This window comes from Talpa occidentalis, unplaced genomic scaffold (assembly GCF_014898055.3).
Source record: "Talpa occidentalis isolate TD23 unplaced genomic scaffold, MPIMG_talOcc4v2.1 talOcc4.8, whole genome shotgun sequence".
Lineage (NCBI taxonomy): Eukaryota > Metazoa > Chordata > Mammalia > Eulipotyphla > Talpidae > Talpa > Talpa occidentalis.
Window position 1 is genome coordinate 9,482,392 of NW_023605194.1, and position 288,358 is coordinate 9,770,749.

The 288,358-nt window shown below is 44.1% G+C and overlaps 1 protein-coding gene and 3 long non-coding RNA genes across 9 annotated transcripts; 3 read left to right on the plus strand and 1 right to left on the minus strand.

Annotated features, from left to right (window-relative positions):
• The first annotated feature begins 35,351 nt into the window (after positions 1-35,351).
• On the plus strand, positions 35,352-238,314 carry GFRA1 (GDNF family receptor alpha 1). Of its 6 annotated transcripts, none has more exons than XM_037496780.2 (11): positions 35,352-35,552; positions 37,426-37,719; positions 38,608-38,901; positions 40,150-40,233; positions 97,097-97,114; positions 180,986-181,322; positions 206,463-206,572; positions 209,391-209,525; positions 213,284-213,465; positions 237,062-237,115; positions 238,115-238,314. In XM_037496780.2, the coding sequence occupies exons 2-11, from the start codon at positions 37,680-37,682 to the stop codon at positions 238,265-238,267; spliced, it is 1,407 nt and encodes a 468-aa protein (XP_037352677.1). In that variant the 5' UTR covers positions 35,352-35,552; positions 37,426-37,679; the 3' UTR covers positions 238,268-238,314. The 6 variants fall into 6 exon arrangements, with proteins under 6 accessions (XP_037352677.1, XP_054546472.1, XP_054546474.1 ...); XM_054690497.1 differs by lacking the exon at positions 35,352-35,552 and adding an exon at positions 37,101-37,309; XM_054690499.1 differs by lacking the exon at positions 35,352-35,552 and adding an exon at positions 37,101-37,309 and having other exon boundaries at positions 97,100-97,114.
• On the plus strand, positions 54,605-82,294 carry LOC129145044 (uncharacterized). Its single transcript, XR_008550050.1, has 3 exons — positions 54,605-55,417; positions 58,262-58,370; positions 81,568-82,294. It is a non-coding gene; the product is annotated as an uncharacterized LOC129145044 (long non-coding RNA).
• On the plus strand, positions 156,587-158,068 carry LOC119234027 (uncharacterized). The gene is made up of 3 exons (XR_005122520.2): positions 156,587-156,725; positions 157,047-157,217; positions 157,931-158,068. It is a non-coding gene; the product is annotated as an uncharacterized LOC119234027 (long non-coding RNA).
• On the minus strand, positions 193,421-195,090 carry LOC119234028 (uncharacterized). Its single transcript, XR_005122521.1, has 3 exons — positions 194,783-195,090; positions 194,316-194,476; positions 193,421-193,648 (listed from the first exon to the last, which is right to left on the minus strand). It is a non-coding gene; the product is annotated as an uncharacterized LOC119234028 (long non-coding RNA).
• Positions 238,315-288,358: the final 50,044 nt, after the last annotated feature.

A 288,358-nucleotide genomic window follows, 5' to 3' on the forward strand; every position in this document is an offset into this window, starting at 1 on the left:
GTGCCCTAACAGTGGCGGGATGACTTCAGGGCAACGCCATGAGCAATGACCACAGACGTCATCTGGGTGTCCAAATAAGTGTTCATTAAAGACCAGCTGTGCCTTGGGTTCTGCTGAGCCATGAACAAGATGAATGAGCACTCTGCACTGGAGTTGCCTGCAGGGGCAACAAGAAACGAAGCCCACACTTTCACTCATTCAATACACACCTAGTAGAAGTGGATGGAAAACTGAACAGTGTGGGCACAGAACTGCCATAGACAATGTGGACAGTACATCCATGCTTTCACCTCCTCCCTCAGGTGACATCTGACATCTGGAGAATGGAGAGGAAGCTGGTGACATTGTTGCACACATGAGGTTGGTGAAATGGTCAGGTCCTGTCCATAAGGGGCCCTGAAGACACTGAAAGGAGCTCAGATTTTATTCAAAATGCAGCAGAAAGTCATACAAGGGTTCTGGAAGGCAGAGCATGGATTTTAAGATTAAGAAGATGCCCAGTAGACAATGTCCCCTTGATGGAGGAGTGCCTTTAACCACCATAGATTGGGATAGTGTGGGTTGAAGACAGCATCCAAGGCCCAGTTTGCCTAATAATCCACTATGTGATCTTGAGCAAGTCTCTTTGCCTTTATTTCATTTATTTTCAAATGGGAATGAAAGAGGCAGAGTCAAAGAAAATAAAAATAGGAAAAGGGAAAGAAAATAAAAACTCAGTATTACAGACGGGAAGTTCAGATAACAAATTGAAAAAGTTAACAACTAAGAAATTTAGTTTAAAGCAACAACAACAACAACAAAAACCTTGATCAAGTTTTATATAAATGTGTGCACAATAGAAATTCACTGGTACACTATTCCGACTGTAAATATATTGAAACAATCCCACCCTGGTTAGTAAATAACCATGACCCCAGCCCTGCAGTGCCAGCTCCCACCACCAGTTGCCCCACCTCCATGGCCACACAGATCTCCAATGAACTGGCAACTAAACAGTTAACTCCTGGCTTAGGAAAGGGCCTCAAAACATCTGCTCATAGTTCTGATTTCTTAGCGCCTGAGCCTAGAGGTATTTTTGTCTTACATGGTGATAATAAATCCTGCAAACTTAGTAGCTTAAAACAATACAAGTTTGTTATCTCACAGTTTTGGAGATCATTAGCCCCAAATCGGTCTTACTGGGCTAAAATCAAGCTCAACAGTCCTTCAGGAGGTTCTAGGGGACCATTTCCTGCCTTTTCCAGTTTATAAAAGTTGCTTGCATCACTGGGCGTCTGGCCTCTTCCTTTATCTTCAAGCCAGAAATGTAGTATTCTCAAATTCCTCTCCTCTCACTTCCTTATCTCTTTCTTATAATGACCATTGCAATTCGGCTGGGTCTATATGGGTAAGTCAAGATTATCTCAGCTTCTCAAGATCTTTTACTCAATCATATCTTCAAAGTCTCTTTTGCCATGCAAGGTGATATTGTCACAGATTCAGGAGTTAGCATGTAAATAACACTGAGGGCATTATTTTGTCTACCATGGTGTTTAGATAGTTTTGGTTTTTTTTTCTAGGATTTATTTTTTTATGCACACAATTGCTGGGGCACAAGCCAGAGATGCAGGAGGTGAAAGGATTCACCAGAGATGGAGTGAGGAACAGAACAGGCCGATTGAATGAAATACACTGATGAGGGGAGCAGTGGACGAGACAGGAGAGGTCTGCTGCGCAATGTGGGTAGCTCCCTGGTGGGCCAGGGATCAACTCGTGCTGTAGAGGCTTCAGATTGCTTCATAGTGCAGTGCTTAAGCCCTTGCGCCACCAGGGAGGCCCCTGTTTAGATACTTTAAACATCACACCTGGGTGTACAATAAGCTACTTAGGATCCTCATAAAAGGAAACACACTGCATCCCTGTCAAAAGATGAGCTATGAGTGCAAATAATCCGAGTTATGTAGAAAAAGCTTAAATAGGCCCACATCTCAAGAACTTTCTGCAATACAGAAGACTTAATTTTTCCCTTTGATATATTAGTTACCAGTAACAAGTAAAGCAAATAGTTAAGGGAAGAAAGAGTTAAAGCAATACAGAAAGAAGTGCCCACATCTCCTGGAAGGACTCAGGAGAGGAAGGACAGATGGACAGATCCCAGGAAGACAAGAAGAGACTCCAGATCAGACATCAAGGTGGTACTGCTTCATGCCTAACATTTCCAGGGTCAATTATTTCCGGATCTGGGGTCATGAGCTACAAAGGAAGTGAAAACAACTATTTGCATTTCCTCTGTGACTTAATGCTCATGGAACTATTTGGGATTAGTTAGATGAGATTTGAAGAAAATTCTAAGATGGGTATGGGGCAAGTATAATTTTATCTGCTTTTGAAAGTCAGGACCTATTCTGATGGGTCTTTGTACAGCCAAGTGCCTTGTATGCAATGCAAGTAAATATCTGAGATAACATTCAGGAGGCTCGACACAATGCTCACCCCTCGAGGGTGAGCCTGTTGAGCTTTCCCACCCACCACTGCAACAGTCCCCAGCTCCTGGAACCCTGCCAGGATGACAGGTGCCCAGTAACTCTGCGTTGACTGAATAGAGAAAAAATGAATATGGACAAAATTTTAAACAATATATTTTGGTGTTAACAACAAACATTTAAATGTTCCTTCCTATTACTAGAAAATACTGGAAATTAATACTCAGTTCAGTGTACTTACATTTTGATATATTATATCCATGCAAAGGGATCAAATGAACGCAAAGGTTTATATGCCCTTCTATAAATAAGGCTGCCAGATTTAGCAAATAAAAATACAGGATGCGCAGTTAAATTTGAATGTCAGATAAACTATGAGTCATTTTGTGTGTCCCGAATATTGCATGACAACCAAGGTAGAAAGTCATGTGGTACTGTATTTTATATGGATTATAACTTTGTAAAGATGTTATGCTTGTAATAATGGTATTATTGAAGAAGAAAATGGGAGTGCTTTTACTACCTTGTGTTCAAAAGGGGGGTAGGGAACAGTGAAAACCATCTCTGCACTGTACTGTTTTAAAAGCATGCATTTCTCTGAGCCAGCGACCATGGCGAAGGACTGAAATTCAGCTTCTCATAAATTCTGCAGAGCTACGAGGGAGCAGTAATCAGCAAGGATAAAATCTGAAGGGAAGGTCAGTGAGGCAGGTAGGGGCTGCTGCATGCATATTACCTAAAGCACACCCAGCTCCGCTGAGCCAGGCCAGGAAAGGGACAGAGAGGAACGGAAGACTCGCCCCATGCCAGGCTCCTTTGATTGCCTTTAGGAAAAAGTCCTCCCACCCCCAACAGCTACTTTTATTTTTTATGTGTATTGTGCTTGTTTAGTCCATGAGCTCGAACTGAGCATGTTATTTGTACTTAGTGGTCTGTCTTCATAATGCCCTGTTGCTGGCGAAGTAAATCACTATTTTTCTTAGAAAGGGCATGATGTGGTTGTGTTCATTTATGCCTGATCTGAAGAATCTCTCTTGATGCTTTTTTTTCCACTAGGCATTTAGATGCTACCTGACTGTTAGGCCTGAAAATACCAGATGGAGCTTGGGAGCAGAACAGACATTGTTGTCATAGAAACGAGATGCTATCCCAGTTCTATGCAGCTGCCATCTTTTTTTTTTTCTTTCACTGTGAAGAGGTCTGATAGGAACAAGTAGTGATAAAATAGAGAGATTCCTCCCACACTCCCCCCCCCCATACATACACGGATTCTTCCACCTTGGAAAATAGAGTTGCATTTCAAATGTTGCATAGATAATCCTTAATATGCCCCTCAGTTTACCAGAACCTGAAACTATGGAAAAATGATTTGATTTCCAGGTCCTTTCATCAATCATAACTGGGAAGCCCGTGGTTTTGACATCACATTCTTCCCCTAAATGCAGTGATGCACTATCCCGCAATGAGACAACATCCTCTGTAGCCAGGGTTTTGACATTCCTGGAAGTGCAACCTAAGTGCTTGTGATCATCTGCGATAGCTGTACTCAGCAGGAGAAGGGGGGGTGACCGCTCCTGGCTCTTTGGGTTCCCCAGGGTGGCCAGCAGGATGCTGAGCACATAGCAGGGGTGTGATGAAGTCTTGTGGCTGGATGTCCAACTAGAGGGAGGCCTGCATCCCTCAGTGATACCCTTTCACCTGGGGGCAGCCCTGGCATCCTCTAGGGAGTATGACTGTGGGGTCAGTGCTCGACACAGATGGGGAAAGGGGACAGCAGTATTTTCTGGAAGCAAGATTGCTCCTGTGTTCCTCCACAGTTGGGGAAAGAATTAAATCTTAGGGTCTTCAAGTCCTGGTTTTAAGAGGTTTGAAGAGTTGTACTTAGCAACTAAGGACTATTGAAATTGAGATGATGAAGGGCAATGTTTCCTCTAGCAGTTTCCTGTGGCTCCTGTCAAAATGACCACCACTCCTGAGTTAAAGCAACACAAATTTATCCTTTTACAGTTCAAAAAGTTACAAGTCCAACATCTGTTTCACTGGACTAACATAAAGACGTCAGCAGAGCTTGTTCTTTCTGGAAGTTCTAAGAAGGAAGCCCTTAACTTGCCTTTTCCCATTCCTAGCCCTTGGACTCTTGGTTCCTTCTTTCATTTTCAAACCCAGAAATCCAGCACCTGGTCTCTGATGTCATTCTACCTTTTTCTCCTATAGTCCAATCACCCTCTGCCTTCCTCTTAAAAGGACACTGGTGTCACATGTACAGCCCACCCAGATCATCCAGCTTAATCTTCTCTTTTCAATAATCCTCCTTTAGTCACAACTATGCCTCCCTATCACCTCATAAGGCCACATTCACAGGTTCCAGGCAGTAGGACCTGGCCTGGTATCTCTGGGGGCTATTATTCAGTCTACTGCAGCTCCTAATCCAGGATGGTCATCACATTACTTGGAAAGCTTTTCAAAACCAGAGACTCCCAGGGCCTATACTAGAGCGATCCTATCAAAATTTTCTAAGGTGAGAACCCAAATAACTCTTTATAATATTCAGGTGATTCTGCCTCTAACTTTCTTAAAGATCTTCAGGCTCTTTCCCAGACAGGTACAGCAAAGACTTAGTATCCCCATGGTGGGGTTCTCAGGGTCACGTTCAAGGTCAGTGAGTATGTAGGAGAGGTTAGTGAGTGCACTTGTTTGGAAGCACAGGCGGTCCCAGCATCCTCAGATCCCCTGCCACTTCCACAGGACAGCTCTGGCAACTGACTGTGTCACATGAACCGGACCTAGCAATTCTTCCATTCAACAGGGAAAATATCAAAATTGCTTGCTAACACCTCCCTAGACCTTTAACCGTAGGAATTTTATATCTTGCTATCTGGGATCGCTGTTGTTTTCTTTTCCTCACAGAATTTCCCACTTACCCTCTCAGAACATTTTCTTCCTTCATTGATGTTTCCATGTTGTTCTCAGAGCTCTTAAAGTTGCCTATTTTGCCTGCTTCAAGAAAAATGGCTGTGGCAGAGGAAAAAACCCATTCAGGATCTTTAGAACAACTGTAAATATTTCATCGTTTCTTACTAAACATACATTATTTACTCTGGAATGTAAATATTTTATGGTCTGCAACTGGCAATTTTGGAATATATTGGTATGTTTGGAGAATTGAGGTTCAGATAAAATCCTGCACTGTACGCCTGGCTCATATTTAACTTACACAACTCTTTAAAACATGTTTAACTCTAGGAATTAAGGGAGTAATAGAATCTATTTTTCAAAAGGGCCTTGAGGACCAAATTCAGAACCTGAGACAACACATTTGCAAGGAAGGAGAAAGGACTTCCCTGCACCACAGTTGACAGCTTAATCTTGTCGCCTGAGCCCCACTAGGTCTAATTGAGCCGGTGGAGAGTAGGAGCAGACAGGCCCACAACCAGCTCACTAGAATGTTCATAATCTGGCTGGAGTGGAATCTGAGAGGCAAAGTTTTACCACCTGTAAGAAGGCAGCAAATCTGCCCCAGCTCTGGGGTAAGAAGTGGACTCTGTGCACAGGACAAGAATCTACTCACTTAATAAAATGGCTGCATGTTAGAGCATTTAAGCCAGATTTTCAAATATAAACCTATAATGTTGGGAGATTTTTTTTTTTTTTAATTCCAGTGACTCTCCCAATATAGAGGTCAGAGGAGCTGCCATCATTCTAAATTACAGCCCATTTCAAGGTTGGCAGTGATCCAGGAGGTTGCATTATTCCAAATTGCCTGTCAAAAAAACTGTCAAAACACTGCCATTATCAAAAAGTAGTCCTTTTAAATAATTTTCTCACTCCTTTCCCAAAATTTTACTGGTATTGAGCCTTAATATCATAGCTTATAGGCATAGTAAGTGAAAACCTTTCCAATGAGAAATGGTAAATAAATACACACACACACACACACACACACACTAAGGAAACACCACCATACAAAATTTCTAGGCAGAAAATTGAGTCGTTTGCACATTCTGTATCCCTCAAAACAATAGCCATTGCTAAACTACATGAAGTGATAATCAAAGTGGGCAGAAATTGTGCGTTGTGATGGTGAGTCTTCTGCCCCCACATAGAAATAATTCTAAAGTTAGTTGTAGACTCCATATCTGCATATTTTTCCTTTCCTTCTGTGCCATTTTTCTAATAGGAAAGCTGCTTCTTGTGATTATTGATGTCTTTTCATTTCATGAATATGGAAATTGACACCAGGACAACTGCTTGATTTATCCAACTCTTCATGACAAATCTAGATCTGAACACTATCCTCTCTTTCATTCACTTTCCACTTCTCCTTTTGACTTGGAAACCATCTCCTTTATCTTCTCTTCTTGATTTTATACCTGGCCCTACATACTTTCCCTATTTGGATTAGAAAAAACTACCCTGAAACCTGCATTCTCTTGGCTGTAGACCTTGCTGTCAAAACTTCAATTCTAGTGAAGAATTTCAGCAGCAACTCTTCTGTTTAAGACCATTTATCTTTCAGTGTAGGATGACAAAATATTTTAGAGAGACTGCTCTTATTTTGAGTCATTACAATTCAGACAACAAATTAGGAAATCAACAGGATAATTCAGTCCTACAATCACTTTGACAGTCATATTTGTCAACAACTAGTTTTCAAAAGAAATGCAACTCAAGGGAAATAGATAACTCCCAAATTCAGACAAAGAGATACACAAAAATATTTCTTTAAACTATCAGTGGTGTTTTATAGAGAAAATTTAATGTGCAGGTGAATTCTTTTAACAGAAAGACAATGCTTTGAACAAATGCAGCATAAAGATATTTCAAAATAGATCTGCAGCTGCTGAGGATGCCAGTAATATACGCAATGGTGCTTGATCTCATTAACAAGCAGCTCAAACTCTTCAAGTACCATAAAATACGAATCATCATCAGCACATTCTCAGGAGCAGTATATCTGTCTGACCTGACTTCTGCTCTGCAGTTAACAATTTTGTTTTAATCCATAAAAAAAGAAATTCCCATCATCTCTAAATTGTACAAATGGGTTCCCAAAAGAGCACACTTAAGAATAGTTTTCCTGGTCTACAGCAATCTTTAGGACTTGGGGAATGTTCTTTTTAAAACCACTGACAAGCTATAATGAACTCATTACCAACAAAGATAGCTTCAAGACCTTCTAGGGGAAATTAGTGCAATCTGCTCCCTGCCCCCAACACACACACACCAAAAAAGAGCATTTTGTTGAGTATTTTTGGTGCTTTATCATCCTGTTATTAAAAATTTACCATTCTGGGTCTCCCTGGTGGCGCAGGCAGTTGAGCGCTGCACTGTAAGGCTGTCCGCAGCCTCTGCAGCGCAGGTTCGATCCCGGCCGACAAGATTCCCACATGGTGAGGCAGACCTCTCCTGTCTCGCCCACTGCTCCCCTCAGCAGTGTATTTTGTCAGTCTGCCTGTTCTGTTCCCTGCTCTGTCTCTGGTGAATCCTCTTGCCCTCCCACGCATCTGGCCTGTGCCCTAGTTCTTGTATAAATAAATAAATCTTTAAAAAAAATTACCATTCTGTTACTGAAATTTTATCAGCTAAAATACCAGATTTGAGAAAAATTACATAAGAAAGTGTTTCCCAAAATGCCTGAAGGAAACTCTAATATTCCTCAAGAATTTCAGAAGCTTTCTTTAAAAAACAATGATTCTAGCAACAACAAATGTTGGCGAGGGTGTGGAGAAAAAGGAACTCTTCTGCACTGTTGGTGGGAGTGCAAACTGGTCCAACCACTGTGGAGAGCTGTGTGGAGATTTCTGGACCTACTAAACATAGAGCTTCCATAGGATCCAGCAATTCCACTCCTAGGTATTTACCCAAAGGACACAGAAACATCAATTCCAAAGAACACCTGCACCCCTATGTTTATAGCAGCACTGTTTACAATAGCTAAGCTTTGGAAACAACCCAAATGCCCAAAAATAGATGACTGGATCAAGAAGATGTGGTACATATATACCATGGAATATTACTCAGCATTCAAAAAAGATAAACACATGCCATTTGCAGCAACATGGATGGCGCTGGAAGGGATCATGCTCAGCGAAATAAGCCAAAAAGAAAAAGAAAAATACCGGATGGTCTCACTCATAGCAGGAATCTAGAAAACTTAAATAAGGGACCAGGAAAATGAATAACTATAAGAAAGTGAAAATCAAAATCAACAAAAAACTATGAACCAGAGACACTTTTAGGGGGGCAGGGGCAGGAGGGGAGGGATTGGGGTCAGAATGGGGGGGCTGCAATTGTATGGGGAATATAAAAATAAAATTTATTATTTAAAAAAAAAAACAATGATTCTATATGCATATATTTTGGGAAACTTCCTCCCCTACTTTCCTTAGAAACTCACAGTGGACAGTAGTTGATTAAATGTTCTAAGCACCCTACAAAGAGACCTAATTTATGTAGTTTAATGAAAGTTTCCCAAATATATTTGGCCATGACCTTTCATGAAACATACCTTTCAAATATAATTTATGATTCAAAGGCTGATATGTATTTCTGGGTAGGCAGCCTTGCTCACAGGCTACTCAGCTGCCCTGTGGCCAGGAGTTCTAGAAGCTCTGATCCTGGTTTAGGCCAGCATTTTGCTAATGTGCTGGTCACCAGGGAGATGGGGACATGAAGGTATGTTCTGAACAGAGGAAATCACCATTGACCATTTTATTGCTAAATACAAGTTCCCCTGGTGATTTTAAAAAATAGAACATTTATTAGGCACTTATGACATGTAGAGACCTTATTCTCAGAATTTGTACTTTAAGTTAATATAACACACATGAACAAGCTTATATATATTTTTTTCTTTCCAGATAAGAAAAGTGAGACACAAGAAGATTAAGTCACTTGTCTGGATTACAACTAGTAAACTGTATTCAAATTTAAGTCATCTGGTTCCAGAACCCTGCTCTTAATACATGCGTGTGTGCACCTGCACATTCACTAGTTTTTACAAATGTGTAGGCGGACTTATCTGTTCCATGCAGCATGGGAATAAAAATAGGTACAAAACAAATAACCCATTGATATCTCACTTTCGGGGCAATAACTACCTTGGAAATGATGTATTATGTCACCCTGTTCCCACACAAGACTACATCCATCTAAGAAGAAGTGAGAGCTGTAATTCTCTTTAAATCAATTGATTTTGAGTTACTAATAATGGTGATCCTCAGAACCATTTTGTGGGTGAAGTAGGACAATTTTTAACATTGTCTCTACTTATACATCAAGAAACTGAGGTTCCAATTTGCTCAAATGTGCAAGTGATTGAGTGGTTCAAGACTCTAAAGCTCCTACATTTGGTTGATTTTTTTCCTGAACAGAGAAACTTTAAAACACATAGCTCCTTTGTCCAATTAAAAGCAGTTCTCTCAAGTGTATACCTTTCGAAGGAAGATGAGCAGTCAATTGGACAGCTTTTGTCATCCTAATGTCACTTGAAAAGCTGACCTCGGAGGCTGGTATTTCATTATGGATAGGAATCATGGTCTTTACTCATTCTGCAAAGTCATATTTATTTGATTTTGCAACACAAGTTTATGATTTTTCTGTTAAATACTTTTACTGAAATTTTATTATGAATGCAAACCACAGTATGGTCCATTCCTGTTCTCCCAACTTCATGTTGCTCTTTTTCTAACTTGTATGTCCTGTTTGTACTTAATCATCCTTTGGAATGACAGATGACCACAAGGAGCCGTATCTTGTAACTCTTCAGCTGTTTCAATAAATCACAGAGAGCCGACACGTCCCTTTGGTGTACATATCCAGCTCAAAGTGAACTTAAATGGTAGGTATGTGAGCAAAGACATGAGAAATTCTTCCCACAAAACACACAGCCCTGAGCACTCTCCTCCACATATTTATTTTCAATTTGATACCCACAATCAGTCATGTTTTACTCCTTGTGTATTAAATGAGATGAATTGTAATGGTTGAAAGCAGTTAACTGCAAAAGTAAGCTACAAAAAGGTCTATTTACAATGCAGCCAACTCTAAAATGTTGCCACATCTTCTGTCCACACAAATTCATATTTTAGCTCCTTTATAAGAAATCAATTTCCAGTCAAGAGTCCAATCGGAAAATATATTTTAAAGACATGCAGTACTGAATGATATACCTACTTCTTATGTGAAACATAAAGGGAATGTTTGCACTGATTTTTGTACCAGAGTCCCTTTCGCTCTTACCCGCCCTGCTCAGGCTTCCTTCTGTGTCATAAAGAGAATATAGGGGAACCAAATAAGGGACCAAGAGAAAAAAAATAACAATAAAAAAAGACAAAAAAAAAACAAAAACAAAAATAAAGAGACAACTCTAAATCAGAGACATCCTGCTGGGGAGGGGTAGGGAGAGAGATGAAAGCGAGGGCGTAAAGAACACAAGGGACTGTGGTGATGGTGGACAGGTGAATGGGTGATGGAAATTTGATGGGGCCTATACCTGCGAAAAGAAAGTGAACATTGTAAAAAAAAAAAAAAGGAACAATGATGTCAAATATATAGAAAATAAAAAATTAATTAATTAATTAAATTTTTTAACAAAGAGAATATGCAGCGCTTGCCAAAGATGAAATGCTAGCAGATTCTATGATTTAATGCCTGAGTGGAGATGTGTGGCTTTTGAAGTGTATTTTCAGATGCGGAGGAAGTTCTGCCATTTTTGTTATGGTCTTTTGGACCCAATATCAACACCATATTAAGATCTCCAGTTTCTCCTTCTAGAATCAAGCTCTTGGTGTCCTAAATGACCAAGGTTTTCAGGGAAGGGAGTTCAAAGCTCTACTCTCATCTCTTTGAAAACAGCAAGAGGATAAACAATGTGGAGGGTGGTCCCCTGGATGTCTGGTAACATCCAGTCAAGGTCACTGTCATGATTGCATTGCCCAAATAGTGTCAATATCACGTCCTGGTGAACAGACCAGCAGGCATGAGGTAGAGGCCGATTTGAATCTTGATGAAATGTCTGCTTTTATGGTCAGTACCAATTCTGGGATAATTTGTTGTAATTCCATTGCTCTGATGATTTTAAGTTAATTCTGTGTACCAAGTAATGTGCAAAACATTTTTGCATGGATTGTCCATTTCAGTTTCCAAAATAACACTCTGTTAGATACTGACATTATTCCCACTTTAATACTGAGGTCTAGAGAAGTTACAAAACTAGTCCAAAGTCATATAGTTAATATGGTGATTCTTCTGGGCCTCCCCGGTGGCGCAGCAGGTTGAGCACTGCACTGTGAGTCTGTCCACAGCCTCTGCAGCGCGGGTTCAATTCCCGGCCCCCAGGGAGAAACCCACATGGCTTGGCAGACCTCTCCTGTCTCACCTGCTGCTCCCTCAACAATGTGTTTCAGTCCATCTGCCTTTTCTGCTCCCCACTCTCTCTCTCTGGTGAATTCTCTCACCCTCCCGCGCCTCTGACCTGTACCCCCATTCTTGTATAAATAAATAAATCTTTAAAAAAAATAATGGTGATTCTGAAATGCAAGCTGAGGTCCCTTCAGTTCTTGTTCAATGGTGATGCATTTTTGTGGGTTTTAGGCCAGAATGTTTTTCCTCTTATTTCTGTGTATATTTCTAGCAAAATCTTACTTTCATGTTAAGTTCATAATCTCTTTTCTTGCAAGGCAAAAATTTAATGCTATTTAATCTTCAAAGGATGTGTTGAATGCTAAGAAGCTACCCAGTCAATCGGTACAATGGGATATTGGAGTAGAGATTTGGAAATCAGTTCCTGGAATTGCACTTTATTTTGATTTTGATTTTGGTAAATTATTGAAAAATTACTTGAATAATTATCATGCTACCACTATCTGTTAATCTCTCATAAGGCATGAGATGCATATACATCCATAATCTTTGCTCAGTGGATTTGTTCTCTGAAGTGAAACCATCCCCCTACACCCTCAAAAAATAGAGGAAGGGAGAATGGAGCAGGAGAAGTCAGGTTTCCGGTTTTCTTTCTAATGAAGTCTGGTTTCCCCCAGTTGAATTCAGGTGCTCTGTTTTTTTTTCTGTTCTGTCTAAAAAATAATTTTTCCATCACTTAACATTGCGTGGTCTCTGGAATCAAGATTTTTTTCCCTCTTACAAAAATGCAGCAATGGTCAAATTTCCACGGCAGGGAGAAAAGGAAAGATTGAGCCCATTTTCTCAATAATTGCTTCAATCCTCCCCCTCGTGCTAGCCCTGGAAACTTGGCCAGCGACTATTAAAGAGATGTTGGATTGATTTCCCCCTCCTTCCTCTTACTGTTTCCTCTGCCTGAAATGCTGTTCTCCTCCTGCTCAGTTATCACACTCCCTTTCATTCTGCAGATCAGATGTCACCTCCCCTGGGAACCTCCACTGACATCCCTCTCTCCCCACTTCCCTGATTACTGTTCATTCCCTCCATCCCCAGAAAAATTAGTCACCTCTTCCTCTTGGCTCCTTAGCACTTTATTACACTATTCTTGTGGAGTAAATCACAATTATTATGGTTAGCTATTTGCTTTTCTATGTTCCCCTAAAAGCTGCGAATTTTCTGAAAGCAGGAATTTTTTTTAAAAACTCACCAATATGCTTGTTATAAGAGAGGTGCTCAGTATATCTTCATTTGACCGGGTTTGCACCAGAAATGCAGAAACTGCACCTTCCTCAAATTCTAGGGAAGAGAATTTATTCCCTGTCAATGTCTCCCCTCATTTCCTGTATTTAATGCAGGCTCCACCACTCCAGGGCCTGACACTACATCCATATTTTGAAATTGGGGTGCCCATTTTTGCATACTTTTTTGCACATTATTGCACAGATTTTGGGTGAGGATATATCCAATGCCACAGCATGGGGAAGAAAGGAACCTTCCTCCCTCACTCAGCACCCAGTAAGAGAATTAACCCCATGTTGGCCTTCAACTGGCTTTATGGGTCTCACCTGGTGAGAAAACTGAGATCAGGGGAAATCATATAAAACACAAAATCCTGATACTTCACAGTAGATTCAATAGTTGAGGTAGAATCTGTTTCTTATTTGTGTGTGACAGAATGCTTCCTTTTGGGAACTGGTCCCTTCACCCTGAATGCACATGTAACTTTTGGGGTTGTTCATCAAGATATAATCCACTTCCCATGGAGCTAGGCACACACTAGACTCACTAGAATACTCCATGTCACTGGGCACATGAATGAGCAGGGCTTGGAGGTGGGGGTTATCTAAGCTTGGCCAATTGCTGTCTTTTTTCAAATTTTGATGTGGGTTGGGAGGGGCTTAAGGGAAGAGAAGAAAATAGAAGAAAATAGAAGGAGAAACAAAATTAGAGCAGAGATTATTGCCTTGTGAAGTCACTGTGAATGCCAATGAACTTGACCTTAAGGAAGCCCTCAAGAAGTGACAGAATTCAGAAAGAAAAAGAAAAATACCGGATGGTCTCACTCATGGCAGGAATTTAGAAAACCTAAATAAGAGACCAGGAAAATGACTAATCAATGCAAAGTAATAATCAAAATCAACAAGCAACTATAGACCAGAGACACACTACAGAGGGGGGGATTAGAGAGGGGTAGGGAGAGGAAGAACTAGAGTCAAAATAAGGGGGAGTGCAATTGTATGGGGAATATAACCAAAATGAAAATGCATACATTGTGCAAAGATGAAAAATGATGTAAGAATTATATAAAATAAAATACTAAAAAAAAAAAAGAAGTGACAGAATTTAGGAGTATGTGTAGACAGAGGGAAGGTAGTACTTATTATTTTTTTTTTAAGATTTATTTATTTATTTATACAAGCACTGGCGTACAGTCAGAAGTGCGAGAGGGTGAGAGAATTCACCAGAGCCAGAGCGGGGAGCAGAGCAGGCAGAAGGACCGAAGTACACTGCTGAGGGGAGCAGCGGGCGGCAGGAGAGGTCTGCGCGCCATGTGGGACCCTCCTCCGGTGGCCGGGGAGCAGCCGGGGATCGAACCGGCGCTGCAGAGGACGCAGGCAGCTTCGCAATCCCGCTACGCCACCGGGGAGGACCAGAGGGAAGGTAGTACTTACTGACACAAGACATCCAAAAGTGTGCTCTGGGTACAGATATAAAACCACTACAAGGATTTTTTTAAATTAGTTTCCCCTAACTTGAGAACTTGGAGAAAATATGTTTCAGGTCACACCTATTCCCTGCAGCCCTGTAAGTGAACCTCTACAGGGTCATAGCCGGTGGGAGAATGGATCCAGTACAGAGGAAGAAGCACAACTGAGAGATGGAAAGAGACAGACAACTCCTGATTACATCATCTGAAACCTGGATTCAGCCTTACCTGAACTCTCCCATAACATGCAACAATAAAGTATCTTTTTTCCTTAAGTGAATTGGACTGATTTCTGCCCTTTGCAATTGAAAGGGTTCTGACCAAAAGATTTTCTAATACACAAATCTGTTTCCCATTTCAAAGACATGGGACAAGAATTCCAAGTATAAGTAAAAAATGCAGGACCATTGACTCAGTTTTGATGCTGGACATGACTGTTACTTTGGGAAGATGTTATCTAATGGTGATTTTAAAAGGAGTGAGCAAGTTAAGAGAAAGCTGATTCAAACTCTTTTAGAACCCACGTCTCACCTATACATCAGAAGTTAGTGTCTGATAAAATGTCTTGCCTATATAAATACATTCTGGGTCCTTCAAGAGTGATTGCTTTGGCCTGGGAGGATTTCCATTAAGGGATGTCACTGCCCATGGATTCTGCCCAAATGTGCACTCTCCTAACATAAAATGAGTTAATATTCTTACAGACCATCGTAATACTCCGTAAACTATAATAAAGGAGCTTGGTAAGAAAGGTTTGAAGTTAATGAGATGCTTCTTAGTTTGCATTGTTTTCCTATAGCCTAAAACCAAAACAGAACCCCAAACCTTAATAATTTAAAGTGACCATTGACTAGTCACATAGTCCTCACATTTTCAATTTTCCTGTAATATATCATGTCTCGACTGAAGTGGACTATTATAGCTGCCTGAAAAAGTATTGTTTGATGTCTGTAAGCGCAGTCAGCAATCAATAATTTGAAATTTGTACCATTTGTACCTTTAAGTCCTGGCACATCATTTTTATTTCATTCAATCTGCTTACTGTTGAAGAAAAAGGATTTTGAACCACTGCCACAGAGCACATTTATGTGTGAAACAAGGTTCATTTATATGGTGGGAAGTATATCATTTTGACATTTATTTGCAATATTAATTGTATATATTGATTCCATTTTTTCAGAAATTGTAAATTTATTATAAATACTACCACAGATGACCTTATTTTGGTGAGAATATGTTCCTGCAGGACTTGAAAATATTTTGGAGTCAAGACATGGATTTTTAAATTCAGAAAGACAACATATGCTGTAATATTAAATTAAAATTCCATAACCAGTTGCTAGCTCAAGGACAAACTCAAGCAGGAAATGCATTTTTTTTTTTTTAGAAAGTGTTGTCTCTTAGCTATTAGATTAGGAATGAGTGACCTTTCACGATCAGTTCTTTCTTACTTGTCTTTGTAATTCATTTCTCTTGTTTGCTCTTAACCCTAATAGAAATAGTGTAGAAAGTTATCTTTACCCATTTCAGAAATGTGAACAGTGTTCTCAGTTCATATTTCTAAGAGCAGTCTATCTCAAAATCCTTCTCTGACTTCTGCACAGAAATACACAAGGAATGCAGTTAGGATTCGAAATAGGTGAGTAATGACCCTTTTCAGAAACTCCTGAGATCAGTACACCCGGGAAAAGAAGTCAATGCTTGCTGTCTCCATCCCTTTTCACAAAAATCTTGGGAGCATCTTTGGAAAGATGCTTCTGTCTCCTCACGCGGGAGGAGACAATCTCAGGCTGACACAGGGAATGTGGGACTTAAACAGAGCAGGCAAGCTTGTCCTGAAGGGTGCTGTCCGTGCGAGAAGAGCACTCTCCAGAGAGGGTACCCTCTTTCTGGGAGAGGGAATAATCCAGATTCCATCCTTTTCTTACTCGGCATTATAAGTCAGCTGCTTAATGTTGCAGCTACAATAAACAGTATATCAAGTGATTTGCACGCTTAATGAGCCCCTACGCAGGAGGACATGATGAACACCGCCAAGAGGGGAGGAAAATGAATGCTGTGACACTGACCACTAAGAGGACTCTAATACAGTGGGATAAAAAGTGAATGCATGTAACAATAAGACCATGTAGAAAGAGGTAAGTGCCTGCAGCGATGTACAGATAAGTGTTATAAATATTTACAACATGAAAAGATTATCTCTGCCTGGAGAATTTGAGAAGACTTTATAAAATGAGGGCATTTGAGTGAAATCTTGAAGCATGGGTAAAAAGAGATGGATGGAAGAACATCAGGCAAAGAGAATACGAGAAGCAAAAGGTGGGAAAATAGTGCATTCTGGATACATTGCCCAGTATGTATGGCATATCAAATATATAGAGAGCAAAGTAGAGGATAAGACTAGAAAAGCAGACTGGAGTCATACTACAGGAGGGCAAGTCTTAAATCACAAAAGCAGAATTGGACTCTGCTCTGCAGGCACTAGGCAGTCTCAGTGGTCTTAGGCTGCAGAGCCAGGGTCCAGTTAGAGGGTACGAAGGCCATCACAACACCATTCCTCTTGTCAGTGAGCACTGGGGCAGGCTGAAGGGAGATGTCCAGGAAGAAGGTAGTAATGGCTGCTTGAGGTGAGGGCAGTTGGGTTGGAAAGAAGGGAGCAATTAAAGAGGCAAGACAGAGGTAAAAACCATCCGGTCTCAGCAATTGCCTAGGGGCGGGTACAAGAGAGGAGAGGAAGCGTTGAGCTTGGGGAAGGAGAGCATGGTGGGAGGTGATGGATTCAAGACATGTTGACTTCAAGTTTCCTGTGTGAGATTTAGGGGAGTTCAGCAGACAGCAGGAAATGTGGTTGGGAGAGAGGATGGAGCTAAGAGAAAGATTTGAGAGTCAGCCACGGAGAGGTGAGGGCTGAAGTCCTGAGAATGGATGAGATCACCAAGGAAAACCATATGGCAGTGGAGAGGGAGCAGGACAGAGGAAGCTGAAAATGGAGGGGGAGAAAAGTACTTTGGAAGACTGGTGAGTGTGAGAGAAATGCTCTATAGTAATGAGGATTCATAGCATAAAAGGCTATTCTTTGGAGCTGAAAGAGACCTTAGAGATTAGCTGGTCCAATCTTTTCATTTGACAGGAAGCAGAGGCTTAAAAGGTTAAATTGCAGGCGGCTAACTGCTGTACTCTGGGCTGCGCTTCACCCACACTGAGCAGTAGGTAAAGCACCTTTCCCTGTCCCCCCATCTCCTGTCTCAGACAACATCATTTACAATAGCATATCATTAATTTTGTCTTTCAATTTTAAAACTGAAATGAGTTTTGAGTATTTGCCATAACACCAGACTTGGGCTTGGGGATATGTATTTGGGGTGTGTTAAGCTCTTTTTCAGACACACGCTAGAGTGTCCTGGATAAGGACTTGGGGCCAGACTTCACAGATCGCCACAACTTCCTAGTGGTACAACTTTAAACAAACTACTTAAACCTTCCAAGTCTCCATGTCCTGTCTGTGAATGGGATAATAACAGTTCTTGCCTCGTTGCTAATAAATGTAGAACACTTAGAATGGTACTTAGCATCTCCGGGGTGCTATATAAACATTAACCATCATTTGATGAAGTACTGCTCTAAGTTAGGGTCACTGTATAATTTATTGTCTAAACCGGGATGCTTTTGAGCAATGCAAGGTAGAGTCATATGGGAGGCTGAGAAAAAAGAATAAGCAATGTTGCTTTCTTTTATGGAAAGCTCTCTATTTTATTAATCATGGATTTTTTGCATTAATTTAGATTTTTTAATATTGCCTTAAAATAGTTATCTCAATTTCTTGAGTTTTTGGCACCACTTAAATTTTGTATCCTAGTTATCGTTCCACTGTTGAGGATGATACACAGAATTTTTAATAATGATACAGGGACAGTGAGCCTAAATCAGTATTTTCCTTAGCATAAAGGGAGCTAACAATAGTGGTTGTAGCAGTTACTGGTATTTGATGACAAATAATTATATAACACCTAAGTTGGTAGGTATTACTGTAGTTGAACAGTATGAAGTTGTTCGTAGTCTATAATGTGTGACCTACTAAAATAGTAATCTTATATGGTTCAACCTTTTCTATTATTATGATAACTAGAATATTAAATTGAGCTATATTAAAGTGTCACTAGGGAGATCAAAAATGATCTAGTATTTGCAATTGATATAGCTCAACCTAAGAAAGATCGTATACCATTGGTAATATTGAATTAATCCACGGGGCTGGGCAATTAGCAATTGTTATATTGGGTAATCACTCCACATGGGCAACTGCTTGCTTTATGAATTAGAAAGCTCTTCCTAATTATATGCCATAGAATTATCTGCATAGTATCATTACATTCATCCACTCCATTCCACTCACATGGATGGAGCTTCCGCAATGTGCCTGGTATGAAGAGTTAACTAAAAGGACTAGATCCCCAGCATAGTGTAGATTTTCTCCATAACACAGTCTGGAGACGGAGGTTTTACTCTTTTAGAAGCTAGAGATGACTGTAATCACTGTACATGGTCATCTCCCTGTGTTGACCATTCCCAAGTTCTAAAAAAATGCACTTATTTTTAAAAGAACCAGTGAAGTTATCAGGATTGATGTATGAGGCAGTATCAGATGGTAAAGGGAAACTGTTGCATTTCCAATTTTATTCCCAATCCCTAAGATACAGCCCAGAACAAGCTGAAAGGAAGCCTGCACACTTGATTTTGATTTGCTGACATACACTGTGAACCCCTCTGTCCAGACTCCCTAAGTCATTCCCATGAGAAGACAGGATTTAAAAATGTATGTGCATTATACTCTCCGGAAACAATGTGGTTTAAGTTACAGTGTGTCAGCCAGCATGACCTTTCCTTTTTGCATTTGGAGAGAACTGGAGAGATTAATAAATTCTTTCCTCTGTCTTACCAAGTCCTCTCTGGACTGCTTAGATTCTGCCCTCAATGTGCTAATTCAGCCTCTCTTAGTTTGTAAAGAATTTGACTTCAAGGGAAATTTACCTACAAGCAGATGTTTTGGTTAAACATGGGTGAGAAAACTGGAAGTCTTGGGCAGGAGAGTAAAATGCCTAGGAAGTCAGTTACCAAAAAATCGATAGAAATAAATAGATTCATGGTTTTTCTTGAACTTCCATTAAAACCAGTGAAGCAGTAACTGGGATATGATTAACTCTCATAAATAGTGAATGAGAGATAAGCAAGCTTTATGTGCATTTCAACATAACCTTGATTGCAAGAATCACCCCCCAAAAAAAATAAAACTTCAAATAAATATGAAAAAATATTTTAGAAAAGGTTATTCCAGAAGATGTTTCAAAGTTACTTAAGGTAATATTTGGCGGCTCTGTCTGTTTCACTAATTTTGTTTCAACTGTATTTTGTGTTTGGGGTGTGTGAGAGATCTCTCAGCAAAGCTCTGCCCTTTTAACAAATACCAAGTGTGCAAAACAGTATTGTTAACTGTAGGCACCAAGTTGCACATTAGCTCTCCAGAATTTGACACAGGCCTGGTCATTACCATTCTGCTCTCTGTGTCTATGACTTTGACAGTTATATTCCACATAAAAGTGAGATCAGACAGTACTTGTTTTTCTGTACCCAACTTATATCATGCAGATCCACCCATTTTGTTTCAAATGACAGGAATTCTTTCTTTTTCAGAGCTGAATAATATTCCATCGAATATGACACAATTGTGTAAGCCTCATTCTTGCTCTGGAATAGAGGGGAAAGAGTCTTTCAAACTTCACGTTAAAATTTCCTCTCTTTCCTTTCCTTCTGCATCCTCTTGTCCTCAACCCCTTTCTCTCTCCCTACTCCTTCCCTGTATAACCTGGATCATGGTCAGACTAAGCCCTAGATTCCTTGATGAACAACTTATAAAATATGCTTGTTTGCTCTCTGGGGTTCACTAACTCACTGAGCACAGCCTGGGCTGGACAAGGGCTTCCTCTTCTCTTAGTCTGAGGTTAGTCTGGTTTGCCTTTCCAGAAAGGACTAGTGCCACTCAGAGCCCCTCTTTTCTTTAGAAACAAAAAAAGCAAACTTTTTATTTGTAGCCTTTTGTTTTCATCATTGTTTTGCTGCCTACCATCTCTATATAGAAGTGTGCTAATTTTAAGCAAATGGTAAGCCAGTTTTGCTTCTTTCCAAGTTGCTGTTCTGTGAATCATAATCATTTATTTATTCATTCACTCACTAAAAATTTTAGTGGATCCCTAGCTTATTAAGGAAATGCCCAGCACATAATATATTACAAATTGTTCAGTGCTGTGAATTACTGATTGCTGATGCTGAGAGCTATTCAAAGATGATTAAGAAATAGTTTCTACTTTCAGGAAACTTGCAATCTGATAAAGTAAAATAGTATCTATATGCAACAACCTGTCACACAAGGTAGATTGTAACAAATACCCAAGATAAATGACTGATGTATCCAGAAAAAAAACATTCTCCTGAATTTTTTGAGATGCCTGTGGCCTAAAGCCTTACTCTCTAACTGAAGCATTAAAAAAAAAAATAAGTCCCAGCAGGCATTTTTTTTCATATCAGATCTTCTTAAACTCATTTAGCTATGAAAGACTTCCTCTACCTTCCTTCTCAAAGAACCACAGCTTTTTAGTCAATAGGTCAAGATAACCCTTATATAGCATTGATGAACTCTGATGAATATGAGAGTCAGTCTCAAATATAGAAACCAAAAAGGGGAAAAAAATCAATGCTACATTTCATCAGTAACAAAAGGATGTAATGATTGAAATATAGCATGCCTCAAAAATTCCAAAACCATGTCCAGTGATAGTTTCCTCACATTAGGGGCAAAAAATGTAATGTCATCAAGCTCAGTTACCTACAGATAGGTATTTAAGTATGAAATGATTCTTTGACATTTCCAGGGATCAGCATGTGGGAAAATTATTAATAGTGATAAGAGATACATGTAGATTTAGCGAAACAATTAACAAAGTTAAATATACCAACAATCTCCTGTAACTTTCCAGTACAGTTCCTGCGTCAAGGTAAATGAATAGATGAACGAGCATATGATATTTCTTATACCTAGCAAGGTGCTTGGCATGCAGAATGCACTTAACTCATATTTACTAAAGGAATAATCTGTTAATAAATCTGGTTTTAGGTATTCAGCTAAGTTATCACCCATTTATGGTCATCAGGACTGTGAATCTTCTCACAGTGATTCTAGCATCTTAGCATTTCAGGGGAAGGTCAGAATTCACACGTCCAGGTTCCCAGGGTCACTACTGTTACTTCCGTATTTCAGGTACTATAATCACTGGAAATGCAAGAGTATTTTGTTTATTTCTCAAGAGACAGAATAAGGTTCATCTAAAAAAAAAAAGCTAATACAGTTTTTAAATGAATCACAATAAGGAAAAAACTACAAAGGATTTACTTTAGTAGGTTTATAATGAAAAGACTGAGTTACTATCTTAACATTTTAAGTCAATTGAGTAAATTACTTATTATTTAGACTAAGCAGTTCAAGCCCCCCCTCACCCCCAGTTAACACTTTTCTAAATGCCTGGACAACTATTTAGTGATTTTTATGAATGCAAAAATGTTTTGACTATTAGAATTTAACCATAATTCAAAAAATAAAAAATTATCAAAATGTCATTTGGTTTTATGTAATAAGTGCTTTTTAAAAAAGATTTATTTATTTATGCATACAAGAGCTGGGGTACAGGCCAGAGGTGTGGGGAGGTGAGAGGATTCACCAGAGACAGAATGGGGAGCAGAACAAGCAGATTGACCGAAGGACACTGCTGAGGGCAGCAGTGGGCGAGTCAGGAGAGGTCTGCTGCGCCATGTGGGTAATTCCCTGGCCAGGGATCGAACTTGTGCTGCAGAGGCTGAGGACAGCTTCATGGGTTGAGTCTTAACCCCTTGCGCCACCAGGGAGGCCCCCATAGTAAGTGTTTTAAGGGCGATCACACAGTCTTTTCACCCTCTTTAAAGGTGTTTTTAGGGCCTCCTTGGTGGCACAAGGGGTTAAGACGCCACCTATGAAGCTTTCCGCAGCCTCTACAGCACAATTTCAATCCCTGGCTGGCCAGGGAGCAACCCACATGGCGCAGCAGACTTCTCCTGACTCGCCCATTGCTCCCCTCAGCAGTGTACTTGGGTCAATCTGCCTATTCTATTCCCCACTCTGTCTCTGGTGAATCCTCTTACCACCCACTCCTCTGGCCTATACCCCAGCTCTTGTATGCATAATAAATGTATGCAAAAATAAATAAATCTTGTATGCATAAATAAATAAATCTTAAATACATAAATAAATAAAGGTGGTTTTAGAAGACTGGATGGAAGACTATAACTACTCAAGTTTAGATCAGGAGTTATAGACCAGATGCCTACAAGCTCCAAGTAGGTAAAAGAATAGTGTTCAGCAAATTGACTTGAGATCATGCAACAGGGAGTGGTGGGGACTGTGGTGAACAGAACCTGTACATGTCACATAAAGGAGGTGCTATACTTAGCACTTGCCTATTGGTGCTATCTGGTTACTTAGGCCCAGAGCAGCCAGATCTTTTGAGTTTTCAGAAGATGGACATATGGATTTTCATCTGAAATGTCCCAATTTGTGAAATTTTCCTATTTATTTAAAGATTTTTTAAAGCTCTGTGCAAACCAAATAAAACCCATTTGTCCATGAGCCATCCTGATTCATCCCAAAGCTTAGGGCAACTCAGGTGCCCAGGAGAGTCTGTCTTTGTAAAAAAAAAAAATGGAGTGGAACTGGTCCATTTTGATTGAACTCACTGTCTTCTGGCTTTGGGAGCCCATCTAGATCAAACCAGTCAAGACAAATAAGGACAAGAACAGTGACAGAATTCTTGTCAAGAATGCAGGGGTGTGGAAGCCCAGCTAGCAGGCGTGGGTGCTCACAGCAGTGCAGGAATTGTTAAGACAAATGGTGAGTCACTAATGGAGGGCGATATTGTTTGCTTTTACTTAATTGTTTGCCAGTAGGTTCCTGGTGAATTGCTCCCTGCCTTTGTAGGCAGTGCAGAGGATACTGTCCCTCCGTGGACAGAATCCTTTCTAACAGCTAGGGGGCTCTAGCAGTCCACCTTTCACACAAAAATGGGTTTGTTACAACTCTCAAATCTGAAAATGGATATCGCTCATTGTCCTCCCTAAATATAAGTAGATGATATTATCTAAACATTATTTAATCCCTGTCCCAAATTACTGATATTCTCCATCAAATTTTTTTCACTCTCCCAGTTTTCCTTATCAAAAAAATGTCTTTCTATATGTAATTAAGCTTCTTGGTGTTATGCTGAAAGTACTTTTCTAAATATCTCAATCAGAAAGTAAATTTCTACTGACATGGTAAATTACTGAAATGTCTGATAATCATATCGAGCATTGAGGTTGGCATATTTAACTCAATTTTTATCTAGTGCATCTAGGAGAAAAGTCTACATCAGCACTGATAGATAACAAGAAAAATAAACTTTCACTTGACAAAAAATATATAATTTGACCATTTTAGAACCAAAACAATTTCTCAGCTTTTAAGGATCCCCAACAAAAGATTTAAGTGGAGCATCTGAAGTTTTATCTGCTCATCTCTCCTGCTATTTTTTCTGACATTTCCACTATCAAGACTCTTAAATGTAATAATTTAGTCTTAATTCCCAGTTTCTCTTTCTTGTGCCCTCCGTTCTGCTCTAGGACATGTTTTAAAAGCACTTAGAGGCACTTAATGGACAGATTTAGCAAAATCTTCATCCTGTTTCCACAGCCAGTCGCATACAAAAGCCTGAATAAACTCTTTCCTCCTTCTGCCTTCATCCCCTAAAAATATTGATTGTGGTCAAGGGGGAGGCAGAGTAAGATTTCTCTTGTGTGAAAGCTATACAGAAAAAAAAAAAAATATTTTTGAATTGGTTCTTTTCAGATGCTAAATGTCCACTTCCTCTTTCTTATCAGCCACTTTAGTGTAGTACTGCAAATAACAGTACTTAAACAAGTACCTACACATATTTTCGGTTTCCTAAATGTCTCCACCATTGCTGTTTCCCAAATACACTGACTTCAGGAAAATAGAAATGCATTCTGTTCCAAACCCTTCTTTCCAATTTGCAAGCCCAAGAGAGTTTAAGGGAAATGCAATCCACATGTTTCTGGCCATTTCTACTGAAATACATTCATTTAAAGAGTTCTTTTTTTTTTCTTTATGTGAGTGATTTGATATCTATGAAGCTTTTAAAATAAATCTTGGTGCACTTTTTTTTTTTTTTAAAAAGAGGAAGTTTCTTAGGATAAGATGAAGTTATATAACCTTTTACCTACAATGTGCCTTTGGCCTCAGATAAAGTCACCTTGGCAGGACTGCTTTCTAAAGTCACTTCTAAAGTATCATATCACCTTGTCCCTCCTCCATTTTTATCATTTCCTTCTTGACAGTGTTTCAGATTCTTTTTATAACCTAAATCAGTCATTCACCCAACCTCTATTTCAAAGGACCTGTACTAGGTCTTGGGAATGCACCAGAACACTGCAGTCATATACCCTGCCCACACAGAGTTTACACTCTAGAGGACAAGAATGATAGTGAATGAGGAATTGCAAGTCTAATGAGAGAACACCCCAGGATAGCAGACTAGGCTTCTGAGAGGAGTCATCCTGTAAACCAAGACTTTCAGTTAAGAGCCAGGCTACAAGACCAGCAAAGCTCTGAGATGGAGCAGGAAGCTCAGATGGCTGAAGACTAGGAAAGTGAGGAACACGGGTGCAAGATGAGACTGGGGCAGCTCACACAGATCCTTGTTTCCCTTTCTGCCTCTTATAATCCCCAATCATGGTCACTAAAAGGCACAAAACAGAAGGTTCCTAACTGACACTCCCCCAGACCAGCTCTCTGAGTTTTCCTCCTGAGGGCCAGCAGCCAGGAAATTGAGGCTCAGAGGACAAAGGCAACTCCTCTAAAATCCCTCGTGTTTATATCTTTTCCAAATATTTATATATGTTCATATATGCACAGCAGGTCCTTGAGTGATGCCGTTCTACTCAACGTTGACCAGACTGCTTGTTCCTCATCATCATTATAATGAGACAATGTGGATGGAACAGATGTTATTTGAGGACCCGTTTCATTATGTGTCATTTCACTTAAGGTTAGAGTGTCCAAGCATCTATTTATGGTGTTGAGTGAGGACTCACAGGAGACAAATAGGTGAATAGCGCACGTGTGTGTGTACATATATATATATATATATATATATATATATATATATGTTTTATTGTTTTTAAGGGAAAACCTATCTCCTACCATTTCTGGTTTAGACTTTGAAATAACCTCTTTAGTCTCCCTGCCTCTGGCCTATTCTCATGTAAGTCTCCAAACTGTTGTCTGGTTTAATAATGTTACTTCCAGGTAAGAAATCCCTGAGAAGTCCTAGAAGAATCTCTGATAGATCTGCTTGCCCAGAGTGCATAATCCAGAACAGTTTCTGGCCCCAATCTACCTGAGCAGACTTACTTACCATCGGCCTGTCCTCCTTCGCACATTCTCTCCTCCCAGCATCCTGCTCTGTCATCATTTCCTTTCTTCTCCCAATCTCTGCTACAAAACCCTGGTTTCCCATGATTTTAGGCCCTCAGCTAATTAAATATATTGGGATATGACAATGAGGTTTATTTGGGTTGAATCATGCTTCCCCCATTCATATATTGAAGCCCTAGCTGCCAAAACCTCAGAATGCGACTATTTGGAAATAAGGTCTTTACAGAGGTAATCAAGTTAAAATGAGGTCATTAGGGTGGGCTCTAATCCAGTATGATTAGTGTGCTTATGAAAGGGAAATTCAGCCCCAACGCACACACACACACTCACACACAGGATCTTGTGAACATCAAGACAGAGATTGTAATGATGTATTTACAAGCCACAGAATACCAGACACTGGCACCATGGGGCAGATTCTAACTCTCAACCCAAAGGGAACTAAACCTGTGGTCAGCTTGATCTTGGACTTTGGGACTCCAGAATTGTGAAAAAAAGAATTTCTGTTTTTTAATCTTTCATGTTTGTGGCACTTGGCTATGGCAACCTTAGGAAACAAATGCAAAGTTAAACAGCTTATTTCAGTGCAGATTTTTCAGTTTTTAATATGTTAATGCATCCTCCAAATCTCCAGGAAGGGTTAGAGTATCCAGAACCTATTTGATAACAAAATTTTCTCCCCCTTGCATTGCATGGAGATTGGTGTTCTGATGAACACACTTTTGGGGGATACTGAAATAGGATTACTTAGGATTCCCAACTTAGCTAAGGTGTTAAGGTGGAGAACATGCAATGAATGAATGAGTGAACAAACTCGCCATAAGTCGTGAATAACTAACAACCACTTAACATTCCTAGAACATTCTTCTCCACAAAGTGAATCTATACTTGGCAGACTTTTAGGTTCTGTGGACAAGTGTGAAGAATTGCCATTGGTGAGAGAGTAAGCTCTTGGGGTGACAAGATGGTTAATTCTTTTATCTGTAAGTTATCAATTTGACCTAGGACCAGTTTTCTAATTGGCAAGACCCAATGCAAAGTGAATATGTTGAATCCCCTGTTCATAAATTTAAAAAAATTTCAAAACAGTGACAGCAGAGCATTAAACCTAGCTCAAGACACTTGTAAGCATGCATCCCTGATTGAAGGTATAGGTCTTATACTTATGAAGTCCCTTCTTTCTTGACTGAGCCAACACAATCCTTTACAATCTTGCATTACTGTCTGTCAGTTCATAAATAGCATTTAGACTATTCCTGTGTTGGAGGTCCCTAAGACCACCCAGAATTGATGGTTCTCTAGGAAGCCTAAAAAGACTAATATTTAAGTTATACTCTTGGTGATGGTTTTTTATAGTGAAATTAGATAAAACAAGAGCAGAAAGGGGAAAGATCCATGGAGCAAATTCCAGAGGAAACCAAGCCCGAGATTCTTCCAGAAGAACCACACAGGATATGCCTAGTTCCTCCAGCAATGAATTGTGACAACACATGCAGTGACAATGAGGGACACTCATCAGGGACATGGAATCCAACGTTTCTATCAGCTGCTGGTCCTATAGTCACCTTCCTAGCTCAGGCCAGATTTTAGCCTGCCAGAAGGAAAGTGAATGCTTGACATAAACATATTATCCTCACAAATTGCTTAGGCATGACACGTCATTCTTAACAGGAAATGATGAAAATCCTCTTGAAATTAAAGTTCCCAGACGCCAGTCAATGGTCAGCCTTTCGAGGAGTCCTACCTATGGTCACCAGCTTCGGGTCTGCTGTGTCAAATCTTCACTGCAGAATTCTAAAGGTGAGTTTCTAAATTTCACATTTTGCTAATGAGTATTTACACCAACAGGAAATAGTGAATTCAGACATGAGTCAATTTCCCAGAACTCTTCCCGCCCACTCATGCTGAGTGGAAGCACTTGCAATGAATTTCTGTGGCTGATGTGTGATAAATTTAAGTTGAATTCTCTAATAAGCCTATAAAAGATGATAGACAATAAGTGTCAGGTATTTTGTGAAGAAGCTTTCCATCTCTGCTTCTACAATTTACTTGAGCATGAGATGAAAATGAGAGTTCCTTTTACCTGTTTTAGAAACATTACGTTCCAGCATGTTGGAGATGGCTGAGGTTCTCCCTTGCACAAGTCCAAGCCTGCTTAGTATCCAGAAATGAGTTTCTTTTGGGGGCACTCAATCCTCATTCACTGCAGAGCACCTTGTTATGAGGAATAGCAGCCCTTTCTCCTTCCAGCTAAGGAGACCTAAACTCTCCATACTAAAGTGAAATGGACCAAGCCACTTCTGAGTTAACCTTCCAAGGATATTAAATTTTGACAAGGGACAATAATAATATCAAAATTCTCCAAATTATCTACATTTTTATTTATCCAGATTGTGTTTGATCTTGATTGATTCACGGGAGGTTACTACCTTAGTATACAATCAATGGAGCAATTAGACATTCACCAATCACTTTCAAATAAAAATTAATATCTAACATTTGGCAAGCTAATGTTATAGGGGATATAGAATATTAAAATGTGGGGTTTGCCTTTCAGAATATCATGAATCTTGGAGAGACAGTGTATGGGAAGTAGCTTGCGCTGAGACCTTGGCTCCTTGTCTAGGAAACTGGGGAGCATTGGACAAGTCACTAGACAGCTCTGACCTTCAGTTTCCTCATCTGCTCAATGAGAAAAATATCTCCATCCAGAATAGCTATAAGAATCAAATAATGTAATTGAATTCATGTGGAAGTGGTTGATAAACTATAAATTGTGTGTGTGTGTGTGTATTTAAAGAATAAGTGGAAGTGACTGCGCTTAAGAAAACCAGCACGTTTAATAAATGGTGGCAATAACCCAGCCCATTATGGGGAGCAGTTACTGTCATCGCCTGCATCTCTGATGACACAATTAACTTAATTAACACATACCTCTCTGGCGAGTCTGCTGAAATAACACTTTTCCTTTCATATGGCCCAGCCTTGCCAGCAAGGCATCTCCAAGTCATGCATCTTCCAAGAAGGGAGGCCAGAGTGTTAAATGGCTTTGAACTGGCATACAAAAAACAAAACCCAGAATTCCAGGATATTCACATTGTTAACAGGTCAAATTACATAGAGACGTATCAGAGACTTCACCAGTATCCCACAGAATAGGGCAGTGGCCAATGCAGTAGGGTGAATTGGCTATGACCCCATAAGGAAGCTGGTCTCACCAACTCCAGAATGACTTCCAGGATGGCATGCTGTTCTGCATGAGGAGGAGACTATGGCCTTTGTTCTGTCATGAGAGTCACAAGGGTTTTGACAAATGGGTCTGGTTCTACATGAGGAGAAAATCTGAAGTGGGGCCACTTGGTCTTCTATTAAGCTTGAGTGCTGCTCAGGGCTGGAAGGGGATACTTGGGATTAAGGGAGAGCCACCTCTATTCTGGAGATCTTTCACTTCACCCCAGCTCTTCAGAGTGGTTGTAAATCTCTCCAGAATGTTCTTTGTATGCTGTTACCCTCTCTTCTCTCTTTCCAATTCAGTTCAAGCCCAAGAATCCAGTTCATTCTCTATCTCTCCGCTTACCTCTTCTGACTCTGGGTGGCATTATTTTCATTTCCATTCATGCTAACAATTCATCCCATAACCTTTTACAATATTATTTTATTTTTTAGATATGTAACTCATCAATGCGATTATATTTTCCTTCAGAGCCTACATTCTGTATTACTCAAAGCAACCTAGCAGAGGGCTAGTTTATGATAAACTCTCAGTAAATAATTGTTAGTTTAATTTATTTTCCTTTCTTTCTCTTCTTTCACTGGAACTTGGATGGCCTAATTCCACAAGATTGACTATATGTATTGGAGACCTAATGCAATAGTGACAAACAAGAGAAGCTTGGCTCTCCTTTGATAGTTTGGGGGTGGAAGATCCAAGATGGGCAGATAGCTTGCTCCAGGAGCTCCTCCTGTGACTCAGGTCCCATCATTCTTGTCCCTCTGCCATCTCCAGTTGTTAGTCTCACCTGCCCCGTTGACTGTCACACACCAAGCAGCACAATGAAAGACAACAGAGTAAGGGAGCTCCTCGGAGATTCTTGACATCGTAACTGTCGTATCTTAATCATCAGATCCTGGAAACATGACCACAAAGGCTAGGGCCTCTGAGTGACCAGATGTCCAAACGAAAATTAAAGTATCAGTTCTATAAAGCAATGGTTTTCAAAGTTCTTAACCATGATTTACAATAAGAAATGCATTCTACATGACAATCCAACACAGGCAGCCTACACATACAGAAATTAGAAGATTTTTCAAGCAACACTTAACCCTTACTTTGTGTAATGCATTTTCATTTTTATAAAATGAAAGTTGTTTATGACTAACGAATGGAGCATATTTTGCAATTTGAAAGTCGTTATTATAGAAAGATGAGAGAAGAGACCTTGGGGGGTAGTGCATATAATTTACCTGCATTCTTTGTGGTGTCTATCATATTACTAGCAACTGGATACATACAAGAAAAAAAATACATCAGCCAAATAAATCAGTCCATGAATTAATCAAACAGTCAATGAAACCTTAAAGGATACAGGTGAAATCTCTACTAACATCTGAGATGAAAATAATTTGAAGGCTGGGGAGGACTTTTCATCAAGAGATCCTCTGAGGATGCAGAGAGAAGAAATCTGCTTTCTTTTCTGTGGGCTATATATAGACAGAACACACACACAAATATTCATCCCATTGATCTGTCTGTATTTTAAGCTTAACAGATAATTTAGATCAAAACCAAATTGATCTCATTTTAATTCTTTGTCATGGCCTCCAATTTATGAACTATGTCAAGGGCAACCTCATATATTCATTGCAATACTGTATCTTCTAGACTGTCCGAAATTACTTTTGTGCTAAAGTAATCTATATAACAGATTTGTCATTCCTTCTATATACTTCAAATTTGAGGAAAACCTCATATTGTGTGATGTGTTTTCCTTGACAGTTTCAACTGAATTTGTCAGATTTTTGACAGGAGAAAATCAAACCAACATCTCTAAGAGCATTACATTGTATTTGTTTGCAGAGAAACAGTTTTGGATGAGTCTGAAATGACTTTTAAATGATGTCACATCATTTAAAATAGGCCCTAAATCCTTTGTGCTACAAGCACCGTTGGCTTAATTAGCTCTGGTGGGGTTTCATCACTAATTGAAAGCTAATTGTGTTAGTGGGCTCATACTCCAGCGCTTTGAGAGATTTGGGTTTTGGTAAACAGTGCATTGTCATGGCATTTATTGCAATTGCTGTATAGGGGCATGACTAAGACAGGCTGTGTGACAGAGTCTTTCACTATTGGAGCCAGGGCCTCCGAGCGAGCTGCTCTCACCCAAGTTTGGGGTCCCCTTTGCTACTTCCCTGCTTCATCACTGCTGGGAGAGGCCCCAGCCCACCACTTCAGACCTACCGAGCGTCAACAGAAATCAGAAGTTTTTACTATCTTAAAGGCCTGCTAAAAGGCTTTTGAAGAAATGAGTCAGTGTTTTCAGTCTTGTTTTCATTCCATGTCCCAAAGCTCATCCTGATCGGCATCTGTGTTTGCTGCCTCCAGAGAGAGAGAGAGGCTAATTACTGGACAAAGCTGGGGATTAAGCTTCCCTCTGCCCTTATGAAGGAAAAGTCCCTCTGGAATGGGGGTTTAGGGCTTATTAGGAGAGTGGTGGAGAGAAAAGGTGTTTCCACTGTATAACCCTTCCCCGTCCTCTCTGGTTATAGGACTAAAATGTACAGGGCTTTTAATCCAGCACCTTTGGCAATAGCTAGAAAAACCTTCCAAGTCCCCTGAAGATAGGGCATCTTTTGCCATATATTCAAGCAATAAGACATGACAGGCACTTTATTTCATCGGGTCTGTACACCTTGAATGCATTTTGTGGCATAAGGCCAAAGTACAAATGACTTCAACTCTCATGGAATGCAATATTCTTTCACAAATGCATTAAGATCCTTGCACTGGCTTATTAGTACTAAGACATGAAAATTACTTGAAAACTAAGGAGGAAGAGAGGTTTCTTAAAGATAGGTTCCTAGGGGTCACCACCTTGACAGCCAATAAGAAGCTTCCATTTGCTAATAATGTTCAAAAGACACCTCTTAATATAGTCAGACTGGAGAAGGTTCTGAAATCTGAGTGTAGCTAACTCTTCCTGTATTGCCAAAGGGCAGATGTTGGAGAGTGGCATTGCAAGGTGAGATGCATGTCAGCTTATAGGTCCCCTACCCCCTGCCTTCCGGGTATGGATAATTATAATTTTCTCATTTTCCTGAAAGATTGCCCATGACTTGTATGTTTATAAAAGAAGTTTTAATACTTATAGGTCAATTTGGTTTTGAAAAACCTGCCTTTGAGGGAAGGCTCCTTAGTAGTTGTAACCTGGATTTTCTCAAACTTCTCTCCCAGAGAGACACACATTTCTAGATAATTAGAGAACTTCAGGTGGGAATGTTACTTTGCCTCTGGCTTTTATGCCTTAAAATATGACCTAAGGCAACCTACCATTTATCAGAAATGAAATATGTCATATGTTACTATTAAAGTGAACCAGAAAAAGAGCATTCTATTACAATAATGGGTTTTGTTTAAAAAAAAAAAGTAAATGTCAAATCCCCAAAGGAATAATACATATGTGATACTATTATTGGAATAGCAATACCAGTAATTGCATGAGGGACTTCTATCTAGTATTGTTCATACAGTGAAGAAATTTTATGTAAACCTTTCAGTAGAATTATTCTGTTAGAGAAAAATGAGAAACAGCATCATTATTTGTGCAATCAATGTACATTTATGGGGGGGGTGACAGCATGTCAGCTATCATTCTAAATGCTGGAATGCAAAGAAAGAAAAAGAAAGACTAGAACATCTTTCTGCATTCAAGGAACTCACATTCCAGTTGAAGACAGAGATCTAGCAACCAAGTACATTGCGATGTCACAACAGTTAAAAATTCTAACAACCAGGAGAGTGCTTTGCAGAGAACATTTCATTCTGGCAAGAGAGTCTGCTATCCTTAGTGGCCTTTTAGAATTGATCTGGAACTTAAAATAGCAGGATGAAGAGCATGTTAGGCAGATGGAACAGCATGGGCAAAGGTGTAGCCGTAGTAAAAAATGACACATTCAAAGTTTTGTGTAGCTACAGAGGTCAGCCTTTCAAACTGTCTCATGTCAAATACTTGGACCAGTTTGAGTTGAAGAAAATTAAGGGATTTTCAAACAATATAATTTTATAAAATGAATGTATTTTACATTATACTCTATAGGGCCAAAGCAATGAGACTAGGAGACACAATACTGCGTGGAATAAAAGTGTCATTCTCATCATGACTCATCTGTGAACTCAGGAAAATACACTTACATCAAGAAATGCAGGAAAATTGCTCACTTCACATGCTTATGGGTGGATTGAACCTAATTTTGCAGCATTAACGCAAAATTTCTCCGAGAAAACATGTCACCAAGGATGGCAGGAACCTTTATAATTGTTAATAATATTTGTTGCTGCGATGTCACCTTTCATCCTGAGATCAGTGCTGTGCACATGGGAACAGATAAGCTCCAGAGAAACAGAGATAATACAAATATAGTAAGTCAACCGCATTTCTATCTTCCACATTCCAAGGTCTTTTCAGCTCAGTAGCTGAAAAGGTGTATTTTTCTCACCTGTAGAAGTTGGTGGATATGGTTATAAAGCAGTGATTTTTTAAAAAGATTTATTTTTATATATTTATGCATACAAGAATGAGGGTGTAGGCCACAGGTCTTGGGGGGCCGGGGGGAGAATATTCACCGAAGACAGAGTGGGGAGCAGAACAGGCAAATCTACTGAAATACACCGCCGAGAGGATCAGTGGGTGAGACAGGAGAGGTCTGCTGCACCATGTGGGTAGCTCCCTGGCTGGGGGAATTGAACTCATGCTGCAGTGGATGCTGATAGCTTGATAGTGCTGAGACTTAACCCCTTGCACCACCAGGGAGGCATAGTGTTCCTAGGGAGATGAGCTTTTGGACACATCCATCCCCTTTCCTTGGTTTCTTTGCTGATTTCATTCTGAGGACACACCAGCAATGACTGAGAATCTTCATGGATTCTTCAACTTCCTCAAGAGATTAACATGCCATTGTCACCATCATCATCACAACAACAACAACAACAGCTACTAACACTTATAATACACTCACTTTGTACCTGCACTATATTATTCTTCTAAGAATTTGATCTATTCCCAAGGTTAATTCCACACCAATATTATAGGGTAGCTCTGTGCAATAGAACTTTCTGTGATGATCTATGTGTTCCAAGTTTCTGCCATCCAATACCGTAGCTACTGGCCACAGAAGGCTAGTGAGCATTTGCATTGTAGCTAGTGCTATTGAGGATATGCATTTTAAAAATATATTTATGGTTAAAATTTATCAAAATAGCCACATGACTACTGACTTTGGAAACTAAATATTTTAAAATAAGTCCAATAGTCTTCATGTGGAGAACTTTTTATTCCAGCCTTCAGGTAAACATTTAATTCATATGTTGGCCCTTTGCATTAAAACCACCTCCCCAGGGCTACTGTGTCTTGTGTGTGACAATATGTGAATAAAATTACATGTGAGTAAAAAAAGCGATTAGAAGACTAATGACATCTATGTAACTTAGATGTTACCCTTGCTAGAAAAAGCGACATAAGTAGCCCTTGGTTTGAACCATCTGTAGCCAAAAAGTAACATATGTTTGCTTTGTTTACTCAACAACCAAGTGTAAACTGATACACCGAACAAGAAATCCCTGTATGGTATGAGATTCTGTATGTGTGTGTGTGTGTGTGTGTGTGTGTGTGTTGGGGGGTGTGTGGCCTGATGAGGGCGTCAATCTCTTCCCTGCCCCCTGAGGAACATGTGCACAAGCGCCGATTGGTGGGGTGTCCTCGGGCTGGGGGCGCACACAGAGGCAGAGACGCTTCCAACAATGACCCGCTGGCGAGCGAGCCCCCGCCACAGCCCACGGCGCGCCTGGCTGGTGTGTAGTTGAATGCAAAGCTACCCCCCGCCCCCCAACTCTCCTTTCTCCGCCTCTTCTCCCCGCCCTTCCACCGGGTCTCAAACTTCAACCCATACCGTGCCCTTTTCAATTAACCCCCCTCGATCAAAATGAGCATTTCTTTTCTTTGCTCAGCAGCCCATTGTCTGGTGTGATAGATTTGCAGATTTGACAGCTGGGCTCACTCAGACTTGATGCAAACTCCCTTTCTCTGAGAACGAACTTGGACATCTGCAAAGATCCCGAACACTGAGCTGCAGGACAGCAGCTGCTCCCCGGCCCCCGAGGCTGTTCCCCGGCCCTTCTCTGGCCGGAGCGTGGACTTCGGTGCGGTGCTGGGGCGTCCCCGGCTGTCGGGAAGGGCGCGCGCGTCCCAGCGGCGCAGGGCTCCATCCCGCGCCCCTGCGAACGCGTGGTCCCAGGGATGGGGTGGGGGGCAGTGCATGCGCTGGGCTTTTCAAATTATTGTTTTACAATTCACTCGAAACAGCCAAGATGGAGGTCAGCGGATCATTTCCTAAAACCAGATCTGACGCGTTAAAAATGCAGCGGGCCTGAGGCAGCTTTTGTCTGCTGGGCGACCTGGAGGAAAGAGGCAGAGACCGCGCGAGCCAGTGCGGGCCGCGGGCGCCGGCGGGGGGAGGGCGGGCTCCTCCCGCGATCGCGGCTCTGGGGACCTGGGTCTGAGTGTGTCTTTCACGCGCTAAGTCTTAAGTCACAGCCGCGAGAGGCGTGGGGAAAACTTTGTGTTGGGAAGAAGGTTACGATTGCAGTAGAACGGAAGAGAGAATCCTTGTGCATTGTGTCCTTTTGTGTTTGTGAGTGTGTGTGCGTGCATGCGTGCGTGTGTGTGTGTGTGTGTGTGAGAGAGAGAGAGAGAGAGAGAGAGAGCGAGAGAGAGAGGAGCGAGGCGAGAGCGCGCGCTCCGGGGCGCTAGCGGCGGTCCTCTGCATAGCGCTCCGCGTCCTGCGCGCGCGTGCGGGGTCCGGCCCCGGGTCCCACAGCCCACGAGCGGGCTCCTCTGCGGCGCCGGTGCGGGAGAGCATCCGAAGGGACCGGTGGGAACAGGAGCAGGCGGAGGGTCCTGTGGCTAAAGCCGGCCTTGGAACGCGCTCCCCTCGCGCAGCTTCCAGTACCCATTAGCATCCCTCTACCCGGCATCCAAGCCGGGGACTCTGCTGGGAAATCGTCCGGGCCCAACCCGGTCCTCCCATCTCTCCAAGGTTACCGCATCTTTCTTCCTAGGGCACAGAAGGGAGCCCAGAAAGGGAAGGAGGAGGCGGGGCACCCCAAAGAATAAAACAAACAAATAAACTGGCTCCATTCTGGAGCTGGGCATAGTCGGTCGAGTCCAGGTTGGTGGCGTTTGGAGACAGTTTTCTCGTCCTGTCCTTTTGGAAACCCAGGGCGGCTTTCCCGCTGCCTCTTCCCCTCGTGCACGCACCCCTCAACTTTGGGGCCCGGGGGCGCAAGGCGTGCGGGGCTGCACCTGCCCAGGCGCGCGGGGGCTGCGGGCCGGAGCGCTCGCCCGAGGCGGCGGCGTGGACGCGCCGAGTCGCGGCCCCGGTGTGTGTGCGCCGCGCGGCGCCGACGCCGGGGAGGGCGCGGAGGACCTGCGGCGACTAGGGGCGCCCCAGGCGGGTTTCGGCCCCAGCCTTGGCAACGGTCCCCCTCGCTCGGTTGCACTGGAAAGGGGTCGGGCAGCGAGGGAGGGAGCCGGCGACGCGGGACGGCGATTGGCGGCTCGCGCGGGGAGGGCCGGCGGCCGGGCGGGCGAGCCGGGCGAGGAGGGGCGGCGAACTTGCAGCCGCGAGAAGGGGCTCTCCCCGCGCCCGGGCTGGCGTGAGCGCCGCCGCCGAGCGCTTGGGCTCCGGGCAGCGCCAGGTCCCTCGCAGCCCTCGGAAAGTAATGTTATTTATTCGCCTGCATTCAGCCTCTTGGGCTGGATCCCATAGACGCCCCGTTGGACTTTGGGCGCCCGCGTCTGACCTCTCCAGCCCCTATCTTTCCGGTGCAGGCGGCTCCCCGGAATACACGCATATGCACCCCTCGCGCCCCCGCCCCGCGCTCGCACCGGAGTAGGGGTGGGTCCTCCGCCGGGCGCTGAAAAGTCCCCCCAGGCTGGAGCAGGGGAGGGGAGAGGGGCGGGGGACGCTCCCGCGCTCTCGGCTCTCGTTTCAAAGCGCAATCTTCCTTCCAGGTTGGGTCGGACCTGAACCCCTAAAAGCGGAACCTCCTCCCGCCCTCGCGCCAGCCGCGCGTCAGGAGCTGAGTCGCCGGCGGAGGTGGCGGTGGACGGGCCGGGAGTTTCCTCTCGCCCTGGATGGAGCTGAACTTTGGGCGCCCGGAGCAGCGCGGCCGTCCGGGGATCGCTGCGTGCTGAGCTCCCTCGGCGAGACCCAGCGGCGGCCCGGGATTTTTTTGGGGGGGCGGGACCAACCGCGCGCCGGCACCATGTTCCTGGCGACCCTGTACTTCGCCCTGCCGCTCCTGGGTAAGTCGAGGCCGCCGCTAGCTTTTTTCTCTGAGTCTTTGTAAGGGGCGCTTGCGGCAGCCCTACCCGCCCCCCACACCCGCAAATTGCGGCGCGGGTGCCTTGTGCGCGAAAGGGCGAAGTTTCGTTTTGGGGAAGGGGCTGTGGAGTCCTCGACACCCCGGGCTGGGAGGCGGTGACGGCGCGGCGCTCGCCCGCAGCTTTCCTGCTGGGCTTTTATTTTCTGTGGTTTCTAATGAGCCAGCCTGGCTGGGCATGAAGGGATCCGAGCAATCCAGCCTCAGACTCAGCGCTCCTTGCGCGTCCCGGGGAGGAGGCGGAGGCCCGGCGGGCAGGTGGGGTGTGGACCAGCACTGGGTCGGGAGAGTAAACTTCGAAGGGAAAACTTCCCCCACACCCCCGTCCCCCAAGAGCGTCTGGGTGCTCCCCGCCCGGCGAGCCTCGGACCGAGGAGCTGCTGCGCCGCGCAAAGCCTGCCGCACTATTTGGAAAGCTCCCCTCGGGCTTCGGGCAGGCTGGGGGGATGGCGAGATTGGAACTGGGGGGCGTGGGAGGGCGGCTGCGGAGGCCGAGCAGCGGTTTCAGTCGGGCGGCCCCAGCCGCTGGGACCCGCGCGCACTACGGGTTGCGCCGGCTGCCCGGCAAAGCGCAAAAAGCCCTCCAGCGTCTCCGGTCTAAGGGGACTGGGGATGGGAGGCAGAGGACTGGGGGAGCTGGGCGGCTGTAGGTCCAGGGCGCGAGCTGCATCCCAGGCCTGGGTGGGGGGCGGGGGCGCGGGTCCGGCCCCTGCGCCGGGCGCCCCAGCAGCCTGACCAAGCCTTCCCCTCCGCGGGCAGGGGAACCGGGGCGTCTTTGCAACTGCGCTCACGCGCCTGCCTCCACCCGCAGACGTGCTCCTGTCCGCCGAGGTGATCGGCGGGGACCGCCTGGACTGTGTGAAAGCCAGCGATCAGTGCCAGAAGGAGCAGAGCTGCAGCACCAAGTACCGCACGCTGAGGCAGTGCGTGGCGGGCAAGGAGACCAACTTCAGCCTGACGTCCGGCCTGGAGGCCAAGGACGAGTGCCGCAGCGCCATGGAGGCCCTCAAGCAGAAGTCGCTCTACAACTGCCGCTGCAAGAGGGGCATGAAGAAGGAGAAGAACTGCCTGCGCATCTACTGGAGCATGTACCAGAGCCTGCAGGGTACGCGCCTGGCCGTCGCCCCCCTCCTGCCCCCAGCCCTCCTGAAGGCAGCCGGCCCCTGGGCCCCGGGTCTGGCTGACCTCATCCTCCACTCACTTCTCCCCAGCTGCAGAAAGAAGACCTTTCATTGGCCCCCAGGGACAGCAGCAGCTGGTGTTTGCTGCTTCCCAAGCAAGCATTGTTGGGGCCTGTTTGTTAGAAAACCCACGAGGGGTTGGGGGACACCCCCAGGACCCGGCTGACCTCTCTGAAACTTGGTCAGAGCCACAGACTAGAAACCCATTAAAAGTCCCACCTGAGACCCTCGACTTCCCTCCCGAGGAGAGCCTGCCTGAGGCTTTAGCTCACTTCACAGACTAATGCTACAAAGACTTGCTCTTCGCCTTGCCTGGAGTTTACCCTTTTCTTCTTCCCTTCTAGTTATTCTGAGTTAAGCTAAAGAATTAAGTATGAAAGGTCCAGTAGAATCCGTTGTGTCTCCCCCTCCCCTCAACACACAACCTGATCAAAGGCACATGTGTGGAAAACCATTTGTCATCTTCTCCATTAGCTGAGTCGTGAACCAGATGGTGTGGTTCAACCTTGGTTAACACAGTAGTGGCTCACAGAGAGAAAGGCCCACTTGTCACAGCCATCCTTTCCAGAGGGAATTTTTCGGTCTGTGCTCCAGAGGTAGCTCGTGTTGGTAAATCTAACACAACATCAGCACATTCATTCTGACGAGCTGAGACTTAACGCTGAAAATTTGTAATACACAGATTTGACCTCTCAGCTGCCACTTCCTCCAGAACCTATTAAAGAAAACCTCTTTCAGAGACTTGACTGTTTCATAGCCAGGGGTACCTGCTTTTTGACTGCATGCCGTGTTTTGGGAGCAAAGAAAACAGGGCCCTCTTTGGGACCACCTTTCTACCATTGGCTCCTGGAGGCAAGCTGGGTTTGTGACGTCACTGGCTCCTTCCTCTCTGATTTCATTCCTTTGCAAAGAGTGGGAGAGTTTTCTGGCAAGAGCAGGCTGGGTTGCTCTCCAATGTTTTCATGGCACTCTGGAGAGCAAGGACAACAACGGCAGGAATGAAAAGAAATAACCACAGCCAAATAGAGGCATTTGAGATCTTTGAAAGTTTCAGCATCTTTTTTTTTTTTGTTACACAATCATACCATAATTAGAATTCAGATTCAGTAACAAAAACTGCCTGAAACGTGTCTATTTTCCATATCTGAGCCTAATCTTTCTGTTGTTTTCAGGAAATGATCTGCTGGAAGATTCCCCCTATGAACCAGTTAACAGCAGATTATCTGATATATTTCGGGTGGTCCCTTTCATACCAGGTAAGCAGATTTATACTTCCACTCTGGTGCCTTTGCCTGCTTGAAATCTCTTGGCTTGCCTTCTCTTGGGCTCTCAAATAGTGTATAAGTAGATAGTTGAATGGCACAGTGTTTCTGGGAAGTTAGCAAGAGGAGGATGATAATGAAGAGGCAAAATGCCTAGAGATGATTGTGTGACTTGAAAGTAATTCTAAATGAAGTAATGTGGCGTGGTGGTTTGGAAGAGGCTGGAGGGAGGTGACTGAGTCGAATTTTGTTTTGCATGAAAATGATTGGCCAACTCTTGCAAAGGGAGTGCCACTTCTGTCTGTAGGTGGCAATCGAATCCCCTTCTTGCTGTATACCTCCTGCATAGCATCTCTGAAACCGGATCTGTTCAGATGATGCCACATACTTTACAAGACATCTGAAGATCATCTTCAATGGATGAAGAATTTTGGATAGACTCACTTGTCTCCTTTTGAGTTAACAATTCTTTAGTTTCTTTAGTTTCTCCTGAACAAGTATATGCACATATAAGAGAATCCCTAACTGCCTCCGTGGCCCTATAAAAAGTAATCTTGCTTATCCAAAGTTTATTTTGTCTTGCTTAGCAATTCTACGTTTGGTTTGGACGTGAACTTGGTTTTAAAATGAAGTTTTTCATAACATCTGCATTTAGACCACCTCATCTATAATGAGCAAGGCAGTAATTTCTCTTAATGACATACAGATTCCAGACTGACCTTGTCTTTATTTGTTTACAGTTCAAACATTTTCTCAAGTACATAGAGTCATCACAAATGACATGTTCTTGGTGGTTAAACACAGTGGTCAGTGTTGAATTGGACATGATAGTTTGTTACTGGCGAGAGTGTTCTAGTGTTCCAAATATTTTGTTTTCCTGTAGAAAGCCACAGAGCCAAGGGAATATGGACTGCTATTATGTGAGGTTGGATTAGACATCCATCCATTGGGTACCTACAACCTTTTAGCCATTTTGGCAGTGAGCCAGACAGATGTCGTCCTACCCTCATGAATCTTAGAGACAGTCAGCAATTGACATTTATTAAGCCCTTCTTATAAGCCACACACTGTGTTAAGAGCTTCACATCATTAATTTATATAATCCTCATCAAGTGCTGCTTCGGTATTATTGTTTCCATTTTAGAGATGAGGCAATTGAGGCAGTGTGGAATTGAGAAGCCAGCCTAGGAATCACCAAGCTCCTAACTGATGGAACCAGAATTTAAACCCATGTTGGACTGAGTCTAAGCTTTTGGAGCATCTGCCTCTTGGTGCTGAGAGTGTGGTCCTTAGACCAGCAGCCTTAACATCATCAGGGAGTTGGGACAGAGATCTCAGGCCTCATCTGCTGAATCTGAGTTTGCAGTTTAAGAAAAGCCATGGACTGGGTGCTTCATAGGCACAGGGAGGTGGAGAAGCATTCCTGTTTGTTCAGAGGAAGTGTGTGTGTGTGTGTGCGCATGCATGCGTGTGTGTGTGTTTCAGAGGCATCCATATATTATCCTGAATAATGTCCATAATTTCTACCCCCAGTCCCTACCAGTGCACTCTCTCCCCTTGCACAGGCAGGTCAGTGGCTCAGGCAGTGAAGGAGAGGTGCACAAGGAAGAGTGTGTGACCCTCTGGGCTCTCAAGGGAACAGGTCTGTAGAACTAAGGTGGGAGTGGCACATGCGATACCGGTAGTGAACCTGGATTTCCTAGTGCCTTTGAAGGGCAGTGGCCCTTACCTGCTGCCTCTCCCACAGGACTCTTACTCCTCAGTTTAAAGGATATACACCTCCCATGGACAGTGGGCACAAGAAAGTGGGGTTTTCATTTCAGGACCTCTGTGAGCTCCAGGACGTAAGCAGGCTCCTTTTCCCTTCTGCATCTCCCTTTCCTTGGCATAATGAGTCTGTTGGAGTAAATAACCTCCAGTCTCAAGAGTCCAGAATTCTCCAGGAGGTTGAAGCCATGCTGGAATTCCCCCACATAGGGACTTCTTCTTAGGACCCCTTCTTGTTGATTTTGCTCTGGCTTTTATGATAGCTATTAATCACAGCCCACCCACGGACAGGGCGTATTTACGTGTCTGTCTTTCCCACTGGAAAGTTAGGGCCTTGCTCATCTTGTTGGGTGTCTGCTGAGTGCGACACCCATGCTACTGTCCTTTCTTGGGTCACTGTGTCAGAATGGCTTGGTCATTCTTGGATACCACTGGTCGGTCCAAATTTCTTGACCAGTGTGGGAAGTTCTGCACGGGCCAAGTCCCCCTCCTTCATTTTTTGGTTGCCTCTGTCAGCCAGGTTTCTTTTCATAGTGAGCATGAGCCCGAGTTTATGAGCCCCGTCCTGCTCAGAACCCAGAAGTCAGAATGAATTACTTAGAGTGAGGAAGGCCTTGTCTGGATCTCCATCTTATATCTCAAGAGAATTGAATTTAGGTTCCAGCACTAATGAGCTTTGACCTCTGACAGCGCCTGTATGCCTTAAGTGGATACAGCAAAGCCAAATGGAGCCTTGAGAGGTTTTAAGTCATTGAATAATGCATATTATCCAGGTTGGCATTTGGAGCGTGGGGAAAGACAGAGGAGCAGGATGATAAATGTTGCTTTTCATGGGTTGAATCTGAGTTTCTAGAACATTTTCCGCCTTGAAAGCCTCTGAGGAAACCAGGACAACTGGGCCTCTGCCTTTTATAGATAAGGTAGCAATCAGAGTTTCCATATTTGGATTTCTCTGCCCAGTGTTTATCCACATACATTAAGTGTGAGCTGAATCCTTTCACGAACAAGACATGTTTGACATGCTGTACTTCCATGTTCTTTGGCCTCCTCAAACTGGGGCCATCTTTGTCATTGTTTATTTGATCACCGGTGAGCTATGATCCATAGCCTGGCTGCTGGCACAAGGAAGAAGAAAAATAAGGTAGGATCTAAAAATGGTCATCTCTGACCTGAAGCCTGAGCTGCAGAGGGGAAATCAGGAAGCCTCACCCGGGAGAACTGTGGTGGGGTTTGGAGGGCTTGCTCCTGTGGAAACTCAGTAGTGAAATCTTTGGTCTGTGAGGTACTTTGAAGGCCTGATAAGGTGTTTTTTCCTGTGGGTTGATGCCAGTGTGGATTTTAGGGGGCCTGAAACGTTAAGAATGTGGCAGTGAGCTGGAGGACTCAAAGGAAAAGAGTGAACCAGTGCAAAAGGGTGTCAGAGGAGAGGAGAGAAATAGCAGGGCACCCTGGGGTGGGAAGGCAGAGCTGTGTGGGTGCTGGGGGCCCAGAGGAAGCAGCCACCACGGGGTGCTCACCCCTCCTCTCCCAGCCACAGGGCTGCTCTTTAACCTCCATTCCACCTCACCCTTTCTTCCTCACAGAAGTTGACAAGTGGCAAGAAGTGATTTGAAATAGTGATTTGAAAGGAAGACAAACCTGTTGGTGATGTTTTCGGACTCTCCCGGAGAACAAAGCAGTGAGAGAGTTTGAAAGTGCAGTAGGTTTGAGGTTGGAGGATCTGAGAATGGACAGAGCCTCTCCAGGAAACAGGGCCCTGAGGTCTGACAGGATTGACCCAGAGGTTGCATTTTGTGGAGAAGAGTTAAGAGATGCCAGGCCTTCCTCAAATTTTTTTTTTTTAAGATTTATTTATTTATTTATACAAGCACTGGGTACAGTCAGAAGCACGGGAGGGTGAGAGAATTCACCAGAGCCAGAGCGGGGAGCAGAACAGGCAGACTGACGAAATACACTGCTGAGGGGAGCAGCGGGCGGCAGGAGAGGTCTGCGCGCCATGTGGGACCCTCGCCCGGCAGCTGGGGATCGAACTGGCACTGCAGAGGCTGCGGGCAGCTTTGCAGCCCAGCGCTCAACCGCTGCGCCACCAGGGGAGGCCCCTTCCTCGAATTTAATCAAAGTCAGTGGCTTTGGAGAAAAAGAATCAAGTGGGAAGATTGTGGGGGATGACTAAAGTCAGAATTTGAACAACCTAAATCTGATGTGGTAACAGGCACGCTCCTGCTTGCGCACCCGTTCCTGAGTTCTCAGAGTGACTTCCACCTGCCAAGGAAGCCATGGGGTCCCGTGCTGGGTCCCCCCCATATCAGGGAATGGTTTGCTTCAGGATGAGGTGCCCCTAAATCCCTTCTGAATCTAGCCCTTTTTTCTCAGTGATGCTGTCAATAATTAGCCATGTTTCACTTTTCTGTTTTAACGTCTTCTCATATTTAGGTCACTATTACAAAAAAGAAACTTTTCTTAAAAAATTGTACATGTTGAATAAGAGCTTTATAAGGTCACCCTCTGTCTTGTCAAATCATGACAAGAGAAAAGGGCTTGTAAATGCCAGCTAGGGGTGTCGGTAGCCCCTTGCTTTCCACTCTGCCGTTTGCAAGAGCTCTCTAATTGTGTTGGCTCCTCTGTATTTGAATGCCCTGTTGCTTCCTTGGTATCATTCTGGCACATATGGTAAACTCCCTGGCAGGCCATTTGCCCCCACTGTCCTTCTGCCCCCTCAACTCCTCTCCACTCAAGCTTGTTGAGCTAAACCAGGTGTTTCATGCAGATTCTTTGTTGCATGTTTGCACCTGGCTTTGCCTCTCTTTGGGAAGTTTCTATTCTTCAAGGCCAAGATCAGATTTCCTCTCCAAGGGCCATGCTGGAATTCCCCCAGATAGGCACTTCCACTTAGGACTCCTTCATGCTGTGTTTTGCTCTTGTTTTTATAATAGCTGTTAATCACAGCCCACAGACAGGATTTATTTATGTGTCTGTCTTTCCCACTAGAAATTAGGAACTTGCTCATTTTGTTGGGTGTCTGCACGCCACAGGCATCCTTCCTGGTGCTAAGCAGGGTCCTGTTAACCAGAGGTGGTTGGATACAGAGGAGGATCTTAAAGACCTCACCCAACCCTTTGCTTACACAGAATTGAAGCTCAGAGAGGGGATGTGGTTTGGCTGGGTCATACTGTTTGGAGGTAGCCTCAGGGACCTTGCCAGATCATGGCACTGCCTTAAGGGGGGTGGGGACAGACAGGAGAGGTCTGCTCGCCATGTGGGAATCTCCCTGGCCAGCCAGGAATTGAACCGGCACTGCAGAGGCTGTGGACAGCTTCACAGCGCTGCGCTCAATCCGCTGCGCCACTGGGGAGGCCCCCAAATCTGTGTTTCTAACTGAGATCTGCACCACTCTATCCGGATGTATCTCAGTTGCTTCAAATGGTGCATCCAAACCAGATGTCAGTATCTTTCCCTGTTCTCTTCCTGAGTCTCTTAGAGAATGTATTTTTCCAGTAATCTAAGTTATACACTTCGGGGGTCATCTCTGTCTCCTCTGCCAAGCTCAGTCCTTCAGCTGGACCCATTGCTAGATACCTGCAGGTCTTTGAATGATTCTCTCCTATTCCTTTAACATGTCCATCTCATTTCACACTTGAACTTTGCACTGGTCTTCTAGCTGACTCCCTGTTTCTCCCAATCCAAGCTGGCCTTTTCATAGCCAGGTCTTATCTTAGCACATTGGTACTTACAGGATGGACCTTGCTTCATCCAGCCTCCATACGAGATCTCCTACCAATCAACCTTTTATCTTTTGGCCAGGTGCTGACTCACCTATGCTCTGGCAGCTTCGTGCCCTGCCCCCATCTTTTACACCAGTGAAAGAATGTGCTCTGGAGTCCCCCAGCCTGGATGCATCCTCTCTTTGGCACTCACTTTATCTTGAGTAGATGGTTTGAGCTCACTGTGCCTCAGGCTCCTTGGATGAAATGGGATGATGATAATGCCTTCCTTCCAGGAATTTGCAATGTAAAGAAGCTAGGTGTAAAATACCTAGCACAGTGCCCGAAATTTACTTGGCCTCAATAAATACCAGTTATTTTTAATCTGCACCCAGGCCATGTTAGTGCTTGACTTACTCCTGAATCCAGACTGGGACTGTTTTCATCAGACGGTATCCTCTGATCATGGAACAGTGACTCCATGTCTTGACAGGGTCACAATCCTGAGCCTTCACAGGAAAACTAATCATAAACTACCTTAGACAAGAAATAAAAAATATATCCTCTGTGTAAAGGGCCCTGGAGGCAAGTCCTACCTCTTAATAAGTCAGTGTGAGCCTGAACTCGCCTTTAGGGAAGGTCTTCCTGATTCCTGCCCTTAACCCCCCCTGCTCTTGGGGGCTCCCCTATCCTTATGTTCTTTGACCAGAGGTGAGTTTGCTGCAGCTGGTAATCACCCAGGCTGGGAGCTCTTCCTGTGCTTAAGGATTCCTGTGATCAGCCTTTCCTTCTCAGCTTGACTGATTCCCATTCTTCTAACCTCTCCCCATAAATCTTCTTTCCAACGCCCCTCATAGCAGGAAGAATGACTGGTCCCCGAGAAGGGCATGCCTGAAACCTGGGAGATGCTTCCGACTCCCCAGGCTCTGCTAAATACACTTACATTTCACTTTCACAGACCACTACTTTTGGTCTTTATTCTTTCCCTGTCTGGCCCCTCAACAATCCATTTTCATAGTAAAACAATAAGAAATTACAAACAGGTGTAAAAGGAAAATACATTTTAAATGGTCCATAATCCCAACAACCAACAATAACCTCTGTAGACAAGTTGGTAGGAGCTTTTTAAGATCTTTGTTGTTGTTGTTAAATGTGAGTAGGTATACATATGTGTATATACACATCCATGTGCATGTATTTATGCATATATTGTATATTTAGGGGGGTATAGGGGCATAAAAGGGGGTCATGTATTTATGCATATATTGTATATTTAGGGGGTATAGGGGGCATAAAAGGGGGTCATAGGGTACACATACTTTCTTATTTGTTTTCCTGATGTCCTGTGGAGTCTGTGTCTTCTTATGTCACCAACTAGTTTCCAAAGGCAGATTTTATTACTTTGAGGAACTGTTGACCTCAAGAAGTTTCGTGAATAAAACAAGAGGTCATTTCAGTACCCAGATACTTATGGCAAAGACCTGAATACTGCAGCGAAGGCTGTGGAGGTAGAGACTGTCAAATATTTTGCATAGAGTTACTGTAGGTCCTCTCCGTGGAAGAGGGGAGATAAAACATCAGTGAGTGACAGGTAATTGCATGAACTGAAGATTGTTACAAGGTGCAAAATTATTTATAGCCAATATGTCTGTCCCCATTCCTTCTCCTTAGTCCTCTGAAGTATTTCTTTATGCCATCTCTTAATTTTTCTGCTGTCGAAGCTTGTTCTTTACAAAGGATGCACTCTTTGCTACTCCCTCCACTCCCCATTTTGTTGTTCTCTGAGATACAGTACCGAATTCTCCAGAGAAAACATCAAAGTGGGATTGTCTGTCAAAAAACACTGGCCCAGGAGTCAGGAGACTGGTGTTCTTCTAGCTTTACCACCTTACCAGCGGGGTGACCTTGGGCAAGTGTCTGCCTTTCCTGAGAGCCATCTGTTCCTTCCATAAAACACAGGCAGTGGACTAGAATGATCTATAATGTATTTTCCTTCCTTCTCTGCTTTTTTTTTTTAAAGATTTATTTATTTATACAAGCACTGGGGTACCGGCCAGAGGTGCGGGAGGGTGAGAGAATTCACCAGAGACAGAACAGGGAACAGAACAGGCAGAAGGACTGAAAAACACTGCTGAGGGGAGCAGCGGGCGAGACAGGAGAGGTCTGCCGTGCCATGTGGGTATCTCCCTGGCTGGCCGGGAATCGAACCGGTGAGGCAGAGGCTGTGGACAGCTTCACTGTGCTGCGCTCCACCGTCTGTGCCACCGGGGAGGCCCTTCCTTCCTTCTCTGTATATTTAATCTTGTATTATCCTGGACTTACTATTTTTCTTTTGAGCTTGTTTTTCATACCAAAGAATATATGTTTTTTCATTTTAATTATATTTAAACAAAGCATGAGTTATTCAGTATACACCTACTTTGAACTGGAGTATATTTAACACATCTTATTTGGATACATGGAAGAAGACAAGACAGAAAAGAGAAGGAAGGCAGTGGAGAAAACAGGAAAGATGGGGAAATGAGAGACGGAAAGGAAAAAGGAAGCCAGAATTGAGTTCAGGAGACAAAATGCCTATCATAATATCATATTTAAATAAATTGAATAACAGAAAGTGCCAAGTTTGTTTTACTGAAGGGTAAATAAAAATCCCTGGAGTGTAGGTGCAGTAGGACTTTTGGAGGTCATTCTAGTCCAATCCCCTTATTTTACTGATAAGAGAACAGAGTGTTCCATAAATTTCTAGGACAGTAGAACATAAATTGTCTAGGAGAGCGATGACAAGTAAAATTAGGTGTGTGTTTGTTTTTAGATTGATATTGGAAACTCTCCATAGCCTGGCATTTCCCCACCTTGTTTGAATTGTCCTTCACCTGCTCAGGTCTGGGCCCCCTTTCTGATGCCACACTCAGTGTCTGCGCAGCTGGGGTGAGAACTGCAGCCGCAGACTTTCAGTAAAGGGGTGTTTGTCCAGGGTTTCAGAATGGCTTTTGGGACAAGGGCTAATGGGCCTCTGGCCACAGGGATCAATGGCCAGAACATTGATTTTCCCATCTTTTGGGCCCTTTCAGAGTTGTCGGCAAGGAAAAACGAGGAATTATTTGTTGCTTTAAGCCCTCGGATTATTAAAAAAAATCCTTCATCTGAAATTTTTGGTTAAAGAAGCTAACTACTTCCAGTAATTTAGAGACTTAACTAGCTGGGTCAGTGATGAAAACGAATGGGTAATTTGCATAAGGGGCTAATTTATTATGTCCCCTGGGCATCTCTTTCCTCTCTCTTTTCATTCTAATTAATGTTCTAAGAGGCTCTATCGCCATATCAGAAATGAGGGGTGAAAGCAGCTATTGTTAACCATTATTCTTATGATTTTTATCTTCTGTGATCTTTTAATCATTTTCCTTTCATATCCAGGGACTTACACAGTCAGAGCTGGGGAGTGTGTGGAGAGGAATTTTAGGGGTGTGCTTTTTTCTGCTTTCTTTCTTCAAATAGTGGGTTGTAAAGATAAAAATGACTCAGGATAGCTCTCCCATTACAGAGGGGTTTGCAGAACATAGAGTAGAATGGGGCTAAGGGCCAGGTTGCTTCTGAATTCTAGTCCTGCAAATCCATCTATTGAAACATGTAGGTTCCCAGAGATACAGAAAGATTTGTGTCTCCCTCCCCTGCTCGTACGTGTGTATTTAAAATGTGTGTATGTAAGTATGGATGTCTACATTATGAAGCTTTTTGCCTCCGAAGAATCTTCCTTGACGTGTTTCAGTTGATTCTGGCTGTGACAAAGGCAGCTGTGTGTGAGAGAGTGTGACACAGCTGAGGAAAGGCAAGAGAACAAGCAATTTCTTCGAAAATCAATTGCAATTTACTCCTACTAAATTGGCCCAAGGTCCGCCCCGTCTAAGCATTAGCATATGACAGACTTTTAATCATTTGGTCAAATGGCCTATTTTTGGTCAAACCACAGTTCCCTCTGGGACTCTGCCAGTCCATCCCAGAGCTCTGTAATCTCCAAACCTGTACTCTGTTTAAAGGGGAGGAATTGTGGGGAGAGAAGTACCTGTGGGAAGCCCCTGCTGAGCGCCCTGCATAGCCGGTGCATGGTATTTTTTCCTGCTTGACTCCACTAGCTAAAAGCTGGGTATTATCTCCAAAATTCTGAGGACCCCTACACTCAGAGAGGCTGAGTAACTTTCTCAGGACCCGACAACCAGTAAAAGGAAAAGTTCCGGTTTGGATTCTGTTCCTGCTGTGCTGTTTCTGTGACCTGATGAATTCTAAGCACAGGCCTGGATCCTCTATTAAGGAGGAGAGACCTACTCCTTTCTTCTTTCCCTCCTTAATTCCCAGTTTTGTCCCATCTTTCGCCTCAAGACACTGTTTAACAAAGCGCTTTTAAAGTTGAACTATAAGCCAGTATCTGTTACTTTACTATTTAGCTCTGCATTCTGGTGGGTTCTTAATTGACAACTGAAATCCAGAACATGCATGCTATTAAAACCATTCCTGCGGAACTGCAGAAATATTAACCAAAGAAGCAATTTCTGGATTATATCTTTTTCATTTCAGTGTGAGATGGAAGGCTTCTAAAGTAGAGCAGAATGCCGAGGGCCATTCTTTGGTCTTGTTGTCATATAAATAGCATTATACAGTGGTGAAGAGAGGCACACACAGTGTAGTCCCACTTTAAGGTGACCTGATACGCTATTCATTTGTTTACCACCGCGCTGGTCCCGCTTTCCTTTGAGCCCTCTAAATGGACTGAGGAGCACCATGTCAACTGTTATTTCTGTTGCCCTTTGCACAGTATCATTTTGTGTACAGTTAATAATGTATGAAAATCAGTATTGATTGCCTTCTTTGTAGGAATAGGCCAGCAGGTTTCTTAAAGTCCATGTTTATGAAATGTTTCATTGATCCCAGTTACTATCAGTTTCAAATAACCTCTTGATGAAGAAGATATGAGATCAGTGGGTTCTGGAGAGTCCTTGTGGAGGCCATTCTGTTCTCTCTCATGTGCGAAGGGATGGCAAGTGGCATTTGAAAGGGAAAAGGAGTGACCCAGCAGAAACTCGAAACAGACTCCCAACTGGAAATGATTATCCCGTCCCCCATGAGACTTCTAGAGAAATAAAAATAATAATCACAACAGTGTGAGAGGCTGAGTAGCTGTTTTCCATGCAGTAACTCACATGAACTTTGCTCAGTGGTAGGTGCTCTGAACCTCACAGGATGGATAAGGAAACTGAGGCCCAAGTAACAATCTCAGGTGCACACAACTAAGAATGGGTGGAACACAATTTCATCCGGGATATCTGGCTCCTGAAGCCATGCTATAGCCTCCATTTGCACGTACACCACAGAAGAGAGAGCCCCTGAAAGTGAAGTACAGAAACAGTGTGAAGGATTGTTAAATGCTTTGTACTGAGTGGTGTGTGTGTGTATGAGTATGATACGTACACATATAACATGCACCATAGTTTATATATAATACATATAACACACATAGTAAGTCCTCACTTAACATTGCCTACAGTTCTTGGAAACCAAGACTTCAAGCAAAACAATGCATAACAAAACCAATTTTACCATAGTTTAATTGGTATGAATAAGAGTTAAGTTCAGAGAGCATATCTGTGGTCACGAATGTAACACCAAACTTCTAAATAGACACCAGTGGGCCCCAAAAAACTTCAACAGCAATTTTTACAGATATTCAACAGTAATTTCTATTCATTCATTCATTCATTTAAATCTCCTCATTCCAATTCAGGGCTAGGGAGGTTGGAACCTCTCCTAGCAGCTGGCCAGGATGCTAGGCAGGACCCCACCCTGGACTGCTAGGCAGGACCCCACCCAGGACCCCCACCCTGGACACTTTTCTGCCCCAGCACACAGGGCACATCACACACCCACACTGTCTTAGACTGGGACCTTGAGACACATCATTGAACCTCATGTGCACATTTTTGGGATGTGGGAGGAAACTGGAGTTGAGAAGTTATGAGGAGAATAGGCAACTTCACCCAGACAGTGGCCCCAGCCAGGAAATGATTGTTTTCTCCTCGATGTTATAATGAAATGCTGTTGAATGAAGACACATTATTCGATGACCTGCTGCATATTCACTTATCTTAGAATGAAGAGAAAAATTGTTCAGGTTCTGTGATATCTGTCACTGTTCAGTATTTCAATGTGATGGGGTGACATTCCTGCTAGATTCATTCATGAGGTATTGAGAACTTACTATGAGCTTAGTGAGAGACCTCGGTAATTCAGAGATAAATAGGACTGCCATTGTCTTCTAAAAATTCTCTTTTTTCTGTTTGAGGGATAAGTTTAAACAAAACAAATTATGATGTAAAGTGGTAAGTGAATGGGTAGAACTCTGTAAAAGGTTCAGATATAGTCCCAAAGAGGGAATAATTTGGTGTTATTGGAGATAGAGTTGCTGGGTCAGAGAGGATTGCTGTAGGTGATTTTGATCTGGGTTTTGAGGAATGGTTAGGAGTTTGGAAAGTAGGATGGTTGGGAGGTCATACTATGTAGAAGCAACAGTATGAAGAAGGCATTGGGTGTCCAGAGTGCTAGTAATAAGCTTTTGCTGTGCTGGAGCAGTAGGCATGGGTAGTGATGGGAGGGGAGCTGGAAAGAGGTATGTTTGCCACACTCAGTGGCTTGCCTTTTGTCTTAGCAGAACCAGGGAAGGTTGATGGCTAATTTTACCCCTATATTACTGGAATTTTTAGGTTGAATCATATGAAATTGCCATTTTTGTACATCAACATGGTAGCATAGCAGACATTTCTTTTTTTATTTAAATATTTATTTTATTTGTTTATGCATACAAGAGCTGGGGTATAGGCCACAGGTGCAGGGAGGCAGTGGTGAGAGGATTCACCAGAGACAGAGTGGGGAGCAGAACAGGTGGGTTGACTGAAATACACTGCTGAGGGGAGTAGTGGGTGAGACAGGAGAGGTCTGCTGCGCCATGTGGGTAGCTCCCTGGCTGGAGATCGAACTTGTGCTACAGTTGTTGCAGACAGCTTGATAGTGCTGAGACTTAACCCCTTGCACCACCAGAGAGGCCCAGAATAGCAGAAATTTCACACAGCTCAACTCAATACAGTTGTGTGTTGTAAAAGCAGACCTAAAGCCCTGGATTCTTCTAGACTGGAGAATGACATCGGGCCTGATGTGAGTGAATAACACCTCATCACAGCAGGTGCCTTCTGGGGAAGTCAAATGTGAGGCCAAGTGCACATGCTGTTAGCCTAAACCCTGTGGACACAGAACAGGTGAAAGTCAAGTTCAAGCTTCTTTTTCCCAGACTTACCATTTCCTGGGAGGGATGACCTTGTCCAGCCTCTGTGTGGACCTTTGAAATCCTGAAGGGCAGTGCCTGTTTGCAGAACTCAATGGATAGACTCGTTTCCGCATTTATTTTTTATATACTGTTTCATTTGCTTTTCTCTTCAGTCCTCTGTCTCCATTGGCTGTTTTCTGCACCAAATTCTCCACTTGCTTCAGGACATTTCACAAGAGCTTCTGAATAAAAACTCAAAGAATCTAAATGCAGGGAGTTGTCTTAATTGAAAGAGATGCTTGCTCACCCCAGGGCCTGCCCGGTGAGAGAAGGATGGGGAGGGAGGGGGGCTGGGACTGCAGCCAGTAATTACCACAGTTCATGGAGCTGATTCCTAAGAAGTTCCAGAACCCTCTCTGTGTGTCCTTTCTTGAGCCCCGGGTGTGCTGATGACATTGTTTTAACGACATGGGTAGGGTAGGAGTGGGAAGAGGTGCATCTGCCCTTTTTGGCGGCAGCTGATCTTGGGTAGCACTTCATTGAGAACCACCAGGCCGACCAGCTGCATTCATTCCAGAGATTGGGGTGAGGCAGGGGAGGGGCAGGGGATGCGGTACTGATGGTCCCAGAAAATTATGAGATGCAGAATAGTTGTGGTAACGATCAAATGTCTTGGAGCTAAGCACACCCAGATTCCAGCACTTACTGGCTGTGGGACCGTGGGTATGTGGTCAGTGTTCCGCGTCCGTCTGCTGTCAATGGGAATGATAATGGAATCCCATTCATTGGGTTACTGGAGGTACCATTTAGAAAGAGCACTTGAAAGTGCTTAGTGAATGGTGGGTGAGTGACAGCTAGTCCCTTTTTTTCTTGCACTCCAACTCCCTTCAGCTCCCTCCCTTCTTTTGCCCCTTATTAGCATGAAACCAGACTAACAACTTATTTTAGGGGATGTAGCTCTCTTTTGCTCTTAAAAGAGACCCCAATGATCATACCTGACTTGACAGTCACCAGTTCAGTTCAATTCCAGGACACCGACTATCCACTCTAACATACCAGTAACTCGCATTCTTTGAGGACTTCCTGCCTGCCTGGCGCCGTGTTAGTTCCTGGGAGATGGTGGAGAACCAGAAAGTGCAGGATGCAGCAGAGAGCCATGGAGCGAAGGGCAGAAGTGGGTAGCTAGGCTCCAGGAAAGGAAGCCCCGAAAGGAGGAGGCAGAGGCTGGGGTGGGAGAGTCGTGTGTGTGCAGGGATGTGGCTTCCAGGTCAGCCAGGTGCGTTGGTGGGGCAAGAAAAGCTGTCCACCTGGTCTGGTACGTTCGTATTGGGCTTGCCAGCTCTGTGTTAATCGGAATTGAGTGTGGTGAAACCGTAGTGTTTTTTCCCCTCTCTGATTATTCTCAAGAATGTTTAAAAATGTAATGTTTGCAAACAAAGTAGAAACAGTCGAAGCATTGTTTTCTATTAGCAGTAGAAGGTTCACTGACGATGGGTATTTTTTCATTCTTGTCTTCCAAATTGTAATTTTAAAAGATGAGGCATTTCATATTCAAGAGTTTCCTTTGTCTGAAATAAATTATTCATTTCTATCCAGTTTCGGAAACAATGAACATAATACTTAATGCATCACAATTAAGCGGGTGTAGCTTCATATAAAATGATGTTCTGTGCATTTTGGTGGCAAACTGCGCTGTGGATCCTATATCTTGCCGACATTTGTTCCTCACAAGCGAAACATAACGAAGTAGAGACTCAAATGTGTTTTATTTCCTCTCGCGATGGAGGAGGGGTCCTTTAGACTCAAGCAGCCTTGGTTTTGACATTCCACAGCTGTTGGGGCTGTGTCACTCTGCAGAGAGGTCAGGTGACGGTCAGAATTCGTGAGCACAGCCCATTCATCTCAGCCCCGGGTCTGGGTTTGAGGTCCCTCTAGAATCTTCTCTCAGAAGCACATTGCATGGAAAGGACATCTTTCAGGTTGGGCGGCAGCTGCTTCTTGAAAGTTGGCTGTTGGTCAGATAGGCCTTTTTCAAAGAGTGGCTTTTGGAAAATCCTCCTTATGAGAAGGTTCCTCCTCAGGAAACCAGGTAGGGCCAGCAGTTCACAGGAAGCCTCTTTGAGGTTTAGCTCAAAAGGTTGGTCCTCAGGAATAAGATTTGGGCACCTCAGATGGCCAGCTCTGAGGTCAGCATCAGATCTGATGTGACAGCCAGGGGGATTATGAAGTCCCTGCTGGATGCCTGCAGTGGGATGTAAGAGGCCTTTGTAGGTCATTTCCTTTAATCCTCAGAAGAGCCCCAGTGTTGGTGAGGAGTGGAGGTGGCAAGTATTATTCACATTTTACATAAGAGAAAAAGCCGGAGAAATCCAGCGAGGTGCCTAAGGGCATACAGCTGCTGGAGGTGAGCCTGAACTTGAGCCAAATTAGCCCAACCCCAAAGGCCTGGCTCCTCCCACACTCTTCTGCTTGTTGCCCCTTTGGTGTTTGGTCAAGAGCCAAGGGAGCAAGATGCGAACTGGAGTCTTAGCTACCCCTAGTTGAAGTATTATTTTGTATTTCAACAGGAAAAAAAAATACATCTTTCAAATGGTAGTAGGACTTCGGAAAGAGGACCTGGACTTGGCTGGAAGTTTTCCCAGGTGCTTCCCTGCCCAGGATGCTGGTTTAGTTTGTTGAGTGTCTACCATGGTTGACTCGACAGTGTAACCAGACATGCCACTGTCTTGGGCTCTGCTTCCACCTGTGTATAGGCGCTGCCCCCTGGAATTTTGCTGAGTCCTTGGCTCTAACCAAATGGGGTTCAGAAGACCTCTGGAGTCTGCACTGTCAATGAGAGGAGTCGTCTTTTAGAATACAGCCATCTAGCTACCTTCTGGATAGTTCCAACTAGATAACCCCGGCCATAACTCAAACATGTTCCACTTTGAACTACCTTCTGGTTTAAACCTAGACCAAGAGGCAAATTAGAATCTCAGAGATTTATGTTTTAACCTTTGGGGAGCAGCACTGTTGTAGTGGAAAGAATGTGGATTAAAGGTTGTGCCTTGACTTCTTCATTTCATAACACAGGCAAGTTACTTAACTGCTTAAACTCTCAGTTTCCTGATATGTCAAGTGTGGATAACATCGAGGCCTGAGTTGTGAGATGTGTTTAAGTGTATGGAGGGGCCACAACATAATTGAAGTTCTTATTTTTTTTAAGATTATTTTTAGAATTTATTTATGCATACTAGAACTGGGGTACAGGCCAGAGGTGCCAGGAGATAAAAGGATTCACCAGAGACAGTGGGGAGCAGAACAGGTGGATTGACTGAAATGCACCACTGAGGGGAGCAGCAGGTGAGATAGGAGAGGTCTGCTGCGCCATGTGGGTAGCTCCCTGGCCGAGGATCAAACTCAGGCCGCAGTGCCTGAAGACAGATTCATAGTGCTGAGGTTTTAACTCTTGCACCACCAGGGAGACCCTGAAGTTCTTATTTAAAGAAATAAGAACTTACTCATTGGCTTCAAGACCTTCCATCACGGGGAGGGTGGATGTGGTGGTCTGCATGCTTTACCTTTCAGCTTTCTCCGTGGCTTCCTGGCTGCTTTCTGCAGACCCTTCCTCACGTTTGTAGATGCATCTTGACAGGCACAACTTCTGATCCTCTGGTTTGACTGTAAAAAGTGCCGTCTGTGTGTCTCTCTTGTCTCTCTGCTGCCTGATGTGGCTGAATTTCCCCAGACATTTTGCAGCCTGGCAGCACTGACACAGCCGCACCTGAGTGGCAGGTCAGCCATTGACTTGCTCCTCCACACTCTAGCCCTTCATTAGGAGTCAGTGCAGGGTACTAAGACAGACCTCCCAGAAAGGGCTCTTCTGCAGGTGTGGTGTCCGCTTGCCTCGTGAACGCGCCTCGTGGATGGAGGGCAGGGCGTGCTTGGGGCCACAGGCGGTTGAGTGTCCTGAGTTGAACGCAGAGTTTTCCCATCATGAGCAGAACAAACTTTTTTTTTTTTTTAATAGAGGCATGTTTTTATTTATTTGTTTTTTTTTTGTTTGTTTGTTTATACATGCACTGGGTACAGTCAGAAGCGCGGGAGGGTGAGAGAATTCACCAGAGCCAGAGCGGGGAGCAGAGCAGGCAGAAGGACCGAAGCACACTGCTGAGGGGAGCAGCGGGCGGCAGGAGAGGTCTGCGCGCCATGTGGGACCCTCCTCCAGTGGCTGGGAAGCAGCCGGGGATCGAACCGGCGCCGCAGAGGCTCTGCGTGCAGCTTCGCAACCCAGCACTCAACCGCTGCGCCACCAGGGAGGCCCACAGAACAAACTTTTTAAAGAAACTCTCGACGCGGGCCAGAGATGTCTGGCAAATGTTTACCCTGGATGTAAAACACTAAGTTAAATGTTGTTTAGAAAACCCAAAAATAGAAAAATTTACACTCAGGGTTTTAGATATGATAATTCTAAGGGAAAAAAAAAATCAGCCTATGTTTGTTTTCCATTTCCTCTGAGCTGATTTTTATAACATGAGTGAAAAAGCAGTCGCCTCCCTGGCCTCCCATCCCTGTGCCTCCCCCCTTGTTCAGCCAGCCCCCATCCCTGTCTGCTCTCAGGAGCTCCAAGAGTATATAAAAGGGGCATATAAAGCCCCATTGGAGAGACGTTGGTGTTTTGCTCTGTAAGCCGTGACTATGGACCTGGAACCCACGTCTCCTGCCCCTCCTCATGAGAGTCTACACTGGTTGGGGTGCTGGTTGGGCAGGTTTTGCCTTCCCACCTGCTCCTAGGAGTTAAGGCCACTTACTGACTGAGGTGTTTAAGCTCCTAGAGGACTGATACCAGGGCTTGAGAAATTCTTTACATGGACCAGACACCTAGGTTTGAGTCCTGTGGAGAAGGTGTATCATTTTCTGACATTTTGCCCCACCTCTCCCCCAGATGTGCTGTCTTGGTTGAAAATTCTTGTTCTACAGCAAAATGATTCCCCAGAAACTTGCTGGTTCTGACCTTCATGTGCTCTTTGGTGCTTTGTCAAGATCTTTGTTCACTGACAATTATTTATTACTAAGCCAATCTTTTGCAGGTTGGACACTGGCTAGATCTTGGGGACATGGGCATGGACAGGAGAACTGAGGCCCATAAACTGATGATGTTTACAGTCTAATAGAGGAGACATGAGTTAAAACAAGTGATTTTAAGAACTTATTTTTTAAAATTAAATTTTTGAGGTAATGTTGTTTTCTGATACTGTGTATGATTTAGGGTACAGGTCTACACCTCTTCAGTGTGTGTTATCATACCATGCCCACCACCAGTGCACCCATAATCTTCCACTGCAGTCTGTCAAGTGCCCTCCCAGCAGAGTTCTGAGGTAAGCTGCTTATATAGGCCGGAGGGGAAGAGCTAGACCCAATTTATGCAAATGAGGTATTCAGTCAGTGTGGCTCTGGTTGGTGGAAAGTTTGTCAAGCAGCGATTGGTGGGCATAGCTTGTGGGCTTGGATTTGTTCCTTTCCTGCTGTGGAGGCATCTGTGGTCCTTGGGGCATGCCTGGACCCAGATCCTCAACAGCCTCTCAGCTCTGGCTGTTACCCAGACGTGGAATGGCACCATGCTTGTATTTATTTTATTTATCACCAAGATCATAACCACCTGACCTCTGGCTCTCAGAGCTGCCCTTTGTGTTGAGCTGTCATCTCCAGGGTCGACGCGAGTGACATTTCCCTGCAGCTTCAAGCTCTTCCCTCATGGTCATAAGAGGGCCTCAGCACTTTCAGACCTTATAGCCTCTCACACACCCTCCCTAGCTAGGTACATGGTGATGCAAAGGCAAACACAGTCTAGATTAGCCTTGCGTGCCCTGATGGAGCTTATTGCCTAGCAGGAGAGACAGACACAAATCCTTAGAAATTTCCAAGTGTGAAAAATACTTTTGCTGAGAGGCAAGTAGTGTGTTTTATATAAGAGCCTGCAATGAGGCTCAGACTTGGTCTGGGAGGGCAGAACATTCCAGGCAGAGAAAGGCCCTTGTGGTGTGAGGGAGCAAGCAAGGAAGAAGGCCGGCTGAGATGAGCCTGGAGAAGTCATCTCAGGCTGGTTGGCTCTCAGCAGGGGAGGAGCAGGCTGCACACTCAGCCTGTGGCCTAAACATCGGAATGCACCGTGGCGGGAACTGCAAGGTCTGCATGGTTTTCTCAGCCCATTGTCGTCATTGTCACATTTGAGAAGGACCAACTACACCCATCTGGGGAGAGAAGCCCTGGGAGCACAGAAGCTGGCTTACGAGGGATTTCATTCACAGGCCTGTCAGACCATATTCTTTTAGGCCAGCCTCAGTGTTTCCAGCCTCGATTTCCTCAGCTGTGAACTGGGGTCATGTTTATGTCTGCCTTGGGAACGTGAGAGGTTCAGTGGCAGGTTTGCATGAAATGACATGTGGAAAAATGCTTTGCAAGCTCCACAGTTCAAAACCTTAGGTGGTTTTGATTTTTCTTCAATTGTAGTAAGATAGAGGGACTCAGGGCAGTTTGAAACAATGAGTTTTAGAACATTGGAGCCAGAAGGAACCTGAGGGGTCTTTTGATTAACCAGTGAAAGTGAATCTCACTGGTAGATGTGAATTATTGAGGCTGACCACCAGCTGGGGTTTGAGGTCTTCTCAAGGTCAGCCACCTCTCCTCCCCTGTGAGCAGTGCATCCCTGTAGACACTTCATGACTCCTGAGCATGGAACAGCTGCTGTTCTCCCCACCCGCAGATGCAAGGCTGGTGTGGTGTAGGTGGAACTCAGGTCTGGAGACATTAGGTGATTTCTCTCCTCTCACAGCCAGTGAGAGACAATGTCCAAGGATTTCCCTGGTCACCTACTTTATCCTGGTTTCCCCCATGCCCCACCTGAGCCACATTCATTCTAGAACTGTCAAGCCACTGATCTGTCTGATTCAGCCTTTGGAACACACTATTGGCACCCCAGTTTGCCTCATGTCTTTCTCACAAGGGACTATTATAGATCAAGTTGATGTCTACTTAGAGCATCATTGAGTGATTGATTGATTCTTCATGTATTTCTGATTGCCTCCTCTGAGCCAGATGTTGTTCTGTATGTTGAAGACACAGTGAAGAAGACACCAGTGAAAGCCCCTGCCTTCAAGAAACCTGTATTCTGGCTGGGAAGAGACAACTAATAAGGAATATATTGATTGAAGCAAAGAGAGGGGGTGGAAGTGGGGAATAATTGGGTTGTGCACAATATTTTTTAGATATAATTGACCTGGAACATTATATTAGTTTCAGGTGTACAGAACAGAGATTTGATATTTATATATATTGAGCATGATCACCATAATAAGTCTAGTTAACACCCATCACCAGTCATAGTACAAACTTTTTTCTTGTGATGAAAACTTTCAAGATCTATATTATTAACTTTCATACAGACAGTACACTTGTTAACCACTTGCATGCTGCACAACAGGTCCTCACAACTTTCAGTTGATGTCTGGGAGTTTGAACACTCTTAGATACAGGAAGCCATTTCTGCTGAGTCTTTTCACCAAAAGTCACTGCAATATCTGGAGAAGAGCCTTGGAATTGAGGCAACAGATATCGCCCAAGTCTGTGGCAGTGGTGGGTATATGGTGGGTCTGGAAACAGGGTGATGACTGGGGATGCAGTGGAGTGAGTGAGGGTAGGATCGCTGGCAAGACCTGGTCGCAAGTATGCAGGGCCTTCTGGATCACAGTAAGGACACTGGGTTTTGTTTCAGGTGTGATGAGAAGCTCTTGGAGGAACTTAGTGGGTTTTGAACAGAACTGTCACGATCTTATTTATGTTTTCGAAAAACTTCTTGACTGTAAATGTGTAAGAAGAGAAGCAGAAAATCCAGATAAAAGACTGCTGTAGCATAAATCCAGAATGGATGGGTATTTGCTCTGGGCTAGTGATAAGACACTTGTGATTCGCTGAATACAGAGATGTCCTGGTGGCTTAAGTGAGAGGGTGAGAAAGAGGAGTCAGGGGTTACTTTCTAGGCAGTTTTGGTGTTAAATGTCTGGGAGAATGATGGTGCCATTTTCTGCATCTACTGAGATGGGAAGAAGAGGGGGTGAGTCATGTCTGCTTTGGGAGATGAGGATTTAGAGTTCCTTTTGGACAAGTAAACCATAAAATGTCATTTGCTCTTCTGAGAAGGTGGCTCCTCTCTGCCCCTCCAGAACCCAGTGTTCACGGAGCTGTATTCATTCTGTCCATATTTTATGCTTTGGCACATATGTATTTCCATGAACAATATTCTACCGTGGATGGGCATTTAGGTTAATTTCTTGTCTTTGAAATTATTAATAATGCTGCAGTTATGTTATTACTCTGGCCTCTCTGTACACATGTGGGGATAATTTATACTTAGAAATGTAACTGCTAAGTTATGGGCCATGTACATTTTTGGGGTAACTGCTTTATTGGTATATAATTCATATGCTATATGGGGGACTCACATTTTCCCCTAATTTTTAAGTCTTCCCAAACTACCTTTTGTGCTTATTTAGTCAGTACATATTTCATTTACTAGCATATTTAACCAGTTTCTTTACTAATCCCTCTGGGTTGAGTGTCTTTTTTTGTTGCTGCATTTTTTTTTAAAAGATTTATTTAAAAGATTTATTTATTTATTTATGCAAGAACCAGGGTACAGGCCAGATGTGTGGGAGGGTGAGAGGATTTACCGGAGACAGAGCGGGGAACAAAACAGGCAAACTGATGAAATACACTGATGAGAGGAGCAGCGGGCGTGACAGGAGAGGTCTGCTGCACCATGTGGGACCCTCACCGGCCAGCTGGGATTGAACCAGCGCTGTAGAGGCAGCGGACAGCTTCACAGCGAGGTGCTCAACCGCCTGCGCCACCAGAGGAGGCCCTGTTGCTGCATATTTTTTGTTAATTTTCTCTATGCATACTAGTCAGTGCTTTTTTTTTTTTCAGTTTTCTTTTTCTAAGTCATAGACTATAATTTTTATTTTTTTAAAGATTTATTTATGCATACAAGAACTGGCGTACAGGCCAGAGGTGTGGGGGTGAGAGGATTCACCAGACAGAGTGGGGAACAGAACAGGCAGATGTACTGAAATACACTGCTGAGGGGAGCAGCAAGCAAGTCAGGAGAGGTCTGCTGTGCCATGTGGGTAGCTTCTTGGCTGGAGTTCAAACTTGTGCTGCAGTGTCTGCAGATAGCTTCATAGGTTGCATCTTAACCCCTTGCACCACCAGGGAGGCCCCTAGACTATATTTTTTAGACGTTATAATGCTATACAAAAATTGAGCAGGATAGGACAGAGAATTCCATATATTCCCCCCTCTCCTCCCCCCTACAGTTTTTCCTATTATTAAAAGTTTGCATTAGTGTGGCATACTTGTTACAATTAATGAGCCAATATTGACACATTATTATTATCTGAGTCCATAGTTTACATTAAACAATTCCCTCCCTCTGTTATATTGCTCTGTAGTTTGACTAATGTGTAATGTATCCACCAGAGCAGTATCCATAGACTGGTTTCACTCTAAAAATCCCTTGTGTTCCACCTGTTAGACTCACCCCTTCTAAACTTTGGCTACCCCAGATCTTTTCCCCCTAGTCACCAAAGATTTGCCTTTTGCAAAATGTCTTCTGGTATGGAGCTTCCAGCCTTTCAGACTGAGTTCTTTTATGGAACAATTGCTTTTAATGTTTCCTCAAGTCTTTGTGATAACATTCCATTGTCAGGAAGTACTCCAGTTTGTTTATCCATTCAGCTATTAAAGGACTCCTTCCTCCAGTTTTGGTTGCTTTCCCATTTTGAAGCTTAGGGATAAAGTGGCTGTGAACATTTGTGTTCAGATTATCTGCGTGGATACAAGTTTTCAATTTGTTTGAGTAAATACCTAGGAGTGCAATTGCCAGTTTGTATTTTAGTTCTCTGTTGAGTTATTTTTTAAAACCATGGGGCTGTTCTAAAATGACTGTATTATTTGGAGTCCCTGCGTATAATGTGTGAGCATGGCTGTCGCTCTGCATCCTCATCAGCATTTGGTATTGTCAGATTTTTGGATTTTAGCCATTCTAATAGGTATATACTGGTATCTCATGGTTGTTATTTTGATTTGTAATTCCCTAATGTCCTATGATGCTGAACATCTTTTCATATGCTTATTTGCCATCTGTGTATCTTCTTGGGTGAGATGTCTATTTGGATGTTTTATTCATTTTTAAAAATTGGGCTGTTTGTTTTCTTATTGTTGCATTTTAAAAGTCCACTGTATTTGGGACATAAATGCTTTATCAGATATGCATTTCACTGAATTTTTTTGCGTTGTAAATGTCTTTATTCTTCAGTCTTAAAGAATTTACCTGGATATAATATTCTAGTTTGGCAATTACTTTCAGCAGTTTTACAGTATGTCCCCACTGCCAGGGACGTTTGTTATTCCTGATATCAAGCCTGCCTAGTTATTGCTTTGAACTTTTTTGTATTTTCCCTTCCTAGTAATGGCCTCACATTTGCCTGTTAGATTTTGTTCACTTATTTCACTAACATTTTGTTAATGATTTCATTTCTAATTTCTCCTCTTTGGCATTAGGTATGATATTTTCCTGTCTGAACAGAAAAATTCATGATTATCTCTTGTAATACTTCTCTCAGTTCTCTTCCTTCTGAATGTCCATAAGCTAGATTTCCTTGCCTTTCCTCCATTTCTCAGAACTTTGGATTCAAATTTTCTATTTTTTCAAAAAATATAAGGTATGCTCTGTCCCAGGTCTTCAGGCCCTGTCTTCCTAGTCATTCATTCTCTCTTCTGTGTTTTATTAAATCCATCTTGCCCTTCTATTCAGGGTTTCCTTTAGTCAATCTTTTTTTGGTTTTCTTGGGTGGAAGGACTGGGGTGTAGACCAGAGGTGCAGGGAGGGGGGGCTAGAAGATTCACTAGAGACAGAGTGGGGAACGGAACAGGCGGATCTACTGAAATACACTGCTGAGGGGAGCAGCGGGTGAGACAGGAGAGGTCTGCTGCACCATGTGGGTTGCTCCCTGGCCGGGATCAAGTCAGGATACAGTAGTGATAGTCCTGAGACTTAACCCATAGGCCACCAGGGAGGCCTCTTATAGTCAGCTTTTGTTGACTTATTTTTTGCTTACAAAGCTATCTAATTTCTGAGTCCAGCTTCTCACTTCTGTATGTGTCTGTGGTCATTCATGTGCTACCGTATTTCTCATACCATGATGATACCAAATTAACCCCCTTCTACCCTTTCCTCTCACTTCCCTACCCCCTTACTCTCTGATAAACACCATATTTTTCACAGTGGTGAAGAACTATTTTTGTTGTATCTTGCCATTTTGTCTTCTTTGATTATTTATATTCCACAAGATGATTGAGACCATCTGGTGATTGTCTTTTTCTTTCTGACTTATTTTACTTAGCACTAGGACCCCAAGATTCATTCATATTGTCTCAAAAAGACAAGATTTCATCATTTTTTAAAATATTTATTTATTTATGCATACAAGAGCTGAGTACAGGCCAGAGATGCGGGGGGTGAGAGGATGATTCACCAGAGACAGAGTGGGGAGCAGAACAGGCAGACTGACTGAAATACACTGCTGAGAGGAGCAGCGGGCAAGACAGGAGAGGTCTGCTGCACCATGTGGGTTGCTCCCTGGCCAGCTGGGGATCGAACTCAGGCTGCAGAGGCTTTCGATTGCTTAATAGTGTGGTGCTTAATCCCTTGCACCACCAGGGAGGCCCTAAGATTTCATCATTTTTAATAGCTAAGTAGTATTCCATTCAGTATATATGCCACCTATTGAGTTTTTAATTTTAATAGCTTTATCTTTTCATTTGTGGAATCTCTCTATTTTAATCTTTCATTATGGAATCTTTCTATTTTAATCTTTTATTCTTTTTTAACAAGATGCTTTCTTCACTTGATTCTTAACCAAAAGGCTGAGAAGCAATCAACAAGATGCTTTCTTATGGATCCTGCTTTTTCCTCTGTCTTGTTGATCATATATTTAAAGGTTCCATTCACATTAGTCTGTTTTCTCATCCGCCTTTTTATTTTGCACCCTCAAATTCTATCATGACTATTTATGTTATATATTTTAAATTTTCAATTACAAATTTTTCTTTAGTAACTATGACTTTTCCTAGTAGGCCTGCAATAAGGCTTCTAGACAAATGTAACTCAACATAGACTGAAGTCAATTCTGAAGTGTTGGAGCCTATTTTGAAAATCCAACTATAAACCAATATTGTTCCTTTTAAACATCCCCTAAAAAAATCAGTTAAGCACATAATGACAATGTGTCCCCCTGAAACCATATACAATAAAACTTCTTTAAGAATGTTGTTATTTGCTTCTTTCATTATTTGCAGAGAGAGAGATGTACGCATGAAAACAGACTTTTTAATTATGAAGAACTCCTTCAAAAACTGCCTGCTTTTTGCTTCAGAAACCACATACAAGACCATAGGGTCTCCTGGTAATCTGTAGTTGCTTGGCTGGGCTTTACAGCTTTTAATGTGTTATGGTAATTTTTAAGTAAATTCCTTGTCTGGGAATCAACACACCACACATGAAGAATGCTCTTGGGACTTCACACTCTTTCAAGAGTCTTGTGAAAGTCACATTTTTTTGCATCTTTGAGCGGAGGTACTGTGTGCCTCTTTTAAAGACCTGGACTTTCTGGGCAAAGATGCGAGGGCATCTTTGAATGTTCTTCAAGATGACTGAGAGCTTGAATGACCTGATGCCAGGCCCAGATGGTTCTAAATGTGCAGCCCAGGTGGAAAATTACTGCCTTTTAGGCATATATCTAGTTCTTCAGCTTTTTCCCTTTCTTTCATATGTTTTGAATTGCTGTTAGATGCATTTAGTATCTTATTTTTCCCCCCTTATTTGGGGATTTGTATATTCACATCAGTTGAGGTTACCATACTGACCAGAAATGAGAAGCATCAAATTTTAGCCAGTGTGCTGAGATAAAAGGACTCAACAGAGGTTTCAAAGGCCTCCCTGCTTATTGAATTCTTCCTGCAATTTTTAATTTCTCTGCAAAAGATAATTCTTTTTCTGGTGCCCTCCCCCCTTCATTTCTTTCAGCATGCGTGCTTATCACATATCTTTAATTAAAATGAATTTATAGTTTGGAGCTGAATTTGACTTAGTGGCATTCTCTGCTTCTCCTTTGTGATACAAATATTTCAAAGTATTTTGTAGTTGAAGAATATGTTCCAAAATACGTTAAATTTGGGTGGCATAAAATAAATGATGGAATAGTTTTTTGGGGGGGCAGTAGAAGGGGACAATGGAAAGGAGAGAGGTAGCTTTTCCTGGTTGACTTAATGATGTAATCAATGCAAATATAATTTCCAGAACAAAAAGGGGGTGATTTTTGAAAGGACTTGTCATCATTGAAAGATCTGTTTTATGGATACAAAATAATGAAAGAAGCAAGGAAGTTTTAAGGACAAGTTTTATTGTATATAGATTATTTACATGAATGGTTATTGAGGGTGGAGCTTAAAAAGAATGATGTTTGTTTACAGTCAGATTTTCAAAATAGGCTTCCAGAACTTCAGATTTGACTCTGGTCTATGCTGAGTTACATTTGCACATAATTATAAACATAGACATTTGGGTCCCTAAGTATACATCTGCAAATTATTGTACTTCCAATTGCCAATGCACAGGATGGCTCTTAGACTATGTCTAAATAAGAACAGTGGAGAAATGAAGCACTTATTTGGATAATTCAAACTAAAAACCAAGAATCCCCCATATTATAGCTTCAGTTTTTTGGATATTTCAACAGAGGGGATGCTTTTATTAAAATCGTCTGGTAATTGCAGCAGTTTTCCACTTCACTTTATAAGTGTAAACACAGCTGTTGTGTGATTGATATATTTTTTTTTAAGTCCCTTTTGGAAATCATCATTTTCCAATCACAACTCTTGCAGAGGAGTTGTGTACTCGAGCCCACTTTTCAGATCCTTGGCCGTTCCTCACGGCCTTCTAGTCAAAATGGCTGGGCAGCAAGTCGGTCTTCCTCATCCTATTTGAAGAAACTTCTTTCTGCATCTAGTGGTATTTCTAAGCAGCTTCTAGAGAAAATCAACTGTAGACTAGCCACTACTAGCAGACTGCACATTAAAACACTTTCATCTTCACCTGTGTCTGACAATCACAAATAACACAGTGATATTCCCACATTTAGAAAAATATCCAATTTGACCATCTTATCAGTTCCAGATGGTACCTGCTTCTGATGAGCTTCTGTTTACTGCCAAAGTGGAACTTCAGCCAACGCGTTTTAATTCCATTCGGAAACTCATCTGCATCATGTGGCAATATGTATTAACACCCATTGAGCTGCTGCTTGGATCAGCTGAGGACGCCAAGGTGGGGAAGGGAGATGACACAGAGACACTCAGCTGGAGACTTCGGAGCCTTCCCAGATGCATTTTTGCATCTGAATGAGGGCAGTAGAAGAACTGAGAAATTGTGTGGCTCAGAGTTGTTTAGACAGATTCAGTTCTCCAAGGGCTCTCTGTTTTCTCAGTCTCTTCCAGGCAATTTGAAATACACACAAGCTAGATAGTTGGATGAAAGCATGGAGACCGTGAACCTCTTGATGGCAGGTTCTTGGAAATGTGCGAATTGGTTTTTCCCTCCACTGCTGGTTTTAAAAGTGCTCTAAGTTCCTCTAGCAAAAGACACTCTGTCACTTCAATATTTGAGAGCAGTGTTTTGCAAAACTACTTGCTTTAGAAATGCAATGTGTTATGAAATTATAAGTGATCCATTATGTGAAAATAGGTGCCGCTTAAGGGCTTGTTTTCAAGCCTGGAATGCCATTTAATTAATCTATTTAGCACTTCACTTGGTGGTTGAGAGCCTCATGTCTGGTTTGGTTTCAGATCCCAACTCCACAAGTTTTAGCAAGATAGTCCTAACATCTGTCAGCCTCCATTTCATTATCTGTAAAATGGGTTGATTTTTATTGTGCCCACTTTATAGGATCATCTTCAAGATTAAAAGCTTAGTGTCATTAAAAGCGTAGTGTGTGTCTGTTTATTCCTCATGGGCTGATTGCAGAGGAACCTCAAATTTGATCTCTCCTCTTTAGCAGCAGCTCAGAGACTGGCGGATTAGAAGAGCAGGTGATGTTACCTGCCCCACTCTGGTGAATGGAGGGTAGACAGCAACACCATTGGGCTCTGTAGGCATATCCTTTCTAGCAGCTTCCCACTTATGTGAAGGTTTCCCTGTTGTTCTGCCCAGGTATTGTGCTAACTGGCCGTGAAGGGCAAAAGTTCAAAGTCAGTCATGCACTCCTTAGGTGCTTTGATTTTTGAGAGGTGGGAGGATTTGACTCCTGGAAGAGAAACCCATCTCTAGAAAATGCCTCTTTGTAAATGTGATTCTGTTACTGTTTGTGAGAAAGAAAAACAGTCATTGGGTGCCAACCATTCAGTCTCAATTTTTGCTGGGCTGGGTATCATCTGAGCACAAGAAGGGGGCTGCAGGGATTAAGGGGGGTAACTGAGCCAGTGGCTGGGAGGAAACGGGGAGCAATTAGGTCACATGATGGGAGTAAAAGGCTAGGTCAGCGGTGGCATAACAGTGGGATTTTTCTCCTGAAGATTTAAGATTATGGCAGCCTCTCCCTAAAACTAAAGTCAGGTGGGGTTTCTTGGTCATTTGATGAACCAAATGCAGAATTTGAGAATGCAGTGGTTTTCCCATTTATTTTAGTGCACTACAGAGAGATCAGACAAACACCTGCTGTAGGTGGCCTTTCAGCCTCGACCAAGTGCTGTGATTTCCTGGATCCAGCGAGGCTTTAAGGGACGTGGTATCTTAACCTTTGAGTATGGTGACCCTCAACTTATGAAGAACCTTTCCAACAGAATTCTGGTTTTTAACACTGTTAGGATTGCTTTAGTTTTGCTGAAATGTAACTTGAAATTTTTTGATAAATTCTAGGAGACTTGACTATCAGCTAAAGGTTTTATTGTTAGATTTAAGGGAATAAGTATGAATTATCTTTTAACAAAGACCAATAACCTTCTTCTGTTGAAGATGCTTGTCTAACTCAAGATAAATAATAATTTTAATTATTACTGTGGCATGGGAAACCACTTTTTAAAAAGGATTTCATTCAAAATGTATGACAGACTAAATTAGTATTTAGGAAGTACTGAAAGGAATTCATTGTTGAGTTACGTTTTTATCTTACAGCCTATCTGGCTCGCTTTCTTTAATTGAATGTTATTATTTTGGACCTCATAATATTTGCTGTGGGTAAAATAACAATAACTCATTAGATCCACTGCCTCTGCATGAGATCAATAACAAAATTTCCATTATTTATTTTCCCAAAAGACCTTTAGACACTGCACTTCTAGCATGGTATAAAGGGAAGGGATTTTATAATGATTTAGTTTAAAAAGATTTTCACCTCTGATATATATCTGGCACAGCCCCACTAGAATTACACTGTGATAATAATAATTATAAAACAAAAATGTCAAAGAAATTGTTCCATCGTGATTTGCATTTTGACTATCCACGAAACCTGAGAAACACAGGCTTTCAAAGCATTAGTGTTTAGACACAGGCTTTGTTTGAACAGAATTTTTCAGCCTGATATGTTAGAAAGAACCATATAATATAAACATTTTGAATGAAAACCCACAAATGAAGATGAACTCATTTGTTGATTGATTGGCTAGATGATTTCTCTCTTTGCTTCTAGACTCCTTGGTAAAATACATTTTCCTTTTTGCTTGTAATACAGAAGAATATGGCTCATGATTTTCCTGCTTTTGAGATTTCTATCCCATGTTTCAGTATGAACAGTTGGGAAAAAAAAGAAAGACAAATGCATAAACTTTGAAAGTCTCTTACTTTAGGGGAAATACAAATGCTAATTTTATAGCTAGCTTAGCTAGCCTTAAACAGAGGCAAAAATTATAGATTTTTAAATTTTGCAATTGCAGCCTTTAAAGGGAATGGCTATTTATTTTGTATGTCAATAGTGTAGAAGGTGGAGGAAGAGATTTAAATATCCCACTCAGAAAATTCTGTAATGTCTTATAGATTTTAGATTAAATGGATAAGATTAGAATAATCATAGAGAACATTATTCCTTCATTGAGCAGATTACAACCAATTAGATTGTAATTCTGAGCCCTTGTTAAATAAATATCTCTTATTATCACACACGACAGCAAAGTGTCAGAGGAAAGATGGGTGTGTGTTTCCCAGTGTAGTTACTCACTTTCCAGAAATTCCATGTTTGTGGAATCCAGACAGAGCATGTGGCAGATAATGAACACCTTCACCTTCTGAGTGATTTCAAGTTCCAAAGCTTTCTTCTGAGGACTGAAGGTTGAATGCAGGTGGCGAAGTGTGTAGTGTTTTTCTAACACTTACAAGTCAGAGGAAGTAAACCATTCTGATACCTTGTGAGGTCACAGGGAGGTTACCTTCCAGCCAGCATTCCCCAGACCCTGAAATGTTGAGACACAGCTTTCCTGTGGGGGAGGCTGCACCTTGCCAGCAGCTGCTTATGAAAGAGCCTGTGAAGAGATCAGCTGTGTTTGAATGCATTTGATACTGCCTATAATTCCGGTGTCAGATTTATTGGACGGCTGAACCTAATGTAAAACAGTGTCCAAACGGGGCTACGCATGTCAGTTTTCTGGCACATTTGGAGAGGAAGGTTTTCAGGTTGTTGACGTGGAAGAGGAAAACCGACTGCAAAGCCTGGGAGTGAGGACGGGACACTGGTGGTTGTGATCTGCACTGATGCGCAGACGTGTTGCTGTATCACTTGGTGATTCAGGCGCAGGTTGTTGCCGATCTGGTGGGTTCTTGTGTTCAAGCGATTGAGGAATAATCACCGGCATACCGGACTGAAGATTAGCAAGCTCAGGTTTATTGCAAGAGAGACTCCTGACAGGAGAGGGTCCAAGGGAGGAGCCAGGTGCTAGGGTGCTGATTTCCTTTTTATAGGGCTTCTGGGGACTCTCCACCACTCTCAAAAGGTCCTGGGGTGTTTTTTCTACTTTGGGGTACTTTTCCACTGCCCTACTTTGCCTCATCTTCCCCTTCAGACACACAGAAGGGTGAAGTGACTACAAGAACTCTTTCCCACACCTCTACTGTGCCTGCCAGCTCTGCGGCTGTCGGCCTTTGCCTACTATCTGATGCCCCCCCCCCCAGGGTGTTCCTGGGAAATCTCCTCCATTCCTTTGTGACCCTCTTGAGAAGACCTTTGGGGCTTCAGGCTGGCAGAGGTGAAGCTTGCATCCATTCCAGGAAGTTTTTTCTCCAGGGCTTGCTTAGCAGCAAATGAATGTGCTAGATCAGGCAGGACTCAGGAATGATTGAAAACCTTTTTGTTCTATCAGCTTGATATATGGACATGGGTGCAGCCCTCTAGAGAGAGAGAAGGCAGCAGTAATAGCAGTAAAAAATGGAAACTGAACAAAATTGTTCCTATTTCTATATGTATATTTTCTCATTGGCTTGTTGGTTCATTAATCTGTTTGCTAAGTACTTATTGAATATCTGCTATAGAGCAGGCTTTGTGCCAGGTAGCAAACTGTAGATTGCTTAAGAGCTTGGACTTCAATCTAACTAACTTCAGCTTGAGCCGTTCCTCTGCCATATACCACCTGTGTGACTTTGCACAAGTCACTTAACCTCTTTGAGACTCAGTTTTCTCATCTGTAAAATATAATACAAAAACACTGTTTGTGGTCATCAGTAGTTGTGGTTCAACCACAGAGTGGAATACTATACAACTGTAAAAAAGTATCAGCTAAGTCTGGATAGTTAAGACACTAGTGATAGTTATGTGTGAAAGGAACTTGGCTTACTGAGGAGACTTTTCACTGTATCTTTTTTTATGCTTTTATATTTTTGAACTGTATAAATACATTACCTTTTGTAAAATGATAATAAAGCTTTGCCAGTTTGTTGTGATAATTCAAAACAATAATACACTTGAAGTTCTTATCCTGGCTCAAAAAAAAAAAAAAAAAAAAGCTTGGCTCAAAATAAACACAGCACACACTGTTGTGGGGTTAGTATTGAAACAAAGTTGCATATAAGAAGTAAACTTTTCCTGTTCAGAGGCCAAGACATATCCTCAGGGAGTATAACCAATGTTGTTGTGAGGAGAGGGGGTGGTGAGGTTTACCATGTTCTGGAAGCACAGTTTTGTTTTTATTGGGGGGGGGGCGCTGGGAGAGACAGGGAATCTTGGAAAGGTAATGACTTTTCATTTTTCGTCATCATCATTTTCATACCTTCATTTTTCCTCTTTCAGCTTCTTTTGTGATTAAATGTGTTATTTAATCCTAAAAGTTGCTCCTTTGCTCATGGACTACACATCATGTATGTTTAATTTGTGTATATGCTCAGTATTTATTCAGTAGTTTTCATCAGTTGCCTGCTTTTAATATTTTTTTTTTTTATCTGGGTCTGTTTTTTTCAGATCACTTGCCTCCTGGAAGGCAGGGACCGTATTAATTTATCTTGCTTTCTGCATAGTCATTTATTTCTACTTGGTAATTTTTATAAATACGAAACATTATGCACATTTCTCCTTTTGCATCTGAAAAGGCCCTGGCAACCATATCTTGGGGGAAAGGAGACATTTCGCTTCAGGCCCCTTTTTTGGCTGAAAGGAAATTGTTGTTCTCAATTTTGTGGTTCCTGGCAAAAGCATTAACTTCAGGGCCCACTGGAAGTGATTTGTTGTAGGCATGGCAGGGAATGCTGACCCCAGGGATGTGGGGCAGGTCCCCAGAGGGACTAAGGGCTGGGATGGATAACCTTGAAGGGCATAAGGGGCACCCACGTTCATGTGTAACCTGCCAAGGCAAAGGTAGGTACTATCAGAACACAGGTGTCTTTGTTTTCCTTTTCCATGGACTTCTCTGCTTTGACCTTATGGACAGGAATGATAGTGGTTTCTTAGTCAGCTTGCTCCCATAAAGAAATACCATAGTCTGGAGGCTGGAAGTTCAAAGCTCAAGGGCCAACAAGGAAGACTCTGAGTCCTCTCCTTTTGGCTTGTGGGTGGCTGTCATCTTGGGTGTGCTCACGTGATCTTTTCTTTGTGTGAGCTAAGGGAGGGAGAAAGTGTGCACGCACAGCTTCCTGGTGTTTCCTCTTATGAGAACACTCATTCCATCACGAGGGACCTTACCTAAACCCGGCACCACCTATTTCACTCTATTTCCAAATACCACTTTTTTTTTGAGGGGGTTGAGGTTTAGGGAATCAGCATAAGGAATTTTGGGGCAATACAGACATTCAGTCCATGACAAGTGGGATGGATGTTGGTCCCCCTTTGGGGACTCCCACTCCCATCCAGAGTGGGCGCCACTGGATGGGTCTGTTCTCTTGGTTTGGATTAGGGTTCCAGGTGCTGGGAGGTTGTAGGGGGTGTTCCTTTACGCTCAGAGGTTCAGTGGCCTTTTCTACAGATCTAGCAAGATCTGTGGCTGCTCAACCAGAGGTTGCCAATAACATTCTACTCCTTGTTAGGGGAAAAAAGAATATGCACTCTGAGACTCATTTCTTATAAAAAGGAACTTGTGGCTCAGATAAAGAACCTTTAATTTAGCAGCCCAGGGATATTCTGGGTAACTTAAGTTTTTCAGATAAACTGGCCATTATAGCTACGTGTCTTTTCCCTCTAACTTGGGAAATGAGCTCCAAGGGTATGCTTTGGCTTGGTTGTCTTCTCAGTAAGAGCTACAGATGACCTCACTCAGTGGGTCTGGAGCTCAAATACTGAGATTACCTCTGAGATACTGGATACTCTTCTAGGTTAGTGATATAGGTCCTTCTGTTAGGGAGAAAGGATGTCCTGCACAAACTCCATTCAGCCTTTGTGGATGCCACCCCCACTTCATCAAGACACTGGGAACTACAAATCCCATGATCCCCAAAGGGAGGTTGCAAGGACCTAAGGGCGGAGTCAAGCAGCCATTTTGCTCTGGCTTGTGAATGTAACCAGCCATGTTAGTGGGGTTGCTCACTTTCTCTTGGCTCATGCTGTTGGCCAGGCAGGTTTGGTCTCTGCGGATCATTTGGGATACCAGGTCAGTGGAACGGGTAGGACACATTAAAGAATTTATCTCTCTCTCTTCTCCCTGAGTTGTTCATTTCTTCATTTCCCTCTCCCTTGTAAATAAACCTTTTGTTAACCTTTTGCATGTGCCTGCATTTTAAGTCCCCTTTAAGCACACTGGTGAGGACCAACAGTCAGTAATCCATATTATATTGGGTTTGCCCTGTAATACTTCCACCACCCCAGGCCTCCAGGGACCCTGAGTATAATAGTTTATATATGTATATATGTGATATTAATTACATTGCAGGATGCCTGTGTATATGAGTGACATGAAGAGACCAAATGTATTGTCCATGACCGCTGAGTGATCTCATGCAGGGCATGACTGTGTCTGTAGGCTTACCTCTATGAAGAGGTAGCTATATTGGACCAAATGAATGGACCTCCCTTCTGTGGAGTCTCTTTTGCTGTGTACCCTAAGTTTAAGCTGTACTCCTGAGAGTCCAGAAACACCCATGTCAGATGAAAAAGGCTCACTGAATTTGAAAATGCCAGCCTCTGTTTCTCCAAACCAGATGCTGTCTGTCTCTAAGCTTGTCCCTTTGTTTCACTGGGCCCCACATGCTGTTAGAACTAGGTGTCACCGTAATCAGATGAGAATTGGGTAGGTTCCTATAGCTAGATGTTCTTTCTGGGGTGCCAGATGTCCTCTGGAGGACATAAAGGCACCTTGATCAGGCATTTTCTTGGAAAGGTCACCAAGAAGAGTGACAGAGGTCAATGGAACCCTGTTCAGGGTTAGTGCAAAAAGTACAGTTCTACTTTCTCTCAAACAGAAGGGAGACTCAGAGACAGAGGCTGAGGAAGCAAAACCAAAGGTGCCATACTCAAAGATGAATCAATATACTGTTTCCCTTTCCCATCACCCACAGTAAGAAGCACCAATTACAGTAAATGACAGCCTTTCCTCCCAATCCATGTTCAGTATAGTCTAGGGAAAATAATTCTTTTTTCCCCTTTAATGTAAAATGATCCTTTAGCCATAATTTGTGTTGGCGGGGGGGAGGTGAAAAATATTTGTTACTAGGCAATGTATTTAGAGCATTTCATTTTCAAAGAGGAAGCCAGCTGGGCAGGGCAGATGCCCTGAAAGGAGGAAGCTGCTGATAGCTTGGGAGTTCCTGGTGGGTGCTGGCTCCAGGTGACCCAGGGAGCTGGCTGTGTCTGGAGTAGGGACATTGTCACCAGAGAGAGCTGTGAGCCATGGGCGTGTACACAGAGGTCAGCATCTGTGTGGCCCTAGCTAAGCTGCCGCGGTATCTGCTCAGGGTGTCTCATGCTCTTTGGCAAAATGATGAACTGGATTGCCCTGAGCTTTTGGGAGTGAGTCCTGGAAACTCCCTGAAGCAGGAATCCTTCTACTTTAGTATGTCTACACACTACAGGTGTACGCAGGGAGCTTACAAACTCAATTCAAAATGATTACACCTTTAAAATAATAATAAGAAAAAATACCTGAATGGCTTCCTAGAATCCTGATTTGGGCCTGAACTTCAAATAACTTGTTCTTCAAACTGACTCTATTTAATTAAAGGTCAGAGATCTCTGTGGACTCCAAAAGATGGGAAACGCATGAAAAGTCAACTTTCCAGCAGTTCTCTCTGAATTGGCTTTTCAAAGCTGGAACTCAGAGCGGTGGCACCCTTTTCTTGGAGGTTATGGGAGATTGTGGTTTGGGGTCTTGGGTTTGGAGATTGTCCCTAACCCTCCTGATTGCTTTTTAACACCTTCGCTGAATTTAATGATTAAAATGTGTTCCACTTCAGAAAACTTCAGAACAAGCTGTAAAAAGTAATTTGCAATTCTTCCTTTCTCCATATCTATGTCGAATGTGGTGTTTAATTACTCTATAATAGCTTTTTGTTCTGGTGATTTGTTACAAAAATAGACAAGTCCATTATCATCATTAAACACCAGGATTAGTATTTTTTTTAAAATTAGGAATCATTTAAATATCTTAAAAGGTTTGAGGAAAAATGACAGAGAACTTTTCTTTGAGATATGAAATTTGAAACACAATGCTTTGATATTTACAATAAATGGATTCATTCAAATAGTGTATATTTAAAGAGAAGTCAAGGCACTAAAATACTCATCTCTTTAAATCACCCAACAGCTATTTAAGACAAGATCTTGGAGCACTGCCAAATTACACTCTGTAATGTATATTCCCTGGGAGGATGAAATCGCTGGTGTTTTTGCTCACATTATTTCTGAATAGGATGGAATATGTTTAATTTTTAACCTGTTTATTTTAACAGGTTCCTGAGCCCAACATTGGTTTTGTATAGATTAACATAAAAGGAGACAGCTCTCCTGCCTGATCCACCCACCAGTTTGAATGTTCAGATTGTTAAGTTTTTGAGGAAGAAATAGTTAGGTTTGCCTTCTCCTTTATTTCCCCTTGGGCTATCCTGTTCATTCTGGGGTCCTGATTCTGTTACAGGACAACCCCTGGGTGTATCTTGGAAGCCATGCTGGGCGCCAAGGTGTTACAGGGCAACCTCGATATAAAATGAGTTGCCTGACTGTGGGTCCTCACCTGCATGCTTAAACGGAACTTAAACTTCAGGCACACACAAAAGATTAACAAAAGGTTTATTTACAAGGGAAAGGGAAATGAGGAAATGAACAACTCAGGGAGAAAAGAGGGAGATAAATTCTTAAAAGCATCCTACCCATTCTGCTGACCTGGAATCCCAAATGACCCACCAAGACCAAATGCTGCCTGGCCAAGAGCAGGATCCAAGAGAACTGCCCCCACTCACCTGGCCAGTTAAATACCCAAACAGAGAAAATGGCTGCTTAACTCCGCCCTCAGGTCCTCGCAACTCTCCCTTTGGGGATCATGGGATTTGTAGTTCCCAGTGTCTTGATGGAGCATGGGTGGCATCCACAAAGGCTGTATGGAGTTTGCTCAGGACATCCTTTCCCCCTAACAATTTGACCCCGATGAGCTGTGGATGAGCCACATTTGAAGGACATCTTTCTGAAATGGTTGTGTTCGCAGAAGGCAGTTCAATTGATTGGTCTTAAAGAAACTTGTGTGCCCAGGTCTTGATTTAGGTGTTGTGGAAATGTGAAGTCACGCTTGTCACACAGCATTAGTTTTTATATCATAGTTAGAAATTAAATTTATGGGTATCTTCCAACAGATTATTTTTCTTTGCTAAGCAGGTGAGTTGGGAAAAAGTTGGCTGCTGTTTTTAGTTAAGATAAAGCCCTGGAATTTGGAAGGGGAAAAGGTGAATAACGTTTTTATGACAGAAATGCATTACTTAATCAAAGTAGGTTTAGAATAAGAAATCTTTACCTTGATTTACCTAACATATATACATTAAAAAATACCTTTCATAAATTGTATCATTTGAATCCACACTGAGATACAGGTGGTCTTGGATATGATAGGAAGACACATGTGCTGTGGTGTCTACAAATAGGTAATATCAATCATGACATTTTAGTGGTTTTAAGCAATTATTGAGTTTGACCTCATTAAAAACATGAGGGATCTGAAACTTAGGAAATTTCTATCACCTAACTGGTGTCCCAGATCGAGCTGGTGAAAAAGTGGGTGGAAATACAGATTCTCTGTCAGACCCCAGTGACTCTTGGAAAAACCTTGGGGGCAGATTTTGGGGCTGCTTGATCACATCTTAGAGATGCACTTGCCATTCCAAAGTCTGATACTGCTTTCAGGAGTCCCCTTAAAGTTCAGCTGTGTATGTTTTACTTCCTTGCTCACAACTCAGAAGTCTTCATGGTTCCCCACAGAATGAATTTAAAAATAGGTATATATAATATATTAAAAATAGTTGATAAATCCTTATTTTTCTTCAAAACACATTCTAAGTCTTTTTCGCTTTGTGATCTAGCCCCGTCCTGCCTGTTCAGCTTCTCCTCTGGTCTCCTCCCCTGAGAACACCAAGATGCACACTTACCCAGAGATGTTCTGTATTTCCACACACACCCAACTTCCATCTCGTCTGTTCTGAGTGTACCTCCTCTCTGAACCTTACTGAGTTAATTGCTGCAGTTGCTGCCTACTTTCATAGCACTTTACTTGCTCATAACTTTGATCATATACTTGTTCTCTTTCTGTGCTGTAATCTGTGTGGAATGCATGCCTAGATTCCTTAATAAAGGCTGGTAGAGGCTCTATTTATATGCATGGTCTCTGTCTAGTAGTTGCTCAACAAAAAATATTTCTAAAGTTGAAACTAGTCTTACTGATATCATCAAGAGTTTTCCCTGGACTGACTAAAAAACAAGATTTCTACTGAGAATTGATATGTAAGTCCTTTAATCTGTGTCCTCACTGTACCAATTTTCTGGAAACTCATGGGGAGCAGATCTCTTCCATCTTAGGAGATCATGCCATATAGTGAGAAGAACTTGGACTTTGATCTCAGAGAAACCTAATTTTGAATTCAATTCATTCATTTGTATCATTGTGATCTTGAACAAGTCAGTTTCCTTATCTCTAAAGTGGGAGAATAATACTTTTCTTTCAGGGATGCTATAAGGATTAAGTCAGAAAATATGTATTAAGTGCTCGGAAATAAAGTAGGCACACAGGAAATGGTGGTTCTTAGGATCATCTTGATGTGTCAGGAATCCCTTTGGTTCAATGTTATGCTTTATTTATTTATTTTTTCTCTAAGTTTTTTTTTTTTTTAGATTTATTTACTTATGTATTTATTTATTTATACAAGCACTGAGTACAGTCAGAAGTGTGGAAGGGTGAGAGAATTCACCAGAGCCAGAGCAGGGAGCAGAGCAGGCAGAAGGACCGAAGTACACTGCTGAGGGGAGCAGCGGGCGGCAGGAGAGGTCTGTGCGCCACGTGGGACCCTCCTCCAGTGGCCGGGGAGCAGCTGGGGATCGAACCAGCGCTGCAGAGGCTGCGGGCAGCTTCCCAACTCAACACTCAACCGCTGCGCCACTGGGGAGGCCCTCGATGTTATGCTTTAGACAGGTTTATAGGTCCTCACTCAATCTATTTGCAGCTTGATGTTGCCCTTTGGATTGATGATATTAAATACTGACTGAGACCTCCAGAAAACTGTCAGATGGGTGAGTGACTCTGCTTATGAATGGATGGTTTGGGAAAGAAGAACATGGCCAAAAGAAGTTCCTAGGGAATTCTGGGTCAAAGACACAGTTGGGGCTTGGTTTTAGATCTCCAGAGGAGTCTAGGTTAAGAACTGTCTCCCAAGGGGTGTGAGGTAGGGATATAGGACACTGTATTGTTGCACATGGATTTCCCTCCAACACATAGATTTGCATCAGAAAGAACTGATTAAGATTAACAATCTTCTTGTCCCCTAGAAAAAAAGAATAAGGAGGAAGTTGATCTGTCCATCTATCCCGCCTGCCATCATGAGAGCCAGCTGTTTTAGGCACTGATGTATTTGCTTACTTTGTGTACATATGGGGTGAGGGGCTATCCTACAGCTGATTGTCTATGTAGAGGCTTCATGGATCTGTACTTTAAGCTAGGAGAGGAGCCACCTCCTCATCTTCAGGAGTTACTCTAAGTAGCCGTCCTTATTGAAAACATTGTGCAGCAACTTAGGAGGCTGGGGAGCGTCATTGTCTTAGGAACAAGACACTGAGTTCACTGCCCTTCTGTTGTCCTATTTCCTTCCATATGGGACCATCGTATCTGTCTGACCCTATTGTTTGTCCTCGATGGATCAGAACTGAGGATTCTGTAGGCCCATGAGGGGCCCATGGTATCAATTTAGAGTATTGACTCCTTTATAACTAATGTGCTTTGATGCAATTTTGCAATTTGTACTGGCAATTCCACCTTAGACTACGAAATAGAAATACTTGAGCTTTCTTTGAGACAAAATTGACTAGTTGGCTAATCAGCTGTTTTGACTCTGTCATCACTGCCCTGGTCACTTGGTCCCATTGCCTGATGACCCTTTGTTTATCTATTACCAGTATATTCATTTTCCATTGCTGCTTTAACAGATTACCTTACATGTAGTGGCTTAACCAACACCAGTGGATTATCTGGCAGTTCTATAGGTCATAAGTCCAGTATTTCAGTTTCATTGGGCTAAAATGGGTGGCAGCAGGGCTGTGACCTTTCTGGTGTGTCTCAGCGAGAATCCATTTCCTTGCCTTTTCCAACTTCTAAAGGTCACCTGCATTTCTTGGCTCCTGGACCCTTTCCTCCATCTTTAAAATAGTAACATAGCATCTCTTTGACCCTTGCTCTGACCAGACATCTCTCTAGGAAAATGTTCTCCACATTTGGGGATTCATGTAATTGGCTTGGACCCACCAGATAATTCAGAACATCTCCCCAGGTCAAGGTCCATAATTTAATGACATTGGCAAATTCCTTTTTGCTATGTAAGACAACATAGTCACAGGTTCCAGGAACTAGGACATGGCATTTGGGGGGTTGGGGGGGCATTATTCTGCCCACTCACTGTAGCTTGAGAGAGAGGGCTGGTACGCTGCTCCCTTCTTTGGAATTTTCCAGGCCTCCTAGGTGTCCTCAGCTGGAGATGATTGAGATACCTTTAAACTTCTTTCCCAAAGGCTTCCAGACTTTTGTTGGTCTGCAATGCCATTTTCATCATAATTCCCTTAACTTTCCCAATCATACCACCCAGGGCTTTCTAAGCCAGTCAATTGCATGCTGACTACCTGTCCTGGGAGGTAATGGGAGTAGTGGGAGGAGAGTGGAAAATGAGGGCTTTGATTACCCAAGCCCTGATGAAACTTTTCTGGAAATAGCCACGTCACAGCCAGTTCTTAGGAAAGTCTAAGTCCAAGTACATTTTGTAACAACGGCTGAAATTTGAAGACATCTCAAGCCACAAACCAGCTCCAGAAATGAGCTTTATTCTTTGCAGCACACTTTGCCCCAAACACAGGCCCTTCAGTATCAGTTGATAGGTACTCGCCGAGGGGCACTGCAGAGGGCAGAGATTGTGGCACGTTCTTCTTGGCATATCCTCTCTGCCCGGCACGACATGTGACCTGCCCTTTGTGCTAGGTGCAGCGAGGTACATGGTGTGCTCTCCTGTGGAGCTGCGGAAGAGACGGGCCTGATGTGACAGGGCAGGGAGCTGAGTGCCCAGATCCTTATTTCTACTCATTGCTTGCCCAGGAGCAATTAAGGACCTGAGATAGTTTGTCTCTGCTTCCATAATGCACAGAACGGAGGCAATTAAGCCTATGAAACTGTTCTATTTCACTATTTCAGTTTACTAGAGATTCAAACAAATGTAGGGGAGAAATTTAAGAATATCTCATTTGAGGAGGCAGCATTCTAATTCATATATATATATATATATATATATATATATATTCTTTTTTTAATCACCCCTGCCTTCTATTCCCACAGCACTCATCAGGGACTAGTATTTATGGAAGGAAAGAAAGATGACACACTAGCCCCATGCTTTTTAAGGGCATTAGCTGTGGACTCGGACAGACCCAAGGTTGAATTTTATGGCCCTGGACACATGGATCCACCAGGGGAAAGAGAAGCAAAAAGCTCCCCCTAAGCAATTTGGGGTTCATAAGTAGGGATGCAGGGGAAACCCTCACAGATGACATACAAAGCCCCCTTCTGGATGAAAGCCTACTGAGAAGAAGTTTTGTTTCTGGGAAAACTGGTCTGTCATCTCCATTTGATCTTTAATTATTTTCAAAAGGCAACTCCTTTCATCATGAGCCCTCCAGAGTTCAGTCAAAGTTTTCTGGGCCTGCCTTATTTGGGAAACATTTGTGCTTTGTGAAGATTCAGACACGCCAATATTTAAGAGGCCGTGCCGGGGATCATCATCTCCAGTCCAAGGAACCAGTTGGCAGAGACCAGCAAACAAGGAACCTTTTGTGCCTCCATAATTGAAGAGCAGCAGGCATTTTATAACTGCTGAGTGGACTTCAAAGTTAATTACCATTGAGAACTCTGAATAAAATAATCCTATGCAACACTGGGGAATCAGGAATGTTTCAGGCATTTATTTATATTAAAGAACTGAAACTTGCACTATCCAGTAAAAATATAAGGGGAGCCACAGAGGTCATTGAAAATTTTCTAGAACTATGTTCACAACACTGAAAAACATGGGTGAAATGAATTTGAATGATACATTCAGTTTCACCCAGAATACCAGTTCAGTGTGTTATTAAATAAAAATAATTATTAATGAGCTATTTTCTTTGGGTGTTGACTGAGTCATTGAAATCCAGTGTCCATTTTACACTGGAGCACATCCCAACTTGGACATGCTGTGGTCACATGCTCCGTAGCCACACGTGGCTAGGTTTTGACTGAAGCAGCAAGAGCCATCCCTGGAGAAGAGAGGTGCTGTCCTTTATCTGTGCATCGCTTTCTCTGCGCCTACCAAGGTAGAGGCTGACATTCCCAATCATAAGGACTCCTTTTTCTCCCCATCAGGCAGCTTTATTGAGATATAAGTCACACACCCTGCAATTCACCCATTTAAAGTGTCCAGGTAGGTGAGTTTAGTATATTCACAGAATTGTGCATTCATCTGATCATCACTTTTGAAATGTTTTCTTTATCTTAAAAAGAACCTTAACTCTTCTTATACCACCATCCTCTCAGCCCCTCCAGCCCTAGGCCACCATTCATCTATTTTCTGTCTCTGTATTTGTCTGTTTTGGACATTACGTATGAATGAAACCACACAGTATGTGGTCTCTTGGGGCTGGCTTCCCTTATGGACCAGAAACTTTCTAGGTTCAACCCATACTGTAGCATTTTTAGTACTTCATTTCTTTTTATTGCAGAATAATACCCACTGTATGGATACACCATGTTTTATTTATCCACTCACCAGTTGACAAACATATGGATCATTTCTATTTGAGGGCTATTGTGAATAATGCTGCTGTCAGCATTTATGTATAAGTTTTTGTATGGAAAAGTGTTTTCCTTTCTTTTGAGTATACATCTTGAAGTGGAATTGCCAGATCATATGTTCAACTCCATATTTAACCATTTGAAGATCTGCTAGACTCTTTGCTGAATAGTGGCCACAGCGTTTTACATCCCCACCAGCAGTTTACAAGGGTTTCCATTTCTTCAGATCTTTGCCAACACTTCTTAGTATCTATCTTTTTGATTATAGCCATAGTAGTGTGTGAAATTGTATCTCGTTGTGTTTTACTTTCCTTTGGAGAAATGTCTGTTGAGTTTCTTGCCCATTTTAAGATTGAGTTGTTTATCTTTTTATTATTGAGTTGTAATAGTTCTTTATGTAACACAGGCACAAGTGCCTTATCAGATAGATGAGTTGCAGTTATTTTCTATAATTCTGTGGGTTGACTTCACTTTCTTAAAACACAAAAGATTTAATTTTGATTTTGTCTAGTTTGTCTGTTTTCTCTTTTCTTGCTTGTGCTTTTGATGTCATAGTTAAGAAACTATTGCTTAATCCAAAATCTTGATGATTTATATGCCTGATTTTGCAAAGAATTTTTATAATTGATGCTTTGATCCATTTTGAGTTAATTTTTATGTATGGTATGAGATAAGGGTATGATTTAATCTTTTGCTTGTGAATATCCATTTGCCCCAACACTTTTAGTTGAAAAGATTATTACTTTTTTCCCCCACTGAATAGTGTTGTCAAAATTCAATAGATCGTAGCTCTGAGGTTTATTTCTGGACTCTTAATTCCATTCCATAGAGCTATGTATCTGGTTTTTATACCTTTACCTTACTTTCTTGATTACTATAGCTTTGCAGTAAGTTATGAAATCAGAAAGTGTGAGTCCTTCAACTATATTGAACAATCCTTCAAGATTGTTTTGTCTCTTTGGGATCCCTTGAGATTCCATGTAAAACTTAGCATAAGCTTGCCCATTTCTGCAAGGGAAATTGGAATTTTGATAGTTTTGTGTTGAATCTGTAGATCCTTTTGGGGATTCTTGCCATTTTTAATACTATTAAGTCTTTCAATTCATGAATAGGAGCCTTATCCCAATTTAGTGCTTTTTCTACTACTCTTCCTCAGAGACATCATTGCTACTATGTGAAATTTTGCAAAAGGACCTTGCAAAGGTCCTTTACCTGATAATTCTGAGAACAGAGATTGTTAGACCTACAGGGAAAATGAACAGAATAGTTAAAGCACCTCTGAGGAGCTAGAAGAATCAGATATGTGGGAAATTTATTCAGAATTGGTATTTAAAATGCACAATCTTAAAAAAAACTTCAGTGATGCTTAGGTGTAGAATATTTAGTACAAGATGTATCTTTTCTACTGTACATAACTAACATCCAGTTCCGGGAACTCATGTTCTCAATGTTTTATTATGACACATTTCAAACACAAGTTGAAAGAATATCAAAATACCCACCGACTAGATTCTTTAATTTGAATTCAGTATTTGTTTATGTATTTTACTTATGGTGAAATGTACTGATCTGAAATGTACCATTTGTGAGTTTTGACAAATCCATATACTTGTGCAACCTAAACTCTTACCATGATATAGAATATTGCCATCTCCCCAGAGTTTCCTGATTTCCCATTTTAGTCAGATACAACCTCTTCTTCCTAGCCCCTTAGAGGCAACTAATGGTCTCTTTCTTTTCCACTATAGGTTAATTTGCCTATTACAGAATTTTATATAAATGAAACCACACAGTATGTACTCTTGTATAATGCTTCTTTCACGCAGCGTAAAATTTATGAGATTCATTTATGTTGTTGTATATATTACTATTTTTTTGTTCCTTCATATTACTGTTGAGTATAACATTTCTCTGTGTTATACCTATAGGCAGAATGGCTAGATCATGGTATAGGTATATGTTTAATTTTGTAAGGAGTTGTTAGATCTTTGCCCAAAGTAGTTCCATTTTGTGCTACCACTAACAATGGATGAGAGTTAGAGTTACTGTTCATTCTTGTCAACATTTGGTGTTGTGCATCTTTTTTATTTTGGCCATTGTGGTGAGTTATACATTTATTACTGTGATTTGAATTTGAATTTCCCTAAGACTAGTTAAGACTAGAAAAATTAGACACTTTCTATATCCTTATTGGTCATTTATGTATCTCCCTTTGTGAAGTATCTGTTAAATGTTTTGCCAATTTTAAGAGTTGGATTGTTTATCTTTTTATTAATGAGTTGAAGTTCTTTTCCTACTGTGAATATCAGACCATCATTAGATAGAACTTTTGTAAATATTGTCTCTCAAAAATAGCTTATTGATTCATATTTCTAAGAGTGTTCTTCATTAAGCAGAAATTTTTCATTTTGATGATTTTTTTTCTCTTCTTTCTATTGCTTTGTTTGTTTCAGAAATCTTTACCTACTTCTAAGTTATGAGGGTATTTTTTTTCTCTAAAAGTATTCTCCTTTTAGCTGTAGGTTCGTGACATATATGAATTAATTTTTCTGTATGGTACGAGGTAGGAGTCCTAGTTTGTTTTTCTCTTTATGGATGTTCTAGTACCATACAATGAAGAGCCTTAGATTGCATTAGTTAATTTGTCAAAAGTCAAGTTGATTGTAAAATTCAAGTTCCTGGGTTCTCTAGTCTGCTTTATTTATCTATTTATCTGTCCTAATGCCAATAGCAGTTTTGATTAACGTAGTTTTGAAGTTCAGTAATGTCAGTCCTTCAACTTTGCTCTTCTTTTTAAACATAGCTCTGGCTATTCTAGAGTCTTGTATTCTTTATAAAACTTTGAAATTGGATTATCATTTCCTGTGCAATCTGGGAGTATGTTGAATCTATAGATCAGTTTGGGAGTAACCAATCTCTTAACAATATTGAGTCCTTCAGTCTGTGAATATGGTGCCCATCTCTCTTTGTGTATCTCTTCTTTGATTTCCCACTGACTCACTTCTCCTGTTGCTCTGTATCTGTCATTTCTACCCTTTGAGTGTTACAGGGCAGTTGTGATGAGAGTGTGCGCTATTACAATCGATTGCCAGTGGGATCTTTGGCAAATTAACTTACTGGTAAATTAAGATGATAATGATATTTGCTGCATAAAGTTTTGGTGAACATTAGATGAAATAGTCAAGTAAGCTTGTTAAAAGGAGGATTTAGTGAATGTTGGTTATGTTTAGGGCTGCCCTTTACATCCAGCTCAGGATGTACCTGGTTCACGAAGCCTGCTCAGAGCCCCATACTTGAATCTTCTCTCTTTGTCTCTGTAGAATTCATGTAGAATTTTTTACCTTTGCTTTGGCTACTCCTTGATTGTAAGGACCTTCCTGCAATTCTTACCTTCCCTTGGTTCCATTCATTCATTGTTCCTGAAAGTGTATCAGCTCCAGTGGACACTAAAATTATCAGGAAATTTGCATGTGTGTGGTTTTTTCTGAGTGTGATCCCATCCATCATCTTGTTTTTTTCCTCTAAGAAGGAATTAAGGCAGGTTTTATTCTCAATTACTGATGAGGAAGCTGAGGTATCCCAAGTGAGACCAAGCCACTATCCATAACCAGCTACAACTAGAGTCCAGCTCTCTGGACTTGAAGAAATAACCTTGATGCTTCAGGAAAATACATATATACAAAACAGGACTAAAATTTCTTATGCTCTGGAAGACAACACAATCCCCCTTTTCAGGGCAAGCCAGCCACAAAATCCTTCATGAAATTATGTTCAGATTTCATGACTCTGTTGAGCCAGTGAATAATATCATACAAGTTTAAAAGAATCTTAAGTGGCCAAATGAACTTACACTTCTTTTTTCAGAACGATACTCAGGTACGATCTGTGGGGCGCACTCATTGCTTGTTGACTCATCTTCCCATGGATGAAAATGTGTGGCTGGAAAGTGTCTGCAGCTCTGGATATCTGTGCCGCTTGGCTCTCTGAGCCTGGCCTCATTGTCCGAGAGCCGAGCCCAACTCGAGGTCCTGCAGTGACAGCTGTGACGTGGGGTGCAGGAGAGAGAGGAGCCAGCTGGCTACCAAGCTTGGGAGTGGATAACTTTAAAAAGATGTGCTTTCCCTCCAGGAAGACCTTTGCTCTAAAATATTCACGAAGTACCTATAGTTCATGTTTAATTATTATCTCTCAGCAACCTGTGAAAAATACTAGCCCTTCCCTGATATAGAGTGTGGGTAAACTTCGAGGATAATACTTGTGATAAACATTGATCCTGCTTCCAAAGGAACAAATCTGACTAGAGAGAGTGAATGCTCATTGGTAAAAATGTTATCCCCTGTCAGTTCCTTCTGTTGCTTTACTTCATGCTGGAGACTGGGGTTCTGAAGGCTAGGGCCTGGGAAGTTGGGGCCTGGGGCCCTGAAAAGCTGGGGGACTGGGGAGCTGGAGGGCAGGGGAGTAGACTCAGGCAGATGTCATTGGACTGCTCTGATCATTCGGTTGCTGAATTCAGGCAAGTACATTTTATTCATCCCAAATGAGCATAGTTGCCAGAATGTCAGAGAATTTTGTTGATCTTAATGATACCCTGAAACTTAATTTCTCACAAGTTCCTCTTTATGTTACCTGCTTTTACCAAGTGTCAGCCACAGTGTTAAGTCTTAATAAGCTTAGTAGCCTCCAATTCTTACAACTCACAGAGGATCAGTCAGAGATGCTGACTGAGCCTGAGGCCATCCAGAGCCAGGAAGACAGCCTGGGTGCTCTGACCTCAGGTTCCCAGCTCGTGTGTCTCTGCACCTTGTCACCTCATCTTCTGCCCCTTCCCCTCCCCCTGCTTCTCTGCCTCTGGGTCAGTCACGTGCCCTGGATTTATTATTCTCCCACTCCCTGGAATTCTTATCTTTTCATCTCGATCTGCGCCCTTTCTCCATGTTCTTATCCTTTCTTTAGCCATTGCCAGAAATCTGTTGCGATTGTTGCGTATTTATTTTAAAAGGGAATCTTAAAAAGTTTTTTAAAAGTCAAGGTACATTTAGCTGGTTTCTGCAGTTATATCCCATATCCACAGATAATAAAGATAAAAAGTGTTTTTGGAGTTCTAGGAAAATGGAGATTATGACATTGAACAAGTGAACTCTCTGGGGGGGTTTGGAAGGAGTGAGGTGTCTCTGCTTGTTCTTCTTCCACACCTCTGTCAACTGAACTGTCACTGAGAGACAGGCTGGCCTAGTGCCTGCCAGTTTGGGCTCTGAACCCCAGACCCTTTTCTTCCCTGTGACCTTTGGCAACTTTGTTAACCCCTTTGGGCCTCTGTTTCCTTACCTGTAATATGGTAACAAGAGCTACCTTTTAGGGTGATTCAGAGGATGAAGGCAATTGATGTAAAGTATGTAAATAGTCCTTGATATAGATAGAAAGCTCTGTAAACATTCTAGTTATTATTAATGTTGAAATGTACCTGTCCTGCTCTAATAGTCTGCCTTGGGCTTGGGGATGTGAACAGACACAGGATCCTGTTACCACGAAGTTTTAAGCTCAGTTGAAGAGAAGGAGAGAAATTTACAAGTGCACAGAGAACAGGTAATGCGGGGGCACATAGCATCCTAATGAAAGACCCTGGTGATGTTCATTATAGAATGTAGAACTGTGAGGGAGTGCAGAGATTTTCTCATCAAACCCTTTTTGGAACCCAGGGTGCTTACATGATTTGTGCCTGTTTATTCTGGGGGCTTTGGGGAAGGTGGGGGCAGGCCATAACCTATACCCCTGGAAATGAAGGTCAGGCCAGAGCATGTCACATCAAGCCTTCTCCTTAAAGACGTGGGCCAATTTGCTGAAACATATTTACTCTTAAAGCATTCTAATCAGCAATGCTTGATGTTGGGGGCAGCTTCTCTGAACTCAGACCTTAATTGTCTTTGGCTCCTGGGCATTCTCCTGATAGTAATTTGTGCCAAGCCATCAGAATAATGATGATGGCCATTGTCTTATGTTTACTTTAATGATGTCCATCCCGGTAATGATCACCTGGCAAGGAGAGGTTTGTTCCGCTGGATATTTGTAAATATCTAGTTTGAATTTAGGAGACTGGGTAACCAATCCTATTAAAACCGGATCTCGCAGAACTGCTGGAGGAATAGATATGTGAAAAAAACAATCAGTTGGCTTGGAAATGAAGATGAAAGAGCATCTTTCAGGAAGTCTGTGTTGGGGGGGTGCACATAGAAATTGATTTGAGAAGGCACTGTAACCTTAAAGGTTTCAGCTGCTTCATAATTTATCTGTAATGGGAAAAATACTCTACCACCGAGACAATATCTGGAGATAAATTTGAAATCACCAGCCGTATTATGGATATGTTTGTGGATGTATACGAATGGCAGGGAATGAAGGTTTTTTTGTCTGTGGATGTAATTTAGTGTGAACAAGATGAGGAATAAGCTACATGCAGTAGAAGCCCATTTGCTGTAATGTGTGTAATTTTAAACTTAACACCAACATGTTTTAGAACTGGGAGGGACCTTAGAAATTATCTTATCTAGTAGAAATCAGACTGCAGATGGAGGAACTGAATCTCGGAGATGAATGGCTATATAGGCCTGCAGTGTAAACTTAAATCTTGATATTTAGACAGTTGGGTTTGGACATGTTTAGGAACATGAGAGCTGCCATCCATGGGCTCACTTTTATTATATTTCCCAATGGCACTGTTGACCAAAGTTGTAGCTGAGTTCTTCAGAAAGATGGACCAACTCCTTAGCCCTGTGCACATGTGGATGTCTCATGAAAATATTTTCTGACTCTCAATTAATAATTACATAAGTTTGGGGAAATCCAAACATTGTTATTTGTCAGCATCCTCTTTTGTTTGAGCTGTTCAGGTGGCTTCTTGTGATTCCTCACTTAGCTGATTTAAAAGAATTCAGAGAAATCATGTGTGCTGTTCTTTTCAAAGAAAAACACTGGTTGCTAGAGGGATTGAGTTTAATATAGCTTCATATCATAGAGGTTTTAATAATGCAGTCTAAAGTATTTGTACATGAATTCATTAAGCCCAGATTAGTCTTATTATAATTACTCAAGAAGTAATTCAATTTAAGAGAAAACATTTTAAATGGATATAAAATACACTGTTAGCTGGGAAGCCATACTGTTCTACTTTATCAGCTCCATAAAGTACTAGCAGATTTGAACATAACTTTCACAGTATACAGAATGCAATCGTAAAAAGTATTATTCCTAAATCTATTTTTTTATGTTCTTTCAGTAGTTAAGAGCTTTATCCCTCCCTGCTAGGAATGAGATATACTTGGGATAGAATGTCATAAAAATGTTAGGGACTTACTGGCTTGCCTACCTTGCACTGCCTTCTCAAGTCAGTAGGAATGATGGGGCATAGGCATGTGGCCTAAGATAGCCCCACATTGGCAACATGTTCCCGAGAAAATGTAGCTGGAAGATGCTTAGAGCTTTTCAAAATTTTTTTCTTACTTACAAATAAAAGGCATTAGTTTGACTGTCACATATCTTCTTAGATATGACAATGACAGGCAAAGTGTGGGACTTCATTTCTCACATGGTTAGAGGTGAGGGAGGTTGGGAACAAGGAAAAGCATAGAACTTTCCTGGGTCTGAGTCCAAAACAAGACAGAGAAGGAAAAAGAGAGCGATACACCAGGCCTTTCAGCATTAAAAATAGGTTAGTTTTTGGCACAGAGAGCTAGAGACTGAGGAGGGGGGCCTTCCGGTTAGTCGTTAATAACCAAGACTCACTGGGCTCCTCTGCTCAGTCGGAGTCGCCTATGTGCCTTGGAGAAGCTGGAGTGTGGCCCTGTGGCCACCTGGCTGCCTGAGCTATCTGGCTGTGGAGACACAGAAAACTAATCACAGTCTCCGGTGGTGCCGTGGAGGCCAAATGGGCTCTGGTCGTGCCCTGGACTCTGGCTATGCTCCAGGAGAGCCCAGACCTGCACCGGACAGGAAGGGGCTCTGTGTAAGTGATTTGTTGTGTTCAAACTTTAATTTGTTTAGTAAAGCAACAGAACCCTTTTCTCAGGCAAATTCTTCTCAGAACCTCACAGAGTGGGTTTAACTATGAATCGCTACCCCTTTTGAGCTCTAGGCCCCCAGGGAGTGTGGGGCCAGGCAGGACTGGGTAAACCCCTTAAGTAGTGAGCCCCTTACGTAGTGATCTTGAAAAATGGTGACAGGCCCCATGGAGGCCAGCAATGTCAGAGGAGTAAGTGGCACCAAAAATAAAGGTCAAGTCCTGGGCTTTTGGACCTTTTGTGTTCTAATCACAATCCCTGAGATCATTGGTATTGGCAAATAGAATGTCATTGGATTTCCAATGTCAAAGATTAAAAAAAATTCATTACTTCACAAGGTAATATTTGAGAATTGTATTGTTTTTTAATAGTATGTAGTTACATGATGGCAAAAAGAAATTTTGACAATCATTCTATTTCCATAGAACTTCCTCTCGTGATACTTGTGCAGTGCTATATGAGCCACAGAGGTCTTTCAAAAGGTAGACAGTTCATAAGTATTTGTTGACTAATATCACTGCTATTCATAGAAGTCTTTGGAGTACTAGTAATTGTACATTCTTATCCATATTATCTGATTTAATATCCAGAGAAATTCATAAAGTAGCAAAAAAAATACATATTTGGTTGTCTTCATGAATCCTGAAAGGTAAGTTTTATTATCTTCATTTTACAAATGAAGAAATTGAGACTCAGAGTGGTTAAATAGCTAGCTCTCCTTGGCTAGGAGGATGGATCAGCGAGGATTTGAACCTAGTCATTTGTCTGCCAGGTCTGTGTGCTCTAAGCTGATTTAATTATCCAACATGATCATCATGCTATCCTTGTGATGGGGAAAATTCCTATTCTTACCCAACCTGATACATAGATGAGAATATAGGCTACACGAGATTTCACCCCAGGTTTACACCTGGTGAGAGGCTAGGACCCCATCTTTGGTCATTGCGACCCAGTGGCCACAGTCATGTAGTGACTGCCACTGGGTCATATGTGGGAGAGAAGCAGTTCACCCTGTCCCCTGGGGGAGCCATCTTTTGGACCTAGGCTTTATCACTTAAAAGCAGAACTCCTGCGGAGTGCTGGCAGTCAGAATGGAAAACATGGGTGGGCTTCATGCTTTGGTATAGAAAAGAAAGCATTCACTTCATTCCCAGAGATTTGCATAAGTATACAGACTGAATTTGAGTTTCTCTTCATATGCATGTTCAGAATTTGCTGGTTTTGAAATTTGACAAGGGAGTAACTCAACTGATCTTGGACTTGACTCTAGTTAATGGTGAACTTGACCCCATTCAGGAAAGCAGCATTCATTCCAACTGCTCCTTACATCCCTCTCTTTGCTCCTGCATAGTTGGGTCCGAGTAAAATTTACAGTGCTTTCCTGTAAAAGCACTTGTACTTGAAAGAGAATTTTCTTTCAGTAGCTCAAACCACAGGAGGACTCACAAGACAGCTGTCTCCCCAGGTGAGACTTCTTAAATGGGAGTTAAGTGCATGCATTTTCAAGAAACTAAACTCCCCTCATATATAATTTAACCTAGAAAAGAAAGCAAAATTGAGAGAGTCGTATGATTCCATTGTTTGAGAACTGGTAACTTTGCCTCCCCCGTCTTGTGGAAGTTGGACATGCTTTCACTATTTGGCATATCTTTAGTGCTTGGGGTGTGGTTAAGTGTGATATTGTAATAACAGTGAGGGTTTCTCTAACCATAGTTATGGATTGTGGATTGAAATAGTAAATTATCCCGAGCCGACTGAATGGGCAATAAGACTGCCATCCAGTTCTCCTCATAAAATAAAGCCATAGATACATAAAGGGACACTGACTCACTTAACCCGAGCAGCTCTGTGCACTGCTAATTATTAACCCCGGCAAAGAGAGGGGTTCGCCCAGATTGTCGTTAAATCATTTTTAATGGCGGTAAACACTAGCCATGTGGATGAGGAGCTCTCAAGAAAGTTTTTAATCAGCCACATTTAGGAATCGCTGGCCTAATTGCCATAATTTATTAATAATAATAAATATTCTCATGGCTCTGCCCCTTAAAGATCCAGGGGTGCAATCTCTCAGCTGTGTAAGAGGAGAATACTCCTTGATGTTCATTGCTAGTGGAAGAAACTGGACATTGAGGCTAAGAAAGTCTGAGTTTCTTCTTTCTTCTTTTCTTTTTCCTTCATCTGAGTCACCAGCTTATACATGCCTTTTCATCTATCTATAGGAGCAGCATGGCTCGGGGTGGGGGTAGGGCGGGAGAACAAGCTTTCTTTGTTCATGTGAATCATTGGGGTTGAGGTTTTCTCCCTTGGGGAGTGGGTATGAGCAGAGCTTTGTCTGAAGAAGTTCATTTCCTCTGCACCAGTGTCCCTGGCGTCCTTGGGGCTCAACCTACCCTTGGCTAGGGTGAGGATGGGCAACTCCCAACTCTTTATTGAGGTGTTTTCTAGGTCCTGGGAGAGCAGGAAAGATGGCCCCTGTCTTACTCTCAATGACTCCCCAACAGCTGATGGGAAACGTTTGTTTAAATTCTGTCCCACATCTTCCCAAGGCTGCGGAGTGGGTATTAAATTATCCCCAGGTCCTCAAAGAGGAAATTCAAGTTCAGAGAGTGCAATAAGTGATTGACTCCCAAATAATTTTTAGTGGTTGCTTAGACTAAAAGGAGACTATCACACCCAAATTTGAGGCCTTTGGATCTTTCTAAATGACTAATCTCTCTAATTTAACAGAGGATGGTGGACATGGAGTGTAGATGCTAAGGAGATTTCAATGACTGATTTCATCCGAGGCTCACAGTTTGTGTGTGTGTTGAGTGTTTCTAAAATGTAACCGAACAGCACAGAATCTCCCTTTTCTCACTTATTTTCCATCCTTTTGTTCATGAATTAGTTGAGCCCTAGCCTGGATGGGTGTTTCAGTATAGAGAGGTGGAATTTTAAAGGTGTACCCAAGCCATTATTATACAGAGCAGAAGAGCTAAATAATGCTAAGGATGGAGTGATTTATCTCACAGCCTACAAAAGACAGAAATTTAGAGTGTAAATTACAAGATAACTCATGGGTAAAATTGTTGCAATATTTATACTAGTGTTTATTAAAATTTACATTCAAATAAAAAGGTGCAAAATGCAAATGAAGCCGAACAGGGTTTTTAAAAAAAATCTAAAATTGCATCTGTAAAAATCAAGAGTTTTGTGGAATAGAAGATATGAATAGTGCTCTATGTAAATTTGTCTGCAAAAGCCTGAAATATACAATGGGATTGGAAGGAATAAAGTCACTAAGTCACTGCCTGAACTTCCTTCCACTTGGCCCACTGATTCTTTCCAGTGATTCAAATCAGTTCTAAATTTCGAAGAAAGTGCTCACTATCAAAAACCCTGGAGAGGAGGTTGAGGATTCTGGACGGATGTCCAGCCTGGATCATTATTTGAAAGACTAATCTTATTTCACTGATGTTTTCAAGGTTGGAAAATTTTGTCTGAATTCATTAGAGGAGAATGATAAATCTCTAATTTGTACTTTGATAATAGTAGGGATGAGATTTTGTGCTTCATTAAGGTTAAATGAATCTCATGTAGTCCTGACTTCCAAGTATGACCTTGAGAAAAATCTTTTAACTTCTCATGGACTCAGTTTCCTCATCTGCAAAATGACGAGGTTGAACCTGATGAATGCTAAGACCGACCAGCTCCTCTCCTTCCCTCTGGTGTGGGAGCACACCCTGGCGGGCAATCAGGACCCACAAAGGTGATTAAGGCACATAACTCTTGTGCTCAGGAGCTCATGGCCTACATAAATAACTAATTATAATATGAGCTATAATTGCAACTTGCACAAATTACTGGAAGAGCACAGAGGCGGAAACAGCAAATTCCCTCTGTGTGGGGAAAACTGTGAGGAACTTCACAGTGGCCGTGACATTTCAAAGCCAAGGAGGGGGTTCTTCCAGGTGTGCAGGCTGATCAGAGGGTGGGTGGCTTGGATTGTGCTTTCCACTAGCAAGATCATGTAAATGTGGTCTGTTCGGGGAGCTGGATGTGGTCCTTCTCAAGGTAAGTGTTTCCTCTGCTCTAGTCATGGGACCTGGGCTTTTGGTGACCTGGTAGGAACTGATGTTTCAGTTGATAACTGACAAGTTTTGTTGACGATAGAGCTCTTACGTAGTTATTAAGGCGCAAATAACTTAAGTTTTAAAATTCAGTTTATAAAGGTAAGACATGTTCATTGTTAAAAATTAAAATATTACAGAATACATCCATAAGATTAAAAAAATGACCCCAGATCCCATTACATAAAGATAAGTATTTCTCTGATCATCATCACACCTCTGCCTTCATGTTGCCAGAGAGGTGCACGTGACTGGGCATATATGTTTCATGTTACTGTCTTGATTTTTTCATTCAAAAGTAATCAAAGTCTGTAAATACCCATTTTAAATGGCTGCACCACCATCCATTGTCAGGAACATTTTACTTTTGGTTTAATTACCTTTTGACGAACAAACAAGCAAGTTTCATTGTTTTGCCATTATACCTAATGCTATGATGAACTTCTTCGTAGACTTCTTTTGTACCTTCGGCTATTTCATTAGATTACATTTTTGGAGGTGGTATTGTTAGATCAAGGAATGCATATTGAACATTTCCATACATACTGTGATACTATCTTCTACAAGATTTGTACCTGTTTATAATCCTATCAGCAGGGACTGGCTCACATTGAGGTGGTGCTGGAGTGTATCTGCCTGCCAGTGCTGTCATAGTACTGAAGGAAAAAGTATGAGCAGGCAAGAATACTTTGGGGATTGTTGGGAACAATGGAAGGGCTGAGCTAAGTGCACCTAAGACAAATCAGAAATCACCTGGGTAAATACACCTATGTTCATCAAGAGATAGGTACAGCAGTATCAGTATTTCTGATTGGCAAACACTGAAAGTAACCCAAATGTTCATGAGCACTAGAAGATATAAAGTGTGATATAATCACATGGTGGAATACTATACAGTGGTGAAAATGGATGGTCAACTGGTTGACTACATGTTATAGCATGGACAATGTCCCTGACCTGCTGGGCAACAAGGCAGACAGAAAAAAGTCATATCAGTCCACTTACATAAAGTTCAGAAATAAGGAAAACCAAATGTAAGGTGTTACAAGTCATGTTAGAAGCTACTCTTTGTGAGATGTTAGTTAGTGACTGCTTGTTTATGTTTTTGCTCATTGTATATTTTCCACAAATAGATGTAGTGCTTGGCATACAGGCAACTGTATGGCCTCACACATACTTGTTGAAAACATTTTTTCACCTTTTAACAGATTTTGATCTAGGATTTAATATGAAGACATGGTATCATTAGTTGTGAGCTGTAATGTAGAACATTCACACCAATGTTTCATTTGTCTATTTCAGTATGGAACCACCTTGTTTGTCCTCTCTCTGTGTGTTGTTGCTTTTGTTATTTTAAGCTAGTCTAGCAGGTTAGTAGTGGCTAAGAAGAAGGTGTCTGGAAGCAGACTTGGTTCAATCCTGAGATCATGCCTTGCTCCTCTGTGTGACCTCTCTGACCTTCCCCAGCCTCAGTTTCCCCATTTCTACAATGAAGATAATATCTTACAGAGCTGTTATGAGAGTAATCTTTTCAAATGTTGCATGTTTTGAATATTTCCTTGATGCTGGGTTCTGTTCTAAGCCCTTAAAACATAGGGCATAATTTGTTTAATCTTTCTAGTATGCTATCTATTTGTGGTTTAGGGAACTGTAAGCCACAGAGTTCATAAGTGTGGAGCCAGGATTTAAACCCAGGCAGCTTCATTCCAGAGCCGAGCTCTTAACCACTGCCTCCCAGTGAAAGGAAGTATTGTGTGAAGAGCGCTTAGCAGAGTCAGCATGTTAGCTGTGCTTATCATCCCTGTCATTCTCAGCATCATTATTAATACATTGTTCTCTTTTCTCTCTCCCCTGCTCTCTCTTTTTCCTCCCTCCCAGCAGATGTCTTCCAGCAAGGTAAGCACACTGCCCCCTGCCTGCTTTTCCATTGGCTGTATTCTTTGGAGCTCATGATCATGGGCCTTTGAGACTCTGTGAGCCTTCAGAGGGCCCCATGAAGACAGAGGCCCAAGGTGCCATCAGCCTCACTGGGTCTCTTCTGTCCAGCCTCTGTTTTCTTCCTCTCGATTGTGTTTGGAGCTTGGATGGGCATTGGACATCGGGGAGTGGCCATGACTGAGACCCTTTCATCGGGCAGGGATGCGGTGGGATTTGTGAGCCTGGTGGGGAGCAGGTGAGAGGTGGAGTATTAGGTGGAAGCCCTTGACCCTCAGGGCTCCTGTATCAGGGTCAGCTGCTGCTACTTGGTCACAGCGTCATGGAGCAGCTCCATGTAGGGGGTCTCTTTGCCAAGCAAACACATTGCTGTCTTGGAGGTATGGGTAAGATCATGGCCTCTCTCTTTCAACCCAAGTATCTCTCGCACACTCCTCCCCAGTAGCTGGATCTGCCACTGAGACAGGGCCAGGCGAGCGTGTGTGATGTCATCCCTGTTTTACCAGCCCAGGTCATGTTTCCCCAGTTGCTGGAGATGGAAAGGCTAATCCCAGACCGCATCTTTGGCACGAGTTCTAGTCCCTGTTTGGCATGCACAACCACTGTGCTCCTGGCTGCTCGCGGGCATGGCCTGGCTGAACTTGCTGGATGCCCCTTCGGCGGGAGCAGCCACACTGTTTTGCTCCCTTTGTTTTAATCATAGTCTGAAACTCACCAGGTAGAGGGGGTAGGGCAAAACCGTTTGAATTCAAGCTGGGAAGTAGGTTTGTGGCACACATCTGCTGCATCGTTCTTGAATCCAAGCCTGGCTTAGAATAAAAGAGACTGGTTTAAAAATACATCCAGGCATCCCATAAATAGCCTCCAAATAATCTTACAGGCGCGATATGTTCACAGTGATTATTTCACCCCAAAAGTGGAGTGCACGTTACAGAAAATGTCTGCTCTCTGAAGGAGCGCACTTCTGAGTAACAAAGAAGGGACTGTTGTGTTGTCTTTTAAGAGTCTGGAGTCATAGACCTACTTTTATAAATAATTCATAAGTCCCAACAAGCTATAAGTAATAAGTTCCATTTGGCTAGAGACTAAGAGATGAGCAAAATTGAAGAGGTGCCGTGATCGTTCGTGTAATAAAAGTGCTGCTGTCAAGGCCCCTTGCTGCTGAGGCTTCTTCCTTGACAAATTGGGGGTTCAATGGGCTGCTCTGGGATGAGAACAGTGTTTCAGTTCTTTGATCTAGAATGCAAGCACCTTCTAATGCATTCCTCTTTTTGAGACACAAATGCTTGAGTTTGGAAAGTCTTTCTGGAGTCTGCGATCTGAGGTCCCTGGAACAGCAGGAGAGAAAAGGCTTGTATCCGATCTGGCTTTTCTTTGCACCAGCCAGAGTGTGCCTGGTTGTTGTAGTCGATATAAAAATGGCTTATCAGACTGCCTATGTCAAGTTTGCCTCCTTTTTTAATCAGTCATGCCATTCGATGGATGGGATTTGCCTGTCAGTAGCAATGATATGCAGAGCAAAAGTTATAATCATCTGCAAATCACTGGCTATCGAGATTTAATAGCATCTTCCAGAGACGGAAGCTGCAAGCTACCCAGTGCCCTGCGTGATGGTGGGCGGCAGCTCCTTTATAAGATATTACTAGGATTGCAAATGGAGAGAACTGAACTTGTTTTTGTGAATTATTTACAGGGCTATGGCCAGCTAGGACCATTTCATACAGAGAGACTAGCTCTGGAATAATGGCAAAGAACTCACCAGCTGGACCCCCTCCTTCCCTTTGCTTCTGGCTATTCTGCCCGTGAAATTAATGCTCAGCAAAATGTTCAGTGGTGATGGTCACATCAGACCTAGATGACAGGTTCTGTGTGTCCCAAATAGAACCTAAGGCATGACTTCACCAGATCTTCCGTGGTTGAAACTCCATCCCTGAATTGTGTCATTAACTTGACACCCGGGACCGTGGACTGTGCTGGCAGGAAACCATGAGTAAAGCTTGTGGCTTCAGATGGTGGACGGCACTGGTTCACTCTGGGGCCATTCTGGGTGGCTTTGGCCTTTTGACCATGCCAAGGGCATCCAGGCCCTGCTGGCTTTGGTTTGGCTGAGGAGTCGAGTGCCATTAGGGAGATGCCACTTCGCAAATGTTTGCCCCTGCCTGGAAGAGAATGGACCTCTGTGCCTGGAGGAGGACCCTGGTGCTCGGGCTGCTGTGCAGTGCAGTGGGCAGAAAAGGGAACGGGTTTGCCAAGCTGGCAGCATCACACTTTCTCAGAGGAAACCCAGGTTGTGTCCTCGGGGTGGAGTTATCTTTATTTCACTCCAGATCAGTCTTGATACAGCAGGTGACAGCGCAGTGGCCACAACCATGCCATCCCTTCTGTATCCATATGTGTGCACTTGGGGGTGTTTCTACCTTGCTCCCATGCCATTTTATAGCTTTTTTGGGTTCTTTCATCTGTGAATGTCGCCTACTGTGGTGCTCACACCCCAGAGCATGAGGCATGCCAGGGCCCAGAGGGCCCACAACTGGGCTCTCTGTGGTGGGAGGACCAGGGCCTCCAGGCCACATGTTCAGAGAGCCTTTAGGACCCCTGCTCCCCACTGCCTGCGGAGCTCATGTGTCACTGCACGTCACTCAGAAATTCCAGAGTGTCACAGAATTGCTTTTCACGTCAAATGCACTAGGAAATGCTGCGTGTCTGCCGTGTTTAGAATCTTGAGATTTTGAGCACTTTTCTTCCCGCGGTTTAATAATGGAGTCAGGACCACGCACACACACATGCACGCACGCACATGCACATCTCAGTGGGAGTTACTGAAGCACCTTTGATTGCTCATCCATTGGCTCCACCTTGATTCTGAAATCAAACAAATTAAGAGGGCGGCTGGGAATCCGCTCTGAGTTCACCGCGGGTGTTTGAAAGCCTAAGGGGGCACAGTCTGGAGTCCACTGGGGAGTTAGTTCTCTGCTGCATGCTGTGAACTGGAGCCCTCACTCAGCAGCTTTCCCTCCTCCTCGCTTCTCACCTGAACTCTTGCTGTTACAGCTTTTTCTTCCAGCAATTTTGATCCCTCTCAGACATGGGGCCCTTGCTGTTTTGTAGTTGGGCACTGTCGAGGCCCCTTTTCTCACGGAACTCACAGTCTAGTTTGGGGAACACCAGCTGCCAAGTCTGCACATCAATGACTAAGGCAAATCCCGGGAGGGACCGTGCAGTGGACTTAGCATAGGTGGAGGTGCTGCTGGCTGGGACGGCCACCTAGGATGGGGTGACTGGAGAGTGACAGGAAGGACAGCTTCTCGGAGCATCTGGGGGAACACAGAGGGCACTTGCAAGGGAGAAGCCCATGAGGCCAGAACATGCCATCCTTCTAGAATCAGAAGCTGCTGGTGTGGCTGGAGGCCAAGAGCAAAGGAGAGTTGTGTGAAATGAGCAAGGAGAGGAGGGCAGGATGTCTGCAGTGGTTTTCAGTAGAAGATGGATATGGTCTTAGTTCAAATTTGCCACACTGGTTGCTATGACATGCACTAGGGCAGTGTGTGGGACATTCAACCCAGTGCCAAGCTGGGCGTGGAGCAGACACAGGCTGGCCTGAGATAGGGCCCAGCCCGCAGGCCCTTCGAGCTGACCTCATGGGTCTCTGCCCCATTCCCCGAGAACTCCCCTCGCCCAAGGGAGTAGGGAGCCTCCGTAGGGATTCCTGAGCCTGTGGCTTGTGACCCCTCTCCTTAAGGCTGGCAAATTAGGCTTCTAAAGGTCATTATCAAAATATTCCTATCTGTATCTTAAGGTTAAAAAGCTACTTTTCTCTGACATATATACAAGTGTATCATGTGTTACTGGGGCCTCCCTGGTGGCGCAGGGGTTAAAGTCTCAGCACTATCAAGTTATCGCCAGTTACTGCAGCATAAGTTCAATTCCTGGCCAGGGAGCTGTCCCACATGATGCAGCAGACTTCTCCTGTCTAGCCCGCTGCTCTCCTCAGCAGTGTATTTCAGTAGATTGACCTGTTCTGCTCCCCCGTCTGTCTCTGGTGAATCTTCTCACTCCTTGCACCTCTGGCCTACACCCCAGTTCTTGTATGCATAAATAAATAAAACATAAATCTTTAAAAAATAATAATATACAACAAGCACAAACTAAATAAATATGCTATTTATATATAAATAGATGATGATACATCCTACATGTGTATGGTCAGAAGACCTCCCTTTGGTTCCCAGCAGGCTTACTGCCTTTGTGGAGGAGCTGGGACTGAGTTGCTTTGCTCTGTAGCCTCAGTTTTTCCATCTGTAAAATGAGAGAGCTAGGAAGATCCCTCACCCAACTCAACTTCCTGCTGATTCTTTATCCTGAGAAATTATGAGTGGATTTGAGTCTATAGCCTACAGAAATATCCCATGCTACAGATTCCCACTATTGTCTAGAGAACTTGGGTGAAATGGAGGCTTCCTGAGCATTTCTGTTAAATGAATTGTGGTTGGAACCTGCTCGTGGGGCCATTTTGAAACATCAGCTCTTCACCACACGGATTAATACTGGAATTCACATGGACGGCTTTGCTTTAACTAATTTGAAGAGAACGATAAATCATACTTTGGTTTCTAGCAGCTCAGCCAAGCCTACTAATTGTTGGGGTGGGCTTGTGGTGACAGGGACCGCTGCCATTTATAATGTGCTTGACTTGAGCATTTCTGCGTTTTTCACACTTATTGGTCCAACTGCTGGGGCTGGATCTCAGGTTTTCCCAACCACTCCAGAAGACCATCTATTATCCAGCTCTGATCTTTTAGCCATGAATTATGGTCCCCAGGATAATGCTGTATGATGAAGTATTGTTTTCTTTATGAGTGTAGGGTTTGGGTGAATAAATTAAATCTGTTGTTATCATTTCCATGTAAAACTTGCAAGTTGCCATATGGTTACTTGGTAAGTGAGAAAAAATGCATTAAATTTTTTATGGTCAAAAGTGGTTGGTTCCCTGGTCACACTCCCTATGAGCTAATACTGACTGTGTATCAGTAGTGTAATCTGAGGCATGTAGGAAGTGCATCCATCTTTTTAGCACAGACTGAGCAACATTACCATTCAATTTTACGTAAATTCACTGTGTGTGTGTGTGTGTGTGTGTGTGTGATGTATTAGGAGAATGATAACTATATTTAAATAATCACATTCCCCATGAGCTGCCCAGGGCGGCCTTATTCCTGCCAGGTGACCTTGGGGGAAGACTTGGCCTTGCAGGAGCTTAGTGCTGCATCCACTCCAGTCCCAGGCCCTGAGTTTGGGGTGAGTTTTCAGAGCCTCTCCTCCCAGCAAACTTGTGTTTCCAAATTGCCAGATCAGTAAAATCCCCCAACTTTCAGATTCTTCTGTTGATAGGCTGCTAAACAGAATAACGTGTCTTTTTAAAATTTCATTTTAGTGCAAAATATTGCTACAACTAATGTCAGCGTTTGTGTGCTGACACCGAATCTCATTGAATGTACCCTCATATTTTACAAAGGAGAAAACTCCATTTTACAGAGGTGGAAACTGGGGCACAGAATGGAGTCAACCTGCCATGGGTGCATAACTAGTGCATTTTGATAGAGCCAGGATTTTTAAATTGGGAGACTTTATAGGACAGTTCAGATTTTCAGAAAGATGGTGAAGTTGCACACAAATTCCCTTATACACACCCCTACTATTAACATGTTGCATGAGTATAGTACATTGGTTACAATTAGTGACCCACTATTGATACATTATTATTAACCTAAGTTCATAGTTTATTTGGATTCCCTGAGTTTTCACCTAGTGTCTTTCCTGCTCTGGCCTTCCACCCAGGACACCACATCCCATTTAGTTGTTATGTCTCCTTGGTCTCCTCTTGGCTGTGACAGCTTCTGAGCCTTTCTTGCTTTTGATGACCTTGACCATTTTGAGGAGGGCTGGTATTTGGGGGAATATTTTGTAAGATGCTTCTCTCTTGGAATTTGACTGTGATTTTTTTTTTCATGGTTACCCTGGGGTTGAGTTTTGGGGAAGATCACCGAACTCAAGCATGATTTGCCTCACATCTTATCAAAGGTAGCTATTGGCAACCTGATCTGTGACTATTGATGTTGACTTTTGTCAGTTGGCTAAAGTATCATTTGTCAAATCCTCCCACCATAGAGTTCCTTTTCCTCCTCTTTTCCATAGTGTGCTCTTTGGAAGGAAATCTATGCCAGCTTACTCTTTAGACGTGGTAGTTATTATCCCCTTCATGGAGGGGAATGTCAGTGGAAGTCATTCTTCTGCACAGGAGATTTGGCTCTTATTTCTTAGTTACTAACTTACTCAGTTGTTTAAATCAATATGGACACATGGATATTCATTTATGCCTGGAAATTTAGTGCAGTTCAGTTGTATTTATTTTCTCGTGACCACAGTGAGATCTTTCTGACTTAGCTCTTTCTTTCTCCATTTTGAGAGCTCCCAGTACTTTCTGACACCATAAGATGCCCCAGGATCGATCATCTCTTGATTTTCCCACCCTATAACCAGATGTTGCCCAAAGGAGGCATTTCTTTTTGTTGGGTGGTATTAGAAACCAAGATTTGGGTGGTTGGTGTGCTTGTTGCTACCAGGGAGTCATTTCTTTTAAGACCTCTCAGCTGAGAGTGTAAATAAACATATGTGTGTATAAAAACCTGTGTAGATGCCTGTCTAGAATCATTTTACATGTAACCAGGTGTGTCTGCATTAACATGAGCATTAAGTTCTTACTGACCCCTCTGGCTCCCAGGCGTTATGACATAGTTCATTCCAGCCCCCTCCTGCTTACCGGCACTTTTCCATTCCTACGGTAGTGACATCTGAGCTGGGATTTTGAGCCTGAGCAGTGTGACTTCAGGTCCCTTTACTTGCTCTTCTGACTCCTACAGAAGGGCTTTCATCTACCCAGTGGGGCATAGTCACAGATCCTTGACCTTCCTGGCCCACATGTGGCCAAGTTCAGAGCCATGAGTTTATTTGGGACCTGACTGTACCTATTTTAGGCAGCTCAGGCTGCTGTAACAAAATACTATAAATTGGTGATGGAGTGGGGGAGACTCAAACAACAAACATTGATTTCTCACAGTTCTGGAGACTGGAAGCCTAAGATCAAAGCTGCAGGCAGATTGAGTATCTGATGTTGGGGGGGGGGGCATCTTTCTGGTCTGTAGACAATTGCCTCAGTCTGTGTCCTCACATGGCCAAAGGGGAGAACCTTTAAACCTTCTGGGGTCCCTTTTATAACAGCACTAATGCCATTCCTGAGGACTCTGCTCTTATGACCTAATCACCTCCCACCTTCTAATACCATCACATGAGGAATTAGGGCTTCAACACATGAATTTGTGGGGTGGGGGAGGCATAGACATTCAGACTGTGGAAATGCCCCTCAGCTTCGCACCAGATCCAGCTTGTTCTCAAGACTCCTCAGCCAGCTGGGCCTCCACCAGCTCGAGGTGGTTTTGCCTCATACACAGCAGAGACTGATTGTTTAGTATCTGTATTGAAGGCATTGCATTTTCTTCCAGAGCCTGGGCTAGCCAGTAATGAAAGAAGTTATGTGCTTATAATATTCCTACTGTTCAATGATGAGAGCCCCATGTACCCCTTTAGATTGATTACTGCTCACAGAGGGGAAAGACAGGCCCGTCCTTTAAGTTGATCCTGTGGACAGGTGATGAGGCTTTGAGAGGTACCACTTGGGCAGGAAGGTACCTGGGGCTTTGAGTTTATCTGTTTGAACTGGCACGCACTTGCCAATTCCCCCCACTTCCTCTCTCTGCCACCTCTTCCCAATGTGGGTGTGGACTGTGCATTATCCAGGGGATGTTCTGACTTGGGTGTCACCAGATATCTATGTTCATCAGCTGGCTGGCTGGAGTGCCTGTGGACACAGGCGGTGCCCACTTGCCAATATCACCTGCCACTTCTGGTGCAACTGGTCCCCTCCAGTCCAGCAGTCAGGAATGGGGGCGCCTCGTCCCCATGCTCTCAAAAGCACCTGTTGTTTTTGGTGCTTGATTTACTGGAAGCCAGAGAACATTACAATTGGAGTTGATTTATTCAAATTTTTTGTTTGTAGCTGAAGCACTCTTTCGGGAAGCATTTTGCAAGTTGATAGAAACTTGTTCTTTATACTTGTCAGTGTGTGTGTGATGTGTTCCCTGGTGAATGACTGAATGTGGGTGCTCATGGACAAGCAGCTTCCTAGAGGGGACCCTAGATCAGACTTCCTCCTGCTCTCATTTCCTGGACCCTTCCGCCTTTGTTCCTCTTCACTCAGCAGATTGTTCCTTATTCTTCAAAATGTTTCTCCACGCCTCTGTGCTTTTGTTTTTATTGATTGCTCCTTTGGAGCACTTTCGTCTCATTTTAACAACCTTGGCCCATTCTGCATCTCGTCCTCAGGAAAGTACCCAGGTTCCGCCATCATGGTGGGTGGCCCAGGGCTGGGTGTTGCGGGTCTTCAGCTGGATGCTGATGCCTCCTGTGTGTGTGAGGACCCATTTTCACATGGTCTGCTAATGTCTTATTAGTGCGCTATTCATACCCATTATGATATTTGACCTTGAAATCACTTAGAAGATGCCACCTAGCTCCCGTCCTAAATATGCCCCTGTTCATGCTGATTCTTTCAAACCTCAGCCTGAATCCTCTCTGCTAGGTCATCCTTACCCACTCTGCCTCATCAGGCAGGGACTTCTGCTGTCCTGGAGTTGCTCAGCGCCTCCTGTCCCTCTCTCAGCCCTTCTCTCCCTTACAGTGATGGTTGTGGCACCTGTCTCCACTACCTGGCTGAGCTAGAGGGAAAGGATTTGTCTTTTATTTTGAATTTAATGCCAAATGTCATGCTTAGCACACAGTAGGTGCTCAATAGATGTTTGAGGAATGAAAATGGGAACACAATAGAAGACTGAACAACTGGCATTTTGTGTGTGGCCGTGTGTGTGTGTGTGTGTGTGTGTGTGTGCGCGTGTGTGCACATACGTGCACATCCACTCTCTTCACTGTTGGACAGTCTAGACTTTTTAATAAAGTCGAGGCCAGAAGATAGTCATATTGACAGTCAAGCCAAATCATTTCCTCTCTTTGAGTCCAAAAATCTCCATTTTTTTCCTTTTTGTGGGATAATGCATTTCAACCTAGAATGAACTGGCAAATATTTATCTACTCTGGTTTGTGTAGAGTACAATGAGCAGGGGCATGGCAGATGAGCAGGCACCTTGCAAGCTTGCAGACTCCTACCTTGCAAGAACTGACAGTGTTGCCTGTGATTCGAGGCTGGTCAGTCTGTGACAGGTGGCCCTGTCCACTCCCGATCCTGGAGGAAGTACAGTGGTAGGGGTTTTGGAAAAGGGGCAAGGCTGCTGGAAAAGCAGTGCTGGAGATGGTTTTGAAGGAACAGAGGTTTGAATGGGCAGGACAAGCGCATACCCATGGGGGTAAGGGGAGGGCGGTCTGAATAGGGGTGGAGACAGAGACAATCATGATAGTGTATTTATGGGCTGTTGAGAGGGCAGTGAACCCAACAGGCTTTGTGTCAGGGTTGAATGGGCCAGTGATGGGGTCTTCTCAACCTGTTTACTGCCCAAATCATTTTTGTTTTCTTTGCCCCCTATGAATCCCAGATGACTGACAAGATTTTGTCTATCAAATGAATAGTATTGGTTATTTGATTTCCCCATTTTTTATTACTCATGTTATTACTCCCTTTGCTACTCAAGGATGACCAATCAGCCAATCAGTGTTCCTGATCAGCACAGTGAGTATTACATCCTAGAGTTGATGAAATTCCAGTTCATTTAAAAAAATCATCAACAACAATAACTTGATAATTTTATAGCTTGAACAATGCTTTTCATATTTTAAAATCCAGGCAGCAGTTTCAGCTCATTCTGCAAAACCCAAGAAAGATCTTGTTTTTTGAGCAGAGAAATTGCATGGACTACACACAGGATATAACCATCTGTGTTGTATGTTGGAAGATGAAAGAGAGAGATGCCTTTACGTAGTTACTTCAAATGTGCCAGACACATCATAAAGTGCTCTGCATATATTAAGTCTCTTCTTCCTAACAGTAAACCTGTGAGTTCACATACTCCTTTTTCTCCATTTTTCTTCCCATTTTTTTATATGCTGACATAGAACCAGAAGCTTACTTAGTTTTACTTTGAAGAAGGCCTCCCAGCTAGTGAAGGAGGAGTCTTGAGTTCAGATCCAAGCCATTGAACTTGCTCAGAATTCTCAATGGCCATATCACTCATTTCTCTTGGAGTGACCAGACTGGGTTGGGTTCTCAATGGGTCAGAGTAGTGCAGTTATTAGGCAGGAGGTCCCATCCAAACCCCTGACAAATTAAAGTATATGTTCAGCAATAAGACTTCCGTATGCAAGTCTTCAGAGTAGTTTTATTGATGATAACACAGCCCTGGAGCTAGCACAGGTGTCCATACTATGTGGTATAAAATACTATTCAAACATAAAAATGATCAAAATGTTGATATAACAACAGGGTTGAACCTCAAAACTATAATGTTGAGTAAAAGAAACTTCACTGAAAATGAGCATTCTGGATGCTTCCATTTAAATAAAATTCTTAAAATTAATTTGTGATAGACAAAACTCAGAATATTGGTTTTCCTCTGGTGAAATGGGAATAGAAGCAAGTGGGATAGTGGTAATGGTCTGTCTAGATAGGACTTCCCTGTGCAGGTGTATGTATTTGTCAGAACTCAGACACTGTACACTTAAAAACTGTACACTGCACTATATGTAAATCTTAAATTAAAAAGAAAAAAAAATGCAAATAAATACTGAACTCTGGTTAATGATGTACCCACTGAAGTATTTAAGAGCATTTATAAGGCTGTCTGTAATTTACTTTGAGATGCATCCATAAAACCAAATAGATGTGTTGAGGGATGAAATGAGGTATGGCTAGATGGATAAATATGTGCTGAAACAAGTGTAGTATGATGTTAATGGTTCATGTCGGTGTGGTTCTATGCTATTCCTTATAAAATACTTTCAACTTTGCTATATGTTTAAAAACTTCCTAAGGAAATCTTGAGAAGAAAGAGAGAAATCCAGTTGAATCTTTCATGCGACTGGAGATCAGGTGACTCAGTGCCCATAGATGCACAGGTCAGTTAGAGTTTGCTCAGCCCTGGAGGTGGAGGCAGGGCCTGGGGCCTGGCTGCAGGGCCTGGGGTCTGGCTGCAGGGCCTGGGGTCTGGCTGCAGGGCCTAGGGTCTGGCTGCAGGTGGAGGCAGGGCCCGGAGTCTGGCTGCAGGAGGTTCCCAGTGAGACGTGGGTGGTGAGCAGGTTCTGCACGCTCTGCTGGTTTCCTAGAGTTACTGTGGCAAAGTGCCACCAACAGGTGAAAATGCAATGGAAATATATTCTCCGATGATTTTGGAGGCTAGGATTCTGAAGTCAGGGTGTTCATGGGGCCTTGCTCTCTCTGAAGGCATTGTGGGAATGCCCTTCCTTGCCTCTTCCAGATCCTGGAGGCTCCCAGCAATCCTTGGCACCCCTTGTTTGGCAGCCGCTGGCTCTAGTCGTCCCCTTACTGTCATGCGGTGTCTGTGAGTCTCCTCCTGGCCTTCCGAGGACAACCGTCAGTGGATTTGTGGCCTCATCTTAATGACATCTGCAAAGTCTGTTTCTAAACAGGATCATATGATGAGGTTCAGTTTGGACTTGAATTTTGGGGAAATACTATTCAACCTTTACAGGTGACCAGCCAATCTGGGAGGCCAAAATGAGGAGGAAACTTGATAGGTAGGACTAGGGCAGGAAGGAGAGTAAGGGGCTGCAAACTAGGCAGGAAATCTGAGGAGAGGAGAGAAGGCCATGGATTAAATTTGACAAGAGAAAGAAAGAAGGACTCTGGAGAGAAGATAACAAAGCAAGAAGGCTTTCAAGGAAAGGGCCAGGCCTCAGCCACAGGCCTCTCTATCTGCTTATCTCCGAATAGCTTAAGGAATTAAAATGTAAATCTTGGAAATTAAATCCATGGGTATAGTGTAAACAGAGAGACTTTTGCAGAACAGACAAAGCTGTTCTTTTTCCTTGTTAAACAGCCGTGGTGGGAAACCCTGACCGTATGCACAGGTTTTTATTTGAAATGGATTAAGATTCATGATGAGTGAATCTCTGAAGGATTGGAGGTGCAGTTCTCATAAACCCTCAAAAGTTCAACTCCTTATCTGAGGCTTATCCAAACCTGAGGAAACCTTTGAGGCCAGAGTGGAGGTTAGGGACCTCCAGCATCTAAGTTAATATCCTGCATCAGGAAACCACCTGCACTGGGGTGAGGGGAAGGGGAGGGGGCTGAGTGGGTGAGAGAGGCCTATGATTTAGGAACTGAGGCCTGCTGTGGTTTGGGGCTTTCTGGGAGCTTGGACCACCTAGTCTCTTTGGTGGAGGCATTGCAAGTTCAGCCATTTGTGTCCTTTCGGAGAAAGAGGAAGTATGGGCTAGTTACTATGTTTTCAGATCTTTTACCACATTTGGTTCTCACACCAACTTATGTGATGTGGCTGCCTGGAGCAGAGCTGGTCTGGAAGCTCCCTCTATTGTCACCCCGACCTCAGCTTGCTCTGTCACTTTCTCAGAACTCCACTGGACTCCTTGATCCCTAGACTGAGCTCATTGGTGTATCAGGGCTCCAGAACCTTCCTCGTGTAGTTGGTAAACCTTTGTTGGACAATCACCTCCTCAGAGATGTCTCTATGACCATCCTTGTAAAGTTTTTACTCAGAGATTGTCTCCCATTTCCTGAATTAATTTCTTGGTAGAATTGGTTGTAAATGAGGGGATGAGTTGAAGAGTGTGCCCCCCAAATTCATATCTCCTGGAAACTCAGAACATGACCTTTTTTTGGAAACATGTTAAGGATCTTGAGATTAAGTCATCTTGGATTTAGGGTGGGCTCAAATTTCTTAATTGTCCCTGCTAAAAGAGGGGAGGGTACAGAGTGATACTGAAAGACACAGAAAGAAGAGGCAGAGATTGGAATGGCTTTATTCATTCGGGGCTTACTTTTCCTTGCCCATCTGTTTGGCTAAAATGAGTGCACAGGCCTTGCTGTGCTACGCCTCCCTACCTCCCAGTGTCTAGAACAGTGCCAGACACATCATAAATGCTCAAGAAGTGTTTGTCAAATCAGTGGACTTAAGAGAATTACTGTCTTGATCACCCTTTATGAAACTGATACTAAGAAAAGTTTATTAACCTGCCCAGAGTAACACATTGGAAGAGACAGAATTCAAACTCAAGCTTTCTCCTCTTGAAATTCAAGTTTATTATATAACATCACAGCACTTTTGCTGTTGCTTTGAAAAAATTATCTTTAATGTCTTTATTATAGGTTTTCTGATTTCTCTAGTTGATGTCTTGATTGTATGGCGATGAACCTGACTTTTCAAAGTGAGTTCAAGGTGATTCAAAATTCATTTTGTTAAATAAAGTGAGCAAATCATTAGGTGTGACACTGCCAAGCAAGTCAGAAATTTCAGCTTTTATGGTTTGGTTTTCCCAAGTACAAGTTTCTTGTGGGTCAGATCCATCATCTTCTCTCCAGCACCTTACTTAATGGATATGTGGAAGGATGTATGACTGCTGGCTGGCTGGATGACTTACAGCTTTACAATGAGGGTAATTCTGGAAAAGAACTTATTTTGAATTTGGAAAAAAAGTATTTTAGGGCCTCCCCTGGTGACGCAGGTGGTTGAGTGCAGTGCTATGAAGCTGTCCACAGCCTCTGCAGCGCCGGTTCAATCCCTGCCGGCCGGCGAGAATCCCACATGGCATAGCAGACCTCTCCTGTCTTGCCCGCTGCTCCCCTCAGCAGTGTATTTCGTCAGTCTGCTGTTCTGTTCCCCGCTCTGTCTCTGGTGAAATCGCTTACCCTCCTGCGCCTCTGGCCTGCATACCCTGGTTCTTGCATAAATCAATCAATCAATCAATCAATCTTAAAAAAAGCCCGTAGCTTTTTTTTTTTTTAAAAGTATTTTCTATGTAGCCATTGTGAAAGTACATATTAACATTCTATTCGTTAAAGTAGGCTCTTGACATTATGTGTTTGAATGGATCAATAGTATATGAAATCTTTTTTTTTATGTTTTTCAAAATCACTAAAGTATGGTTGTTCTAAAATCTGGAAAAAGTATAAAAATGAAGCAGAATTTCATGTCATAGTAGACTGGCATTTGGAAGGCATAGAGCCTTTTTGGGTACAATAACTAACTGCTGTGTGATAGCAGTGAATTTTCTCATCTGTAGAATGAGGGGATTAGACATCATCTTGAAGACTCTTCATGTATAGTCTGTTTATTATTCTGTGAAATGAAATCTCCCTATTGCTTTTGTGTTGATGCTCTAAACTATTTTCTATTGTGTTTTTCCATACATTTGTGTCTGTCCTTAATTTAATTTGAAAATTCTCCTCCATCATTGCATTTTCAATAGCATGGTTAGTTGAGGGTGGATTTGCAGTTAACTTCACTCTGGACCAAGTGTAGATAGATCATCCTGAGACTCCCATCATTTTGAAAACAGCTCAGGACTGTGTAATTTCCATGAATTTGCTCTTTGTTTGAAATAGTGATATGTGGGTTTCCTAAAAGTCAATCAGAATTTTGGGGGGAGATTTAAAAGCTTTATTTGAAAGATTTCTCAGCCAAGTGTGCTGATCCATGCCCTTCTTTGTGTCTGGTGGGGAGTCCCAAAAGGAAGGAGCTCAACTGGCAAAACACCTCTCCTTGAAAAAAAAAAAATCTCTTTTTGCCCCTTTCTCTCTCCTCTTCTTCTATTCTTTTAGACTTTAACGATGATGTAGACAGAATAATAACCTCCAAAAGACGTTGGCATCCTAAACCCTGAGAGTTGCAAATATGTTGCATAGGGGAAAAGATTTTGCAGGTGTAAAATAAGGATCTTGATAGGAGGAGATGATCCTGCATTGTCTGGTTGGGTTTACTCCAATTGCAAAAATCCCTTGTAAGAGGAATGTGGATGGTTCAGAATCAGAGAAGGAGATGTGAAATCAAAAGAAATAAGAAGGGAGAAATGTGAAGATGCTGTGCTCTTGGCCTTGGAGATGGAGGAAGGGGCCATAGACAAGAAATGCAGCAGAAGACAAGAAAAGGATCCTCTCTTAGATGATCTCCAACACAGTCCCACTAATACCTAGATTTTAGGATTTCTGATCCTTAACACTGTAAGATAATAAAATTGTATTGTTTCAAACTATTAAGTTTGTAATAATTTGTTACAGCAGCGATAAAAAATAAACACAAATATGGATAACTTTACTGTTAGATTAAACATGCTAAGGGAAGGTGGCTACTTGAGCAAGATGATTCCATATTCTTTCACCTAGTTAACATTTATGCAGCATTCATTATGTTTCAGGCACTATGTGAGGCACAAAGTAGGTGTGCTAGATTAAAGTAAATACTCAAACATAGATCTAGTCCTTAAGGAGATTATAGTTTTATAAGGAGGGTAAGTATAAGAATAAAGCCATGGGTTCATATATGAATGGTGGGCCAGCCAAGCACCTGCTTAGGATACCCATCTCTCAAGACTTAAAACTTCATCAAATATAGCTTAGAAAAACTGTACATACAGTTATCTAAAAGAGAATGACCTGTGTGTGGAACAAATAGTTTCATAAGTAGTTTCAGATAAGAATTGGAACCCGCTTCCTTGGTGAGTCTTAGGTTTCATGGGATAGGATTTGCAAATTTGGGCCTGAGCTGAATTGCTAGGAACTTAGCAAGGAAATCTGAGTGCTCCACCTGACATGGCTCTCATTTTGCCCTCTATGTGAATGTTGAGCAACTATTTGAAGACCATTAGTTTAAAGGGAAAAGAATTAGCAGGATACCTGGTATGCCAAGTATCTCAGTCTGACTGTGAAAGTATTACTGAAAAGATAGAAAAGTCAGTAGGCAATTTACGGTAGGGAAGGAGTTCTGAAAGACACTTCAAGAGTCTCAATGGGAGGAGATGTTTTGTAAACTTGACCATGAAGGAAAAGAAAATTTTTTAGAGTAGGAGTTGACAAATTATGGCCTGACAGCTGGCTGCTTATTTTTGTAAATAAAGTCTTGTTGGATCACAGCCATGCCCATTCATTTATGACTGTTTTGCACTATAGTGGCAGAATATGTTTTCCACAAAGGTTGTACAGTCTGCAAACTGACATCATTTGCTATTTCCATGAGTTTGCTGAGCTCTCCTTTCCTATGTCTCCATAACAGGTATTTGGTCAGAAGCCAAAATGAATCAGAAATCTCAGAAATGGTTCTCTCGGTCTGTTTAGGGAATTTAGATGCACATATGGATGGAATGATGAAATGTGTCTCCTTAGGTGTTCCTAAATGTTGAAGTGTCTTTTTAATTCAGTGATATAGTAAACAATTACTATTTTATTGAGCTAACATTGGCTTATAATATTCTGTAAATTTCAGGTTATAACATTTTAATTTGACATCCATATATACTGCATAATGATCACACCCCAAAATCTAATTTCTATCCATCACTATACATTTGACCCCCTTTACCTGTTTATCTTAATGTCCTGGTAAACATTAGTCTATTTTTTATATTTAAGAATCCGTTTTTGTTTAGTTTGTTCATTTGCTCGGTTTCTTTACATTCCAAAAATGATTGAAATTATTCAGTATTATCTTTTTTCCAACTGATTTGTGTCACTTAACATAATCCTTTCAGGGCCCATCCATGATATTGCAAATGGCAAAATTTCATCTTTTTTGGTAACCAGTAATCCTGTATTACATTGTGATCTTTTTTATCCATACTTTCTCTCCATGAATGCTTAGTGTTTAACCATGTCTTGGCTATTATAAATAGTGCTTCAGTGACACAGGACTCAAATCTTCTCAGATGGAAATTAGTATTTTTATATTCTTTGGCTAAGTATACAGAGGTAGAATAATTAGGTCATATGGTATTTCTGTTCTCGAATGTTTTAAAGACTATCCATAATGTTTTCTATAATGGGCACACTAATTTATATTCTCACCAACCATGTACAGGTATTCTTTTTTCTCCATGTCCTTGCCAACACTTGTTGCTTCATGTTTTTTTGAGAATAACCATTTTTGTAGGTATGAGGGAATATTTCATTATAATTTTGCATTTACGTAATAATAAATGATAATGGACATCTTTTTCATGCGCCTGTTCTTCTTTGGAGAAATGTCTATGCAGATCCTCTGCCCACTCTTTAATTGGGTTTTGTTGTTGAGTTGGGTGAGTTCTTTCTATATTTCGGATATTAATCTCTTGATAGAGGTATGATTTTCATCCCACTCAGTAGTTTGCCCTTATTTGGATGGTTTCTTTCACTGTGCAGAAGTTATCTAGTTTGATATCGTCTCATTTGTTTATTTTTGCTTTTGCATCTCTTGCTGGCAAACAGTTATTGATGCCCTGTTATATATGTGAGATCAGTGGGTTAAGGGTTGATCATCCTAAAAAAAGAAGGAAAAGTTTCTCAGTGGTTTTGTGTTTTAATTATTGAGCATTGGTAATCCATGGATACAGGATAATTCTCTATCAACCAGAATACTTAATTATTTAGAAACCCGGTCCTTGATCCAGTTAAGTATTGTGTGCTTAGTTAGATATCGACAAGAGCTATACCAGAAATTTTAATTAACCTTTCAAACTCTTTTTCGATTTCCTCAGGATAAATTAGAGCATAGAGTGTCTACTGGGTTCATCTGCAGTGAAGGGGAGTTTAACGTTGACCCAGAAAGGTGAGCTGGGTCAGGAATGATTCATTGGAAATGGCTTTGTTTTCTTGAGTTTCTGGTGGGAAAGCATTTATGTGATTATTTTTAGGAATTCTATTCTTATTTGTCTGTCAGCTTTGGCAACATCGATTTCCCTAACAGACCCAATTTGTATATAGTAAAAGAAGTTCACAGAAATATTTAGAAACTACTTTCTGCATATATAGCGAGTTGAGAACAAATCATTAGTAACTTGCTGGCCATCCTAAGACTTCTCATTTAATGAGCTTCTTTTTTATAGGTTGTGTGACCCTGGTTGGCTTTGGGACAGGGTGGTCATGGGTCAGTGGGGGCGGGGGTGTGACGAGGCTATGTGGAAACAGGTCCAAACACAAGATTACCCAGTCTGGGCTTGGCTGAGAGACTGTCTGACCCCTCTGCCGGTCTTCTCAAGGGGCAGACCCCAGAATTTCCTCAATAAAAGCAGGATTTGTGTCTCTTAGGAGACTGTTCTTCTCTGCTGACTACATTAGAAAATACTAAACAGATGCGATTGATGGTGAGGGATTGGTTACGTTTCCTTGTACTTGGGGCTTGATGAAACCGTTTATCTGTTTATCCTCAATGTGCAAGTCTTTTTTTTTTTTCCTACTTTATCTTACCAAAATGTGTTTGGCTTTATTTTCCTTTGAATGGTAAAGAGTATGTTAATAGATTTTTAAAGAATCAACACAAAAACCCCAAAGTCTTAAAAATCCTTTCTGTTCCCTTCCCCTTCCCAAACTTTAATAGCCCCTGGAGTGGGTGTGGAGGTGGCAGGAGGCTTTTGTGCTTTCCAAACCTGCTGTTTGAACAATTGGCTGTTATGACTGCAGCAACATAATTGCTCTTAAAATGTCTTGAATAATAAAAAAAAAAAATCTATTTTTATTTTATAATCTTAAGGCTCCTTGGCTTCCATTTTCCCAGGCCATTTTAGTAACTTCTGAAAATTAGCCTGATGAATATGGTTTCCCAGCTTGATCAAATAACAGCTCTGTCCTAGGGGTTGGCTTGTGTCTGTATGGAAGGGAGTTGGGGAGAGATGGAGGGAGTGAGGTTGTAAAAAGGGTGTAGGGATTTAATTCCTGGATGGCAGCTCTTTCTGCCTTCTCTTGACCACTTAAAAGGCAGCATATAGAGATCCAACCTGCAGTCGAGTCTCCCCTGGGACTGCCTCTGTTTCTCCACAGTGGGCTGAGACGGAAGGGGCGGCATCTTTTATTTCTTGGTTATTTTTGGTGCACATAACTTCTTGCTGGGCTGGCCAGTTTGGCTCTTTAGCATCATGGCGGACCACAGGCACACTCGAGTTTTCTGTTTTTTCTGAACCTTGTTTTCAGAGGATGCATTCAGGCTGAGGCAGATGGATAAGTGCTTGTGAGCTTTGAGAGGGGACTCTGTTGGGGTGAGGTACGCTAAGTGGCAACTTCTTCCCATTCTGAGATTCTAGTTTGACTCCTTATGGATTCAACCTCAGAACAAAGCCAGGTCTGTGTGTGCCTTGGACTATTCATTCACCCTCTTCCTCAACCACATGTCACATCTGATCAGGTGTTGATCTTGTGGGGGCTTCTGGAGAGAACCATCTCAGCTGAGTTTTCAAGTGCTAGTGGTGGTGCCGAGGGTAGGTCATAGAATGCCAGGCTCCCACCATCTGGGGATCCAGGAGAGGGGCACGAGCAGGGGTCTACAGCCCCTTTACGAGGGTGAGAGACCCCAAGACACCCAGTCTGCAAGCCCAGACTTCTGATCCCTGGGAAGAAGGAGGATTTATTTGTTTGCATTAAGATGGATATCTCGGCCTCCGGGAATGATGAATGAGGATGCCTAGTCAAAGCAAGGACATTTTATATCCGTGCAGGCAAAAAGCCCCAAGCCACTCATGAGGAACAAAGGAAAGAATTCATTTCCTCCACTCAACCTGGATAACTAGCATTAGGGTTATCCAAGTAACTCCTTAACCTCCTGTGAACTGTAAACTAGGATTTGTTCACACTGCCCTAGCCACTGACATACATGCCATTATTTTCTTTTAAATGCTTTACTTCACTTTAAACTGTTTTCAGGTATTTGGAGACTTAAGGAGACAGTCTAGTAAAACCTTGTAATTTTCCCTGGCAATGTGTAAGTCACCCCTTCTTGTAGGGTGGAAAGGTATAGTTAACATTAAGTCAGACCGTAGGAAGCTGCCGAGTTTGGAACGTCAGTACCTCACGATGTGGCTGCTGAAAGGTTTATTGCCTTTTGCCAAAAGAAGCCATTCTGATTTCGTTTTTGAAAGTTGAATTGAAAACTCAGAATATACTTTCTTTATAATTATGCTTCTTATTTGGCAACATATGGTGAAAATTTATACGGCCTATCAATGTAAAAGAACAGAACTGAGGCTCCAGGCTTTTATGGTGATTACATCTACCTGTATGGGGGCTTTATGTGCTTACAATTTGAATCATTTATAGATGCACACTCAACAGAGTTCTAGCATAACTAGTACTGGGGGGTTTTTTGCTGACTAAATGATAGGCAAAGCAATTTTCAACAAATGTCTCCCAGTAGGCTGTCATCACAGAAGCCTTGTAATATTGCTTTTTAACCTTAGCATTGGCAGCTATCCAGAAATTATTGCATTGATACCAAACTGCCTTGCACCAGGCAGTTGCCCTTTTCTCCATGGGAACCCAGTGAACTCTCGAGTAGGTGCCTGCTCCCCCCTTGAGCTGCCTTGTTTTTATTTCAGGGAGATCTTTTACCTGTGCTTGTTCAGCTGTAGGTAGCCAGGCACACTGGAAGTTTAAAAATACAGCAGAACAGCTCTCTCGGTTGTGTTATGTCTTTAATGCATTCAATTAACATTCAGAGTTTTGTTGCCAAATAAATGGCATATGGGTGGCACAAAGCAAAGGAAAGGGAAGGCCAGACTTTGTGGGTTGTGTGTGTGTGTTTGTGTGTGTTTTCCTTAGGTAAAGACAGTTCCAGGGGCCTCCCTGGTGGTGCAAGGGGCTGAGCACAGCACTCTGGGGCTGTCTGCAGCCTCTGCAGCATGAATTTGATCTCCAGATGGCCAGGGAGCTACCCACATGGTGCAGCAGACCTCTCCTGACTCGCCCGCTACTCCCCTCAGCAGTGTATTTTGGTCGGTCTGCCTGTTCTGTTCCCTATGCTGTGGGTCCTCTCACCCTTCCGTGCCTCTGGCTGTACCCCAGTTCCTGTATGCATAAATAAATAAATCTTAAAAAAAAAAGAAAGAAAAGACAACTCCAGCTTCCTCCTTCCTTTCCTTTCTCTGCAGATCCTCTTTCTCTTTCAGAAGCTTTGGGGAACTGGTAAATCATGAGTGTGTAGGGGAGAAGGATTTGTTGAGACTTCTGGGGCAGGACTGAAGGAAAGGGGTCCTGCAGTTTCCTGCTGGGTAAACTCACAGAGGTGGGTTCCTGTGGCAGCATCCTTCAGATCTCTGTGAGAACCTTAGCTCCTGGGCTGCACTGTCCTAGGAGCTCTGCAGGAGGCTGTGGACCCAGCTTCCTCCCATCTCCTGGCTGAGGAGCAATGCCTCCCATGGACATCATTTCCTGGAGGAGCACTGCTCTTCTTGAGATCCAGCCAGAGGGAGCATTGCTCGTCTCTTCCCATCTAGGTCAAGAGGAGCAGACCAGTGACTACAGTTGACCCTTGAACACCGTTGGGGTTAGAGGCCCAACCCTCTCCCGCCCCAGCCAAACATCTGCTGGTAAATTATAGTCGCCACTCTGTATCTCAGGTTCTGCTCCTGCAGCTTGAACTAAGCAGCATCTGGTTGTTGAATTGGCAAACAGGGGACCATGGGTGGAAAAATAACCACATAGAAACAAACCTGCAGCCGTTGAGGCCCTTGGCTGTGTTGCTCAAGTGTCAACTGTTTTTGCTTCTAAAAGTTTGATTGCAGACAATTCATCAAGTTGTGCGTGCACCTGCTCTTCGTCATTGAGGGCACAAAGCACTTCACGGAGATGAAATTCAGTCACCACCACATTGCACGAATGGCTTGTCCCGCTAGCGAGAGCCTGCTGTTGAGCTCTGGGTCTGACTCCTGGGGCTTCCCAGCGGTATCTGCACCACTGTTCTGGGCGCCCTCCCGGCTCTGGGTCCCTCTCTGCCTTGGCTGGGGCTCTCCTCCAGCCTGAAATACCTCCCTGGGGGGGCATTTGTCTTCTCATAGAGAGCTTTACCCATCTTCACCTTCATCAGGGGAAAAGACCTTAAAAAAACCTCTGGCCTAATACATTTGCCTTGACCTTCTAAAATGATGAGTGCTATAAGTGGAGAAATAGATAACTATTATATATCCATGGTACATAGAGAATTCTGTCTTGGGCTTGGAGAGACACAGTGTACTGTATAAAATTAGAAATGTAAATGGTAATAGAAAATCAAAGTGTTGAATGAAATTGTGGAAGTCAGTAGTTTTCAACCTACCTTCCTTATTTTCATCTCCTCCGAGATGTTTTATTCAGTGAGTATAAAAGAATGAAAGAATTTCAGAACCTGTTTATGTAATGATTCTGCTGGGATCGGCACTTAAACAGAATTAAACTTAAGATCGTTAATGTAGGTAGCTGCAAAGGTAAATGTCGCCCCCAAGGATAATACTTGCTTGGAGAGTAACTGGACCGTGTGGGGGAGGGGAGGGGCATGCAGGAAGGAGACAAGGGTGCGGTGCTGGAAGGCAGACGGGAAGACAGACACAAACATAAATGCACCAAAGCGCGTTCTGGTGCTGAGGGCTCTATTCCTTTGGCAAAGGAGATTTTTCTTTTTTTTTTTTCTTTTTAAGATTTATTTTATTTATTTATTTATTTATCCATCCATCCATCCATCCATCCATCCATCCATAGATACAAGCACTGGGTACAGTCAGAAGCGCGGGAGGGTGAGAGAATTCACCAGAGCCAGAGCGGAGAGCAGAGCAGGCAGAAGGACCGAGGTACACTGCTGAGGGGGTCTGCGCGCCACGTGGGACCTTCCTCTGGTGGCCGGGGAGCAGCCGGGGATCGAACCGGCGCCACAGAGGCTGTGGGGAGCTTCACAACCCAGCGGTCAACCGCTGCGCCACCGGGGAGGCCCTTGGCAAAGGCGATTTTTCATGAAGGATTTGTTACAGGGCAGGGAGAGGGGCAGCCCAAACTCCACAAACGTGCCTATTTTATATAGGGTTCTGCCCTCCGCCACATCAACACAAAGCATGAGACTTTAATGGGAAGGAACTTTAATACAATTAGGAAACAATACAGGAAAGGCAAAGAGTCTAGTTTCTAAATGAAGCACCCAAAGTTACCCATCCCCTCGTGGGTAAAAGTCCATCCAAATGGGATTGGCCCAGAGCAAGGCCCCAAAGCCTGCCCCAAGTCTAAAGCACCTTCCAGTGGGGACCCACAGAAAAGGGTCACAAACAACCGGACAAGCCCGGAAGGAAAAGAGCAAAATCAACATCAAGGTAAAAGCTGCCATTGTCACGTCCCCACGGGTCTCACCCACATCTGTGTCACCCAGTCCACGACCAAGAGGCAAGTGCAGTTTCTTCACGTGTCTCTTGGCCCCATGCGCCTCCTCCAGGTCTCCTTCTGGCTCCATCCTGCTTCCTTCCTCCGTCTTCTCTGCATCCTCTTCTCTTCCTGCTCAGCTCCACCCTCCCTTGTCAGAGAACCTGGAACCTCCCCCTTTCCTGGGGACCACCCTGTTACAGATTCATTAACTGGTCTAGGAGGCATGTTCAGGTAAATTAAAAATGCCCAAACTGCCCACCATCTCTAAAAAAAGTGGGGTAATATATGTATTCAGCTGACCATGTAAGTCATTTTTAAGTGGACAATTCCATGCCATTAAGTATATTCACACTGTTGTGCAACTATCACTGTAACAGGGTGGTCCCCAGGAAAGGGGGAGGTTCCCTGCCCCACCCAAGGGAGGGTGGAGCTGAGCAGGAAGAGGAGAAGCTGCAAAAGAGACTGAGGAAGGAAGCAGGATGGAGCCAGGAGACCTGGAGGAGGCGCGTGGAGCCTAGAGACACGTGAAGAAGCTGCGCTTGTCTTTTGGTCGTGGACTGGGTGACACAGATGTGGGTGAGACCCATGGGGAGGTGACCATGGCAGCTTTTATCTTGATGTTGATTTTGCTCTTTTCCTTCCGGGCTTGTCCGGTTGTTTGTGACCCTTTTCTGTGGGTCCCCACTGGAAGATGCTTTAGACTTGTGGCAGGCTTTGGGGCCTTGTTCTGGGCCAATCCCATTTGGATGGACTTTTACCCACGAGGGGACGGGTAACTTTGGGTGCTTCATTTAGAAACTAGACTCTTACCTGTATTGTTTCCTAGTTTTATTAAAGTTCCTTCCCATTAAAGTCTCCTATGTTTTGTGTTGATGTGGCGGATGGCAGAACCCATTTAGAATAGGCAGGTTTGCGGGGTTTGGGCTGCCCCTCTCCCTGCCCTATAACATCACCACTGTCCATCTCTAGAATTTTCTAATCATCCTGAACTGAAACTATACCCACGCAACGATGACTTTTCTTTCTTCTCCTCCCTGGTCCTTGGTGAACCACCCTTCTAGTTTTTGTCTGCAAATTTGGCTATTTTAGGTTGCATGTACAGAAAGAATCATCCTTCTCTGCCCAGCTTCTTCCCTGTCGCCTTATGGAGACTGGCTTACATGGCCAGTACCTTTGTGGCAGGGAAGCCAGTGTTCATTCTTTTGAATCTCAGCCCCCATGGGCACCTCTGTTGGCAGAGACCCCACCCAAACTGTCCTATCTGAAGTGATCCCTTTCCCCCTTCTAAGTTCCTGTATTCTACCTGTCACCCTCTTCTCTTTTATCTGTGTATAATTACATGTAAATTTTGAATTTATTTCTTGCTGCTTATAAGATTAAGAGGGATTAGAAATTAGATTTATAGCTGGAGATACAGTGCTTAGCACATAGTAAGTGCTCAGTAAACACTGGGATAGAGAGGACATCTCTGTCTCTGGGCTTGGCCAACAATTGTCATGCCTTCATGTGTGTGGCTGTGTTGAGTCCTTCAGAAATAAATGCTAACTCGATGCTGCCATTCTTATTAGAGTCTGTACTGTCTTCACATAGACCTTTCTCGGCAAAGGTTTGGATTTCAGATTCCCCCCCACCCCCCTTTATAACCTGACAGTGTTCTAGACTGCTTTGCTCTAGTCCCTCTGTCTCAGTGTGCTCAGAGAAGGTAAACAGATTTTAACATCATCCCAGATAAAACACAATTAAAAGCTAAAATCTTCTGCAGAAAGTCAATCCTTGTGTTGAGATAAAATGCCTTCTGGATGAGCTCCTTCATTGAATTATCCAAGCCACTAACTCTTAGATTATCATGTTAATTAGACTTTATTAACATTAAAAATAAGATAGCTGTCTTCAGGTCTGGAAGACAAGAAATTAACTTCTTGAATAAGGCCGAGGGCTTAGAGGGGCCTCCCTGAGGTCAGAGTCCAGCTTACTCATTGTGTGAAGGAGAAAATTGCCGGAAGGAAGGTCACATTAGGGATCCCTAAATTCTCTGGAGATGCTGGCCACACAGGCCTGGACCCCAGGTCTCTGGCCATCAGACCATTCATTTTATGAATGAAAAAATAATCAACACATATAGCATACCCCCAGAAGATTTGCATGCACAAAAGGTCATCTTTGTCCTAGAATACTTGGTTTTTAAAAAAATGTTCCCTAATTATTAACTAATACAACTATCACAACCATCTTTTGTTTATTCCTGGTTGCCTTTAAAACCCCATCTCCCATTCAAATGTAAGGCTTTGATCATTTAAACAGCACAGTATACTGAAGACACCTGTGAAAAACCTCATGCGACAACTTCACCAAATTTTGACATTAAAGTTCCTGAGAACACTACTGGTTCTTGAGAAAAAGACCAAGAAGTGACCCTGTGAGAACAGATAGATCACCTTACAGCTTTCGGGGTACAGCTTGAGGCAGTGGACGTTAGCTTACGCCCTGTGAGGGGAAAAAGCACTTAAATTTGCTTAAGACTCACGGGGCTTGAGAAATGAATTGCAGTGAAAATTGTTGTGCTTCTTTGGGGAAGAAAGTCATATTTCTGATAATACAGTAGTTTCATTTGCCAGGAAAATCTCATTTCTTTTATGTTCTATTCACCTGAAATGCAAATAGGAGTTTGCTTGCGATTAATTAAGCAGATGATAGATGGCACTTAAAATGAGCATTCAGCATTTCCAGTCTGTGTACAGAGTACAGAGATAATTGGATAGGAAACAATATGGCATTTAAATGTTAAATGTGGGTTATTTTTAAAAAGAGCCTTTCCCCTTTGACTTACATAGATAAAGAGAGATTGGCCTCTCAGAATTGTGGGGTGTCTCAGACACACGGGCAAGCCAATCAACGGTGCTGCACACCCTCATTTGTAAATACCCCGCTCATTTGGCTGTTGGCAAGACCTCGCCTCTGGTGCATCAGTAATGAGGAGCTGCCACCACTCCTGTGTGAAGTAATGTGGCTTTTTTCTCTTGTCACTTAGTTCCGCAGGGGGTGGAGGGGGTGTCACTTTTCATCACTGCTAAGCTACAGACCTATTTGCAAAGAGGGAAGGTGGCCCAGGACTGTTTTAAGGGCACCAGAAGCTTCCCTCTTGCCCAGGCCTGGGCCTGCAGCCACCCATGGTGAGGCGGGGCCCTCTCAGACCTGGGGAGTCAATTCTGGGTCCTCAGCTGAGCTACTTATTTAGCCACAGAAGAGCTGCTCCAGGCTGATCCTGAGTTCCCAGGTCCGGGAGGAAATGGCCCTTGGCCTTCCTCCCTCAATCTCAGCCCCTTCCCCACATAAAGGAAAATAAAATGAAAAGGGTCAAATCTGCAATTTTCCTCGAGGTACATGGAGTCCAGCCTCCATATCAACTTGGGGAATCTGCTCTCGGAAGTTGTGGCGAGCACAGTAATAGGTACAGCAGCATTAATGGGACAGGGGCCTTTGTTGTCCTGCTGGTGCTCAGCCCACTCTGAGATGGGAATGTGTGTGCAGGTGATTTTTTTTCATTTTTCTTTATATATATATATATATATATATAATATATATATATAATTATATATATATATTACATCATGGTTCGTTTTTATTTTATTTTTAAGATTTATTTATTTATTTATACAAGCACCGGGTACAGTCAGAAGCGCGGGAGGGTGAGAATTCAGCAGAGCCAGAGCGGGGAACAGAGCAGGCAGACTGAGGAAGTACACTGCTGAGGGGAGCAGCAGGCGAGGTCTGCGCGCCATGTGGGACCCTCGCCCAGTGGCTGGGGATCGAACCGGAGCTGCAGGGGCTGAGGGCAGCTTTGCAACCCAGCGCTCAACCGCTGTGCCACTGGGGAGGCCCCATGGTTCATTTTTAAACAATGTTTGCTCCCTACCCTCCCCACCCCGCTCAGGTGTAGTCCCCATAGAATTTCCTTCACCAATCCACCCACCCCTGCACCATCGCCACAGTCCCCTGTGCTCCTCCCTCCTCCCCTGCAGGATGTCTCTGGCTTATAATTGTCTGTTTGTTTTTGTTTTGTTGTGTTGTGTTTTGTATGGTAATTTTTTCCCCTGATGTCTTTTAAAGAAAATCTTCCCTAAAGAGATGAGTGAGGGAGCAGGGGAGATAGGCCAGAGAGGAAGGAGTCAGTGTGAATTCAGAGGGAGCTCTGTTGGGACTTGCAGACCCCTGGGGACAGGGTGTAGGCCCCCCAGGCTATCGCTTTGGTCCTGATCCAGGGCTTGAAGCCCCAGCTGCCTGCAGCCTGGAGCCCCAGTGATTGCAGGCTGCCTCACCTGGACCTCCTGCTTTGAGACTCTTCCCCAGCCTCCAAGCAGTGCAGGGAGGCTGCAGTGGGGCTGCCCTCTCTGCTGTGACCTCCTCGGAGAGGCCTTCCAGCTGAAGCAGGAGCAGCCCACCAGGGAGCCCAGTGGCCTGCCCTCTCCTCTTGGAGCTCAGCATCTGGGAGAATCTTGGCCTCCACCATTGGCCAGGAGCCACCTCAGTACTGCTGGGAGCTTGGTTTGGGACAGTAGCCGGGAGCTGCAAGTCCGGCCAGGCCTAGGGAAGGCGCACATGTTGCTTCTCCAGGGAAATGCTGTCATTTGACCTCAGCTTGGTGCGCGAGGCATTTCTGCACACAGGGAGAGCAGATGAATGCTGGTGTGTGAACCTGGAGAGAGATGTCATCCATCTGCCTCCAAACCCTGCCGACCCCGCCTGAACAGGGACTACCCACAGCCACCTGCGGGCTTGTCAGGTATGTAGCCTGGGGAGTCCATGAGCTGGTTATTGGAGGGTTAGGAAAACTGCTTGTGGGGGCCCATGGCATACAGTATAGGAAGGATGAAGGGTGGGCACTGCATTGGGATATGTTCCATGCAGCCTCAGGAAGCACTCTCAGCTGCCAGCAGGTGTGCTCCCAAGCTCTGGCCAAGGCAGTGACCTTCCGTCTAGTAAATTTCCCAAGGGAGGGAGTGGGTGATGCAGAGAGCATTTTCCCAGGTATCTCCCGGGTCCTGATAGTGAACTTGGTACATGTCTCTGGGGAGGCTGAGGAGGAGCAAACACTCTCCCAGCCTTCAGGTAGCTTGAGCAGAATTGGGGACCCAAAGACAGGCAGTGATGCTCCGATAGGGGGCCCTGGTATGCTATTCACCACAGAGGAACTGACACCAGAATGCTATGTCAGGGAGCATCAGCTTCTGTTGAGCTCTCTGAGGAAGACTCCATGAGGTGGACAGAGAGTAGGTGACTGAGCAAGAGGAATGGAGGGTGGTTCTCAACTTGCAAGAGCCCTGGATTATTCTTGGAGAGGAGGGATCTGGGAAAAGGAACAACCTGGTGCTTCCCTCATGCCCTTATCTCTTGGCCAGATATCAACACTTTGCCTTCCATGCATTGGGCTCTGCCTGCTTGGTGCAGGAATTGGGACAAAGGAGCATGATTTTAGACCAACCAATGAACACATTCACCATCTTGACCTTGAGAAAATTAGCCTCTCAGAGCCCAGATCTCTCAGGGATGGATGTGATAGAGAGCAGTCCTGGGGACAGTCACATGACATGTGCATTTAAAGAGGTCAGTGGACACAGGCACCTGCACTCAGTGACTGTGAGATGTTAGGGTTGGGTTGGACCAACTGGATGCTCTCTGAATGGGGAATAACCTCCCAATGTGAGGGATGTCCTTGTACTCCAGGCCTTATCTGAGGGGATCAGCCTTGAGCCACAGGTCCGGTAGGCAAAAATTCCTTGCTTATCTCTCTGGAGAAAGTTTGTGAGAAGGTTTTGAAATGGTGAAAGAAAAGGAAATTGAACTTGTAGGGATAGAATGTGTTTCCCCTTCAGTACTCAAGACTTGGAAGAAGTCGGGAAGGTAAAGACAAAAAAGAGGGCAAATGTACTGTCCAGCTGGACATCTGGGAATGCAATCAGGTGACCTTGATTCCAAAAGATAAATTTCCCAGTTGGGTCATCACAAAGGAATGGCTGCTTTTGGCTGGACATGCGGGAAAGCGAGGGTGTCTTCCTGGATGGCTCAGTTTCTCAGACTTGAAAGTGAACATCATTATGATATCTCTGGACCCCGGCTTTGCTTGCTGCCTGCTGCCCCCATCAGCTCTGACAAGGGGATAATGGCAGGGCCTTTGCATTTCTTTTGTGATACTTGGCAATGGGATGAGTAGGGTTCTGAGCAGGGTTAACCGAGACAAGAGGCAAATGGTGATTTGTTGCCTCAGCTTCATCTCCAGTTCTGAGGATAGGGAACAGCTTGATCTGTGTTGGAACCAGCTTCAATGTCTAGGGGCTTCCCCAGTGCGGCTCACGGAATGTTACTGGCCACTGAATCAAGATTGGCTTGATTCAGCAACCTTTGGATGTGTTTGTTTAATTTGGCATGGCTTCCTGGGGCTGGGGGCAAGAAAGCACTTACAGACAAAGCCATGTCAGTCCAAACTCTGCCACTTAAAGCTTGTTTGCTCTTTAGCTAAACATGTAAGACACACTTTCTTTTTACACTTCCAAAATAAAATACAGAGCCAGCAAAAAAGTTATTGCTGGTTTGTTATTAATATCTTTTGATCAGTGAGTCATCCGCCTTGATTTATGGGATACTATTGCATTGACAGAAGGACAACTCCTATTTTTGGTTTATCTAGGTTTCCCCCCATCATTCCCATCTCTGTCCTCTGCCCTGCTTCAATCTCCACTCACATCTGTTTAATCTGTGTTCACAAATACAGTTTGTGTTTAATATGTGTATCCTTGAGCAAGTTTTTTTTTTAATGGGTTATATTGGTTTGCAACACTGTGTTTCACTTACATAGTTAGCTAATCCCCTTGACAACTCTATATGCCACACTGTACTCATCATTCAATATGTAGTCAGCTACCATCCACCACCAACCTATCAGCTTCCTCTAGCCAGTGCCTCTGGCTTCACTTCTCTCTGGCAGCCACTATTCTGTGTCTGAGTCTGTTTTTTGTTCATTTGCTGTTTCTTTATCTGCCACATATAAGTAAAATCTTACAGTGTTTGTCTTTCTCCTTCTGACTTATTTTACATAGCATAATCCCCTCAAGGTCCAGCCATCATGTTGTTGAAAATGGAAATATTTCATTATTTTTTAGAGCTGAGTAGTATTCCATTATGTATATGCTCCCATACAAATGAGATCGTATTATAAGCTTGTTCAGTTTCTTTCCATTCCCACACAAGACTTTTAATGATGACCTTATGATTGTGTATCATACCTTCTGGTTCATACCTTCTACTAAAGGAATTTTTAAAAATTTATTTATGCATGCATGCAAGAACTAGGGTGTAAGCCAGAGGTGTGGGGGGGGCGGTGTGTGGGCGGTGAGAGGATTCATCAGAGACAGAGTAGGGAGCAGAACAGGCAGATCTAATGAAATACACTGCTGAAGGGAGCAGCGGGCGAGGCTGGAGAGGTCTGCTGCGCCATGTGGGTTGCTCCCTGGCCAGCCAGGAACTGAATTCATGCTGCGGTGGCTTGTGATAGCTTGATAGCACTGTCTTTAACCCTTGTGCCACCAGGGAGGCCCTGAAGGAATTTTCTAATAAAGTCTTGGGACAAAGGAAAAAGGCACCAATAATGCGGTGAGGTGTCGTATAACTGTCTAGCACCAGGACATATGTTCAGGTCCATAACAGAGCCAGGCCTTACTCCCAGCTTCTGGCCCAGTGTCTTTTCCACCTCTATGCCAGCAATCTTGGTTTTCTTGTGTCCTTTGGTGATAAGCCTTCATCCTGTCCTTGAGCAGAGGCCGGGCTCCGGACCTTTGGCTTCTCCTACATGGCACTTTCCACACCCTGTTACTCTGTACATATGGTTTTGCTCACAGACTATTTTGATCTGTCTCCTGCTTTTTTTGAATCAACAAGAGACAGCAGTGCCTCCCACACACTAGAGCAAAGGGAAGATCATGAGTGCGTTATTATTCTTATAGGCTTAAGAATAATAGCCTCTTTGTTCTCACAAATGGAGTCCAATGGGCTTATTTCAGTTCATTATTATCATCCACCTCAAGAGCTTCATCAAAATCAGCTCTTTACTAGAAAACATATTATTTATGGATGACAGTACTGTGTGATGATTTAGAAGGAGGAGAAATTATGGACTTCTGAACCCAAAGTCCTTCCTTGCTAAAATTGTGGACCTGTAAGTGGTCTAAAAACTATTCAGAAATGAAACAGAGATCTCAGAAAAGGGTGATTTTTGAAAAGAGAACTGCAGATGTGCTTTCCAAAGAGTCTAGAAGAACATTATTTGGAGGGGTTGATGAGGGGGCCGTGGGAGTCCGGAAGGAACATTGCCTCCCACTGGAACAAAAAAGGAAGCTCTTATCTCAGAATTCAAAACCCAAACAGTGTGCTTAGAGAGAGACAACAGAAGAAGAAGACAGAAGGAGCTGAAAAATAACTATGGAGAGACCAGTGATTGGCCAGTTTTGGGTATAGAAGCTCCAAAGTAAAGATGAGATAGTTTTGTTGGGAGAAAAAGTTAGGAAGTAGGTGACAAAATTTGTAGTGCTTGAGTGTTGAATGAAAGTTGATACATAACTTTAATTATATCATTCTGTTATTTGTTACTCTATTATTACCGCCCTTTTTATTTAGCAACTGAATGATGAGAGAGAGTTGATATTGATGAAGACCTTCAAGCCAGAATATTCATCATGGGACCCAACTTTCTTGGAATATGTGTCAAGGAGCGTAGATTCACAAAAGAAAATTTCATATTTGTGAGGACAGTATAAGTATTTGGCTTTTATTTATGTTCTCACACGCTACACAAATAGGTTTTCTGTCCAGTGTGCTGGAATTTATGCCGCAGAGTCTTATTACAATATTGTAAATTGAACTATGTATGAATTTTCCTTTGGAAATACCATTATTTTTCCTGACTGTTCACCTCAGCCAGGCACTTTTAAAACCTTTGAGTCAAAACGGTGTAGTCTGAATTAATTATGTATTTGTTTGGAAGGAAATATTTGCTGACTGGCATGGATTGGAATAATGATTATTAAGGAATCTAATTCATTTAACAAATTGTGGATTGCCAGAGGTATAAGATTCACAGTGTAGGAAAGAAAATGTCTCCTTTGCAAGGTCGACTTGGTGAGTGACCTACGATCTGTGTCTCATTTCTTGGGGACAGTGTGTAGGGCTCATCTCTGGGCTGACACCCCCTGGGCCTTCAGAACTGTACCCTTTCTGTACTCATAATATGCGCGCCTTTATATGCAGTGTCTACTGGCTCCAAACCTTGCTGGTTCTTCACAGCCTCAGAGGGGGACAGGTCACCTCCAGCTGCCACTAGAGGCAGCCCTGAGTGCCCCGCACACCATCCGTCTTCCTTCCCCAGACTGTCTCCCCACGCTCCAGACAGTTTACTCCAGGTCTGCAATATGTGCATCCCTGCTTCTCTTTCTGACATCCCCCTGCCTCACTTCCTCTCAAAAGTCTACCCATTGTTCCAAGGCCAAGGTCAGACCATTATCTCAGACTATGGACCTATGGAGCTGGCTTTGTCTTCCGTCTCCAGCCCAGCTGTGCTGTCTTTGTGAGAAAGGCAGTGCAGTGTGATAGTGAAGAGCCTCGGTTAAATCCTGACTCTGCCACTTACCAGTCAGCTGACCACTAGCTGCCTCAGCTTCCTCTTTGGTAAAATGGTGATGAAAGTACTTACCTCACAGGGTTTTCATCATGAGTTAATTATTACATGTCAAGTCCTCACATACTCTAGGTTCCATGGTTTATATCAAATAAAATCCTGAGAATATAACCTTTTGGTACTGAGAGTGTAATTGCTTAGCCATGGGCTTATACATGACCTTCTCATCTGGACTGGAAGCTGCTTGGGGCTGGCCAAACCCCATGTTCCCGTGCAACCCTCTACATCTAACTCTCTGCCATAGCAGGGGAGGATAAGATGGAGAGCTGGGCCCTGGCTGGGGGTCGGGGCCCCGCCTCCTGCAGACAGGTGTCCTTCATCTACATTATGGAGCATTCTGGGGTCTCCTGGACTGCAAGGATGGACCCAGATTCTTCTCTTAGTGTCCCAGAAAGAAAAACCCTTTCGGGAAGGAGCCTAACAGAATGGGAGGGAAAGTCCTCAGTCTGCAGCAGGGCTGGGGTGATGAACCCCTATTTGCATCTCCATTCCTTCATCCCACTCACCCCCTTGGTTTGAGCACATTTGCCATCACTAGCACGAGTGCGTCCCGGGGTGGGAATTAATCACTGCCCTTTTCTGGGTAGCCGCTGCACACGTCTGCTTCCTCCTACGGAATTCTTAGAGCGGTTACTCATCCGATGAGAATCTGTCTCCTGCGCCCAATTTTAAAACCCTGCTTGGGTTGTGTCCCTAAACTGCCGAATTAGGTTCTTGAAGTGGTGTACTTACTTGAGTACCTGCTTTGTAAGATACAGAAAAGTGGAAACTCAACCCGGTCTTAAGAAGCCAGACATCTGACTAAATGACAATGGAATAATAATAAGCTCAATAATTCATTAGTGAATGTGCGAGACGGTACCAACAGCAGATAGTCTAGGAGTTTAGGGGAGGGGAAGTCCCTCCTACCCTACACCTTTCCAGGGAAGGGTTTCTGGCACAGCCGAGAGCCCTGCACTTACAGTTTGGATTTACTTGAAAATATCATGATCTACTCATTGGGAAGAAACCAAGCCACCCCCAAATCGGTGTGCAATCAACCTCAGGTTGCAGGCCAAACTGCTTCTCAAAGTGTACCTTTCAGAAGTCTAATGTGCATCTTTATAAAGAAATAGCAAAGTGCATATATTTTTTTTTTTTTTTATAGAGGCATGTTTTTATTTATTTATTTATTATATTTGTTTGTTTTGTTTATACATGCACTGGGCACAGTCAGAAGCGCGGGAGGGTGAGAGAATTCACCAGAGCCAGAGCGGGGAGCAGAGCAGGCAGAAGGGCTGAAATACACTGCTGAGGGGAGCAGCGGGTGGCAGGAGAGGTCTGCGCACCATGTGGGATCCTCCTTCGGTGGCCGGGGAGCAGCCGGGGATCGAACCGGCGCCGCAGAGGCCGCGGGCAGCTTCGCAACCCAGCGCTCAACCGCTGCGCCACCGGGGAGGCCCCAAAGTGCATATTTTTAATGAGGCAGAGTGTGGGAACCCCCCATTAGTGGGGAGGCAGCCTGGGTGGGTCTGGGTGGCCAGGGCCTCCTGCCTTTGGCTGCAGCCAGCCTGGGCGTCATGGCTGATTCCCTCTCAGCTGAGGTGCTGGGACATTTGGCTTTGTCTTCGGGATGCCCGACATGCAGGCTTCGCATTTACTGGCAGTAGGAAGAGTAGAGGTGTTCTAGGATAATTTAGTGATATCACTCAGATATCCAGGAAGTCGTTTTATTGTTTCTTGTTCAACTGATTTATTTTCCCAGCTAAATCACCATGTTCTTGGCCGGGCTTATGTTCCTCCAGAGATGGGAGTAGATGCTGCATCTCTTTCCCTCCCCATGCTTGCTCTCATCACCCACCTCCCATTCTGACAATTATCAGCTCAGGCCCAGACCAGCTCCCAAGCTCCAGAACCTTATTCCTGATGTTTCTCCCTCCACCTCCTTATCTTCGTCATGGCTCTCACCCCGGTCTGCCCCCTTCTATGCTTCCTAGTGCCACCTTGGCCCCTCCAGGCCTGAGGTCAGTTAGTTTTCTCCTCCAGTCCCTCCTCTGCTCAGCACATGGACCTCCACTGGGGCCTAGGACTCCACCTTCTGGGTCCTTCTCAAATCCTTTCCCTCAGGTCCATCCCTGCACCTTCTCTCGAATTCCATTTCCATTCTGGCATGGTCCCTCTTAGTCCAGGTCCTCATGGTTTTGCCTGGGCCATTGCACAGCCTCCTGATGGGCCACTCTCTCTGCTCTTCATGCTGTCACTAGGGTCACCCTCCTAATACATGGGTGTGCTCAGTAATTGTCTACTTGAAGGATCCTGCATGACCCTTGTGGCTGGAGGCCCCCCTTTCTTACCAGAGCCTGTGATGCTCTTCTTAGTGAGACCCCCATCCTTCTTTCTGGTCTCCTCTTCCCTGGACTTTCCCTTCCCCTGGATGAGTCAGATGTGTTACATATCTGGCTTTGTTGGCTTTGTTGGGTGTCCATTGGTCGCTGTCCACCATGATTTCCTGGTGAATGATAGTTCATCCTCAAGACACAGCTCAGTGTCCCTTCTCTGACAGTGAATGACAATGTCCTTGTCTGTTGTTCTGTTGGTGGGAGTTAACTTCCTGAGAGCTGCCATGGAATCTTTGTAACTGTAGTTCCTGGTCCTCCACATTATTGGTTATGAGGATGGATGGAAAGAAAGGAAGTAAAAAAGAAGGGAGAGATGGCGGGAGGAATTGCATTTGGAATGCTAACCATTCTCCATGGAGACACTCTGTCTTACCTCCCTGATGCTTCATGCTGTCATACTTTTGGTCTCTCTTTATGGGGGAAACAGTGTATAGCACTAGACAGGTGTCAGGGGTACAGGTGCTCACCTCCGTTGTATCTGTTACACCACACCTACCACCAAGTGTTCATTCACCACCTACCACTGATCCCCTCACCTTTCTCTGGCCACCATTTTGTTTTCCCATCTAAGGCTTTGTTTTAGTTTTATTTGATTGCTTTCTTCCCTTTATAGTCTACAAATGTGTGAAATCATATATTTTATTTGTTTCCTGCTCAAAATCTATCCAGGCACCGTGGCACATAGTAGGATCTTAGTAAATATTTGCAGACCATCCTATGTTTGTGGAAAATGTGCTTTAAGATTCACCGGATGTCTATAAAAAAAACAGGCAACTGGTTGATATTGTCTGCTTATAAATTAAAGATTTTGTTTGTCATCTTTGAAAAACAAATAGTACATGTGCTGGGTTATTTGTGGTGGAAACAGTCTGCCTGCATCAGACTTTAGTGTTTTTTTTTTTTCAAATCCCTTTAGGAAAATGCTAAACGAAGGTCATTTGGTAGCCAGCTGGGAAGGCCATCTCACGTGCGCGCAGGCCTGCTTTTTGACTTAATGCTGAGACCCGGCAAAGTTGAAATGGGCAGGTCCCTTTGGAAAATAAGGCAATGAACATAAAAAGAGAAAAACCAAGATGACTTTCATTTTCCCCTGATTTTGAAAACCAGTGTAACTGAATTGTTCCTGTGTGTTACCACATTGACCGCTATGTTTTGTAACTGTGGTGCAGTCCCGTGGTGAGGGATGAGGGTACATGTGTCCCCGTGGTAGGACAATGGCAGAACAAAGGGTGGAGGGGGCCTGCACCAACTACCTTGAGTATTTTCCTGAAGCTTCTGTTGTAGCACACAAAGCCAAACCAGCAAGGAAATGTTGGATGAGGTTTCCAAGTGAGGACTGCAAGGATCCTAAAGCCAACCAGCATTCGCCTTGTCCTTTAATGATCTATGCATGATAATCTAAAATTACATTTTTTTTTCTCTTCTTCTGTCCTTGGCTGAAAGCAGCCTGCTGGGCTCCTCTTGCTCAGGCTTTCTGATAAATGTCAAGCCATCGTTTGGAGCTGGCATGTAGTTAGACAGCAAAGAAGTCACATATTTCCTCCATGTCGTCCTCTTTCCCAAGGATATGGCTGCACGTTGAGGATAAAGCCCAGTGTGCATTTTGCATAAGGCACAGAACAAACGCTATTAACCTGGAGGAAACCTGACATTTCTGCAGACTGCCGCAGTGTTGGTATTTTATTTGCTTCCCTTGGGACCTGACCGTATCCTGCCTCTTCCCTGCAGCATGCTCAGGTGAAGCTTGAATGCCGTGGGCAGGTTTTCAAACAGGTTGCGGAAGAAAGAGATTTCATTTGGAGTCCTAGGATAGAGGGATCGGGGCGCACCTGCCACCTTAAATTGATTAGGACAGTGTATTTGCAGGCCGGACCCACAGTTGGGGCTTTCTCATCAGTTATGGGAAATGGTTGTGCAAGCCTTTTGGAAAAAAAATACAATAAATCCATAGCTCTCTCTGAGTCATTTATATATTATATTTTGCTTTCAACATCGAGAGAAAAATCATGTTTCAAAGCTTATTAAAATGTTACCCATATAGATAGTTTTAAAAGATAATTTATATTAGCACTGGTGCATAACCTTTTAAATTAATAATTCAGAACTGTGACTAGAGGTTTCAGTAGTCTCTAGTAGTATATTATCCATCTGTTCCACCGAGAAATTAGCACTTATGGACAAAGGTATAAAATTGAAAAATCTACCCCATTTGGTAGTCTGTTCTCAGTTACGAGAACCTTTTCCAATGAAAGCCTATTAGTGTGAGAATTCTGATTTCTAGAATCAAATCTATTTTAGCTCATTATGGAGTTTTATAAAGAGAGGCCTCGGCTGCCTGACAACACGTTGAAGTCTTAAAAGTAGGCAGACTATTGATTTTTAGCAAGAGTTTTACTGGCCTAGACACTGAAGAATGATTCTCATGACTAAAATTTATAGGTTATTAAGGAGAAGAACGTGGGGAGAGGACTCGTTGGAAGCTTCACGAAATTAGCTTCTTTTGTTCGTGAGACTTCACTTAGCTGTGCTTTCCTGGGATACAGATGCAGCTGAGTCTGAAAGGGGCTGTTGGTGACATGGAGATTCATATAGATGAGGTACATACTGGAATCGTAGTTTAGCACGTGAGGACACAATCACTTTCTGGAAGTTTTCAAAGAAAAGGTTAAATGATTTTTTTTTGTTGGTGGATTTTCATTTCATTTCATTTTTTTTTTTTTTTGCATATAAAAACTGGGGTAGGCCAGAGGTATGGGGTGCTGAGAGGATTCACCAGATATAGAGTGGGGAGTAGAACAGGCGGATCCACTGAAATACACTGCCGAGCGGAGCAGCGAGCCAGACAGGAGAGTCAGTTCCCTCGCAGGGGATTGAACTCAGGCTGTAGTAGTGATAGCACTGAGACTTAACCCTTATGCCATCAAAGAGGTCTCCATTTTTTTAAAAGTAACCTAATTCATGGATAAGATCAGAGTTGGCAGGTTTGGCCACTGACTCAGTTTTTTCACCTGAAAAAAATTCTGTTTAGCCCCAGAAGAACAGACACGTTATAGCAAACTTGCTCTATTTCAGGCGGGTATTTAATGCAATGTTTTGTTATTAAAAAAATCAGATTTTATGCCTCAGTTTAGAAGAGGAGCCTTTCTGAATCCCTTGGGGGTGCATTCTAGCTTGTGGCTTGCTTGGGAATGGGCAGACTTATTGCAAAGACAGCTGTGTGAGAACAGTAGGTAGACTCTTCATCATACGAGGATCAAGATATAAAATAGGCCTCATGTCAGAGACAGCACAGTAAAGAGAAATCACTGCACCAGGGAGATTAGAAGGCAGGCATTTCATCTCAGTTCCATTGATGAGCTAATATGATACCTGACTCTCTGATCCTCAGTTTCTTCATCTGTAAAATGGGAGACCTGCTAATTATGCCTCCAATAGACACAACCTCAGAACTGCAATCAACCCTCTTCTCTAAGGGAATTAGGGGCTGCGTGAGCTCAGACACTAGGCAAAGCACTCTCCCCACACATCTGTCCCCAGGAATGCAGGTTTGTGAGGGCTGCTTGGTGGAGGGTGAAGTTGAGGATAAAGATGAGGTCATATTGGCCATAAGGCAGTGCTTTTTAACGTGCATAAATGTAAGTGATGGTGTAACAATTTCTAATTTTCAGTGTAAATATTTGTATTGCATAGCAGACACATAGAATATACCCCACAGATGCTTGTTATGTGAGTACATGAATTTTTACATCAAAATTGATATTGACTCCCTCAAAGTAAACCCTGCAAGGTGGCTACAGTGCATTAAGGATGTTTCCATGTCAGTATTGTGTCCTCACTCCCCTGGTGACTGTGACAGCTAAACAAGGGGGCGCTTGCCTTCTCAGTGGTCTTTTCTTAGCTGATTTCCTCACGGCTTCCAGAGAAATCTTCAAGTGCACATCTAAGCAAATGGGTCTGCTTTCTCCAGCATGATGTTTGAAACCCTCCGGTAGTGACCACCCAGCCCTATAAGATGCTGTCCTCACCCCTTGGCCTGGGTCCTACAACTCCTTATTTCCCCTGACAACTCTCAGCCTTCTCCCCACATGCACCCTTCCCTCTAGGCCAGCTGGAAACAACTTGAATTTTCCCAAATTGCCAGCCCCTTTGTGGCCTCCTGCCTTCGAGCCTACTCTTCTTCTACCCAGCAGCCCGCCCTAAAACTGTTTTCCTTCAAGGTGGAACTCAAGTGCCACTTCCTCTGAAATCCTTTGTGTCCCGCCTGCTACCTATGTCTAGGGCTCCTCCAGTCTCCCCCTGGCAGCAGGAGTAGGTGGTGCTGTAGTGTTCGGTCTCTGTGTCTGCCTTCCTTCTCTGGACACACTGAGATGACTATCACTCCCTCATCTGACCTGCCACTTCTGGTGTGGCGACTGTCAGGAGCGAGGGTTTAGGGGCAACACGGTCTGTTAAGATTCATGAGTAATCTGGATGGTTCTGTTCTTCCAGCAGAACTCTGAAGCTTTTATAAGGATGCAGACTGGCTCAGGGACCTTTTTCCCTGGTGCCTCTTCCAAGGGGCTCTCAGGCTAAGGGAAGGCAAGGCAGAAGCCTTGAAGGCATCCTCAGGAGAAGGAAGGAATTCAAAATGGAGCTGTTGGGGGTTCTGAGTAGACACAGGAGAAGAAAAGAGGAGAAAATAGCAAACTGGGACAGGAAATGGTTCTTTGTGGGCTAATCTGAGTGTTGGTTCCTTGTACCTGTCCCTGCCCCTGTCAACACAGACCCTGCAGAGGACTCTTTTTTTTTAATTTAATAAGATGCTATTGATTATAATACTACATATATTTCTGGGGTGCAGCTTCACCTTTCCATGTGTAGAAGCCTCACCACTCCCCTATCTCCAGAGTTGTACAGTCCTCACCACCAGCGGGTTGGGAGCTTCTATGTGTCTCCCCCAACCCTGTTTCTGGAGGTCTCCTTTTTATTGGTGAGCAGGGAAGAGGCAGAAAGTTCCAGAACCTCAGAAGCGGTGTGAGATGTCATGTGAAATGGATAAGCCTTGGTCCAAGTGGCAGGGATGTTCAGGGAGAGCCACCTTGACACGAGCTTCTGTCTCAGCGTCTGTTGACAGCCACTGTCCCTCCAGCTGTGTGTGTGCGACTCCGGGAACCTAATAAATCTGCTGATTTAATTATACTAAATTACTTCATCAGAGAACTTTTTTATGCTACAAATTATTACTTTAATAAACCAGAGAGAATAAGGAAAAAATTTCTTGAATATCTTTGCCAAATCAGTCTAGGCATCCATTTTCAATTTAATAACTAATAGCAGAGGAGATTGAAATAGATGTTATTACAGATTTTTACAAGGCAAAATATATTTATGCAGGATCAGAAGGTTAATTAAAATTATAGTTGGGTCTTGTGATTACCCGGCCACTCTTTTTCTTCTGCACTGTTGCTCTGAGTTTAGAGTCTGTCTGATAAAAACGCTTAAACTGGAATCCTCATTTAAAACAGAATGATACTCAGTATTATTTCTGAGCCTGATCTCATGTACCTACGTCGGAAATAAATGCATAATTAACCCTTTTTCATGATAAATTAACATTCATTTTCCTAGGATTAGTAGGAAATAGCATAATACAGGGCAGGGTTTGTGTTCATTCCAGTAGTCCCGGGGGACCTCTAACACTCTTAAAGGATTAGTGAGTCCTGTGATTCATTGTGTGTCTTTGTACATGGAAATAGGATGCAGCCCCTACTGTCAGAGAGACAGTGAGGCTTTCCTGATTGACAGCTCTTACAATTAAACGTAGAAAGATTAGCCTGCGAATAATGTGAGGATGACTCCGGAGCTCTGGCCAGGGTGTGTTAGCAAAAGCAAGTGTCCTGTGACTATTTAAAATTTAGAATTAATTCTTCCAGGACTTTCAGACAGAAGGATACAGCAGCTGTTGAAACCAAGGTCCCCAGAGAACAAGATAAGCTTTCAGGGGAAGCTCTTTGTCTGGTGCCTTCTCGTCCTGGAGACTCTTGAGGTTTGCTTGCTTATCTGAGCCTAGTTTAATCAACTGATAGGCTTAAATTTACATAAACAGTACAGTGTGTTTCATTTGATTTATTGAGATCATGTTGGTAAAAGCAGGGCCTATTGGAGAACAGAATTCTGCGTCTCCTTGAGCTTCTAACTCTAAATTCCCCAAGCCCGGAGAATATGGATAATTTATCATCAGATATGCATTGGAGCAACCAGGAGCCCTGGGGTAGGGAGCCTGCATTTTAAATGTGTAAGGGCAGGGGGTGGGGAGAGGCGAGGGGGTGAAGGAGACTTCTGCTAGCGCAGGCAATCACAAACAAGGTACAGGTTTCCTTGGATTTGGTCTAAACGATAAGAGTTTAGTAGGGTGAATGCCTCCGCACATGGATCCCCCCATCTGTTGAGTTGCCGGAGTGCACAGGTCATTTTTCAGGTATTTAAGTGAATCAGCTCAATGAAGAACTTGTACGTAAAGGAAGAGACTAGTGAGAAGTGTAGCCCAGAGAGTTCTGTGAGTGCTCCCACTCCCCCAGGGCCACACACTTAGTAGATGCTGAAAACAATAGTCGAGGATTCTCCTGGCTTTGTCCTCAGTACTTTGTCCTTGGAATCCATAGCATGATGTGCTCAGTGAAACTTCATGAATGACCATGGTGAGCTTGTCCTCCTAACATTAAAGTGAGCTGACCAGGGGCCTTGGATAAGCAGGTGATCAGATCAGCTTTGGGGGAAGGAGTTTCCTCTTTCACGTCATAAAGCTTAGATCCAGGTGAGTCTTGGGAAGGGGAAAGAAGGAAAGTCAATGGAACCTGGCGCATCTCAGCGCTGCTGGGTGAGTTTGAGTTTGTTTCTGCTCTGGACTGAGTCCTGTGTCCTGGAGTTGGAGGTGAGGTGAGGGTGACACATGCAGGGAGTGGGTGCCCAGCGACCGGGGGAAAGAGAAGGCTGGCCAGGGAGCTGGGAAGGGCCCCAGCCACTGGCACCTGCCCTGTGAAGTTGCCGTATGTCCCAGCGGCAGGTACACCTCACTGTCCCATCTGGAACCCACTTAGGATTTTGTTTTCCAAAGGAAGCTGTTGAAGTGCTCTGAAGTACTGAGCGATTGTTTACATAGCGGGGTTTATTTTTGAAAGAAAATCTGGTATGCATGTAAGCTGCATGCTGGTTGTGGATGGCTTCAAGAAACAGTTGGATCAAATAAAAGTAATGATGAATAAAACAACCCTAGCAGCAGCCAATACACACGAAAGATTCAGCACCAGCCCACAGCCTCTGTTTGACAGGGACGGGAGGCCCTCTGGGGACTTTGAGAGAACCCCTTCATCACCCCCACCCCTGCAGATCTGCCTGCCCACCATGGACACGAAGGTGCGGGAGCTTTGTCTTCTGCAGGCTAGTCCCAGTGCCTGCCCCTCAGTGCCTGGTGAGCAGGCAGGGCAAGCCAGAGCTGAAGGTATCCCAACAGCAGGCAGACAGAGGAGGAAGCAGCACTCCAGGGGGCAGGCCTAGCTCTAAGGCCACAGATAAACTCCCCAAGCATATTGGCCCAAGGTGACACAGTGAGGGAACTGATGAGCATGCTCCAGAAACCCTTGTCTTCTGACCCTATGGAAAACTCCAGGAGCTGTTTTTTCCTTGTCTTGTCCTCAGTCCTCTCTTGAGACCTGTGTAAATGGTAGCCTGGAAGGGGGTGCACCCAGGATCTGATTGACAATCACACTTACCTGTCTGAACTAAAAAAAAAAAAAAAAATCCATGCAAGTTTTGAGCGTTAATTCTCAAAAAAGAATTAAGAATTTCATGAATCTGGGGGAAAAAAAAAGAATTTCATGAATCCGGACTGAATTTTGCATCTCACCCAAAGGTGAGCTCTTGTGGGTATTTAGGAGCAGTGTTTCTATCAGGGTTATGGACACAAAGCACTCCTCAGAGTGTGGCCTGGTCACACTCTGGTAAAAATGCAGTCTTGGACATACCTCCCCCAACTGCTGCAGCTTACTGAGGACTGAACATGGGCATCTCCATCTTAAACATGCTCTCTGGCTGCATCTGCGCGGTAAGGACTGGGTGGTTGGCTCAACAGGGGTAACAGATGAGAGTCTAACAAAGGAAGTGGCAAGAGAAAAAAATGACTTTGTTATGACTAATTTTGAAAATGAACACATTCAGCATTCAGCTGGCATTACGTCCTAGGCACTGGGCCAAATCAGAGAGGTTTTAAGAGGATTGAGACAATGTCTGTCTGCAACAAGTGGAGGGGCCTGGCCGGGGACAGGTGATGGGGATAGAGATAACCATAAAACAGAAAGGTGGAGAGGGCTGTGAGAGAGGAGGCTTTGCGGCTGCTTGTGGGGAGGAAGCAGGAGGTTGCAAAGGGCAGTCCTCGCAGAGCTGGATGGCAATGATGGACAGGAGTCCAGCAGCTGGAGACAATGGGGAGGACAAGCTCAAGACCAAGGAATTTCTCGGTCAAAGCATTGATGTGGGGAAGGCTTGACAAGTAGTTGGCAAACTAGGAATACTTAGAGAGGTTGCTGTCAGGGAGCGAAAGGTTCAGGAAGAAGTAGACACTTACTGGTCTTCTGCTATTTGAAGATGAAAGAAAAAAATGTCTTAGAAAGCACTGTTGGATTTTCATGGAGGAAATTATTGGGATCCTTCAAAGGAGGAAATTCCATGGTAGTTAATGGCTGAAGTCAGAGTTTAAGAAACGGGAGGAACTGTGGGTGAAGGAAGTGGGGGTCTCTGCTGGACACCACTGTACAGCAGTGAAGTTGGCAGTTGATGGCAATTTGAGGATCTGAGAGAAGGTGTTTTTAGAAGGAGATCTGAACGTTGTGTGCACAGAAAAGGACTTTATGGAGAGATTCATTGAAGATGTAAGAGCGAAGGGACAGAGCCCCACAGAGTAAGCAGAGATCTGAGAGCAATGAGGTAGTGGGGGTGGGTAGCCACAGGGTCTCCTCCCCTCCTCCACACCCCTGCACCCCACCCCAGGCTATGTGGGATGAGTGACATGTGTGACAGGGAAAAAGAGAAACAAAGAGGTAGATAAAGATGGAGAGATGAGACCGAGACAAAGACCGAAGCAATAATTAGAAATCTCACATGTGCGCAATAATCCAGCAGACTTACCCTGGTTAGACGTGACTTCCAGGACCAAGGAAAATGCAGTTAAGGCCGTGGTTGGAGAGCCCTGAATCACCACGGGAGGGGGCAGAAAATTCAATTTCATGGGAGTTGAAGTGTAGGGGAGAAAGGATGCCAGAGAAGCCCAGAGTGAAGACTTGCGGGGGGCTTGGAGGCCTGCTGGCCCCCGGCACCCCTGCCTGCCATGTACCAGGTTGCTGCTCTACCTGTAAAAGCTCAATAAAAGCCTGAGAAAGCCACCGAGGGCTCCAGGATGCTCCTTTATCCCCATCTGCATAGGATCATTGAACCAGCTCTGTCCCTTCCTGGCTCTACATGTAGCCTGGCCCTGTGACTGAGGAAGAGTTTCTCTTTGGGGATATCCTTCACATCATATAAGGAGAAATGGGCCAAGCGTTTCAGGAGTATTTAAAGCCCTTTCACATGACCCCTGATAGGAGAAGGATGGTTGAGTGATAAAAACAAAATATTGCCACACAGAGTCTCTGAGTGTCGCTCTTGGGAGTGTTCCTGAGGCACCTGCGACGGCCAGGAGGTGTTGAAGGCAGGGCCGTCCGCTTGACATAGAACCTCTGAGGAGACTCACCACAGACTCGGAGATTTCAAGACAGAAGCAGTGAGAAACCCAGCGTTTCCAGAGAAGACAGAATCTGAGGAGCAGTTATAAAATTCAATAACATGCTCTTAAGAACTGACTCTCCCTCACAAGGTAGAATGAGAAAGTCTAATATTGGAAAGCGTGCTGGTTACATCTCATAAAACCAGCAGGTTTTATAAGAAACATACTAAAATTTCCCAAGAAATTTTTTGGGTGAGGAACACAATGCCTGCAGGCCTTTTAAATGACATTTCCAAGGGTGGTCTTGGGAGGAAAATGAGGGGCAGTTTCGGAGGATTCCTCTTCCCCTCTGCTAAACCCAGAAATTGGGTTGCTGCTGTTTCAAGTGAAGTAAAGATCTTATTTTTCAAGTGCAAATCGTATTTGACTCTAATAGTATGAATTCTGTCAAGTAGTCCATAGAATAAATTTGCACACAGTTTAACATAACACAAGTACATTAAATAGGATTTGGCATTAAAAGACCTAACACCGAATGGGAATCTGAAAATAAATGCCCACATTCTCCCCAGAAGACTGTTCACCCTGAGGCCTTGGGCATTAATTTAACTGAATGAGGAAGCCACTGGGGCAGCTGTCGGGAGCTTATTTGATTTGTGAATAAACAATGCCTTCATTTTAAATGCTGTTCGCTTTTACCCAAACCAAAGCAGGACGGAGAGCACAAAAGAGACTAATTGGTTATACAAAAAAATACTGAAAAACAAAACAATCTGAGATTTTTTTGGCTCAGCATTAGATTTTTTTTGGGGGGGGGGTGAATGGAAAATGCAGAACTCGAGCGATGCTGCTAATTTTGAAGCCCAGGGAAAGGCACTCAGTTCCAGGTTGCGTCTTGTGGTTAATGGATTCAGAGAATTCAGTCCAGTGAAGAGGAGCCAGGATGAGGGACACCTATTGTCAGCCTGAATTAGCCACATTCTGTCCTGGCCAGCAGACGGCTGTGACCAAAAGGGCCGGGAAGGGTGGCTGTCCTTTGTTCCCTGCCTCAGGCTGATCAGGCAGCCAGGTACACCTGAGTGTGTGCTGGGCTGCACACCTCTCCACCAGGAAGCAAGGTGACAAGTGAAGAGCATCACCAAGGTGTTTGTGGGAACCTGCAGGGACGTCTGTGGCCAGGGCTTGCACATGCTGTCCATGGCCAGGTGGCATTTGACACCTGACGTCTCCTGGGTGCTGGAGAGACAGATGAAACTCAAAGCCACAGACCACTGGGGTTTACTTGAGTTCCAAGCCTGGGTCGGGTGGGCAACATGCTGAGAGGCCTGTGACTTGCTGAGGGGCTCCTATGGACCTCCATCCCCTGTGGTCACGATATACCATACATATCCCCCACTGAAAAGGCAGTGGGGCCTGTGAGTTTGGGTTCTGTAGCTCTGCCCAGGCTCTCTGACACTTGGGAAGCGAGGCAGCCTAGCCTTGCTCCCACATTAGGCGGGAGGCCTAATGTGAAGGGGACAGCATGTTTCCCAGGAGCAAGGGGCTTGTCATCTTTATTTATGAATCCACATGGACTTCAAGGTGCAGCTTGGAGTTTGCACTTAGCAACTGACGACTCAGGATGAAATGGGCCTTGACGATACCATAGACATGCTAGAAATCATCTTCCAACAACGTTCTCGACGTGTTGCTAACAGATAGGCTTGTCTGTGGTGCTGGGCTGCACTCGGGCCCCTGGTGTCCTCAGGAAGTGCTGGCCTGCAGAGCCTCAGCAAACACTGGGTTGTAGCCAGGGCAGTTTGTGGACAGACATGAGGAAGAAAACGTTAGCATGAGTGCCTTCACCTTTCTTCCCCAAACCACGTGCATTAATGGAGCCTGGGGTTGCACCTTACTCATAGATTTTTATGGTATTTTCTTTCCTAAGGAGCCAGCAAGTAACTGGAGGTGCCTGGTGACCTTCTTTATGAGCAAATTCCTCTTATGGGTCATTACATTGATTTTCCTCCTCCGGGCCTGTGGAGATTAAGAGCAGGGTGCTTGGCCTTTCCCACATGGTGGACGGAGGGTGGCCTGCCAGGAGCAGCACATGACATTAGCGTGGTCAGCAGCCTGTGAGCGTGACGATGAGGAGGTGGCTGCTGGAAGGGAGATCCGGGTCCCGAATCTGTCTTTGTGAATCGAGCCATCCACCAGGACACGCACAGCCCTGGCCAGGAAATCTTTTCTAAGTCAAGGTCTTTATCATTTACCCACCACAGACTCCCCCCTGAAAGTGATTTGTTATAGTCACAAGGTTTGTGCAACTGTCACAGCACAGGGTTCTGTGAAAAGTAGAATCATCGTCTTTTTCACAAATCTGTTTTGATTGTTGAAAGTTTTCAGCATGGGACTTTTGCTTTCCTGTGAGGTTTTTCCATTAAAGGAAATGGCATGTGAGTGTGTGTGCCCATGAACACGCATGTGTGCAGGTATATGCACAGATTCTTCAGAGCCTCTGCAGGCCTTTGGAGTGGACCGTGAGGCCTGACCACAGCAAGAAGGAAGCAGCCACAGCTGCGCTTGGAAAGCCATCCCAGGAAGCCACCAGGGCCCCCTCAGCCACCTCCCGACTTGAGATGGACTCCAGTGGCCCGGAGTCCCGAGACCGGAGTTGATGCTGCTCCTGCAGCCTCTTGAATCTGCAGTCTCTTTCTACTTAGCCCTGGGTCTCTGCTCTTCTCTGACTTGAACCCTGTGCTCAGATCCGTGATGTGGGACAGACCTGGTCTCATTGCATGGGGCCAGGTCCCACGACTGCTGGCTTTCCCAGTCTTGGCAACTTTGGATTCTGCACATGACAAAATCAGGAAATACAGTTCTGCTCAGGAACCTGGAGCTTGAGAAGGAACTGGAAAGCAGGAAACAACCTGGAAAACGCATACTTTACTAACCGGGAGTTACTATATGAAGTTGTGGCTTCAGGTACACTGTACATTTTAAAAATTACTTTACATGTTACTTCTTGTTTGACCCTGCTGAAGATTGGACTGCAATTATTTTTGGCATGAAGTGGTAAAATTTCACATAGGATATGCATATTCAGGCATAGCTGTAACCAACTTCCAAGGGGTGTGTGTGTGTGTGTGTGTGTGTGTGTGTGTGTGTGTGTGTGAGAGAGAGAGAGAGAGAGAGAGAGAGAGAGAGAGAGAGAGATTGACCTTTATTCTAATAGGTTTGAGGTACTATTGGTTTACAATGCTGTATATGATTTAGGGGACTAAATCCTCAGATGTATGTCACCATGCCCACCACCAAAGTAACCAAAGTCCTTTACCATGGACCACTGGGCTCCCTCCCCACTTTTCCCTGTTCCCACCCTCCTTCCCCTTCTAGCAGCTTCTATTCAGCAGTCATATTTCTAGGGGTTTTGGCTTAGTTTTGTCTGGTCCTTTGTTTCGTTCCTCTGTAGTCCACCTGTGATTGAAATCACCCTGTAGTGTCTTTCCAACTTACTTGATTTAGCATAATCCCTTCCATTTTCATCCAGGTGCTCACAAATGTAGGAGTTGTGTTGTGTTTTTTTTTTTAATAGCTGTGTGGTATTCCATCATGCATGTAAACTGTTTCTTAATGCACCCTATCCTTGGGCACTTAGGTTATTTCCATAATATGACAAAAGTAAATAGTGCTGCAGTGAACATAGGAGAGTATATATCCCTTCAAATTAGGGTTTTTGATTTCTTTGGGTGGATACCTAGGAGTAGAATTGCTGTGTCCTATGGTATGTCTATTTTAAATATTTTGAGGAACCTCCACACTGATTTTCATAGGGGTTGGATCAATCTACAGTCCTACCAGCAATGTACAGAGGGTTTTTTTCTCTGCATGCTCACATTTTTTGATATGGGCCATCCTCATGGGAGTGAGGTAGTATCTTATCTCATTGTGGTTTTGATTTGTAATTCCCTGATGCTAAGTGAGGTTGATTTTTTTTTCCTGTGCTGTTGACCATCTGTATGTCTTCTTTAGAGAAGTGTCTATTTAATTTGTCTGCCCATTTTTTTTTGGACTGGATTCTTTGTTTTCTTTTTATTCAGTTGTATGAGTTCTTTTTAGATCTTGGATATCAGCTCCTTGTCAGATATATGATGTGTGAATATTTTCTCCAATTCAGTAGGGTGTCTTTTTTTTAAAGATTTATTTTATATGTACAAGAACTGGGGTACAAGCCAGATGTGTGAGAAGGTGAGAGGATTCACCAGAGACAGAGTGGGGAACAGAACAGGCAGACTGACGAAATACACTGCTGAGGGGAGCAGAGGGTGAGACTGGAGAGGTCTGCTCGCCATGTGGGTTGCTCGGAGGCCAGCGGGGATCGAACTGGCACTGCAGAGGCTGCGGACAGCTTCACGGTGCTGCACTCAACTGCCTGCACCACCAGGAAGGCCCTCTTTTTTTTTTTTTTTTAATGATAGTTTCTTTTCTGTGCAGAAGCTTTTTAGTTTGATGTAGTCCCACTTACTTATTTTTGCTTTTGGTTTCTTTGCCGTTGGATTTGAGTCTTCAAAGACATCACTGAAGCCCATGTTGTGGAGTGTTTTACCTATGTTTTCTTCTATATATTTTATGGTTTCCAGTCTTTAAGCCACTTTGAGTTAATTTTTGTGTACAGTATGAGAGAGCAGTCTAGTTTCATTTTTCTGCATGTGGCTGTCCAGTTTTCCCAACACTATTTGTTGAAGAGAATTTCCTTTCTCCATTGTATACTCTTAGCTCCTTTGTCATAGTTTAACCATCATATAAGTGTGGGTTTATTTCTGGGCTTTCAGTTCTATTCTTTGTGTCTGTTTTTATTCCAATACCATACTATCTTGATTACTATAGATTTGTAATAGAGTTTAAAATCTGGGAGTGTGATAGATCCATTCATCTTTTGTCAAGATTGCTTTGACTATTTGGGTCCCTTCCTATACAAATTTTGGTGATATTTACTCTGTTTCTTTCAAAAATTCCTTTGTTTGTTTTGTTTTTTAATTCATGAGCGTAGAATATCTTTCCATTTCCTTATGTCTTTAGTTTCTTTTAACGTTGCCTTATAGTTTTCAATGCATATCTTACCTCTTTTGTTAGGTTTATTCCAAGGTATTATATTTTTTATACTGCTGTAAATGGGATTGTTTTCTTGATTTCTTCACAACTTCCATCTTGACATAAGAAGTTTTGCTTTTTTTTTTTGAAATTATGATGTGTTTTCTATTTTTTTTAAAGATTTATTTATTTATTTAAACAAGCACTGGGTACAATCAGAAGCGTGGGAGGGTGAAAGAATTCACCAGAGCCAGAGTAGGAAGGAGAACAAGCAGACTGACGAAGTACACTGCTGAGAGGAGCAGCGGGCGCGGCAGGAGAGGTCTGCCACGCCATGTGGGACCCTCGCCAGTGGCCGGGTATCGAACCGGCGCTGCAGAGGCTGCAGGCACCTTCACAGACCATTGCTCAACCGCTGTGCCACCGGGGAGGCCCTATGATGTGTTTTCTCAATTAATTCTTGTAGATGGTAGGGCTCATCATCAGTGAGAATCTACATGTTTGAGAGTTAGAAGATAAAGGTCTTGGATTCAGAACCAGCAGGAAAAACAACATACCCAAGGTAGTCAGGCAGGGATGGAAGCATCAGACTGGAGGACTGAGCTTCAGAGAAGGAAATCCTCAAGTTTCGGAAGGTCATGTATAGTATGCGTCCCTTTTGAAACATTCCCAGATTGTGCTTAAAGGTATGCATTCCATCTCGCTCTCATCCAGTCAGTTTCAAGGATGGCACTTAGATTGGCACTCATCTTTTATTTCCCAATTGGTAAGCTCTTAAGCTTATCCCAAGTTCCACCTCCCAAGCCCCTCCTCCAGGCTTGAAACCATCCTGTCTCTCTGGTTACCTGTGCCCAGAATTCTCCTAAGAACAGGACACGAGTCCTGGTTTCTACTCTAGCATGGATTTCCTATGAAGAGGTGAGCAGTAAATTAAGATCCTGTAATGAAAGAATTAATAATTCATTGTTGTTATTGACAGGTGTCCTCCCTTCCAAGTAGTTCAGGAACCCACGCTGGCTTGTGTAGAATTGAATGTGGCATGTGAGTGGATATTCGGATCTATTCATGGCTGTGTGCCTGGTGGTCCCTGCCACTTGGGGGTTGTCTAAATGCATGATTTGTTAAAGGCAATACATCCTTTTGTGAAACTTATATTGCCCATTAATTGGTCATTGATCTCCAGCCCATTTAGGACTGTTATCCTTACAGATAATTGTATGGCTTTGTCATGTTGTATAATGCTGGATCTTAGTTTATTGCTTGTGGATTATGGTTTCATCCCAGACACTTGAATGATGTCTAATGATTTCTTACTGACATTCATCCAGCAAATATTCCTTGAGCATCTACTGTGAGTGAGATGAAATGCCAGGCACGTGACACACAGAGTGATGTTTGCTGCCTTCCAGGCATTTTCTGACGGTTGCAGGAATAAGACATATACCCAAAAAACTATTATGGGTAAGAGCTAAGCTCCCTTCTTCTATACTGTGAGTGGGAATGTAAAATGGCTACAATAGTTGTGGAGAGTAATTTGACAAATATCTTTTAAAATTAAATATTTCTTTCCCTTCAACCCTACAATTCTCTTTTTAGGAATACAGTGTACAAATAGTGGCCCATAAAGACATAAATTCCAGAATATTTACTGCAGCTTTATTTGTAGCAACATAGGATGAAAGCCAAATTCCAAACCCAAAAGTCTTTTATGTCTACCTATAGGGGACCAGGAAGTAGGTGACCGTTCTTAAGAGGTACTAGAGTGAAGGCGACCTCAGGGATGAGGCAGTTCCATGCGTTGGCCAGGAAAGGTGTCCTTGATAGACTGATCAATGAGAAACGGTAAATATCACATGATTCTGTTTCTGTGAAGAAAAAGTTCTGTATATTTGAATCCCTATAGTTCATTTATTGGTGAGAGGTAGTTATTAATTTATGTGATTTGTACATTACACATTATTGGGGGTCTTCACTTTTGGTTCAGTGGATTGATGGGAGAGAAGCTCTGGTGTGAGGAAGGAGGGGGACAATGTGTGTGACCCTCCATGTGGGGTCACCTGTGGCCTTCTGGGCGGTTGGCTCTTGGTGGCAAATGTCTTACTGCCTCCCCTGGCAGAGAGAGTGTGCCTGAGAGGAATTCTGCATGAACCCAACCCAGGGACAGTCCTTGCTTAATGGGAATTGCTAGTCCGCCAGGACTAGTTAGTGGGAGAAACCCAGAGCTCAGGGGTCTCCTGTAAACCCGCCCCTGCCCCCCACCCCCCAGTTTACCCAGTAAGGAAATGAAAACTCTGTTCTGATTGCTGTGCTTGTGTAAAGGGGACTATCAGTGCAAATGAGAGATGCATCCCTGGAGAGTTCAGGTGAGGAGCTGAACTGAAACCATCCTTGGTTCACTCTTTCCTGCACCAGACCGTTATCAGTTGTAAATGGCACCTTTAATATAACTTTTTTTTAAATATTTATTTGTTTATACAAGCAGTTGTGTACAGGCTAGAGGTGTGGGGTGAGAGGATTCACCAGAGACAGCAAGAAACAGCAGGCAGACGGGCCGAAATACACTGCTGAGGGGAGCAGCGGGCAAGTCAGGAGAGGTCTGCCGCGCCAGGTGGGAATCTCCCTGACCGGCTGGGAATCGAACCGGTGCTGCAGAGGCTGCGGACAGCTTCACAGTACTGCGTTCAACCCTCTGCGCCACTGGGGAGGCCCTTTAATATAGCTTATTAGCGAGGAACGCCCACTTAGCAGGATAGACAGACATAGAACAGCTGCTGGGACAAGTGCTGTCCTTGAAGCGTGTGGCAAGGCCCAGGGAGGAGCCTCATGGCAGGCCAGAACAGGGAAGGCTTTTTCCTCAAGGATAAGTGGGAAGTCACCTGGAGGACAACGAGGCCCCCAAGGTCTGGGTGAGCAGAATTCTGGGGAGAGCTAGTGTCCTGCTCCTCTGGGTGCTCCCCAGGTGGCCAGTTCAGAAAGCTGCAGGAAACAGCATGTCCAGCCTGGACGTTTGGTACCTAATCTAGTAGCTCTTGAGTTTGGACCCTCTGAGGTCACTGTTTGGAAACCCATGTGGGGAGCAATTTGCATTCAAGTCAGCCAGCTACATTTGCTCAACAAAACACCTTCAATTGTTCAAAGTCCCACTGAGTGTTGTCCACTCACAAATGGCGCCCAGTGAGCCCACGCCAGAGGGAATGTTTGGATTAATCTTTCCTCTCACGGGTTCATGTTTGAAAACACCCTTTCCCTCAGGTCCCACCTCATGATTCCACCTGGAAGAGCAACACAGGTTGCATTTGAGTCCATTGTCATTGATGGCTGGAAGACAGTTCTGCTGCTAAACTGCGCAGAACCGTCACCAGCAGTTGAGAGAAGCTGGTTCTAATTAGCGGGCTTGGCAACATTAAATTCATAAATGAGGGCAGCCCGCGCAACACGTTGGAATAGGAGATAATGAACCCTCCCCCTAGTTTGGAAACACAATGGATACAACTCAAATTAAGGAACAAAAGGGAGACAGTGTAAAGCCTGCGATGAAATAGCATCTCTAATTGGGTTTTCCTTCCACAATAGCACAGATTAAATGCAGAGTATCAACTTAACCTTTCCATTTGCCGCCTTTGTCAGCCAAAAACAGATGGTTAACATGATTTATATTTTTGTTCTTATTTTGTTCTTAGCCATTTAATTGGAATCAGATTATCAAACTGTTTTGTAAACAACCTGGAATGGAGGTACTTATTTTATCCCAGAATTTAAATAAATAAAGAACAGGTAGGAATGGAATCATCTTCCATTGAATCAGAAGAACACAACCAGGGAGATATCGGGGGTGAGGCAGATGGTGGGGACCCTACAGCTGTGCTCCACACACAGGCCACCACACTGATCTCTGAAAGGTCTGCAGAATCATGTAAATATTATTTGTACTCTGAATGAAACATGCAAAATAAAATTCTGGGTAAATTCTTCATAAAACTGAAGACACGTCATTTAAACCCATAACTTAATTTGAAATGATTCCTAATGACCTGTAATTTCCTCCTTTTGAAATGGTCCATCACATTAATCAGATTGATGTAGTGGTGATAGATTATTCTCATTAAAAGGAATAGTCTTTTGTTGTCCTTGCCAATCTGCCATCTAGACTCACCAACCAGGAGTAGCTCAGAAGGCTGACTCCATTCTCTGTTTTGAGTGACCCTCTTTGTCTGACTTGTTTTGATGGGGGGGTCCCTGTGTTGCTTCCTTCTGTGTCTAATGAGACCCTTCTGTGACTGGAAATAATATCTCCTTTGGTACCTGTTTCAGGTAAAACTGAGTTGCTTGGGCTGCTCAGGCTTGTGTGGGATGGTAGGCTTCTTTGTTTTCTAGAATTTTCTTTCAGCAGCTGTTCTGACAGAATGCTTCTCCCTTTCCAACCAGCCAGATTCATAAGCCAGAGTTGGTCTTTACAACCATCTATTTTTTACCAAGTCCATAAACCTCTATGGCTCTGGCATGCCTCTGGCTCCACTATGCATCTAGCATAATGATTTGGTGGCACAAAAGCTGGGTTGTTTACACCCTGACAGTCAAACCTTCCATTTTTCATGAAGTGCCAGAAGAATAGTGCTTTTTCTCATTTTCCTCAACACATTGCTTTTCAGAGCTTGGCCTTTTTTTATTGGGCTTCCCTGAACCTAGGCACACCGAAAGGATAGGGGTTGTTCAGCAGAGCAGTGAATTGGGGTGAAATATAAACTCGTATTTCTTATATTTTATTCCATTAATGTTTTATCAGTTTCTGAGCCCTGGAAGAAAGGTTTTGTTCTCGCTGGGTCTTTTCATGCTGTTTCCAGGTGACTCGAAGCAAATCACTCTTGTCTTGGGGCTGCCTGTCAGCACCCCGTGAGTGAAGGCAGGTGACAAGTGGGGTCTGTGACTTGCCTCTTCCCTCCCTTTACTGGTGATGGAAGTTCTAGAGGGAAGATGTGTCGCTGCATGCAGTAGCCCTGCCAATTGTTCAAGGCGGTGTGGACACCAGAACCCGAACTCCAACCATTCTGCTCTGCTAGTCAGTCATCGGTCTGTCACCTTGGGCATATTCCTTCACCTGTTTTCAATTGATTTCTTTATTTTCACTGTGGGAATAATAACATATATCCGATAAAACTGCCATGAAGATTAAATGACAAAGTTCTTGACACATAAGAGTTCTGAGAAACTACTAGCTATGATATTACTTTGAAATGGGGCTGAAAATGACAAATATTTTCAGTTTTACTGTAACTGACCTATTCCTAAAAATCAGGGACATAGACAGTTAATTGGGGCCTCCCTGGTGGCGCAGTGGTTGAATGCAGTGCTGTGAAGCTGTCCACAGCCTCTGCAGCACGGGTTCAAATCCTGGCCGGCCAGGGAGAGTCCCACATGGCGCAGCAGACCTCTCCTGACTCGCCCGCTGCTCCCCTCAGCAGTGTATTTTGGTCAGTCTGCCTGTTTTGCTCTCCGCTCTGTCTCTGGTGAATTCTCTCACCCTCCTGTGCCTCTGGCCTACACCCCAGCTCTTGTATAAATAAAAATAAAAAGTCTTTTAAAAATGTTTTAAAAAAATAAAACGGGGCTGAAAATGAGAAATATTTTCAGTTTTACTGTAACTGACCTATTCCTACCTACTCTAAAATTCAGGGACATAGATAGTTAATTGTGTTACTCAGGATGATCCTTCTTTCTGAAGCACTGGCAGGATTAGTTTGAAGAGGGCCTCGCCTGTGCTCACTAGTCTCTACTGACTGGTCAGCCGCAGCCCAGGAGCGAGGCCCGGGACTTTAAGTCTGGCAGTCCACTCCAGCAGGTGCTTTCTCCTTACCTGCTGCAGCCTGGGACCTGGAGATAGTCAGTGCTCTGTAGATGCTTGTGATGAAGGCGTTAGGAATTATTGTTTTTAGAGTTAGCTTTTTGTTCAAGTAAACAGAACAGTGAAAAAATAAAAAATACTCACCTGGAAGCAATTTTACAAAGCACCACCCAAAGCAGAAATGGGGCATTGCCAAGATCCAGAAGTTCCCTCCACATCCCTCCCAGCCACTCTTCCCACAAGGTGGCTGCCTCCTGTCATCAGGCATTCATTTGCCTGTTGGTGGTTTACATAAAAGGAGGATGTAACTGTACTTTTATAGAGTGGCTTCTTTTCCTCACATCATTATGTTCATAAGATTCATCCCTGTGGTGGGGGATAATTTGTTTTCTTTGCTGTATAGTATTCCGTCATATAGTGACATCACAGTTTACCTGCCCTACAGTTGTTAGACATCTGGTGGTCATAACAATGAAAAATCCTTTATGTCTTGTTGTGTAAACGTGTGTTATTTGTTGAGTAAAATTCCTGGGTTGTAAGAGAATGTGTGAATTCAGAGTTAGTTCTACCAGACAGTTTTATATTTCCAAGGTAGTTGTAACAATGAACAGTCCTACCAGCAGACTTTAAGAAGTGGAAATTTTCTTATTCTCAGTCATGTGTGTTTCAAGTTTTGCCCATTCACTGTAGCTATCTTAGTGGGTGAGGGGGCAGTAGTATATCCTCATGGTTTGATTTTCATGTCCTTTATGAAATGGTGTTGAGCAGCTTTCCATGTTGTGGTTGGCCACGTAAGTGTTCTCTTTCCTGCAATGCACATTTGAATGCTTTGCCCATTCTGCTACTAGGTTGTCTGCCTTTTTGTGATTGACTTGTAAAGTGCTTCTAAAATCTGGATACAAATCCTTTGTAATATAAATGTATTGCAAACATCTCCTCCCACACAGTGGCTTGCCTTTCATTTTTTCAGTGGTATCATTTGAGGAACAGAAGTTTGTTTATTGAATGTAGTCCAACTTACAGTTTTTCCTTATGCTAAGTGCTCTTTGTGTTTTAAGAAATCTTTGCCTATTCCAGGTCATGAATATATTTTCCTTTGTTTATTATTTACTTTCACAGTTAGTAGAGTCACTACTTTTTAAAGTGCTCTCTCAAATAAATGGAGAGCTAGCTAAAATGATATCTCGAGGTGTGGAGGTTTCCAAAGCAGCAGAAACACCCAGCCTGGCAGGAACTTGGGGCTGTATGGGAGAATGTATATGGCAAAGCCCTTTTGTGCTGCCAGAGGCCTGACTTGACCATGTAGCCACAGGAGATTGCCCACTTTTCCATTGGAAGTGACCCAGTCCTCATCTGTCCTAACCTGCTCCTGCTCTAGGAATTCCAGAAAGATTAGAAAGGCAAAGAGCATGTGACATGGTAATGTGGGGGCTCTGGGAAAAGCTTCATCCACTCTTGGGCACCCCCTCCCCCGCCTGTTTCACCCTTGTCTCTATCTTCAGAGAACGTTTTTATCCAACTTCTAAAACTGCTCTCCTGGCCCAGGAACTTCATAGATTACTGGCTTTGTAATGGGAAAAACTCACTCACCTGTTCTGTTTCTTGATCTGTAAAACTAGGACAATAAAGATCACTCAGTACTGATTCCTTGTATGGATGGACAGATGGGTGCATGGATGGATGCATGGATGGATGGATGGTTGGTTGATTGTGTGATGATTGAAAGAAGACTCGTTTTATAAAGTCCTCAGTCCAGTGTTGACACACAGTGTAGTGCTCAGTAAAAGCACTTGTCTCTCCTCTCTTCCTCACAAACTACAATTACTTGCTTTGATGAATAATGAAATGTTACCAGCTTAGTGAATCTAATGCAGCAGATATTAAAATAAGTCTAAATTATGTTAAGAAATTTGCAGTGCAGCTTTGCCTGGTGATCATGGTAGCATGTGTGTGGTTTTGAAATATCACCTAAATCAATAGCGAATGAATGAATGAATGAATGAATGAATGAATGAATAAATAAATGGCATTACCCTACATGTTTAAATGGGGCACACCTGACTGCTGCTGGGAGGGTAGGCTGTTAGAAAGGTGTCTTTGGGTGAACATTATTTTTTAATATTTTATTTTATACAATTCTTATATCATTTTTCATTTTTGCACAATGTATGCATTTTCATTTTGGTAATGTTCCCCATACAATTACACCCCCCCTTATTTTGACCCTAATCCTTCCTCTCCTAGCCCCCCGCCAACACCGGTAGTGTGTCTCTGGTTTATAGATGTTTGTTGATTTTGATTTTTTCCTTCTTATAGTTATTCTTTCTCCTGGTCCCTTATTTAAGTTTTCTAAATTCCTGCTATGAGTGGGACCATCCAATGTTTTTCTTTTTCTTTCTGGCTTATTTCGCTGAGCATGAGTGGGTGAACATTTTTAAGTACCATTTGTAAAGAGAAAGCTGTGTGATTGTATAGTTCGGGGTTCTGAGTTATTGCAATAGCTTCCCACTGGTTTTCTGGCTGCCTCTCTGGTCCTTCTTACACCACCTCTCTGTACCCAACACACATGGATCAGATGATGTCAGTGATTTCCCTTTGCACTTGGAATAACATCCAAACTCCTTTCCAGTCTTATCCATCTGCATATAGTCTGACCCTTGCCTCATTTCCTTCTACACCCACTTCTCACTCTGGGCTCCAGACACAGTATCTCCTCCCTACCCCAGCGCTTGACCCAGCACTCACCTTTCTGGAAACCTTCCATGACTTCTGTCCCTAAGATTGCATGGTAGAGTTAAAATCTCATCTTACCAAGATATTCTTCCTCCATAGTACAAATCTTGTTTATTTATTTGTTTGCTTGCCTTGCTTCTCTCCCCCACTGTGTTCACTTCTGGAACACAGTAGATGCTCAGGAACCAATTAAATGAATGAATGACCATTGTTATCAGCCTCTCCCCATCCAAGACACCAGCCTACTAGATTTCCATCATTTTGATTATATCCTCCTGCCCTCTTCTGTCCATGACCACCAGGCGATGCCTTCTGCTTCATTCCATGTCACTCACAAATTCCAGATGGGCTCACTTCCTTCATCTCTCCAGGGGAGCTTGCAGCCTCTTACCTCCCTAGTAGATCTATTGTCCCCATTCATGTCACTCCTTAAATCCCATTTATCTAGTGAGGGAAGTCACTTCTCCAGTCCCTTATGGATGATCATCAGCTGTCTCCCCTAAACCTCCCAAGAAAAGAGTCAGTGGTTATGACATAATGGGGACCCTCCTTGTTTGGCCTTGTAGCAGGTATGTGTAAGGGGGTGTTCCTGGTATCACCACCAGGGACTTCCTTATGTCATCAGTTCAGTAACATAAGTTACCAAGGCTCCCTTCTGGCATGTACCCCCGTCATTATTCTCTGCATTGGGGTTAACAGAGACCAACTCAGCTTGCTTAGTTCATAGAAGAGGGTAAGAATTCAGTCTTAGGGAAATGCAGGAGCAGAAAACTCACCTGGTGCTATAAGGGACTTTGCCTTGATAATCATTCTCAGTCCACTTAGAGCACCAGTACCCATTTCTGGGAGACAGTATTCGATTGACCCAGGTTGTTACCTATTTAAAGAGATGTGCCGCAGGTAGGGGTGGGGGAACTGCAAGGGGGAAACTTTGAATGTCCAAACAGTTCTTCAGGAGGTGTGCTATGCAGACATCTGGGAGACCTACTTGTCTGCTATCCAGACATCTGGGGGATGTTTCTGTGTCTGAGGTGTTTCTGTGTCCCTTGTCTAGGAGATCACATGTCATGTGGGAAACACTAGCAGGAAAGGCGGGCTAGCCCTGATCTGGGAAGCTTCCTGAAGGAAGTGCAGTATGGCCTAAGTTTGTCTTCAGTGAAGAGCAGCTGAGGAGGTCAGAGGAAGCTGGGGCACCAGGATGGAAGGAGAAGCCATGTGGACTCTGGTACTGCTACCTGGAGGCTTGGGAAACCGAGGGCCAGAGTGATGGGGGTTGGGGGGGGGTAACAGGTGACAGGGAGGAATGGCCAGGTCTTCAGGGATGCAGTGACCCAGAGATGAAGCACCTTCTTGAATTCAAATCCCACACCTTCCAGTTAGCCCCTCTGGGTCTCCAAATTTCTTGGTTTTTAAAATGAGACAGAATAAGAGAATGCGTGTAGTGTTTTGTCAGTACCGTGTTGGGCACATAGTAACCCCACAGTAAATATTAACTAATGTACATAAATCTCTAGAAAGCTGTAACTGCATCTGCCTCAAGGGAGGTCATTCTGGAAACCCTTGGGACATGTTAAGAAGGGGGGTTTCTTGGCCCCGTGGGGCGTGATTTCAAGCCTTCTAGGGAGGGGGTTTGTTTTTAATAATGAAGAATAGCTTGATAAGTAATAAACCATGCTTACATCCTACTCAGCCTGAGGAATTAAGGGACTGATTCTTATCTTTATATTATTAGAGAGATACATAAGAGGAAAAGTCCAAAATCAGTTTCTTCTGGGACGTCCGCAATTACCATGTTGGGATATACAACATCAGGATGGCCTGAGTCCATTAGGTGGATAGGCAGGCGAATCTACCTGGACCGATTTGAAATGGTTGGAAGTTGTTAAGCAGTAATGATGTGCCAAAGAAGGAATACATTTTCTCCTTCTCAAATTATAGGTGTTTCCTGCAGCGGGGAACGTGTTTTCTGCCGCCAACGTGGAGGGAGCAGTTTGTGTGCACACAGCTTAATACCCCTTCAGCTATGCATTCCCTTTGATCCCGAGCTTATTAAAAAATGCAAATCTAAATTGTATCTTATTAATGTGATCCTTTGTGTTAAAGCTGTGGGGGGTTAAAAATCCCAGTTTCTCTAACATATTTGGATTTTTAACGTGCAAAGTGCGACGAAAGCTTGAATTTCCGCAGGCCATATTTTCTAATCAACTGTTATGAAAGACTTTTTATTGTGCTGCTATTTCTTGCTTCTTGGAATTCAAGGAGATAAAGAGTAATGACTTCAGTGTTATACCCCAGGTATTCTCAAGCATGATGAGAGCCTTCTTAATTTGCTCCGGCTTGTCCAACCTGACAGTGGACCTGTCTTCCAGGAACATTCTGGAAGCCTGTTTTAGGGGTGTGCATACTGTTGGGGAAAGCCGATGTGGATACTCTGCTGGCGATGCCCTGGCTGGTGGGGAGCTGGTGACGGTACCAAGTCTGTCCTTTGTCCAAAGGTGCAGGCGAACCTGATGCCCATTGTGTTCTTGTTATTATGTTGTTATGGCTTCCCTGTAAAAAGCAACACATCTGAAGGTTAATTTAAATCAAGTTTAAAATTGGCCCCATGAGAACTCCGATACATTTTTCTCACTGTATCTTTTCTTCTTCTTCAAATCCTCATCTTCTCCTCCTCCCCAGCTTTCCTCAAGCCCTGGTGTAAGCTGCAACCTCGTGCTTAATGATTCCTCTCCTTGAGATACAATCCAGTTATTTTTCACCAAGAGTCATCATCCAGAAATGATCATTTTGTATTTATTAGGCTGTCAGGGAGGCAAACCCACCCATTATGTCGTCATGTTCCATGCCATTTCCTTACAGTGTGGATGAGAAAAAAGCATCCCAGCTGATGGTGAATACAAGGACGTTATTCAAGGATCTGCTTTTGATATCCATGCTTTCTGAGACTCTAGCATCAACTTTAAATGAGCGCTTACTGTATGCACCTCCAGCGAGAATCTTTCTGAGCATTTCTGGTGACAGTGGAAACTTGGCCTGGTGGAAGCAGTCAGTGAAATGGTCAATGATAAAATGAAAACCAGACACTGTTGAGTGCTTGTGTGTACTAGGAACAGTCTCTCATGTAATCACCAGGCTAATCCTTTGAAGTTCATACTACTTTTACTATATTCTCATTTAAGAGATGAAGATGTGAAGGCATAGAGGTACGGTACTTGCCAAACTCTGATTGTCGGGGTCTGATTTGAGGTTCTGTGCCCCTCACCTCTGCTTGCCACTTGTTTCCCTGCTGCTGTGTGGCGTCAGGCCGCTTGCTGCTGTCTCTGATCTTTACATTGAATACTGGGCTAGATTATCTGGTAGGTCACATTTGGCCCTAAAGTTTTATAATTCTTGGGTGATTCTCTTAAAAGTGTTCCAAGAGTAAGCCAGAAGACAAAAGGAGTAAGCCAGAAGACAAAAGCCATTTTCAAAACATCCTCCCGCCCTCCATGCACTCACACACATAATTTTCTCTATTATCATTCTGATGAAAGCACAGTGGAAAGAATCCCAACTGTTCCAGCCTATAATATTCTTTATTTTAGGCAAAAATTGTTACAACTCATATTCCAGACAAGGCTCCATGTGGCTTTTTGACACCTCCTCTGTGTCCCCAGGAAGCGGATATCGGGGGAGGAATATTTGTAGGTGGGGAGAGTGGAAGGTCTATTTTTAACGTGAGACCTTTTACAGTGTTGCTTCCTCCTCTGTTGTCTCCAGTTCTAGGAAATGAGATTTCACTCCTGCTCATTCACTGACATGGCATCGTGGTTCATAAAGGAAATTTTCTCTTGGTTGCTGTTGAAGTGTTTTACAAAAAGAAGTTTGATGTGCTCTGCGAGGGGATGGCAGGTGGCGGCTTTCTGTGTCATTCTCTGACATGTGCCAGCTGATGTGAAGTGACATGTGGTGACAGAGTCTTGCACGGCGCTAGTGACTCTTTTGTCTTGATGAAACAGGTAGCCCTTCCTGTGGGGAGTCAGGAGTGGAGCCTAAGATGGCTTTTCTGAAAAAAGCATGTATATCCAGTGGTTTTTTTTTTGATGCTTGGTGGTGCCATGTGAACTGCCAGACCCCAACAGCAGTACACGTGAGCTTGGTCTTAGGTGACGTGACGGGCAGCCGCCCCACCTCCGGCAGCTGCCCTTCCCCCCAGGACCCAGAAGCTCCATCCCAGCCGTCCCCGCGGGATTCTCCTCCAGCTGTTCCCGGGAGACTTGTGGATGCAAGCAGCTCAGCGTGTTCTCTGTCTCTGTCTCTTAATGAAACATTTCAAATATATAAACAAATGCAAACAATAATATAAATGTACATACAAGTACCCACCAAGCCGGTTTTAGCAAATCTTAACATTTTGCCTTATTTACATTTACATATTTGTTCTCTCTTTCTCTCTGTCTTACACACACACACATTTTACACACACAAACACACACACACGCACGCACCTCTTTGTCCTCTTCAGATTGCCAGGACTGGATTTACTGTGAAGCTCATACAATTTAAGATGCTGCCCCTTCTTCCACTCTCCCCAAGGGAGGTCCTACCAATGTGTTTACATGATTCTGTGTTTTTATAAAAAATTGTAAAATTTCCCAAAGTGAGAGATTTTGGTTGCATTGGGCGAAAAGCACTGTCTCTTTCCACTTGGCCTTGCCAGCATCCCATGCCCCCTTCTGTGGCCAGCATGGACTGACGGCCTCAGTTACTTGAGTATCTGGCTAAGGGTAAGTGACATTGGGAATATGTTCAGGCTGGGCTTAGCCCTGTATACTTATGTGGGTCTCTCTTAATTCAGTGTGTTTCTTAAGTGATTCCTGGACGTCCCAGTGGAAGAATGTCCCTGATTTCCATTTCCACTCATGGGCAACGGAACCGGAAGGCACAGGGCCAGAGCTCATAGAGCAGAAAGAATGTATTTCAGGAGGACCCACATGTGGTGCTCATAAGGAGTAGAGGAGAAACAAAGTTTGAGATGCATAGCCAGAAGCTAGCCCATGAAAAAGTGTCAAAACATTAGACATGTCAAATTCCAAGTAAGTGATTCTATTCTTACCCACCTGCTCAAATTAGAACAGCTCTCCTATCAGGAATATACTTGATAATGTAGCACAAACAGCAATAGACCTGTCTTATTTTTCTCTTCAAAATGTACTATTCATTTTCTTAAAGAGAGCCTCTTAATTTATATTTGTATGACCCTGCAAAACCCAGGTTCCATTCAGATATTGGATTCTGTTCTTCTCTTGATGTGATGTTTATCATTCCCTTGCATATTTCTTTTAACCTTCACTAGATATATAAATAGAGCTAAATATACTATATTAATGGTGGTAGTGCATACACACATTTGTCTTCTAGTTTTTCATTCTTTATTTTTTGAATATAAATGGACTGTTTTGGTCACTTCTTAGGGCCAGTATCTGTAAGAACGCTGTATGTACAAAATTAAATTTTTTTTTCTCCTGTTAATCTGTCTTGTGTCAATTTGATTATTAAATCAGCCAAAGAACCCAGAGAAAATTCCCCCTCTGCAGCATTACCATCATACCCATCCATCCCAGAATTATTTATATTTTGCAAAACTGAAAGTCTGTGTCTATTAAACAAAACTCACTGTGGGGGTTTCCAGATGCAGGGGTGAGGGGACACTGTGGACAATAGGTTTCTATGCTTGATATAAATGTTTCTATTTAGTACATTTACTCTAACAATTTGCCTTCTTTTCAAACATTGTTTTGAGATTTATCCATCTTATTACATAGAGATCTTGTTTCTTTCTATTGCCATTTATAGTGTTTCATTGTATGAATATATCACAATTCATTGGTCCTGTCTTATGTCAATAGGAATGTGTTGTAATTGTGACTAATTGGAAGTACATTATGTACATTATGTACAGTGAAAACCTGGCACTTACTCATATGTAGCAATGATCCTCAAACTTTTTTCATGGTCCTCAAACTCTTGCTCATATAGTCCCCAAAGTTGGGAAAACTACCTCCTCATACATTTTAAAACAGACAACTAAATTACTTTAGCGGACGTTTATGTAGTTGAAAGAATTTAATTTGCATAATATTGTAATGTGGACATTTAAAGACAAAGCTAGTGATCATTTTTTTCAAAGAATCCAGTGAAATTAAATTAGTGTAATGATAGGACTCTCATGCACATCCTTTTAAATAATATACCAAGATTTTCCTTCTGAGTTGGAGAGTTCACATAATTGTCTTTGCCCTTTGAACTTGAAATTCCATTGTTTCCCATCCTCAGAATCCTATCTCAATGCAATATGTTGTTATGAATGATGGTGTTTTATTGATCATCTCATATTTCTTTCATATTGATTCATAGGAGGTCTGTGTGATTTCTGGATACCATTCTTCTGTCATTCTGTGAGCATAAATATCTTGTCCTCGTCTGTGGCTTATCTTTGTACTTTGTGCTTGGAATTTTTGGTTGTACTGAGTTTTTCATTTTAATGTTGTAAATTTACTAGCCTTTCCTTGATGGTTTGGGGGTATATGTGTGGTTTAAAAATTTATTTCCAATCTTAAAGTCATGAAACTGTTCTCTGATGTTTTCTTCTAAAAGTTTTAAAGTTTTGTTTTTCACATCAAATTCTTTTATCCATCCAGAATTCGTGTTTGTGAATGGATACCTTAGAAATACAATTCTGTCTTCTTCCAAGGGAATACCCGGTTGTTTAAAGGACTGTTTTGCATAGTTCTGCCTTTGCCAACTGATGGTTACCACCAAATTTCCATCTATATTTAGCTCTATTTTCTTCCTTGAGTGTACTTGTTCCTTGAGTTTTCCGAAAGCTTAGGTGACATCTTCTCATCCTCACAGGTAAGCAACACATTTACACCATGCCATTTGTTTAATTAATATGTACAGTTTAATTACTACTCACTAACTTGAACCTAAGGTGAATGGAGAAGGATAAAATGTATATGGCTTAACCTGATAGCGATCATTATAAATGGTAGTGTAAACACTATGAATGAATAAGCTGTGATAGAATTATTAAACAGCACTTGTTATAGCTAAAGTTATTATTGGCTTGTACTTTTGGATGTAGAAAAATTGATCTCATCATGGACTTAGCTTTTTAGGGAGTCCTTTTCTTTCTGCTATACTTTATTCCTCAAAATGTGGTCTAGTAGAATTTCATAGAAAGCATGTAAAAATGCAGATTTTTGGGCCCCACTGCAGATCCACTGAACCAGAGTGGAAATGGGATATAAGTTCTCCTGAAGGTTTTTTATGCTCAAAAAAGTAAGAATCCCTGGTGTAATGAAATGTTTTCAGAGTCCCTATTCAAATGTTTGGCCAAACAGAGCAGTGATGTCAGGCCAGCCACCCCTCTCTTAACACAGCCAACAGACTTGAAGGTCATAACTCATTGGCTCAGGGAGAACATTGCCTGGGATTAGGGTCTGGAGTCTCGTGTTCGAGTCCTCTTTGCAAGCACAGATAACAGAGTTTGACCTCCTCCTGCACGTGCCTCAGTTCTTTGTACTTTAATTTCCTCATCTGTGGTTCCTTCTGCTTGTTGAACAGGTATAGTTAAATTGGCCATGTTCGTTGTAGGACTGAGAAAATTAAACTAGGACTAGGAGCCCTGCCAGCTGCTCTCTTTTTCTCTTTCCATAAATCTAAATAACATGCAGGTAGCAGTTGCAATGTATGGCTATTTTGTCATCAGCTCAGTGCAAAGTGACTCTTGTAAGAATTTGGCTCAGGGTCTCAGCATGGAAGCTACCAGCACTGCCATTTGTAGATTGTCTTGGCCACTCAAACAGTTGCTTACAAAGATTGTCTGCAGGCCCCTGGACCTAGCATGCTCTAAAGACCACCAAAGGAGGTTATCCAAACCTACCTCCTTCATAGACTCATCAGGCCTTCTAGGCATTAAAGAAAAATGGAAAAAGTACTGACAGTCCCTGTTTGTTTGAGAAGTGCTTTGCCCAGCGGTCTAAAATCCAGCCTCACTGAAATAAGCCAGAAAGAAAAATACCAGATTATTTCACTTTTGGGAGGACTGTAGAGGATCCAAATAAGGGATCAGGGAAAAAAAAAGTAATTATAATAAATATCAAAATCAACAGGCAACTATAAACCAGAGACTTTCTACAGGTGGGGAGAGGGGAGAAGGATCAGGTGTGGGAAGAGCAGGTGTGGGAAGAGCATAAGGGACTATGGTGATGGTGCAAGGGTGAATTGGTGGTGGGGATTTCACAGGGACTATAACCAAGAAGAGAAAGCATACATTGTACAAAAATGAAGAATGACGTAAAAAATATAAAAAATATAAAAAATTAAATAATTTTTAAAAAATTAAATAAAATCCAGTCTCAGGAACTGGTTCATTGCACATCTCCGCAATACTCCAGCTTTTTCTTCTTTGCACTAATTCAATTCAAATGAGTATACACTTGGAGGTATATGAACTGTGCAACTGGTTTCCAGCAGGGATAAAGCTGGGATCATTACCACCTCCATTCTGAATGGCACAATCTTTTTTTTTTTTTCAATCTGCTGGGCAGCGGCAGCAATTAAAGTTCCCAAAGTATGAAATGTTTTCTTCAAGTAAGGCATTAAAAATATCGGCCTGTCAGAAGGGGAAGTGGACCTGTGCTTTACTGCGGCTATTCCTCAGCCGTACCGGGGCGTGAAGTGGGGAACAGCATTCATTTCGTGCAGTGAAAAAATAAGGCCAACTCTGGCTTTAATCTTTATTATGAGTCCAGTCCTGTTGGAATGTAATGAGTGGATGCACCCAATTTAGCTTAAAGTAACAGATCTATATAGAGTTGTTAATTTGTAGATAAATATGGGTTTTCTAGTATTGATGTTTCTGATCCACACAAAGTGGTTATATTAATACTGAAACATTATTAATCGATAGTTTGCTCTTTAAAAATACATCAGTAGGACTACCCAATTACCTTTAAGTATATTTCAAAGGGCACAAAGCATTCTGACGTATACTCAAAGTCCATTAGAAACCACCAGACATATTAATTAAAATTTCTAGTTACAGTGAACTTTAGTGTAGATAAAAATTTCTGGCTGTCTGAAATGTTGAAACTTGCAAATCCATTTGGGGGCACAGGAAGGTTCTGGGGGAGTTTTGCCATAAGGAAACCTGTGGACATCAGCATTTTACTTGACTCCAGCAACTAGAGGGCTTTTGCTCAGGACTGAGTTAGCAGGTGCAGAAGAATTTGCTCCTGTGTATGTGATGAAGGGAAGGAGGCTTCTGCTTGAAAGGAAGCATTATGAAATGCAGTGGTTTTCAGGTAGTGCAGGTAAAAACCTCGCTGGAGATTAAAAACAGAACAAGTCATTAAAATGTGTGTATCCCAGCTCCGTCTTGTCCTGCTCCATGGCCAGGCATCCTTGAACTTGATCAATCAGTGTGGCAAATACCCTCAAGGACTAGCCCTCACTGCATGGTGCCTGCCCCTTCAGAAGCCGTTCTTGATAACAGAAGGCTCTGAATTTTTGCCAAGAGGTGAATAATGTTTTGTTTTGTCATCTAGTGAGAGAAATAAGCTTTCCTTTCAAATTCTGATTCTCACTGTTAACAGCCCAGCCAAACCTCTTGTCCAAGAAGATCCACTTAACCAAACTATTTACCAGACTGGCACCCGGAACTCACAGAAGGTCCAGGAACTCAATAAAAAGGCAGAGACAGAGGGCCAAGACAAGTGACTGTCCCCCCACCCCCGCCCCCATGCATCTGTGCTCCTGGCTGCTTATCACAGACAGAGAGAGAGAGTCAGGGATAAGCTCTTATGGTCTGGAATGTGATTTATACTGTAGGATAAAATCTCACTGAAGGGAAACCCCATGGCCAAGAGGAAACATACCTGGGAGCCACATTTGAACATCATTACCCGCATGGCCCCATTTGGGGATAGACATTCTCTCCACCCCCTTGGCGTCTGTCCCTGGGACACTATCCACATGAGCCATCCGCTGTGAGCAGAGTGAGGTGTAACTGATTGTCATTCAATGCGAGTGGAATCTTTAGGTGCACATTAGTTACCGTTTTAGACATGTTAGCCTCAAGTGGAAGCAGTCAATTATAGACCAGAGGTTTTATGGCTACATTATTACCATCACACGATTAGGTTTTCAGCATCCTCTTTGATCGATCTGTACCAGGACATTGATGGATGGCTCTGTTCTTCAAATGTCAAATATGTGGGGCTTCTATCCTTTATGTATTTACTGACACACTAATCTCCTGTGGATCCTCTCCTCCTCTGTGTGCTGAGCTTTAGTACATGACTGTGATCCTTTTCCTTAGAAGACTGTGGGGGGCTTACAACCACATTTACGATTTCCTTTCTGTGCCCTGTGCAATGCAGGAGCAGCCCTGAGTTATTGGTACTTTAAAGAAGTCTTCACCACACCAGGAGGACTTGTTACCTTTAAGACATACATTTAGGGCCTCCCTGGTGGCGCAGCGGTTGAGCGCTGGGTTGTGAAGCTGCCCGCAGCCTCTGCGGCACCAGTTCGATCCCCGGCTGCTCCCCGGCCACCAGAGGAGGGTCCCACATGGCGCGCAGACCTCTCCTGCCGCCCGCTGCTCCCCTCAGCAGTGTACTTCGGTCCTTCTGCCTGCTCTGCTCCCCGCTCTGGCTCTGGTGAATTCTCTCACCCTCCCACGCTTCTGACTGTACCCAGTGCTTGTATAAATAAATTCAATATAAATAAATAAATCTTTTAAAAAATAATTAAAAAAAAAGACATACATTTAGACAGTTGCTTTTCTTCCTTCCTTCCTTCTGTCCATCCTTCCTCACCCCCTCGCTCTCCCTCCCTCCCTCCCCCGCCCCTCTTCCCTTCCTTCCTTTCTTGACATGCGCCATGTAGTCGGGGTTCCAGGTTAGACTTCCCAACCTATGCTATTCGACTTACCTTTCTTAAAGCTACAATTAATTTTTGCTTTTTGAACAGTTGTGTTCCTGAGCCAAGGTTCTGCACAGCATAAATCACCACTACAAATATCAGTACATATGATCCTGCTTATAATATTGAATGGGATTTCTCATGTGAAATCCTTGAAGGGCTCACAGAAGACCCCGAGGATGGAGCTTCTTGCAGTAAAAACTGCTGGCTCATAAATCTAGCACTGACCATCATCTGTCCCATGTAATCCATCAAATAGAAGGTGAAAAAGCCTGTTTCCTCACTAAATAGCCAACTGGACTTCTGTTTTTTTTTGTTCAAGAACTTCTAGAAGGATGCATGGTCTGGGAATGCCAGTTTTTTTGCTGAATTGTCAGTCCTGTTTCTACCTTCATGCTTTTACCCTTAGAAATAACTTCTACTCTGGTTTGTACATTAGAAACTTTCTTAGTTCTGTTGGGCTTGTTCATTAACCCGCGCCACAGAGGGGAGCCTGTCCAGTCGTTCTCGGTAATGGAGGCAGCTCTCTATGCTTCAGAATGAATTCTCAGGAGTAGTTCGTGACTCATTTCTAAGGCCAAAGGGCAGAAATTTAATATCTATCTTTGACAATCACGTGGTCAGAAGGCTAAGTTACAGCGATAGGAGGTCTGACTTTGTATGGTTCTTCCTATGTCTCAATGCAGGACTTTCTGTAGCATAGGGCCTCTTCCATTAGTGCTTGGGGGACCCAGATCAGTCTCATTTCTGTTGTCCCTGAATGCCCCTAAAGGAAGGGTGACCCATGTCCCCCTGGCATGTCCAGGGATGCCAGGGGCAGCATAAGCAGCTGGCCAGCAGGTCAGCATTGTGCTAAGTGTCGTTTTCCTTTCTCCGGACACAAAGCTGATGGAATCATCTTGATCCTGGTATGCCCACCCAGCTTAAGCCTCTCCCAGGGTTCAATGTAACTATCCAAGCGGCCATTTCTCACAAAAGCCAGCTAGTCCAAGTCCAAATCTCTATCGCAAAAGGCACAATTCAAAGTTGGAAGGAATTTGGAGGTGGAACACATGCATTTGCCTAAGCTATAACTGGTTTTTACTAAACAAATAACTGGGTGGAAATATCAGACTTTAGGAGCTGGGGTGGCCCTCATTTAGCCCTGGATTCTTCATATATGTGTGTATCAGGGACACAGCAATGTTATAGCTGACATAGTTGTATGAGAAACTGAAGAAAGACACATTCTAGAAGATTCTAGAAGCTACTTCAGTGTTTCACCTGCCTCGGCCTGCCTCAGCAGACTCACAGTATCTGTGGACAGGAGCCAGGTGGAGAGGTGGCTTCGTGCCCACGGAATACCACGTGGATATGCAGATTTCCTCTGTGATTCCTGCGGGAGATAGCGCCGCAGGCAGGATCAGCTGCAGAGACACAGTGGAGGGCCTGACTAAGGAATTTTAATGTCAAAATTCCAGGGTTTAAACTTTATCCTTGAGCTCACTGGTGGGGTCTTTCATATGGGGATCTAACAAGAGTTATACTGGCATTCTGAAAGGTAAATGTGTGCATGCATTGGGAACCAATTTACAGCTAGAAGTGAAATGAGCAGGAACATTTGCCAACACACCATTCAAATAAAACACGGGTTCACTGAGGCATGCAGATGGGCATACTCACCCCGCTTGGTTCTGCTGTCTGCTTCCTCTGCTGCTCATGGGAGGCCCTGGGGAATCAGTGGGAGGCCTCTGCCTTTGCCCACTTGGAAGCATCTGTGCTGGGACCACTTGGTAATTCCAGATTAGACTTCATTCTGAAGGATAGTGAGAATATGGGCAAAGAAAGCTCTTCATCAACACAATCTTCATGGAGTGAGGCCGAATGAACTGCATTCCTAAAAATATGGCCAGAACCAACTGGAAAGCCAGGAATTCCTAGAAAAGTACATGGGGGTTCACATAGGTGGGTCATGAAAAGGGATGATTTAAGATCAACAGGTTCCAAATCCCATCATCAAAAGAATTGAGGAACTTTGGACAGATTCTCAAAAGGTAGGACTGGACCCATCTTCTGTTTGCTTTTGAGGTTTATTCTGTAGGGTCTTCTGATGTACCCCATAGGCTTGGTCACTGCTTAAAGGAACCAGTTTTCAAACACTTAAAATCTGTTTGCATAAAAGAGAAATAATGTGCCAATCTTCATTAAAATAGGTTTCCGAAGACCCCTTAACCAAGCAAAATAATATTAACCCAACTTGAAATGGAATAGCTTTTTGAATGAAGCAAAGCATCACTTAAAATTTATATATACAGATGTACACATGCACACGCGCGCGCACACACACGAATCGCATTTGCAGATCTAACAAATGAAGATGGGCATGGGCATTCTCTTTCCCACAGTCTTCTGAAAGACTTCACTTAACCCTAGATGTTCTGCCCAGCCTGGTGGCTTTGTCGCCCTGAAATTGGCCTCGGCTCTGGTTACTATCTTTTGAGAATGCACAGCCTGTAAATGCAAAGCCCTGCCGTTATTATTCTTGCAGCTTTTGTTTATCTTCCCAAAAGAAACAATTGAGTTGTAGCAAATGAGTGATGGTGGCAAGGTGGTGGTGCAGGGAAAGCCACTGCAGGTGGAGCGGCTTAATGGGGTATTAATTGGAAAGCAGGTGAAGGCAAATAGGTAGCACAGCAGGTATGTAAATAGGCTCGTGGGAGGAAAGGCATGGAATTTTATGCTCTTTAACTAAAAATAAAGACCTGATATTTAGCTTATCTTTGCTGAAATCCTGCACTATGAGGGCCCTGACAACTGCCAGCATCATCAATGATTCATTATTATCTCAGCATCATCCAGGCTACTTAATAGGATCTTCAGCCTCTTCATTTTTCATTGTTTCGGTTGATTCTTTGGCTTCAGAATGCATATTTTACCTCGCTTTGTGTACTTGAGGGGCCAGACCAGTTTTTGTGGGTTGTGTAGTAGAAGTGACAGTCAGTCGGGTCTCTAGCCTGCCTCCTTGGCATGCTTTTGCTCCATCTCATTGGGGAACTGTTCTGGCTAGCTGTGGATAATGATCTTATCAAACATGATACAGGCAAAAAAGAACATTGTCTGGGCCTCCCCGCTGGCCTGGGGGTTAAGTCTCAGCACCATTACCACTGCGGCCTGAGTTTCATTCCCATCCAGGGAGATGACCCACATGGCACAGCAGACAGACCTCTCCTGTCTCCCCGCTGCTCCCCTCAGCAGTGTATTTCAGTAGATCTGCCTGTTCTACTCCCCACTCTGTCTCTGATGAATCCTCTCACCCCCTGCACCTCTGGGCTACACCCCAGTTCTTCTATGCAAAAAAAAAAAAAACCCAAAGTGAAAAAGAACATTGTCCTTCAAAGGACTATTCCAGCGCTGTCATTGGCTCGAAATCTTTTCATTAAGCCACTTCACTAGTTATTTTCAGAGCCTATTAGTAAGTTACCATATGATAATTTTTTTTACATATATTCATCACTTATTTTCTACCCTTAAGCCTTACCCATCACCCCCTATTTCATTACTACATCTAGTGCTAAGTGCCATTTGGCTTTTAAAATCCATCCCCCCATGCAGAGTTTTGTTGCTGCTCAGGGTTTTCCACAGAACATGCTTCAGGCTCCTAGGGAAGAGTTCCATGAAATGTCTGGCATGCTGGCAGCCTCCTTGGGGTAAGGATCCAGCTTCTCAAAGTGACAACTATGCTTAGTGCCCACTTAGATATTTCTAAATTGAGACATGCTAGTTAAAAGTTCAGGCACACTATTTTAAGAGTGCCTTTTTGTTTCATAAAAATTCAAAGAAATATTAAAAACAAACCACCCCTTGTCTCCCTTCTAATTAGCTCTCCCTGTAGCGATATGGTGGAAAACTGAGAGGGAACTTGGATTCCTTGTTACTTGGTTGGCCATATTTGTTGTTTTCTCTGGGATGAAACAGACTTGTTTGACTTTTATTGGCGAAATGGCTAAATAGCAGTGGAGCTTGCATAGGCTAAGTATTAGTGGAGTTACAGTTTGTACCCCATGAAATTAGTTAGCTTTACATTATCATGCAGATCTTTTCCTGTCATTGAAGTACTCATTAATTTTACTGCTAATGAGATGTTAGCAATTAAATACCTTTAATTAATGAAAATCAGACAAAAGCAAGCACTGCTCTGTCTTCATAAAGATAGGGAAGATGTGTGTGGATGTCCTTGTGACTTTTGTCTATAAAAGGATCACAGAATCTGAGCTACCTGGGATCAAGTGTTCTGGTCCAGAGAAAGCCATTAAAAGATTCAACTTTTAGAAAATTAAAGAAGTCGGCATTTGGAGATGTTACAAAGATTATCTGAGATTGGAAAAAAAAATTCTCATAACTGAGAGCCAGTCCTACGTGTAATAGCAAATTTCACGGTTGAAGATGCAACAGGATTGAGTACAATTAATAGTTCTGAAGCAGAGTCGTTGAGTTCTGGGGTAGGCCCCGAACACATAATTAGATTATTAAAAATGGCCTGTCTTAGGCCGACTATTACTAAATTGAAATCCAATTACGGCTTTATGATTTTGCTGGAAAATATTTAGCTGTCTTGCTTGAGTCCTCATAGAAGTTCATTTCCTCTTTGCATCAGTGTTTGCACATGTCATGATACATTTTCTAAACAAATCTGACCTCAATTATCTCAGAATCAATCTTACATTAGATAAAATATATTTTAATGAGTGTTTTTATGTCTGATATCATCATTGTGCCTCTGCATACTTGAGGAATTAAAAGATAGCGATAGAAGACTTTGTAAAATATCTTTTTAATGAGAGGCCTGCATATTTTAGAAATAACTAAATTGTGCCATCTTAATACACAGAAAGGCATTATGCTCAACTCTGCCTGAGTGTGCTGCTAGACAAACTTGCTTTGGTTTTCAGTAATTGGCATTGGAACTGTAATAAAGCAGTTGTTTGCAAAGAGATGGACTCAGAAATTTCATGCACTCCTGCAGTGTGGATTTAAATGCTAAGTTAAATATTTATGAACCCGAGATTTTTATAATTGATCATTGTATGATTTATACACAGTAATTATAATTAGGTTGAAAGAGATTTTAAGAAGCCAGTTTCCTGGTAGCCAGGGCCATTAAATAATGCTAAGCTGCCAAAACAAAAATGAGATGGGAATCCAGCCACCAAGTGTGAGCGCCTGTCCTGTAGCCTGCGTATGGCGAGGCACCCACCTCCCCAGGCTTCTCACCTGCTGCATCACCCCTGCGTCCCCTGCTGTCATTTTTCATGCCTGTGTTTCAAACCAAGTTGAACATAAACAAGCAGGAAACTTCAGAGATCCAGTGTATAACAAAAGGAAAAGGTGGAGGAGGTTGGAAAGGTTAATTAAAAATGTAATGATCCCATTTGCTGAGACAGCACAATTCATCATTCTGCAGCAGCAGAAAGCACGCAGCTTGCACACCATGGAGGCAACTAATTTTTTAAGGTATGGATGTGTGTGTACATTGCAGAAATGTAAGCTCTAACGGGTGAGCTTGGGCTGAGCCCTTGGCTTGTGCTTGACATGACGCACTGTCTTCACCACCCAGATGAGTTGATTCCAAATTTACAGGTCTTCAGAGTCACTCAGTGTCTGCAGACCCCAGAGAAAACTTGGGAATGACTTGAGGCTTAATGTAGTTGTGTAAGAGAGGAAAAAACAGGAGTAGGAGAAAATTCATCATTGTGTAATACAATATGTCTGAAAAGGTGTATGAATGACAAAATGGGCTTCAAAGAGGCCACATGCATGCTTTAAATGTAATTTTTAGCACCCCAGCTGGAAAAGGCCAAGCTCTTGAAAGGATCGATTACAGGGGTCACAGCCTGTATGAGCAGATATGCCATCTGATCCGTGTGAATATCAGGAGACCAGACTGCAAATGTGAGTTTCCAGAAAAGCCTGTTCTACCCTGTAAAGCTCTTGGAACCTCTGCCCATTTCTTATTCGCTGGGCTACCACATGAAAGGGAGACCATTAGAAGATCAGTAGTTATGTTAGCCTGCTCGTTAATTAAGTCAGAAGGAAAGGGGAAACCAGTGGTGAATTCAGATCTGCAGCCCCAAAGAAAAAGGCAGAACACCCGCAACCAGCAGGCACTGGTAAACAGTGTTCTCACTCTGTCTTGTGAACCTTCTGCTTAATAAATCACATCTCAGTGCAAGCTGTGCAGATTTTAATATATGTACTATTTTATTCCATCTCATAATCTATAGAAATGGATTTCGAGTTGCTTGCATCTGTGTTTCATCCTGAATCGTTTCAACTGGTTAGCTGGCCCTGGCATTTGCCAATAACAGGGCATTTTCTAAGTGTAAATAATGAGGGCCTGTGAACATGGCGATAGCCTCTTTGATTTGGGACAGTGTGATTTGGGATAAGGCAGTTCCTTGCTCCAGAGGAACATAGAATAGGAAAGCTTCTTCCAGTACATAATTCATCCCTGACACCTCCACGTCTCGTGTGTTGGAGGGACCTTTTGCATTTCCTCTACCTGTAGGTCAGCTGTGAATTCACTGGTCCATGGGCTGTTTGGAGCAGCGGAACAACTGGAGGGGTCAGAGCCTTTAAGAGCATAGAGCTTTTCACGATGTTTTCCATTCTGTCCCTGATCATCGTGTTCTATCCTAAATATTTGACTTTGTATTCAGAAAAGGGACTTTAAATTAGAGCCATCAAATCAAAGAACCTTGAGACTTGAAGGGACCTTACATAGGTCATCTCACACAAGGGGAAACAGATCCCACCTCTTCCAATTCCTAAAAAAAGCTGACTTGTATAGACATACAAATATTTGCACCACTTGGGAACCCCTGGCTCCCAATTCCTTGCTCCTTCAGCAATATTTGACCCCTTTTATGCCATGGTCTGGGAGGTGACCCTGTGGTCACTACAGATATCCCTTTCTTGCCTCTCAAAGTAGGAAAAAAATCATATTAGATGTGACCATAGCCAGAGAGGCTTGGAAAAATGAGAGAAAGCCATACAAAATCTGCAAAGTAACAACATGGTTATGTCTAACTTTGAAAGGAGACGCCGGTTAAATGGCATTCCTCGTGATGTAGTGCTGGGTGGGTGCTGGAGAGAAGCTAATTAGCCAGAACATCCCCCACACACATGCCCTCCCCCAAGAAAAGAGGATTTCTAGTAAACAGCCTGCATTCTGAGTATACTTCCCATTCAGACAGCATCCCAGACATTCTACTAAGTTAAAGAATGAATAACAGCAGATGGAGGGAGAGATTAGGGGTGGAGGGAAGCGGGGGGAAGCAACATTTTAATGCTGGGCTCTAAAATGAGCTGTGGAGAGGATGGCACTCGGAGTTATGGGAAAGCTGTTCAGAGCCTTCCCGTGGAGGCAAGGAGACATGTGTGCCCAGGACATAAAACACAGGCGCCTGCCTGCCCCTCGGGCAGGCTGAGTTGACAGAGAATTGGGCATTGGGTGAGACTCATGGATCTAAATCGAATCATCCTGCCCATTCCCCTCTCTGCCCTTAAGTCACTGAGGTAGTGTTTTTGTGCACTGAGGGATCCATTTTGTAGATGCGGGGCCTTGATCTTTGCCAGAGTGGAAACTTGGTCCTAATTTACATGTCCTGGGATTTCAGGAGTGTTCACGTTCTGGCAGCAGGAGATCCTGCAGCAGGGAGTTGGAGGTGAATTTGTGGAGAGGAAGGAAGGTGACAGGTGGGGCTCAGAGTCTTTTTCCATATTGTAGGTGTGAACCCTTTTATTTGAAAGAATAGGGTATAGATGAATGTATTCCCCCCAGTATTTTATTTGATCATTTTCAAACACGCAGAAAAGTGGGAAAAATGGCAGCAACTTCCATCTAGACTTCATCATTAAATTTAAACGTAGTTGCTCGTCAGTAGCCATAGAACCATCTTTCTGTCCATCTGTCAGTTCATCTAAGTTCAAAATCACTGTCTTTCCCCCCGGTGCTTCAGCTTACATAGCATTAACCAATTTTCAATATTTGTTTATTTTTTTCCTTTTGAGCTAAGATTCATATGTGCATAAAACCTAAATGCACATAAAGCCTAACTCAGACTTCTAGCAAGCTAGAGAAAAGGACCATCAAGCCAGAAAATTCCCTCTTGCCCATTCCCAACCAATCCTGACTTCCATCCGCTAGAAGCAGCCATGTTTTTTTCTTTTTTCCATCATAAATTTGGTTTGCCTATTCCAGAAGTTCACCTGCACAGAATCATACAGTGTGTACATCCTTGTGGAAACCTTCCTTCCCCTCAGCATAGTGTCTTGAGATTCATAATATTATATGTTTCAGTAGCTCGTTTGTTTTTATTTCTGGGTGATAGTCCCTCATGTGCCTAGATATCAGCTGATGGATCCATGAGCTGTTCCAGGTTTTGGTTATTGTCAATGCAGTATGATGCTATTCTTGTACAAGTCTTTTTGTGTTCTCATTGCTCTTGGATAAATACCTACAAGTGAAATTTCTGCATCATAAAATAGGCTCATGCTTCATTTTTTTAAAAAGCTGCCCAACATTTTCCCAAAGCGGGTGAACCATTTTACACTCCTGCCAACAATGTATGAGATTCCAGGGCATCTACATCTTGGACAACATTTGGTGTTACCAGACTTTATTTTTACCCACTGTGGTGGGTGCATCGTATATCTCATTGTAGTTTTAATTTGCACTTCTCTGACAACCAATGGTATTGAACAATTTTGATGGGCTTATCATCCATACATACATCTTTGTTCGACAATTGTGTCTGTCCAGATGTCTGGTCTATTTTTTAATTGGATTGTTTCCTTTTAGGGGTGTTCTAGGCTTTTTAGATACAGCTTAGAGACTGGTCCTTTCTCAGACAGACAATTTTCAGCATTTTCTTCTAGTCAGTAGTTTGTTCATTGTCCTAACAATGACTTTTGATGAAATCTAACTTAACCTTTTTTGCGTTTATAGTGATTACTATCTGTGATCCTCTCTAAAAATCTTCACCTACATCTAAGATTATCTTTTGTTTTCTTCTGAAAGTTTTATTTTTTAGCTGTTAATGTTTAAGTCCTTAATCCATCTTGTATTAATTTTTATGTTATGATATAGAGGTAGAGGGATTATTGTTGACTTTTTAAAAAAATTGATTTTCAGTTATTCTAGTGGAAAAATCTTCCTTTGTTCATTGTTTTTATTGACTTTGTCAAAAATCAAGTGTAGATTATGGGTGTATTCTTGAGTTCTGTCTTCTGTTCCATTGTTGAATTTGTCTATAACTGGTCCTGATAATTTTATAGTAGATCTTGAAATCATTGTGATGTTCTTCAATTTTGTTGTTCTTGTTCAAGTTGCTTTGGCTATACTATGTCCTTTGCATTCCCATGTAAATTTTAGAGTCTGTATGTCAATTTCAAATCATATTAATATTTGGGGATAACTGATCTTTATTAAGTTCTCTCATCCATGAGCATGATATATTTTCCCATTTATTTATTTAATTTTCTCAGAAATGTGTTTTTAATTTTCATTGTAGAGGGGTTTTTTTGCATGCCTTTTGTTAAATTTTAACAAGTGAATTTTGTTTTTAAGTTTTGTCTTCCAATTTTTTTTTGCTGGTTGCTTATAAAAATGTAACTGACTTTTATACTAACTGACAAATTAACTTCAAAGTTCTAGTGGTTGTTTTGTAGATGCTTCAAGATTTTCTAAATCATCTACAAATAGAGATGTCTTCATTTTTAGCAGCTATGTACCTTTTATTTCTTTTCATTTTCTTATTGCAATGGCTAGGACTTCCAGTAAAATGTGAACTCTAGGTGATAAGAATGGACATTCTTCCTTTGTTTCTGATTCTAGGGGGAGATGGTCACTATTTCAACTATTAAATATGATTTTTAGATGATTTTGATCAGATTAAGCAGGTTCTCTTCATAAATTGCTGAGCATTTTTTCTTGAGAATGGAGTGTTGAGATTGGGTGACTGCTTTTTCTTTGTGTATTAAACTAATCATATGAAATCTTTCTTTCTGTTAATGTAGTGAATTACATTGATTTTTAATTATTAAACTAACCTTGCATCCTGAGATGAACCTTAGTTGGTGATGGCATATTTTTCTTATAACATACTGCTAAATATTTTTTGAATCTATAGTTGTAAGAATACTGGTCTGTAATTTCCTTCTTTTGCCTTCATCAGGTTTAGATATTTGGGGAATGCTGGCCTCATATATCAAGCTGGAAAGAGTCATGAGAATGAGATCAGAAACAAAAAGAAAGTTACACATTGTCCTGTAAGCTGGAATCAATTAATAGACTTTTGCCTTGCTGAATGTGCCAGGGTTGTGCACTGGGGATTTGTCACAGACTCTGAAATTATGTTAAGGAGATGGTGGTCTCTCAGGGTTATATATTGATGAAACACAATCAGCTGAAAATGAGGCTGAGTCACACCCATTGATAAATGGAGTGAACTTGAGCAATTGCTTGGACATAAAATCGTCTACCCTATTCAAATTTTGTACAATTTTCTTAGAAATTTGGTTTTTCCTTTTGGATAACATTAAGAAGAAAATATTAATTAGTAGTTTATATAGTTTTTAACAACATTTAAAATGAAGCTACCGTTATTTGTAACAAAGCAGACATACACTAGGCCAATTTTTTGGGTCAGTTTTGAGATGTAATTGACATACAACACCTTACAGGCTTAAGGTGTGATCAAATAGCAACTTGACATTCATATATTGACAAATGATTACTAAAATAAGTTTAGTTAATGTCCATCTCCATATAGAGATAAAAAATAAATTTTTCCTTGTGATAAGTTAGAACCTTTAGGATTTACTCTCTTAGCAACTTTCAAATAGATCATCCAACAGTGCTTGATTTTTATTTTATTGCTTCTCTCATACCCAAAAAATGATTGCTACGATCCCATACCAAGGAACTTTTTCCAGGCTAATTTTTAAAAACACCTTAAAGTAGTTTGAAAACTGCTTTCAGAGAGAAATATCATGTATTGTGTTTTATTATTTTTATTATAACTTGATTTGAAATTATAAAACTGTAAGCTCTAATTTTTTGTTTTTATGCAACTACCAGAACAACTTAGCCATGCATATTAAGTATGAACAAAACTTTGCAAACAATGAAATACAACTAAGTGGCACAACTTAACAATGAAATACAATTTAATATAAAGGATGATATTTGATACTGTTTTGCTAAAGCATAACTGACACTTACAATCAGAACATACTATTCTGTTACAACACGAGTTCCTTTGAGGGACAGGACTGTACAGCCAATGCCACATGAGGGCTTAATTTTTCTGCCATCTCTCTCCATTTGAACTTCTAGGAGCTGTTTGTTACATTGGTGATTCTATTTTTTTTTAAGACTTATCTATTTATGCATACAAGAACTGGGGTACAGGCCAGAGGTGTGGGGAGTGAGAGGATTCACCAGAGACAGAGTGAGGAATAGAACAGGCAGATCTACTAAAGTACACTGCTGAGGGGAGCAGCAGGATACAGAAGAGGTCTGCTGCGCCATGTGGGTAGCTCCCTGGTCGGGGATCGAACTCATGCTGCAGTGGCTGCAGATAGCATTATAGGTTACGTCTTCCCCTTGTGCCACCAGGGAGGCCTGCATTGGCCATACCATTTAAGGATTAAGTCTACCTCTTTGTCTTTGTTCTTTTATTTTTGGCCAGAGAGCATGATGTATCCTTCAACACCAAATTAAATGTCAAGGCAGGTAGTAAAATTGTGTACCCATATCCAGCCTTATGGGGCCTGCTCCAGATGATTCAGAATATGGTCATATTAATTTATTTTAGATTATCATTAAAAATGCATAAGTTAGAAATCTCCTAGAGAGTGCTACACCTTCAAGAATATAAATCACTGCCCCTCAGCACCACATTAAAAGTCTCAGAGGAGAAGGCTCTGAGGGTCCTGTCAGGCTCATGGTGAATATTTTGCTCCTTGAGACCTGAGAACCTTGAATATGGAAACACAGGGGCTGACTCGGGGAGGAGATGCATGCTGGAGAATCTGCAGCAGGTGTAGGTATGCAGCCAGCAGGGATGTGTGTGTTGCTGCTGGCTTCTTGCACCACTCCTCCAAGAAGCCTGAATGTCATATTTATTGCCTTAGGCGTGAAATTGCTGGATTCACATGTTAGGCAAAAACTTGAACTTGGGGCACAGCAAGATGCCAGGATATCGTTTTGTGATTTCAGGTTTTCTCATGTTCGGTTGTCCTAAATCAAGGCACAAATCAGTAGAACAGGGAGCTGGTCATTTTAGGAGATGTGGACTTGTTTTTGTGCACCCTTACTTATTTAATTTTTATTTTAATTGTAATAAGAACATTTAATGGAGGACCTGTCCTCAACAGATTTTAAGTCTGCAGTGGTTTTGTTAGCCACAGGTGATGTCTCAAGGCTGATCCTTAGATCTTCATCTTGTGTAGCTGAAACTTGAACCCCTTGGTTAACAGTGGCCCGTTGGCCTCTCTGCCTAGCTTCCTGCAGCTGCCACTCAACTCACTGCTTCTGTGAGTTTGACTGTTTTATATACTTCATATATGTGGAATCAGGCAGTATTTGTCCTTCTGCAACTGGCTTATTTTGCTCAGTAGTGTCCTCCAGCTGCGTGCAGATTGCCATACATGCAGGATTTCTTACTTTCTTCTTGTGCCTTTTATACTAAATCACTGGCCTTTCAGTCCCACCTGGACACTTTCTCCTCCCTTGTCAATTCTATAGCCTCTTGTAATTCTCCAGATGTCTTCATGGCCCCCACAGACGGGAGTGGGGGGGAGACTCAAAGAGAATGGAAAGAGAGTTCCAGAACCTAAGGAGGGCAGTTCCTGAGCAGGAACTTGCTGGAGTTCTGGGATTGAACCCCACATTTGTGTGGGGCTTCTTGGCTGTGTCTCTGGAAGGTCACGACTATACCTTATGTATCAGTTTTCCATGGACCACCCTTATGAGTTGGCCATGGAAGGTTTTTCCCTTCCTTGTGGAAATGCCTGTGTCGTGGGGACTGAGCTTAATTTCCCTGTCCATTCCTCTTTTAACTCTGCCCATTAGGCTTGGCCCTGGCCAGCCTGGCCAGCCCCACCCCTGCCCCATGGGCCCTGCCTCTACCATACTCTATCCCTGAAATGAAACCCTCAGTTTCTTCGACAGCATGAACTCAGAGGCCTCTGGCAGAGGCAACATATGCTTTGTGAGATTCCTAAGGCCTGTCATTTGTAAGCCCATTGAAATTCCATCCAAAATACTTGCTGAATTTTTCCAATCTGCCACCTCAATATTCATAGATCCTACATTTCGTATGTCGTAAGTTAAGTGGTAATTGAGGTTTACAAAATTTTATGTAATGTATTCTGGTTTTCTTCCAATGGCCTGTGAGCTAGAACTTAAATACAGCTTCGTTGTAGTTGCTTCTTCCTGTTTAGAGAGCCTGGCATAATATTTTGTCTTCTGGGCTCAAATAACCATGTAATTACTCTGTAATCATATAGTAATTAGCATGTGCTATATGCATTTATTACATAATTATATTCCTGGAGGACTGCATGGCAATTATACTTACATTCAGCATATCATTTTATATACTGTATAATGAACAAGTATATAATTTGTTACTTTTTTTCTTTTATCCTAATTTCAGTTTACCAACCAGGAGCTGAAGACTTATTCTCCTTGTTTATTTGGAGTCAGGGCAGGTGCTTGAGCTCCTTTGGCCTCACTCAATACCTCCTAATTATACATCTCAGAGAATGCTAGGCATTTGTGTGCTGCCATGGGTCCCAATATTGGCACTCCTGATACTTTCTCCTTGTCATGAACTCATTAAGTTATTAGCTTCAAAACAGAGTGGATCAGAGCACCCAGCATGGCCAGGTAAACGGCCACGTCTCAGTTATTAAGGGGTGAGTGAGCAGCCCGGGCGCCAGGCACATGATCATGCCTGCCTTTCTCTTTTGCAGTGGAGCACATCCCCAAGGGCAACAACTGCCTCGATGCCGCCAAGGCCTGCAACCTGGACGACACCTGCAAGAAGTACCGGTCGGCCTACATCACCCCCTGCACCACCAGCATGTCCAATGAGGTCTGCAACCGGCGCAAGTGCCACAAGGCCCTGCGGCAGTTCTTCGACAAGGTCCCTGCCAAGCACAGCTACGGGATGCTCTTCTGCTCCTGCCGGGACATCGCCTGCACCGAGCGGCGGCGCCAGACCATCGTGCCCGTGTGCTCCTACGAGGAGCGGGAGAAGCCCAACTGCCTGAACTTGCAGGACTCCTGCAAGACGAATTACATCTGCAGGTCAGTGCTGGCAGCGGGGATTCTTGGGGTGGCGGGGAACCTTTGCAGCTGCTTGGCTCTCTGTGTCTGGGAGCACAGAAGGGTGGCTGCTGGAATGTATTGGCCAGAGACTGACCTTTGCACCTAACACATGGTTCTTCAGAAACCAGTCAGGTTTTTGTGATGGCAGAAGGTCCCTGTCTTTAACCTGTGGGGTGGGGAGCTTGCTGGAATGAGGTAACAGTCTGTGCATAGCTGGCACACAGGGTCACCTGAGGTCAGAGGAGCTCCAAGGCACCTGCTCACTTTGCCAGCCCTGGGTCCTGCCAGGGGTACAAGGGTATAAATCAGGGGAGGCATGGACAGGAGACATACGAAGGATTTTGAGCATCGAGGGCAGAAAACCGGCCAGAGGGGCTGAATTGTGTCCAACCCTGAAGAGAACTTCTGAGACCCTGGCCATTCATTCAGTCACCAGCGTGATGCAGGCATGGGCCTTCCCGCCTCTGCCTCTCAGCCGCCAGCAGAAACCCTGCCGAGTCTGGGCCTCATTGTTGAAAGCATTCATTTCCTTGTCCTTTTTGGTTATGCATTTTATTTTAATGTTTGGAGGACTCCTTGAATACATTCTCTGTTTCAAAAAACAGAACAGTACAGAAGTGGCAGAGAGAAAGAGAAGTCCCCCTCCGCTCTGCTACTGCTCAGCAATAACATGATGTGTGTCCTTCTAGAACCTTAGGGTTGGGTGAATTCACTTGCTGATGGAAGTGAGGAAATTGGGACAAACAGAGCCTGAGTGTTGGTGGCTGTGGCAGCGCTGGTGCTGCCGTCAGGGGAGCAGAGTCGGCCGTAGGTTCCCTGCTGCGGGAGGAAGAATGTGGATGACACAGGGCCAGGCAAGGAAAGCTCGTGTCTCAGGAGGCATCAGGGGCAGATTTCTCCAGGACGCTTGCCTTCGCCTGTTCCGCTGAGACCCCCTCAGTCTGTGATGAAGAGGACCGGCCTCCGCACAGCTGAGGCCAGGGGAGACCCATCAACCAGGGATCTGCAGGCAGCTGAGGAGCAGGACATGCAAGAAACTCCAGGAGCATCACTTGGGGTGCAGGATGGAAGGAAGCAGATCCCAAAGACCCCTCCTTTGGAGACCCCTGGATCCGAAACCCCAATCCTGGGCCCCTTTAGTCTGAGCAGCAGGCATTGCTGTGAGAGTCTTCGAAAGGGGAGGTTCCAGGTTTCCTGCCCCCCCGCCCCAGCCCAAGGAAGGGTGGAGCTGAGCAGGGAGGGGAAGCTGGAAAAAGACTGGAAAAATGGGAGAGGACTCGTAGGACTCGGGAGGAGACCTGGAGGAGGCAAGTGGAGCAGAAAGACATGCGAAGACGCCACACTTGCTTCTTGGCCCTGGACTTGTGCCAGGGACTTGGGGCACATGAGAGAGGCATTTAGACAAGACATGGGTGAGACACCCGTGAGGAGGCTGACAATGGCAGCCTTTATTTTGATTTGTATTTTCATTTTACTCCTTCGCTTCCAGACTTGCCCGGCCCCTTCGGCCTCTTTCCTATGGGTCCCCACCTAAAGGGGCCTTAGACTTGGGCAGGCTTTCAGGCCTCAGTGGCCCTGCTTCAGGCCAACCCTGTTGGGTGGGCACTTACTCACAAGGACGTGGGTCACTTTGGCTGCTTCATTTGGAAACTGTTCTTTCTCTTCTCTCTATTGCACAATAATTCTCTGTTGCACACTGATTGTATTCAAGTTCTATTCTATTGAGGGTTTTACACACCAAGAGTATATATTGTTTTTATGCAGTGGATGGCAGAATCCATTTAGACCAGGCAGATTTGGGGATCTTAGGGTGCTCCTCACACTGCATGCTAACATTCCTGCCTTAGAGGCAGGCAGCTGCAGCTCCTCTCTGTCACTGCAGCCAGATGCTATTCTGTTCACTGGTGGGTCCACATGAAGACACCTGGAGATGGGGTGCTGCAGGGGAGGATGGCTCAGTGGGAGTCCTTTGAGCAGTGGCAGGAGGTGGGAGAGGGCACGAGGAAGGCGCCTTTTCTTCCTTTCCTCACAAGGTTCATCTTGCACACCAGGTCCAGGACGTTCGGACACCAGCCAATAACAACCCACCCTGAGTGGTTCATTTACATTACCTGACCTGTTCTTCTAAAATAGGAACCCATGGAGAGTTGGTGTGAATTAATTAAATCAGATTGCTTTCTTGCTAAGCTGTAGAGAGAAATAGCTGGGGGGGAGGTGGCAGCAGCAACCTGCAGATACCAGGATGGGTTGGGTGCTGTCTGGGGCTCAGGTTGACCTGGTCCGAAGGTGCCAGAGACTGTGTTCAGACAGCCCCAATAGCAGGCTCTGCTGATGGACCTGAAATGGACAAAGGGCAGCAGGATGCCCTTGCCTGATGATGTGTCTGGTCACCCCAAAGTTGGGGCGTTGTGGACACCAGCTTTTGTGCATGGGCTGAAGGAGCTTCAGGGCGGCCTGTCCTGCTGCCACATTCCTGCTGGGGGTGAGCTGCCCAGGAGTCCAGGCCCTAGACTCTGCAGGGGTCCTGCCAAGTGAACTGAATTTGTCTCAGGTGACTACCAGGTTTTATCCCCTGTCTTGAATAGTTTCTGGAAAGGTGAATCAGTGACTCCCCTGGTGCCACCCCTTGTTACTTAGCTCATAATTTCTTTCCAGAGCAGGACTTACTCCTCATGATCCCCCCTCCTTGTCAGACATGGTAAATGTAATTGAAGCTGCTAGGTAGACAGTAGTGTTTGCCTTCATCGGATTTTATTAATCTTGTCTTCAATTCTATGTTTTCAATTTCATCCCATCTCTGCCCTTGTAGTTCCTGCTGTGCAGCATCCCAGCTGGGACCTTGGGTTTCCAGGTACAAGGTACAGGTGCCCCAACCTGCACCCATTGAGAGAGGAAGAGGGAGGCACCCTTCCTGGGATGACTCAAGGCCTAATTTGAATATCCCCAAAGGGAGGAGACAGCAAGAGGGAAAATCACTTCCTAAAAACCATCTTCTTCGAAAGCTCACACTTGCAAATGCTGTGTTTCCATCTCACAGTCAGCTGCTATCAAAGAGCTGCTCAAGCTCATTATAACTTCCCTGCACTCAACAGCCTCTGAGCGAGCGCACAGGTTTCCTCCCCCAGGGTCCCGCAGCGCCTCTGCAGAACTGTCTCATGCCTCGTGCTTCCAGCAGAGGAGATGCAACCTTAGCGTTTCCTTTTGACTTTGTTTTACTTCTCGGGAAGCTGACAGGTTCCTGTCCTCTTGGGGTGGCTGGGGAGAGACGAGAGCCTCCAAGCTGGTTTACATGAGAACGAATGTGAGGTGTTATGAGGAGGGGGAGTTGAGATTTAAAAGCCTAGCGTTCCTTCCCTGAAGCAAACTGTCTCCCTTGCCAGTTGGCCCCTGGTTGCTTTCCTTCCTGCCCGAAGGATGTCAGGACTGGGTTTCCTTTTATTCCTGATGCAAGTTGAAAGATAGAAACCATTTCAACTTGTGCTTTATTTACCTCCTTTCCTCCAAATTCTGATATCCAAAATAAGCTCAGCACATGGCACTGGTTTGGGATGCTACGGATGTGTTCGTATCTTAGCTTACCTTCCTAATTAGTCACTGTGATACCTCCATTATACTTTATTACCAAGAGATCTAGTGTCTTCTTCATGAACATCAGCTGTCCTGTTTTTCTGCTCTCACTGCCAAGGGAAGAGGGAGAATAAGGTCCCTGAGCAGCCCACCTATCTTGTGGCTTTACCTCCTGCCACATGGTGCCACTGCTGAGAACAGCCCTGAGCATGCTTGGTGGTTGGGTGGCTGAGTCCTTCTTGGTCATTCTGTGCATGTCACAGAGGTGCTGCAAGCATCGGGGACCCCAAAGTGACAACTCTCAGTCATACTCTTATGTTTCCTAATGCATGACATTTGCCCTGGGGGCTGGGTCCTCAGGGCTGCCAGCCACAGCCTGTCCTCTAGCCCTGACTCTTCCATTCTACCCGAGTGCTGCATTTTCTCTTTCTTTCAAAAATTGCTTGTGATAAGAACTGTTACCATGAGATCTACCCTCTTAACAGATTTTTAAATGTACAATATGATCTGTCATCTATAAGTACAATATCTACAGTAGTTTTGTTTTTTTTTTTAAAGATTTATTTATTTATGCATACAAGAACTGGGGTACAGGCCAGAGGTGTGGGGGGTGAGAGGATTCACCAGAGACAGAGTGGGGAACAGAACAGGCAGATGTACTGAAATACACTGCTGAGGGGAGCAGCGGGCGAGTCAGGATAGGTCTGCTTTGCCATGTGGGTAGCTCCCTGGCCAGGGATCGAGCTCGTGCTGCAGTGACTGCGGGTATCTTCATAGGCTGCGTCCTAACCCTTTGTGCCACCAGGGAGGCCTTATAGTTGTTTTCTAAAGTGTATTCATCTTGCATACCCATACCCATTGATTATCAACTCATTCCCCCTCATCCAGACACCAGCAGCCATAGTTCTACCCCTCACTTCTGTGAGTTTGTTGATTTTTGATACTTCATATAGATAGAATCATACAGTAATTGGGCACTTAAGCCACTGAGCATGAGCTCTTCCAGGTCTGCCCATGTTGTCACATATTGAAAAATTTCCTTCTGTTCGAAGGCTGTACTAGAGCTTGGTCAAGGGTATTTCATTTCTTCTAGAAAAAATCTGATAATGTGGCATTTCCCTGTTATATTTCAAGAAACTGTGTTGCTGTTAACTTGGTAATTGGGACAATTGGGGGAACTTGTCACCAAACCATGCAGCATATCTCTGTTGCACTAGCTCTGGTCTGACAGCATCAGCCCCTTTAAAGGCACTAACCTTTAGGGGTGAGGAATGTGTTCCATTTGCGTGGAGTCAGGCCCCCTTGCATAGTCAGCTGCGGCTCTCAGATCAAGGCATCTTCGCTGCTTGAGCTAAATTCCTGAGTTAGAAACTGGCTTCTGCGCCACTCTCTCCAGGCTTGTCTTGACATGTGGCAAGCACAGGAGAAAATGGCTCCAAGGATAATTAATGCCTAAAACTAGATGGGTAGATTAATTTGGCACTTAATTTTATTTTACGCTGATTCATTCACAAATGGAAATCAGCAATTAGACAATGCAAACTTTTGAACCATGGAAAGAAAGGTTGGGGAATATGAGAAAATACAAGTAAAACATTTTCCAGTTCATTTGAGCAGTTTCCATTTTGAATGATTACATGGGTGTCTTTAGCCATGGATCCACTGCTGAATGGCTTGTTTTTTAACGCACCCACCTGCCTGAGCTGCTGCCACCCAGCCTCGGTGCTGGAGATCCCCGACTGCTGTGAGGGACTCCTCATGCGGGCAGTGAATCCATCAGGATCTCAAGAGAAGAGCAAGGGTGTCCTCTGACATCAGCTGTTGCCTCCTTCCTTGGCTCCATCAGATGACAGAAGCGTCGTGTAGGGTCTTTCAGGCCCCCACCCTAGCCTGTGTGTCCAGTCTTGTGGCCTTTGGCACGAGCTGAGCAGTGTCAGAGCTTGTGTGTCCCCAATTCTCAGGATCACCTGAACTGGGACACGGGCAGGAGCTGCGCTGACCTGCTCCTTCTTGTCACTTTGTATCTCTTTCCTTATCTCTTCTTGGGCAGAGGCTGGTGTGAAGCTATTTGTCTGTTCTTGCTGGAGCCTGTTGCTAAAAATCGCCTGTCAAGATTAACTCCACTTTCTCTTTTCAGCCAGCCGCTTCCCTGTGTCTTCCCAAGATCCGAGTCTCTGATTTTCCTCGCCCCTTCCTTCACCTGCCCGCCGCTGAAGTCACTTTTTTCGTCTTGGCTTTGAGGCAGAAAGAATCAGGGGCTCCTTTTTTTCCCATTTGCATTTTCTGTTGGTTATTAGATCCATGTGGACAGATGGAGTCTTGGCACCAGAGCTCTCTTCTGCTGTCTTTGAGAATGAAAGCGGGTGGAGACGGAACTGAAGTGAATCTTCCCAGAAAGTCCAAAGAGGGAGGCCTGATTTCTCTGGAGGAGGAGGTGTTACAATGGAGGCTCCCAGGGGCCATATTCAGACTGGACCAAGGTGGCTGAGAGTCAGGGAAGTCAAGCAGACGGAAGGCAGCTCAATTTTGGGGGGGTGGGTGCAGTTTGGTAGGGCTGGGCGGTGTCCTGGGGACTTTCCAGGACCCCTCAACACCATGTTGAAGTGTTGGGAGAGAGACATGACCAGCTGGCTCTCGGGACGATCCCAAGTGGCAGTGTGGGTAGGGGTGGGGCGAGCCCAGGAGACCACGTAGGAAGGTCTTGTGGTGGACCAGATGGGAGGTGACGGGGCGAACGGAGTGAGAGGTTGGGAAACTAGAGTCACCAATGAGGGGGAGACTTGGTGCTTCTTGAACGCCTGCATGGACAGAGGGTGATGTGTGCCTCTTCAGCCTGGTGACTGGGTAGTTGATGGCTTTAGCAGCTAGGATGGGGTACAAGAGGAAGGAGGTGCAGACTTAGGTTAGAGGTAGGGGAAAGAAGACCATGAATTTTGGGGGCCATGTTTGAGGGGTGTGTCATCAGTACTCTTGATCCATGACAGAAACATGGCTTAAGCTTTCTTGGGATGAAGAGGGAATTTGTATTAACTCTGATGACTGGGGAGGGCAGGTAGCTGAGGATGCCCAGGACAGAGGGTTCAGTGCCATTGTCACCACACTCTGTCCTCTCTGCTCCTGTCTGCTTGTCTGCTTCCTTGTGTTCTACTAGTTCTCAGTGACTGCAGCTGCCCGCAGCTCCTCCCACATACCCTGTGCCTCATGGTGAAAGAGATGCTCTTTCACGCTGAAGAGATACTCTTCTCTCCCTGGAACTGTCAGGAAAACCCCAGATGTGGATCCTGTTTGGCCTTGTTTGGCTCATTCACCTGTCTCTGGACCCACCACTGAGACCAGAGGGTAAAAGTACATTATGGTCCAGTCAAAACCAGCATCAGAAGAGGCAGGGAAGGATGCTGGGCTCAGAAAATCAAGGTCAGCTCCGCAGTGTGCCAGGATGTCCATGGGGAAATGGAAGGCTCCTGACGTTGGACACTCTGGAGAGAGGGGGTATAATGGGAGGCCCAGAGCTGTGGGTCCGAGGAAGGTGTGGTAGCTGAAACAACAACCCATGTACAAGGGTTTGGCCATTTGCATCACTGGGCTACACAGCTCCCAAGGGTGACCTGCCACCAGCCCAGGCCAAGCAAGGGGAAGGCCAGTGGGGTGACTGGGACTTGGGTATCATCTGGTCTTGTTCACGCTGAAACCTGATTCCTGTCACCATTTGCAGCTGATTGTTCCTCATGACAAGAATCCAGTGTTCTTACACTGTCAACCTTCTACCTTTAGTTCCAGACAGCAGAGCTATCGGCCCAGCCAGCCCCACATCCAGATGCTCTTTATGGCTCAGTGGCTAAGACAGCATCCGTTTTAAAGACAGTTTTCAGAGAGAGTTAGAACATAATGTCTATCAGAGCCTCTTAGCGTCATTTAATTTTTTTTTTTCCTAAGCAGCTACTCAGGTAATACATGCTCGTTAAGTTCTTACTCCACCTAATTTCCTTTTGAGCACTCACTGCTTATTACAGAGGGTTTCTCAGTGACAGCGCGCTGATTGCCAGTGCCGTCTCTGCAAATATGGAAAAAAATCCTCACCCACTGTACTCTTATTTTATTATAATTGTTATTAAGTCGATCACTCACTTGGGACACATTTGTTGAGTGCTGTCTGCTTGACCCGGGAGCCGTAGATGTGGAAGTCACGTGCCTGCTCCCGGCAGCCCATCCCTGGCATGGCTGTGTGGCTCCTGCTGGACCAGCCTTGGAGTCCGGCTTCTTCTACTCTCCTTGCCCAAAGGTGGCAGATAGCAGGCACTCGGCTGCGTGTCTCAGGGGAGATGATTTCTCTGCTGTCACGAAGTGATAAATGGCTCTAAAGAAGCCATGGCCTGCTGCCAGGTTGGGGTCATCCAGGTGTCAACCTTCAGACCTTCTCCCCGCCCTGTGGCCCTTTCATCAATCATGGGAAGCCCTCCAGGTGGGGCTCACGTCTTGAGTACAGTGATGGCAAAGGGTAGAAGATCTTGGGTTCATTTTTGAACGTGCTGAAAGAGTCCCTGGGACCTTCGACCTCAGATCAACTTCTCTTAGACTGTGGGCACCCCCAGTGGCCCTCTCTGCTGCCCCACGTAGTTTGTTCTTCTTCAGAGGGACCCCTCTGATCTGTCCAGAGGCTGTTCATGTACAGGGGCCCCGAAGGTCACAGGTGGGGCAAACTAGCTTCCCCCTCAGGCCTGGACCTAAACCCAACCAGATCAATTTTATGGTCTCCCAGTTTTCTAATTCCAGCGGACGGGGATGTTTCCATTTCATGCTGTTTTCCCCCAAATGTGTTTTACTCACTGAACAAGAAATGGGGCACAAGGGGGAGGTCCCAGTATTTCTTGGGGATTGCCCACTCATCCAGACCAACAGCTTGTGGGGTCCAAGGCTGTTACCTTCCTGTCCTGACCTGCTATAGCAGACAGGAATGTTTTGGATGAGACACAGCTTGCAGTTGACAGGAGCACCCTAAAAGATGATTCAGTCCATTGTCACTTTTTTGTTGGTAATTCAGTGGTGGGGTGACTGTCATTCATTAGCACCCAGGTCCTCAGCCAGGCTTGGAGTTCTGCTGGGTGCACCAAGGGGTCCCCAGACCCCCAGTCAGGCATTGCCCCAAGTTATGTATCCTAACTTGTTGCCACTTAATTTCTGTGGGGCATTTCCAACTCAGTGACTGGGAAATCACTCTGTAATTACCAAAAGCAATTAATTACGCAGAAAATTTTGCATCCAAGAAAAACAAGAACTTAAAAGAACCATCAGTGTGAAAAGTACCACACGGGCCCTGCGGAGGGAGTTATTTTTGCCTTCCCAGGCACTGTCGGTATGTGTGAGCAAGGCCGACCTGGGCTGGCACCCCAGGGTGGGCAGCTCAAGACCCCAGCTAAACGGGGCAGGGCTTCCTCTGCAAGGCCGCTGGGAGAGTGAGATGAGGTCCCTCTGCAAAGCCATCAGCACAGAACCCGCCCCCGACACAGCAGACACACAATAAATAGCTCCTTCTTCCTCCCTCGCCACAAGTTTTCTTCATGGAGGACAAAGAAAGCCTAAGATTCCAAATGTAACTCACCCCCCCTCCCTCCCACCCCAGACAGAGACCTCTGAAGTCGGGTGTGGGGTGGGGGAGCATGCTTGCTGCTTTTCTGCACCCACTGCGCTAAGCACCACGTGGACATGGCGTTGGTGCTGCTGCTGTGACAGACTGGAGGCCGGGTCACTCCGTTTTCTTCACCACCATCTTTCAGTCTTTGTGCCACTGGGGAAAACGGGGAAGCAAGGGTGGACAAAGTCCAGAGGTGCTCGGAGTGTGTGTCATCTGGAGAACATGCCTGTCTGGAATAGACAATTGATGGACACACAAAGACACACACAGGGAGACGTGGAGGGAGGTGCCCGTGTGTGGACGGGGCCTGGGCGGCGGAGTCAACCATTGTTTAAATTGAATAGGCAGCGGGGGCACCGCTGGCACCCCCAGGGGCACGTGCTGTGGCAGTGAGTCCCCATAAGTAGAAGGCTCTCAGGGGCTGCTGTGTCTGAGTCAGCCGTCCAGCAAAGGGCAGTGGCTGACTCAGTGCCACCAAGTGGGAACCTGTCTCTCCCTTGGGAGGCCCTCTGCTCTGAATCAGCCACCACAGGGCTGTGGCTGGATGTCCAGGACTCAGGTGCCTGGAATCTGCAAAGCAGCGTCAGGGCTGCAGGGGACTGTGGAAGGCAGTGCTGGCCTGGCAGCACTGATGAGGGGCACCCCTGCCCCAGCATGTGACATTCATTGTGGGCCAGGCACTGCGCAGAGCGCTGGCACCTCCACCCCATTTCACAGATAAGGAGATGCATTCTTGACACTTCTGCAGTCACACCAGTGATGCCCACAGGAACGTAAGCCCTGAGGGTCTGCGGGGCTGCAGAGTCCCCGGCTGCTGGTGCAAAGTATGCATTAAACCACCCACATGTTCCAGACACTGGGGTGTGTGGAATCGGTTACTGCTCATGATTTTATTTTCGCTTTTTTTAAAATTTATCCATTTTAAAACAAAAGAGTTTAAAATGAGAGACCTTTGGATCTTGTTCAGATAGGGCTTAAATGTCCTTCACCTGTGTCGATGAAACGGTGGCTTGGACCTTGTTGGTTTCAGGCCTGCCTTACTCTTCGCTGTGGCATGGTTCATTCAGACTTACAGTGGGAATCAAAGCTGGAGAAATGTTTACATATCTGTGACTTCACTAAAAATCAAACCAAGAAGTCCATTAAGTGTTATTATAAATAGCAGATACTTTATTAAAATCATTATTTTCTCAAACAGAAATATTTATTTTTTAGCTATTTATTTACTTATGGGGTACAGGGCAGAAGTGCAGGGGCGGTGAAAGGATTCACCAGAGACAGAGTTGGGAGCAGAACAGGTGGATCTACTGGAATACACTGCTGAGGGGAGCAGCAGGTGAGACAGGAGAGGTCTGCTGTGCCATGTGGGTGAGCTCCCTGGCCAGGGATCGAACTCATGCTGCAGTGGCTGGCCATAGCTTGATAGTGCTGAGACATTAACCCCTGCGCCACCAGGGAGGCTCTCAAACAGAAGTATTTAGAAAGGAGGCTGGCATTCTTTTACAGTTTCATGAATCTAGTGATTGAGTGGAAGAGGCCCAGGTTCTTACATGTGCTTGGGCATTTAGTTCTTTGCAATAACTCTCTGGAGAACATGCAAGTGAGGAAGGCAAATCAAAACTGAGAGTGGCTAAGAAAGTACTTTTGGCCTCATGGACCCTGAAAGGTTCACTGAGATTGCCCGGGTTCCTGGCCCTCACTTGGTTGTTACTGATCCCCTGAGCAATCTGTGACAAAAACCGCGATGGGCTCTGGGACAGTGAGAAAATGAACACTCTTGGTCTGGGCACCTGGATGCTGGGAGCCCTTGCAATTCCACCCTGGAAATCTCAGATCCCGGACAGCCTCCGGACTGCACCCTCTGCACAGCCTATGCTGTCAGGTGCTCAGTGAAGGAAGGCCTGGGTCAGGCTGACTCCTCCACGCCGCTGTGCATGGGATTGCATTTAGCCCTACCCAACAGTGACAGCAGGTAGGATTTTGTGATGTTTTTAACTGCAAGCGCTATTAAGCAAAAAGAATGCCCACTAGCTCCATCATTACACTTTATGGGGCCTAGTAAACATCACTCATATCCACCTCTGCTTCATGAGCTCACATTTCTAACATCAAAATGGCAGCAAAGTCCAAGAACAAAAACTTCAACAGCACACACTGTTCTTCCAGTGCTAGAGGAGTGGCAATAAGCTTGAGAACCTGTGGTCTTCTTTCTAAAATCAGGCCCTAACTCTTATAAGCGCCATGACATTGTTTGGATGTTGAACTTTCTGGTAAGGCTAATCTATAAAATAAGGCTAATCTGGGGGCGGGTGAGAGGACCAGGCCTGCAAGAAGCCAGGTGGCTGTGAGAAGTCGGGCACAGTGACTTTTCCAGTGCAGTGTTCGCAGCCATTAGACCTGGCTACTGTTTCTTCTCATCCGGTCTGTTAGGTTGCCCAACCTGTACCACCTGGGCATTCACACTGAGTTGATCTGTAGGTGATGGGGCCATAATGTATGACACTTGAGTTCATTTATTCACTCATTCATTCCATAAATGAATTTACTGGACATCTGCTTTCTCCTGGGAAGAATCCAAGGTGCCCACCTTCTGATGGTGGAGGGCGGCCTGTTATCAAGTGAAGAGGTAAAAGAGAAAGTGGTGGAGGGGAGGTGTGGGCAGGGAGGCCGAAGTGCGAGCTCTCCTTGCACTCAGGGCCATGGAGGGGAAGGTGGGAGCACTCAGAGGAGACCCTCAAGGTCACTATGAATGGGTCAAAATAAGCCTCAAGATCACCTGGCCAGGTAGTGCCATTGAGGGGCCAGTTTCTTATAAAATGGCTCATGTGGCCCATGAAAATCAGCTGCTTAATTTCCATAAAAAAGATTAAAAGGAGTGGAATGTTGTTTTAAATTCAGTTGAAAGCTTTAGGTAAAATGTTTAATGTTTAAGCTGGGGCTTGGAAGGGAGGCGATGCTGTTGACAAGAGGCTGTTAAACATGAGACTGGATTATTAAGAAGGAGTTGGGGATTTTCTGCAACGGGAGGGATGATGATCTGATGGCAGTGGAATAAGTGATTTGTTCTTTTGATGTGTAACAGCGCAATTCCCGTCTCCGGAGCAGAGCCCTATCGAGGAAGGAAGATATTAGGGACTTCTTGTTTGCTGAGCTCAAAGTCTCTGTTGACCTTAAAACAACTTGCCTGGAAGAAAAACGACCTAGTGTATATTTACTATTCAACATAATTTTCCTTAGGAAGTCTGCAACCCTATTAAAGATTAATAGGAGATCTTATTTTCATATATTTCTGCATAAAGTCTGTTTGTGCAAGTGTGGCTGTAGCCATTCCGACATCATCCGTTCCCTTGCCTCTCTGCCACCCCCTCCCAGGGTGCTCAGAAACGAGGCTCCTTTAATTTAACATCCTGCTAAACAGAGCTTGGAGCTTGGGGCTTTTGGCATTTAGCAAAGGTATTTAGTGCTTCTCCTTTGAGGGTGGGGACAGGGGAAGAGATTTTGCCAATTATTAAAGTCAAGAGAGTGAGTAATTTTAATTTTTGTTCATTTGGGAACCCCCAAAGAAGCGAGATTTAACTGAAGGGGGCCAAGCAGCATTTGGGAAATTTCTTGGATATACCTTATTTCCCTAAAGTAATGAAGAGTTCAGTTTCTCTGGCTATACTATCTGGCGGGAACACTTCCTTCGGAGGGTACAGACAACACCTCTTCATTAATTACACAGTTCTGACACTGGCCAGTCTGATGCAGGGGACAGCATATGGGGCCCTGCTGACCTGTAGAATTGCCTCCCCCTGTTTCCATGGCTGTGATTCCATTGGCCTGTAAAACACACTCGTCTGCTTAAAGATGTGGCGGAATCACAGGAGAAATCGCTCCTTCTTAATGGTGAGGCTAAGCCTGATGATAATCACGAGTTGATCCAGCACACACAGACCTTGAATAGATGGATTGGTAAAGGGTTTCATATGCCAAGTCATTAGCACATGAACCCAAGGGAATTATCAGTATCGTCATCATCGCTACCTGGGGCTTCACAGAGACAGCAAGGTAAGGGTGGGCCTCCTGGCCTGGTCCAGCACAGAACAGAGGACACCACAGCAGGGCAGAGTCCTGTACTCATCTAGGGACCAGGAGGTTGCAAACTGGTGCCAGGTTCTCCTGATCCTCGAGTAACGCTTGAAGGGACTTGGTGTCCTTCAGCCTGAATAAATCAAGCTTCAGAGAAGTTAAGGTAACTTACCCGCAAACGTCCTGGTTAATAGGTGGTTGCATTGAAATTTACGCCCTGGTCCATTTTTGAATTCTGGAGCCCAACCCCCTCTGGTGTAAGCGTCCTGGTAGTTTTTAGGTCTCTGCTGCTGTGTAACGAATTACCTTGTGGTGACTTCAGACAAGCAAGCTTATGGGCTCACAGTCCTGGAGGTCTTCCAGGGCTGAGCTCCTCCTGGAGCCTCTGGGGTTTATCTCTTTTCCTGCCTTTTGCCATCCTCCTTCCTTACTCCTGGCTCCTCCCTCTGTCAGAGACCTTCCAGGCCTCCTCCCACTGCACTCCTCAGACTGCCCCAGGGCTGCCCTCTTCCATCATAAAGGGCCCTGCTGATTACATTGGGCCCAACCATTATCCAGGCTAATCCCCCACCTCAAGGTCCACTACTTTAATCACATCTGCAGAAGCCCTTTTGCCAGGTGACACCTTCAGGGGCCTTCATCCTGCCCACCACAGTTGTTTTGCTTCTGATGGACCATCCTGTTTTTAATTTTGTGGAACTAGCTACATCACCACTCTTCTCAGGGGGGAGGCAAGAAATTAGAGCCAAATCTGGAGCTTTTTTCTACCAGGGGTATGTGTCCATTTTTTTAAAGATTGATTTATTTATGCATACAAGAACTGGGGTGTAAGCCACAGGTGCAGAGGGCGAGAGGGATGTCGTTTTTGGAGTCAGTGGGTTTGTTAGGGGGAAAGGATGTCCTGAGCTAATTCAATACAGGTTTTGTGGACTCCACCCCTACTTGTAACAGGTTTGGAGTGGGGGGGGTCCTTGGGCTTACTCAGGGAAAGGTTTCACCAGAGCTCACCTTTCAGCGGCATGCGGCAAGTTTCTCCACGAGAAAGAACGTTAGTTTTATTTATTTATTTATTTATTCATTCATTCATTCATTTATTTTTAAAGATTTATTTTTTATTTATACAGGAGCTGGGGTACAGGCCAGAGGCGCAGGAGGGTGAAAGGATTCACCAGAGACAGAGTGGGGAGCAGAACAGGCAGACAGACAGGAGAGGTCTGCCGCGCCATGTGGGAATTTCCCTGGCCGGCTGGGAATCGAACCTGCGCTGCAGAGGCTGTGGACAGCTTCACAGCACTGCTCAACCCGCTGCGCCACTGGGGAGACCCGTTAGTTATATTTAAAGAGCAGGTTTATTAGAAAAGGGTCAGAAAAGTAAAAGACGCTTGCATAGACACAAGCAGGCAGGAAGAGCTACCCCGAAAGGGACAGGTTTGCTAAGAGAGGCCTACGTGGGTGCAGGTGGGCGGCCTTGAGGAGAGCTGCCTCTGCTGAGGGGGGTCAGTGAGGTCAGTGAGAAGGCCAGCACGGTACTGCTCACCAGCAGGCAGGAAGGCTGCTGCCCTGCAGAGGGAGAGAGTTGGTGAAGAGAAGCACCTGCACAGTCACAGGTGGGCAGAAGGGCTGCTGCCCTGTGCCAGTGCAGAGACTGCACTGATAAAATCTTCTCTTCGGGAGGCACTCACTCCTTGTGAGCCTTCAGTTAGTTGCTGATTTTGGATAACTTCCCAGAATCTGAAAGGGACTGGAGATTGCACAATGGGCTCAAAATATCTTTACCTTTGGGTCTAGTGCTCTAGACACGCCCTACTAGCAGTCTGATACCTGCTTGGGTCTTATGCTTTGTAATCTAGGCATTGGCGCCTAAGGATCTTGGTTTCTACAGTCAGGTCAATGGCTATGCTAATCCCCTACCCTCACTTCCAGCTCTTGGCATTGTGTGAGCCCGATTTCTGGTCTTGCTACACCTCCTTTACCGTTTTTTATTCTTATCCTCCATCAAGAGGATTCACCAGAGAGTGGGGAGCAAAACAGATAGGTCTACTGAAATACACTGCTGAGGGAAGCTGTGGGCAAGGCAGGAGAGATCTGCTGCGCCAAGTGGGTTGCTCCCTGTCCAGCCAGGGATGGAATTTGAGCTGCAGTGGCTGGCAATAGCTTGCTAGTGCTGTCTTTAACCCCTGCACCACCAGGGAGGCCCCTGTATGTGCTCATTTTTGACTAGTAGGAACACTGCCTGTGTCTGAGTGTCCTATTGATGTTGGCGCCAGATGACATAAAGAGTCCCTTTGTGGTCGCCAAAATGATGTAGTTTCGCAGAGTGTGGGGTCCTTGGGTTCACTGAGGGAAAGGTTTTGTTATAGGGCAGCCCCGATACAAAACGGGGTGCCTGACTGTGGGTCCTCACCCGCGCGCTTCAAAGGACTTATCAATGCTCTACTGCGGGCACACACGAAAGGTTAACAAAAGGTTTATTTACAAGGGAAGGGCAAATGAGGAAAGGTACAGCTCAGGGAGAAAAGTGGGAGACAAAGTTTTAAATGCGTCCTACCCGATCCGCCAATCTAGAATTCCAAATGGCGCTCTGAGAGCTGGCCGCCAGCCAGCAGCCATGAAGCCAGGAGGCGAGAGAGCAACCCCAAGGCCCACGTGTTTGGTTTGTATATCTAACCTGGCTGCCCAACTCCACCCTCAGGTCCCAGCCACCCTCCCTTTGGTGGTGACGGGATTTGTCTTTCCCAATGTCCTGATGGCTTTGGTCTGGAGTGGGGGTGGTGTCCACAAAGCCTGCATGGAATTAGCTCAGGACATCATTTCCCCCTAACAGTTTCACCAAAGCTCCTGTTTCAGTGGCACACGGCAAGTTCCCCAGGCACATTTCTCCAGGAGACAGAGACATTAATTATATTTAAAGAGCAGGTTTATAAGGGAAAGGGACAGGTTTTGCTGAGAAAGGCCTTCATGGTTGCAGGCAGGCGGCCTTGACAGGTCATGGGCAGGCAGGAAGATGCTTCCTGCAGAGGGAGAGAGTTGGTGAAAAGAGGCACCTGCACAGTCACAGGTGGGCAGTGGGAGCGCTGCCCCCAGCCTGTGCAGAGACTGCGCTGATACAGTCCTCTTCTCTTTGGGAGGGGTCACTCCTCCGTCGAGTGGCTGCTTGTTGCTGATGTTGGGTAACAGGCAAAACTAGAAAGGGACCAGAGATTTCAGGGTGGGCCCAATCTCCATATCTTTACTCTCAGGCCTGTGCTTCACTCCCTGTAGCATCTGATCCTGCTTGAGTCTCCTGCCTTGTGATAAGGCCCTGGTGCCTAAGGGTCACGACCTCTACAGCTGGGTTAATGGTCCTGTTATTCCCCTCGACCCCCACCTCCTTGTGTGAGTCAGGTTTTAGTCCTGTGAGGCCTCCTTTACAGTCTTTCTCTTCTTGTCCTCCATCACTATGACTTCCAAGACCCTTCACTCATGTTCACATTTATTCTGTTGCATGGAAGTGGCATCTGAATGAATATCAAAATCCCATCTGAAATAACAGTGGACTCAAACAATTAAGTGAAGCCGTGGGGTAACCTTGGCCACCTAGAGCTCCTGGGCAGGTGATGGGGAGATTCTTAGGTTCTAGGGTGTATGAGATGCAACTTTTACAATACAACCCTGAGGCTGGAGGGAGCAGAGAACACTGCAGGAAGTGAATTCACACTGTGTTGCTCTGCCATTTTCAGCAGTGATTATTGGTGAATATCTGGGTTCCCATTTCTGTTTGTATCTGAAAGTCACAAAACTGATGGCCTGAGTTCCCTGCAAAAATATAAAAGACCCACTGGAGAAGATTCTCTCCTAAGGAGTTTTAGCAGATTTATCCCAAACAGCTGTGGGATATCTGAGAGCTTTATGACCATTTCATTGTCCCTTTTCTTTTCTCCCTCAATTTCTTCCTTTAAAAACAAGAACTGCCAAAACTGGGTTTTTTTGTTCTAATGGATGAGTTGAACGTGGGTCATATGGAACAACTTTATATGACTCAGCAGTGCCGCGTAGGGTGGTTTGCAGGTTATCACTTGTACTGCTCTTGCCTTGACCATCTACGTGTGCACTGGAGAAGCTTGCTTGGGGAGGGGTGAAGCATGGAGGATGAAGGCCACCCTGGGACATCCCATTAGAGGCTGCCGAGAGCCCCTTGGAGGTTGCAGTGGATTCCCTTGCCAGCTCCCATAACTTGCCTTTCAAAATTGCCATGGAGAGATTAGCTGTCAAGCCCCGTCAGCCGCTCTGCAGACGCTGATGGATGGCTGTCAGTGCCCATGCTAGGTGGCTTTGGGAGGGTGGCCGAGACTGATGAGATGCTGACTGAGGTGTACCTCATGGGCGGCTGCAGTTTGATGTGAGCAGAAAGGCTAAGGAAGCTGCTCCTCTCTGCCTTGCAACCTCTTGCCTTGCCCCTGAGACCTTCCCGAGTAGGACACTTGGACCACAACCAGGCGGGCCTCCTCCTGTACTCCCTGAATTCACAGTGCACCAGACTTGGCCATAGGGCCAGCAATCAAGTTCTGAGGACAGCAGCAGCAGCCTCCTGTGATTGGCGTGCTGGCCAGGAGCTGCTGAGCTCCTGAGTCACAGCGATCAGGGCTTCCCTGGGGCAAGTGGTGTTAAATGGGGTAGAGCCTCCCAAGTATCCAGATGAAGCTGAGCAGGTATTTGAGGGGAAACCAGGCATTAATCTGTATTTGACCTCAAGGGCCTTTCTGTCCCAGGAAACAAAAGCCAGTCTCAAAGGCTTCTTGGACCTTAAAGCAGTTTTTCCCAACAACATGTGGCTGTGGTCTGGCTAAGTCATTGCAAATAGAATCGATTGGCTGGGGTTTTCAGAATCCCGCAGGGAGTGGGACCCCAAGTTGAGGGGCTGAGGAACACAGGGCGGGTGGAACTTGGGGCATCTGCACTGGCCTGCGAACCTGCCCCTGGGCCTTTGCATCTCCCACGCTCTCTCCCAGGCAGGTAATCACTCCCAGGTTTTCTGAAGGGCCACCTGAGTGCCCCAGCTCCTTAGCCTGCCCCCAGGGCAAACACTGGGCTTTACTCCAGGAAACTAGAAAGCACAGCCCAAAGTGAGGAACAGCAAGGAAAAATACACCCCTGCAAAATGGATTTACCGTCGGCTCTGGTTTCCTGAAGGATGCCTTCCAGATGTGCTCTCCAGTAGGCTGCGGGAGGAGAAGGGGCGAAGGTAATTTTCTAAAAACAGAAAGAGGAAAGTCTGTTTTGTGTCACTGTACCAGAAAATCACCATTCCAGCCCTCTCGTTTTGTCAGCTAATGTTAGCGGCATGTTGTTCAGATGATTTTTATTCCGCCGAAGAGATTAGCAGTATTAACAAACTTACTGATATTTACTCATTTAAAAAATATGTCTTTTTTTTCCCTCCAAGTCCCTGGGAAAAAGTATCTCCCCTTAAAATGCCTTTATTCCATGAGCTCATATGACTGAGAGGTTTGACGTAGCCCCACGGGATCCTGGCTCTCGACCTCTCGATGTGTTGTGTTCAGGGTCTCTGCCTTCCATTGCACAGATGGAGTCTGTTCTGATACGCAGTGGAAGGGCCAGCAGAAGACAGGCTAAGATTTATCATTTCTCTGTCTCGAGCTTGCTGTGCTTTTTTGCTGCCAGGGCTTCATATTAGAATGCACCAAGAGTTGGAGGGTAAAGATGAAGTCATGGGAGGTGAGAATTTATGGGGCCACATGTAACCTGGGTGTTAGGCAAGCATTTTATAGAATCCTCATGCAGTTCCCCAGCTGCCACTTACAGAGCATGTAGGTAGATAGCTTTGGGGCTGTTCTCCTGATGAAGAAGGTGGGTGAGACACTACACCACTGGCTAAGATGGGAACTCCCTCAAAGGGGCATGTCCTCCAACCCCGTCATACATTGTTTCCTCTAAGTGACCCTTGAGAAAGGTTTCAGAAACAAAATGACTTGAATTGAAAACCAAAACCCTAAAGTTCTCATGTCCACATCGGGTTAGAGAAAAACACCAGTGGTTTCTTACACAAGCTGATGGGACCTTGGCTTTCTTCAGAGCAATCACATGCAGGCCTGCTTGGGCATTGGTGCCACCCAAAGACCCTAAAAAAGAGGGTAGAGTCTAATTGACAGATGACTCATTGCCCTCGTGCAGGCTTCCATTCGTACCTTTAGGCCCCGACATGCTCCTGTTTTTGGCTTCCAAGTACTTGATGAGGCTATAAACTCATTGCAACCCCAGCGGGAGGCTGGTAAGAAACGGGCACAATCATACACCTGATGACATCACTCAAGTCCCAGGGGAATTAATGTCCCATATTCTCCATGCTTTCCATGTCCAGGGATGTCACAGGAGGTTGGTCACTTCTTTTGGAGTGAATATCACCAGCACCATGTGCTCTATGACCCCTATGACCCCCAATTTTCCTATATGTGATGAGGGGCTCCCCTGGGACAAGCTTGGTTTCTGTACTCAAAGGAAGGCTTAACACGAAAATTGTGTGTAATGGCTAAATGGAGTCAGGGATGAAGAGGACAAAAGTGCTCTGAAAACAAGTGTGTATTCCAAGTAACTTCGAGTGTCCCAGGGATTGTATTTCTGAAGAGGGATATCCAAGAGCGAAGTGGTTAAGCAACATATTCAGGATCTCTGATTAATTAGCGCAAGAGCCTGGATCTCATTCAAAATCTCACAACTCTTAGTCCAAGGCTCATTTCCATCAACCACGAGGCTTGTGTCCAAGTCCAGGATTTATCCTGAAAAAAACATTTAAAGGATTAGGATAATCCAGGATAAACTGGTGTTTGCTAGTATGTATTTTTTACCTGGTCACTGTAACACTGTTTTCCTAAGTGATACAAAAAGAAGTAGGTAAATGATTTCCCCCACTGTCAAAAAGACCATCTGCTATTTGAGAAGACTCTCCTAGATTTTATCATTATAATCATTTTTCTATTTCCAGTTAGCAGTATGCTCCCTTTAATACAGGATTTTTTTTCTGCATAAACCACTATTTTTTCTTCAGCAGATTTCCTCAGGCTAACTTGGCATTTGCCGGCTTTTTCCTTCTCTTGAAGGGTAGGAAATTTTCTCTTTTGGAGGGAGATGCATTTCTACATTAGTGCCTATTCATTTCCTTACCATTTTCTCAGAGAAAAACAATCAGGTTCATCACTCCTGTAGTCGTGGAGATTTCGTGTTTCCAGAAGAAATGCAATTGTAGGATTTTTTTTGATTATCCCACACTGGACACTTAAGCTTTTTTGGATGGGTCACAGCAGCCTGTGGGGGAGGGCGCTGAGGCAGGTTGCAGGTGATGTGAAGGCAGGTGGGCAGGGAAGATTCTGGGGCTGGGATGCTGGGACTGTGGGCATGGCCCGTGCACAGGTTGTGGTTGGTGCCCAGACAGATGAAGATGGTGGCGCTAACAACCTCCTCAACACTTGGCTCTCCACGGTGCCAGGAACTCGGCGTGGACACAGCCACCTCTCTATTTCCCGGCAGGTTTACCTTCTCCTGTGTCTTCCTCCTTGGCACAACTCTGCTGAGTTGTCTTTTTTTTTTTTTAAAAAAAAAAAAAGATGTATTTATTTATGCATACAAGAACTGGGTACAGGCCAGAGGTACAGGGCGGGGAGGGGTTTGAGAAGATCCACCAGAGACAGAGTGGGGAGCAGAGCAGGAGAGACAGGAGAGGTCTGCTGAGCCATGTGGGTAGCTCCCTGGCCAGCTGGGGATCGAACTTGTGCTGCAGAGGCTGCGGATAGCTTCTCAGTGCTGTGCTTTAACCCCTTGTGCCATGAGGGAGGCCCACCTCCCTCCTCCTTTCTGCAGTCTTGACTTTCATCCTAGTGGGAGCCCCTCACTCCACGCTTCATCCTTTCCTCCTCTCCTTCCAGCCTCAGTTGCCCACTCTGCCACTGTGATCCATCTCTAAGTAACTGTCCCTCCCACATTTGGCCAGCTTTCTGCTCACCCCTTCCTGCTGGCACAGCGAGGGCACAGAGTAAATCTTCAGCAAATCTTTGCTCAACAACTGAGAGACCCAAGAATTTTCCAACTATGCAAATATGATTATGTTATTTATCTGATTAAAATGTTTGAGTGGTTCCCACTACCTGCAGGATAAAAGCCAAACTCTTAGGTCACCCAAGGCTCTTCCCATCACCACCAGCATGGGCTCCATGCAACACCACTTGCCTCCAGTGGCCTGGCTGCCCCAAATAATCAATGAGCTCTTTCTGGATGGTGTGTGTGCTCAGTGTGGTGACCAAGAAGGAACTCGGCTCTGATGTTAGGCTCCACACAGAACTGCATAACCCAGAGGGAATCACCCAATTTCTCTTTGCCTCAGTCTCTTCATCTGTAAAATGGGGCTGTGCGGTTCACCTACTAAGATAGTTGAGAGAATTAATGTGTGACTACACGTTAAGTACTTAGATCAGGCACAGCAAACACTCCTTTACTGGTCCCCTGGAGTTATGACTGTGGTTACTTTGTCATTAGCTGCCTGGAATATCCTTCTGCTTAGAGTGCCCTCTTCTACCTTCAATCATAGCTCCTTCCCATCCTCTGGGCTCAGCCCCAATATCATGGCCTTTCTGGGTCCAGCTTCTGTAACTGCACAGCCATCACATCTTAAGCTGTAGGATCAAAATCTGAGGTTTTAAATCCTGGTTCTACTACTCACATGACTAAACTTGCAAAACCATGGCTGCTTTATCTGTAAAATGAAGACAATAAAGTCACAGATCCTACCTTGTTAGCATTGTCAGGAAAAAAACATGAAGTGTGTAAAGACATGCCTAACATAGGAAATACTTTTTTTCACATTAGCTATTTTTATTAGAAGTCTTTCTTACCTTGTATTACCAACTAGCCTCTATATTATTATAATCTTTTTATTTGTTTGTTTTGGCTTCTAGATTGCAGGTTATTTAAGTTCAGGGACAGGGAACTTATTCATCATTATATCATAAGCAATCGACACATCATTCAATGGAACAGACAAGAATTCATCTGTTTTGTCAACACATGTCACCATCTGCACACATTGCTTTGAGCGGTTGGTAAGAGTAGACAATGCTGGGAAGGAAGGATCTTTGGGGGAGGGCTGTTTTCTTTCTCTGGGAGGTAATGAAGACTGGAGGTTAGTGAGTAAGACACCGTTTCATTTGACCCAAAATTGCCTGAGATGGGAAGGGAAGTGAGCACCACAAGGTTTGGGACTGAATTTTGAAGACACGATTTATGATTTATCAGTAGGACAGACCACATCATAGTGGTTTTGAAACAAGGTTGTGCTGGCAAATATTTAACCACTGGTCCTCCAAGAACAACACAAAACTCCCTGATTTATAGCATTTGCTGATGACCTCAGTATAAACACTCCCTCCAAAGCCACTTTCACACGACTGAGGTGATCTGAACTAATTGCCCAAATTCCTGGAAATTTACGAGTCAACCAGTCAAGAGCGGGTCCAGCACACCACTATTTAAACTTCTGACTTTGGTTTTTCTGTCTGTAAAGTGTGACTCCGACGCAGTGACCATCTTGTCTTGAGTATAAAAGTGGAAGATAGGTGGGTCCTGGGAAGGAATCACGTTCGTGTTGTAGCAATGCTGCATGTGCTCATAATTATTTTGAAACTCTTTCCATCCGCTGGCCGTGCTGGTGTCTGGGATTGATGCCGATGATCTCCTCAAAATCTGGCTTGTCCAGGGTTATGCTCAGAGCAGTATGTCTAGTTTTATCCTCCCAATCAGGGCTGTGCTCTCCGCACCAGACTGACTCAATTAGCCTTTCATTCCAGGGTACAATTGTGAGTCAATTCTGAGGTTGTTAAGCAAAATGAGTCTGGTGGCATTAGCTCCGCACTGAAGGACAGTAATCCCCCTGACTGCACTGCTCGGTTAATAGTCAGCGCGAGAGACCACGAGAAACTGGAGATGGCAACCTTCTGTCCATCCCTGGGGACTGGCCAGGGGCTCAGGGCTGCCAGGTGGCAGAGCTGATGCGGTTGTGTGTGGAACTGGAACCCCAGCTGCCTGAACCGTGTTGGCCTCTGCAAAGTTAGAAGCTCAGTACTATGAGATCATTAACTTTCATGACCAGGAGAATTCTCCTGAAATTAACACTCAATCCAAGCTGGATGCCATTGGAGCCAGTTGAGTAAGACTGAGCCACCTTTAGGGATTTCCTCTGAAAAATAAATCCTTTAACCAGGCTACAGCAAGCAGCCAGGTTTGCCGCCCTTCAGTGTGTTCAATTAAAGTGGGAAAACACCAGCGAGGCTGAGACTGTGGGTGAGATCCAGGCACACACACAGCCTCATTTGCAGATTTTGCCAAGCCACTTAGCTCCAGCACACAGGCCTGTTTGGGGAGCCCTGTAAAAGGCCTCTCGGAGGAGTATCAGGTGCTGTGCAAAGAAAATAAAGCAGAGCTCCAGCGCTTGCCCTGGGGACACACAGTGATGGAACCAGGCGCACGACAGACATACGGAGTGACAGATCGGCACAGATAGGGAGGCTCAGATGCCTTGTTTACAAGGGTTCAAGGAGAGACCAAGCCCACTGAACCCCGCACATGTGCATGTGAGGCTTGGATTATCTCATCGGGCCTTTTAATGCCTCCCTGGTTACAATTGTGGTAAAGGGACGCGTCACCAACTTCCTGCAGGCCTTTCACGAGCCTTAGTCATCTCCACACAGCTTACCTGCCTCTACCCACCCACACAAACTTAGACCGTAAAGTCTGCTACTGAGCAGTTTCTTGGGTGGGAAGAAGTAAAAAGAGCCTTGGGTATGTTGGCTGTCAACTCAGGCTGCTGAGAGACAAGAGCTGAGACAACTGTCCATTGTCTCTCATAATTGCTGGGGAATTTAAATTCTCATGAAGTCCTTTGTGTTCCTGCATAGAAACAGAGCTCTTGTCTGCTGCGATGACCTCAGGGTGGCCAGCTCTCATTCAGGATTTCTCCAACAATGTTCTCTTCAGACTGCAAGATGTGGCTGACCACTCAGAGCCCTCATGCTCCCCAGGCCAGCATGTCTGTGGCCTCCCTCACTTCCTGTCTCTGCAGTTTCACCCCCACCCAGGGCTTCCGGTGGACAGCACTGGCCCCTAGAGAGTCCCCAAACAGCAGACACATTCTGCGTTCTGATCAGTGGCCCTGCCAGGCACCAGCTTCACCCACGGGCCTGTCATACCCAGCCAGACCATGTGGAACCCAACTCAGGGCCAGGGACACCTGTCCCTCTCACCCTTCTCTTGGATTCTGGAACTCCTCCTCGGTGTCCCTTGGCTGGAATAAATCACTGGCCCCTGGGCTGATGGATGAGAGACTGCTTACAAGACAGACACATGTATTTTTAAAGCCAGTAGGAATTACAGGAGCAGATGGGCTGTAGGATCCTATTTTGATGCCAGGGACATGTTTCTGTATAAAGTAAATATTTTCCCTGTGTGGATCTCCGGTGAGTGTGAAGAGGAGCATATTTCCTAGAGATGCAAATAAGACTAGTCAGAAATAAATATTGAATAGAAACTTCAAAGCATCTAGATTTCTTCAGTTATTGGCCCTGAAGGCTTCTTTCCACACAAGCAGAGCTGGGTGAGGACTGGGGGCTCAGAGGGGACAGTTGGGGGAATTGTCTAAGAAAGGATGCCAACATTTTAAGAATTCACGGTTTCTGGGTTGTCTTTTTTTTTTTTTTTTTTTTTTTTTTGGTGTGGAAAATGTCCTTATCAGCGAAGGAATGAAGACAAGTCCTATCTGTGCAGAGGCTTAGGTTATTCTAAAGCGCCCCCTTCACACGCTCTTCCAATTACAGGTCTCGCCTTGCAGACTTTTTCACAAACTGCCAACCGGAGTCCAGGTCTGTCAGCAGCTGTCTGAAGGAGAACTACGCCGACTGCCTCCTGGCCTACTCGGGGCTAATCGGTAAGTTGGGGGAAGTGGGATGGGGAGGAACACAGGCAGGCTCTTTCCACGATAGCAGGCTCTGTCTGAAAACAAAACTCCCTCTGCACTGGCGTTTTGATGTGAGGCCCTTTAGGAATTGCCTATAAAAAAATGAGCGAGGGGCCTCCCTGTTGGCACAAGGGTTAAGACACAACCTAGGAAGCTGTCCACAGCCACTGAAGCACGAGTTCGATTCCCAGCCAGGAAGCAACCCACACGGCGCAGCAGACCTCTCCTGCCTTGCCTGCTGCTCCCCTCAGCAGTGTACTTTGGTCAGTCTGCCTGTTCTGCTCCCCACTCTGTCTCTGGTGAATCCTCTCACCCCCCGCGCCTCTGGCCTGTACCCCAGCTCTTGTATGCCTAAATAAATAAATCTTTTTTAAAAAATGAGCGAGAAATAAGCTCATGGATGAGCAAAGGCAAAGACAGAGATGGGTCATGAGAGAGTCGGGGCTGCAAGTGAGGCTCCGAGGCCACTCAGTGGGGAGCGGACCAGCAGGACGGGAGTAGGAAAGGAAGCCTGTGGCAGGAGTGGAGAGCCCTGCAGCCCGGTGCCTGGACCTGGCACTGGGAAGTCAGACAGCCTGAGGACATCTGTCTCTTTCCCAAAAATGGCCCTTGGGAATGAACCCTAAATATTGAGATCCTCCTTCTCATTCACATTCTTGGTGATTCAGCTTTTGGTGGGCAGGAGGTGGTTGAGCCTAAAATCTGTCTCCTTCCCTGAAAACAGACACAGCAGGAACAGTATTTCCTGGGAAGACTGTGGCTTCAGAAGAATCAGGTTCTTAGCTTCAGGAGAACAGGGTAGCCAAACCAGACACAGGCGGGGAGAGAGCCACAGCGAGCTAGGCTTGTGCCCAGGAGGAAAGGCAGGCCGCGCGGGTACCTGGCACTGTGGAAGGCAGCCCAGGGCTCCATCACACTGACATTTAAGAAGGAACACCTAGTGAGAGCTGTGCGGGTGAGGGACATCACGGTTGTCAGAGTGGGGTGGCCCAGCCAGGCTCACAAGTCACGCAGCAGGAAGAGCTTCCCACCAAGAACAGCACAAATGGAGCCTTTGTCACCAGACTGTCTGCAACCAGAGCCACCAGGGAAATCAAGGTCAGAGTTTAATGCAGGGATGTTACCAGTGCTGACACACTCATATCAGCTTTAGTTTCCCCGTGTTCCCTTGAATCATACCTTTCACCAGCTCTGGAGATGTTTGTGGATGTGCCCTACGAGTGTGGCTTCCTTAAGTCAGCATAACACATGTGTCTTCACTTTCCCCTTTCCTTAAACCAATTTGTCTCTAGTGGGTTACTTATCAACTGCAGGTTTAACCAATGCATGCTTATTGCACAAAGTTTTGTGTTTTTTAAATATACATAAAAGCCCAAAAATGACTGTGTGGAGGGTCTTCAGATCCACTCATAGATGTAATCGCTACTCATACTTTAGTCCCTGTTCTTCAGGGGTCCAGGCTCATGAAATCCTGTGAATAGCCAAGGCTTTGGCACTGCCAGGCATTTCCGTGGAGTCATCCTGGGCTTGGCAAACCCTTCCATGCCTGACAGTGATGAAGTCCTCCCCAATTAACAGAACAACTGGTTGAGACAGTGCATTCTGCAGACCCAATTTATTTCTCTCTTGGACTTGGCTCTCTTCCTCCACACTGGCCACTGTTTCTAACTTCCTATAGGACAAAGCTTGTCCTAATTCTTCCATATGTCAAAGGTCCACAGTAGTGCCATGCAAACAGTGGGTGCTTAGCAGATACATCTTAATCTCTTCACTCAATTTTGGTGTACCTTTTTCTTTCTCACCCGAAGTCCAGAGCTCCCCTCTCTGCTATTAGTTGAAATTCTTATCCCACCATACATTGGGATATTATTTCGTTAAAGTCAGTGAGGAAGGTGGGGCAAAGGAGATACGCCCTTGACCCAGAAGAGCTTTCAAGGAAATTGTTTCTTTCTGTTGTGACCAACCATATCATTGACCGCCTATTATTTCTTACTTCTACAAAATATGTAAAAACAGAAGGCTTCTTGGCGGGAGCAGGCATTGCCTGGTGTGAGCCACCCAGAAGAAGACATTTGGGTTGTATTAAGTCTCAATGTATTGTTTATTTGTGCCAGTGCAGAACTCATCAGAAAAAACCATGAGCACAGAGGATGGAGGCAAGAAAGACCACCCAGCATTTGCTCGAGGACGTCTGAGGGCTATTGAGACAATACTCTAGGAGACACCAGATTAGAGAATTTCCACTGTTTGTTGCCAATTCCTTCACAACTTGGAAGACTTTAGTTAATCAGTTGAGTGTCTGGCGAGCAGAGTCCTCGTTCTATACATTCAGTCACCCAAAAGGATCGTTTCTGAGCTTCCCTGTGTAACTCTGGGAAACCATTCGCTTCTCACAGAAGTGAAGTCAAAGTCCTGAAAGGATTTATAAGAAATGTAGAACCACTTCTCTCTATTTATGAAGATTAATGGCATGTTCAAGAAAATGCAAGGGACTTGGCAACGCATGCATTCTGAGTTCATTCTCTCCCACTCCTTGACACGCCTGCCATCGGTGCAGGAAAAAAAATACCCAAGTGCAACTCAAGGAGTTCTGGTCTAATTTTTAAAGTAAATGTGTAAATTATTTTATGTGCTCAAGATAAATGGCTGAGAAAATGCTCTGCTTAACATAATTTCCCACTCAGCAAACACAGTGTTGGTTATTATCCTCAGTGCGTCCGTTGGGGTGACATTTGTTTGAGAAAAGTCTGCATCATCACACAAGAGTAACACCTAGTTTTTGTTCTAGGTACAGTCATGACCCCCAACTATGTGGACTCCAGCAGCCTCAGCGTGGCCCCCTGGTGTGACTGCAACAATAGTGGCAATGACCTGGAAGAGTGCTTGAAATTTCTGAATTTCTTCAAGGACAACACCTGTCTTAGTGAGTGTTTTTATAAGAGGAAACAAAGCCTTGGGCAAGTTTGCCCCTCTGAACTTTAGCCAGCTGCCCCTCCCCATTGGTTGTGTCTTTCCCCTGACCTGTGGTGGTGAATCTCTTGGCCTTGCCTCCTGGGTAATGCAGCAGGAATGGAGCAAGTAATGAATGAGGTGCTGTCAAAATTGCAGTGCCAAAGGCCTGAGAGAGCAAGAGATTCAAATAATGGAGGGTGCATTATGTGGGAAAAAATACTTCTGCCCACAGATCAAATTTTGATCTTGGCAACCAGCACAATGTCTGTTCCAGAGGTTCTTAAAACCTGGGAGGAATATACGATGTGAGAAAGTCAGACAAATTAGATGTGGGTAAGCCTCGAAGGACTCCCTGAGAAAAATTAGAATGCTAACATCAACAGCCCCCTGGATGTTCAAGGATGGCTCAGAGGCGAAACAGCGATTCTTGAGCAGGATAAGCTGGTGATGCAACCCAGAGCCTCGGGATGGTGGTTATCTGGGGAGACTAGCCGAGCTCTGGGGGTGTTGCAGGGATCCTGTTTGGAAACAGTATGGGTTATTACTGCAGTGTCCTTTAGGCAGTTTGGAAACATGTCTCCCAAAGGGAGAGTGATAGGAGGAAATGCATGATGTGAAAAATAAGTATTCATAGAATAACTCCAAAGCACCATGCTGGGCTCCCCTTTTGACCACCAAGGAGTGCAGGTCCAGGTGAGCAGCTAGCTGAGACACTGGAGAACCTCACTCCCTTTTTGGGGAAGCCACCATTAACTTATTGGGTGCCTTCTATATGTGCAAACTCACACGATAAGGGGTGTAGTATATTATCATCTGTGCAAAAACCCTAGGAGATGTAGGTCTTATTATCTCCATTCCACATTGAGTAACAGGCTGGTATGCATGTAATCCTTCTGTGCCAGAGATGGGATGCAAACTTGAATTCCTTCTTCTGTCCCCCAAAAAGCTTTTGTTTCATGCTTGACGTGGACGGACCCTTGGACAAGAACACTTACCTGATCATCAGGGGCCAGGTGGCTTCCTGGTGGGAGCTGGAGGACCAAGATTCTAGAAATCAAGTTTCAACCACTCCTTCAAAGGCCATGCCCTCAAGTGACAATTTCTCTATGACGCTGTGCCATACAGTGATTCAGTTCTAAAGAATCCACCAACCACATGCACATAGAAAGCTTTTAAATTACTACTAAAACCTCCTCATTATTTCCTTTGTTGAAAAGAAATATCTGAGTCATTTGCTCACTAGGCACTGGGGTAACGTGACTGTAACCAAAGGCTTGATCATTTTAAAACTTAAAAAAGCTTTTGGATCCTTAAGCAAAATTCAAGCCTACTGAACTAGCCTCAAGTGTGGAGACATTCACCAAGGCATTGGTATACCATGAATTAGCACCTCCTATTTTGTTTTGACTTAAAAAATATGTGCATCCTCTTTTCCATACCCTGAGCATTCTTCTGGCAGGATACAAGTTTTAATGAAGATAAAGCAATGACAAAAGAGGTCAGTGTGAGAAAAAAGATCATAGCAGGAGATCTGCTCCCTCACAGAGAAATTAACATTGTCTCTGCTTAATAATATTTCGGTGAAGGGAAGAGTAGTCTGGTATCTTATTGCTAATGACTTTTCAATAAAAATAAATGCATTTGGTCCTCAATAGGGACCAAAGCCAGCCAGAATTTTTCATAGTCACTCTGTTTATACCTTGATTAGAAGGGGCACAGCATACCAAAGACACGAGGTTGTAAATTCAGTCTCTTGCAAAAAGCCCTAGCGTAGAAGGAACTGGAATTTGTAGATTTCAAGTCAAATGCAGTAACTCCTTCCTGCTCCCTTCAGATTAACCAAACCTCGCCTGGATCCCCCTATCATGAACACAGCTCCAACCTTACTTCCCTCTGGTTATTGGGGGAGGAAACAGTTACTTTAAAGCCAAAGTGCATGGCAGATGGGATGGGAAGATGAAGAGGCATGAGCTGGAGAGAGAGGTCAGATGCCAGTTCCTATCACTCCAGTCTTTATTCAGATGCCTCCTTCACCTCCCTGCATCACTGTTATCTAAACTGCAAATCCACCTGCTTCAAACACCCTGTTTCAAACACCCCTGAACATCTCTTGCCACTGAATGTATTGTAAATTTTTCTTTCTGGCCTCCCAACAAAAAAGTGGCCTCCTCAGGCTGTCATTGTTCACTGCTGCAGCCTCACCATAGGGCAGTGCCTGGCATTTAGTGGATGTTCCAGAGACAATGGGATGGATGGATGGATGGATGGATGGATGGATGGATGGATGGATGGATATATGGATGGATGGATGGGTGGATGGATGGACAGATGGACGGATAGACAGACAGATGAATAAGTGGAATTTTCCTCAAGTGGGAGGCAAATGCCCTAGAAAACTCAGGGAGTTTCAGTACCTAGCAAGGGTCTCTTGAATCTATACTTCTTAACAAGGAGAAGGAAGATTTCATTATTTTTTTTGTTGTTGCCACTTTGGGTCATTCAAGGAAATTGGTTCCCCTTTGTAGCTCTCTCTTTCCATCCCTCCCTCCCATTGAGCCATGTAACATGACTAGGAGCATAAAAAAGCGTTTATATTAATTTGAAGCTGTTTCTTACAGCCTAAAAAATGTAAAGTTTCAGAAAACAAGCTTCCAATTTGCTGAACTTAAAGGATAACAATTTTAGAACAAAATGTCACTTCTAAAAGGAAGATTAGGCTTAAATTATTCTGTCTTGTATATCGAAAAATGCCAGCTAAGAGTCATATATTAACAATTTGCACATTCAGGTCCCAAATGGAGGAGTTTGATTTCTTATACAGTGAATATGAAATAAAAAATTCCTAAATCCAAGCCAAATCCCGGAGGACCTGATTAAAAACTGTTTTTTATTCATTTTGGGAAGGGGAACGCCACACAACCAATTTACTCTTGCCATAAAAACAATCTAATCCCACGAAATTGTAATAAGCTTTTAAAGTTTTACATTTTAAACTTTTCATTTAAGCAGGGCTGTTCCTACCTAATTATGCATATTTTGTTAAGAAGACTGGGAGCAGAAAGGGAAAAACAATCTTACTTAAATTTACACTCTACATTGATGAGGTTCGAGGCAGGTTTTTCATTTTAAGGAACTGGTTACATTCGTACTTTGAACGCTGTCTGGCTCATAGTAGGTGGTCTGTGGTCATGAATCACATTTTTAACTGTTTGATTTTATTGCTTGCCAAATTAGTGTGATGTCACTAGTGGCCTCAGTCTCATAATGAAGGATGTGTTACTCAAAAAAAAAAAAAAAAAAAAAGCACTAATTAGTTTGCTTTTAGTATAGAGTTTTGACAGAGCATAAGGATTTTCTTGGAAGATAGAACAGTGATTGTGATCCCAAATCACAGGTCTGAGGCTGAGTTTCAAAAGGCTGGACTGAGGAGTATTTCAGAACAAGGATCTTGCTCAGCACCTGGCACATAAATAGGAACATGATAAATATTTGCTGCTCTTAGAGCATAGCTAAGTGTCCAGCTCAGTGTTTAATGAATGCATTGATTTGGGGGCACCTGACCCCATGGCTGGCTCTCAGCCTGTGGAGGGTGGATGGATGGATGGGTTTTGTTCAGAGATGTCCAATGCTGTAATCAGAATTTCCAGCGTGCCTCTCTGGCTTCATGTATCCTGTCTGTTATATTTGCTGCCTGACTTTGAAATTGGATTTCCTCCTGTTTTACTGCAGAAAATGCAATTCAAGCCTTTGGCAATGGCTCCGATGTGACTGTGTGGCAGCCTGCCCTCCCAGTTCAGACCACCACTGCCACCACCACCAGCGCCTTCCGGGTCAAGAACAAGCCCCTGGGGCCAGCAGGGTCCGAGAATGAAATCCCCACTCATGTGTTGCCACCTTGTGCAAATTTGCAGGTAAGAGTGGGGCCCAGCTCCCCGATGGCACCACTTCTGGGAGAAGGCAGGGTTGTTCTCTGAAAGCCATGTTGAGATTGATGACAATGATCCAGCGCTGCTTGGGTTTGAATCTTAAAGGCGTTTTTTTACCATGAAAAATGAAGGCTGGGAAGTGCCGTGGAGTAGAGAGAAGGATGGATTCGGGGCTGACTCTGCTGGCTCCTGGGATGGGGCTTTGGTGCCCAGGCACTAGTCATTGGCTTTGCTACCTTCCTGTGTAAAATGTGGGGGCTGTGTGGATGAGTCCATCTTTCTGTTTGTGGGGTGGTAGAGCTGGTTGGGTTGGTCATTTTGGCCTGTCTGTGCCCAATCTGTGGTGGCCGCAAAGCAGTGGTGTTTTGAGAAGAAGGCCTCCGGGGCTTATCGCCACCACGGCTGATAGAGTTATACAGGGAATATTACCCTAAGGTCCCTGGAGTGCTGTTACTAGGAAGTGTTAACTCTGATGTGGAGTCTATGTGGGGTTCATTCTTCAGGAAACAAAGAAAAAGCTCAAACCCCTGGTGTGAACAGAGTCTGGTAAGAATGGCCAAGAGGCGTCTTTGGGTTGATTCAGGTCTCCAAGAGCAGAACCACAGTGGCAGTTCCCTGAATTTGCTCAACGCAAGCGAATTTTTTCCCTTCTCACTGAACTCTTCATAGCAATGAGGATTCTGCTCTTTGTGGGACATCACGTATGTGTTAGATGCTCATAAAGCGTTTTCACACTTTGTCTCTTTGGGGTTATCCTCCTGACCACTGGGGGGTGCTGCTATGTTTTTAGCATTGTTTGTCTTACTCCTGCATTTGGGGTTATGGGGACTCAAGGGAGTAGCACTTTTGCTTCAGCCTGCGAAGCTAGTGAGTCACAGAACCAGCAGCAGGAATCTAGAAGCCTGAGTTTTCTGCGTGGTCTTCCTGTGTTTGGGGGTGTGGACCAAGTGGCATGCAGCCACACCACCCTTGTCACTGGAACGAATTCCCTGTATCCTCTTCCCTTCCCCCACCAAAGAGCAGCCTCACCAAAGCTTTCTTTTGCCAAATGCTCTCTTGACTTTAGAAAGTAGGAGGGTTTTCCCACTTCTGATGTCCTTGCTTCCTTTCCCACCTGTCTTCTCCCTCTTCCTCTAGCTCGCTGATCTCCATCCTCTGTCCGCTCCCAACACGGTCACCTACCCTGATGCAGTGATGGGCTGGCCACCTGCTGTTTGGCTTCCAGCACAGACCTGCACAGCCGCCCCTCCCTGCAGAGAGGGCTCTTCTGGGAAGGGTTGCTCTGGCAACACCAAGGGCTACGTGAGCTCTGTCCTAAGAAGCAGAGCCTTTCCTTCCACTGTTAGTGATGGGGCAGAGGCACAGAGTGAAACTAAGGCACGAGCCTTCCCTGGGAGCTGCCACTTCACTTCCCTGCAGAGCAGGACATGGAGGTGTAGAACTACCCAGGAATGAGGGAGCCACATCTTTTTCCCCAGTGACTACATAATGTTATTTAATATAATGTTATTTACCCTAAATACATCCAATATTTGTCACTCATGCCTCATTATAGCTGGAGGTGGTGGAAGGAATAGAAAAGGAGAAGCCAGTTGCCAGAGATAGACATCTCCACCCCAGTGCTTCTTGAAGACAGCGCCTAGAAGAATAGGGCAATCCAGAGCTCGTACTGTAGGCTGTTTCTTCATGCCAGCATTCCAGCAGACACCAGTGAAAGACTGAAAGTTTAACAGTAGAACTTTGTTTGCCTTGATGACTTTTTTAGCATGACCTATATTAAAAATGGTTGAAAGAATCGTTGGAGGTGGGGGCGGGGGATGTGAAAAGGGGATGATCAAGTGATGAGAGACAGGCCTTCACCTGGAGAACGTGGTCACGGGGCTGATTTAGGACTCTTGCTTCAGGGAAGGCTCCCGGGAGACTTATTCTCCCCATCTGTCCTTCCTTTGCCTGCCTGCCTGTCTCCAGATAAATTACCATTTGCCAGGGGGTCCTCGAAATATCTCAGAATGGCGTTGGTCCCAGCTGCATGTGTCATTACTCAGAATAGAACTGACTTAAACCAGCTTGGGATCCATTGGTAACAGATTTGGAGAAAGTCAACTATCTTTGGCAGCTCTAAAGTTCACTTCCCTCGAGAAGCACCCTCTTGTAATATTTTAAAATATACAATAATATGAGAAAACTCTCAGGGACTTGAGTTTCTGTCTTAACATTTGAGATAGATTTCCCCCTTGGAAGGAAAGAAATAAGAATAAACATTTTCAAAAGTCGGCTTCCAAGTGTAATTATCAACAAACCAAACACAGTTCTGTTTGGGGAAATGGGTGGCCCTGTGTGTGGTGTCTGTAGGATTCCTCTGCAGTTCCTGTGAAGGGCCCAGCTTTAAAAAAGGAAAGGTGATTGATTAGTATAAAATGTCATCGAAATGTCCAAGTCCTAACCCCCTAAGGTGATGAAATACCAGATTTTGGGTAACCCGCCAAGCTCCCATGTCAGGATTAATTGGCAGTCGTATTAGTAACAAGCGTGACGCAGGCTGTGCTATTGTTGGCATATCCCTTTGACTTGTCAAAGTGGTCACGTGAAAAATAAAGAAACATAAATCATTCGACCAATTATTTCATCTTCTGTGCATTTGAGCGGTTGCTGGAAAAAGCTCAGGGTATTTAAACCAAATGGACTCTACTTGCTCCCTATTTAAAGTAAATATCTTTGGGAGATATAAGCACATGCTGGAAAAGTCTCTATTTTGCATCACCGTTCACACTGAAGTCTGGTGGCTTAAAGCGAAGGCTTCTTAAAGTCGCATTTGTAGGTCTCTGATTTCCATGGTTGAAAAAAATTATACAGGTTGGAGAACAGGGCCTTGGGACGAGGGCTAGCACCTGGGAAAGTTACCCCTGGCCCTTTTCACTCTCTGTTCCCTAAAGGATATGTAATGGGTGAGTGGCAGGACAAGGTCTGGTGGAATGGGAGCCAGGCCTCACTTTCCGGTGCAGGATACTGTCAGCCGTCTGGGAGCTCTAGAATAATGCAGGTCACATTCCAAGTCAGAGTTTTTGGGCTTGTGTATGTATGTGTGTGTATGGGAGCCAAATGAAACAAGTCTGCAGAGGGACTGGGGGGCCAGCAGTTGGAGATCTCAAGTGCTATGTCTCCTCCCCTCCTCCTAGTGGAACTTTTAACCTGCATTCTAGAAGGGAGGCAGCAAGACAGCCTTCTCAGTCATATGAGAGATGAGGGCAGGGTCCAAACAGACAGCCTTTGTGAGATGTTACTGCTGAAATCAGCAAAGCAGGGACAGCTGGCCTCTTCCCCTTAACAACGGCATCATCTACTTTGGGGATCAGACTGGGTCCCACTGCGAAGACCTGCTTGTCCCTTGCAATGGGCATCCAACCTGGAACAAAGAGCCTGGTCTGTTCTCTGGATTTCAAGCCAGGTCCACACCGCCCTGGCCTCCCTGGGAAGCTTCAGTATAGTTCCTGCTCTTCCCTGAGCAGAGCTGGAGGCTTACAGAAAGGGACCGGGCACTTGGCAGCCTCTGTCTCGGGGATTTTATATTGGCAGGAGGGGCAGGAGACAAATGGGATTTGCCCATTTTAAACACCACCTAACAGTTCCTTGAACTCCTCCTTGAAGTCGTCCCTTACCTGCAAGTTTAATGTATACAGTAGGCACAGTAGGAAATTAACAACAAGGCTAATACACTGGAACAATTATAACAACATACTATAATAAAAATTATGGGAAAATGGTCTCTCAGAATATCTTAGGGCAGTGTAGGGGCAGGAACAGGCCACAGTGCAGGTTTTCTGATCCCATGCAGACCGGGTAAAGGAGGAGTCAGAGTTCTCAGTGGTTTTGCAGGTTTTTTATTGGGGCTCACCAGGCATATGGCAGGCAGGGGTGCTGGGGGGCGGGGAGGCTGGCAGGCCTCCCAGCCCCCAGCAAGTCTTCACTCTATCTGGACTCTCTGGTGATCTCAGCTTCTCTTCGGCTTCTGCTGCTGCTTTCTTGGCTTCTGGCATCCCTGTGATGCCGCCCTTAAAAGCACAGTCTTAGCGCAGGTATCCCCACTTCAGGTTTTCTAGGATCCAGCCCGCCATCAGGCATGCATTCAGGATCACAGGGTTCCCTCATCTATCCTGATGGCGGGAGGGCAGAAAAGCCTGATACCTTTTACCTTAGCCTACAGGCAGGTAGTATTTCCAGACTGTGGTTGGCCACGGGTAACAACAAGAAAACCCTGGAGAAGGGGGACCATTGTCTCTGAGTATCAAATTTGAATATTAGATGTTAGAATATTGAAACTCAGCTCTACCTGAAACAAGACTTTTCATCCTGGAAGAGCAGCCTGATCCCTCCTCAGACCCCAACCAAATCTGTTTGTACCAGATGGGGCCAGACCACACTGAAAATGATTTTGCAACTCTTCCCAGGGGCCAACCCCAAAAGTCTAGATAGGGCAGGAAAGCGATTATCCAAATCTGCTAAATACCTAAGACTAGGCTGGCCGGGACAAAGTGAAATTTTAAGTGTTGAGTTTTAAAAGGAAAGCTGCCAATGGGTGTTCTGTAAATCATTTGTGCCAGCAGACTGACCCCATTATGTCAGCTAATCCTGGAAATACAGGAGGTAAATTTAAATCTTCTAGCATGAAGCACTTAATCAATATTCTAAATGTTTTTCTTGCAATTTATGCTAGCAGAGCAATGGGGTGCTTCAGCGTCCCGTTAATCTTCCACTGGAGAAAAGATGCTGGAGAGCGAGGCCAGGATGGTGGGGTCTGCACAGGAGGTCTGGTGGAGAGGGAGGGAAGCTGGAGGAGAGAAAGAGGTGCTTATTTCCACACCGGGGCCCTGGCACTCGATCCACCCCTTCCAGCCAAGCCGAGCTACCACGCAGACACTTTCTCAGCACTTTCTTTTTAACCTGTGGTTGACGGCCCAGCCATTGCTTTGCTGGGAAGAGCACGAGCTTTGGGGTTGATTGGAGCCGAGTGAGAAGCCCCGCTCACCTGCTCTTGCTGTGTGATCTAGCATGTGTTTCGTGCCCTCTCTGAATTTCTGCTCTAAAATGTCACCAACCTCTTGGGTTTGTTGAGAGGATTAAAGAACTAGTGTCAGTATGTAGAGGGCCCAGTATGAAGGACACCTGGCAGGTGACTGTTGTATTATCATGATTGCTGACATGTGTTCAAGCTTTAATGCCAGACTTGGGGGCCAAGGCTGGGGAGCCATGGGGAACAAAGTTGGCACCGTGTCCATGCCCACCTCATCCTTGCAATCCACTTCGTGACACCATGATGGGAGAGCTGTGCAGTAATTACACCTGGGTCCAGCCTGGGTGACAGAGGGGGTCAGGGGCCATCACCACCTCTCTTTAGCCAGGGCTGACATTAGGAAGAGGTGACTGTAGGGTAAGGAAAAATGTCAGGCTTTTCTGCCCTCACGCCATCAGGATAGATGATGGATCCTTGTGGTCCTGAGTGCATGCCTGATGGCGGGCACCTGGAGTAGGGTGTGAGCATAGGTAGATGGGATTCACCTGGGCTGAGACTGTGCTTTTAAGGGCGGCGTCACGGGGATGCCAGCAGAAGCCGAGAGAGAAGCGGAGAAGGCTGGAGAGCCCAGATAGAGTGAAGACTTGCTAGGGGCTGGGAGGCTGTGGGGGCTGGGAGGCCTGCCAGCCTCCAGGCCCCCCAGCGCCCTTGCCTGCTGTGTACCGGGTAAATCCCAGTAAAAGACCTGCAAAAAACCACTGAGGACTCTGACTCCTCCTTTACCCGGTCTGCTGGATCCTAGAAAACCTGCTCAGTGCCCATTCCTGCCCTTTACAGTGACACATTTGAGGGCAGAGGAAATACTTTTGGTTGTAGAAAAGATGGTTGTTTGTTGTTTGAGAACCAGCCCTTAACCTCAAAGCCCACAGCTTGGCCGTCTTTCCCATCTCTCTGTTCCACCATTACTGTTCTTTGTTTAATATTTTTCTTTAAACTCAATTACTAGATATATTTATACACACACTGCTGTTTTTAGATTCATCAGAAGCTGTTAATAACACATGTGAAACTTATGTGAACCAACATGCTAGCTCTCTATTAAAATCACTATATAAATATTAAAATTAAAACAGTAAGGAATGTTTGCTTGCCACCTAAATAATGTTGTATACACCAGTGGTTCCCAAACCCCACTTGGGGAAGCATTATAAACAATCAAATCATATAACATCTCACAGCTACTTGGCTTTGATAACTTTGGATCAGCTCTGCCTTTTATGGTTTGGTAATAAAACAAATGTGCACCTTTTTATACATAGGGGTGTGTGTGTGTGTGTGTGTGTGTGTGTGTAACCTCATGATAACCTCATGAGGTCAGTTCTATGATTATTCCCAAATTTCAGACAATAGGCCTGAGATGCAGAGAGGCTTGGTCAGGAGCAGAGAGATAGAAAAGCAGCCTCTCCCTTCTGTGCATTTTAAATGGATACACAGAGCCTTTACCTTTTTGTTTCTGGAGAACTTATTCATCACTATAGATTAAATCAGTCCCTAAATTCTTGTGGAACATCTGGCAGATTGAGATGCCAGACTGGTGCATAAAGGAAGGTAATGATGCCAATTCTGACACCAACTGGTGTCCTGCAGCACAGTCAGCTCTGACACTGAGCCCAGGAGTCAGCACACATGCAGCAGCTCCAGGCACAGCCCCCACACTTTAGGGGTCCTGAAGTCACCTGGGCTTCTGATCGACCAGCTACAAATTCAGGGGTTCTCACAACTCTTGTAGGTTCCATTTGCTAGAAGGACTCCAGAGAGCACCGTAGTTAAGGTGACAGATTAGGTAGTTTCATTACAAAGGACACAAACGAGGACTAGCTAGTGTGCAGATACAGGCTGAGGTCCGGTGGCGGGGATGGGGGCCTCCACCAGAGGGACTCACGGCGCCTCATACTCTGGCCACAGCTGTGCGCTCACCAACCAGGACAGTGACTAGGTGTTTTGGGGGGCGTGATTGGTTGTCTTTTTCAGGTTTCTTCCTCATATGGACGGGAGCATAAAGAGACATCCAGCAGGCCGGGGAGCTGGACCCAATCTTGCAGCAGTGCAGGCACAAGCAGTGACAGGGACTGTGGTTACCACCAAACACACACTCAGGACGTTGAAAGTGACTTCCCCAAGGAGCACTCCCTCGGGGTGGGGCTGGAGAGCGTGTAATCAGCGGTGGTAACTGAGGCTTTTTACCTGGTTGTCATCATTCAGGGAGCCCTGGGACATTGGGCCCTCACACCCTCGTCCTCTTCTGAGTGATGGACTTCCCTGTCCAGCACCTGGGTCAAGTACTCTCATGTGACCCTTCCATGGAGACATTTGCAGGAAGACCAGAATGCTTGGAGGTGTTTATACCAAAGCACAGACAGGTTTCCCTGGCAGGGATTTTGAAGATGGGCCTTTCATGTGCAGCAGGGGTCCTGCGAGCAGCGAGCCCTCAGCACATGCCCTGGATCTAAACGCCTGTGGCCACAGGGATGCCATTTCCTGGGCCTTTTGTGTAAGAAAATGGCCCTGGTGCCTCATGCTATTTGTGGTGTTTGGTTTATGGTCTGGGTGAGGTTTCCATCATTTCTGTGTAATACACAGTGTTTTCTAGCACCCACTGTTGTTTTCATCCCATAAAAAAAATAAAATAATCCAAATCTTGGCTATCCCTAGCATTTCCTTGCATAATGCTTTCCTGCTCAGAGAGTTTATTTCCCCACTCCAGGAGAAATGCACTGAGAAGGCGCGGGTCTTCCCTTAGGAAAGGTGCTAAAGCCACAGGACCTCCACCCAAGCTGCTTCTGGGCACCCCGGGAAGCCTCATGCTGGAGGAGCCCTGGACCCAGCTGCCAAGTGGCCCCAGGGCCCTGAGTGGTGGGCCCTGCTGCTCCCAGCGTGGAGAGGCTGCCAGTAGCCTTGTGGGACTTAATCTTCCCGGCTCCAGGTGCCAACAGATGAGCTCAGAGGGAAAACACATTCCAGAATCCACCCACGTTAGCCCTAGGAGGAAAAAGGCTGTTGTAAAAACACTTTTTGAAGTAACTGCTTATGGAGCATTTTCAAAGCCCTTCATCCAGGAGAGGGCTTGAGGTCAGAGCTCAAAATCAGGTGTGACTCTGTTAAGGCTGCTGTATGGTCCGGCATGCCGAAATGCATCTTCAGTTGTGGGTTCAAACCCTACTGGAAGGGGGACATGGGGTCACTGGTACCAGAAGCCAGGCCTTTCACATTGGGGGCCGGATTTCATGTAGATGGCTGTGCCTGTCACTCTGTGTCGCAGAGTCTGGCCTTTGTTCTTGGGCTGTCACAGGCTGGAGGCATAGACAGCAGAGACTTGTTTCTCATGGTTCTCGAAGCTGGGAGCTTGAGGTCAAGGTGTGGGCAGGTTTGGTTCCTTGCTCCTTCCCCCGCCCCACAACCTGGCCTCACCTAGGCCTGCACATGGCCTTTCCCTTGTGAGGGCATCACTGCTGTCTTTGCATCCAAACTCCATCTCTGACAAGGACGCTGGTCATACTGGCTTAGGGCTCACTCTAGTAGCTTTAACTTCTTCACTCCTTTAAAACAGTTCACAGAGAGTTACTTTTTGAGGTGCTGGAGCTTAGAACTTAATCACCTCTGAAACTGTCTTCACATGCAATCATTTTCCGAGGTACTGGAGGTTTAGGGCTTGAACATATGAATTTTGGGGAGACTTTACATACAGGTAAGTGGCAGGTACTCAGCAACTAAACAATTGACATAAAAAAAAAAAAACAATCTCACTTAATGGGGCGACATTAAGGAGAAATAACTGCTCTTCTGTCCCCAGGGCCCAGCTAAGTGTCGCTCATGCAGGCTGTAAACAGGACAGGTTCTGACTCCTGTCTAGTCCTGTGGCAGAAGAATTGAGAGCTGAGGCCCTCCCCCAGGCCTGAGCTCTCCGCTGGCCTGCTAACACTGGTCTCCCTGCCTTCCCAAGCCAAGGCCCCAGACTGTAGGCTTCTGCAGAATGATTTCCTTGTGATTGGCATGTTTTCATTGTAGCAAACTTAGGTTCAACATATTGTTAGAATACACAATACTATAATTTAAGATTATTTTATCAGCAGTAAAGGGTTTTATAATTCATTTAAAAAGTTGTAATGGGCTTGGGCATCTTCAGTATAGTTTAATAATATAGCATTTTATGGCTGACTGTAAAATTTCAGATTACGGTTTTCGCCGTCGTGCAGTTCTATTTTACAGTTTAATAATTGTTCAAATGAAGGCGAGTATAAAGTTCCTAAAAACCAATTTAATGACTTAGAAAAATAGCCTTTATCAAAATCTATTACATACCTTTAATGAACCCAGATGTCACCTTTTCCACAAAGGCAGAACATGGCATCTAGTTTTCCAACCACAAAGCTCTCAAATTAAACCCAGAGACAGTATCTTGGAGTCATAATTTCTCTCCCTTTTTTCTTTATCCCTAAACTCCGATAACTAGAATAACTGTGTTTGCCAAGCAGGAGGTGACTATCAGCTAGTTCGGCAGAGCTGGAGTAGGAACAGGGAGAAAATTGGTTCTGCTTGGAGAAGGTTCTTCCTTTTACAGATGGTCCCTTGATGACACAGCTTCTTCGACCCCAGCTCCTAATTCTAGTAAGTCTCTTATTCATGCCTCCAGATAACCCATCCTTCACCATCCTGTGAAGAGAGTGGCAAAATGGGAATCCCTGTATTCTAATATAATTGGATGCCATCATTGCGAGTACTAAAAGTGGTAGCAGATAGCCTGTGTCATTGGAATTATAGTTTGTGTTATATCTCTGGGATTTTCCAGGGAGAGCTTGTCAGACAACTACAAGCAATAAAAAGGAGGCTGTGCTACCTGGCCAGGTACAAAATCATGGTTACCATTTGAGCATGGAGCTCACCTTGGGAACACAGCTCAGGGACCTTTGGGTGCAGTGAGATTCTCGGGGAGCCTGGCTGAGGCTCGGTACCCTGTTCTGGCAACAGTCAGAGGAAGTCCTTTATGGCTCGACTCCTTTCTCTCTGAGATCAGTCCCCTCTGTTGTAGGCACTGTAAGCCTTTTATGTGAGTGGTGGGGAGAATGACTTGGAAGGACCTGCCTGCTCAGGTGTGCGCAGTAGAGGTAATCTGCAGCAGCTGCACCCTGTTCTTGCATCAGCCAAAGTTGATAGGGGCCGGCTTTTCTGTCTCCACTGAGTTCTCTATTTGCCTCGCCTTGTCAGCTCATAGTATTTGTGGTTGAAATTTGATGTTGCTTGGGAGCAAGTTAAGGCCAACTGTCCCAAAGGCAGGTGAGTATCTATTGTCCAGTCTCAGCCACAATGCCACAGCAGGAAGCCACTCTTGCACCCAGGGACATGCATTTGCTCCAGCCTCCAGCTGTTACCTCCCATTTCCTGCCCTAGTGCTTATACCCCCTCCATCATAAGTGGGGGATTAAGTAACACTTAGCTATTCTGAGACCTTATAGAGAGTAGCCACAACATCATTCACTTTACTCCTAAACCAAACTCACTGTAAGATAATGTAACTGAAACAACAGCCATCTTGGCGGGGATCCTGCCAACTATAGGTCAGCAGCACCCAGTTTGTTTTCACAGGAGTTTTTTTTAAGAAACGAAGGCTGTTGTGCTGAAGAGTAGAGACTAGGGAAGGACCAGGCTTCTTGCTACAATAATCCCAAACTTCTGTGGACCATAAAGGCAGGTAGTTTAATCTTGATCCTTGGATTCATCATCTGTAATATGGGAATAATGAGCGGTACCGCCTAGGAGGGTTGAGATAATTAAACAAATTAAAATTCTTCAGCACAGTAACTGAGCCTCCAGCACAGAAACTATTTTTATCACTGTTTTATCTTCCTGGCTGGCCTGTGCTGACCAGGAGTTAAGAAGAGGCTTGCTGAGATGAGATCTGGGACTCTTTACCCCAAAATTATCAGGGAAATGATAGGATGTATCTACCCTCAGAGGTGAACCTCAGTTTGAAGGAAATATGATCAAAACTAATGATATTTTCTATTTTTTTGGGACTACTTTTCTGAATAAGTGAGAATAACAATTGAAGGATGGGCAGAGGCGGCACCCTCAGAGCATGCTGGGAAGAGCCATTAGGCCACCGCACCTGTGGTCCAGGGGTGGTGAGGCTGGCCCATCAGAGGGACAGTAATTCAGCAGTTGGACAATTGCTTAACCCAATTGCTGGATAATAAACACGCTTAATAAAAAGGAATAGGATGTCTTCACCATATTGGCTATAAATATGCTCTCTTGTTCTGGGTAACCTATGAGAATACCTCTGAGCACACTTAGATCACATACTATAAATAAATCCAATTTCTTGTATCCCCTACTGACCTTTTATCCTTAGGATTTCTAACCATCCGTGCCTCCCTGAATAATAGGCTCGGTCTTGTGCGTGAGCTCTGGAGCACACATGTGGGAGGAAAATGGCTCTTGTGGAGGTGAAGGTCAACCCAGAGCTCCCTCCCTCCTGTGCTCCTCATATTTGAGGTTGACAAGGAGTCACATCGTGGATGAGACTTTTTGGAGAGGGGTTTTGGAATCATGGGCCCATGGTTGACATTGCAAGAGTTTCCTCCAGAATGGCTGGCTGCCTGCCTTGCCCCTCTGCTACAGGGACCTCAGGACATGGAAGGTACTCAACCTCCAGGAGTCCTCAGGGAGCAAAACCACCATGTCCAGCTTGACCCTCAACTTCTATGGCAACCCTGTTTGCACAAGTTGCTGTCGTTTTTGCGTTGAAGCTTGGGAGGAGCCCTAGTGCTGTGTACCCCTTGTCAGTCATTTGGTTGAGTCTGAGCTGCCTGAGTCTAGGCTGTGTGACTCCAGGGGTTCTTACTGCCCCCATCCCCAGCCCTGGGAACTGTCCTCAGCTTTCGGCAAATAAACAGAGCTCTTTCCAAGGTTGGTCTAAGGATTTTGGAGAGCATGTCTTGTGTGTGTCTGGCACAGAATCAAAATGCATGTGTTTTAAATGGGAGAGACAAGGTTACAATCTCAGGACAGCCACCCAAGCAGTGGGGACTGAGCAAGTCCCCACATTCCACACCCATTTCCTGAAGGCGAGTCTAGACCCCCTAGAATGTCATTTTTGAGTGTTCCATTACTGGGGGTGGAATATTATCAGTGGAGATGATTATTAATAGTGATCATCACAGTCATCATCACCATTAGTCTACTGGTTTCCCTCTGTTTCCTAGGCTATTTTTCTCTGTCTACTAGAACAATATTTTTCTTAAATCTTAAACTTTCTTTGCTCTCATCTTGTTTTTTTCATAGCACCAAGTGTGCTCTGTCTTCTGAACCAGAGAGTGAACAAAAGCCCCGGGTTCGTTCCGTCTCCAGACCATGGCATTTTATATCAAACTTTAGTTACCACCATAAGTCACAGAGCTATTATGGGGCCGCACTCAGCTGCACATAAATGCACAGGAGAATGAGAGTCTTAATAAATATTATCTGATGGTGATGAGGATGCATGGCTGATGAGATAGGCTTCATGCACTTCTCATCAGGGACCACAATGAATCTTTTCTGTTGCTCTTGCACATTTGAATTTCCAACTGCACATTTTGAGAAAACAAATGTTTCATTTTAGGGTCCTCTCCCTGCCCCCTTTATACCATCACCGCTGAATGTTCGCTCTACAAAACAGCCCTCCACTCCAAACAAAATGTCTTTCACACATTTTTTGGCATAATCTTATTGTTAATTGGGCATGATTTTTTAAAATAGAGCTCCTCGTTGCTTCTTTGAATATTTTACTAATTGAGCAAGTTAACCATGAACAAAAACACAACAGTTCTCTGATGGTCTGTTGCATCCCATATTTGCCCCTACTTGGGGAAAGCAAACTAGATGTAAGATGAGCCTGTGAAGTTACAGAAAGAAGAAAGGCCAGCTCGAGTGCCGAGTTAAGCTCCCCGCGGTAGGCCTGTACACAGTGCAGCTTGCCATCCTGCCATTAGTGTTAAATTACAAATGCAGGGTTGCAGTCATCCTTTTTATGGTACAGAGACTGACAGGCAAGCCCGAGGGACTGCTTAGCTAATGGAGGACTGTTGATATATCTTACAGGACTGTATCTCTTTCATTGTGTTCATTTTTGAATCCAAGGAATTATAGGAGAACATGAGCCAGTTCTATTCAATATCATGTCAGATGAGGTGAGTTTTACATTTTTCCCACCCTTGCCCCAGTCAAACACAGACCACCAGCTTAGAGACCACAGAGGCTGAGAGACCATCAACAGCAACTTGGGTTTTGACAGGACTTCTATCTCGAGTATCACGTTTGATTCGTGCAACTCCATGTGGTAGACATTAGGACAGGGATTATTACACTTTAAAGATGGTTGAAAAGCCAGGTTTAGGACCTTCCTAATGGGTATTCCTTTTTGCCATACTACACCTATCAAGCAAGTCTTAAATCATAGTAGCAGCTCTCTTTTTAAAAAAAAATATATATATATTTATTTATTTATTTATTTACACAAGCACTGGGTACAGACAGAAGCACAGGAGGGTAAAAGAATTTACCAGAACCAGAGCAGGGAGCAGAACAGGCAGACGGATGAAATACACTGCTGAGGGGAGCAGTGGGCGGCAGGAGAGGTCTGCGCGCCATGTGGGACCCTCACCCGGCAGCCGGGGATCGAACCGGCGCTGCAGAGGCTGTGGGCAGCTTCGCAACCCAGCGCTCAACCAATGCACCACCGGAGAGGCCCAGTAGCAGCTCTACTAACTGTCATTTAACCAATGCACCACAGAAGCCAACCCCTTCCTTCCCCCAAAGCACTGAATGGTCCAAGCCAGTGGGTCTCCCTTTTTTTCTCACCTCAGTCCCTGCACTGTCCAGTTGAGGTACAGGCTTAAACAATCAGGGATGTTTTGTGACATTGTATTTGGTATTTTGTACTGTGATCATATAGGATGTGAATGATTAAAATAGGAGCGCAAAGAAAAGTGGAGTTATTGCAATGAAAACAAAGTTGAAGAAACTGAAAAAGGCAAATTCCTAAAAAAGAAAAATACCTTTGGATTTGGTGTGGGTAAAAAACTGTAAAAGACTGAGAAAAAAAATATAAAAATGTAAAAAGATTCTGTGCTGAGATTCCTCTGGGGGTATCAAATATCTTGTTTTAAAGAAACTAAAACTAGAAATTGTAGGCCGTAAGTTCAGAACATAAGCTAGGAAGCTCCAGTCAGTTAACTGTCATTAAAAAAAAAAAATGTGTTTTTAAGATGGGCTGTGTCATGTATTCAAAAATTACTATTGAATGATATTTAGATTTTAAATTAAAATGTTTGATATAATACATAGCGTGGAATATTATTCAGCCTTATAAAGGAATGAAATTCCACCAGATGCAACAATATGAATGAACTGGGAGGTTTTTATGTTAAGTGAAATTAGCCAGTCACAGAAGGATAAGTAGTTCATGATCTTCTTACATGAGGTTTCAAAGCTGGTCAAACTCTTAGAAGCAGAGAATAGCATCCATTCCCCAAGGGGGAATGGAGAGCTGTTGTTCAATAGGTCTAAAGGTTCGTCTGGGCAAGATGAAGACATTGCAGAGCTCTGCTGTACAACATTCTGCCTGTAGTTAACAACACTGTATTGGGCACGTAAAAATTTGTTGAAAGGGTTGATTTCATGCTAAGTGTTCTTAAGTGCTTTTTTTTAATTGTGTAAATGACTTTGCACCATAAAAAGAGTTTCGGGAGGGAAAAAGTTATGCAAATGTGCAATTTTTAAGTGATTTAATGATTTTTCCCTTTAATTTCTCAATTGACTGGCCTGTGGGGCCAGTCCCCAATCTTGTCAGACAAGGTTTCTACTCTAGGCTTGACCCTAAACTCAACCTAAGCTGCATAGTTAAATTGGGATGTTCTAGGGGTACCAGGAATCTGAGACCTTCTAGCTTCTGATGGAACATGACTCCACCTCACCTTCAAAATTTGACCCTCTGATATCACACTCTCCCAGCCTCCGCCCCCATCTTGCCTTATCTCATTTTCCTGCACTTGAATTGGAGGCCTCGTCTAAGCTGGTGGATGGGCGTCTGAGCCGGGGCGTCCTCTGGCTGAAGAAATAAGGCGTCAGGTCTCCAAACCTTCCCCTCTCCCACCTCATGACTATGCTCGACCAGCCCACAAGCCTGCCAGCCTAACTAAACTTGGCACCGAGTGGGCCTTCTTCAACCTGTGCTGAGTGAAATATCTTTATAAGGTATTTTCAGAGACTGATATAATGAAAGACTTTTGGCTGAAGTTCAGGCAATATTAAACACAGTGTCTTGGGGGGAGTAGGTAGGAGAGATGTGTGGAAAGGCCACCCAAGGATGATCACCCCACCCACCTTCAGAAGGATACTCGCCCCCAGCTCACCCTTCCGCTCTCATAGCTTCTTAGCCCCTGCCCAGCCTGTGCCAGGGTCCATGGGACTGTTGGAAATCAGCGTAGAGGAAAGGAAATGAATCCTTTCCCTGTTGAGCACAGGCTCTGAAAGACAAACGCCCAAGCCCAAGGGCTCAGAGCAGCCTTATTTATGTGTCCACTTGTTTTACGCAGCTGACTTTACTGCACATTATTCAGCCCAGTGGTTGCAAGTGGTTGTTACCAAGTTTGCAGGAAAAGCAAATCACCAGGAAGGTGTGTTTCAAAATAGATAGTAGCAGCGATTTTAGAAAAACTGGCCAACTGCTTGTGACCAGACCAGCCATAAAACCTTCCCCAGCTCTCCCAAATTCAACAGGCAAAAGCTGAAAAGAGCATTAGACTACAGAGCACTCGACAGACTACCAGTGCTTAGCTTGGATTCGCAAGCAGGCAGTTTCCGTTTTCCCTTTTTATTGTGCAAGGAATTATTGGGCAGGCACACATGTCAAGCACACAACAGAGTCGTTATATAGTAAGAACTGCCCATAAAATCAAGTGTATGTACCTGTAGAGCCTGGATATAATGTATATCAAGTGAGTCTCTTTTATTAAAATGCAATGTGAAAATGCCAACTCTGAAGCAAATTACTCAGTTGTCCTTGGCATTAGGTGCACGCCCTTCTTCCTATGTTTTGTCTTTCACGAAAATGTAAGATGTGTAGATTTAAAATTGAGAAATGGCTTTGAGTTCTGGACTATTTCAGGAAGACCATGCAGTGATTTTTCCTAGCAAAGGTCCAATTTATGCTGCAGAAGAGACTCATATGCTAATAAACTGATATTGACAAGTGTGATAGATGCAGCTAGGTACTTAGTGAATGCTGGAGAGCAAAGTTGATTGCATTTTACAGTCTGTGTATTTCTCTGTTTATTGCTTGTATTCTGTCATTAAGCAAACAGGTTCCTAATATAGCAAATCTCTCTAATCAGTAAAGCAAGGGAGAAAAGAACCAGAAGCATCATTAATTATGACCATTTGGCTGCAGCCTGGACAGTCTGTTGCTATTGGATCGGGCAACTTCCTCCAGTTTAATTTTCTGGAGGTAGAGCAGAAACTGGCTGTTCTTTCGCATGGAGAAGAGTAGAGAAATGTTCCATGCCCCGCTGGTTGACAGCTGCCTAAAAAACCGAGATTAAACACTGGCTTCTGCACAGAAATGGAGTCCTGGGGCAGCAAAGGCCAGACCCTGAATGGGTGCGCTTTGAAATGACCATTTCCATAAAAAGCATACGTGCTGCTCCAAAACCTGACCTGTCCCCAGGCGCCGGGAGAACCTTCTGTGGGCAGAACTTGAGTGTGCATGCACAGTGGTGGATGCAGGGCCTCGATTGAGAGCTGTAAATCCTGCGTGCGCCTGTGCAGTGGGCACTGAAAAAAGCCCCTGGCGCCATAGCAGACTTTCCAAATGTTAATCACTGCGGGGTTGGGGGAAAGCAAGAGCGACATCAGGCTGACTCCAGGTAACAGAGGTTAACAGCATCTAATGCATTTATTAACCCTCTGGTGCCGGGTAGTGGAGAGGTCTGGTCCCACAATTACAGTGTCCCCTGGAAATTCTATTACCCAATGTGCCTGGACTTTCGGATTGCCGCCAATGACCATTTTAGACTGGAGGGCAAGGCTGTTGGAGTGACTAAAGAGCAGGTCCCCTGATTTTCCAGAATAACAACGTGGCTACTAATTGTGGGACAGGTTTCTGGCCAATCACTTTCATTCCCCCATTCTCAAGATGAAAATCTTGTGTTTGGGTGTTCTTATTTCCCCAAATGCAGAGTCACACAACTCTGAATTGGCTGTTATAAACACTCTTTCATAAAAGAGATTAAATAATTCATTTTTCAACATGCTGTAACAATGGGTAAAATTGAATTTTAGAAAAATGAACTTTGTTCTCTTTTCTTTTTCCTTATCCCTCTTTTTCTTTTTTTAAGGGAGATCATATTTTGAAGCCACGACTGTCAATTTTGGTGTTTAAAGAGGGCCAGGCTAACCAAGCTCTTTGTGGGCTCCCTGCATAGCTGGTCAGCAGGTAGGGTTGTAGGGGCTCACAGCCAGACCAGAGCACTGTGCCAGCTCTTCCATTACCACACTTTTGGTTTTACTGGTTTATAGCTCACGATAAGAGATGCTCTCCCAGTTTCGAACTTATTTCTTCCTTACAAAGTCTCAGAAATAGGGTTTTGTTTTTTATTTTGTTTTTCCTGAGACCACCTCATTTTCATCAACCCAGGCAACTTTTAAAGTATGTAAGTATTTTTGCAACAGTTGAAAGTGGGGATGCCTTGTAATTTTATCTGTTTGCATTTATCATACCTGACTAGCAAGACAGTGATAGCATGCTGATTTTTTTTTAATGCTCAGGATAAAAGCCTTTAAAATGTGAAAATAACAGGTTGCTCAGCCTTCTAAAATGGGCTTGAAGAGCCAAATTTTCTTAGGTACAGTCTATTTAAGTAGATTTCTTTGGAATCTGCATACAGATTGGGACTGCATACAGACCTGTCAGCATGCAGCCAGCTAGCCATACACAGGTCCAAATCCCCAGGCTCTGCCCCTCCATCTGCAGCTTAAGAACCCTTACAGGCACCGAACACCCTGTGTGACAGTGATCCACCTGTGATTGACATCCTTCTTCTAGAAGGAAGACACGCTGGCCCTCATATTGTAATATATACCACAGATCTGGAGGGGGGCTTTAAAGATCTTATGTCCATATGCAGTCCTTTCATTCTGGTACCCAGGTGCCACCTGCCATTCCAATTACCAGCAACACATGCTCTTCACCTTCTAAGCAGACTCCCAGACCTTACTATAGTCCATCTAGACTCAGGTGGAACCCCAGGGTTCCTCTGCTCGGCCTCTGCTGTTGTGGGGGTTTCCACTGACACGTATATCTCTTGACTGAAGGCTGTGTTTACACTGTATATAGGGGGTATTTAAAGACCTGTGTGCTGGACTGCTCAGTCTCTGGAGTACTTAGTGTTTCTGCGCATTGGGAAAATGTTTAACTGTAGGGAAGGCCTTTTCTTAGAGCATCTGCATGGAGCTGACTGCACATTATTACTTTTACTCAGTCATCCATCCATTTATGCCAGCCAGAATGGGTGAGCTGGGCTTGAGGCTTCTGCCTTCAGATTTAGTGAGGCCAGTAGGGCTAGAGGGAGTTGAGGCTTCCTTTATATGGAGTCTGACAAGATGCCCATCTTGGGGAAAGAAGAGGCCAGCAATTTCACAGACTTGGAGCTGGTCTAATTTGTATTCCTGTGATGGACAGCTACCCCAGCCCCTCCCAGATGTAGGGCACGAGCCCTTCCTAGTTGGAAGCAAGGTGCCCATCTAACCTAGACTTTGTGCATGATTAAACTCTCAGTGACAAGTGAGGATCATAAGTCCAACAGTGCAGACCCAGAGTCCTCTAAGAAAACTTGTTAAGGTGGAGTTGTTTTGGGTCACTGTTGAAAACCTCTTTATCATCATCTAATAATGGGCAGGGGTGGGGTACCATGCTTCCTGGTTCCAGAGGTGGCTGAGAAGTGTCACTGGCGAGTACTGCAGGTGTAGTGTACACCGGGGGAATCTCCGCTTGCTCGTGCTGCTCACACAGAACAAAGTAGGAAGGGGGCCCACTAGCCCTGGGGACCCTGAGTGGGCGCCAGATACAGCTTTTCTGGGAGCACAAGCACAGAAACGCCCTGAAGTCATTCTGTGTTCCAGACTACAAGTCAGACTATCTTCTCTGCACGTTCTAGTGATGCAAAGGCCCTTGGCAAAAGTTTATGTCTTTCATAGATTATGGCCTAGAAAAGAAGAGACAGAATGTGATGGTTTGAGGCCATTTTGGTGCCTGGGCATAATTCCAGTTTTGAACAGAAATAAAACACGTAAAGTTCTACACATTATCCTCTGTAGGTAACAATACAATGGGCCAGATTTGCTATTAATATAGATTAAAAGCAGGCATTTGAGTAAGGTTCAATTCCTCTTCCATTCTCCTCTGTGATCCTCTTATATATAACATTTACTGACCTTTGAACAGCCCGGGGATGCTTCACAGTGCCTTATTCTTGATGCCTCTTTAAAGGTTCCTATTTCATATTCACAGCTGGCATATGCAAATATAGGTAAAGATTATGATGCCTCCCAAGTAGCATTATGGTCAATAAATTACTCCTTGGGTGAACATGCTGTCATTTCAGCCTAACAGGTCTGCAATGAGTTACAGAAGTTCCTGTGCCAGGCAGGGCAGCCTGCAGTGCCATTCACAAAGCTGGTTGCTCAGATCTTCGTGATTTGGGTGTGATTCTCAGCCAGGGTCTTCCCATCTTTTGGTGCCAAAGAACTCCTATTATTTTTTGTTGGGGGGCATGGGAGGGGTATTTTATATAGATTTGGGGACACGGAGAGCATGAAAATCCAAGCATGCCAGGATTGTCTGGGAGAAACACTGTACAACAGAAAAGAGCACACTTTCATTCAAGAATTTGAGCCACTTGGTCTACATCCTGCGTCTGTAAGTAAACGGCTGTGTGACCTTGGATCAGTCACTTTACTTCTCGGCACTTGGATTATTTTCCTGTAACAAACAAGAAGGATGTACAGGGTCAGCCATTTCCACTGCAATTTTTTTGATCAGTGGGATCTTTCCTTCAATGGAGTTCTCAGGTGGAAGCCCAGGGCAGACTTGTTCCAATGCTAGGAAATAGTTGCTCAGCCCCCATGCAACTGCCTGGAAGCAGTTTTAAGTTTACTAAATCAGAGATGTGTCTACGCTGAACTCTTTCCCTGAGGGTCCTGTGTGACAGAGTTCTGTCCTGAGCTTGGACTCCAGCTCAGGACAGACTCATGAAAGGCCAGACCATGGACCTGGGGGCTCCATCCATTCTGTCAGTGTTACCCCCATGTGTCCAGCATTTGGTAAACAGCTCTGTGTATGATTGTTGATTGGAGCAGTGAATAAATAAATGAACAAACTGAACAGTCTTCAGAAAGCCCTATCACTACATGACCAATAAAAGGGAATTTTCACTACACCCTTTCGGCTATCCAAAAATTAACTTTCAGAAATATAAATGATTTCAAACTTTTTTTTATTTTATATATGTTTTATATCCTTTTTCATTTTTGCACAATGTATGCATTTTCACTTTGATTATAGTCCCCATACAATTCCCACCCCCCTTATTTTGACCCTAATCCCTCCTTCCTGCCCCCCCCCCCAGTGTATGTCTGGTTTAGAGTTGCTTGTTGATTTTCATTTTTACTTTACTATAATTAGTCTTTTTCCTGGTCCCTTATTTAGGTTTTCTAAATTCCTGCTATGAGTGAGACCATCCGGTATTTTTCTTTCTCTTTCTGGTTTATTTCGCTGAGCATGATCCCTTCCAGCTCCATCCATGTTGCTGCAAATGGCATGAGTTTATCTTTTTTTGATCACTGAGTAATATTCCATTGTGTATATGTACCACATCTTCTTGATCCAGTCATCTTTTTGGGGGGCATTTGCTTAGCTATTGTAAATAGTGGTGCTATTTTAATGTAGTGACCTAATCCTCTGCTGTCCCTCCTAGAAGTGGGGTAGATCCCAATTGAGATAAGGGATGATCACACCCAAATTTGAAGACAGCACTCAAATGAAAGGCTGTGAGGTATTTCATTGGTTTATTTTTATATTGATCACATGCTAACATGGCAATCTGTTAGGTGAGGTGAAATATGTTAATTAAAATTAACTTAACCTGTTGAGTTCCCGCGTCTCCGGAGTGCTGAGGGGTCCTGAGGCAGCATGTGGCGGGCTCTGGCCAGGAGACTCCAGGACCCCGGCAGCTGCCTCCGTCCTCTGTGCTGGACCCCAGCGCCCCCCAGCGCCGCTCCCGAGCCCTCGCGCGTCTGTGAGAGCAGTGACAACGGACAAATCTCTGGTCACAACCTCAGGAGATTTTTTAAGCGTGATATGAAACCACTGCCATCCATGGAGGGCCTGGAAAGATCTTAGAATATTGTCATATGTCCTTGGGCAGCTTCTAGGAGCAAGGAAGGCAAACAGAATATATACTGATGGGAGAAGAGACGGTGGTACTAGAAGACACTTACGAGCTAAGAAATATCTGGAGGATATGGAGAGATAAATCACTGCACCTTCCAAGATGATTCTGAACAACCACTCAAACTATTCTTTAATGCCCAGAAATGTATGGCTTCTTCTACTTAATCCATTTCTTCTATACAACGTGAAGAAAACAAGTGCAAAGGATAGACTAAGGTCATGGACTACAGGTGCTTTGCTGGTTTCTAAATTCCTGCTATGAGTGAGACCATCCAGTGTTTTTCGTCTTCTTTCTGGCTTATTTCGCTGAGCATCATCCCTTCCAGCACCATCCATGTTGCTGCAAATTGCATGTGTTTTATCTTTTTTGATTGCTGAGTAATATTCCATGGTGTCTATGTACCACATCTTCTTGATCCAGGCATCTATTTTTGGGCATTTGGGTTGTTTCCAAAGCTTGGCTATTGTAAACAGTGCTGCTATAAACATAGGGGTGCAGGTGTTCTTTGGAGTTGATGTTTCTGTGTCCTTTGGGTAAATACCTAGGAGTGGAATTGCTGGATCCTATGGAAGCTCTATGTTTAGTAGGTCCAGAAATCTCCACACAGCTATCCATAGTGGTTGGACCAGTTTGCACTCCCACCAGCAGTGCAGGAGAGTTCCTTTTTCTCCACATCCTCGCCAACATTTGTTGTTGCTAGTTTTTTAAATACGTGCCATTCTCACTGGTGTAAGATGGTATCTCATAGTCGTTTTGATTTGCATTTCCCTGATGACAAGTGATGTTGAACATTTTTTCATATGCCTGGTGGCCATTTGCATTTACTCTTTGAAGAAGTTTCTTTTTAGCTCTTCTGCCCATTTTGTGACTGGATTATTTACTTTGTTTTTTGAGTCTCTTCAGCTCGCTAAGAGCATTCATTATTCTATGAGGACATCAGAAGTCTGCATACTTAAATCTCTAGAAACTTCTAAATATTGATTTTACACATGATCATCACCAAAGAAATCTTTCAGGATCAGTACAATCCTGATTACTTTCTGAACTGTGTAGGTTTTTCTTCTGATTCATCCATGAAAAATACTTGTTTTAGAATTGAAAAAATCCCCATTCTTTGCCCCCTCTTGTCATCGATGAAGACATAGAGGTGCCGCTGAAAGCCATCTTCCCTCAGCGCCCACGGGCCCTAGGAGGAGACAGTGATGATCACTGAGGGAAGGGAAGGGAAGGGCAGCCGTAGTCTCTTCTGACTTGCTGGAGAAGCAGCTGTCAGTAGTTCTCCTGAAGCCTCCTAATAAAGGTTAAAGGCTCCATTTAACTAAGCCCCTGGCGGGGCCTCCAGGATGGTCCAGGGGTTAGGCTCAGTGCTCTCACCGCTGCGGCCTGAGTTCAAGCCCCGGCCAGGGAGCTACCCGCAAGGAGCGTGGGAGTTAGCCCCCGTAAGGGGGCATGGAGCTAGAGCGCATGTGGTGCAGCAGAAGGTCTCTTCTCTCTGTGCCTGCTGCTCCGCTATGCTCTGTGCTTCAGATCTCGCCTGCCTTCCTTGCCCCGCCCCCGCCTTCCTTGCCCCGCCCCCGCCTTCCTTGCCCCGCCCCCCCGCCTTCCTTGCCCCGCCCCCGCCTTCCTTGCCCCGCCCCCGCCTTCCTTGCCCCGCCCCCGCCCTTGCCCCGCCCCCTCCAAGTTCTTCCTAGTAAAATCTAACACCTAGATACTCCCTGAGTGCAATGTGTATATCAGTCGATTAACGACTAACCATGCCACTAAACACCCCTCCGTATGTAAAGCATCTATTACCCCGTAGTATCTTGAGGTTTTTGGCATAAATCAACTACACCATTTGTTCTTTAAAAAAATTAACTTAACCTGTTAATCTCTTATGTGACCACTAGAAAATTTTCTAGATGGGACTCCTGGCGGTGGCCGATGTGTCTCTGTCACCAGTCCTGCCCCGACAGCTGATGAATGATCACTGGTAATTACTCTTCCATATTTGCCTGTGAGTGATCGTGTGTGTGTTTCTCCCCAGGCGCAGAAGCTGAAATCCAATGTGTCGGGCACCACACACCTCTGTCTTTCTGATGTAAGTGACATTTCTTTCTGGGTCCCCCCGTATTTCTAGTGGCAGTCCCCCTCCATCCACCCTACCCCATCCCCCCAAGCAGGATATAGGTGAAGGGCTCAAAGAGAACAAGGTTTTAGTCCAGAAAATAAAGTAAGGTGCCCACAAGCTCCTCTGCCCTTTGAGCAAGGTCCGGTCAGCAGAGTCCACAGCACAAAGGTGGAACCAAGTATGGGACCTGGATCCTTATCTGAACTGGACCCAGCAGAAGGCCATGTTCCAGGGCCATGGTCTGAGGTCACAATCGTGTGAAGTCCCCCAGCCCCGAGAAAGGATACATAAGAGTGCTCTGCTTACCAGAGTCCCTAGCACTGGCTACAATTTCTTTGACCATCCACAGCAACCCAGAGATTTCTAGGGCAGACTGTATTCCTCTCCCCAGCTTAAGTCGGAGGAGAGGATGATTCTGTCCCATGCCCAGCTGATGCTGGGGATGTGGTTGGGGACATTGACCCTGGGATTCTATGCGGAATGAGAGTCTGGAAGCCTGGTTTTGGTTTGGGCTCTTTGATTGACAAGCAGGGCAGCCTCCTTCTTCTGTGACATCTAGGGCTGAACTGGCCTAGAACTGCATGATGGGGAGGCACAGAAAGCATCGCCCCTCAGTCAGTGGTGTCCCCAAGGAGAAGGGTACCATGTAGCACAGCTCTGCAGATGGGGTGAAGAATGGCAGGGATACTGGGCTCTTATCTTGTCCCCCCAAGTGGATTTAATCTCTGTAATAGAGCAACTAGAGTATGGCTTGGCCAGCCAATTTATCAGGAGTATCTAGTTCTTACCCAATTCATGATCCGTCCCATAAAATGACAAATCAGTGAAATGAAGTGTTAATGGTAAAGTCTTGGGTGGGCTTGGGTGAGTGGAATAGCTATTTGGGGGCATGGGGCGAGAGACAAAAACTATATAGAGGGCTGAATGAATACATGCAGTGAGTGATGATGCAAACCTTCTTTCTTGCAGCGTGATTATGAAAAGGATGGTCTCGCTGGTGCTTCCAGCCACATAACCACACAATCAATGGCTGCCCCTGCAAGCTGTGGTCTGAACCCACTGCTGGTTCTGGTGGTAACCGCCCTGTTCACCTTATCTTTATCTTTGGCAGAAACATCGTAGCTGCATTGAAAAAAAATAATATGGACCTGTAAAAAGACAAAAACCAAGTTATCTGTTTCCTGTCCTCTTGTATATCTGAAATTCCAGTTTTAGGAGCTCAGTTGAGACACTGCTAAAACAGTTTCATCCAACTGGAACGTTGTTTACTTTTCTTTTTTCCAAGAAAGCTTCTCGTGATCCTTAGGGCTTCTATGGGATATTCAATGCAGTGCTACATTCCAAACTCAGAAGGCTTTGGGGCATGCTGAAACCAACAGGGACAGTGTTAGATGTGGCGGTAAGGCAGGGGAGGGCCATGCTTTTCGTAATGATGATTTTAATCATTTAACTCTGACCTTAAGTAGCTAGAGGGGTTAGTGTTTCTAAAGATTTTTCTGTAGCTCGTGTCATAGGTTTGGTTTCTGAGGGCATGACTGCAGCCTCCCCTGGATGTCAAGCTTTTTTGTCACACAGTGATGATTCTCACTCAGAGAATCCTGATGGACTCTGTGCAAACAAGCTTGTGCCCACCTTTACCTTTCCACGCCAATGTGTGTGTTCGTCAGCTGTTCTGCACACTCCTTCAGAGCAGAAAACACCTGTCCCATCCAAACGTGTCTGTCTTTAGCCAAAATAGAGCATGAGAGTGAGCGTGAAACCTCACCGTCCTCTGGTCACTGAACACCACACCCCTCAGCCTTACCTGAGTGAGAAGCCCTGAAACTAACAAGCGTTACACTCATTCAACAGCTGAGGCTGACACTTTACACATATGCGGTTCTATGTAGAAAAAAGTTTTATTACTAAATGATTTCAACTATTGGCTTTCTATATTTTGAAAGTAATGATACTGTCTTCATTTTTTACTGCTGGTTTAATACAAAATATGCAGAGCTTGTTTGCCTCCCATAAGTAGTGTCAGCTCCAATGTGAATGTCACAGATATGGCTCTTCACGAGCAGACTCTGAGGAGACTCCAGTTTAGCAGAAAGCGCTGCACCACGTCCATGTGGACAGGCAGGAGGAAGCAGAGCTGCCCTGCATTGTCTGCCATCATTTCTGGAAGGAAGCCTGCAGACGCAAGAGGAAGCTGGCGGCCACATGCAAATGTATCCAAATGTCAGCAGGGCACCCTGGCCAGTTGATGCAATGATCCAGTTCCCAGATCTCCATATTCCCTGATGAGGCAGTTTTGACTGGGACAGGGGTTGGGGATACACTGCCCCCTCTTCTGAAGCAGATGTGTGCCAGGGGACAGCTAAGGATTGTCATATTCCCAGCTACGATGACTTGGCTGCTGTTGAGGGCAGTGCAGTCTGAAGGTCATCGGGAACCTACTGGCATCTCCTTCTATGTCCTCCATGACAGACTGTGACCAAAAATGTGGGAAAGAGGGAAGGCTTGTGGATCATGAGTGTCAGCGTGAGGTCTGTGGAGATGAGTTGGTTGGCACAGACACACTAAAGGCAGCTGTTCATTCACTGCACATCATCTTCCATCGTCTCATCCTTCAATGACGAGACTCTGAAGTATACTTTTGAAGTCTGGTTGCAATAGCAAGATTCAGAATATACAATCACTGAGTACAAGTAGCCACATTTCTCCCAAACTGAGCAGAGACAGGAGAGTCCATCTTCACAGGCTGCTGGGAGTGTTAGCTTTCTTCCCAGGGCAGTGAAGACTAAAGAAGGAGCGTGACAGTGCCCGCTGGTGTTTGCCTTGTAAGAATTAATCAAATGACAGGGTGGGGAATCTGTTCAATCCAGACTAAAGGCATAATCTTTTAGCTCTATCGGTGTTTGAAGTACATTTATATCCAAATGTTAATAAACATAAATGTATAATACTAAGTACCGACTTTTTCACTGCAAAATGTTTTCAAGGGAAGTTCACCAAAACAAATTTGATGAGTGAAAGATTTCCTAAAGAGTCTTACTTCGAATAAACACATTAAACGTGTCGAAATGTTTGAAATTACAGTCATCCGAGAAAGCATATCTCTTACAGAGCATATTTAGTTTTAATTAAGGTATCTCTGTGTATCTACACTGGGCTAATTGCATAGGGTCTGATTCTCTGTGATCTACTGGAGAAAGCTATTGATTACTTCTGCAGTAAACAGCAGTGCTAATTAGCTTCACATGACCAAAGAGGAAGCAAGTGGTTATCAGCACTAACAAGGGTAGTCTTCGCTGGAGAATGCGTGCATGTGCAACTCATAAATTAAATGTTGCAAGACCTCATCTATCACCAACAAGATCTCATTTTTCTTCAGAGATAGGAACATAAACATTAGAGTTACTAAATCCTCAATTTGAAAATAAACTGTTGGTTAAATAAACAGGGGGAGGGAAGTTCAGCGACAGCGTGTTAGAGAGATTCTTACCAATCATGCCAAGCAAGTGTTTCTGCCCTTTGATGTGGTCTCAGTTTAACACGATGTGCCCGAAACACCATCATTTGCCCCAGTCCTAGAGTTGGCAAGTTGACTTAAATTTTTTTACCTATCTGACATCCTCTTCAGCCTTAAAAGCAAGAATTAGTCATGCTTTCCTTCAGTCCCCACATGAAAGGTGCCACCAAATACAGGGACCGTCTGATAAGGGCTGAGCCTCTTACAGAAAGCATCTCACGGTAGTTGATTTGGAGAAAACAAAAACAATAGTTTACGTTCCTGTAGACCAAGGCACCCAGGTCAAGGCTGAACATGCGCCACTTATTTCAGAGAACAAAGAGGCACTACTGCCAAATGGATTGGAAGCTCATTCATTCCACTGTAATGTTGACTGTCTTTGACCAACACATGTTTGAGTGTCGTTGTAACAGAGCACAGAAAGAAAGAAGTGCACAAGGAGAGGGAGTTTAGAAGCCACCAGAAGACCTATTTTTCCATATCTGAGTTTTCTACCCTCGTAGTAGAAAAATTATAAATTGAGAATGACATAGGTTATTTTTCATTAAGCCTAGAAAACTTGATCTGAAGTGTGATGAGTGTGGTTTCCGTTAATTTTTTTTTTTTTACAACTGTTTTATCCTGTAATAAAAACAGTCCAAGAAGCTGTGTCTTGGAATTCATCAGATGTAGGCCAGGCCCCTCCAGCTCCGCGGTGGCTTTGGTTTGCTCTATATTAAGACTGTCCCCATCATGTGAAGATGCCAGGGCGGGTTGTCTCCAGCTGCATCCCGTTCCCACCTGCCTCTTTGTACTCAAAATCAGTCCCTCCCAAACACTCCATCTGCTGAACAAGGAAAGTGGGAGAGCGGAAGCATTTTTGAGTCAGGGTAAAGTGCTTGGGAAAAGAGCTGGAGGAGTCGTGGGAGTTTATATAATTAGCAAATTCTTTTCTTAGAATCCAGCAGAAAAGTATTTCTGTTGTTATTATTTACAAAATAGTGGCCTCGGAGGAGCTGTCTTTTGGAAAATAAGTTTTCATTCACAGAGTCTGACACGCATGACTTATTGAGTCAATAAGCTGTGGACCAGAAAAGGGCTGATTAAATGAATTCACATTTTCTAATTCTTTCTACGCTGTTCTTAATCTTCTGGATTCATAGCCCGTGATCTTTGTTGCTTCTGCTCTTTGATCAAGCAAATGAGAACAGGTGAGACCCACCTTTTCAAGAAAGACTTAAAAGCAATAGCCACAGACAGGAGGGAATTAAGAAGGACCCAGGCATGGTGAAGGCCAAAGGGCCGGTCTGCACTGAGCTGGGGGTTGGAGAAATGAAGCAAGAGATACTGGAAGTTGGCCCCTGCCCCTGATTGGTACAGATAGGAATCTTGTTCTAACAAAACAGCCAGGGCTCCTTGAGCTAGGAGCAGTGCCTTTGTGGGAAGCAAGCCAAAGCTCAAATCTGGATGACAGAGGAAGGAATTTCTTTTGAGAAATTCTATAACAATAAGACAGCTGAGGATTTGGGTAGACGCCCTTAGAAGCTTCTCTTGTGCATGTGATAGGCCTGCCATGTATATATCTGGCACCACTGACTTCCAGGTGCTCTCAACCTTTTGTTCTCAGTGACCATTTGTTTTTGGTCTGTTAGCTGGGATTCTGGGGGCGGGGCCTCTGGAGCACCTTCTACTGCAGAGGGCTTTTTTGGGCTGAGGGTTTTGCCACTGCCTGCAGCCTGGCTTGTATTGGGCAGACCGATTCCCTTCACAAGGGCTGCTGTCTTAAGAGATTGGCTGATTCTGTTCTCTTCCATAGTGGTAATCAATGCCCCTAAGCCCCCCTTGTTCTTTACTGTGTAAGTACTTCATCGGCATCCCTTCTCATCAATTCTTCATCCTTGTCACTGAATTTAGCCCTGCCCACACTAACTCTTGTTCCATCGGGCACCCCCTCTCTACCTGACCCTGGCTTTTTGAAGAAGACAAGCCTCTCAGAAGCCAGGTGACAAGAGGATGATTCTAATCCCTGAGTGGGGAGTTCATCCTTCCAGCCCCTACCCTGAGCTCCTTCTTAGCTTTGGGATTGTCTGGTCTGCCACATCCCAGCCAGGAATCCCTCTGTTGCCCTGGGCACAATGATGAGCTGCTGCTCCCTCCGGAGACAGCCCGAGGGAGCAGCGCCACCTGCAACTCCTGATTGTTCTGAGCCCCAGCCCAGGGGATGGGGAAGGTGCACAGGCGTTTCAATAAAGTGCCTGCAGAGAGCCGCATGCAGCCTGCGAACAGCCATCGAGGTCTCAGCCCCCTGAGGTCCCCGGGCTCATTTGACCAGCGCAGCTGCGGCTTCGGCTGCCTGCCTCTGGCAGGTGCCAATATCAGCATCTTGTCCCACTGCCAGGGGGAGTTTATTTTTGCTCAAGGGCAGCTGCCAAGCCCAGCACCAGCATCAATGGAAGGTTTTCTCTGCTTTTCTTCTCTTCATCCCAGACCAGGCTTTCTTAACAACCCCATTTTCATTTTCGTAGTAAGAGCCAAGAGTCTGGCCAGAGACTTTGGCCCCTTCTTTCATTTTAACAGCCTTCTCCCTGCCGCTCACCCGCTCACCCAACCTTTGCTAGCAGAACGTGTGACCCGTGGTCCGTAGGTACTTAACTCTGGGCGAATGAGAGACTTGACACCGGAGGGCTTCCTTCTGTGACACAGTGGTGAGGCCGGGTCGTCTACACAGCACGGCATTGTCAGCCTTCTGAGGCTCTTGAGAGGGGCCTGGGAGAAACGGTCTAAGAAAGCACTAGAATGAGAGCAACCTTAAGCCTGCTCACTGTGTTCCCTGTCGAGAGAGGAAAACTCACTTTTGCCCGCAGGAGCTGGGCATGATCAACAGCCTCCCCGCACCCACCACAGACAGCACCCATGGCGGCATGGACTCTGGGAACTCAGCTGGGGGAACTGCTGAGATCGCCATTACCTCCCGTGCAGGAGGCTGGCAGGAGGGATGGACCACCAGCCAGTCTCGGACCCCTCCCAATCCCTCCACCAAGGCTGCCAACCCCAGCCGTCACCCCAGGAAGCAGACTTGGGCACTTCTCACTCCAGCACATTTGCAGAATGTTGCCCCCCATTGAATGAACCATCACTTGGAGCTGAAGTTTCCCCACCAGTAACGTGAGATCTAGGGCCTCTGACAGTGGTTTAGTGAAACAGCCTCTTTTCAGATTGCCCGAATCTTGGACTTGACATCCTTCAGACAATCTACGTCCTCTTTGTAATAGTCTGTGACACTGTTTTTTAGACTCAGTCTCTAGGAGCTAAGTCCCAGCCCATGTGCACACCCACCAGGCCCCATTGTGGAGCAGGCAGGCACCCCCACCCTCAGCCTGAGCCTCTAGCCGGGGTGAACCGGTGGGGTCATTCTCTGAGCCTGCCCAAGGAGCATCCCAACCACCCGTGTCAGCCCTGGCGCCAGTGGGAACAGCCCTTACAGCTGCTTTCCAAGTTGTGCCAGGAGGGCACGGTCAAAAGAGCAGAGCTCTGAATGTGCACAGTGAGCCCTGAGGTCCCCCCAAACCTATGGGAGGTCTGAAGACTAGAGGACAGGGGAGAGGAGAAAGCAGCAGATTCCCGAGTATGAGGAAGGCAGGGCCGCTGGCGGGGTGAAGGTCTGGCGTGGGTCACTGAGGCTGGCTGCACCTGCAGTAGGGCACTCTGGACCTTCTAAGCAGCGCAGCCCCTGGATTCATCTCCAGCTCCGTCTCTCTCTGTCATGACAGCCTCGGGGCTGCAGCATTCAACGTTATCTTCCTGGCGTGCAAAGCGTGCTTGATCTGGAACATGGTTTTTTAGTTTTTAGCGTTAGCTGCAGGCATTTCTGAAACATGGAGGGGAGAGAATGTGCTGCCTTATTTGGCTGGGGTCCGAGAGAAATAAGACATTGCTGGTGTGCTCTTCTGGATTCAGAAATAGCTGATTTGTCCTCAGAGGGTTGAAGAAATGGCTTCAGAAACCTAAAATCCAGGGCCTTCTAGTTCTTCTAATTATCTGTCTTTTCTCTCTTCTCCCTTCTCCCCCAAGAGAGGGGGAGAAACACTTTTCACCACAGAGTTTGCTTTAAAGAGTTTCTCATCTCCTGTGCATTATCCCTTGATATTGAAATGATTTTCTCTTGTTTCATCCAGCTCCTGCTGAGAAGAGGTGTGGGATTTAGGATGTGGAATGTTTTTTCTGTACTGTTTTGGATAGTGTTGCATTTTTTACTCCTAACCCCAGGGTATGTCTCAGCTGATGTTCGTATTTCATGAAGGATAACAATACGGATGGACTAGAAAAATGTCTCTGGTTTTTAGGATAATTAAGAGAATTTCGTCCTGGGAGAGGGGTTCAGACACCCAGCTTGGTCAGAGCTGGTGAGGGTAGAGGGGCTTCCTTGCAGTCTCCGGTTAGGAGAGGACCCGGAGGAGACTTCCTTCTGGTATCTAGTTTATTTGGTGTGTTTCCTGACTTTTCTATTTCTAGAAGATAACACACTTATCTCATCATCCTAAGTGTCTCTGCTTTCCTGAAGAACCTGGACATTCTCTGGGGCTCATTCCCACACGACTTCCTCACACAGATGTTTTGCACCCTGCTTTATGGCCGACACCCAGAAGAACATCTACGTGGAGAAGTTTTGCTCTTTGGACTTTGGAAGTGGTTTTGTGATGTTTGGGTTTTCTGTCAGCATATTACTCAATTGCTACAGAATGTATGTCAGTAGTTCCTTTGGCTCCCCTCTCCCCAGAATATCCTAATAAACATTGTTTTCTTTTTTAAAAAAAAAAAGAAAAGCAAAATAATAGTTGTGGAGTCTTTTTCTTTTATCTTCATTCATTGGAAAAAGATATTGAATTCTACAAACCCATATAAATCTCTGGTGTGAAGATGTCTGAGTTTGGGGACCGAATGTGGCTGGAACTGATGCTTTTAGATAATTCCTACTTGTGGGGGCGGGAGGATATCTGGTCCTATTTACCAGAAGATGTTTACCCACTAGGCACCATAGTAACCCCAACCTCAGGACATTGTCAAGCCCTTCAGGGGGAGCAGAGGCAAAATCACCCTTATTGTGAGTCACTATTTTCTTTCATTTTTACTTTTTTAAAGATTTATTTATTTATGCCTACAAGAGCTGGGGCATGGGCCAGAGGCACGGTGGGTGAGAGGACCCACCAGAGACAGAGAGGGAGCAGAACAGGAGGACTAGCCTAGATGCACCGCTGAGGGAAGCAGCGGTTGAGACAGGAGAGATCTGCTGTGCCTTGAGAGTCACTATTTTAGACCCAACCTAAGAACTCAGATGTGTGTCTAAAGTAACCAGACTCTAGTGTCAGGCCAAACCTGACGTTTACTTTATGTTTTCAAAATGCAATTTTATAGAGGATAGGATTGGTGGATTCTCTAGCTGCCGTTGTGTGTGTGTGTGTGTGTGTGTGTAATTATTTGCATGAACTTATAAAAAGCCATTTGATAAAAGGTAAAGACAGAGTGGGGTTGTTTCCTTATATCCAGCATCTAGCTTACTGCCTGGCAAAGAAGGATAATGACATTACATGCTGCTAGGTTTTACCCCTTGGATTAGTTAGCAGAGTGATTAGTCAAAATAGAATTCCTCCCTTTTCTGGGGAAGGTATCATCTCTGCTGCCTGATCACCACCCAGAATTTTAAAGGCAAAATCTAAAAACATGAGACGTGGTAATTAACTTCACCACTGTTGTTTTCTTCCATCTGCAAAGGAAATCTCGCCATTTATATTTGCAGGACAAAGCTGCATTTCACTGGGGATTCTACGGGATGCATTTTCGTTCTTTGTGATTTTTTTCATTCCACTGAATTTCCTCCTCCCTGGCTTACTGGGCCTGCTTTCAATGACCAAGTTAAGACTGATTTCCACAGGCTGGGTTAAAAGTGTCTGAGCATTTGGATATGGGCCTTGTGCTTTCGAGGTAAAACAAAACCACAAATCCCAACATTTCACCCTAGGGTTTCTTGGGGCAGCCTAAGCAGAAACCGCAAGTTCATTCATGCAAAAGTGAACTTGGACCCCTGGGGAAGCGCAGGACACTTTGCCCCTGAATCAAGAAACAGAAACAGGGAGATGGGAGCAAGCTCTGCTGGGAGGACCTTGGGCTTCCTCCGAGTCTGTTAGTATTCTAATCATCTTCCGAATACAACCAAATTCCCAGGATGCAGGTGATAGAAATTTTAGGAGCTGTAACAAGAAATGACTAATAAAACCTTGAGAGAAATGCCAAGAAAGTGAATAAAAACTGTGACAGAAACAAGATACAAGACTGCTTGTGTTTGGTGATATAAATAAAGCATAAACGAAAACACAGTGATATGAAAGACACGAGGAGGAGTATCCATAAAAGTCTCATAAACGGGCAGAACTGGCCTCGCAGATGGGTTTTATACCACGTGTGGGTTTCTCCCATCCAGGATGTAGACAAAGAATTCACCAAGTTTAAGAGAGAAGGTGAGCATTTGGCCTGAGGATGCCTTGGGTGTGTATATTAACGGGTACATTTTCTTTTTTGAAAACTGTTTGACAGTATGTATCATAATTTAAAGTCCACTTCCCCTTTGCGACAGCAGTTCCACTGCCAGGAACAGACCCTGCATTCTTACACTGTGTGCCAAGATGCAAGCAAACGGGTTTTCACCATAGAATAATTTATAAAACAAATAAACAAAACTCTGAAATAATGTGAATGCCGGGCCTTCCCAGTGACACAGCGGGTTGAGCACCGCACTGTGAAGCTGTCCGCAGCCTCTGCAGTGCATGTTCAATTCCCGGCCGGCCAGGGAGCTACCCACATGGCGCAGCAGACCTCTCCTATTGCGCCCGCTGCTCCCCTCAGCAGTGTATTTCTGTCATCTGCCTGTTCTGCTCCCTGCTCTGCCTCTGGTGAATCCTCTCACCCTCCCGTGCCTCTGGCCTGTACCCCAGCTCTCATATAAAAATAAATTAAAAAATATTTTAAAAACACACACAAAAAAACCCCAATGTGAATGCTCATTGAAAGTGACTAGGTTAAAGACCTCTTATCATCCAGATAAGGGAATATGATGCAACTCAAAAATTAGTTGAAGGACATCCAATGAGACTGAAAGTGGGCTGAGGGATATAGTAAGTGGAAAGGCAAGGTATAGGAGAATCACAAATATGCTCCTACTTGTATGCATTTTAGAAGCAGATGATTGATGAAAAAGTAATAGTAAGTAGGTAGGTGATGAATGGATGGTTGGGGGAAAGATGGATGATGAATGGATATTGGCTGTATGAATGCATAGATGAATGGGGGAATAGATGGATAGATCAATGGCTAGATTGATGGATCAGTGGAAGGATGGATGGATGGATGGTTGGATGGATAGATGGATGGATAGATGGATGGATAGATAATTACCTACACAATATATTTTTTTACCATATCTGTGTATTATTTTGCCAATTATTTTTCAAAGAATAAAAGCAAGAGAAGGATGAGCTTTGCAACTGCTGGAAGCCAGCTCAGGTTTTGACCTCTGCTCTTCAGCAGGAAGGAGCTGATGCAGCCCTGTCTCAAAGGGCTCCCAAGGTTCATGCTTCCCGCTGCATCCAGCCGCGTGCCACAGAGCCCAGGAGACAATGAGCTGCTGCCCTGCAGAACCTTGTTCGAGATTTATTGCTGCAATTTGGGGATGAGACACCTGTGTACACTGTGTGCCCTGGAGGGTATTTAAATAGTTCCTCACTCTGGTTGGTGACAGCATGAGTCACTTCCATACAGGACCCACCTAGCCCAAGGGGAGGCTGGGTCAGCTATTTTGGTGTCAAGAGGATCAAGGACTAGACCTGTCATGTGGATCCTACCCTAAGAAGGCTTGTGATTGTAAAGGGGTTGGTTATTAGGGGCTCACTATGCATCCCCCAGAAGCAGGATGGAAGGGCTCCAGGCAGGTGATCTGACTCAGTCCTCATAGCATCTCCAAGGCAACAGTGGAGCCTGAGGCTCAGAAAGGGCTCGCCCAGATGCAAAGCCACATGGCCATGGCAAGCAGAGTGGGGCAGGAGTTCAGTTCCCTGCTGCCAGCCCATGGGTACTATTCCTCACTGCTTGCAGAAAGTCTCCTGGCTTCTGAGCAGGAAGGCTCCCAGGTCCACCCTGGACCACCAGCCCCACTTCATTTCCCTCCACCCACACTTGGGGCCATGTTATAAGAGCAGCCCAAGCTGACATATTGCAGCATGAGCTTGTCTTCAAAAGATAATGAGATTACCTCCCTCGCCTTAAGGAAAAGAACAGCAGATTTAAAAAGAAATATGACAAACCCTGGGAGTGCCAGGACTGCTCCCCCGAGAGCCCCGCTTCCATTTCCGTCCCTCATTCTAGACATGAAACCAATTAAAGTAGTTGCAACGTACACAGTTAACACCGACTGACAAAAGGCTGCCTAAGTGCTTTAAAGATCTAATTTACCCACAGCCTGTGCCCAGAAAAAATGAAGCCAGTGTGTGAGCTCATGACTTTGGAAGTGCATGACCCAAGTTCACCTTTGGGGGCCCCATCTCTCTCCTCAGACCACTGTGCCTTAAGCCCCACCCCTACTGTCACTCCCCTAGGCCTTTTCTTCTTTTATTTCTTTAGCCCAATGAGCACTTGGGGCAATGCATGTGCTGGTCATTGGGGACAGGGTGGAGGGCAGCAACCACACCCCTGGCCAGGTCACTGGCTCAGGAAAATCATTAATTTCCTAACCTTTCTCACCCTAAATTGTGCCCCCACCTGGAAAATGTGGGGGAAGAGAGTATATGACTTTGAAGTCATCAGCTCCACTCCACCAAACAGCTGGAGAGATTGTCTTGGTCCTGCCTCGGGGCCTAGAAGTGAGTAGAAGAAGAACAGTGATGGACAGTGGGTTTTCTTAGTCCTTGATTTGCAAGGATTTCAATCCGGGTTCAGAAATGGATTTTGTGAAAAAGAGCACCTAAATTGAGAAGAAAATGTACCGCCGGCCCTCCGGTAATACGTTTCTCATATATTCACTTCCCCATTCAGCAACTGAAAATGAATCTCTGACACCATCGGTGAGTACTGATAGCAAACAAGAAAAGCAACCACACTTTGATACAAAGCTTGTTTGTTTTCATGCTTCCCAAACATCTCCTTCCCTGGAGGATCTGCAGGTAATCAGATAATGTCTCCTCAACTCAGAAGTGTTCTCAGTTTGCAAAGCGCCTTCCTTCACACACCTTCTTCTTCTTTGATCCTCCCCTGGGGATGGGGAGCTAGTTGATCCTCTCCATTTGAAGGATGCAGAACGAGAGGCTCAGAAGGACCTTTATTGGGTCAGGGGCAGAGATGACTGCAGGCCAGAAGCAATTCCTCAGCCTCTCCCCAGCCCATGCAACCTCCTTTAGCTTCCATCTACCCTTTCTGCTGTCTTTCTTCTCACTAGAGAATTGTGGACTATGTTAATTGCAAAGTATGTTGATTGATGATTAGCATTTGCCCAACACATCTAAATTCTCTGTTTTCTGATTCCACTGAGTTTTTCAAGGCAGTTTTCACAGGGTAGTAAATATTCTTTGAGTGCTGGTATAACTTAGGGGACAGCCAACTTCAGATGATTAGCACCAAGCTAATCCCCTGAGCCCAAGCTCAGCCCTGGGACCAGCAGATGGAGCAGACACACGTGGGATGGTGGTTTCCTCCCTGGAACACTAAGATGCCTCAAGATTGCAGGCCACGGCTGCCTTCCAGTGGACCCAGTTACCTCAAGGTGTTGGTGTGCTGGCTGCACCCTGCCCTACAGGGGACGCCATGTTCAACTGACCCACAAAACTGGCTTAGAGTCAACAAAGCCCAGGTGCCCATGGGTTCCTGCAGATCTCCAGATCTGCACACAAGCCCCCACCATCCAGGCCATTTCTAATTTGGTTCCTGCTTACTCCTGCCTTCTCGCATTTCCAAGAAGGACCTGCATCCCCTGGGCCCTTGTTCACTGAGTGTTTATCCCTTGGAGTAGCACTGTCACGTCACACATCTTCACCCTGGTTGTGAGAGGCAGGTGCTGCTCTCCCCACTTTGCCAATGTGGAAATGGACTGAGAGTTTCAGTAACTTGGCCAAGACCCCTGGGGCAGAGGGCAGGATACCGTTCCCGAGAGGGGGGTCTGCATTGCAACCTCACTGCCACTGCCCGGCTCCAGGAGAGGCTCCCTGCAAATTGCATCATATTTCAAAGCCATGGAGGGATTACATCTTTAAGAAACCTGAGGTTTTAAATGGGTAATCCTCTTGTAATATGAAGAACCAATGTATGTGTTTGGATTTCTTTCTTAGTTTGGGATTTACTGACAGTGAAACAGAACAGTCCTTCAGGCGACTGTTTTGTTGGGAACATTCTAATGAGTTCTGACTCCAGACTTCGCCTGTGAATTTCATCCAGCTCCCCCATTTGGGAAGGCTATCACGGGTCTTCTGGCCTTTTCTAGTCACCTTGTCCCGTTGGAGACGGAGTGCAGACCCTGACTACTGTATCCCTTTAGTTCCTCTGACAGCAGGTGAGCCAGGGGTTGCCTTCTGTATGCCCTGTGGAAGCCTCCAGTATTTCCAGCCTCCCTGGGAAAACCAGCCATTTCCTCCAACCGGCCTGCCCACAGCAGAAGTCCTCACTTCTCCACCTCTAAGCCTGCACGTTTTCCTCATATACCAATGTCTACTCTGTGCCAAGTATCCTACCAGGCAGGGAATAGAGTGAGGATAAAAAAGAACAGGCCTCTTCTGTCATGGAGCTTCCATGGCAATAGGAAGAAGATCTATGATGATAGACAAATAAAAAATAAAAGGTGACAATGATAAAGGCCTTTCGTTTGCTCATCTGTAAAATACGGATGCTAATGCACCTGCTTCTCCAGGAGATTCCAGGATGTGCTCATTCAGGTAGGTTGCTTACAGTGTGAACATAATAAAGCACTGCATAAATGTAAGGTCTTCACGATTGTGAAATGAACAGACGTGATGATGGAAAGGACTGGAAAGCAGCTTTAATCTGGGTGATGCAGGAAGAAGTGTCCTCAGATGTAAAGTCTAAATGCTAAGAGGACTCACGAAGTCAGTGAAGCCCTCCCAGGCAAGGGGACAGTGGTGTCAAGACCCCGAGGAAGGAACAAGACATGATGCAGTAAACAAAGAAATAGCAGTCTTGGGGGGAGGGGAGGTGCAGAGGACAGGGGAGAAGTGGGAGAGGCTGGAGCGAAGGGACCCCGTGGGCTGGGGAGGGGTCATAGGGCTGCAGACAGGAGGCACTCTGTGCCCTCATGGTGCAATGAAGCAGTAAGAGCACTTAGGGCCGGTGCAGAGCCACGCACAAACAGGTGGAGCACAGTCTGGGGCACGCACACCGTCGGCGAGACAGCTAGAAGGACTTGGGAGGGGAAGAACTGACCAGTCTCCTTGAAGCATCATGATGAAAGCGAGCAAGGTTGCTTCCAGGTGGGAGTAACAGTCAGGTGAACGGCGGCCCCTTTGCAGATGCGGGATGTGTTGGAGCAGCAAGTTCTTGGAGGGGAAGAGGATAAAGCCCTAAACCTCTTGTGAAGGTTGTAATACCGCAGGCCGCGGCTCCATCTTCCCATCCAGCAGCCGCTGCGACCCGTTCCTCTCTCTCACTGCCCACATCCGATGAGCAAGCTCACCTTCGCCTTCCCTGCGTCCCTGTCACCTCCACCTGTGAGTTTTCACTCCACCCTTCCCTGTTCAGATGGAGTCTCCCCAATCCCAGGCTCTGACTACCTGCTACCACTCAACTTTCTCCTTGCACCAAAATCAGGGGCCTACGCCCTGGCTGCTCTCCAGCTGACCCTGCCCACCTCCGGCACCGCATCCTTCTCAGCTGCTCCAGTTCCCCAGTGTCTTCCTCAGTCTCCCACAGGCTACCAACTGGCTCCTGCATTCCTTGCTTGTCATGCGGTTCCATGCACATGAGCTGCTCCTCCCCAGCAAGACTAGAAACACACCCCAAAAGATAGAATGGGCTCCTCTGTGTAGCCCCAATTGTTATAGGGCAGGGAGAGGGGTACTCCAGGGTCCCCAAAACTGCTTGCTCTAAATAGGTTCTGCCATTCACCACATCAACACAAAACATGTAAGACTTTACTGGGAAGGAACTTTAATACAATTAGGAAACAATACAGGAAGGGCAAAGAATATAGTTTCTAAGTCAAGCACCCAAAGTGACTCGTCCCCTCGTGGGTAAAAGTCCACCCAAACAGAACTGGCCCAGAGCAAGGCCCGAAAGCCCGCCACAAGCCTAAAGCACGTTTCAGTGGGGACCCACAGAAAAGGGTCAGAAACAATCAGACAAGTTTGGGAGGAAAAGAACAAAATCAAGACAAAAGCTGCCATGGTCACCCCCCCACGAGTCTCACCCACATCTGTGTCACCCAGCCCACAACCAAAAGGCAAGTGCAGTTTCTTCACGTGTCTCTCTGCTCCACGTGCCTCCTCCAGGCCTCCTTCTGGCTCTCCGTCCTGCTTCCTTTTTTCTCCATCTGTCCCTTCTGCAGCTTCTTTTTCTTCTCTTTAGCGCTACCCTCCTTTGGGTGGGGCAGGGAACCTGGAATTTCCCTTTTTTCTGGGGACCACCCTGTTATACAACGGGTGGTAAACAATGCAAACACTAGAAATAAGTCACTTGACCTCCCTGAGCCTCAGTTTCTCAGCTGTCAGAACCTGCCTTGGGGTGTTGTTTAGGTCCCGTCTGCCGGCCAGAGCCAACGTCATAGAGAGAATGAGGCAAACGCTGAAGAAAGTCCAGCTGGTTGGAGGCTGGGCAGAGGTGACTGCCCCTGAGGGATGGACAGACTGTCTTTGCCTTGGCCCTGCCCCTCTCCATGGACAAATTAACTAACGGCCTGCCAGGCAGTGGGCACTCTTTTTGGAAAACTAAGAAATGTAGGCCCTGGTCTCACGGAAGTTTATGTGCTGGGCTTTCTTCTCTCCGCCAGGCCCTGGAGGATGCAGACTTGGCAGGAGCAGCAGGCAGGCTCTTCCATCTGATCTGTATTGGAGACACGTGACACTGATGGCATCCTGATGGCATCCCCATGACAGGTGGCTTTTATAACTGGGGTCGAGATTCTTCAGGGGTACAATGCCTCACAGACCCCCATCCATGCAGCTGGTTAGGAGAAGCTTTCAAAGGACTGCCAGGTCTCTCCTCCCCACCAAGTAGACACTAATCTCTTTAGAGATAGGCTTCTCCCCTGCTAATAACGTGTTCAGACCGGACGCTGTTGCTCCAGCGCTAGACGGGAAAGAGCCATTTCTGCATCTCCTCACATCCTGTCACTTAGCTGTCCTCGTGTAGGGGTTCATTAACATCCCCTTAATTTGTTGTGAAGAGTTAAAAGGCTTTCAAATCTAGTTAAACTCAAAACTAGTTTATTTGCCTTTTATGATGATTGAAATGATGTGCATTGTAAAAACCCGTATGTTCAACACTCAGAGACATTAATTTCACTTGACTTCATGACTTAAGGTCAAATACGTTAATCAAAGCCGCCATCATTAGCACAGTTTCCTTTTCTATTAAGTGATTATGATCACTTACTATTAATGAGTCGTGAAGTTTTAATAAATTTGTGCTGGTGTGAAATTGCAAAACAGTAATTATGACACATACTGTATGGATGGCTGGTTCCACGACGTAAATTCAGCCTAATGGTGGTAAAAATACGAAAGAACATAAAGTAATTAATTTGGTGCCTCTGTGGAACCCAAATAATCCTTTGATATGGAGGCACATGAATGAACAGTGAAGACCCTTTTGCTGTTAGTGGTGAACTAGTCAACGGTGAGGCCTGGCCACTCCAGCAGATGGAGCCCCCAAAGTGACATCTTAGCTCAAGCTAGAATGAGCCAACTTGAAAGAATCTGGGGGGGTGGAATCACTGGTTGTGGATCTGCTACTCCTAAGTGTCCTGTTTGGCCACCATTTTTTGTTACCTGTAGTTCAGCTTTCCTGTACAAGGTCAGACCAGCCCGGTCAATCAGTCATAGGATCTAGAACTTGATCTCAATGACAATACCAAGTCATCAAGCAATGAGAAGTGGCTGGAGGGCAGACTCACAACCCCTGTTACTGTTGATGACAGCACATTTCCTAGTTTCACCCCTCCCTTTTCTTTTTGTTCTCCTTCCCCTCACAACTGATGTTGTATAATTATTCTATCAATAAAAAGGGCAGGATCTTGCCCTTCAGCAGCATTCTGTGTCCTACAGCTTGCTCCAAGACTCCTGTTTGTCAGTGCAGCATTGTCAATGCAACAACTGTTTCCGGCACGGAGCTGGTTGTATGACAGCAGGTGCAGGAAGAGGCTTTTGAAATGACAAGCTGATACAGGTAGATTGATGGAAATGAGACCAAAGAATCACCATCTCAAGACTGAGAGAGGCCCCAGGAGCCCAGTACAGAACCAGAGGCAAGGATTTAACACCCAAACCGGGATTCTCTGCAGACCATTGAAAAGACCCCTTGGATTACATTGATAGGCAAATCCCTGGAACCTACTTCCAGAAACATGTGTTCAGTAGGTCTGAAATAGGGAAAGGCATCTGCATAGTGGGACCATTCTGCTACAGAGGTGGCCTCTGGCCTCCACTTTGAGAAATCGTGACCATGAAGACCTAAACCACAACTCTGCAAAGCTATAAGGAGTTCAGGTTCTCACTGAGCAAATCCTTCTGTATCAGGTCCAATATTAAGCACTAGATAGTGAATTTATAAAATCCATTAAGAAAGTAAAATATGCACATGAATTACAAATATATCATTGACTCAGGTTTCCTGAACACTTACTGATAATGTGCCAGACATCATTTTGTATGCACTATTGGATCTGGCCTCACTACAACACCATTTATTAGATGTGGAAACTGAGTCCAGAGGTAAATATTAAGCAAGCACCAAGGTCATGCAGCTGACAATGGCAAGCTGAGAGGGAGACCCTGTCAGACAGGCAGTGGCAGCGGGCAAACACATTTAGGCAAGGAGAGAACACAGCCAGAGGGCTGGGAAGATTTCCCCAGTGATGGCGGTAGCAGCAGGGATGGGGCAGAGCCAGGTGGGGTCTTTGGGAGGCAGTTGTCCAGTGTGGTGACTTGCAAACTGCAACCCAGGGCTCTGGGGTAAGGCCCTGGGTCAATACCAAGGTGGGGTTAGGTAGGGTTCTTCATCCTGTCGCCTGCCCTGCTACCTTCCCCATTCTCGTTTATATATTATCTATTGGGAAAACACTGTCATGTAACATCATGGTTACAAATCCTGACTTGGGGTACACAAGGAAAGGGGCAGAGGATTCCAGAAGCTCAGAGACACTTTAAGGAATGAGACCAGGTGGAGGTGGAGACTCGGGGAGGAAGATGTGTTAAATATCAGGCCCAGGGTATTTTACCTGCTGGCAAAGCGCCTGATAGAGAAGCTTGTCTAGGAGTCAGGAGGCAAGTTGGCAGGTGTGAGTGGGGGAGCTGGTATTTGTATTGGAATCATCTGTGGCCAGTGATTGCTCTAGAAAGCATTGCAGCCGTCCAGGTCCTGAGAGTCTGAGGGGAACTCAAGTGGTTGCTCTATGCTGGTGCCCTGACACAGATAGTAAACCCTGTCTCCAACTTGGGAGGTCAAGACTGCCACACTTGGTAGAAAAAGTTCACCACATTCAACTACACCCTCAGCATCTCAGCCACCCTAAGGCAGCCCCTACCACGTGCCAGGCACTGACTAAGCTCTACAGGCACCATCTCATTTACTTCTCAAGACCCAAGAGAGCCCACCAGAAACACAGAACTATTTCCACCAAATTACAGAAGAAGCTAATAAGCATCTCACTCCAAAGTGAGCATGTTGGGAAATGAGAAGCTCATGTTCTTTCCTTTCCAAAGCTCATGTTCTTTCCTTTCTACCTGTGACGGTATCTTAAACATCTCAGATCAAAAGGTAGAGCAGCTTCGGTTATGCAAAGTTACCTGGACAGAGGGGTGCCTCCCAGAGGTGTTCATTCAGAAAGACACCAGGAGACTGCTCAGACCCTCCTCAGAGCCCACCCCAGCTTGGGGCCTCCTCCCAGGAGAAGAGGCAGGGTAGGCAAAGCAGGTCTGAAGAACAGATGAATCAGATCTGAAAACGCCAATCCAGAGAAGGCATACCAAATCTGGTAGAAGCTCATTTCTAGTGACCCATGTGATTCAGTGTATGACCCTACCTCATTCTTACTGGTGTAAGGTGGTATCTCAGTGTGGTTTTAATTTGCATTTCCCCGATTATCAGGAATGTTGAACATTTTTCCATATGCCTGTTGGCCATTTGTATTTCCTCTTTGGAGAAATGTCTTTTAAGTTCCTCTGCCCATTTCTTGACTGGATTGTTTATTTTGTTTTTATTGAGTCATGTGAGTGAGGAAAACTTTTAAAAAGACACTAAAAGAAGAACAACAAAATGGGACACATGATTCTGGATCTTTTTGCTATAAAACGTACATTTGAATGATTCACGAGTGAAGTCAAGTCTGCAGATTGGATGGTAGTGAGAAAGCAAAGCTGACTTCCTGGGTATGTTGGCTGCATTGTAATAATATGCAAGAGCATCCTATGTGTAGGAAACATGCAACAAACATCTGGTGGAGTGGGAGTAAATGCCATGTCAGTCACTTACTTGCAAGTTCTTCAGGATTAAAAAAATAAGTACTTGAAATGCACTTGCCAACTTTTGGCTAGATTTGACATTGTTTCATCAAAATTTGAAGATGAGTGGTGCGACAAAATGGATGGGCTGGGTATCAAGGCCCGCAGAGTAGAAAGGAAGCCATTCCATCTTGCTCAGGAGTGAATAACAGGCAGAACCCAAATTTCCTTTGAGCACATACCAGAGCTTCTCTTTCAGACAAATAGGGGTCGATGCCGACATGTTTCACATCATACAGCACAACTGGAATAATTTTATCTTAGGATATTCTTGCAATAGGGAAACTAAACACCTAACTCATCCATGAAAACATTCCATTGAAAAGTCCATGGGGCGCAACAACAGAAGCTAGTTGCCAAAATAAATGCCAAGATGAGTGCATGAGGTGAGCTGGTGAGGTGTCTTATTAACTCTATAATTCTTAATCTAGTGGATTTTGCAATAATTAGATGAGATTAATTAGATGAGGTAAACTGAAGCGTTTCTTTCGGGTGTGTCCTGGGCAAGGTACATGGGTACACACCCCTAGTCACCATCATATTTTTTATGGTCATTATAATTGTTTCTGGTCATTCATTCCCTGTAATAGCTAACTATCTCCCCGGAATATTTTCCTGTTCTTCATTGCAGGTGGGCATACTCCAAGCTCTTTTAGATGTGTCATTCAATCACTGAGGGGACATGTTACAAAGGTGTGTATGCCAAAAATTGTTTCCTTGATGCTGGGTTTATTTTTTTTTAAGATTTATTTATTTATTTATACAAGCACTGGGTACAGTCAGAAGTGCGGAAGGGTGAGAGAATTCACCAGAATCAAAGCAGGGAACAGAACAGGCAGACTGACTAAATACACTGCTATGGAGAGCAGCGGGCGGCAGGAGAGGTCTGCGTGCAATGTGGGACCCTTGCTGGTGGCCAGGGATCAAACTGTTGCTGCAGAGGCTGCAGGCAGCTTTGCAGCCCAGTGCTCAACCACTGCGCCACCAGGGGAGGCCCTTGATGCTGGGTATTTTTAACTGATCAGGCCAGCAACCATTTATGCTGAGATAGGAATTTGTTCAGTGCTATCCCAGTGAGTGTTCTGTGCAAGCCTCAATCACCTGGAACTATGTTAAGTTCACACATGTTGGCCTGTAATTGGTTCTAGCCAGAGAGTCAAAAGGCAAAGGAAAGGTCTGTAAAAACAGCAATCTAATAGTGTTCCTGCTTTATTTCTCTATCTGCAATGCCTGTAACACACTGACCTAAGGAATTCAGACTAGCTGTGTCTACTGTGGACAAAATAGGTATAGTGTTCAATGGCACCCCAGTAAACTAATTGCTCTGTAACTAGGGAAAGGAAAAAAGAAGTAATTGGCTACCCATTTCCTGGCAAGTAACAAACCAGGTATCTTGATCAATTTTCTCACTGAAGTTAGTTGAAAATGCTTGCAAAAAAAAAAAAAATTGTAAACACCCTCTGAAGTGCATTGATGAGTTGGCAAGAAAATAAGAACAAAGTCAAAAAAATGAAGTGTATGTATGAACCCAAGAGGTAAGCAGAAAGCTGAATAGCTTTCACCCTGAGGGTATTTGCAGAACCAGTATATTGAGTTTAGATTTTCACAGCCTCAAAGTTGAAGTGCAGGATCCACCAGGGAGGAAGGGAGTCAAATAGGAGACCCTAACTAATAAAACCAGGATCCCATGAGATGAACTTTCATTGTAAAGATGAATTAGAAATAACTCCACTCCTCCTTAGCACCAATGGGACTACTGAAAACCTTACCTCTCTTAAACCTTACAACAGAAGGGAATAGGAAAAAGGACCCTGAGAATTGATACACACAAGCTGACCCTCAACTTTGCAGCCAGAATTCTTATGACCTAAAGTCTGAAAATCCTCAAACCAACAATTTAAGTGGTCCTGGATTAGTCGTGTTTTCGCAGAAGCTAAATTTAATCCTCCCTGGAGAAAGTCACCTCATCCCCCAGATAAAGAATTCCCACATAAAAAGTTCCAAGAAAAATGACCTACTCATTTGCTGAGCACACAAAAATATGAGCAATCATAGGTAAGAATCAGCAAATGTCAATACAATGACTTTGGATGCTGAATAATCAGAGACAACATGTAAAGTCATTGTGTTCATAGAAAGAACAGGTAAGTTTGACTAGAAGCAGAGACAGGGAGATTATAAAAAAATGAGTAAGTAGCTATAGCCAAAGAGAGAAGAAGTGAAGAAATTATCCAAGTTAGAGTTCACAAATAACAAAGATTTAGAATATATGAAGGGGATATTAAGAAACAAAGAAGAAAGATGAAAAGGTTTGTTACATGTCTAAATCAGTGGTTCTCAACCAGGGTCATTTTGCCCTCCAGCAGTTTTGGTTGTCACAACTGGCAGAGGGCAGGGAGGATATGCTAGTGGCATCCAGTGGATAGAGGTCAGGGATGCATCTAAAATTCTGCAGTATTTTGCACAGCTCTGCACAATAAAGAATTCTGGGTAGTATTAATATTGTTGAGAGTGAGTAATCTAAGTCTATATTAAGTTCCAAAGTTAAAATATAGAGGGAATGGGACAAAAGTAGTATTTGTGAAAGAAACCAAGCCCAATGAATCCCCCAAATTTATAAGTGTGTGTGTGTGTAAAGCATTATTTATACATGTAAATGTAATACATATAACATATATATAATTCAGACATACGAAACTTTAATAATCAAAGAGAAAGATTAAATATTTAGAAAGCCAGAGCACATTAGGGTTCATCGTACTGTTCTGTAGTCTTTGAAATTTTCCATATTTTCTTTGCCCCTTTAGGCTCACAAAATACTCAGTGGTATTTTGGTATATAAATACTAAAAGAACAGATTTATTTCTTACAGTTTTGGAGGTTGGAAATCCAAGATTAAGATGACAGTACAGTCAAGTAAAGGTCCTCGTCTAGGTGAAGATTTCACTTTGTGTTCTCACATGGCAGAAGGTCACAGAAAGCCCTTTCAAGTCTTTCTTATAAAAGTACTAATCCCATTCATGATGGCTCCATCCTGGGATCTAAGCATCTTCCAAAGGCCCACACTTTGAACTCCATTTCATATTTCATTCTACACATTAAAATGTTTTATTTTAAAGATAAGTTAGAGAAGAGGCAGGCCTCCTTCAAAAACTGAGGCTAATTCCTCAGCAGTACAAAAGGAAATTGGAACACAGTAAAATGCTTTCTTCAATATACTGAGAAAAATACTGTCAACATAGAATTTTATACTTCATGAAGATATATTTAAGAACAAGGAACGTCTGGGGCCTCCCCTGGTGGTGCAGCAGTTGAGCGATGGGTTGCAAGGCTACCCGCAGCGTCTACAGCGCCAGTTGGATCCCCAGCCACCGGCGAGGGTCCCACAAAAAAAAATTTAAAAAAAAAAAACAAGGAAAGTCATTTTCAGAAAAATGAAAACTGAATTTTCCAAATATAAAGGACATTATGAAGGATGTGCCTGAAGCAGATGAAAAGGGTTGTGAGCTGGAAGGTCTGAGATAAAAGAAGGAACACAGAATGTGTGTAAATCAAAGCATTGATCATCCAATAAAATGATGATGATGAGGTGGCAATGATAGTAATTACCTGAGAGTTAAATTCTAACCAAATTTCTACTAGGGGAAAATTGGGGTAGCCATATTAGTAATCAATAAAATAGATTTTTAAGACAAAAATATTACTAGATATGGCAATATATGATAAGACAAAAACATTACTAGATATCTTTAAAATGGTAAAAGTCAAACATACAGGAATGTATGCTGATTTTAAATTTGTATGCATTATATTCTCAAAATGTAATACAAATAGTGATGAATACATGAATATATAGACAGATTTATAATCAATTGGAATATAAATTTTAATAGGCAAATTCAGCAAAAATAATGAGTATTTTGGGGCCTCCCTGGTGGTGCAGGCAGTTGACCACTGCACTGTCCACAGCCTCTGCAGCGCTGGTTCGATCCCGGTCTGTTGGCAAGAATCCCACATGGTGCTGCAGACCTCTCCTGCCTCGCCTGCTGCTCCCCTCAGCAGTGTATTTCAGTGAGTCTGCCTGTTCTGCTCCCCACTCTGTCTCTGGTGAATCCTCTCACCCTCCCACACATCTGCCTGCTCCCCAGCTCTTGTATAAATAAAATAAATCTTAAAAAAATAATAATAATGAGTATTTTAACATGGTCAACAAGTCTGAGATAAAGGACATGTAGAGAAAACTGCGTCAGATAAATGCATAGTATTATCCTTTCAAAGACATATGAAACATTAAAAAAAATTCACCACATTGCCAAAAATAGGATAGCATACATTCTGCTTTCAAGGATATGTGAAAATGAACCAGAATGGAGTTATCATGCCAAAGACATCTAAAATGGAGCTGGAGAGGACATAAGGAAGTTTAACTTGGATACCTCTCCACCTGGATATCATCTAATAGACTCTGTGTCAACATCCAAACATACTGGAATCCTGGCACACAGCTGAAAATGTTTTAGTGGCTGAGAAAGATGAAGCAATGGACCAATAGACAGAGACAGCTACTTGATTCACCATCAATTAAACCTGCTCAAGACAATTGTGTGAGACTGCCCATCAAACCTATAAATACCATAAGCCATTTGGAGAGCATAGTTCAGTTTTATACTGACTCTGCAGTTCTTTGAATTGCAATTCCTAAGATCTCAAATAAAGTCCTGTTTTTCTTCTTTGTTTTGTCTCATTTGTTGACATGTAATACTAGTTTATACCTCCTGTCTTAACATCTAGCCAGTCTTGCATTTATCCCAGACAAAATTGTACCAGTTTGTATTCTGAATTATATGATCATTTCAGTCATAAGGAAACTCTAAAAAAAAAAAATTCAAATAATTATTATCATACAAAACAAGTTCTCTCTATAATATAATTAAGCTGGAAAAATCAATAATTAGTACAACTAAACTCTACCCAGCTTCTACTCAGTCCCACTCAAGGGTTAAAGTTGCCACTTTATTGAAGATACCACTAAAAATACTGGGTCTCAATCCTCCTTGTTCTGGCTTATAAGGTAGTGGTGCAGAGAGGTCCAGAAATCCTACTCTACTGCATTCACCATGAAGGGCTCAATTCTTATACGCAGAGTGGTCACTGGGGGGAATCACACCTTTGCCCTCACATTCAGCTCCATAGTTGTAGTTCAAAAGCTGTCTGGGGGGAGAAGCAAGTCATAAAACAACTGACTTGATTTGCAATTGTATGGAGGAGTTCAAGGCTAAGGGTATTCTCTCAAATAATGGAAGTTGTGGTGAAAGGCCACTAAGATATGTTAGCAGATTTATTGGGGAACTGAACTGAACTATAGGCTGATCTATAGACTGGCTACTTTGCTGGAGAAAAAGAGAGGATGAGACATCCAAGAGGAGTTCTTCCATCCTTCAGGGTCAGAAAAAATATGAAACACTGACTCTGGGAATTACCTTTATAGAGGAGCTGGAATTGGACTGGATTTAACTGTGACTCCATTTAAGCCCACAGGGCAATGTTGAAAAAAAAATAGCACAACTTATGGCAGTTGATAGTTAATAACTGAGTACCTTGGAGATAGGCAGGTAGTCAAAGAGAATCACGTATAAACCATTACCATCCCTGTGTGGTCATGTTCTTCTTCAGATGCCCTCAGACAACCAGATGCTAGAAGCATCATACTTTTGGGGAGGGAAGGCAAGGGATGAGTAGAGTTAATAAAATAGCCCGCCAATCACTCAACAAAGAAACAATCAATAATAACAAGCCTCAAAGATGTGCCCAATGTATTGTCTAAAATGTCTACTTTTTAAAAACATTTTATAAGACATACAAAGATACAGGTGGAAAAGGGCCCATACAATAAGGGAAGAAAATTAGGCAATAGAAACTGTCCATCAGAATGTCCAGATATCGGGCCTCCCCTGGTGGCACAGGAGGTTGAGCGCAGCGCTGTGAAGCTGTCCACAGCCTCTGCAATGCAGGTTCAATCCTGGCCGGCCAGCAAGGGTCCCACATGGTGTGGCAGACCTCTGCTGTCGCGCCCAGTATTCCCCTCAGCAGTGTGTTTTGTCAGTCTGCTGTTCTGTTCCCTGCTCTGTCTCTGGTGAATCCTCTTACCCTCCCATGCCTCTGGCCTGTACCCTGGTTCTTGTATAAATCAATCAATCAATCAATCAATCAATCAATCAATCAATCTTAAAAAAAACAACGAAAAACAAACAAAACAAAACAACACAGAATGCCCAGATATCATGCAAAACAGAAAATTACTTCAAAGTAATCATTATAAATATATTCACAGAACTAAAGGAAAACAATGTCATAGCAAATAGAGAATATCAATAAAGAAATAGAAATTTATTTTTTAAAAAAGAAACAAAAATTCTGGCATTGAACCATAATAACAAAAATTGGAAATTCATGAGATGAGTTCAACAGTAGAGCTGAACTAGAAGAAGATAGAATAAGCAAACTTAAGGATAAATAAGGAAACTTAAAGATAAATTCATAGAGATTTTACCATCTGCAGATCAGAGAGAAGAAAATGAACAGACTCAGGGAAATGTGGAATACCACTGAACTCACCAGCATACACATAATGGGAATACAGGAAGACCACGAGAGAATGAAGCAGAAAAAAATATTCAAAAAATTAATGGTTGAACAAATTCCATTTTTGATGAAAAACACTAATCTAAATATCAAAAAGCTTGACTGCTTCAAGCATGATAAATACAAGGACATCCACAGACACATCCTAGACAAAATGTTAAAAGACAAATACAAAGAAAAATTCCTGAAAGCAGTGAGACAAAGAATGCCTCATGCACAGAGGAAACTCCAGAAAGATCAATAGCTGTGGTCTCACCAGAAACAAGAGTTCAGAAGTCTGTGCTATGTTCAAAGGACTAAAGAACAACCAAACAAAAGCAAAACTGTCAACCAAGAATCTTATATCTAAGCAAAATTATTTCGCAAAAGTTAAAGCAAAAAGTCATTCCCAGATAAAGAAAGACTAAAATAATTTGTTGGTAGCAGAACTAACTGCCTCATAAGAAATGCCAAAGTTAGTTCTTCAGGCAGGAACAAAGTGACCAGATGGTAATTCAAATGCACGTGAAAAAATAAAAGAGCACAAGGTAATTATGTATACAATTATAAAAGACTATATAATTGCATGTATCATCTCTTAAGGGATTTAAATTTTGGTTGTATAAAACAACACATATATAAATCCATTGTTGGGGCTACCGCATGTAGAACTGCAAAATATTTGAAAATAATTGATTAAAGAAAGTGGGTGGGAACAAGCTGTTCTAGAAAAAAGAAAATGACATCAGTTAGTCAAATCCACAAGAGAAACAGAAATGGTATATATTACAGACATAAAATATATATTTGCTCTTCATTCTTCTCTCATAAATTACATAAAGTAACAATTAAAGCATATTGTTGGGTTGCAACATATATCGCTTTAACAAGCATAGAAATAATATTTTTTTAAAAAAGCAAAAGGAACATCAAATTAAAGAGCTTCTGCACAGCAAAAGAGACAATAACAAAAACAAAGAGAAACCCCACCAACTGGGAGAACATTTTTGCACCCAACACTAATGATAAAGGACTGATCACAAAAATCTGCAAAGAGCTGATGAGACTCAGCAACAACAAAGAAAAGAATCCAGTCAAAAAATGGGCAGAAGAGCTAAAAAGAAACTTCTCTGAAGAGGAAATGCAAATGGCCAACAGGCATATGAAAAAATGTTCAACATCACTTGTAATCAGGGAAATGCAAATCAAAACTACCATGAGATACCATCTTACACCAGTGAGAATGGCACATATTAAAAAAACTAGCAACAACAAATGTTGGCGAGGGTGTGGAGAAAAAGGAACTCTTCTGCACTGTTGGTGGGAGTGCAAACTGGTCCAACCACTGTGGAGAGCTGCGTGGAGATTTCTGGACCTACTAAACATAGAGCAATATGTTTGATATGATCCAGCAATTCCATATGATCCAGCAATTCCACTCCTAGGTATTTACCCAAAGGACACAGAAACATCAATTCCAAAGAACACCTGCACCCCTATGTTTATAGCAGCACTGTTTACAATAGCTAAGCTTTGGAAACAACCCAAATGCCCAAAAATAGATGACTGGATCAAGAAGATGTGGTACATATATACCATGGAATATTACTCAGCATTCAAAAAAGATAAACACATGCAATTTGCAGCAACATGGATGGCACTGGAAGGGATCATGCTCAGCGAAATAAGCCAAAAAGAAAAAGAAAAATACCGGATGGTCTCATAGCAGGAATCTAGAAAACTTAAATAAGGGACCAGGAAAACGAATAACTATAAGAAAGTGAAAATCAAAATCAACAAAAAACTACGAACCAGAGACACTTTTAGGGGGGCGGGGGTGGGAGGGGAGGGATTGGGGTCAGAATGGGGGGGCTGCAATTGTATGGGGAATATAAAAATAAAATTTATTATTAAAAAAAATTAAAAATAAAAATAAAAAAGCAAAAGGAATGAAGCTTTAGAGGAGCAACATTTCTACATCTCATTTGAATTAAATCAGTTTCAATATAATATAGATTATAAGATAGACATTACAAGACCAAGAATAACCACTAATAAAATGCTAAAATCTAGAACAAAATTCATTAATGAAATTTAAAAGTTATACTCAAAAAGCAGTGAGACAAAGGATGCATCATGTGCAGAAGAACCTCCAGATTCATCTAATGCAAAAGAAAGCAATAAAGAACAGATGAATAAAAAAAGATGTGTTTTAGAGAGAACAATTTAAGTGGTCAACATATATATAGCTATATTAATGATAACAGAAGTAAAAATAGATTAAATGAGTTATTGAAAAGGCAGAGGTTGCCAGACCGGATTAAAAACAACAAGAAGAAGATCTAGCTATTCGCTAAGTACAAGAGAGATATCCTGAAAACAGCAACAAGAAGATATCTAAGGTATTTATATTAATGTCAGACAAAATAGACTTAAACAAACAAAATAGTAATTATTAAGTGGTATATTTTGCAATGCAGAAAGTTCAATCTGTCAGGAAGACGTAATAGTTTTTTAAAAAAGATTCATTATTTATACATATAAGAATTGGGGTACAGGCCAGAGATGTGGGGGATGAGAGGTATCACCAAGAGACAGAGAGGGGAGCAGAATAGGCAGATTGACTGAAGTACACTGCTGAGGGGAGCAGTGGGCAAGTCAGGAGAGGTCTGTTGTGCCATGTGCATCAGCTCCCCGGCGGGGGGATCGAACTCATGCTGCAGTGGCTAGTGATAGCTTGATAGTGCTGAGAATTTAACCCCCGCACCACCAGGGAGGCCCTGAATTGTACATCTTAAATGGATGAATTATATGTTATGTCTCCATTGTTAAAAATAAATTGAAAAAAAGTCAGAGTGTAAAATCAAGTCACAGAATATAAAAGATATTTACATCAAATGTAATGAACAGATAAACAGGATACAGAATATAAAAGGGATTCCTACAAGTAGATAATTAAAAAGATAAAGAATCTGATGGAAAAAATATGGGAGAAAATGTCCATAGCTATAGCCCATTAATGATATGAGAAGATGATTAACTTCATTAACAATCAGGAACATCACATTAAAACCCCAGGGAATTATCATTACAACCCACCAGGTAGGCAAATATGTGAAAGGCTGACAAAACAAGCATTGTCAAGGACGCAGTCCATCAGGACACACATCAGTGGAGGGAATGGAACTATTTTGGAAACAACTTGACATTGTCTAGTAAAATCAAATGCATACATTTCCTCTGATCCAGCAATTTTGTTTGCATGTGTGTGTCCTAAGGCAGTCCTGTCCAACTCAGTAACCACTAGCCACTCCTGTGACAACTGAGCCATTGAAATTTGGTCAGCTGAAATTGAGATGTAAGTGTAAATTACTCACTGGATTTCAAAGACATAGTGTGGAGGAAAGATAATGTAAAATATCTCAAAATTTCATATTAGCTATATATTAAATTATAATATTTCAAATATATTGAGTTAAGTGAAATAAATTATTAAAATCAATTCCATCTTTTTACTTTTTTAATGCAGCTGCTAGAAGATTTAAAATTACATATGTGGCTTTCATTTGTGACGATGCTGTATTTCAATTGGACAGCATAACCCTAGAGAAACTCTTGCATATGTCTGTCGAGAGACATATAAAACAATTCATCATTGTACTGTTCACAATTGCAAAACAAAGCCTAAAAGCTGAGAAGCCAACTTGTAGTATATCCAAACAATAAGTATAAATAATAAGTATAAGTAATAAGAATAAGTAACTTGTAGTATATCCATGGAATATTATACAGTACTGAAAATGAAAGAGCTAAAACTACTGCTTCAACATAGATGATGTTCAAAAGCCATTCTAAAAGAAATAAGTCCCAGAATAATACATATGCCATGATTTCATCAATACAAATTTTCACAATGAAGATAGGTGGTACAAGAGATTGTTTAATAGGAATATAAAGATAGTGATTGCCTTTGGTATGAGGAGGGTGAAGGATGGGGACATAGAGAAATATGAAGGCACAGGTGAGTTTCTTAACCAGGGGGTGGCACTCAGGTGGTTTTCATTACTATTCTTTACATTGTGCATATGCATTTACATCCTTGTATGAAAGTATAAAATATGTCAACAAAGAAGAGAAAAAATTGCCTTTAAAAAAATGAGAGAAACAATACAATAAATCCTACCTATGGGAATGGTAAAATAAGATTAGACCACAGTCTTTGATGAGCTGTAGAGCTGTAGAAACTGGAAATCTTATCTAGTTTGGCACCAATTAAATAATAAAAGGTGGTAATACTTGGCTTTTACCAATTCCAAAGCAAGGACTGGACATTGGTTTCCAAAGCTGTGATTAAGCCTCCCAGGTATTCAGGATTTAGGTCCATGCAACCCTGCCAGTAGGTTCACATCAGTTAGCTATCCCCTCAAAAGTTCTCTCCTGCCAAATTCAGCCTTTCTGTGGGGGTTAATTTCAACTTTGAGAGAATGAGAATTTTTTGATAAGTTTTACATTTTAATGAGATCATAATAGCCACTGCTGATTTTTGCTTCACTTTTTATAACAGGACCTTGGCAGGTTTGTTTATGTGCTGTTATTACTGGCCAGTCCTATGAAAGCACGTGCAAGATAAATGGATGCTGTTTTTCTGGGAAATGTGGTTCAGATAACTGGCTTCAGGTCATCCACTAACCATTGATAAGAGATGACAGAAGAGACTTATCAAATGCTGGTGATAGTTCTAAACGCTTCTATACCAAGACAGACCACCAAGTCTGAAGGTGTTTGTTTGATTCCTTCTCTGTCTCTTAACCTCCTGATAGTTTCTGGTCAAACTACAGCAAGGATTAAAATGAGAGGAAACAAGACTTTCCAATCTACTCTTTAAATTCTAAGATGGCAGACAGTAAAGGGAGCTGGTTAACAATAATGTAAACTGGGGCCTCCCCAGTGGCGCAGCAGTTGAGCGCTGGGCTGCGAAGCTGCCCACAGCCTCTGCAGCGCCGGTTCAATGCCCGGCCACAGGTGAGGGTACCACATGGTGCGCAGACCTCTCCTGCTGTGCCAGCTGCTCCCCTCAGCAGTGTATTTCATCGGTCTGCCTGTTCTGTTCCCCGCTCTGGCTCTGGTGAATTCTCTCACCCTCCTGTGCTTCTGACTGTACCCAGTGCTTGTATAAAAAATAAATCTTTAAAAACAAAAACAAACAAAAAAAACCCAATAATGTAAACTGCCCCCCCCACAATTATCCCTCCATCTTCCATAGAAATTTTATTTGTAAGATGCAGCAATATTAGTAATACAGTGCTCCATCTCCCCCTTGTAATTCCAATTTTCCAAGATGAGTTGAAGCTTCTATGCTTGCCCTATTATCCAGGAAGAAATTAGGTGGTGGGTCTGGAGGCTTTTTTTGTCCATGTGAAGTCCCATCATAGTTACAGCTTAGCCAGGAATTTGCAACTGTGATTCTAGCAAATGAAGCTAGCTATGATTATTATTTTGTGCACGTTTTAGAAATAAGAGGATTATATATTATTGTTATGGAATAGTCCATATGCACTTTGAAGCCAAATTAATTTCCAAGGACAAGGTAAGTTATTTGGGAATAAAACTCATCACGACATTGCAGCTGGAGTGTTTTTATAATTTAGAAAAGCTGCATCCTCATCCTGTCCCTGATTTCAAAAACCAGAGCCAATCACTGCTCTGCTAAAAATCCCTGGACTAGGTGTCCAACCTTTCATCCTTCCATCCCTCCATCTACCATCCTTGCCTCCACATAGCCAATATCCGTGCACCCACCCATCCATGCATCCAGAGAGGTCAGGTAAGTGACCCCCAGCCCAGAGGTGGTGAATAAGTCAGCCCATCCCAAACACACTGGCTCTAAAGTCTTGCTTTTGACTGTACTTGGTGCCTAAAATTTCACCACTCCAGATTGTGGTTTGAGATCGCTTTCCCTCAGGATTAAAAAACAACTCAGAAATAATCTTAAAGACTAACAAATTAAACTGGTGTCCATTCAGGCTTGCAGCTTTTTGCCATGCCAGAGCTGCATCGCTCCAGGAGGGTCAGGTTAAGTGTGTTAACTGTGGGCACAGAGCCCTGGCACAGTAAGCAGTATTTCGAGGTAGACTGAGCCAGAGGGTGAGTGCAGCTCTGTGTTTGCGGGCAGGCAGGTCATAAGGGCAGTGTCTGTTCTGTGCTTGAAAGATTGTAGCCAGGCCCAGCACAGGAGGGGGTGTGGTTGGGCTGGATTGATTTCAGAAATGAGCCCAATTTTCCATGCCCTCCTGTACCTTTGCCCTTTGTAAAATAACTTTGCAGCTGCTCCCCTGAGAAATGGCATCTATGTCGCTGCCCTGTGACCTTTTGATGTGCTTTGCCTGAGGGAACACAGTGGTGGGCGTGGGGGGCAGCACTAACACAGGTTTTAAGAGGCCTCCAGCACTTCCACATTCACTGAGACCCCACGTGAGCAAGCTCGCTGGCCAGATGGCAGATGAGAGCTCATGTGAGCTGAGCCCACCTGTCCCAGCCAAAGCCCTTCTAGACCAGCAAGGCACGAGTTGGCTGTCTGCAGGACTGAGCCCAGCCCAAACCAGAACCATCCAGTTCAGACCGACCCAAAGGATTGACTCCTAGATTTGTGACTCATAAATGGTGGCTGTTTTCAGCCACGAGAGTGGCTTGTCACACAGCAACAGCTATTTGATAAAGTTGGGGAGCAAGGCTGGGAAGTGGGTAAATGCAACAGCAGGGTGGGAAGTCAGGGTTAGACTGAGAATTAGCAGGACATAGACTGAGGTCCTGTGGGAGTCTGGGCACTAGGCCTGTTGGAGTTTGTACTGCCGAGGTGCTAGGAAGGAAAACAAGAGGGAAAACTCAGGGTCTGGGCCTCTCTGATGGACTTCAAGGGCCCGAGAATCTCTCCAAGATGCACAAAACCAGCTCTCCTGCTGGTCTATAATTTCCAGGAATCAAGCACTTAGGTCAGGGAAGAGGGTGAGGGAGAAGTTAGAGGGGGAGCCCATGGCAGGGTGCCTGGCAAAGACCATGAGCCCTGCTCTCCAGATGTTCCAGGGACTACTGGCTCCAACTTGACCCCCTGGTCGCAGATTCAGCTCAGATCGAAACCTTGGGCAGAGGGCGTGCAGAATGTCTTCTGCAAAGAGCCAAGGACACCACCAGTCATGCTTTGGGGCAATTTTGCAGCAATTAGTGGAATAGAAATGTGCTACTAACAATCAGCAGGATCAAGAATGAGGCTGCTCTTTGCAGGTGCTCTTTTCAAGTACCATCTGCTGCCACCGGCCTCTTACCAGGGGTTCAGTGTTCCAGCAAAAAGAAGCACAAAGTAGAAGAATCAGAATGGAGCTGAACTTGCAGTATGCTTCCGGTCTAATGGAGTCAGTTGGTGGGCTCAGTCGGGAGTGGGAAGTGGTGGTGAGCAGGTATAGCCCCGATGAGAAGTCTGCCTGAGGTGGAGCCCAAGGATCTGTCGTTCTAGCAAGTTCCAGGCAAGGTCTTGCAGCTACTCCATCGATGGGCGTTTGTAATGTCACTGCTTGTGATTGCAGAGAAGTGACTGTGTAGAAGGCCCCTAAGAACACTGGTGAGCAGGTTTTTATGTGAATCTGTCTTTTCGTTTCTCTTGGGTTTAGACCTAGAAGTGGATTTCCTGGGTCATAGAGTGATTCTGTATTTAGCATTTAAGAAGATTTTAGGCTTTTTTCCAAAGTGGTTACACGTTTGCGCTCCCACCAGTAATAATGAGGATTTCAAGTAGTATTTTTCTGTCTTTTTGATTATAGTCATCCTCATTCTAGTAAGTATGATGAATCTCATTGTGGGTTTGATCTGCATTTTCTTGATGGCTATCCAGACAGCTTTAAATACTGACTTCCTATCTATCCTGACCAATTAAATCAGAATATCTGGGGATATTCTGGGAATCAGTATATATTTTTTAACTTCTGAGTCACTTCTTGTGTGGTTTACATCTGGAAAGATGTTTGGTCTTGTATTAATAGAGAAACATAATGAAAAGGAGATATACATAGATATCTATATAGTTATCTAGATACAGATATACCTGCCTGTGCATGTATCTATATCTCTGTATCTCCACCTATCTCTCTCCTTATTGATTCAGGTTTTAAGGCACACACACATACGTGTGTGTCACATGCGTATATGTCATACATATGTATATATGGAGAGTGAGAGGTTTACTTATCTTATTAAAGAATTGACTCACATGATTGAGAATCTTGGCAAATTCATATCCACCAGGTAGGCCAGCAAGCTGGAGGTCCAGGGAAGAGTTGCAGATCCAGTCCAAAGGACTTTTGCTGGCAGAATTCCCTCTTGTTTGGGGAGATTAGTCTTTTTGTCTTAAGGCCTTCAACTGATAATTCCCATTCACATTATGGAAGGAAATACATGCTGGTCTCTTCCCCCACCCTCCCCAAAGATCCAAATCTTCACAGAAACATCTAGAAAAATTTTTGACCTATATACCACATCTTGATCCAGTCATCTATTTTTGGGCATTTGGGTTGTTTCCATATTGTGCCTATTGTATATAGGGCTGCAATAAACATAGGGGTGCAGGTACAAAGGAATACTATTCAGCAATCAAAAAAGATAAACTCATGCCACTCACAGCAACATGGGTGGCGCTAGAAGTGATTATGCTTAGTGAAACAGGACAGAAGGAAAAAGAAAAACATTTGGATAGTTTCACTTACAGGAGGAATATAGGGGAACCAAATAAGGGGTCAGGAAAAAACAATAATAATAATAATAATAATAATAATAATAAAAACAAAATTAGTGGGTAATCATAAAAGTTAGAGGCATTCTACAAGGCAGGGAGAGGAAAAGGGATCCAAACAGGGGAGACAAGCACACAAGGGACTATGGTGACGGTTCATGGGTGAATTAATGGTGAGAATTTTACGGGGAATATACCTAAAAGGAGAAAGCATAGAAGTGTACATTGTACAAAAAGGACTAATGACGTAAAAGATACAAATAAAATTTTAAAAATTTAAAAGAATATTTGACCTGGTGTCTAACAGACAGGTAAATTTAACTTGTTTCTCATTTGTTATTCAGCAACATTGACAAACCACCTACTACTAACTGCCCCCCCCCACCCCCCGGCACTGGGGATGCAAACATGAAACCTTGGTCCTTGTCCTCAGGAAGGTCACAGTGTAAGGCAGGGACCCCAATGTGCCTCCCTCATCAGCAGAGCATGAAGGGTAATTGGAGAAAGCCCACATCCCACAACTGGCATCCTGCCCATTGCCACGGGTGCCCAGAACAGCACCTGCCCATTGGGACCCACAGAACTGCAGCACCAAGTAGTATTTTCCTAGGTGATAAGAATATTCTTATTTTTAGACTATTTTCAGACATTGAGCCTCTGCCCCAGCCAGGGCCTGGTATAGTGTAAGAAACCCTCTCCCAAGAGAGATTTACTGCCATAAAAAATATTGCCCTGCTGGCCAGGAAAGCTGCAGTGCCCGCTACACCCGTCAGAGGCCCTATGCCCGCAGCCACACCACCAATCTAAGCAGGATTATTAAAGCATAAATCCCCATCGCTTGTCTCCCTCTCATTGGGCCAAAGCATCACCATGTTCATTAGCGGGAAATGTGAGGTTATATAATCTAATTTTTATAACTCTCCAAGGAGTGTGTGGGTCATACATAAGGCTGAGATTTCAACCTTTAAAGGTAAGGGGAATGTCATTTTTATTAAAAAGGCCCACAAAACATAATGAGAATTATTATCCTAAATAGACAAAATAACCCAGAATCCACGGAAAAGCCGTGTTTATCATTCTCTCGCTCCTGCTGAGGTCTCTCTGCTGAGGTCTCTGAAACAGCTGAAGGGCATTTGCCAGGACTGCCCAAACGTCACCCAGGGGCTTGGCACACACCCTAGGGAGGCAGTGGGGCTGGGATCCTGAGGCCTGCTGGCGGGAGGCTGTGTGGCCTCCATTTACATTCCCTGCCTGGACGTGCAGTGCTCAAAAAGAAGTGGGCCAGAAAGCGGCACACCCCAGAGCCCCCCATACTGGAAGACAGAGTCTGGCCCCAGGAAGGTTCAGCATGAGAAGCCTGTGTGGCTCAAGAGAGGATGGGTCACTGGGGGCTCCCTCTTGCCTCGAGCAGCCCCACCCCCAAGCGTCTGTGAGCTGCCAGAGCAGATGGCAGTACCCCCTGATGGAATTACTACACTGTCAGAAGTGACCCTCTGGACACGGACTCTGAGGCATCAACAGAGTGGCCAGCATTTGGTCTGTCGCCCTTATGTTTAAGGGACCCCAGAAAAGGTTGGTGGCACATTAACCATGCACAACAGTGCTGAACTCAGGATGTTTTCGACTGACACAGTTTCAAAGGATTTAAGCAAACAAGGAAAGATTGCAAGCTTTTACCTACAAAGACAATGCAGGTGACGGGTTTCCCTGATAATCCCAGCCACGCGGGCCTGCAGGCCAGGCTGTCCCACCACACTCACCATACGAGCTCTCCCATTTGGAACACTTTTCTCTTTGACTTTTCTTGCCCCCAGCCCCCACCTATGCAGGCACGGACTGCAGCTCATGAGGTCAAGTGTGACAGTCCGTCTACCCATCCATCACCCTAGTTGTCTCAGTTCCCTGCCCACCCATGCTTGAAACTTCAAAAATTCAAACACCTACTCTCTGGGTGAAGCCTTCTCCTGATAGTCCCCACTGTCTCCTCCTTCCCAACTCTCACAATCCTGCAGCTCCACTTACGGGGTGAGTTTCTGGGTGTCTCTAGCTTCCCAGGCCAGATAATAAGTTGTTAAGTTGTTGGGAGCAGCCACTCTGCACCCAGCACCTCTCAGCACCCATCAGAGTGCCAGCACCACAGAGCAGGCCTCATTTGTAGGTTGATTCCATCAGAATCCATCCCCGTTGCATAAGTGGGACGTGAGAGATAAGCTAAGCCTTTAAAAGTCACTTTCCCACATGTTCAATTATGCTGACATAGTAATAACAGCTCAGGGAGAAGTTCAAGGTCCAAAGAGAAGTAGGGATGAAGTCTGAGGACATGGAGGCCCAGCTCAGAGTCCACCCCCAAGTTCTCACTCTCCTAACCTGGGGTGGCTCAGGCGGGAAGTTCTGCCACAGCTAATCTAAATCTTTCTTGTTGCAGTTTAAGCCAATTTCCTGGGCAATAGGACGGGATGCACTTTTCCTCAAGGACACATGGGTGGCAATTATCTTTAAGAGTGGCTATTACGGGCAGGCTTAGCAGATGACAGCCTTTTAAGTTTTCAGAAGTGTGTGTGTGTGTGTGTGTGTGTGTGCATCTTTATTCCAGGCCATATGGACTTCCTGCACTGTGCTTCTGCATATTTTAAACCCTATCTTCTACCTTATTTATTTGAAATACATTTAATCCATTGGAACGGGCAGTACCTCAAGTAAAACCATGTATGTAGCTTTTGATCAATACCTCACTGAGGGAAGTGCTCAAGCAAAGCTGACTAACACAACAACCCCAGAGCAAACCTGGCCAGGGCTCTCTCAAGAACACTCCAGACCTTTGCTTCTCTAACTCCTAAGTTCCCAAACTCTGGAGACTTCTGATGAAACACAGAAGCAGATGTTTATAAGCAGGTTGTTCTTCCTTTGAAGGTATGTTGCCTTAAAACGTATGCAATTTTACAAATGTTTATAATCAGGCTATCCTGACTTTGAATGTATGTTTCCTTAAAACACTAGGTGCAGTTTTAAATAATACACTCGACGTTCCATTTAAGAAGCCATCGGAAGAGAATGTTGTCGCTAGGACTCAGTAGCTCCGTTCCCACAAAGAGCTGTAGGCCATGAACCCAGACTGTGAAAATAAATATTCATGGAGATTCTGGTGTTAAGCAAAACCTCATGTTGTCTTTGCAAAATATCCATAGTGAAATCAAACATTAAAAAAAAAAAAGGCTCCATGCTTTAACACAGATCTGGATGGAGGATCGAAATTTTAATTATAAGCATCTCTCCCACCTCTCATTTAGTGGGAGAGGTTTTCTGTCTGGGTGGTCTACTTTGAGTTGACATTAATTTTTCATAGTATGTGCATATGGACACTTCCTCTCTATCCTCTCTAGTTCTCATTAAGCTGGGTATGGGGAGATTTCTCCTTTTAAAATATCCTTTTGAGGCAGCAGGGACAGACAGCTCTCTGCTGATCTGTAACAAGTCTTGCTCAGTTTACGATTTAAAACAGGCAAAGTGTTGACATTTCAAAACAAGTTTTGGGCTTTCGCCAAGGCAGAGTTCCCATTTCTAGATGTCAGGACCCACTAGACTCCCAGGACAAGGTGCTCCCCTACAAATGCTGAGGTGCCTGGAAGGGAAGGGAAGGTGGCATCTTTGTCATGCAGAGTTCAGGAAGGTCTTCTTGGGGTCTTGGAAAAATGACAAGTTGTCTTGGTGATGGGATGGAGGTGGGAGTGGTTTTTGGACCCCAGTTCAGGGACTTACGGGTCACTGAATGTTTCCTGAATGAGGAGCTGGAAACACACTTAACTGCAACTTCCATGAATGATTGACCTGTTTCCCTAATAGTTTCATGGAACAAAATGCCCATGGAACAGAGACAGAAAGAAAACCAAGCCTAAGCAGGAAACCGTTGAGCTTCTCAAAGAGGGTGGGAGAAAGAACGGAAAGTGATTATTTTCCTAATGGAGCAAGAAAGTATTTTTCATCCAGTTACGATTGTTAAAACAAAAATCCTAATTGTGATTAAAAATCAAAGGAGTCCTTGGTCTCTTAGGAGACACCATTACCAATTTCCAGACTTGAATAAATGGGCTTGGTTGTGGTCAGTTCAATAGATATATGTTTAATTTTAGCAACAAACTTTTAACAATATGCATATTGTCTAGATTTCCCTTTTAACTGTCAATACTTATTTTCTTTTCTGGATGAGCAGTAAATCCAGAGATATTAAAATCAAAAATTCACTTCAAACTGATTTGAAAAACCAAATGCATTTTATTTGTGTCAAGTTTCTAATAGCTAAGTCTATCTGTTAGTACAAGTAGAAAAATATTAAAATCAAAATCACTTTTATACTAAAATATTCCATTATTCCCTCTCAGCCTCCACCTCCCTTTCACTTTACTTTATTGTCTTTATTATAAGAAGCACCAGAAGATATAAGATGTGAGAGCAAGGAAGCCTGGCTCCAGAGAGGCAATTGCATTTCTAAGCACAAGAATTGATCATCTGTTCTTCCTATTCATGCTGTTCAAACTCATATTGGTCTTTCTAATTTTAACAACAAAAGTCAGCTTGGAAAGAATGATTTTGTGCATATTTTCACAATATGTTAACAATTCCAACAGCGAGGAGTCAACAGTTACAGCATACATCATAATCATCAAGACCACGTTAAGAGCAGATAATTACGAATGGGAAAAATATATATTATTTGCGTCTAATAGCGGCTCTGGATGATGAGAATAGGGCCTGGATCATGAGAACACATGTTTGGTAATTGAGTTCTCATTTTGAAGATTAATTGTTCAGTGACAGCTGTCTGAGGCACAGTCTCCTGTTGCTGACAGAAAAGGGCTCCTCTGGGTCTGTCCTTCTTAAGTCCTCGGCTCAGGGCTGACATCAGAGCAAACTCCAATGGACCTGGGGCCACCGTATGCCAGGGGTCTCTGGCCAGGGTTCTGCCTCAAGTAGAAATTTCCTTCCTTAGAAACTCACTGTCCCAGCAGATGCTTAAGACTGCCCCCCTAGTGGGCACTTTGTATTTCAAATGTGGGGGACAGGATCATTTTTTGAGAGACAGTTGCTGACTTCATTTTAATCCCTGTGTAGCTACTTCCTTTTGTATTATTAAAAATTTAATTACCCAATGTAATTTTAATGGTAGATTACTTAAAAAGTGGCAAAGTAACCAAAGTCAGTGTATTTAGGTAAATGCAAAGAATAACAATAAGTCAAGTCTAGGACAGGTAATATTTAGACATGGCAGGAGAATTGGAAATGGCTGAGAGGTTTGGAAACCACTGCTGTGAAATTTTGTCTCTTCTGAGACAAGAGAGGACAGAAATGTGGACTCCTTTCACCAGCTGAGGGCGGTGAAAGGGTGGGGGGTGGGGGACAGGGTAGGGGTACAGGGGTAAGTTGGAGATTTGCTTAGCTTGCCAGTGTTTAACACTCAAAATGAATGCCAATGCATCCATCATCTCCACTTGGCCTAGAAACAAGTTAACATTCCCAGTTAGCATTCCCAGGGTTGTCAACATGTTGTATTCAAAATCGCAATCTAGGCTTTAATTTTGGCATAGAAATGGAAAAAACAAAAGTGGAACAATGTGTTTGTCTTTGCATTCTTTGCCTTGAAAGTCTCCCAGGGCCTGCTTCCAGGGATCTTACTCTCCCGGAACCAGACTCCAGAATCTATTATGGAAAGGACTGGAATCAACAACGGCCACCACATCTGAACTATAGAGGGTCAGGTCCTGTTCTGTGTCCTTGACCAGAATTATCTCCTTCCACCTCCATCACTCTGGGGGTGGGGTGGGGTGGGGGGAATCATGAGTTCCCATTTGAAAGATGCAGAAACAGAGATACAGAGAACCAAGCACTGGTACATAGGAGAATCTGGATTTGAAACCAATTCTAAAGTCTGTCCACTTAACTGTTACTAATGTTAACCACCTCAAACATTCTATCACTCTATGCTCTCCCATCATCAGAGGCTCTGCAATGTGGGAATTCACAATGAGCCCTGAACCCAGATGGAACAGGAACATGGAATTTGCTGAAGCACCATCTTTTCAAGAAAAGAGTGAAGGTTCTGTCAATAAAAAGTGAGATGCTTGCAAGAAACAGGTAGGCGGTGCTTTATTTCTTTTTTATCTATGTTTCTGGCAAGTAAGAAATTGGATGTTAGGGGGAGGCATTTAAAAAAAAAAATCTGACCACTGTGTCTCAACTAGATCAGGGAAATGAAATACCCTGAGACTTTATTTTTGTTTGTTTGTTTGTTTGAAACTTGATCTTCTCCCCCAGGCTCTATCACTTCAAGATCAGATATGTCTTTTGAGAAAACATGATTGAAGAGAGTCTACACCTCATTTCTCAGCTTTTCTTGGCTTTTCCCAAAGAGAGAGCCTGTTAGGATGCACAGAGGTGATTTTTCAAATCTCCCATCCAATTGCCTATGAAAATGACTCTTCTTCTCAAGGTCACTTTAGTCTTTGAAGAACATTCGGAACCACTGACAGAAAATTACTTTTAGGCATCCTAATGATAGGCAGTAGAAAAAGAACTCCAATCCCTTTTCAGAGTTATGAGAATTAATCAAATCCTAAATGAAAGTAATGAGAAAAATACGGACCGTGGGAAGACAAGCAGGCACTATTGGAGGTGAGCGGGCTAGGCAATCGCTCTGCTTTGGCATCCACACTGGTGAATGCCCAGTTTCTGGCATGCACACGAGGACGCTGCTAGATTAAAGGCCTTATGTGTGTTCTGAGGTTACAACAAACCCTGTTAATTTTGGGTGCAGGAAACACACTCGTGCTTACCAGGGGAGCAAGACAAAAGCCGTCGGTCACAATGAAATGCCAGAAGCTCTTATCTTCTGGTCTGAACAAGCACATGAGAGGAACTTTAATAGAAATTAAGTCAATTGTCTGTGTAGCTAAAACAGCCTAGGAGAGAATTCCCCCTCCCCCCAAATCAAGCAACTCCAAACTCATCTAGCTTTTGACATTGGCACTGTCTTCACCCTGATACCTGGGTTTGGGGAGGCAGCCAAAAGGACAGGCCTGAGTGAAGGGGACAGGCAATTTCAAGGCTCTGATACTTTATTAGGACAGTTGACTGACACCCATTTCTGTTCAGAGTGGAGTTTCAGGTCAGAAATAAGCGCTGACAACCACCTTCTCAAACATTCATGACTAGGAACACTCAGAGTTCACACCAACCTCGTCATCCATGTGGCTTCTCCAGGGACTACCATGTAATGAGAGATGACAGAGCCCTCCTGTCTGCTGTAGGAACAGCCCATGTTGGCCAAGCACCCATGGACTCCAGTCATTGTGTCAGCAACGACACCGTGTTGCCTTATTTCTTCTTACAACATGAAGATTCTCACTTTGGTAGTAAGGAAACTGAGGCTGAGAAAGGGGACCTTACCAGGAGACACAGAGGTAGACCAGACCTGGGGCTATGAAGGGTGGTTGACTCCAGAGAGCATGTGCTGTTGATCCTGACCAATTCAAGTCCAGCAGAAGCCAGATCCTGAGAAGGGGTACTGACTGCCACCACTGCTGTGCAGATCCTTCAGGAGAGAACCACCCTGAAGGCAGAACTGCCCTGGAAAAAATGCTTTCTCATTCATTAACTCTGTAAATACAGGTCCTAACCATGGCCCATATTCTGTTCTGGACATCCAAGACATAGCAGTGAGCAAAAATAAAAGCAAACTCCAGTACATGGACAAGTTCCTCGGCTTGATGGAGAACAGGGCAACCAGTTTCTGAGCAGTAAGGTTATGGGAGAACCCTTAGGGAAGGGCAGCTAGGGTTAGGGGAGATGGGTGGTGGGGTTCCAACACCCACTCACTCATGCAGATATACACGGAGCACCTACTCTGAGCTTCAGGGCCTCATGAGGAACAAAGAGGTGAAACCCCAGTCTTTGGAGAGGTAGCATTCCATTGGCAGCTCAAGACACGGAAAGCAGGAAGATCTACCTGTGTAAACAAAGGAAGCAGTGCAAAGCCAACTATAGGGGTGCAGGGGAAGGCGGAGGTTCTGGAGAAAGCCCTATGACCTGGGAGCATCTGAGTAGGTATAAGAAGTGGAAATTCCCCTTGGCCTTGAGAGATGGCAGGATTCAGATAGAAAGAGCAAAGAGGGCAGGTTTATTTAGCACATAGCACAGTGCCTGGCACGTAGGAGACACTCAGTGAATACTGGTTGCACAGACTGAATGTGTTAAGAAATGAACAGGGAAGCCATGGAAGATAAAAGAGGAAGGCTAACTGGGGTCACACTTCAGAAAGAGCTGAATGCCACCCCACTGCATCCATAGAGAATTAGGGCTTTTCTGTTCATTTCAACCTTTGGAACAACTATTACTGTGTTATGTAAGTTGCAGTCTTACTTTTCATATGCAACCATTTTGGAATACATTGTCTGGGCTGCCAGAACTAAAAAGATACCCAGCACATGAATTAATTCTTTTTTTTTTTTTCCAGAGGACTCTGCCCAAATGTCATGAAAAAAATTGGTCTATAAAAGCTTGTAATCAAGTAGCATTTTCCCCAAAGAGATGGGAGACAAGACAACACCTAGACCTTATGAAAGAGAAACTCAAAAATTCATAGATAATTGTTTCAGTCACCCCAGATTCTGGCTCATGTTAGGGATGCATGCCAGGGCAGATTTTATGTGCTGATGCACCTATTTCTTGGAAAACATCTGCAGTCTTTTAACACGATCCCTTATTGCACCAAAGTACTTGAAGGAGACTAGCAAATTACATCACACTGGTTGGAGGGAAAAATCTTTTTTTATTGTGGACAAAGTCCCAGGGTAGGGGAACTGTTCTGTTTTTCCCTCAATAACCAGGGCAGCATGTAAACTTCAGAAATGGACCATCTATATCTAACTACCAGGAGAATCGGTTGTGATACGAAATTGCAATTTGGACTGAAGACCAATATCTTGCATGTCATATTAAATAAAACATCACATAAAGCTCAGAAGCAGTAGGAGACAGAGGGGAAAAAAAAAAAACTGAAAAAATTTAGCAGAGTCACAGATGCCAGTTAAACCCAAGACAGAATCTGACTTCTTAAGACACTGTATTATGGCCTATTTCTTCTGAAGTTGAATGAATAACCACACAAACAACACGAGGATGGAGGCACCGTACAGCTACAAACTATTACAGGAAAGAGTGATTTGTTTATTTGATCAACAGAATTCTCTAACAGCAGCATCTGCTCGGCAAGAGGTAATTCACAGTCAACATCACTTGGCACTGTTGCTGAATTTATTAAAAATTTAAAAAAAAATCAACTACTTCATTTGTCAACTTCTTCTGAGAAAACAACCCCAATGTTCAGAAATTCAAGGTTGGAGAGGGGGTGATAATGGCATGCCCAAGAGAAAAAGGCAGAGAATTCAAAACACTAGCTCTTGCTTTTTGTTTTTTGGTTTTTTTTTTTAAGATTTATTTATTTATGCATACAAGAACTGGGGTACAGGCCAGAAGTGTGGGGGGTGAGAGGATTCACCAGAGACAGAGTGGGGAGCAGAACAGGCAGATTGACTGAAATACACTGCTGAGGGGAGCAGCGGGCAAGACAGGAGAGGTCTGCTGCACCATGTGGGTAGCTCCCTGGCCGGCTGGGGGATCAAACTCGTGCTGCAGTGGCTGCGGACAGCTTCATAGGTTGTGTCTTAACCCTTTGTGCCACTAGGGAGGCCCTCTTGGATTTATTTTTCTATCTTCACAGAACCCATTGCCCCCTCCTGCCCACTCTGGGGTCTAAATGCAGAGCAAAAAAGGCTTTGGCCTGGGATGGATGGCAGAGAGGTGAGAAGGTTTCTGCACAGCCTCTCACTAAAGAGCTGTTCTCTCCTGCCTGTTCTCTCCTGCCTCCACCTGGCACCTAGAAGTAAAGGTCTTGCAGTTGACAGAAAACCTTGTCCTGCTAGGGGCAGCTTAGCAACCCCTATTTAAAACAAAGTGCACAAAACACCAATAAATGAATGCTCTTCATACCTCCTTAGGGCAATGACTCAAGCCTCTCACCCAGGAGAGACAAATGTGATGGATTTTTAGATTAGAACAGGACTGCTGTGATCGATCCCCCAGAACCACATTTTTTGGGGGATGGGATTGGGTATGTTTCCTGTCCTCTAATGAGGACTTTATCTTCTCAGGTCCAGGAAGAGGAAGAAAAGCTTGGCTGCTCTTTCTGATGACTGCATTATTAAAACTCTCTCTCCCACCATTCCATTTCTTTCTCATCGTCTGGTGATCTTTTTTATTGGATAGGAAAGAGAGAACCTCGTTGCCTTGAACTTATGATCCATTGCCTGAATTTAGTATTCTATTTACTCAAAAACATAGCTATTGCCCAGAACCTCTGGCAATATGTTGGAAATACAGATGGGAAAAATATGACTTTTATCAGAGTAAGTGCTGGGTTTAAAAAATAGCCCAAAGCGTTATCTAGTAGAAAATATCAGACATTATATGCAATGTGTTGGATCCCAAGCAAAAAGGTCACGAAAGTGGGAAGGTGGCCAGGAATGGGGCTGCTGTGTTTTCCAAGGGCACTGACATGGTCCAAATACTGAGGGCACCAAACTGAAGGCAAGGATCTGTCCAGCCATGTGGGCAAATTCTTATATCATAACTCTTCCCTCCTTGACACAGTCATCCCATTTATATATCTGCTTTGATGAATTATAATAATGGTTCTGAATGGTACAAGAGTGCTTGCAACATATATTTATAGAAGGCTAATTTATTCATCAGATGATCTCTGGGGAAGAGGGCTTGACTGATGGTGAGTAAATCTGTGCATCTGAGCAAGCAGCTTTTTCCTCTCTTCTGATAGAAAATAAACACGCATTTCCATGGCTGAGGTATAGTGGCAGAAGCTGGGTGGAGAAATACAACTTGAAAAACCCAGCTCTTCATAAGAAAGTCTGCAGTGGAAACTAAGACTTGGACATGTGTGAATTTCAGTTCAACTGAACTTCTGGTGACCTCAGAAAGAAAGACAAAGGGGTCGGCATCATCACAACATCTGGGTCCCAGGGAGCTGTGATCTTCAGGGGAAGCCAATGAGGAAATGAAACCAAGGAATCAAAACTCCTGGAGGTCGTCAAGTCTCTGTGTAACATCAGCCCTGACAAGCATGTCCTAAGTTCGTAAATGCCTGCAGTAGAAGGTGCAGCAAAAATGTAACATGACTGTTATCCCTGCCCACTTGGTGCCTATAATGTTTGGAAAAAACATACTGAGGTATACTTTTTAGCTGAATCCAGATTTGACATAGACAGAGAAGGAATTTTTCCAAGACTTTTCCAATGCTAAAAGAACTTTATCTACCACATCTACCAATTTTCTGGCCAACTATCCAAATCTGGTTAGCATTTAAGAAGCAAACACTAGGACATTTTTGGTAAGATGAAAACTATCCCAGACTTAAGACTAGTTCACAGGTCAGATAAAAGCTCAAAGAATAAAAGAAGAACTGGTTCCAAATATTAGGAGTTCTAAAAGGGTGGAATAGAAAAAAGTGACTGCATGCAAACTAATCACTGTCCAAGGTTCATGCCAACCAGCACTTCATTTAGCATTCTGGAAAAGTCAGTTCTAGTTTGGAAAGTTGACCTGAACATCGTACCTAAATCTGAAGCTTTTCCTGCGGACAGAGGGTCCCAAGGAGAAGGACCTGATACTAGAAAGCCTCGTGGCTCTTCTGCTGAGGTTTTAGCTCAAGAAAGGAAAGACCGTTTGACATCAGGACCTCATCTCAGGGCAGATGCATTTAAGGTGCTGTATCAGGAGATGGAGATCGATTTTGTCCACTGAGCTAGAGCTGCTTCTGTGACTGCTTAGTTAACTGGACACGGTGGAAGGGACACTGAACCATTTCTGGGCCTAGCCTTTAAGACAACTGGAAGACTCTTCTTCTGGAACATGTATGTTTGGGGGAGGCTGGGACACCAAGCACAAAGTCTGATGACCCAGCTGGAGATGCACCCTGGTCTTCCCTTCCAGCTGTTCCTCTCACTGGCCCCCAGCGTGAACATGCTTCCAGTCAGGTGCGTCACTTCTGGATGGGTTATATCACAGAAGATTTTCATTTTTCACTTTTCCTTTTCCTTTACACATCAAGGGCTACCTATGACTATAGCCCCAGTCCTCATTCCACTCTATAGTGGGAGTTTGGCTGATAGTCCAGTGATGGGGCCTTCCTCCTTGCTCGAGTCTCAGAGGACTCCCCTGTGGTGCTCACCCTAGGGCTCAATGAAACTTTGCTCTTGAGGAAATGACATCCTCTGAGCTTTTGATGGTGAGCCCTTGATCCAGAATATATGGTGCCATTTCTTTTCCTCCACTTCCAGCCCTTCCAATGTCTTCCCTATCATCAGAACATGGTTCCAGCACAGCCATAAAGGGACCCAGTGACAACAGTGAGACCATACGCTCACCCCTCCTTCCACAGTCACCCCTACCTCTTCTTTAGTCATTTGTATTCACAGGTTTATTAGTTCTTACTAAGAAAGAACTAGAAGTTAATCAAAACCTCATTTAATAACAATAATACGAATACAAAGAAGAGAAGGTAGTAAAGAAGGGGAGGAAGAGAATGAGGGCAGGGGAGAGTAAACATTGCAAATAGTAGTTGCAGGGCAAGTCCTTGGTGACCGGTAAAAGGCACACAGTTTCTTTTCCCACATGGTTGTTTTCAACTAATTTGTTGACTGTCTATAAAGTCCCCAGTGAAAGAACATTTGGACATGCTGCTACAGATAAGTATCTGCACTGAGCAGACCCTGCCTGACTTTGCAGTCAAAATTATAGTGTCCAGAGCAGATAAAAGCATGGAAGCAGTCAATTCTGCTACAGAGCTGTGTCTTAACAAAGTTTATTTCTCTGGGGATAAGTGTAACTCATGGGCTTCGAAGGAAGCAGCCCTGGAGGATAAGGGTCTGGTTCTGCAATCACAGACGTAGGTAAAGGGCATCACCATCCCTACCTTGGATAGCTATTGTGAGGATTACAGAAAGTGCACATAATTTCTTGCTGCATAGTAAAATAGTAATGGTGGAGATGGCAGTGATCATGAAGATTACAGGGACTTGATGGAGGAATGATGAGGGTCTCGGTGGCCTGTGACCCTGGAGAAGTGGGCTCTGGCTGTGAGGGATTTTGCCAAGCCTGCCTCATGGAAACTTGGTCATAGTCCTGGGGAGCAGGGACAAAGTCATAGCAAGGGGGCATCCAGAGGGAGAGGACATCTGCCCCAATACGCCTCCCACCCAGCGACTGCAAGTAGATGCGGTTCAGTTAGAGACACTGAGGCCGGGTCAGGCTTATAAGGCAATTATAGGCTCTCAATGAATGGAAAACTGATTCAAAGAACTACAGAAGAAATGTAGGTATTGTGGAAAGTCCCATAACCCCCAGAAATGGACTCCTATTTCTGAGAAACAAACACACACGTCACACGTACATACACATGAACTTACACATGTATGTATACATGCACACTGATTGTACCAGTGATCATTCCCTCTTGACTTCTCAAGTGAGAAAACACAGGAAATGCATTTCCTCTAACTTGGTTATTGATTTTTGATGGCAAGAGCATGACCTGGGCTGAGCTGACCAGAATGGAAGTGGTCAGGAATGTGATATGTCTATAAAATGTGTGAATCTGAAAGGAAGAAAGCTGAGCCTCAACCAAATGTATAGGTGGAACTTTCCATATGAACAGCCAACAGGAAGCAGCAGAGCCAAGTGATCTTTATAACTGGCAATCCAAGACCTGACACACATTGTACCTACGAATGCTGTGGAAATGGAGACCCACATTTGGCCCCTTTCCTAAGTTCTCAGACGCACAGAGGAGCTGCCATGTTGGGGCACCAGGACCTGGGCCAAAGACTCCATTATTCCTGTTAACAACTCAGGAACGAAACAGCTGTGTTTTTATCTTCCAGATGAGACAAACTGATTTGGAGAGATTAAATCATTTGCTCAAATCCCAAAGCTACCAAGTCAAAGAGCCAGGGGCACGGGGCATTGCAGCTGTCCCACTCCATGGTGATGCATGACCACAGTGTCTCCTAGGGCCTGACCAGGTCCTCAGAATTATCCAGAATGGAATGGAGACCCTGGCGCCCTCACTCCCCGATTGCACATTCACTGCCGCTGGGAAGTTGACTTCTAGCAGGGGCGATGAGGGTGAGAGAGGGAGGCCTGCCTCCAGGAACTAATGCTTCCCAGTCAACTTTTGGCTCCTCTGTCCTAGGTTACCTGGTGGCTTCTGTGACCTGCCTCCTCTGGGACTCTTTCTTGGCAATTGCAGTCCCCAAGTCCCTGGACACTATTCATTTCTTCCTGGTGATTTAGCAAGGGCTCTTGGTGTCTACAACCCATGATGACTCAGCACAATCCTTAAAACATCACCTGTCATGTGGCTGCTCCCCAGCACCTGGTAGACCCTGAGAGTGTGGTCTGCTAACTTAGACTGTATTGCCCAACATGGTCACCATGCACCACATGTGGCTGCTGAGCCCAGGGAACATGGCGAGACTGAATTGACATGTGCTAAAACAGTCAGGTACATGAATTGTCGCTGCCTCGGTACTAAAAAAATTCAGTGATCTCATTAATCACTTATTCATATTTAATCCATGTTGAAACAATATTTTTTGTATATATTAAGTGAAATATATTAGTAAAAAGAATGCTATCTACTACTTTTTAATGCCATTACTAAAAAGTTTATGATTTCATATGTAGCTGATACTGCTTTTCTTTTTTTTTTCTTTTTTGTTATTTATTTATACAAGCACTGGGTACAGTCAGAAGCACAGGAGGGTGAGAGAATTCACCAGAGCCAGAGCGGGGAGCAGAACAGGCAGAATGACGAAGTACACTGCTGAGGGGAGCAGCGGGTGGCAGGAGAGGTCTGCGCGCCATGTGGGACCCTCGCCCGGTGGCCGGGGATCGAACCGGCGTTGCAGAGGCTGCGGTCAGCTTTGTAACCCAGTGCTCAACCGGTGCGCCACCGGGGAGGCCCTGATACTACTTTTCTAAGGAACACTGCTGATGTGGGCCTCCCCCGGGGCTCCAGGGCACAGACAACACAGGTGATAGGTGACCGCACAGGTTCTTAAGACCAGGGAGTTAACCGGAAGCACCCTCCAGGGGCACCCTGCAGGTACACTTGGTTCAGCTGCTGCCCCCTAAGCCCAAGGGATCTGAGAGAGGCCAGGGACATCACAGCATTGTGTTAAAAAGCCAGAAAAATCCATATGAGACTCTGGCGATCTTGGCCTCTAAAGAGGTTTTGAATAATGAACAGGGGAAATAAAAACTCAATTTTCAAAAATAAAAAAGTAGGGAGAGGCAAATTAAACTAAATTGAAAAAAATAACTTCTCAGGGCCAGCAAACACCAGATGAGAATTTGCGAAAACATATTATTTTAGTTTCAGGGGTTTACCAGATAGATTGATTTGGTGATAAGGGGCTCTGAAAGCTATTTTCTCAGCT

Coding starts and splice junctions, on each gene's coding strand:
- GFRA1 (XM_037496780.2), top strand. CDS start 37,680: ATGTTCCTGGCGACCCTGTACTTCGCCCTGCCGCTCCTGG. Junction 37,720..38,607: donor CTTCGCCCTGCCGCTCCTGG/GTAAGTCGAGGC, acceptor CTCCACCCGCAG/ACGTGCTCCTGTCCGCCGAG. Junction 38,902..40,149: donor CATGTACCAGAGCCTGCAGG/GTACGCGCCTGG, acceptor TGTTGTTTTCAG/GAAATGATCTGCTGGAAGAT.